This window comes from Heterodontus francisci, chromosome 4 (genome assembly GCF_036365525.1).
Source record: "Heterodontus francisci isolate sHetFra1 chromosome 4, sHetFra1.hap1, whole genome shotgun sequence".
Taxonomy (NCBI): domain Eukaryota; kingdom Metazoa; phylum Chordata; class Chondrichthyes; order Heterodontiformes; family Heterodontidae; genus Heterodontus; species Heterodontus francisci.
In genome coordinates this window covers 46,716,149-46,959,941 of record NC_090374.1, presented here as the reverse complement: position 1 = coordinate 46,959,941, position 243,793 = coordinate 46,716,149, and the positions used below count along the sequence as shown (strand labels likewise).

General features: G+C 44.2%; 2 protein-coding genes across 2 annotated transcripts; one reads left to right on the top strand and one right to left on the bottom strand.

The window, feature by feature from the left end:
* Window positions 1-252: 252 nt before the first annotated feature.
* On the bottom strand, window positions 253-173,774 carry dmgdh (dimethylglycine dehydrogenase). Its single transcript, XM_068029462.1, has 16 exons — window positions 173,489-173,774; window positions 172,491-172,668; window positions 166,793-166,891; window positions 163,100-163,264; window positions 156,690-156,894; window positions 86,669-86,917; window positions 75,870-76,068; window positions 69,282-69,451; window positions 64,911-65,064; window positions 49,319-49,484; window positions 44,329-44,459; window positions 43,027-43,244; window positions 28,741-28,898; window positions 18,862-18,921; window positions 18,071-18,205; window positions 253-2,480 (listed from the first exon to the last, which is right to left on the bottom strand). Exons 1-16 carry the CDS (start codon window positions 173,617-173,619, stop codon window positions 2,265-2,267), a joined length of 2,634 nt encoding a protein of 877 aa, XP_067885563.1. The 5' UTR covers window positions 173,620-173,774; the 3' UTR covers window positions 253-2,264.
* An 83-nt stretch (window positions 173,775-173,857) lies between these two features.
* bhmt (betaine-homocysteine methyltransferase) lies at window positions 173,858-199,721 on the top strand. The gene is made up of 8 exons (XM_068029463.1): window positions 173,858-173,980; window positions 175,001-175,133; window positions 177,836-177,954; window positions 183,284-183,475; window positions 188,254-188,401; window positions 196,047-196,229; window positions 198,037-198,265; window positions 199,473-199,721. Exons 1-8 carry the CDS (start codon window positions 173,939-173,941, stop codon window positions 199,663-199,665), a joined length of 1,239 nt encoding a protein of 412 aa, XP_067885564.1. The 5' UTR covers window positions 173,858-173,938; the 3' UTR covers window positions 199,666-199,721.
* Window positions 199,722-243,793: the final 44,072 nt, after the last annotated feature.

Genomic DNA, 243,793 nt, shown 5'->3' with positions numbered 1-243,793 from the left:
TGTCAAATGCCTTCTGGAAATCCAAGTACAGTACATCCACCTTTATCCCCTTTATCCACAGCACATGTTAGGTCTTCAAAGAACTCAAATTAATTGGTTAAACATGATTTCCCTTTCACAAAACCATGTTGACTCTGCCTGATTACCTTGAATTTTTCTAAGTGCTCTGCTATAACATCTTTAATAGTAGCTTCTAACAGAAGGCTGATCAGGATCCTATTTATTGAAAAGAAACAGAAAATCCTTCAAGGGTTTAAAATAAATCCATTTTATTTGTATGGCATCATTGCAATTGTATTACTTTTTTAAATTAAATTGTATACAATACCACAGATTAAGCAACTAAGCTTCTACTTGATACAAAGTAATTCACATTAGTTCTCACTGTCATTTCCTGTGCTATTCCTTCTATTTGAACAAAACATTCACTGTAGTAATAGCAGCTTTATTTTAAAAAATTACCATTATGGCCATCACCAATTGTCTAGTGGGTGAGGGTATAACCTGGTGTAATATTAAAGTCATATAGACCAGAATGTCTACAAGTTATTCCTGTCATTTTTCAAGTCATTTGGCTTTCAGGTCTCTGCTGCTAAGAAGGTAAGCAGGTAGCCTACTCCTAGGCCACTCTTGCTATTGCCCCCTTTGTCCAGCCATCAGGAGCTGTGAGGTATCTCCCAGGCCTCCGTGCTCAGCGCAGCTCAGACTAACCAAGTGCCAGCATATTGCCTAAAGGAGGGTACCAGGTGATTTACTTTCATTCAGTTACGCCAGGGATTCTGCCTTTCTGAACAAGCACAAATTGTTATTGTCGGGTATTTTGTGCATTACTTTGTTTTGATTCACGGTGGGATGGATTTAATGCAACACTAGCCATTATTTAGACAAAAATTTGTTCAGTTCATTATGGTCATTCGTGTTGAAACAAAGAAGGATGCACAGGGAGTGGGTTTTCAACTGGTATATCTATCACCCGCCTAATTCATGCCCCAACTTAAAATCAGGGCTTTAGTTTTGAAACACAACAGTAGGCCACTAAGTTCTAGAATATTATTCAATGTTCACTAACCATTTCCCTACTTGCTCAGAACAGCTACTGATCATGTCGGTGCTGTGAATGCTTGACCTTGGAGGACCTTGGAGTTTGAAACAAATTATTTTTGCTACTTTATTAAATCACTTCAGCAGCACTTTGAGGTAGTTGAACTCATGGTTACAGAAATGAAAGCTTCTGATGGAGGTATCTATTTTCAGAATTGAAATACATCCCAGCACCCAGCAGAATGAACTCAAATTCCAGATCTGGTGTTTATACTTTTCACTGGGTATGGGTGAGTGCTGCAGCATAATTGGGGTTTTCTTTTTCATCTTTCAATTAATGATTTCAGCTTTTTCTTTTAAAATAGAAAAATCACATCCTGGCTTGAAACCTTTCTGCTCTGTTGCAGTGAAGGCGAAAAGGATCCTAACCACCTAGCATTAGTTGAGCAATTCAGTTAAAGAATGGTAGTGGTGCAGGTGGGGCAGGTGATTGCTGACATTATAAGATAGTTGTTTTTATGACTTTATAAAATAATTGATTTTGTGTTGTATTATCCCCACTTGGGTGAAGGAATTTCACATTTCACAGCAAGCAATTCACACATTCAAACTAACAATTATTCATAGCACCAGTTAATTAATAATTGATTCTTAAAATGCAAGTTTTTGTAGTTAGCCATATTTCTTTTATTTTTTTCACTTTAGTTACAGTGATTGCAATTCTGCCTCTTTAAGACAATGATAAGACCAGGGCTGTAAGGTGTTTCGTTCATATTGAGGCAGAGACTTGGCTGTGCTGCTTAACATGGAAAAGATTGACACTCCTGCTGTGGCATAGCAGTGACTGTGTTTAATGTTACTACCATGAGGTCATTTAGCTGAGGTCGGCATATTCACACATGGCGGGGATCCTGAGTAATAGGAAGGTTGGTCCCGGCTGAAATATGGCTAAATACAAGTGGTTCCTACCTCACTGAAACATGACCCAGCACATTTATTGGTGGAAAGCAATATTTGAACAGATCTCCTTGTTAGCCAATTGCCACATATGTGAAAATGGCAGCTGCAGAAATGTCTAAAATTAGAAACACTTTTAATCTTGCAGCCCTATATTTATTTTTTTACACTTAAAACGCTGAGAGTTAGTTTGTTTCAATGGTACCTACAGTGTTGACATATACGTCAGTATATAGGTTTGTTTTCTTTTTAAACAATATTGTCCCTCAAACACTTGAGCTCTTACTTTTCTTCTTCATTCGAGTCCTAGTTGGCTCTGTCAGTATCAGTGGTTCTTGGACGATTACCGCATTGTATTTTTTATTCAGCAGTTCCACCTCTAGCTGTTGTCCTATTTTGCTGAGTTCCACTGGCACGTATGCGAAGGCCACACTCTGTTGTGTGTTGTAACTGTAGGCTCCAGATGTGGTGTTACCTACAACCTTAATACACAAGAATACTGTTTCATAGACTGAACTTTACATTTAAAGATATAGTTTCTTTTTTGGGGGTGAAATTTGTGCTCTATAAAGTGACTCAAATTAAAACCAGAAATGAAACATGCTCCTATTTCAGGTGCCCAGAGATAGCAGGTAAAAATATTCCCTCTGAGCTATGTGGCTGCACAGCAACTCAAAAGTTCCCACGCAGGCTGTGCACAAATCTGCTTCTTTAAGTTATCAAGTATGTGCAGCCATGCAAAAAAAAAAGGGCCCCCACACTTAAAACAAATTGCACGCACACTACAGAAACAAATTAGAGGGTATGTTGGCAGCAAGCATTTTTGAATGCAAAGTAAAGCTCCCTGTCTGATGCACCAACAATACACCTGAAAATGTGCTACTGCACCTCCGTGCATATTCTACATCCAACAGCTGCCAATCCTGTTATATCTCAAAGTAATTAGAGACATGTGAGGTTAATTTGAAGCCAATTTACTGGGTACAAAACCCACGGGATCAGGTGGAACGCCAGTTTTAAACCCCACCCAACATTAGTCTTAATTGACTTCAATGTCTGATTGTTTAAAAAGATCCCATGACACTATTTCAAAGAAGGGTCGGGAGTTCTTCCCAGTATCCTGGCCAATATTTATCTCTCAAACAACAGCACTAAAACAGATTATCTGGTCATAGGAACACAGGAGCAGGAGTAGGCCATTCAGCCCATCGAGCCTGCCCCGCCATTCAATATGATCACAGCTGATCATTCACTTCAATGCCTTTTTCCCACACCATCCTCATATCACATTGCTGTTTTTGGGACTGGTTGTGCACAAATTGGCTGTTGCATTTGCTATATTACAATAGTGAATACACTTCAAAGTACTTTAGTGGCTCTAATGACCTTGGGCATCTGAGCTCATGAAAGAAGGCCACTTCCTTAGTACTGCAATGAATGTCAGCCTAGTTTATGTGGTCAAGCCTCTGGAGTGGGATCTGAACACACAATCTTCTGACTTTAAGACAAGGGTGCTACCAACTGGGACACAGATAACACCTAGAGAATGGTTAGAATGTGGCTCTTGCTATCACATGGAACGGTTGAGGCAAATACATAGCTGCCCTTAAGGGGGAAAGGAAGAAATAGAAGGATATGCAGGTAGTGTTAGATCATAGGAAATAGAAGCAGGAGTCAAGCCTGCTCTGCCATTCAAACAGATCATGGCCGATCATCTACCTTTACGCCATTTTCCCCCACCATCCCCTGCTGTCATTAGTATTCAGAAATCTTATCGATTTCTGTCTTGAACACGCTCAATGATTGAGCTTCCACAGCCCTCTGGTGTAGAGAATGCCATAGATTCACCACACTCTGAGTAAAGAAATTCCTCCTCATCTCAGTCTTAAATGGCCTGCCCCTTATTCTGAGACTGTGTCCCCTTGTTTTAGACTCATTAGCTAGTGGAAACATCCTATTCACATCTACCTTAGCACACCCTGTAAGAATTTTGTCAGTTTCAATGAGATCACCTCTCATTCTTCGAAACTCTATAGAATGCAGGCCCAGTTTCTGCAATCTCTCCTCATAAGACAATTCTGCCATCCCAGGCATTAGTCTGGTGAACCTCTGTTGCACTCTCTCGATGGCAAGTATATCCTTCCTTAGATAAAGAGACAAAACTATGCACAATACTCCAGGTGCTTTATACAATTGAAGCAATACATCTTTGCTCCTGTACTCAAATCCCCTTGCAATGAAGGCCAACATACCTTTTGCCTTCTTATATCCTTGCTGCACCTGCATACTAGCTTTTAATGACTTATGAACAAGGACACCCAGGTCTCTTTGGACATCAACACTTTCCAACCTCTCACCATTTCATAAAAATTCTGTCTTACTGTTTTTTCCTACCAAAGTGGATCACATCATACTTATATTATATTTCATCTGTCATGTTCTTACCCATTTACTTAGCCTGTCCAAATCCCTTTGAAGCCTTCTTGCATCCTCCTCACAACTTACATTCCCTCCTAGTTTTGTGTCATCTGCAAATTTGGAAATATTACAATTGATCCCCACATCCAAATCATTTATATAGATTGTGAACAACTGTGGCCCAAGCACTGTTCCTTGTAGTACCCCACTAGTCACAGCCTGCCACCCTGAGAATGACCCATTTATTCCTACTCTCTGCTTTCTGTCTGTTAACCAATCCATGCCAGTATATTGCCCCAATCCCATGTGCTCTACTTTTGTTTACTAACTTCCTGTGTGGGACCTTATCAAAAGCCTTCTGAAAATCCAAATGCACCACATCCACTGGTTCTCCTTTATCTATGCTGCAAGTAACATCCTTAAAAAACTCCAACAGGTTTGTCAAACATGATTTCCCTTTCACAAATCCATGTTGACTCTGCCCAATCATATCATTATTTTCCAAGTGTCCAGTTATCTCATCCATTATAATAGATTCTAACATTTTCCCTACTACTGACATCAAGCTAACAGGTCTGTAGTTCTCCATTTTCTCTCTCGCTCCCTTCTGAAATAGTGGGGTTACATTTGCTACTTTCCAGTCTGCAGGAACCCTTCCAGAATCTATAGAATTTTGAAAGATAACCACCAATGCATCCACTGTCTCTACAGCCACCTCCTTCAATACTCTGGGATGCAGCTCATCTGGTCCAGGGGATTTAGCAACTTTCAATCCAATTAATTTTTTGAGTACTACCTCTTTATTGATACTAATTACCTTCATTTCCTCATTTTTACAAGTCCCTTGGTTCCCTAGTATTTCTTTACCAGTTTCTTGGTCCTCCTTTGTTGTATTCTAAATGTTCCCAATCCTCGGGCATACACTTCTTCTGGCGACCTTATAAGCCACTTCCTGTGACCTGATACAATCCTTAATTTCACCTTTCCTGTTGGTTTTTGTGTCTTAGAGGAATGTATACTTGTTGTAAACCATGTTAATACTTCTTTAAATATTAGCCATTGCCTGTCTACCATCAAATTTTTTCGTGTATTTTCCCAATCCACTATATTGCCAACTCATACCTTCATAGTTTTCTTTGTTCAGATTTAAGACTCTGGTTTCAGATGAAGTAAGGTGGTGTGGAGCACAAACATCAGCACAAACCAGTTCAGCCAAATGGCTTTTTTCTGTTCTGTAATTTCTATGTAATTCTCTGAGTAAGCAAATAAATCAAAATGAAGCAATCACCAAGCTCTGAAATGCCATGACAACCTACTAATCACAAAAGCACACAGATACAGATGATCTGAATGCCTTCACTCCTCCTCTAATAGTTCTCCTAGTCATGTTAGTTTCTAAGGCCAATTCCACAAGGTTTTACTGAGTGGGTTGGCCACTGTATTAGATTTTATTCCCACCCAGTTAAAATAGCATTGCTGCTCCAATGACATCATGAGACCTGATTTGAATATGCTCATCAAGCATCCACCTATTTCTGACCTCAGTCAGTGGCAATCGCTATTGGAGACTTTCCGGTGGATATGGTTTGGTAAGTCAATTTCCGCAATTTTAACCGGTGACCCTCCCAATCCCAATGGGACGATAGGGTTAAAATCAAGACCAGTATATTTTTAGTTCTCAGGGTGTATTTTCACTGATCTGGGGTAAACGACACATTCAACTTTGATCTCTGACATAGATCGCAGTACACTGACATAAAATGAGGTTTAGCTTTGCTGCTGACCGAAAGCATATTTTACTTTTTTTCCTGGATGGCCTCAGCAAAGGCCTCAGCTTCATCCCTATAAGCTCCCACCTCAATGAATTTCGGGCCCGGCACAATGCTGCTGTCTTCTTCTGTTGCCTTTGCCTCAGTGACCACTTCTTTGGCCAGGAGTCTTTCTTCCATCTCCAGTATTCTCCCTCCGCCTAGAATCCTCCCTCTGGCCTCTTAGTCTCTCTAGATCTTTTCATTGGAAACTGCTGGTGTGAAATCAGCCATCTCAGTTTCTCTGCTTCTCTCATTCAATCTAACCTACCTCCCTCTGCACTTGCAGCACTTTGTTCTCTCAGGTCCAACTCTAACATTGTCATTACATCTGCTGACAAGAGTGACGCTATTGTTCTTTGGCGAACTGACGTCTACCATGTGGAGGCTGACCACTGACTCTCTGACACCTCCTCTTACCTTCCCGCCATACCATGATCCCACCACCGAACAGCAAGCTAACTTTTCCCAGACCTTCACTGACCTCTTCTCCTTGCCATCCATGAACTTATTGTCGATGACTGCATCGACATCATGGCCTTAACAGAAACCTGGCTGAGGGGTGATGACATCTTGCCTCTAAATGTAGCCTCCCTGCCTGGCTACATCTTCCATCACTTGCCCCGCCAAGACCACCGCAGTGGCAGTGTTGCTCTTATCACCAGGTCACCCCTTGGCCTGACCCTCTACTCCTCTGGCACTTTCTCCTTTGAGCATCTCACCTTGTCCCACCAATCTCACCTCTCTTTCAAAATCCTCACTGTCTATTGCACTCCCAAGTACAATAAAAACATTTCTCTGCGATATCTTCACTGTTTTTCTCCTCCAGCCTCTGCACTGAACAACTTCTCATCCTGAGTGATTTCAACCTCCATCTCAACTCATCATCCTCTCTCTCTTCTGAGTTCACTGCCCTCTATCCTCCCTAAATCTCTGCCCCCATTTGGATTCCACAACCTGTATTCACGGCCATCCCCGTGACCTTGCCATCTCACGTGGTCTTGCTAGTCCCATCGTATCAATTACAGATAAGGCCATTTCTGATCACATCTTTCTATCACTCTCCACTCTCATCCCTCTTCCATGCCCCAACCCTACCTCCTTTTGTATTTGTCCCTGGAAAAAACTATCACTCAATTCATTTAGAACTTCACTTCTAAAAGACCAACCTCCTAGCCTTCCGCTCACCACATCATTTCTTCAGCCAATGATTTGCTCAACCGCACCCTGACCTTTAACTTTGATGCCCTATTCCTCAATAAAACCATTACTCTCTCTCACCCTGGCCATTCCTCTTGCTAACATCCCCATCTCCACTCCCTTAACTCCATGGGGTGTAGACTTGAAAGGATAGGGCGGACAAATGGTTTAGCTGTCCATTGCCAGATCTGGCTGGACCATGTAAACCACTATTGGATCCAGCTCTCATCTGCTAAAACTGCTCACTATTCCAGGATCATCTGGAATGCAAAGATCACCCTCAGCTTCTTTTGTCTACTGTAAACCATCTGCTTAACACCTCTCCCCTGTCCCTTTCACTCTCAACTCCAACAATGTATGCTCAATGGACTTCTTTGTCACTAAGACTGTGACCATCTGATCTGCTGTGTCCCTTTCACTAGCCCACCGAACCAGATTTCCTCTAATGCCCCCCTGCCATAGCTCTGAACTTGCATCTTTCTCAAATTTCTCTCCTATCTCCCCTCATGCCCTCTCTGAGCTCATCTTGTCTATGAGACCCATCTCCTGTTCCCTTGACCCTATTTCCACTAAACTGCTGATCACCCAATTTCCCCTCCTGGTCCCCATGTTAGCCAATATTGTTAATGGTTCTCTCTCTTCAGGTGTTGTCCTTCTCACCTTTAAAAAAGTCATCAGCCATCTCCTCAAAAAACACCCTTAACCCCACCATCTATTGTCCTGTCTTCAACCTCCCTTTCCTCTCCAAAGTCCTTGAATGTGCTGTCTCTCCCAAATCTGTTCCCATCTTTCCCAGAACTTCATATTTGAATCCCACCAATTAGGTTTCTGCCCCTGCCACAGTACCGAAATGGCTCTTATTAACATCACAAACGACATCCTATGTGACTGCAACAAAGGTAAACTTAACCTCCTTGTCCTTCTCGACCTGTCTGCAGCCTTTGACACAGTTGACCACACCATCCTCCCCTAACGCCCCTCCACTGTCATCTAGCTGGGTGGGACTGCTCTCACCTGGCTCCATTCTCATCTATCTAATCCTAGCCAGAGAATCACTTGCAATGGCCTCTCTTCCTGCTCCTAACCATTACCTCTGGTGTTCTCCAAGGATGTATCCTTGGCCCCCTCCTATTTCTCATCTACATGTTGCCCCTCGTTCATATCATCTGAAAGCACAGCATTAGTTTTCACATGTACGCTGATGACACCCAGCTCTACCTCACCATCATCTCTCTCGTCTCCTCCACTGTTGTTAAACTATCAGACTGCTTATCTGACATCCAGTACTAGATGAGCATAAGTGTCCTCCAATTAAATATTGGGAAGACTGAAGCCATTGTTTTCAGCCCTGCTCCATACTCTGTTCCCTAGCTACTAACTCCATCCCGCTCCCTGGCAACAGTCTGAGATTAAGCCAGTCTGTTCGCAACCTTGGTGTCACATTTCACTCCAAGATGAGCTTCCGACCACATATTCACATCATCACTAATACTGCCTATTTCCACCTCTGTAACATCGCCCAACTTTGCCACTGTCTCAGCTCATTTGCTGTTGAAACCTTCATTCATGCCTTTGTTACCTCTAGATTTGACTATTACAATGCTCTCCTGGCTGGTCTCCCACATTCTATCCTCCATAGACTTGAGGTTGTCCAAAATTGCTGCCCGTGTCTTAACTCGCACCAAGTCCCATTCAGTTATCATCCCTGTGCTCGCTGACCTACATTGGTTCCTGGTCAAGCAGTGTCTTGATTTTAAAATTCTCATTCTTGTTTTCAAATCCCTTCATGGCTTTGTCCCTCCCTATCTCTGTAATCTCCTCCAGCCCCAAAACCCTCCGAGATATCTGCACTCCTCTAATTCTGGCCTCTTGTGCATCCCCGATTTGAATCACTCCACCATTGGTGGCCACACTTTCAGTTGCCTGGACCCTAAGCTCTGAAATACCCTCCCTACATATCTCCACCTCACTACCTCGCTTTCCACCTTTAAGACACTCCTTAAAACCTTTTCTTTGACCAAGCTTTTGGTCATCTGACCTGATATCTTATGTGGCCTAGTGTCATATTTTGTTTTATAATGCTCCTGTGAAGTATCCTGGGACGTTTTAAAGGCACAATATAAATATGTTATTGTTGTTGTTGAGAACTTACCCCACAACCTCCAACCTTACTGTCCCCCAATCCCGCATAGCCCACTCCTACCTCCTTCCCACGTTCCGCAAACAGGACTGCTATGGTAGAGCCACTGTTTCAGCCTGTTCTTGCCCCACAGAACTTATTTCTTCCTATCTCGACTCTATTTTCTCCTGTTGTCCAGTCTCTTCTCATCCACAATCGTGACTCTTCCAATGTCCTCTGCTACTTTAACAGTTTTCGGTTTCCTGGCTCTAACTGTTTCCTTCTCATCATGGTCGTCCAGTTCCTTTATGCCTCCATTTCCCACCAAGATGGCCTGAATGCCCTTGCTTCTTCCTTGGGCAGAGGCTCAACTGGTCCCCATCCACCATCATCCTCCTCTATGTGGCTGAACTTGTTTTACATTGAACGACTTTTCCTTTGCCTCCACTCACTTCCTCCAAATGAAAGATGTTGTTATGGGAACCTAATGGGTTCTAGCTACACCTTCCCTTTTGTTGGATATGTGGAGAATTACTTGTTTCAGTCCCACTCAGGCCCCCTTCCTCACCTCTTTTCAGGTACTTTGATGACTGTATCAGTGCCACTTCCAGTTCTCGACCAACTTGAAAATTTCAACAACATTGCTTCTAATTTCAACCCCTTACTTGCTTTCACATGCTCCATCTTGGACCCTTCCCTTCCCTTCCTTGAATTCTCTAGCTGCATTTTGGATTTAGTCTGTTAACCAATATCTACTATAAACTTATTGACTCCCACAGCTACTTGATTACATTTCCTCCCACCCCGCTTCCTGTAAAGAATTTATTCCATTCTCCATCTTCATATATATTGTACCTGTTCTGACAGTGCCACCTTCCACACCAGTGTTTCTGATCTGTCTTCCTTTTTCCACAACTGAGGATTTTCCCCCCACCATGGTTGACATGGCCCTTGGCCATGTCTGTCCCATTTCCCGCAATTCTGCTCTCACCCCTTCCCCATCTGTCCCAGAACCATGATTTGGTTCCTCTTGTCATCACCTTCCACCTGTCAAGTCTCCACATTCAACAAATTATGCTTTGTCATTTCTGCCACCTCCAGTGCCATGCCACTGCCAAACACATCTACTCCTCCCTTCCCCTTTAAGCATCCCGAAGGGATCATTCCCTTCGCAACACCCTGGCCCACTCTTCAATCACTCCAAATGTCTGCTCCCATGGCACCTTCCCGTGCAAGTGCAGGAGGTGTAACACCTGCCCTTTCACCTCCTCCCTTATCACCATCCGGTGCCCTAAACACTCCTTCCAGTTGAAAGATTGATTTATTTGTATTTCTTTCAACTTAGTATACTGTATTTGCTGCTCACGACATGGTTTCCTCTACCCTGGGGAGACCAAACACAGACGGAGTGATCGTTTTGCTGAACACCTCTATTCAGTCTGCAAGCATGACCCCAAGCTTCTGGAAGTCTTGACATTTTGAGCAGGATTTCAATTCCGTGGTTAGGATCCTGACTATGCATTCATTTCCAACTCCACACCTTGTTGGCAACACACATATATTGCTATTTAAATTGAAAATCAACTTAATTGGCCCAGAGTCATTTTCGCCGTCCAATGAGCCCAGGCACGGGAAGGAGGCAGGACACAGGAAGCAGTGGGACCAATTTAAAAGGTGCGTAGCAGCCATTCTGTAGTTGCCATTCATCTGGATGATGGAAGGAGGAGCTGAGCCGAGGGAAGTCCCCCGTCACTGCTGTTTTTATAACACGCTACTTGAGGGGCTGCTGGAAGGGGTGACATCATGGAGACATATCCTTTTCCATGCTACAGCAGGAGAAAGCTGCAAGGCAGACCAAAAAGGCATGGCTAGAAGTGACTCATGAGATCAGCAGCAGAGGAGTGGTGAGGAGGAACTGGATCCAGTGCAGGAAATGTTTCATTGACCTGCTTCAGTCTGGAAAGGTGAGTCCAAAGACAGACCCAGATGGCATGCCTCCTGGTCAGCAGTCACCAGAGCGCAAAAGAGTGGGGCATCCTGAGGGCACAAAGTGTTCCTCTGACCATTGGTGAGATGTGTGCACAGCAGCACTGATGACCCATAAGCATAGTTCATAACCTGAGCGCAACTGGACAGTAGGCTATGGTAAAGGCCGCAACATCTTATGTGAATGAAAAGCTGCAAGTGGTGAGGGAGAGAGACATTGTCCTCACTGCTTCTTTCGTCACCTTGCAGGCCAAATGGGCGGCACAGTGGCGCAGTGGTTAGCACCGCAGCCTCACAGCTCCAGGGACCTGGGTTCGATTCCGGGTACTGCCTGTGTGGAGTTTGCAAGTTCTCCCTGTGTCTGCGTGGGTTTTCTCCGGGTGCTCCGGTTTCCTCCCACAAGCCAAAAGACTTGCAGGTTGATAGGTAAATTGGCCATTATAAATTGTCACTAGTATAGGTAGGTGGTAGGGAAATATAGGGACATGTGGGGATGTTTGGTAGGAATATGGGATTAGTGTAGGATTAGTATAAATGGGTGGTTGATGTTCGGAACAGACTCGGTGGGCCGAAGGGCCTGTTTCAGTGCTGTATCTCTAATCTAATCTAATCTAACAACACCAGGGAGAGCAAGAGGGCATGTCTGGACTGTGGGGTTCCCAAGCTCACATCTGATACATTTTGAGGAGCTGGCTCTTGATCTGGCCACAGTGGCAAGCCACCGGGACGTTGGAGACAGAGAAATGTGAGTCCAACGCAGACAGGGAGAAAAGATCTCAATTCTTCAGGTTCAAGGGAAGCATGGCAATGCTCCTCATGAAATGAGCTGTCAATGCGCAAGCTGCCATCTCATTATTTTAAACAGCAGAAGCATCTGTTGATTGTGCCGATTTCTCATGACCACCTTCCCTTATGTCTCCCAACCGGCCAGCTGCAGAGGGGGAGCAGTTGGCACACCGCCAGCCATTCTGGAGGAGTCAGAGGAGGAAGACACATTAGAGCCTGTACCGTCGCATTTTGTTTGCACACCCTCCACCAGTGCAGACACTTGCATCTTGGTGGGTCCTCACGTGGTATCAGAGGCAGTGGCACAGGGTGAAGCGCACATCACTTCAGAGCAGGAGGATACGAGGGAGGCAGAGTCAGCAATGGGGAGTGTCCCTTGGATGATGGAGGGCAGGCGCAGCCCTGCTCAGCAGGGTGGAGATGCAGAGCCTAGGTAGTTACGAAACAGATGGCTCTACCTGGAGAATCAGCGTGAGATGTGTGCCCATATGTCGGAGTTAGCTGAGGCACTGTGGAGTCATGGGATGAGAATGGAGAGGTCCATTCAACTCATGTGCTGCACAATGACTCAGTGCTTTCAGTGCTCCTCCATTAAGAAAGCGGCCAACCTCATGGAAAGCCATAAGCGGCGTCACTCAAAGTGGATGCAAGAAAAGCGCACTAATGTGCACAGAATGTTTGAGGAACTCTCTTGGATGGCCACCCCCGTCTCTCCATCAGCTATGGCACAGCCGCCTTGTCGCCCTGCCAGTTCCACAGCTCCTTCTCCATCGGGGTAAAGGACATGCAGATAAGGCACTCCGCTGCCGGTCTTGCCACGCTCCCTCCTACTGTAGGCCGTCGTCTCCTGCAGACACAATGAGAGACAAGGTTAGTCTGCCAGCATTCTAAAAGCCCCAGACCTCTGTGATGAAAGTCCATCGAGCCGTGATGAGGATTCACATATGCCTTCTGTATGTGGCCACTCTCAAGGGTCTATGCAAGGGAATGCATTGACAGACGGGCACCTCTAGCTGAGGTGCCGCCATGCCTCAGATCTCATTGGCGACTCCAGAACCCCACCGCCATGGCTGGGTGGTCCACCCCTCTCCACCAAACAATTTCTCTTACTCTGACACAAGCTGGGTGCAAACGGTTATAACTGAATGGCAGACTGGATGAGGTCACTGATCCTTTTCCGGCAATAGATCCAGGTCCTTGGGGTGACCCCACGGCTGCTGACCTCCTCCACTATTTCTGTCCAGGCTTGCTTGGTCAGGTGAGCCGGTCTCCTCCTTCCATCCCTGGGGAACAGGGCCTCCCACCTTTCCCTTGCAGCCTGGAGCAGAGGGAGGCATCACTGAACCATGGAGCCACCTGGGGTCTTCCTTCTGCCATTTTGCCTGCAGGCTTGCAAAATGATGCCTAGCTCTCCTGAATGCAGGGGCTCACGGGATGAAATGAGCAGGCAGACAGGGACTGTCAGTCCTTTAAGTATGGCACCTGGAGCTTCCGTGACGTCAAAAACGTCACATTCGCCGCCTTCACTGCTGCCTCCGTCCTCTCAGTGGACAGCCTCTACAACTCCTGATGCTTAACTGGCAGCCGTCACTCAATTGCGTTCAGCCTGCTGCTGATTGCCCCAACAGATTACTCATGCACTTCCGGGATGTTGGGACCTAAAAATAAATTTTAGCCCAAAGAGTCTGCAAAGAGATATAGATAGTGGGCAAAAATTTGGCAGATGAAGTATAATGTGGGAAAATGTGAGGTTGTCCACTTTGATGGGAAGAATAGAAAAGCAGAATATTTTTTACATGGAGAGAGACTGCAGAATGCTTCAGTACAGAGGGATCTGGATGTCCTTGTACATGAATCACAAAGTTAGCATGCAGGTACAGCATGTAATTACAAAGGCAAATTAAATGTTGGCATTTATTGCAAGGGGGATGGAGTATAAAAATAGGGAAGTCTTGCTACAACTGAGAGTTAGTGAGACCACACCTAGAGTACTGCGTGACAGTTTTGGTCTCCTTATTTAAGGAGGAATATACTTGCCTTGGAGGCAGTTCAGAGAAGGTTCACTAGGTTGATTCCTGAGATGAAGGGGTTGCCTTATGAGGATAGGTTGAGGAGGCTGGGCCTATACTCATTGGAGTTTAGAAGAATGAGAGGTGATCTTAATGAAATGTATAAGATTCTGAGGGGGCTTGACAGGGTGGATGCTAAGAGGATGTTTCTCCTTGTGGGGGAATCTAGAAATAGAGGGCACAGTTTCAAAAGGTCTCATTTAAGACAGAAGGGAGGAGGAATTTCTTCTCTCAGAGGGTCGTTAATCTTTGGAATTCTCTACTTGAGAAAGCACTGGAGACTGGGTCACTGAATATATTCAAGGCTGAGTTAAACAGATTTATGATCGACAAGGGAGTCAAGGGTTATGGGGGGCAGGCAGGAAAGTGGAGTTAAGGCCACAATCAGATCAGCGATGACCTTATTGAATGGCAGAGCAGGCTCGAGGGACCGAATGGCCTACCCTTGCTCCTATTTCTTATGTTCCTATGTAATGCATGTCACAGTCTGTAGCACAGAGTGGATGCCAGCTGCACCCCAGCTGGTTGTTCCCTCTAGCAATCAAGCATGCCACGAAAGGGCTGAAGAGGTGACAGATGGTAATGAGGGGGCCCCTCCTCACGAGGCTCCATCATCTGCCTCCACGGCCCCTCCGACGGGCAATGCAGCTATCGTTACACCATGTGACAGAGGCTGGCCCTGCCACGATGCCAGTGCAGCAGCCTTTGGAGATGCCCCCCGGCGCCTGCACAATGAGGCCGACCACCATGGACATCTCAGTCCCAGATAGGCGCTAGTGAGCAGTCTGGCACCACCTCATTCTCAGCCACAGGGGGAGCAACTTGTAGGAGTGGCTGTGAGCGGAGGCCACCGTGGCAGCAATGTCACTTTGTGGGTCACTTGGGTGTTTCTGTTGTAAATGATATCAAATTGTTTTGTGATAAAGCACTGGGCATGTTATTACACTAAGGTGCACTTGTGTGTTTCCATTTTATCATGGCAAAAGGTAGGATGGAAAATAAGGGTTAGCAATTGAGGAGTGCGTTGGGGAAGAGTGTTTCAGGTAGAGACTACAGCCTTGAAGTGTTGGTGCCAATGGAAGGTTGCTGACTTTTGTTGTCAATGGATGCTTGCTCTCGCTCAGATGAAGGAGAATCTCCTCTCCCAATGACCTGCAGAATGAGTCTTGCTCAGGTTGAAACGTATCTGGATCAGAGTGGCCCTTGCATCCCTGCCATCCTAATGAGCGCTTTGCTTCCTGAGCCTACCACAGTGACATCCCTGTAAAACATGGTGACCGTTCTCTAGTTCTTCTTCAGCCTCCTCCTTGTCCTCATCTTCCTCCTCCTCTTCCTCTTCTTTTTACTCCCCCGAGTAGCTGTGCTGTTCCAGCGCTTCTCGCTTTTCAAGGTCCACACCTCTCAGGAGGGCCATGTTATGCAGAACGCAGCAGACCACCACAATGTGCGAGACCCTTGAGGGAGTGTACTTGAGGGCACCACCGACAAGTCAAGGCATCTGAGCCTCATCTTCATGAGGCCGATGGCCTGTTCAATTATGATCCTTCTGCGCAGGTGGCATTGGTTGTAGTGGTCTCTCTCCCTCTGTGCCAGCGTTACACACTGGTGTCATCAGCTATCTCTTCAAGAGCTAAGCCTTATCCATTAACAGCCATCCATGCATTTCCGATGGCTCCATGAAGAGTTGGGGCACCTGCAATTGCTGCAGCATGAAGGCTACATGGCAGTTTCCAGGATAACATGCACACACTTGCATAAAGTGCTTGCTGTGGTCACAGACCAGCTGAATGTTTAGGGAGTGGGATCACTTCCTGTTGAGGAATCTCCCTAGATGGTCAGTCAGTGCCTTGATGGCCACAGAGGTGCAATCGATGATCCCCTGTACCTGAGAGAATCCAGCAAAGGAAGCAAATCCCACTGGCCTTTGCGCTTGAGTGTCACTATCCACCTTGAATTCAATGTAATCCCCTGACTTCTCAAATAAAGCATCCATCATATCCATGATGCAATGATGTGCTGCGGTCTGCATGATGCCACCAATACCCTCTGCTGACGGTATTGCCTTTGTTGCCTTCCTGCCCTTCCTGTTCCTCAGCCCTGCATCCATGTTGCCCAGGGCTTTGCCTCTGCTCCTGCAGATGCTGCTCCTCATTGCTAATCGATCCAATCTCGGAGTAGCTTAATCTCATTTCCTGTTGTGTCCCTCCTTCTTTTAAATTAAAGTGTGGAATCTACCTGAATCCTCCTCTCATGAACCTGTGAGGCCTGTATACAGAACGACCTGTCCACCCCTCAAAGCCACCCACACCCCCCCAACAAAGCAACCGTGTCAAGAGTGAAGAGATATTACAGCGAATTCACCTGACGCTGTACAACTGGTTGCCTGTGAATGAGGGCCTTCTCTGTGCCTTCCCTCTTCAATAATACCTGTTGCTGCTGTCCCACCATTCTGACTCGCTCCCCACTGCATTAGCGCCTTTTCCTCCGTGTCATGGCTGAGACCCTGTGTGGATCCTGTGCCTTATAAAGAAAATTCCAAGCTGGTCCTTAAAAGAGCTGACAACAAGCTTGTTAAGAGCCTTACCATTTCGGGTGGGTTGCCTCTTCCTGCTCTCTTTGGAGACAATTTGGGAAATCGGCACGCCAACCGAAGGATGGGTTTAAGCGACCACACACCTCTGTTTTCCATCCCACATTTAAATCAAAATCCCCCCCCCCTTTAATTCTCCATCCCACTCAGCTCTGACCTCTTTGTCCTCAGCCTTCGACATTGTCCTAATTAAGTTCAATGAACAACACCTTGTCTTTCTATTAGGCACTTTACAGCCTTCCAGACTCAACACTGAATTCAACAATTTCAGATCAGAACCTCTGCCCCCATTTTGTTTCCTTTTTCTTAGCTGATTTTGTTTTTTCTCTTTTTGTTTTCAGATGGCAACTGTTCATGATTCTGCCATTCCCATCTCCTCTAGACATATCCTTTGTTTCTTTACTTCTCCCATCACTACTCCCTTTGGCCCCCTTGCCCCTTTAACCCTTTCATCATTTAATCTCACCTGCCTTCCACCTTATCATAGACCTTCCTTTTTGTCCTTTTCTTCCCTCTCCCTGCTTCTGTACTAGCTTAAAACCTGGTACATCTCTAACCTTTGCCAGTTCTAACCTGAAACATTAACTCTGCTTCTCTCTCCGCAGATGCTGTCTGACCTGCTGAGTATTTCTAGCATTATGGTTTTATTTCCACTTTCCAGCATCTGCTGTATTTTGCTTACATTTATTTTTGCTGTTGCTTTAAACCTTTTGATAATTGGCTCCCTATGATGGACCATGCTATGCACCACCACTAGAACATGTTCACAACCACTAAACCTTGTCTCTTCAGGAGCCAGCACAGTGGAGGTTGCTCCACATACTTAGCAGTAAGACAATACAATCTCATGTACTACAATTGTTCAGCAAAGTATGTACTCAAGAAAGGTTTACAGAGGCAATCCTCTACTTAAAATGGGAATTAGGTGGTTATTTTACCTCCATAGTAATTAAAATGGCTTCCTGAGTCAGACAGGCAGGCCTTATGAGCACATTTGGTCAATGAATATAGTTTGGAGACATTTAATCTCAAGTGTAAGGAGTTCAAAGCCGTCAATGGTTCTTTGCTACTGGCACTTAATTCTCTTTTGACCTACCTTATCTTCGTACCAAATGCTTTCATTTCCTTCAGGATCCACGTTGTCAGTTTGCATGGTGAGGTACACTAGTTTACGCTGAACTCCCTCTTTCTTGATGTTTGTCAAAGCCTGTTTTCCTATGAACTCTGTTGACTGAGTTAAACCAATAAATTAAACACCTCTGCTATGTATGCATAGAATCCTGAATACCTTTCCCTCTGTCCAGATATAACTCACATGTGTAAAGGAAACCATTTCTGTGTTTAACTGCTACATGGCAAAGTGAACTGCTCCCAGCATGTTTAAAATATCCTGACTTTCACAGTTTCCTTTATCTTTAAATGAGAAATTCATATTAAACATGACTTTGCAACAAAATGTATTGTTTCATGTTGCAGCAGAAATGCTTATCTGCAAGGAGAAAAGATAAAGCTGAAATGTTGTTGCTAAAACTGCCTTCTGCTCATCAATTAGAGCATTTGGTTCAGATCTTGAAGAGATGTGTTTAGCCTTTGACAAAGCAGAAATAACAGGGTAGATAGTACGCTGGAAAAGCACACAGGAGATGATCAGTATGAAAGGGTCAGTGGTAACATGGTTTATGATACGGGCAACATGACACCATGAAATGGAAGAGTGTGAGTCAAGGTTGAGTGTTATTGATACTGCAAAATGACTCGTTTGGAATGGTGTGAAATAACAGTGAATGGAAAGGTAGTGGTTTGAGAAAGGGGAAAAAGGGGGAATGATTTTAATCAATACTTTTAGGCAATTGGAGGAAATATTTGCGATTTACTAATCACCCGCACCTTGTTTAACTTGATGAAGTAGTCCAATCCAGCTTCGAAGGCATTCGTGTCACAGTTCATCTGCAAGACAGAAAAATTATCCATAAATGTTTCTTTCTAACTAAACCATCAGTAAAGTCGTGGTTTACAGATTATGTAACAGTGCTGAAGGTGTTATTTATACATATTGACTGTGACCGGGGTTACTAAGTATCTTGGCTTAGAAAACAAGATCAGCTAATTCAGCACAAACCAGGAAATCATTTAGAAAAGTAGTTTAAAGTTCCTGGTAAGATGAGTTGATGAATGCCACACAGTGTGACAAGGTCACTGGTACAATTCCTGGATTGTGCTGAAGCTGCTGATCTCAGTAGGGGCTAGAGACAGGAGGGATAAACCCAGCAGGAGCTCCTAATCATCCTACAGTGATGCCTGCTGCAAAGAGCAGGCATGGGATCATTCGGTGATGATGCGATCAGGCTCGGTTGTAATGCCCCTAGGGTCAAATAGATTGCTGATCCTAAATTCACACATAAAGAATGTCTGTATAGGCAAAGTACTGGAAGTTTGCCAGTACCTACCTAATCATATCACAGCACAGGTCAACTCTTTTGGAAGAGGATCGGAAAAAATAGCCATAAAAAGAGTATCAAAGAGACTGATTTAACACTGCGATGAACAAAGATAGGTTTAGGCAGCACACACAATTTCTGACTGATCTACAGCATGAATAGTAGTTTTCATTGAAAAAAAAACTAAGCAAAAGCCATTTAATCCTGAGTGCCACTGATCTCCGGGGCTTCTTCTTTACTTGGGTTACAGCGATGATGTTGTCTCTGCCCCTGGCTCTTGGTCCCCTCCCTAGTGTTAAGTGTTGCCTTGTCCAGTAGAAAGAGAGAGTGAGACTTTGTGTGTGGCTGTTGAAATAGTAAGCGAAGGTGTGTAAGACAAGTGTTTAGAGGTGGGGAAGAAACAAGCTGGAATGAAAACAGAGGTGTTAAAATGTAAAGCCAAGTATATATAATGTGGAAGCAGTGGCGGGAAGTGGTAGTACGTGAAAAGAAAATGGACTAAGTATGTAAAAGGGAAAAGGAAGAGAAAGAGAGGTGTTGCAGTGTGCCCTCGTAGCTGTAGGTAGAGGGATGTGATGTGAGGACAGAGAATTGTTATGATAATGGGGAAAAGATGAAAGAAGTGTTGAGATACTGTTGAGGTAGGTGGAGTGGTGAAGAGTTGTATTCACCTTTGCTGCTCTTGTGGTGTTATTGAACTTCTTTCTACATTCAGCACAAGTTCTGTCAGTGATGGTGGTGGCACCAACTCTGCAGCATCCCCTATCCAGGTCTGCTTCAGAGTAGCTTTGGAGATCTTCCTCTGGCTACTGGGGAACAGTACCTCCCTCTTTTGACTTCCTTCACGAGGACCTTCAGGGACAGGAGGCATGGGAAATGCAGGAGGGCTGCCCTCTGACTTAACTCTGTTGCAAACAATGTGTTTCAGAGTTTGGTCAAGGAGAAACAAGCAGGGAATACAACCTCACTTTAAGAGGTGCATCCCCAAGTTAACCAGGCTTCAGGAGTCAGATAGAAATCAAATGTGTCATGTACGTGGCCTGCCTACTTTTCCTTGTAAAAGAAGGAGTTTAGTTAAATGGAAATAAAGCTTGGATGTTAACATTGCCATGCCTCCCGCTCACAATGTCATTGATGGCTTCCTGCCCAGTCTGCCACCCCACACGTGCCCATTTCACATCCCAAGTTAAAATTGGGCCTGTTTATCTCGTTTGAAAGGTGATACGCCTGACAAGTCTGAACTCCCTAGGTACTGCACTGAAGTATTAGCCTGGATTAGCTCAGGTCTTGGACTGGGGCTTGAAACTTACAAGCTTCTGATTTGGAGGTGGGAGTGCTACCATTGAGCCAAGCTGACACCAGTACATCTGATAAACCTCTCAGCAGCCAGTTAGAAGTCAGCACTTTAACTGTGGGCGCATATTGCTTGTTTGCTTAGTAAATTGTGGTATGATATGTAGCCTGAAGAAAACTGGCAGGGAAAGGAAGAAATATCAAAAGCCCCCATTTTAACTCAGGCAGGAGTGCAGCAGGTGGGTGCAGAGGTAGAAGAGTTGTCGACTGGAGGCCCAGGCAATTCTAGCTCCCACCCAAACTCGGTGAGAATGAGGCTAGCAGGAAGGAGGCTGCTGGGGAATTCACAGAGATGGATCTTGGCATGAAATATGTGGTGAGATGATTGCGATCGGGTAAAAGGAGCTTAGCCTAAGGCAGGGGAGGCCCAAGATTTACTTGTGAGGCCAGGAGCAGCATGTCTGCAAGCGAACAAAAATAAAAACTTAAGAAAATAAACTTACCTGAGCCTCTTCTGGCCTTGATCCTGTATCCTGCCACCATTCACTGGCAGGCCCAGCTCTGTTCAAATGTTGCGTGACGTAAAAATCGTGTCAGGTCCATTGAACCCTAATATATATTACCATTAATGAGGCTCAGGCCTGCTTGTGGCTGTGCCTTTCCTCTGATGAAATAAAGCGAGCGCGATGGTGAGGAACAGAGTGGAAAGCATCCAACTACCATTTTAACCAGCAGCCCACTCCATTCCTGCTGGGTGATCAGAGTTAAAACCAGGCTTTTAATCAGTTTATAAAACAAAAACAGTCCTTTGATAATACTTCCAGTGACATGGGATAAATATCAACATGTGAGTATTACTGAAAATGACCACTGTGGGGCAGAACAGCTTTAATTCTGCAGCAGGAGCCTTAGACGAAAATAAAAGCTGTCAATGCCATTAGATTGTGTTAACTCTGTTAAGCATAAATATATTCAAACTCGCCTTAAACAGGAAACAAATGAATAGCGAAATGTCTTCACCACTAATCACTCCATGCAGAATCATAGACTTCTACAGCTTTGGGGGGTGGCCATTTGGCCCATTGTGCCTGTTCCAGCTCTCTGTGCATTTCTAGCAATGTCCAATTTTACTGCAGATATCAGACATGCAGGAAGTGATTTTACTCCAGCCCGCCTAGGAACAATGAGGTGGGTGCCCGTTTCAAATAGCTGTGCAAAGACTTACTGCCTCATCCAGTTGATTCCAGTCCGCCACTATCTTATCTGGGTCCTTTATTAAGGCAGGAGCCTCATTTACATATGTTAACCAGGGTCCTTTGATGCAATAATTGGCTTTTTTCTTTGGTGACCTGATGAAAGCTCTTTAAAATTATGATTGTGTTGCACAAGTTAGATGTAGAGAGAACGGGGGCTAAGTTGGATAGCTCCCAAAAACAGTTCCGGGGAGTGTGACATGCGATTAACTTGCACAAGTTAATTGCAATGCACAGGCAGCTTGTCAGCTTCATGCTGCCTGCTCATTTGAATGTCCAGTCAGCGTTAACTAAGCATGCTGTTCATTGGTTGAATGCATCAGCAGGGGCCCAATATTGTGAGTGGCAAGCACCACTCAAGTCTACCCTGCATTGTTTAAAGATAGTTTGCACTTGTTAAAGGGGAGGTACATTGTGGCTAGAACAGCTGCTGGGAGTTGTGGTTGATCAGAATCCGATCTGGGAAAGAATGAGGAATGGCAAAACAGGGGAAAGAACGGGCTTCAAGGTTTTCAAACTGGAGTTCTTGGTGAAGGAGGTGGAAAGGATGAGAGATGTCCTGTCTAGGTGAAGGATGGGGGGTGTAGGAAGCCCACCAAAGACACAGTCAAAAGGCACTAGGAGCAGATAGCTGTGGAAGTCAATGTCAGGAGTCAAGCCCCGAGGACCTGGATGTAGTGATGTACGAGGTTCAATGACCTTACACGAGTGGTCAAGGTCAGTGAATGCATCTTCGAATTCCATATCTTACCAACTGCACCACTAGCGTCAGATACTGCTCAAATAACCACACCCCCATCACTCACCTACCAACAACCTCTATCAATCAGGGCTCCTACCAAACATTCATATGCTTCAGCTCACCTTCACACATTTAGCACTGCTGCAAGCTTCACATTCACATCTCACAGGCTGCACACCCTGCCAGCTATTCAAACAGGACAATCACTAGACCCAAACAAATAGCACGGCACACACTGACACACTTCCCTCTATCTTGTATGACAAAGTGGTGCACAACTGGAGGTAGCAGGAGCTAACTGGAGAGGAACAGGTGTGCCTACATGTCCTAAGCCTCATGGAGGAGACAATCCTGGCCATTGAGACAGCCATTGATGAAGCTGTGGCCAGCGGCAGGGCTGAAACCACTGAAGATGACGGTATCCATATACCTAATCCTCCTTCTCTCATTCCACTTTCCTCACAATCTTCTGATTTACAAGCTGCAGATGGTATAAGCATGTACCTCTGACTCCTCACACCACAACCTTATCCTTGTCTTTTTTTATTTCAGATACCCAAGTGGTATTTCTGAAGCAGCGATAGTGCGAGCGAGGTGTCAGCTGGGAAGGTGAGTTTCAGTTTAAAATAACTTACGTTTTGTTTCGACGGACACGGGGACTGCTGGGTAAGTAAACCTATATATTCGGGCAGTGGCTAAACCCGAAACACTACACGTGTAGTGTCTCCCACCCATCCTCCTCCTCTAACCAAAAAAAAAGGACTCTTGCGTGGAGGGTTTGGTAAGGTAAGGTTTTCCTTTTTTTTTAAGTCTCTGTTGTCAATTTAGTGCGGAGGGGATGGAAGCTAGGGCAGTTGCATGCTCCTCTTGCAGGATGTGGGAGGTGAGGTCACCACTTGTGTCCCTGCTGACTTCACCTGTGAGAAGTGCACCCAACTCCAGCTCCTCGCAGACCGCGTTAGGGAACTGGAGCTGGATGAACTTCGGATCATTCAGGATGCTGAGGGGGTGATAGCGAGCAGTTATAGGGAAGTAGTGACACCTAAGTTACAGGATAAAGGTAGCTGGGTGACCGTCAGGGGAGGGAAAGGGAATAGGCGCACAGTGTAGGGATCCCCTGTGGCTGTTCCCCTCAATAATACCTATACCGTTTTGGATACGGTTGGGGGGGGGGGACCTACCAGAGGAAAGCCACAGTGGCCAGGTCTCTGGCACTGAGCCTGGCTCTGTGGCTCAGAAGGGAAGGGGGGAGAATAGGAGAGTGATAGTGATAGGAGATTCAATGGTTAGAGGAACAGACAGGAGATTCTGTGGTCGCGAACGAGACTCCCGGATGGTATGTTGCCTCCTGGGTGCCAGGGTCAGGGATGTCTCGGATCGAGTCCACAGGATTCTTAAGGGGGAGGGGGAGCAGCCAGAGGTCGTGGTACATATCGGTACCAATGACATAGCTAGGAAAAGGGATGAGGACCTGAAAAGTGAATATAGGGAGTTAAGTTGGAAGCTGAAAGGCAGGACGAGCAGAGTAGTAATCTCAGGATTGTTACCGGTGCCACGTGCTAGTGAGGCTAGAAACAGGGAGCGAGTGCAGCTGAACACGTGGCTACAGAACTGGTGTAGGAGGGAGAGATTCAGATATGTGGATCATTGGGATACCTTCTGGGGAAGGTGGGACCTGTACAAGAAGGACGGGTTGCATCTGAACTGGAGGGGCACCAATATCCTGGGCGGGAGGTTTGCTAGAGCTCTTCGGGAGGGTTTAAACTAGTTTGGCAGGGGGATGGGAACCGGAGCCACGGATCAGTGGATGGGGTAGCTGTTGAACAGGCAGATACCGAGAGCAGAGAGTCTGTGAGGAAGGTTAGACAGTTGACAGGGCAAAGTTGCAGCCAGTATGATGGGTTGAAGTGTGTCTATTTTAACGCAAGAAGTGTCAGGAATAAGGGTGATGAACTTAGAGCATGGATCAGTACTTGGAGCTACTATGTTGTGGCCATTACGGAGACGTGGATATCACAGGGGCAGGAATGGATGTTGGATGTTCCGGGGTTTTGATGTTTCAAAAGGATTAGGGAGGGAGGTAAAAGAGGTGGGGGAGTGGCATTGTTAATCAGGGATAGTATCACAGCTGCAGAAAGGGAGGTCGTCGAGGAGGGTTTGTCTATTGAGTCATTATGGGTGGAAGTCAGACACAGGAAAGGAGCAGTCACTTTGTTGGGAGTTTTCTATAGACCCCCCAATAGCAACAGAGACATGGAGGAACAGATTGGGAGGCCGATTTTGGAAAGGTGCAGAAGTAACAGGGTTGTTGTCATGGGTGACTTCAACTTCCCTAATATTGATTGGAACCTCCTTAGTGCAAATAGTTTGGATGGAGCAGTTTTTGTCAGGTGTGTCCAGGAAGGTTCCCTGACTCAATATGTAGATAGGCCAACTAGAGGGGAGACTATGTTGGACTTGGTGCTTGGCAAGGAACCAGGCCAAGTGGCAGATCTCTCGGTGGGAGAGCATTTCGGTGATAGTGATCACAACTCCCTGACCTTTACTATAGTCATGGAGAGGGACAGGAGCAGACGGGATGGGAAAATATTTAATTGGGGGAGGGGCAATTACAATGCTATTAGGCAGGAACTGGGGAGCATAAATTGGGAACAGATGCTCTCAGGGAAATGCACGACAGAAATGTGGAGGTTGTTTAGGGAGCACTTGCTGCGACTGCTGGATAGGTTTGTCCCGATGAGGAAGGGATGGTAGGGTGAAGGAACCTTGGATGACAAGAGATGTGGAACAGCTAGTCAAGAGGAAGAAGGAAACTTATTTAAGGTTGAGGAAGCAAGGATCAGACAGGGCTCTAGAGGGTTACAAGGTTGCCAGGAAGGAACTGAAGAATGGACTTAGGAGAGCTAGAAGGGGACATGAAAAAGTCTTGGCGGGTAGGATTAAGGAAAATCCCAAGGCGTTCTACACTTATGTGAGGAACAAGAGGATGGCCAGAGTGAGGGTAGGGCCGATCAGGGATAGTGGAGGGAACTTGTGCCTGGAGTCGGAGGAGGTAGGGGAGGTCCTAAATGAATACTTTGCTTCAGTATTCACTAGTGAGAGGGACCTGGTCGTTTGTGAGGACAGCGTGGAACAGGCTGATATGCTCGAACAGGTTGAGGTTAAGAGGGAGGATGTGCTGGAAATTTTGAATGATATGAGGACAGATAAGTCCCCGGGGCCAGACGGGATATACCCAAGGATATTACGGGAAGCGAGGGAAGAGATTGCTGCGCCTTTGGCGATGATCTTTGCGTCTTCACTGTCCACTGGAGTAGTACCGGATGATTGGAGGGTGGCAAATGTTGTTCCCTTGTTCAAGAAAGGGAATAGGGATAACCCTGGGAATTATAGACCAGTCAGTCTTACGTCGGTAGTGGGCAAATTATTGGAGAGGATTCTGAGAGATAGGATTTATGATTATTTGGAAAAGCATGGTTTGATTAGAGACAGTCAGCATGGCTTTGTGAGGGGCAGGTCATGCCTCACAAGCCTTATTGAATTCTTTGAAGATGTGACAAAACACATTGATGAAGGAAGAGCAGTGGATGTGGTGTATATGGATTTTAGCAAGGCGTTTGATAAGGTTCCCCATGGTAGGCTCATTCAGAAAGTAAGGAGGCATGGGATTCAGGGAAAGTTGGCTGTCTGGATACAAAATTGGCTGGGCCATAGAAGTCAGAGGGTGGTAGTAGATGGAAAGTATTCAGCATGGAGCTCGGTGACCAGTGGTGTTCCACAAGGATCTGTTCTGGGACCTCTGCTCTTTGTGATTTTTATAAATGACTTGGATGAGGAAGTGGAAGGCTGGGTTAGCAAGTTTGCCGATGACACAAAGGTTGCTGGAGTTGTGGATAGTGTGGAAGGCTGTTGTAGGTTGCAACGGGACATTGACAGGATGCAGAGCTGGGCTGAGAAGTGGCAGATGGAGTTCAACCTGGAAAAGTGTGAAGTGATTCATTTTGGAAGGTCGAATTTGAATGCAGAATACAGGCTTAAAGACAGAATTCTTGGTAGTGTGGAGGAACAGAGGGATCTTGGGGTCCATGTCCATAGAAAGTTGCCACCCAAGTTGATAGAGTTGTTAAGAAGGTGTATGGTGTGTTGGCTTTCATTAACAGGGGGATTGAGTTCAAGAGCCACGAGGTTATGCTGATAGGAAGGATGTGGAAGCTTTAGAGAGGGTGCAGAGGAGATTTACCAGGATGCTGCCTGGACTGGAGGGCATGCCCTACGAAGAAAGATTGAGGGAGCTAGGGCTTTTCTCATTGGAGCGAAGAAGGATGAGAGGTGACTTGATAGAGGGGTACAAGATGATGAGAGGCATAGATAGAGTGGATAGCCAGAGACTTTTTCCCAGGGTGGAAAGGGCTATCACCAGGGGGCATAATTTTAAGGTGATTGAAGGAAGGTTTCGGGGAGATGTCAGAGGTAGGTTCTTTACACAGAGAGTGGTGGGTGCGTGGAATGCGCTGCCAGCGGTGGTAGTAGAAGCAGATACATTAGGGGCATTTAAGCGACTCTTGGATAGGTACATGGATGATAGTAGAATGAAGGGTAGGTAGTTAGTTTGATCTTAGAGTAGGTTAAAGGTTCGGCACAACATCGTGGGCCGAAGGGCCTGTACTGTGCTGTACTGTTCTATGTTCTATGTGGTGCAACTTGGCCAGGCAGTGGAGGAACACCAAGAAGAGACTGATGATGAAGGCACAGCACCATCACTTGATTTCACACATGCAGCTACCAGCTCAGATACTGGCACTTTGCGTCTCTTGGAGAATAAATTAGTAGCAGGATCTGCATGTGGTGAGACACTGGGCATGAGTGAGCTACAGCCAGGGCAGGGGGCAAGGATCGTGCAGATGCTTGGTGGAGGGTGAAGCTGCACATGTGTTCTACTGCGGAGGATTTTGATGGGGCAGCATAAAGAAGGACAATGATAAGTATGCACAACAAAATGCTCGGTGCATTGGGAAACTGGCTAGAAAGCCTGCAGTCAATGTCAAGTAGCATGGATGAGTCCTGCACCAGCTTGGTGAAAGGCTTTGTGCAGAGCTTGGAGCCATCCTTTCCAGCGTGGAAGTAGTTGCCAACTCCGTCTGCACACTGTGGACCCAATCATGATGCAGCTTCCATTGCTAATGAGCCCAATTTCTCAAACAATGTTTCCACTTGTGGGAGAATCCAAAACTAGGGGTCATAAATGCAAAATAGTTACCAATAAATCCAATAGGGAAATAAGGACAAATTTCTTCACTCAGAGACTGGTCAGAATGTGGAACTTGCTCTGACAGGAAGTGATTGAGGCAAATAGCTTTACTGCTTTCAAAAGGAGACTAGATGAGTTCATGGCAGAGAGAGAACAGAAAGATATGCTGAAAGTCTGAAATGAGGCAGATGGAATGGCAGGAGACTTGTGTAGAGTATAAATATCAGTACAGACTAGTGGGGTTGAATGGCCAGTTTCTGTGCTGTATATTCGATGTAATTCTAAGTAAATTTCAATTTAATGGCCTATGCCCTGCTCAGTAAAATCTGATGGGAAAAAAGAGGAGGCTCTCTAAGATAAGTCAACCACTTCCCTTAGTGGGGCCAGGAGGACCCTGACTGCTCCCCCTGACCCTACAAGGAAAGTGTAGGTTTCTGGATTAACCTCCTTTCCACTCACAAAGTGGCCCTGATCCTCTCCCTTGGCTCAGCTTGATGCAGAAAGGCAGCCTCCAGGTCCCGCGATTTTGATCTGCCCAAAGCCAGATCGTCCCCAGCGGGATGTGAATGAGGCGCAGGAGTTAAAATAGCCTGGGCCAAAAACTGATGCCGTCAGTTTGATGCTTGCCCTGTGCCCCACCCACCTGCAACCTGCTCCCAGTTAAAATCCACCGCCCTCAGTTTTTCATTTTAACTCAGCACAGATCTGAGACTGTCCCTGTTGTTATTACTTAGTGCATTTACCCACAGAAGACTACGAAAAGGACACATTTAATACTGCCCTGCTACTGACCTCTGCTCCCCAGCCTCTAAATGCTTTCTCAAGCCGTAAAGAATTCATGGCATACGCTCCAAAGTTGTCAATTCCAAATTCTTGCCCTGCTTCCATGATGGCGGTATAGAGGGCAGCAGTGTCTTGTCGTTTGTGGTACAACTCCCAGCCGAGCTCACCTAGAGTGAAAACTGAGAAGTCAGTCAAGCCTAAACCATGCCCAAAGATCAATATTAGTGGGTTTCACATTGTAAGGTTCTGAAGAAGGATCACTGGCCTGAAACATTAACTCTTTCTCTCTCCACAGATGCTGCCAGACCTGCTGAGTATTTCCAGCATTTCTTGTTTTTATTTCACATTGTAAGGATTGTACTGCAGACATTTCCTTTACTTTTCAACACTTTTACACTCGTATAAAATGGGATGTACAGCTGGGGAATATCGACATTACTGGCTGTCCAATACACTGGAATTCTATTAAGTGCAGTGCATTAGAATGGAAATAAATTTGCTCATAACCACACCTCAATGTATAGTGAAACGGCTAACATTATTTACTCTGGTCAGAAGTTACCTGCTGGAACTTCGGCCATTACTTATATAGGATTTACACCACTACTTATTACAGGTTTGGCAAGAGTGTGAAAAGTTCAGAATGTTGGAAAGAGTTTCCTCAGACATTCCAGCTAAATAGTGCTCGGGGGGCAAGTGCTGTCTGGATGTGAGCTGTAGTTGCGTTCCAATAAGTGGAGAAAGTGACTTGTTGCAGTTCTGACCTGCTACATTTTTGATACTTCCAGAACATTTTAGACCAAAGTAGGGTATGTGAACAGCACATTCAGTCAATGTAGATATTTGTGATTTTGTCCTGGGATGTACACGGTGCTGTACCTTTCAATTTATCCATAAACAATTGATAGATTTTTGTGCAACGGCTTTCCTGAAGAGCCCCACAGAAATCATCAGTCTCTGGAGAAGTCTTACAACTGAGAGCATTTATTTTGAAATAAAAATATAACAGTCTGAGAAAGGATCGGTTTGTTCTGTCAGAACATCGAAAAAACGGGAGCCTTAAAATTCTACAATTTCTTGGATATAAAAATCATGTGGTCCCAGCATAAAAAACTGTAATTTGGGTGTAAAGTCACATACATTTACATCTGTTTTAAATTACACAGTAAACTCCAGTTAAACTAGCTGCTGGCAGAATTTGTACCTGCGCTCCATTTGTGTACAAATAACAAGATAATTGCACCATTTAGACGAGAATTGCAGCTGACTTAAGTTGTGATTTGTAGAAAGGTAGGTTAAGTATGTGTGTGACAGGAAGTGATTGGGTTTATAGGTTTTGACTGTTCACAGTGTTGATATTGACTCGACCTATTAGAAAAACCTTTCCTCCATTGTGCTGCTATGAAAGAACGCTGCTAACTGCTTTTCAGCAGTTTCAGGCAGGAAAATCTATTTCTCCTCACTCTTCTGTCACTGAGCCATTACCAAGGGGTTAATTGTGGGTCTTCCCATACATGTCCATTTGATAAAGGCAGAATAGGAACAGGAGGAAATAGAAGTAATAGTGTAACAGATAATAAGGCGACTCTGAGGGAGAAAATTCTACAGGTCACACTGTCCCTTCAAATATCATCTCAAACACAAAAAACAAACAGGCATTCCTTGGACCATATCGAAAAAGTGGTTTTATTAAACAGCCATATATTTAGAACAAGCAATTCATTTTATCACCAGGCATACCCCAGTGCTTCTCTGTGCTGTTTTGAAACCTATCCTGGTGCTGTACTAAGGTGCTACCTAAGACCCAGGGACACCAGTGATGGTTGGCCTCACTATGGTATTATAAGCTTCTTGGGGCAGATGTGGCCCTCGTCTCAGAGCTTCTGAGTCTTCTGCAGGTACATGCATGGAAATCCTGGTCCTGTGTCTTGCCAACTATATGAATCCCAAGGGTGTTATCTCAAAGGTTACATAAGCCATCATCAGGAGACATCAGAATTCCTGACTAACTAGGGTTAAGGTTAGGGCATCATGAAGGCAGTTTCTAGCCACGCTACTTGTGGTAGGCCCTGGATATGACTGCCCACTAGAACGGGGACGTAAATCTCCTGGATACGTCCGTGAGAAGTCCAGGAGAATTCTGCCTTTAAATTTCTCGCTACAGCAGCAACAGCAACCAACAACTGGCACACTGACTCTGCCCTGCTTTTCGTGACATCCTGAGGGGGACGGTAGCATAGTGGTGATGTTACTGAACTAGTAATCCAGAGGCCCGGACTAATGCTCCAGAGACACAAATCCTACCATGGTAGCTGGGGGAATTTCGATTCAATTAATTAACATATCGAATAAAATGATCATTAATAATAATGATCATGAAAACACTGCATTGTCGTTAAAAACTTGTGGTTCACTAATGCCCTTCGGGGAGGGATATCTGCCATCCTTACCTGGTCTGGTCTACGTGTGATTCCACACTCACAGCAATGTGGTTGACTCTTAACTGCCCTCAGAAATAGCCTAGCAAGCCATTCAGTTGTATCAAACCGCTACAGAAAAGTTAAAGAAGAATAAAACCGCATGAACCACCCAGAATCGACCCAGGCAGCGGGAATAACAAAGTATACCCTGCTCAGTCGACACTGCAAAGTCCTGCTCACCAACATCAAGGGACTTATGCCAAAATTGGGAAAACTGTCCCACAGAATAGTCGAGCAACAGCCTGACATAGCCAGACATTGAATCATATCTTATAGTCAATGTCCTAGATTCTTCCATCACCATCTCTGGGCATGTCCTATCTCACCAGAGCTGGCAGCACAGTGGTATACAGTCAGGAGGGAGTGGCCTTCAGAGTCTTCAACAGTGATTCTGGACCCCACGAAGGCTCATGACATCAGGTCAAACATGGGCAAGGAAACCTCCTGCTGATTACCACCTACTGCCAGTGGGTGATCAAAACGGGACCAGTTGGTAGAGAAGCAGCTGAGAGTTTGGCTGGGTGATAGAGGGAAGTCAGGGGGTCAGGAGACTGGGGCTTGTGGGGAGGGGGAGTCACCATGGATAGAGAGTTCATGGTCAGTGAAACTGCAGATAGGGAGCTCAGGGGAGACTGGGGAATAGGGTCTGGAGAGACTGGGAGCTCAGCAGGGAGTGAGGGAGAATGGGGAATGAGGTTGGTATGAGGTACAGCATTTTCTGCAGAGATGTCGGGGAGCAGTAGCAACAAGGCGAGTGTAGAGGCACCGAGAGGGCAGCAGCCAGTAAATGGTGGGGTGAAACCTGGGGACCTTACTGTGGGAAAACAGTGAAATATGGTTTCCACTGATGGGTGAATGGGAATCAAGGAGGCAGACACCAAGGACTGTTACTGAAAGAACCAGAGGGAAGGGAGAATGAGGATTTTTGCATTCAGGCTCACTTCCAGAGGAGATCCCTCACACCAGACATACAAACAAAATTACTTCATTTGAAAACCTCATTATGGCGCTTGGCCTTTAAATCAGTTTCCTCAGTACGGAGAAAATAGAAAAAAAGCAGACATGTGGCCCTGAGCCACCATCCTCCCCCCTGCAAATACTCCCCCATCCTCACCCCCCAAACACTCCCACAACCTCACCCCCATACACTCCCCCATCCTCACCCCCCATACACTCCCACAACCTCACCCATCCTCACCCCCCATACACTCCCACAACCTCACCCCCCTAACACTCCCCCATCCTCACCCCCCATACACTCCCCCATCCTCACCCCCATACACTCCCCCATCCTCACCCCCATACACTCCCCCATCCTCACCCCCCCAAACACTCCCCCATCCTCACCCCCATACACTCCCCCATCCTCACCCCATACACTCCCCCATCCTCACCCCCATACACTCCCCCATCCTCACCCCATACACTCCCCCATCATCACCCCCATACACTCCCCCATCCTCACCCCCCACACACTCCCCCAACCTCACCCCCACACACTCCCACAACCTCACCCCCTTAACACTCCCCCATCATCACCCCCATACACTCCCCCATCCTCACCCCCATACACTCCCACAACCTCACCCCCTTAACACTCCCCCATCCTCACCCCCCATACACTCCCTCATCCTCACCCACATCCTCACCCCCATACACTCCCCCATCATCACCCCCATACACTCCCCCATCCTCACCCCCCATACACTCCCTCATCCTCACCCACATCCTCACCCCCATACACTCCCCCATCATCACCCCCATACACTCCCCCATCCTCACCCCCCATACACTCCCCCATCCTCACCCCCCATACACTCCCTCATCCTCACCCACATCCTCACCCCCATACACTCCCCCATCCTCACCCCCCATACACTCCCCCATCCTCACCCCCCATACACTCCCCCATCATCACCCCCATACACTCCCACAACCTCACCCCCCATCCTCACCCCCATACACTCCCCCATCATCACCCCCATCCTCACCCCCATACACTCTCCCATCATCACCCCCCATACACTCCCCCATCCTCACCCCCCATACACTCCCCCATCATCACCCCCCATACACTCCCACAACCTCACCCCCCATCCTCACCTCCCAAACACTCCCACAACCTCACCCCCCAAACACTCCCCCATCCTCACCCCCCCATACACTCCCTCATCCTCACCCCCATACACTCCCCCATCATCACCCCCCCATACACTCCCTCATCCTCACCCCCATACACTCCCCCATCATCACCCCCATACACTCCCCCATCCTCACCCCCAAGACAGACCCCCATCCTCACCCCCCACACACTCCCCCTTCCTCACCCCCATACACTCCCCCAACCTCACCCCCAGACACTCCCCCAACCTCACCCCCAAGACAGACCCCCATCCTCACCCCCCACACACTCCCCCTTCCTCACCCCCATACACTCCCCCAACCTCACCCCCAGACACTCCCCCAACCTCACCCCCAAGACAGACCCCCATCCTCACCCCCCACACACTCCCCCTTCCTCACCCCCATACACTCCCCCAACCTCACCCCCATACATTCCCCCAACCTCACCCCCCACACACTCTCCCAACTCACCCCCAGACACTCCCCCAACCTCACCCCCATCCTCACCCCCACACACTCCCCCTTCCTCACCCCCATACACTCCCCCAACCTCACCCCCCACACACTCTCCCAACTCACCCCCAGACACTCCCCCAACCTCACCCCCATCCTCACCCCCCACACACTCCCCCTTCCTCACCCCCATACACTCCCCCAACCTCACCCCCATACACTCCCCCAACCTCACCCCCAGACACTCCCCCAACCTCACCCCCAAGACACACCCCCATCCTCACCCCCATACACTCCCCCCACCTCACCCCCCACACACTCTCCCAACCTCACCCCACACACTCCCCCATCCTCCCCCCACACACTCTCCCAACCTCACCCCACACACTCCCCCATCCTCCCCCCACACACTCCCGCAACCTCACCCCCCACACACTCACCCATCCTCCCCGCCACACACTCCCCCATCCTGTCCCCCACACACTCCCCCATCCTCCCCCCCACACTCCCCCATCCTACCCCCGACACACTCCCCCATCCTCACCGCTCACACACTCCCCCATCCTCACCCCCCACACACTCCCCCATCCTCACCCCCCACACACTCCCCCATCCTCACCCCCCACACACTCCCCTATCCTCACCCCCCACACACTCCCCTATCCTCACCCCCCCAAACACTCCCCCATCGTCAACCGCCACACACTCCCCCATGCTCACCCGCCCAAACCTTTATCCCACCCCTCACACACTCCGCCATCCTCACCCCTGCAAACCCTTATCCTCACTTCACGCCGCCACATACTCCCCCATCCTCACCCCTCCCCCCCGCAAACACTCCTCCATCCTCATCTAGCCCCACCCTCAACACACTCCCTCATCCTCACCTCATGCACCCGTCACTCCTCCATCCTTACCTCATTCCCTCCACCCCATCCTCAGCTCAACCCCCACACACTCCCCCATCCTCACCTCACCTCCCACACACTCCCCCATCTTCACCTCACGCACATCCCACTCCCCCATCCTCACCTCATCCCCCACACACTCCCCCATCCTCACCTCATGCACCCCCACTCCCCCAAACTCACCTCACCCCCCCACACACTCCCCCATCCTCACCTCACCCCCCCACACACTGCCCCATCATCACTTCATGCACCTCCCACTCTCCCATCTTCACCTCAGTCCCACCTCCACACCCTCCCCCCCGACCTCCCTCATCCACTGTGAATGAAGCTCAGGCCATTGTAATCTGGTGTGTGTGTCACTGCACTAAAGAACTGGACTTTGTTTATTGGACAAGTAGTTGACCAAGGCCATGGATTGATCGAACAGTTGTATCTGATTGGAGGAATATGCTGCAGTTGGAAGGTTTAAGTGGCTGAGTTAGGCTAAATTACAACAGTATTTTGCAAACAGAAGAAAAGCTGAATTTCTGTGCATAGATTAGCTCCTGCGATAAGGAGCACCAGATGATGAGTCCTTGTATATGTGTGTGTGTGTGAGAGAGAGACAGTGGGACAGGGGTCAGGAATTGTATAGCTTTTCAGTAATGATAGTCAGGTTAGCCAGATGGATTGGGCTGAGGGGCGCTGAGGAGCATGAAGGTGAAGCTTACAAGCACAACAGCAAAGTGTTCCGGAATGGAAGGTGGCGGGAAATTGAGCTAATGTTTTACTTGTGCAAAATATCTAAGTGAAGTCCCGTGGCATCAGGTCAAACATGGGAAAGGAAACCTCTTGTTGATTACCACCTACCATCCTGTTAATTGTAAATCAATTGTGTTTAATTATATGCAGGTGGTGGGTATTATTTGGGGTTTCACTTGACCACATATAAAGGAACATTTTACGTCTGTGCCCAGGCATCCCTGGAGAGGGTGCAAGCAGTGTCTGCTGGTAAGCTTGAGGCCTTCCACAACTGGTGGGCACCAGAGGGACTGGAGTGCATAATCACCACCGGGAATGACATTTTAGTTTAATTTAATTAAGTTTCCTTTATAGTTCTAACCATACGGTACTGGTGTCCCTTCAATAGGGATATCTTGTCCCTCCCTTTAATTGGTTTTCAAAAGATGTGCAAAGAGACACTTACTGAAACTGTGGTGTGGTTGAGTTAGGAGGAGTATGCTTGTAATGTTTCACACTGTAAATAAATATTAGACCAAGTAAAGATTGTCTCCGATTCTATCCTTCACCTGACTTTCTTGAATATAACACATTCTCCCTTCTCCTTCTTCTTAGACAGTCTCACAGGATCAAGGATGACTTGCTTCCACTCCGGTTCATTGTGCTCTAAGATGTCTAATGAGTCCGACATGCAATCCAAAGACTCTACCACATATGGGCAGGTGGTGTTTGAAGGATCGAATAGACGAGTTGCTTGTGGGTGGGGGCTGTGTGCTCCTTCCACTGCCTGGACTTTGCGTCCACATGCTCCCATCAAAGTCTCTCAAGGTGCTCGGTGCCTTCCCGAGAGCTCCTTCTACAGTTTAGGGGGTCACGGGCCTTGGGATTGCCATGAATCTGTGGGAATGTCAGATCTCTTCGGGGACGCTTTAAGAACATCCCTAAAGTGTTTCCTCTGTCGTCCTGGGGGTCTCTTGCCGCGACAAATTTCACAGTAGAGCAGTTGTTTTGGAAGCCTGGTGACAGGCATGTGGCCCATCCAGCAATGCTGGTTTTGGGTGACTAGCAACCCGATGCAACAAATATTGGCTTGGGAGAGGATGCTGACATTAGACCATCTATCCTGCCAACGCAGTTGAAGGATTTTGTGGGGACAGCATTGGTGATATTTCTCCAAAGCCTCGAGGTGCCTGCTGTAGACTGTCCAAATCTCCAAAACAGATCAGGGCTTGGGATCACTACTGCCTGGTAAGCCATGACCTCAGTCCCGGGTTTGAGGTCCTGGTTCTCGAATACACTTCTCCTCAGTCAGGTGAAGGCTGAGCTGGAACACTGGAGACGGGAGGAGGAGGATCCAAAAACAACCGCATCCTTAATAACTGCAGAGCCCAGCAAATGAATGAAAAGACAAGACTATCTTCAGCCAGGAGTGTCGAATGGATGATCCACCTTAGCCTCCTCCTGAGGTTCCTAGTATTACAGATGCCAGTCTTCAGCCAATTCAAGTCACTCAAGAAATGGTGATATCAAGAAATGGCTGAAGGCACTAGATACAGAAAGAGCTAAGGATCCCGACAACACTCCGGCTATAGTACTGAGGATTTGTGCGCCAGAACTAGCCGTGCCCCTGGCCAAGCTGTTCCAGTACACTGACAACTACCCTACGATGTGAAAAGTCATCCAGAAATGTTCTATGCACAAAAAGCAGAACAAATCCAATTACCACCCCATTGGTTTATTCTCAATCATCAGCAAAGTGATGGAAGATTGGGGCGGCACAGTGGCGCAGTGATTAGCACTGCAGCCTCACAGCTCCAGGGACCCGGGTTCAATTCTGGGTACTGCCTGTGCGGAGTTTGCAAGTTCTCCCTGTGACCATGTGGGTTTTCGCCAGGCGCTCTGGTTTCCTCCCACAGCCAAAGACTTGCAGGTGATAGGTAAATTGGCCATTGTAAATTGCCCCTAGTGTAGGTAGGTGGTAGGGAATTGTAGGGTTAGTATAAATGGGTGGTTGTTGGTCGGCACAGACTTGGTGGGCCGAAGGGCCTGTTTCAGTGCTGTATCTCTAAAATTAAAAAAAATAAAATTTAAAAAATTAAAAATGCTATCATGCAGCACCTCCTCGCCAATAAACTGCTCAGTGATTCTCAGTTTGGGTTCCACCAGGGCCACTCAGCTCCAGACCTCATTATAGCCTTGGTCCAAACATGGACAAAAGAGATGAACTCAAGAAGTGGGGTGAGAGTGACTGCCATTGACATCAAGGCAGCATTTGACAGAATGTGGCATCAAGAAGCCCTGGCAAAACTGAAGTCAATGGGAATCGGGGGGAAACTCTCTACTGGTTGGCGTCATACTTAGCACAAAGAAAGATGGTTGTGGTTGTTGGAGGCCAATCATTTCAGCCCCAGGACATCACTTCAGGAGTTCCTCAGGGTAGTGTCCTAGGCCCAACAACACTCAAAAACATCGACACCCCCAACCGGGACAAAGCAGTTTGCTTGACTGGCATCCCATCCACCACTTTAAACATTCACTCCCTCCACCATCGGCGCGCAATGGCAGCAAGGGGCACTGCAGCTACCCGCTGAGGCTTCTTTGTCAGCACCTCCCAAACTCGTGACCTCCACCACCTCGGAGAACAAGGGCAGCAGGCACATGGGAATGTTACCACATGCAAGTTCCCCTCCAAGCCACACACCATCCTGACTTGGAAATGTATCATCGTTCCTTTACCGTCGCTGGGTCAAAATTCTGAAACTGCCTCCCTAACAGCACTGCGGGAGTACCTTCATCACATGGACTGCAGCAGTTCAAAAAGACAGCTTACCACCATCTTCTCAAGGAAAAAAAGGGATGAGCAATAAATGCTGGTCTTGCCAGTGATGCCCACATTCCAAGAACGGATAAAAAAGTATTTTCACTAAGGTCTTGAGACCAGTTGTATTAAACTGGTTATAAACTAGGTTAAAAATCTTTTCCACGGTCCTCCCCACCCACAAATAAATTACAAATTTCTTTCTACGGATGCCGGAGATACAGCTATTTATTTCGATGGAACGTTCTCCTTCACACAATGCCTGTTTACTTCAAACTTACACACAGTTACAAATTAACACCCTCCAAAGTGCGTACTCTCCCCTTTTTAACAAAGTATATACCCCATGCACTGGCAAGCTGCTGTTTGTCATGTTTGCAGTCAAGTGTTACTGAGGTTAGCTGAATCCGCACCACAATGTTACATGACAACTCCTTGCAATTCCTTTAATTTAAAGAAAAATTGTACTCTTTAATCAGGAAGGTGGTGTCGTCTCCCTTGAATTAAAATTATTTGAAAACAAAAGAATCTTAAAATAATGACGGTAAGTTTAAGTGCGAAGGAGTAGGAGTTTTTTTAAAAAGAATAACATGTTTTTGTGCCTTTACAGGAATGGTCGGTCCCAAACCCTGACAGAATCTAGGGCACGTGATGTTTTCTTAGGTATATTGTTGTACTATGAACTGTGAATTAGTCTTAGCAGATCCCCAGGCTTAGTCGGCATCCTTCCATCTACAAAAGATGATGGACATGCAGCAAACATTCCATTTAAGTAGGATGTCTTGTCTTGGTACACCTTTGTTGATGGCTATGAAGGCCAATCCTTGAGAGGCAGGTTCTGCCACAAGTGCTACATGTAAACTCCCAAGTGATGCTGTGAGTTGTTGTTTTTGATGTTGGTGTCTGTTGCCAAGCTGTTTTAGCCACTGATCATTGCGGTAGTGCACACCAGTCCACAGGATGTGTTGCCATTTCCCTCTTTTGCCAGCTAGTGATTCCCAGGTGCAACAGTGGACATTTCATGTCACACTTGCAGGCATCCTTGAAGCAGAGCTTTGGGTTTCCCACTGGTCGTCTGGCCCCGGCTACCTCACCATACAGAAGGTCTTTGCGTACGTGAGGGTCTTCCATCCCACGGATGTGTCCAATCCACCGAAGTCACCTCTGTTTGATTAGTTCCAACACACTTGGGAGCTCTGCCTTTGAGAGGACTGCTGCATTTGTGATTTTGTCCTGCCAGGATATACCCATAATGCACCGCAGACAGCGAAGATGGAAATTATTGAGTTGCTTTTCCTGGTAGTCACTCATGTTTCACAGTCATACAGCAAGGTGCTGAGAATACAGGCCTTAGAAACCATGAGCTTGGTCCTAAGCATTAGCTTGGTGTTATCCCATGCACGTTTTGTGAGTTGGTAAAAGGTGGTAGCTGCTTTCCCTATGCATGTATTGAGCTCTGCATCAAGGGACAGATTGTCTGTTACCATGGACCTAAGGTAGCAGAACTTGCTAACCACTTCCAGTGGGGTTTTATTTAGTGCGTTCAAGAGCGGAGATGCAACATCTTGTCCCATGACCATAGTTTTCTTGACACTTATAGTCGAGGAGACCAAGTTACAGGCATGGGAGAGACAGTCCGTGAGTCTTTGTAGCCGAGTTTCTGTGTGAGTGACTAGCGCAGCATAATCAGCGTGGAGGAGTTCTCTGATCAGGACGCGATGTGTTTTTGTCTTCACTTTCAGCCTTGATAGATTGTAAAGCTTGATCCCCAGCCAGGTTCCTGATATTTGCTCATTAAGTAAAGATGGCTGACTAGTTCTGGGACATCACTTTATGGAGTTTGGTTTACGTCAGCAATGCTTATGTTGAATGTTTGCACCTTAATCATTTGCTAACCTTTGATCACTGAATGATTAAGTAAATATTTAAGTTAGGTAAATAATTAAAACATTTAAACATTGCAAAATCACTGCGGAACAAACCCTATAGATAAGAAAAGTAAATCTGAACAAAGACACTTTCCTCCTCCTCTTATACAGGCTTTCTGCTCCTGTAAAGATGTTCTTCTGTGCTGCAAAAAACTAAGCGGCCATAAAAGCACTGAAACGTTACTAATAGTAAGTCATTGACTAGTAATATATGTTACTATATTAAATATAATAAAACAAGAATCAAGGCTCTGCAGCAAAATAAAAATCTTATAGTTTGTTGCCTGACTCCACAGGCTGAATTTTCTGGCAGGCTCGTCAGCACACCTGTCGGCACAACCTTCTGGAAGGCGGTCTGCTAACTGACTGCCTCCATGCTCTCTGTCCTAGTAAGGATGGCTGAAGGTCTCCTGATGCTGCAGGTACAATCAGAGGGCCCACAGAGATGTCAGGCCGACAGCCCCACTGAGAGATAAGTGATTTGCCGAGGCAGGGAGGCGAGTGCAAGGGGGCCTCATATGGAGTTGCCCTCGGTTTCCTGCATAGAAACAATAAAATAAAGAGGCCCAAAGCTGGTAGGGACATCGGGGTGGAAAGGAAACCTGCTCCGGGGGCCTATGCGCGGACAAGGCTGCGGCCTTTCATCCTTGCAGTCCCGTCATGGGGCATGGAGCCTCTGGCTCTGATGCCACTCGGCCTGCCACCAGGAGGCTGCCTCGGTCAAGTCGGCAGCCTCAGCACACGGCAGGGCGCCCCTTCCAACGTTAGTGAAATACCGGCTCCGGCACAAGATGGCCCCTATGTAGAACCTTAATTGGACTAATTAGCTGCCTGCTTCCGTAGAGCGAGCAGCTGACCCAGTTCCCAGCCCGTCCTTGGGAAAGTTCCCCGGAAGTGGGAATGCATTGGGGAACCACAGTGCCCCTCCCAACCCCCCCACCCCCGGCACCTACAACCCTGTCTCCACAGGGCCAGGAAAATCCAAATCCACATTTCTCAAACCTACTCTATGCTTTAATACTACATTTCTTTTAGTGTGAACTGATTACAAGACATTTTTCAGACAGGATTTATATTTATCAAAATAGCAGCTCAATTGCAGTGTTTTAGGCTGTAAATAATGTGATAATTGAGCTATTACATTTGTTTCCTCTGCTTGTCTGGAGACAGGCAGAGCCAGCTGAGTTGCAAGTGCACTGGAGCAAATTTGTCATTATCTATTTGGGGAAGTTGGCAGAAAATGCCCTCATTTACCAACAAGACTTCTAAAGTATAGATTAAACTGCAGGAACCTTTGATTATAAGTTGAAAATAGTTATTCAAACTTTTACAGATCCTAGGAAGGGCCACATTTGGAATATTGAGCACTATTTCTGGGTCCCTATCTTCAAGAGACATTGATAAGTTGGCGAAGGACTAGAGAACAGCAACAAGGATCATTCTGGGATTTTGGACTTGAGAAATCCACAGGGTGCAACTCACCATCACTCGAAAAAGAAAATAATGGTGGTGTGAAGATGGGGGGGAAAGATCATGATCTGGGCCATAATAGTGCTGAGAGAAATTAATAATGCAAATTTAAGGAGGCGGTTCAACTTGGACTATAGAACCAGAAGAAAAAACGTGCACAATTAACATTGCTTCAAAAGCTGTCGACATTAAAAAAAAGTGAAGAAATGTCTTTAGTTTGTTCACAAGCACACAGTAAAATCACAAAGAGTATAGTTGCACAGCTGTGCATGACAACATATTGACACTGCGCATGATTCTTCCGACTCCTTTTTATCAAACATTTGCTTCAAGATACTGCCCTTTTAAAGACTCACTGTTGTACAAATACCAGGAACGGAATTTAGAGTTGTGGCAGAGGCCCCGCCCACTGGCTGAAAATTCAGGGCGGGTACCCCTCTGCCGGGCCTGGAATTCACGCGGTAATTTTACATGGCCCAGGCCCTTAAATAGCCTTGGTCGAGACTTCGGCCCTCTGAGGCAGAAAGTCCCGCCTCCAAGAGCTACTGGTCAATCAGTGGGCCAGCAGCTCCTCGGTTCCAGCAGTGCCACTGGGAGCAGTAGCCACTGCACCCAGACCAGAGCTGCATCATGGGTTCTGATGAAAGGTCTTAGACCTGAAACGTTAACTCTACTTCTCTCTCCACAGATGCTGCCTGACCTGCTGAGTGATTCCAGCATATTCTGTTTTCATTGCAGTATCATGGACGGCAGCCTAAAACAGGTGAATGGGGTTTGGGCAACGCTGGGGACAATTGGCTGGGCCCCGACGAGGCAGGAGGGGTTCGATCAAGAGGGAGTGGTTCAGCAAGGGCAGCTTGTGCCGCTGGGGGGGCCCTCTATGGGGAACAGATTGCCCGATCAGGAGGGCACCCCCCCACCCAAGCCTGCAAGGAGGCTGCCAGATAATACTGGGCTGCCTCCTCAGCTGGCGAAATGCCCATTCACTATCGCTGCTGGTAAAATGGCAGTAAGGGCGGGTAGGCGACGAGAACTGCTCCCCCACCCCATCTCCAGCCTGCCCATGGGGTGGGGGTGGGGGGTGTAAAATTCAGGCCCAAGGCTAACTTTCACCTGCTGGGAGCACAGATCAGAAGTTTGGGACTGTGTTTCCAATAATTTCCTGTTTATTAACTTTACCAGAGAGAACATCATGGCCAGGGTATGTGTCCAAATTACCAATAAACATTCCAGGTAAGTGAAGCTCTGTGGCAGAAGCACAAATTTGTAAAATTAACCCCATTATGAGTTTCTGCCGGCTGCAAGCTCACTTAATTATATATATTCTTTGTGAAAACATTTAAGGCACTGCTGTGAGCCATGTCATTGGTTAATCAGTGTCTGTCACCAACCTGTGTAGGAGATCCTCATAGCAGTAAGGGGAATGCCAGCCAGAGTGACAGGCTTACACTGCAGGAATTTAAATGCTGTTCCACTCAGGTCTACCGTTGTGAGTTTTTGGAGCACCTTCCGTGCAAATGGACCCGCTACACCCAGCACCCCGATCTCGTCAGTAACATTACGAATGTCAACAACATAGCCACCATTTGCTGCCTCTTCCTCTATATATCTAGATAAATGAAAGTGATAAGTCAGGTGATTAGCAGTACTCTGCTTCTTTTCGCAAGGTAATAATAAACAAGTAAATGTGCAAAGGGTTTGTTTCAGGAATGGGCACTGCATTCCAATCTTTTGGGCTTTACCAACATGGTGGGTACTGCACTTCCAGCTCAAAATGAGTGTGTGTTTCCTGCCCACCATATTGGAGGCTTATCAGGTGAAACAGGAAAAACAGGTGCTGCGTGGAATTTCTAGTCATATGTGTTCAAGTCCTGGAGCAACATTTCAATCAATGATAAGTTTATCACTGAGCTAACCAATACTGAGGTTCAAGATGTTTGGCCAATATTTCACTAATGTCCTTTGGGGTAATTTTGGCGATAGAGTGAAACAGGTGAAATCGGATTAGCTGTTCATTGTACACCACTACTGATTTTCATTTCTATTGACTTCAATGAACATAAAAATGGGAAGAGATGCATAACAGATGGTCAATCCAATATTGTCTGTCTTACATTATCACCAAGTCAAAATTACCCCACTTTGGGGAAGGAAACCTTCTGTCCTTACCTCGTCTGCCCTATGTGACACGTGTCCCACGCCAATATGAGTAACTCTTAACAGCCATTTGAAGTGGCCATTCAGTTTGGCGAACTAGGGATAGGCCATAATGATGACCTTGCCAGTGATGCCCACATTCCAAGACTGAATAATCATTAAAAAAAAATGGGCAGGTGTCCTTGTGGTCAAGTGAAAAGGCAGCTGCCTCACCCCAATTAGAAAACATAGACTTCAACCCAACCTATTCCATGAGCTAGTGAGATCTCCAGTTACGCTTGTCTACTTCCTTTGTTGGAAGTTATTGGAACTGGAGTGGGAGTTGAAAATGGAAAATAATAAAGTTACAAATGTCTTAAAAGCTTTATTTTGTTTTAAAAATGCACAATCTAAACTCTACATTTATTAGAAATCTGTTGCAAAATTGCAAAATGAAGGGAAAAACCTTTTCACGTACACCATATTATCTCAATCAAGAAAAGGAAAATAAAAATAAATTCATAGCAGAAGTTAACATTTTTTAAATCCATGCTTACCTTAGGTCATGGAGCTCAGACCCTGATCCTGTCACCAGCAGAAACTCCTCTTCTGACATGTGGCTGATTGTCACCTCAGCATAAACTCGGCCTCTTGGGGTAATCATATGACTGATATTTATATAGCCCACCTGCAGGAAAGGAGGATGAATTAAGGTAAGATACTTGCAAAAGCCACATATGCCATCTGCACTTTCTTGGAAATTTATCTCTCGAAGTAAATTGAAACTATCAGTCTGTATATTTTCATATTTTCAGCTTTTCTTCAAATTTGAGGGAATGTTCATCAAACCCAAATTGGAGGACCACAGTATGTCAGGTGGAACCATGAGTTGATGCCAGATCAGAAGTTGGGCAGCACAGTGATATTTGTGGAATCAAAAACAGTGCTGGAGACTAAAACTGGGTATTTTCAGTTTTGCGCACAACATACAGATGAGAAACAAAAGAGGGCCTAGAATGGAACCTTGATGCACGGCCATATGGCCATGTGAGTACTGGAGGAGAAGCCATTATAGGAGATAGGCTTGCTGCAGTGGGATAAGCAGGAATGCACACATTTAAGGTATTGTCACAGAGGCAGTAGAGGAAGATGGCATGGCTGACTACATCGAATGTGGTGGAGAGGTTGAGGAGGATGAGAAAGGATAATACACCATGGTTGCAGACACAGAGAATACCATTAGAGCTTTGATCAAGTGTGTCATGAGATGGTGGCCATGAAGTTGTACAGTAACGACCATTTCCAAAATTTTGGAAAGGAAGCTGGAGATGGCATTTGGGAGTCAAGGATTGAAATTAATAAGCTGGATATAATTTATCCTTTAATGGAAATCCACTTGTTACCTCAATTAGGACAAATATAAATGATTTGGGGGTCAAATCTCTAACAAGCATACCATTTTGGATACTATTGGGGGGGATGGCCTAACAGGGGAAAACAACAGCAGCAGCCAGAGCAGTGGCACCACGGCTGGCACTGTTGTTCAGCAGGGAGGGACAAAGCGCAGAAGAGCAATAGTTATAGGGGACTCTATAGTCAGGGGCACAGATAGGCGCTTCTGTGGACGTGAAAGAGACTCCAGGATGGTATGTTGCCTCCCTGGTGCCAGGGTCAAGGATGTCTCTGAATGGACAGGGGGCATTCTGAAGGAAAAGGGTGAACAACCAGAGGTTGTGGTACCAACAACATAGGCAGGAAGAGTGACGAGGTCCTGCAGGGGGAGTTTAGGGAGTTAGGTAGAAAATTAAAAGACAGGACCTCTAGGGTTGTAATCTCGGGATTACTCCCTGTGCCACGTGCCAGTGAGGCTAGAAATAGGAAGATAGTGCAGCTAAATACGTGGCTGAACAGCGGGTGTAGGAGGGAGGGTTTCAGATATCTTCGGGGATAGGTGGGACCTGTACAAGAAGGACGAGTTGCATCTAAACTGGAGGGGCACAAATATCCTGGCTGCGAGGTTTGCGTCACTCGGGAGAGTTTAAACTAGTGTGGCAGGGGGGGTGGGAACCAGAGCAGTAGGACAGCAGGTGAAATAACTGAGGAGGAACTCGTAAATAAAGCCAGTAAGACTAAGAGGAAGAGCAGGCAGGGAGATGTTGCTGAGCACAGCAGGACTGGTGCATTTGTTTCAATGTGAGAAGTATAACAGGTAAGGCAGATGAACTTAGAGCTTGGATTAGTACTTGGAACTATGATGTTGTTGCTATTACAGAGACTTGGTTGAGGGAAGGACAGGATTGGCAGCTAAATGTTCCAGGATTTAGAAGCTTCAGGCGGGATAGAAGGGGATGTAAAAGGGGTGGGAGAGTTGCATTACTGGTTAAGGAGAATATCACATTTGTACTGCGGGAGGACACCTCGGAGGGGTCATGCAGCGAGGCAATATGGGTGGAGCTCAGGGATAGGAAGGGTGCAGTCATGATGTTGGGGGTTTACTACAGGCCTCCCAACAGCCAGCGGGAGGTAGAGGAGCAGATATGTAGACAGATATTGGAAAGATTGAAAGGTAACAGGGTTGTAGTGGTGGGTGATTTTAACTTCCCCTATATTGACTGGGACTCACTTAGTGCTAGGGGCTTCGATGGGGCAGAATTTGTAAGGAGCATCCAGGAGAGCTTCTTGAAACAATATGTAGATAGTCCAACTAGGGAAGGGGCCGTACTGGACCTGGTATTGGGGAATGAGCCCGGCCAAGTGGTTGAAGTCTCAGTAGGGGAGCATTTCAGGAACAGTGACCATAATTCCATAAGTTTTAAGGTACTTGTGGATAAGGATAAGAGTAGTCCTCGGGTGGAGGTGCTAAATTGGGGGAAGGCTAATTATAACAATATTCGGCAGGAGCTGAAGAATTTAAATTGGGGGCGGCTGTTTGAGGGTAAATCAACATCTGACATGTGGGAGTCTTTCAAACTTCAGTTGATTAGAATCCAGGACCGGCATGTTCCTGTGAGGAAGAAGGATAAGTTTGGCAAGTTTCGGGAACCTTGGATAACGAGGGATATTGTGAGCCCAGTCAAAAAGAAAAAGGAAGCATTCGTAAGGGCTGGAAGGCTGGGAACAGACGGAGCCCTTGAGGAATATAAAGAAAGGAGGAAGGAACTTAAGCAAGGAGTCAGGAGGGCTAAAAGGGGTCATGAAAAGTCATTGGCAAACAGGTTTAAGGAGAATCCCAAGGCTTTTTATACATATATAAAGAGCAAGAGGGTAACCAGGGAAAAGGTTGTCCCACTCAAGGACAGTGGATTGAAGCTATGTGTGGAGCCAGAAGAAATGGGCGAGGTATTAAATGAGTACTTTGCATCAGTATTCACCAAAGAGAAGGACTTGGTGGATGATGAGTCTAGGGAAGGGAGTGTAGATAGTCTGGGTCATGTCGTTATCAAAAAGGAGGAGGTGTTGGGCATCTTGCAAAGCATTAAGGTAGATAAGTCCCCAGGGCCTGATGGGATCTACCCCAGAATACTGAGGGAGGCAAGGGAAGAAATTGCTGGGGCCTTGACAGAAATCTTTGTATCCTCATTAGCTACAGGTGAGGTCCCAGAGGACTGGAGAATAGCCAATGTTGTTCCTTTGTTTAAGAAGGGTAGCAAGGATAATCCAGGAAATTATAGGCCGGTGAGCCTTACATCAGTGGTAGGGAAATTATTAGAGAGGATTCTTCGGGACAGGATTTACTCCCATTTGGAAACAAATGAACTTATTAGCGAGAGGCAGCATGGTTTTGTGAAGGGGAGGTCGTGTCTCACTAACTTGATTGAGTTTTTTGAGGAAGTGACGAAGATGATTGATGAAGGAAGGGCAGTGGATGTTGTCTATATGGACTTCAGTAAAGCCTTTGACAAGGTCCCTCATGGCAGACTGATACAAAAGGTGAAGTCACACGGGATCAGAGGTGAGCTGGCAAGATGGATACAGAACTGGCTGTCATAGAAGACAGAGGGTAGCAGTGGAAGGGTGCTTTTCTGAATGGAAGGCTGTGACTAGTGGTGTTTCGCAGGGATCAGTGCTGGGACCTTTGCTGTTTGTATTATATATAAATGATTTGGAGGAAAATGTAGCTGGTCTGATTAGTAAGTTTGCGGACGACACAAAGGTTGGTGGAGTTGCGGATAGTGATGAGGATTGTCAGAGGATATTTATTTACTTATTTATTTAGAGATACAGCACTGAAACAGGCCCTTCGGCCCACTGAGTCTGTGCCGAGCAAGAACCACCCTACAGTAATCCCATATTCCCTGCCACCTACCTACACTAGGGGCAATTTACAATGGCCAATTTACCTATCACCTGCAAGTCTTTGGCAGTGGGAGGAAACCGGAGCACCCGGCGAAAACCCACACGGTCATAGGGAGAACGTGCAAACTCCACACAGACAGTACCCAGAATCGAACCCGGGTCCCTGGAGCTGTGAGGCTGTGGTGCTAACCACTGTGCCACTGTACCGCCCATATAGATCGGTTGGAGACTAGGGTGGAGAAATGGCAGATGGAGTTTAATCCGGACAAATGTGAGGGAATGCATTTTGGAAGCTCTAATCCAGGTGGGAAGTGTACAGTAAATGGCAGAACCCTTCGGAGTATTGACAGGCAGAGAGATCTGGGCGTACAGGTCCACAGGTCACTGAAAGTGGCAACGCAGGTGGATAAGGTAGTCAAGAAGGCATACAGCATGCTTGCCTTCATCGGTCGGGGCATAGAGTATAAAAATTGGCAAGTCATGCTGCAGCTGTACAGAACCTTAGTTAGGCCACACTTGGAATATTGCGTACAATTCTGGTCGCCACAATACCAGGAGGACGTGGAGGCTTTGGAGAGGGTACAGAAGAGGTTTACCAAGATGTTGCCTGGTCTGGAGGGCATTAGCTATGAGGAGAGTTTGGATAAACTCGGATTGTTTTCACTGGAACGACGGAGGTGGAGGGGCGACATGATAGAGGTTTACAAAGTTATGAGTGGCATGGACAGAGTGGATAGTCAGAAGCTTTTTCCCAGGGTGGAAGAGTCAGTTACTAGGGGACATAGGTTTAAGGTGCGAGGGGCAAAGTTTAGAGAGGATGTGCGAGGCAAATTCTTTCCGCAGAGGGTGGTGAGTGCCTGGAACTTGCTGCCAGGGAAGGTGGTGGAAGCAGGTACGATAGCGATGTTTAAGAGGCATCTTTACAAATACATGAATAGAATGGGAATAGAGGGATACGGACCCCAGAAGTGCAGAAGGTTTTAGTTTAGACAGGCATCAAGATTGGCACAGGCTTGGAGGGCCGAATGGCCTGTTCCTGTGCTGTACTGTTCTTTGTTCTATCAGAGAACGCATTATGTGTTACTATGCAAATTCCAAGTTTTTCTTTACCATTAGTGTTCTCTAAAAGGGTGGTTTGTTGATATTACCTCAGGACATCTCACGTACATCTTTGAAAAGTGGGCACATGCTGTAAAAACAAACATCTGTATCTGTTTTTCATTTTTACATCTAATGCTCGCAACTGCTTACCTTCGGAACGACATTTGCAATCAAGCGGTCCAGTAGTTTTATGGAGTCCTTTCCTTTCACTGTGAATTTTCCAAAGGGCGTTAGATCAAATACTCCCACTTTTTCCATGACCTGTTTACATTCTCGGCCAACTGGTTCAAACCAGTTTGTGCGACGAAAACTAGGCCTGGCATGAATTAATACGTTTGTCAAATTAATGCCTTATTATTGCAGTGCAGAGAAATCACAATTTGCTTTTAATAATTATGTACTCTCTTTTGCAGTCATCCTGTAGAAAGGTGCCTGGCTGTAATTTGAAACACTTCAATTATACTGAAGAAGAACCAGAAGGGAGTTGCAGCAAATGTTTTTATGCAGCAAGTAGTTATGATCTGGAATGCATTGTCTGAAAGGGTGATGGAAGAAGATTCAATTGTAACTCTCAAATGGGAACTGGATAAATGCTTGAAAAGGAAACATTTGCAGGGCTATGGGGAAGTAATAAGGAAGCGGAACTATTTGGACTGGTCTTACAAAGAGCCAGCAAAGGCACGATGGGCCAAATGGCCTCGATCTGCGTTGTATGACTCAATACATAGGGGTGATTTTGGAAAATAAGGCCACAGGTTTTCCATTGATAGAATCTCCTTGGTCTTTGCTATATTGTGGTTTTCTGATGGGGAGGATGGGTGTGCTGGTAAGGTACTGAAGACAGTATGAGTATCAATGAGTATCAAAGATTAACACCATTTAGCAATAGGTACAACAGCAGCTAAGTCAAAATTAAAGACTGATCTCAACAATACAAGTCATTTCTTTAAGAGTGATGGTACATAAACGATGGCTGAGGAATTAGTACTACCAGGTTTCTATGGGTGCAGTTTGCACCTCATCTACACCCAGCACTATTGGAGGACATCTGGGTATAAAGTCCTCTGACTTTAATTTGCATGTAATTTACATTGCAGCACCCTCTTCAGGCACAGGCAACAGAAAGTTTGGACTCGGTGCTATTCAGGAGCAGATTGTTCAATGTACCAATTTCTCAGCCCAATGCGGGCTGAGGAAATTAGCCCTTATGTTTTTTCTCCATAAATAGATTTCCAAACAAAAGGACTTTCTGCTTGCATTCTTCGAAGGGAGGGACAGGAGCTCAGGCCTGGCTTCAGGTGAGCCCTACTTCTGCTGCTGCAGCAACTACTACTATTCTGAGCTCATTCTGACATCCAGACCAGTAGAGAACACAGGGTTTAGGAAATTCCTTCCCTTGGCCCTGCCACTCCAAGATCTCTGACTTCAGAGGCCACGTTTGAGGCAGTTGAAAGTTCCGTTGTTCCGTTCACCCCAAACTCCTGCACAATAGGATTTTCAGGCTCCCCCACCCCCACCAATGTTCCCTCCAAGCTGGGTGGGAGCCGTGGTGGTGCAGCAATCAGGAAGATGCCGCGCAGGGAACAAGCAGGCCGCGCACCAGCAACTTTCCCTTTAAGTTGTGAGTGTACACATCAATCTTGAAGGGATTGCAGGGCAGTGCAATGAGCAGGCTGCGCACAGCAATCTGAAATTACAGGAACCATTCCCCCCACCCCAGCAACACAGGTAAATATCAGAGCCAGTGTTTCTAGCTTCTCCCCACATTTCTAATTTTCCCTCATGATTCTCAAAATGCTTAACAAATATATTTGATTTAGACTTTATACCATGAGGAAAAGATTTGTAATTGTTTCTAATGTAAGCATAGTAAATTTAGCTTCTCATCAATTAAATATATTCCAGATAATTCAGTTGCTGTATCAAAAATTGAATTATCCAATAACTGTGATTAAACAATGTAAATAACATAGCAAAGAAGGAATTTAGTGTGAAAAAATTGAAATTATCCGACTCGGAATTGAGACTAAGCTGTACAATAATTTTCTTGGTTCCTTCAATAGCTCAAAGGTAAAGTTTACCATTTCTGAGCCATATAGAGCAGGACGATCCTAAGTTTGAACCCTGGTCTGTACCATGTTAGCTGAGCTCTGCCAGGGCAGTAATAGGGAATACTAAAATTCATGGCAAAGTTAGATTAACAACAGGAATGTCAGACAAGATTCCCACTTACGACTGCTGTCCAGCAACTCCAAATGGAGTTGTACCTGTGCGGACAGCTGGTGAGGAGAGAGCTCGGATGTACTGCAATGTCAAAAGCCTGTTGTCACCTCAGTGTCAAAGTTAATACATAAATAATGGTCACTTGAAAAAAGTAGATGACTGCCTTTCATAGAACTAGTAAGGGAGTTGATGACTTCAGGTGGGGAGAGGAGAAGATTGCAGAGAAAAGACATTCTTTCTTGGTGCAGCAGGTTTAAAGGACATTATACCTACACACACCTGAATCTTAAAATGAGAATTTCAAAGCCAACTTGATGTTCACTGATTAATCATTAAGCAGACAGCAAGGCTCAGAAATTCATTAACAGATGCTTTCAAGCTTCCCATGCCAACTTTGTTTCCTGATTTAACAGAAATGTGTAACTATTAATATAGTATAATCCCAACTATTTGACAAAATGTTGTCACAAAATTCAAAGTCGATTACGTGCTCATTTTATTTTTCCGAAACAAAAGATTTTTTCTCCAGAATTGCACTTGATAACAATCTAGAAATGGCACAGTAACAAATTCTAATCCTGACTGTTAGCTCACTATTGACTGCACAATGTTCAGCACCATTCGCAACTCCTCAGATACTGAAGCAGTCAGTGTCCACACGCAGCAAGATCTGGATAACATTTAGGCTTGGCTGATAAATGACAAGTTACATTCGTGACACACAAGTGCCAGGCAATGACCATCTCCAACAAGAGAGAATCCAACCATTTCCCTTTGACATTCAATGACATTACCATCACTGAATCCTCTACTATCAACATCCTGGGGGGGTTACCTTTGACCAGAAACTGAGCAGGTCAGAGGCTGGGAATTCTGTGGTGCATAACTCACTCCCTGACTCCCCAATGCCTGTCCACCATATACAAGTGTTATGAAAGTGACTCTGTCTCTACTCTACTCTAAAGGTAGGCATTTATAGTTAAGCTAAATAAATGTTTTTTAATCAAGAGGACAGTGAGGGCCAGATTGGCAACAGTCTTGCCGTTTGTCACATGGGTCAAGTTAAAGATGAGCAGAAACCTTGGCAACAAGGGCAGAAAATTGACAAGTGCTCCTTTGATTGGACAAGTCCAGTAGCACCAGAACAGCTGGGATGGGCAGAAAAAGTGACACGTTTTCTGGTTGTGGGTCAGTGTATGTTTTACCTTCTGGAGGAAAAGACCAGATTCTTGCTGAATGTTTTTAAAGTCAAGTGCTGCTGCAGTGCTAAAAAAAAGGGCAGAGGAAGGAGAGAATTCCAAAGAAGAACAGAAGACCACAACCCAGCTCGCTTTCTTACAATTTCCTAAAAGACTCTGTGAAGTTCCTGTATTTCAAGAAGGCCTGCTAAATTACTTTTCAATGCCACCTGAAGACAGCTACTTCTGGAAGATTCTAAAGATCCTGCTTGCGTGTGTTTGGAGGTTGGACTGTATGTCAATTTGGTGCAGCGTGTCTCATCTGCTATTATTTCAGGGGTGGAAAATGATCTGCTCGGATGTGTTTTTTTGTCTGTAATAGAGCTCTGATCTAAAAATCCTTTTTTTATTCTTTCGATTAATTGGTATGTGTGAGTGTGAAGGGACTAAGGTAAAGGGAACTTTTTAAAATTTAATCTTAGATTTTTAAAAATTTGATCTATGTGATATTGTTTTACTTCATTACTAGTTAAAACTTGTTTTATAATAAACTGTTAATTTTGTTGTTCAGTAAAGAAACCTGGTTAGTGTATTCTATTCTGGGGAAAACAGTGTACCTGACTGACTGTTTCAACAAATGGGAAAACTTTAAAAATATATTGTGACCAGTGGAGAAGTGGGACTGAATTAACAGTGCACTCCTCCCGCTTCAGTCATAACAGATGGCACAAGTCAGGAGTGTGATGGCATACTCTCCACTAGCTTGGATGGGTGCAGCGCCAACAACACTCAGGAAGCTCGACACAATCCAGGACAAAGCACCCCGCTTGACTGGCATCACATCCACCACTCCCTCCACCACCGACAGACAGTGGAAGCAGTGTATACCAAATGCAAGATGCACTGCAGCAACTCACCAAGGCTTCTTTCTCAGCACCTTCCAAACTTGTGACCTCTTCCACCTAGAAGGACAAGGGCAGCAGACACATGGGAACACCACCACCTACAAGTATCCCTCCAAGCCACACATCATACTGACTTGGAAATAGATCGCCGTTCCTTCTCTGTTGCTGGATCAAAATCCTCCCTAACAGCACTGTGGGTGTACTCACACCAGATGGACTGCAGTGGTTCAAGAAGGCAGCGCACCACCACCTTCTCAAGGGCAATTTGAGATGGGCAACAAATGCTGGCCTTGCCAGTGGAGTCCACATCCTCTGAAACGAATTTTAAAAAATAATTATAAAACAGCATTTCCTCTGGCTCACCAGATCCACAGGAGAATAAGCCTTTGCCTTTGTGCTGGCATTCCTGAATCTTAGTCAGAAGGGTTGGGTTTGGATCCCGTTCCAGACAGCTATGGTGGGAAGAGACCAGAGCACCATCTCTGAATGCTGAGGCTGTCTGGAATGGAATTGATGTTCAGCCGGAGTACTTACATCCAATGGGTGTTGGTGGTTCCCTTCCCCCCATCGTAAAGGGTGGGTGAGGCTCTTTAATCCTGATTACAGCCCGCCAGGAGAAGGTAATGCAAATATGAAAACTGCATGGAAGACACCTGGAAACCACCTTAACTACTCTTTTCTAGTAAGTATCTCAAGACTCTCATGTATGGGACTTGAGTTTATATCTGACCTAGGGCAGAACACGACGGTTCGACTGGATCCACCAGTATATATATCATCAAAATATTACATGTACTACATAGGCACGATGTTCACCATTTATCTTCTGTTCTTTCTCTTTCTGGAATGTTCTGTGACATGTAGCGGTCTTTTATCCTGTAAGCCCAGGTTTTCTTAATGCAAAAGTTGGCATATCTGGTTCCAATTTTACAAAATAAGCAGCTCAGTTGTGGATTCCAGCCACATAGAGCAAGAAAGCTCCAAGTTGATGTCTGGCTTGTAATGATTTAGCTGATATCGGCTGGAACAGTAATAGGGACAGTGTAATTGGCCTCAGTGCCCCAGCTTAGAGAGGGAATCAGGTGAGATCCTGCTCTTGATCTCTATTCAGTGCAACTAGATCGCCCTTAGGGGAGGAAAGTATAATATAAATGTAAACTGGAATTTTTCTTTTTTAGTTCCTCATCAAATTTCTACCTTCTCCCCCTCCTCTCTTGAAGTCATTAACTCATTGCTACGATTTGGTTACATTGTGCCTACTTTTACCTCTCCCAAGAGGCCAATATTCTTAGCCAAGCTTTCACTGAGTTTTGGTGGTCTATTCAGTTAGGAAAGGAGCATTACAGCTAAGCCTGTATAGCTTTACTTGATATCCACAATTGGAAGTGGGACCCGTGACTAATTTTTAATCCCTAATCCAGATCTGCTGAGCCCAATTTTAATCCTGCAGACTCCCACCCTGGCTGTGATCGGTTATCACAGCACAGACCATGAATCAAACCTGGAATCTTACTGGTCAGTTTGATATTTTTAACCAAAAAAGTCACTAATTACTAACAGTTGTAAATATACAGTAGTGTTACTATATTTAGCGTGGTCCTGAAGGATGTGTCTGAAAGCACTGAAATGTTGCATGTTTGTGGGAAGGAGGGGCAGCTCACTCAACAGCAGTGACTATCAGGAAATTGCAGGCATGCTGCCCATCATTTTCAATCCATTATGTGTTTATGCCTCTACTATGTCTCTTTGACCTTCATCACTGACTTGTAATTTTTTGGAATCGTTTGCCTATGGAAGATTTTTTAAATTCTTTCACGGGATGTGCGCCTCGCTGGCCAGGCCAGCATTTATGGCCCATCCCAAATTGCCCTTGAGCAAGTGGTAGTGAGCTGCCTTCTTGAACCACTGCAGTCCATGTGGGGTAGGTACATCCACAGTGCTGTTAGGGAGTTTCAGGATTTTGACCCAGCTACAATGAAGGAACGGTGATATAGTTGTATGTCAGGATGGTGTGTGGCTTGAGAGGGGAACTTGCAGGTGGTAGTGTTCCCATGCATCTGCTGCCCTTGGCCTTCTAGGTGGCAGAGGTCATGGGTTTGGAACGTGCTGTCGAAGGAGCCTTGGTGATTTGCTGCAGTGCATCTTGTAGATACCACACACTGCTGCCATTGTGTGGCGGTGGTGGAGGGAGCGAATGTTGAAGGTTGTGAATGCTGAGAAAGAAGCTCTGGTGAGTTGCTGTAGTGCATCTTGCATACGGTATACACTGCAGCCACTGTGCGGCGATGGTGGAGGGAGGTCGAAAGGTCAGGTACACAAGGTAAGTTTTATTGGGGGGGGGGCAGAGGGCAAGTAATAAATTTGATGGTAATTGGGGGAGCGATGGTAGAGAGTCGGGATAGCTTTATTTAATTTTTAACACTCCTGTAACTTTACAAATTTAAATTAAATGCAAGGGCTGGAAGCCCTTTAAAAATGGCACAGGCGTTTAAACAGTGGTGCCGGACGCCATTGCCGGGGTGGAATGCCCGCCCCTTCCATGTCATTGGTGGGGGGAGGGGGCGGTCCACCCTGGCCATGTAAATAAGCCGCCGCATTTGATATCGCAGTGGCTCCGCAGTGTAAAGCCCGTGTGTGTGGGCCGCCATCTTTGAAGCTCGCCGCCGAGATCAGCGGCAAGCTTGTAAAATGCAGCCCATTGTGAATAGTCGAGGCCTAAGCATTGATCCGTGTAGCACCTCACTGGTTATAGCCCGCCAACCCAAAAATGACCCATTTATTCTTACTTCCTGTGGTTTGTCCTATAAACAATCCTCAATGCATGCGAACATATTACCTCAATCCCATGAGCTCTATTCTTGTGTAATAACCTCTTGCGCGGTCCCTTATCAAATGTGTTTTGAAAATCCAAATATACTACATCCATTGGATACTATTTATCTACCCTGCTAGTTACATCCTCAAAAATGTCTAATAGATTTGACAGACACAATTTCCCTTTTTAAAACTATGTAGACTCTGTCTAATCATACAATAATTTTCTAAGTGCGCTGTTGTCACATCCTTAACAACAGATTCCAGCATTTCCCTACTACTAATGTCAGGTTAACGGACCTATAGTTCCCTGCCTTCTCTCTCCCTCCTTTCTTGAAAAGGGGGAAGACATTTGCAACCTTCTGATCCATGGAGGCCATTCTAGAATTTCAGGAATTCTGCAAGATCAAAACCAATGCATCCACCATGTCTACAGCCACCTCTGTTAAAACCCTAGGATGTAGGGCATGGGTCATAACGGCATAGACGGAGGCCATTCAACCCATCTAGTCCATACTGGTCTCTGTAGAGCAATCCAATCGGTCCCACTCTCGAGCTCTATGCCCATAGCCCTGCAAGTATATTTCCATCAAGTGTCCATCCAATTTCCTTTTGAAATCATTCATAGTCTCTGCTTCCATCACTCTGGTCAGCAGCAAGTTCCAGGTCATTACCACCTGCTGAGTAAAAATGTTCTTCCTCATATCCCCTCTGCATCTCTTCCCCAAAATCTTAAATCTGTGTCCTCTAGTCCTTGTTCTATTAACTAATGGGAACAGCTTTTCATTGTCCACCTTATCCAAACCTGTCATAACCTTGTATACCTCTCCCAAATCTCCCCTCGATCTTGTTTGCTCCAAGGTTAACAACCTCAGCTTCTCTAACCTAACCCTGTAGCTAAGTTCCCTCATCCCTGGAACCATTCTGGTAAAGCTCCCCTGCACCCTTTCAAGGACCCTCACCCCTCACATCCTTCCTAAAGTGTGGTGACCAGAGCTGGACACAATACTCTAGTTGTGACCTAACCAGAACTTTATAAAGATTCAGCATAACTTCCCTGCTTTTGTACTCAATACCTCTATTTATAAAGCCCAAGATCCCATATGCTTTGCTAACTACTCTTTCAATATGTCCTGCCACCTTCAAAGATCTATGCACATGAACCCCCAGGTCCCTCTGCCCATGTACACACTTTAGAACTGTGCTGTTAAGTCTATATTGCCTCTCCCTAACCCTTCTGCTAAAATGCATTACCTCACACTTCTCTATATTAAATTCCATTTGCCACTTGTCTGTCCATTCTGCTAGCTTACCTATGTCCTGTTGTAGTCGATTGGTATCTTCCTCACTGGCTGCCACACTGCCAAGTTTGATATCATCAGCAAATTTTGAAATTTTACTCTGTATGCCAATATCCAAGTCATGTATATAATTAGTGGTCCCAGCACTGACCCTTGGGGAACACCACTGTCTACTATCCTCCAATCTGAAAAACAACCATTTACCACGACTCGCTGTTTTCTGCAGTCGAGCCAATTTTTTTTATCCAAGTTGACACTGACCCTCCTATTCCATGAGACTCAATTTTGTTAAGTCTGTTATGTGATACTTTGTCAAATGTTTTCTTGAAATCTGTTACTTCATCAAAAAATTCAATTTGATTAGTCAAACATGATCTGCCTTCTACAAATCCATGCTGGCTCACCTTAATTAACTAAAATCTCTCCAAGTGCCTGTTGATTTTTTCCCTGATTATTATTTCTAAAACCTTATCCATCACTGATGTTAAACTGACCAGCCTGTAGTTACTAGGAATGTCCTTTCTTGAATAAGGGTGTCATAATTGCCACTCGCCAATCCTCTGGCACTTCCCCCATATCTAGGGAAGACTGGAAGATTATGGCAAGTCCTTCTGCTATCTCCACTCCCACTTCCTTTAGCAACCTGGGATGCAAGTTATCCGGACCAGGTGACTTGCCCACTCTAAGCATAGCCAGCCTCTCCCGTACATCCATCATATCAATTTTCATCCCATCCATTCCCTCCACCATTTCTGCTTCTACCGATATTTTATTAGTATCCTCTTCTTTAGCAACCACCGTTACAAAGCACTCATTAAGTATTTTTGTCCTGCTCCTCGAAGCATATATCACCTTCTTTGTCCTGAATAGGCCCCACCCCACCTCTTGCTACCTCCTTATTATTTACATGCTGGTAGAAGATTTTTGGGTTCAGTTTTATGTTAACTGCCATTCTATTCTCATATTCTGTTTTTGCCAGTATTGTTTTCCTCTGCGCTTCCCCTCTCAACTTATTGTATTTGGCCTGGTTCTCACTCGAAGAATTCACCTGACAAATATCATACACCCTCTTTTTTGTTTCATCATATCCTCTATCTCCCTCATTATCCAACAAGCCTTGGCTTTGGTTCCCTTACCTTTCACTGTTGTTGGAATGTACCTAGCCTGTACCTGAAACATCTCCTCCTTAATCGTCACCATTTGTTCCATTACAGTTTTTCCTGTCAATCTTTGGTTCCATTTTACCCTGGCTAGATCCCCTCTAATCCCATTGGAGTTAGCCCTCTTCCAATTTAGAAGTTCTACTTTAGATTATTCTTTGCTCTTCTCCATTACTAAGCTGAATCTTATGATACAATGATCTCTCTTACCCAAGTGGTCCCCCATAGACATTTGGTCCACTTGACCCACCTTATTCTTCAGCACCAGATCCAGCAATGCCTCCTTCCTAGTTGGACCAAGAACATACCGATCAAGGAAGTTCTCCTGAACATATTTCTGAAATTCCTCCCTCTCTTTACCCTTTATTTTAACATTACCCCAATCGATATTAGGGTAATGAAAGTCTTCCAATTATCACCACTCAATAGTTCTTGCACATCTCTGAGATTCCCCTGCAGATTTGCTTCTCTTTCTCTCTGTCACTAGTTGGAAGCCTATAGAATACCCTAGTAGCGTGATCATCCCCTTTTTGCTTCTCAACCCTAAACCAAATGGATTTTGTCCTTGTCCCCTCAAGGACATCCTGCCTTTCCAACACACAATGTCTTCCCTAATCAGTACTGCCACCCCACCTCCCTTTTTCCTTCCCTATCTTTTCTGAACATTTTGTATCCTTGAATATTAAGCGCCAAGTTCTCACCATTTTTAAAACCCATTTCCGTTATTGCCACGATACGATATTCCTACACAGCTACTTGTGTTTGTAGCTCAACAATCTTATTCACCACACTCTGTGTTTACATAGATGCACTGTAAATCTGTCTTTGTATTCCTCGTAGTCCTTCTTAGTCTACTCCTATCTAATATGGTACTACTTCCTTCTCTAGTACTAACCAACACTCTCACCCTTTTATTCACCTTATTCTTCTTTTCTGCTTCTATTTGTTGGTGTCCATCACCCTGCCAATTTAGTTCAAACCCTCCCCAATCACACTAGTGAACCACCCCGCAAGGACATTGGTCCCAGTCCTGTTAAGGTGCAACCTTTTGAATAGATGCCTCTTACCCCAGAACTGGTCCCAATGTCCCAAGAATCTGAAGCCCTCCCTCCTGCATCTTGCTTCAAGCCACGCATTGATCCTCCTTACCTTCCTATTTCTGCTCTTGCGAATGTGAGGCACTGGGAGTAATACAGAGATTACTACTGTCATGGTCCTAATTTTTAACCTCCTCCCTAGCTCCTGAAAATCTGACCATCAGACCTCAATACCTGCTCTCTTAATGTCATTGGTACCAACGTGTACCACAACATCTGGCTCACTCCCTGTCCCCTGCGGAATATTTTGCACTCTCTGTGTGATGTCCTTCACCACGGCACCAGGGAGGCAACACACCATCCAGGACTCATAATGACATGAACAGAAATGCCTGTCTGTCCCCCTAACTATGGAATCAGATCCAGGGAATTTAACCCTTATTCTTGTCCCCTGTTCAACAGGATCTCTCTCACTTTCTCTCTTCCCTCTTTCCTAAATACAGTAAAATTTACACTTTCACTGTTACCTAACATGATGGGGGGGACTTCAACTTTGGCGGGAAGGCAAAGTTGGTAGTACCAGATCGATCGGCGGCCAGTTAGGCTCCTACCCGATTTGAAGTCAATGAAAAGGAAAGTCGAACAAGGTGTATAATGGACGAACATTCTGCTCCTGCCCCACTGAAGCTGAATTTTACCCCTCGTATCTCTTCCTTCCTCATCTCAAGAACATGTCCCACTCTTTCCCTCCCCTCCCTTCAGTATGGCTGAAATAAAGTTGTGTCATTCTTTCAACCAAGTGACTCCTGACAACGCAGCCGGCCACTGACGTCATCTGGCTGCGCCAAGGTGTGTACTTGCGCAGACGGGCTCCTGCTCTCTGCGCGTGCGCTGCGTTCCGACTTGCCAGGACTTGTTAGCACATGCGCCGATGATGTCGTCGCGTGATGTGTGCATCTTCGGGCAATGCACCTGGTCAGCCTCTGCGCATGCGCCTTACACGTACAGCAATGCAACACAACATATTCACCCATGTGTCAAGCTCCGCTCCCCCCCTCGCTGCTCTCTCCGGCCGCTCTGCTCCCCCGCCCCCGTCCTTGGCCCGCTCCGCTCCCCCCCCACTTTCACCGGCCCGCTCTGCAACCCCCCACTCCCCCCAAGTCCCGGTGCGCTCCCCCGTCCCCGGCGCGGTCTGCTGCACCCCACCCCCACCCCTGGCCGCTGCCCACCCCCCCATCCCCGGCCTGCTCCGCTCCCCCCTGTCCCTGGCCCGTTCCACTCCCCGCTGTCCCCAGCCCGCTCTGCTCCGCTCCCCCCATGTCCCCGGCCCACTAACCCCCCTGTCCCCGGCCCGCTCGCTCGCTTCCCCCCTACCGCCATTGTGTGCTGCCATGGGTTTAGGTCAGGTTGTCTTCGTGTGATTATTTGCGCATGTGCCACTGCAGCGCCACCTAGTGGTAGCATTGTCCGCAAAGGCAGCCTTTTTTCAAAGGAGACAGACTTCTCTCCATCCATATATTGTTCACCATATCAGTGCACCTTTACACGTCAGATTCCTACATTTTAAATTTTACTTGGCTGAGCCCTACCATACTCTCTCACCTCACACCCCTTGCCCCCTCCCTAAGTATGGAAACTGTTATTGGCAAGTCTCCAAAAAATATATTTTTCTTCTTTACTTCTGTTTCTTTCTTTCTGTCTCCTCCTCTTCTCTCTCCTTCCTCCTCAGAGACCACATTGAGTACATCCCTGCCTGGGGATACTGCTGTCAACATACAAATGTGGAAATAATGAGAATTTATAACCCTAAAAGATCAGTGCAAAATACTGTCTTCAAACCGCAGTAAAAGTTCACATTCATGGAATGTAGATACAAAAACAAGGAACAAATAAGCAGGTAAAAATACCATATGAAGTGACATTGCCTTCCATGTTATCTGAACCTAAGTTACAAGAAGAGAGAAAGGTTTCACTTGTTTCTTCCAAGTGGATATTACGCAGGTGTGAGTCAATTGTACGCGTTGGCAGTCCATTTGTACTCAACCAATATTTACACATCTCTGCACCCCACGGGATAGAGATCAGGGTTGGGGAACCTGGCCAACAATTTCCCTTCCTCATCCATTGGAACTGAGGCCACTGCACTGCCCCTATTGTTGTTTGACTGAGATCAACTAGCTCAACATAAGTTGGGGATTGACTCTAGTTCCTCCCTGATCTAGATAGCTCATCCACTCACCGAATAAACTGAGCCAATGGAGAGCCTATTGGTTAGTGTTTAATTGCATGTATTGTGAAGAAACGTACCAGAAATGCAGGAGTCTGTAGATCGGGCTCCCAACTCCCTAAAAATGAAGAATTGATAGGGGCAGTTTTTGGCAATGCACTCAGGTGCTAAAGATCCATAAAAGTGGTCAAGCTGAGGACTTAAACTGAAGCACGGTTTTAGCCCATGTCTAGCGCAAGATCCCATCTTGCTAAAGGAGTTGAAGCATGGGCTAGGACTGGGTGCCTGGATGCTCATTATGGAGGTGATTGCCACTCAAAATACCTGCTAGCACTCAATAAAGAGGCTGCATGGCACTTTGGCAGCTAGTGCTTAACACCCTCCCCTAACAGTGACCAACTGTTTGGGAGTAAACAAGGTTTTGATGTGGACTTCAAGTGCCACTTAAAGTGATACTCACCATTTCATGTTCATTTGCTGCTGGAACTGTGAAGGGGACCTCTGGAACACATCGGCAGACTTTCTGGGACACTTTTTAAGACTTTACCAATAATGTCAACATTCATTCCAGAAATTTTCTGAAGACTTCACCTAAAAAGAGTAAGTGCTGTGCTACTCCATCTTATTACACATCTGATAGAAGTCACCAAGAGAAAAGGAGTACTTGGTCATTGGCCTCTTGTTAGTGAGCCCCCTTGGGCTGGAAGAGAAATAGAAGGAGGACATCAGATCAGACGCAGCAGCACCAGGAAGGCGAGGTGGCAATCTTCTCCCCCTGCAGGCACAGGACATCCCTCCTCCTCTGGACCTCCTCCACCAGGATCTGCAGTGCCACGTCCAAGAACATACGCCCCCTCTTCTTCAGTCTGAGCCATCCTGTAACGTGTTTCTTTATGCCAGTCAGTGTACTCCACACCTTCATTGGAAGTGGGTGCGGGGAGCCCACATACTCTGCTCCACGAAAATTGCATCAAATCAGCACTTGAGTGCTAAACCAGCAGGCATCTGGTTTAGCACAATCAGGGCAAGTTCACATTACGCAATCAGCAACTGGGACCAAATTGTGTGCTAAAACAGGCGTGTTTTATTAGCACAGTGCCCATTCGGTGCCTGCTTTTACCCGTTGGCCAAAGCTCCAGCTGATGGTCTAGCTACTCTCTTCCAGACCTTAGGTTTTTTAACACTCTTCCATTTCCATGACTCAGGTTTCAATGTAACCCTCTGAGGACTGAATGTTATTTTCAAGTTTCAAATGTACTCTTTTCGTCACATTCTAGGCAGGATGCGCACCTAAACCGTTTTACTGTTGGCACTGGGGAAGGTAAGTGAACAAAATGGTTTCAGGATTCTTTATCCCAGAATTCTGCCCATTTTGAATCAGTTGTAGATTCCACCAGAAGTGATGAAGGACAGTGGAGGCACTTGCCCAACTACAAGCAGGTGCATTCAAAAGATGAGGCAATAATGGAGTGACGTCATAGGTCATACCCACCATTATTAGTGTCCTGGCAACACTGCAGCAGCAGCAGCAGCAGCAGCAGCAACATTTCCTACCTTCCAGGCAGTATAAAGCTCCCAGGTGGACTGCCAGGAGCCTACTTAAAAAATTTAAATAAAGCTGACCCTGTCAAATTCTCCAAATTCATCGCTGAATCCCCCACTATCAACATCCTGGGGGTTACCATTGACCAGAAACTGAACGGGAGAAGCCATATAAATACCGTGGCTACAAGAGCAGGTCAGAGGCTAGAAATCCTGCAGCGAGTAACTCACCTCCTGACTCCCCAAAGCCTGTCCACCATCTACAAGGCACAAGTCAGGAGTGTGATGGAATACTCTCCACTTGCCTGGATGGGTGCAGCTCCAACAACTTTCAAGAAGCTCGGCACCATCCAGGTCAAAGCAACCCGCTTGATTGGCACCCCATCTACAAACATTCACTCCCTCCACCACTGATACACAGTGGCAGCAGTGTGTACTATACACGGGATGCAGCAACACACCAGTGCTACTCAGGCAGCACCTTCCAAACCTGCAACCTCTACCACCTAGAAGGACAAGGGCAGCAGATGCATGGGAACACCACCACCTATAAGTTCCTGTCCAAGCCACACACCATCCTGACTTGGAACTACATCGCCTTTCCTTCACTGTCGCTGGGTCAAAATCCTGGAACTGCCTTCCTAACAGCACTGTGGGTGTACCTACTCCACATGGACTGCAGCGGTTCAAGAAGGCAGCTCACCACCACCTTCTCAAGGGCAATTAGGGATGGGCAATAAATGCTGGCCTGGCCAGCGACGCCCACATCCCATGAAACGAATGAAAAAAAAGCACCAGGTCACTCAAGTGGCTGGCAGTTTTGCCCTATCACACGTTCAGCAGCACTGCTGTTAGGCAGGAAAATCCTACCCAATCTCCCCAGAAATTAATGTACATTTTTCTCCCTGTTTAGAAAATAGAATTCCAGAAATGGGTAACACCTTTCAGCTGACTGTATTCTCAAAATAAATGAATACATATTTTAAGTTCATTTATTGTTGACATTTTCCTTCAGTTTCCTGATCATTAGATTTTTTTTAGAACCATAGTAATGTTTCTACTCCACATCTAAAAATAATGCTATAAGTAGAATTGTATACATGGCACATAAACACAGGTTTCAATATATTCAAATGGTTTATGATATTGAAATTCTTCATATTTCATCAGCAATATATGGTACTGAGATGTTCAGACTGAGTTGAACATTTGCCAGTTTATCTCAGCTTCATTTATCTCAATGTGAATAGTACACAAGAGAAAAAAAACGCAGATACCAAAACAAACCACTGGTTCTCCAGCCACCTGTACGGTTTATACTTCCATTGACACATAGTCATAATATTCCATCTTACCTATATTCAATGTCGTCTCCAGGTTTGTAGAACCAATGTGGCTGTTCCCAGCCGGCATGGAACCCCATGGATGCTTTGGCTTTCAATGTTTCATAAATTCCACTTACTCTTTCTGTTGGCCTTCCTCCAAACCTCTCTTCTTTGGGATATCCAACTAAGCAAGGAAAAAGTAAATATGTCAGGTAATTTGCAAATACAACTCCTGTCAATCCCATTAATGCTAATTACCGCTTTAAGTTGTCAGAAAGCCATCGACCTGAATGAAACGTTAACACCACCATCCAGTCTTCAACGAATGCTGCCTGATCTGCTGAGTGTTTCCAGCATTTTCTGGTTTTATTTTCTATTTCCAGCATCTGCAGTATTTTCCTTCTTTAATCCCTTGTAAGTGACCTCCTAATTACACAACTCACTCTCCTCCATCTGTTGTTCAGTATCTCTCCAAACCTCTATCCTCCTTTATCTCTACTCTTCAATGTTTTACAATTTCAGGCTGTTTTTTTCAGTACCTATTGCGATAGACCAGATTGTAAATCATGCAAGCAGCAATCACTGAGTTACGCAGACCCACATAATTTTCAAAATCCAGTTGAAGACAAATAAGTAGGAAAGGAGGTGATAAAACAATTACCCACTACCCTCAAACCACTGTGTTTACTATGTACATCTGTAATAATCCTAATAATTATTAGTGATTACTAAATAGCTCTCGTGGTTAGTGTTGTTAAAAAGAAAGAATTGTGTTTGCATAATGTTTTCTCACATCTCTCAAAATATGTCACATATAATGAATTATAGGGCAGTGACTATTATTGTGTAAGCAATCATGACAGTCATTTTGCACACAGCAAGATTCTACAAACAGCAATGTTATTAATGACCAGTTAATCTATTTTTCTTGGTGTTGGTTTAGAAAGAAACTTTGGTCATGACACTAGATAATTCCCTGGACACTAAATAATAGCATGAGATTTTTAACAACTACCAGTACATCTAAAAGGTGGCACCTCTGAAACTGCAGTATTTGACCATTAGTCTAAATGATCTGGTGGCATCCTGGGGTGGGATTTTAACCTAACACTTTCTGCTTCTGAAGTAAGAGTCCTACAAACTGAGCTAAACTAAAATGTCCATCACTAGTCAACATCTGGACCAAGGAAGCTATTGGACATAGTTGATCAGATTATCTATTGCATTTGAGAAACTTCCAAACACACAATTTTTAACAGAGAATTTTGATAATCAGGTCCAAACTCCTACCAGAAAAATTGCGAAAAGTAGTAACTTAGATTTTTGATTTTAGCATAGCGATAATGTAGGCAATGTTGGAAGGCATATTATATTTGTAATGTAGAGGAAACAAGGCAGGAAATTTAAAGCAATATTGACAATAATATAAACAAAATATAGAAGGACTACAAAGGTATGATGGAAAGAGAGTGGAAGGTTAGAAGCTAGAGGTGAGAAAGTCAACAAATGTTTTCTTGTATCCTGTCCAAGATTTCAAAACAGTCACTAGAATAGGTGGCCCAGTTACGGGAACAACATTTTTGAACAGAATTGGGCTTCACTGAAAGTTAAGAGATGTTGAGGGGGACGTGTAGAATGAAACAGGAAACTAAGCTTATTGAGACAGTTTTAAGGCGCAGAGGAGATGTGGCATTCCATATGAGGTCACAGAATTTAGTATGACCATGGATGATAATTGATGATTAAAGATTAAATGTGGAACTATCAGTTGTAGTTGTTGGTTATTCACAATGAAATGGTGTCTTTAAAGAATTGAAAAACAAGATTTTCATTGCCCTTTCAAAGCACACAGAGGAAACTGAAAACTGTAATAAAAGAGCAATAGGCCTGTCAAACAAAATTGAACACTTCAAGCCTAATTAATTAGTCATGGTAAAAGCTACTGATTTCAGGTGTATACAAATAATCAGCTCATATCACTTTTAAATTATGCTACAGATCACTGAAGAACTCTTTCTGTTAAAATCCTTAGGATTCTTCCCTCCTTTCGCCAACCACATTGTTTTTTAAATTTGTTTTTGGGACATGAGCATCGCTGCCAAGGCCAGCATTTATTGCCCATCCCTAATTGCCCTTGAGAAGGTGGTGATGAGACGCCTTCTTGAACCGCTGCATCCATGTATTGTAGGTACACCACTGTGCTGTTAGGGAGGGAGTTCCATGTTTTTGACTCAGTGACAGTGAAGGCACAGCGATATAGTTACAAGTCAGGATGGTGTGTGGCTTGGAGGGGAACTTGCAGGTAGTGGTGTTCCCATGTGTCTACTGCTCTTGTCTTTCTAGATGGTAGAAACCGCGGGTTTGCAAGGTGCTGTCGAAGGAACCTTGGTGAGTTGCCGTAGTGCATCTTATAGATGGTACTGTTATGGACGGAATTGACAGGGAACTGAAAGCCCAGTTCTCTTCCCTTTACTGTCTGTAATCAGTGTGTTTTTGACAAAGAAGATGTGTGTTTCTTAACCTCTGAGTGCATGGCCAATTTGAATAATCAGCAGCACGCTTTTCGTGGGTCTAAATAAAGAGGATTATTTTTCATTGTTCACATGTTCACTCCAAAAGTCTAACGTTATGTCACTCACTCACTACTCACACACACACACTCGAGAAACAGAACTGTTAAAGAGGATAGTGCACTTTTACAAATTCCAAGCAAAGGACTAGTTCGTAAGTCGTGTGATTTTGGCTCGTCCTGGGGAAAAGGCATGCATTGTGGGCCTGGTGAAGAAGGTGTTTTCATTCCTGAAATGTAGTTAGGTGGATTCGATAGCCAGAGTCGTATGATCTGCTCTTGTAGCCACAGTATTTATATGTGTGGTCCAGTTAAGCTTCTGATCAATGGTCACCCCCAGGTTGTTGATGGTGGGGGATTCAGTGTTGGTAATGCCATTGAATGAAAAGGGGAGATGGTTAGAATCTCTCTTGTTCGAAGTGGTCATTGTCTGGCACTTACATGGCGTGAATGTTACTTGCTACTTATCAGCCCAAGCCCAGATATTGTCCAGGTCTTGCTGCATGTTGGCACAAACTGCTTCAGTACCTGAGGAGTTGTGAATGGTACTGAACACTATGCAACTGTCAGCGAACATCCTCACTTCTGACCTTATGATGGAGGGAATGTCATTGATGAAAACAGCTGAAGATGGTTGGGCCCAGGACACTGCCCTGAGGAACTCCTGCAGTGATGTCCTGGGACTGAGATGATAGGCCTCCAACAACCACAACCATCTTCCTTTGTGCTAGGTATGACTCCAACCAGTGGAGAGTTGTCCCCCTGATTCCCAATGACTTCAATTTTACCAGGGCTCTTTGATGCCATACTCGGTCAAATGCTACCTTGATGTCAAGGGCAGTTACTCTCACCTCACCTCTGGAATTCAGCTCTTCTATCCATGTTTGAACCAGAGCTGTAATGAGGTCTGGAGTTGAGTGGCCCTGGCAGAACCAAAACTGAGCATAGGTGTGCAGTTTGTTGCTGAGTAAGTGCCGCTTGATAGCACTGTCGGCAACGCCTTCCATCATTCTGCTGATGACTGAGGTCATCACAGGTGCCATTTCCGGTCGTAGTCATTGGATATGGATTAGAAATGGATTTTCCCCATCTGTTCCTAAACTCAGGCAGCAGGGGCCAATGTATTGCATTGTTGCCCACTCTCACAGGTTTAGATCAGCTAACTCAGCACATACCAGGGAACAAACCTGAGTCCTTTCTGTATGTCACAGTTTCACACTGGCAGCAATGGGAGAGTCCTAAAGAGGTCTAAAAAATAACTCTTTTTGCATTAAGGATTCAGTTCTTGGATCAAATTGTTCTAAAAACTCCAATCAAATAACTCGAGTACAAAGGAAGGTAAGAAAATCTGCTCCAGGATGGACATTTCCAATATAGCTTTTGTGATTGCAAAAGTGACATGAGGAAAAACTTTTTCATGCAGCGGGTGGTTGAGGTCTGGAATGCACTACCTGAGAACGTGGTGGAGGCAGGTTCAATTGAAGCAATTTAAAGGGAATTAGACAGTTATATGAAAAGGAAGAATGTTCTGGGTTATGGGGAGAAGGCGGGGGAATGGAACTGAGGGAATTGCTCTTTCGGAGAGCCAGTGCAGACACGATGGACCAAATGGCCTCCTTCTGCACTGTAACAATTTTGTGAAATTATGACATGTAACGATATGGCAGAAACAGTAATGCAATCATAGCATAGTCCTCTATATGCAAATACAGTAAAGTTTTATATTAAAATGACTGACATTGGCAAGATCACCTTGGATGGAATTTGAATCAGAAGTGGTCAAAGTTAAACTTATTAGTTAAATCATATCCAATTCCCTCCATCCTGCTTACCAGCATTGTTGAAACCATATGATTCTCTTGCTTTCTCTATTGTGAATTTGCTTGTCGTCCATTTCCCATAGCGATTGGGATCGAGTTCAATTAGGTCAAAATCAGGTTCCCCATCCATAATCCAGTCACTAAGATACTTTCCAATCCCACCAGCATGAATGATTCCATACCTGAAAATACAGATATCTTTTCTTTAAAATGAAAAGAATTACAAATTACGACCAATTGTTTAGCTGCGATTTTTTTAAATTAAAGCTCTAGCTTCTTTAAAACTTTTCCATTCCATACATCCTGTGCATGTAACATTCCACTGGTAGGATATCCTTGAGACTTGCTTTGAACATTTCACCAATTCTACCCTGTAATCAGCCACTATCAGTTATGCAAGACTATCTCAAGGTGACGTTCGGCCAATTATTTCTCCCTGTAGGGAAGTGCCTGGCCTCCAGTTGCTGCCTTGTCATACGAAAATCATGGATGGAAGTCTGTGCTCTACCCAACTGTCGTAGAGCTGGGTGGACACTCATAAGCTAACCTGCTGTCCATTTAACTCAGAAAATAGTAACAGGTGGAGGGAATGCAATGACGTGATCTCCAGCACTGACCCTACCAGAGTATGTAGGAGCAACATACCTAAATAGCAGGCGTGGAAGTCCACAATGGCAAGAAATTCAGTCACCAGTTCTGGGCACCACACGTTTAAGAAAGATGTCAAGGCTTTAGAGAGCGAATGCAATGTAGATTTACTAAAATAGTTCCAGAGCTGCAGGACTTCAGTTACATGGAGAGACGAGAGAAGCTGGGGTTGTTCCCCTTAAGTAAATAAGGCTAAGGAAAGATTTAATAGAGGTTTAACATTTAGGAGTTAATATTTAAGATTTATTATGAGGGTACAACAGCATAGTGGTTATGTTACTGGATTACTAATCCAGTTTCCTGGACTAATGATCTGGAGATATGAGTTCAAATCCCACCATGGTAGCTGGGGAATTTAAATTCAATTAATTAAATAACTTTGTAATAAAAAGCTAGGGTAGGATTTTCCTGCAGGCTTCAGGACTGCAATGTCAGGATGAAGGGTCTTAAAGGAAGTGGCTAGTGAGATAGTTGATGCAATTGTTTTAATTTTCCTAGATTCGGGGAAGGTTCTGCCAGACTGGAAAATAGTGAATGTAACTCCTTTATTCAAAAAGCGGGGCGGGGGGAGACAGAAAACAGGAAACTACAGGCCAGTTAGCTTAAGATTTGTCTTAGGAAAAATGTAAGAAGCTATTAGTAAAGACCTTATAGCAGGACATTTAGAAAAATTCAAGGTAATCAGGCAGAGTCAACATGGTTTTGTGAAAGGGGAATCATGTTTAACCGATTTATTGGAGTTCTTTGAGGGAGTTACATGTGCTGTGGATAAAGGGGAACCGGTGGATGTATTCTACTTAGATTTCCAGAAGGCATTTGATAAGGTGCCGCATCAAAGGTTATTGCAAAAAATAAAAGCTCATGGTGTAGGGGCTAACATATTGGCATGGTTAGAAGATTGGCTTGCTAACTGGAAACAGACAGTAGGCATCAATGCGTCATTTTTCTGGTTGGCAAGATGTAACAAGTGGTGTACCATGGGGATCTGTGCTGGGGCCTCAACTTTTTACAATTTATATAAATGACTTAGATGAAGGGACCGAAGGTATGGTTGCTAAATTTGCTTATGACACAAAGACAAGTAGGAAAGTAGGTTGTGAAGAGGACATAAGGAGGCTACAAAGGGATATAGATAGGTTAAGTGAGTGGGCAAAAATCTGGCAGATGGAGTATAATGTGGGAAAATGCGTTGTCCTTTTTGGCAGGAAAAATAACAAAGAAGCATATTATCTAAATGATGAGAGATTGTGGAGCTCTGAGATGCAGAGGGATCTGGGTGTCCTAGTGTATGAATCGCAAAAGGTTAGTATGCAGGTACAGCACGTAATTAGGAAAGCTAATAGAATGTTATTGTTTATCATGAGGGGAATCGAATAGAAAAGTAGGGAGGTTATGCTTCGGTTATACAGAGCATTGGTGAGACCATATCTGGAATACTCTGTACCGTATTGGTCTCCTTATTTAAGGAAGGATGTAAATACCTTGGAAGCAGTTCAGAGAAGGTTTACTAGACTGATACCTGGAATGGGTAGGCTATCTTATGAGGAAAGGTTGGACAGGCTAGGCTTGTATCCGCTGGAATTTAGAAGATTAAGAGGCAACTTGATTGCAACATATAAGATCCTGAGGGGTCTTAACAGGGTGGATGTGGAAAGGATGTTTCCCCTTGTGGGAGAATCTAGAACCAGGAGTCAGTATTTAAAAGTAAGGGGTCGCCCATTTAAGTCAGAGATGAGAAGACATTTTTTCTCTGAGGGTCGTGAGTCTTTGGAACTCTCTTCCTCAAAAGACAGTGGAAGCAGAGTCTTTGAATATGTTTAAGGCAGAGATAGAAAGATTATTGATTAGCAAGGGAGTGAAAGGTTATCGGGGTAATGTGGAGTAATCAGTTCAGCCATGCACTTATTGAATGGCGGATCAGGCTCAAGGGGCCGAGTGGTCTACTCCCGCTCCTAATTCATATGTTCGTATGTAAGTGGGAGTTCTGAGCAGGGCCCGCTCAATGATATTCCTAGAGGCGGCCTCTTAATTGGCTGCCTCCAGGCTCGCTGCCCAATGAAGGATGGTAGGCTGTCACAGGGAGGCTGCGTCCATGAAGCTGGCGGCCTGCTCAGGGAGCCATTCCGCCAGCAGCAAAATGACGGCGGGCCTGAAGAACGAACCTAGATGGGTCATTAATTATTTAAATTGGCTGCCTGCCTTTGTTTAAAGGGCAGCCACTCCGCATTTGGTCCTGCTGCTGGGGAACTTACTCGGTGGCAGGAATGCGTTGGGAAGCCATCTTGTCGAGGCTCCCCGCTATTTTCCCAGTCCCCCATCCCACCACCCCAGGGCTGGAAAAATCCTGCCCCTAGTATCAGTAATGGTGACCATGAAACTGTCAGATTGTCTTAAAAACCCATTTGGTCCATTAATGTCTTTTGGGGAAGGAAATTTGATCTTGCCTAAATGTAAGTTCAGACGCACAGCAATGTGGTTGACTCTAACTGCCCTCTGAAATGGCCTAGCAGTTAGGGCAATTAATGATGGGCAATAAATGCTGGCCTTGTCAGCGATTTCATCACCCAGAGAGTGGCATTCTCTACCACGGAAAGCAGTTGAGGCCAAATCATTAAATATATTTAAGAAAGAGTTAGATATAGTTCTTAGGGCTAAAGGGATCAAGGGATACGGGGAGAAAGCGGGAACAGGGAACTGAGTTTGGATGATCAGCCATGATCGTATTGAATCTTGGAGCAGGCTTGAAGGGCCGAATGGCCTACTCCTGCTCCTATTTCTTCTATGTTTCTATGATGCCCATGTCCCATGAATGAATAATTTTAAAAAAGGTATTCTAACTCATGAAAGGTTTTGTTAAGGGTAAATAAGGAGGAACTGTTTCAGGTGACAGGGGTGTTGGTAACCAGAGGACACAGATGTAAGATAATTGGCAAAAGAATCAGAGGCAAGATGAGGAGACCCAGAAAGTTGTTATGATCTGGAATGCACCACCTGAAAAAGTGGTTGCTGCAGATTCAATCATAACTTTCAAAAGAGAATTGGATAAAATTTGAAAGGGAATAATGTGCAGCAATATGAGGAAAATTCAGGGGAATAGGACTAATTGGTTAGTACTTTCAAAGAGCCAGGACAGGTACGATGAGCTGAGTTTGAGGCACTTTTGAGACCAATAAGTGTTTTTGTCCTTCCTCCCCTGAAAAAGTCAAACAGTGCCATTAATATCTTTATAACCCTCAATTTTCCTTCTCAAAAAACATATCAACTTTCTACAGTGAGTTGTGCTGCTCATCATGCTGCTCATAAGAAATTGCTGGTATCTGCTGGTCACCTAGTGAAGACTCAAATCCACTCTTCCCAGATGTCTAATGACCAACTTGCATCTATTCTCTTTGGGGTAAAAGGTAAGCTTGGTATCTCGGGGGTTCCAAGATACATCTAGCAATGAATCATTTAAGGGGATGTCATTAGATAATAAATCAGAATAAATTATACTGATATTATACAGATCAATAATGAGGTCAGTTCTGGAGTGTGGGATGTGGTTTGGGGCAACTATCTCAAAAAGGATATGGATCCATTAGAAAGAATTTGAGACAAGTGAATCCATTCCTGGGGGAACTAGGTTATAAAGAAAGGCTCTAGTGAACAAGTGAACTTCTGCAAGGAGAGACTTTGCTCATCTGGCCCTACATTTTGGCAAACCTATCTCAGAAAAGGATCCTTTTTGTGATGGTTGTCTAATTTAGGTTATTTTAGTCAAAAACCAGTTTCTGTGAGACAACTCAATTCCTAAGAAATTTTTAGTCTCTTCAAGGGGAGGCACTTAAAATTTCCTGATCTGTTGAGTGTTTCCATTATTCTTCTGTTCTTACTTAAGTGCAGTCCTTGTGTGGCCAGGCTTGTCTAGTTCTTCATTCAGATTGACCTATCTGCAAATATGTTAATGATTTAAGCTTTTTTATATTAATGCTTTAGGCAGGCAATGCTCTCTTAAATTTTTAATGTTGCTCCTTTAAGTGAAATCACTTGATGGATTCCCATGCATTTTGGTTGAGCCTGATGCCACAATTCAGACCTGACCATCTTCAGATTGGACCCTTTTATTTTATCAGTTTGGGAGGGTCATCCCTTACCTGAACTTTTCCACGTAAGGATATATCATGGGGTGGCATCCCATGATGTATCCCATAGGATTAAGCTTTATCTGGGGTGGAGGTTATTACACGGCACAGCAACATAAAACAATCCACTGAGATGTTTCACAGATTCCACCCCGATGGACTGTTTTGGGCAATGGTGAATCCACATTGCATCCTTATGTGCAGTTAAAGATTCTCACCCATTATTTGAGGATGTTCCTTTTAAAAAGTGGCTAGATTTTTCACTGACTCTCTGATATATCTGCTGCTGGATCTGGCTAAGTGCTATCCAAAAGTCCATGATGCAGAAGATGACCAGGCAGGCTTTCTTTGCAAGCTTGTCCAGTTTGAACTATAAATCATGCATTGGTGACTCTCGAACATTAACAAGCAGGGGACCAATAATCAGACAATGGGTATCCAATATATTAAAATGCATTGGACCCCTCATTCCTTGGCACCCCCATGCTATGAGAAGTGGAGACCCAAAGCCTACAATGCACTCGAGGCACCTAGCAAACCCCTATGTGGGCTGCCTGTGCAATGGGTATCAGGAGTGCAAACACAAGGCTCATGAGGCCTCCAGAAAAATGTTAAAGTAAGGGGTCCACTTCGTAATGTAACTGAAGCATCTGAACGGAGCGCGAGCTGTACAATGCCAATTAAGAATGGTGCTAAAAGGGACTAACAAATAAAAAAAACTCTAACATCCTTGCCTTCTTCACCCTGCCTCCCCACCTGCATTTAACTCACGCCTCCCCCATCCATGCCATAAATTTTCCTGGTGAAGAATGAGCAGCCAGCAACCCTTCGCTGCTTTTCACCATAATAAGTTCGCTAGCCTTCTCATGGCAGTTCAGGAATCAAACGTCCTCTTCTGCGCATATTTTCAGCCAGAAAAGAGTATTTAGGATTCATGTCATTTGATGTACACTTCACTTCAAATTGTCTAGACTTGTGAAGCCAGTCTGCTGACAAATCAAGATAAACAGGAATATGCTTGACAGTATGATCGATACCTTCCAGTTCAAGCCTCAAACTGCAAAGCTTCCTGAAGGCCTTATTCTACGAGTAGGGGTGAATCCAAGTCTTCCTTTGCATACTCTGGGGTATCATTCATGTTAAGATTTTTGTGCCATTCTCAACTGTCAAAGATGTCAATCTATGCTTCAGGGATTTCTCACTTTTAGACATAAAAGTGAGCGTAACTTTCATTTCAACCAACTGGGCTTCCAATTCTTCCACTTCAGTTACTCATTTCTCAGCTTGGGTAACTGCTTCTGTCACTTTGTCTCATGGAATCCTGACATTGACAACATAAGATTCCTCTGAGGGGCCAGAGTTTTGTTGAGTATCTCATGTATGAGGTTTACCCAAGGATTTATCACAGCAAGTTTATCTCTGTTGTTTCAAATGTCTCACGGTTGATTTACAGGCATGCTAAAACTGGCTGAGTCTTATTATGTATTCAGGTTTGGACAGGAGACTGACTGGGTGCATTCAGATGAAACCCCAGGAGTTAAAATCACCCGGCCCTCACATTCGTACATCATGGAGGCTTGCCAATTGATTAACCAATCAAAAGAATGATCAGTCAATAGATAGTGACAGATCTAGGAATTCAAATATATAAGGGCTCATTTTAACTGCCCCCACTCATCGCCCAGCAGGAACTGGTAGAATTCCTGCCCTGTCAAAGATGTGCCAGGATTTCATTAAAGCAGAAAACCCTTGTCATTTTATCTGCCATCATGGATGAATGACTGAAACAATTAATGATGCTGGTTGAAAAGGAACAGAAAACTGTACCTACCCAAAGCCAATAGCCACCCAGTAGTTCCGAACACCCTGGTGTGGTCCAGCCATAGGAAGAATGTCTGGTGTGTATGTGATAGGACCTGATATTATGTTAATTATGTCCGCTTTTTTCAAAACTGGGACCATTTCCATAGCATTTTCAACATTGTCCATGATTCTATCCAAGTCCGATTCAAAAAGTTCCTTGCCAAATCCTGGAACAGATCGTAATACATACACAGTACCTGAATTATATCGAATATGTGAATAGTACGAGAGAGGAGAATGAATGCTGCTCATAGTCAATGTGCTTATGTAAAAACAAAATGTCTTCATGCAGATTATTCATTCTCATATTGATGGATCCCAGCAGTAATTAATCCTGTAAATTGCCTACCAGTACATAGTTAAAGCGGAATGCTACTGAGAGCAGGGTTGTGTTCAGGCTGACAGTGGAACTCAGTTGGTTCGAGTTAAGGCTGCCAGCAAGAATCAGCTCATGTTGGAGTGTCAGTGGGAGCTTGGTTGGTTCTAGACTGATACCTGAAATGGGCGGGCTATATTATGAGGAAAGATTGTTCAGGCTAGGCTTGCATCCGCTGGAACTTAGAAGAGTAAGAGGCGACTTGATTGAAGCATATAAGATCCTGAGGGACCTTGACAGGGTGGATGTGGAAAGGATGTTTCCCCTTGTGGGAGAATCTAGAACCAGGGGTCACTGTTTCAAAATAAGGGGTCCCCCATTTAAGATAGAGATGAAGTGAAATTTTTTCTCTCAGAGTGTCGTGAGTCTTTGGAACTCTCTTCCTCAAAAAGCAGTGGAAGCAGAGTCTTTGAATATGTTTAAGGCAGAGGCAGATAGATTCTTGATAAGCAAGGGGGTGAAAGGTTATCAGAGGTAGGTGGTAATGTGGAGAAATCAGTTCAGCCATGAACCTACTGAATGGCACAGCAGGCTTGAGTGACCAGGTGGCCTACTCCTGCTCCTAATCCGTATGTTTGTATGTTCAAGGGTGATAGAGGATGCCAAGTCAAGTCAGAGCTGCCAGCAGGAATCTGGATGAGACTGTCAGTGAAATTCAGACCAATAAAGGAAACATGGCTAAATGGACCCAGTCAGTCTCCTGTCCTTCATCTCTATCCCAAATCTGCCACCGATTATTTTTAAATATGTACTAGCTGTGCTGAGCTTGACCTTCTTTCATATAAGTAAGCATTGTTTTGAAGACACACTTAACATTTCTATTTTCCCCATGGAAATTTCATCATGATTGGTAAATCCTTCACAATCCTTAGCAACCCCTTATTAAACATATACAGACTGAATTTACAGGGCACCCTTGTATGGGTGCTGGCTAAGTGGAGCATGCATTAAATATGCTGCAGACACCTAGGCCTAAGAATGACCCTATTGGTGGGCCAGCCCTGGTCACACCATTGGCGCAGGCACATGCGTCTCGCAGGACCTTACATTGGGAAGTGGGAGTGGAAACAGAATTACTAGCACAAACTTGTGAGTCCTGTAGCTGTGGGATTGGCGGTCAACTTCAGGGCCTTCTGACCATCAATTTGCAACGGCAGCCTCCTGGCCTGAAAAAACTCTTTGGAGGCAGCAAGAGAAAAAGTGCATGTATCTTCATGGTTTCCATTGCATTCCTACTTTTCCTACACTACCACTTGTGAGTTCTTTGAAGATCTATCCTTGGTTCAGCGCTATTTTTCATTGACACTGCCTCATGGCTACATTATCCAAAGACATCACGTCAGGTTCCAGGTGCCTGCTGAAGGCACCCTTCTCCAGCTCACCACCACCTCTCTTGACCCCTCCACTGCCTCTGTGTTGTCTCATATTCAGTCCTGGATGAGCCACAATTTCCTCTAACTCAGCACCCATCACAAATTCTGTTCACTTGCCAGTCATTCCATCACCGTTCCAAGCCTCTCAAGCTTAAACAGGTTGTTTGCAACCTCAGTGTCCTATTTGACCCTGAGCTAAGTTTCCAACTCCAAATCCTCTCCATGACAAAGACCACCTATTTTCACCAAACGTCACTGCTAGTGCCTTAGCTCATCTGCCACTGAAACCTTCGTCAATGCTTTTGTTGCATCCAGACCTCACCTATTCCAAGGTTTCCTGGCTGTCATCCCACTTTCCAAGCTCTATAAACTTGAGCTCATCCAAACTCTGCTGCCTATAACCTATCAAACACTAAGTTCTGCTCACACATCAATGGCAGCCAGTCTACCAACCCTTTAAAAACGCTGCATTCCTCAAACCCTGGCCTCTTATACATCCCCTACGATTTTCAAACTACCTTGATAGCTTTGTCTTCAGCAGATTAGGCACTAAGTTTGGAATCCCTCCTTAAACCGCTCTTCCCCTCCACCTTTCTGTCATCTTTAAATCTCCTTCAGAACTAACTCCTTGACTAAGCTTTTAGTCACCCATCTTAATACCTCCTTTTTTGGCTTGGTTATTATGATGACACTTCTGTGAAGCTAGTGGCACAGACATGATGGGCCAAATGGCCTCTTTCTGTGCAGTAACCATTCTATGATTCTATGGCCGGGATCTTGTGTAGGTGGCAGAGCTCCTGGCGACGGGCCGCAAAAATGGGGGTAGCACTGTCTTGGCCTGCTCGCATCCCTCCACTGCGATCCTCCATTGTTCTGGAGGCAAAGTTTCCGGCGCCCAGATCTCCATCCATTTAAAGGCAGAGATCCCACCTCCAAGAGTAGTGAGACAATCAGAGGGCTGGCCGCTCAGTAGTATCAGCAGCACCACTGGGAGCAGTGGCCTTGGACCCAGGCCCAGCGCTGCAAACCCGGACCTCAGGTAAGTGAGGGGTGGGGCCCCAGGGCCAATCTGGAAGGCCCCAATGAGGGGAGGTGGGGAGTGGGCAGAAAGTCCAGGGGGAGGGTGTTCCATGGTGGTGGGTATTTGCCGGTGGGGGTCCTCTGTGAGCCATAGATTGCTCACGGAGGATGGACCCACCCCCAAGCCCACAGGGCAGCTCATTTTACAAGGCGGCCTCACCGCATGGCAGAAGTACCTCCCATCGCTGGTTAGTTCCCAGCAGCAGCGGGAAGAGGCCCGTAAGTGGTCATTAATAGGCACTTAAGGGCCTCAATTGGCCTCTGGCTGGGAAGGCCATTGTTGGCCTATTCTGTCCCTGGCAAAATCACTTGGCGAAGGGCCCTCCGCTTCCCATCACAATTCTATGGGGCCCCCCTGCCTCCAACTTCGCCTCAGGGGAGTCCATAAAGTCCACCCCTGTGACTGGGGGCATTTTCCTATGTTAAAGACACTGTACAACTGAAATTAATTGTTGCTGCTGTTAATATAATTATATAACTAGGGCGGTAGAGAGGGCTAAATATTGGGGGCGAAGGATCAAGTGAGGGAAGATCTGATAAATTAAAGAGAGAGGACAAGGCAAAAGAGCAAGGTAGCAATAAGAAAATTGATAATCTGAGTGTGGCAGGAAGGGACAGTGTGTACAAACTTAAGAGTGCGCCAGCAGATAAGGCTAGAGGTTGTGAAAATAATAAGACAGAATTAAAGGCACTCTATCTGAATGCACACTGCATTTGCAACAAAGTAAATGAATTGACGGCACAAATGGAAGTAAATAGGTATGATCTAATTGCCACTACAGAGATGTGGCTGCAGGGTGACCAAGGCTGGAAGCTGCATGTCCAAGGGTATTCTACATTGAGGAAGGATAGGCAAAAAGGAAAAGGAGGTGGGGTAGTGCAGTTAATAAAGGGTGAGATCAGTACATTAGTGAGAGAGGACCTTACATCAGAAGATCAAGATGTAAAATCAGTTTGGGTGGAGCTAACAGACAGCAAGGGGCAGCAAACATTAGTAGGAATTGTGAATAGGTCACCAAACAGTAGTGGTAGGGCACAGTATAACCCAGGTAATTAGAGGTGCATGTAATAAGTATGATGCAGTAATCATGGGGGTCTTCAATTTACATGTAGACTGGGTAAACATAATTAGCACCAATGTTGTGGAGAATGAATTCCTGGAATGTTTACAAGATGGTTTTCTAAAACTGTATGTTGAGGAACCAACTACAGAACGGGTTATTTTAGATCTGGTATTGTGCAGTGAGAAAGAGCTAATTAATAATCTCATCATAAAGGAGCCTCTGGGGAAGAGTGACCATAATATGATAGAATTTTACATTAAGATTGAAAGTGATGTAGTTCTATCCAAAACTAGAGTCTTAAATCTAAACAAAGGAAACTACGAAGGTAAGAGGGACAAATTGACGGTGATAGATTGGGAAACTACAGGTACAATGGTAGACAGGCAATGGCTAACATTTAAGAATTAATATTTAGTTTACAGCAAATTTACATTCCATTGAGGCACAAAAATCCAGAAGGAAAGGTGATACAACCATGGCAAACAAGAGAATTTACATATTGTATTAGATTGAAGGAAGAGGATTATAAAGCTGCCAAAAAAAGTAGTAAGTCAGAGGATAAGGAGCATTTTGGAATTCAGCAAAGGAGGACCAAGAAACTGATAAAGAAAGAGTAAACTAGCGAGAAACATAAAAATGGACTGTAAAAGCTTCTATAAGTATGTAAAAAGGAAAAGATTAGCAAAAACAATGTGGGCCCACTACAGGCAGAGACTGGAGAATTTAAAATGGGGAATAAGGAAATGACAGAGAATAAACAAATACTTTTTGTGTCTGCCTTCATGGAGGAAAATACAAAAGAACCTTCCAGGAATACTAGAGAACCAAGGGACTAGCGAGAACAAGGAACTGAAAGAAATTAGTATTTTAAAAAAGTAGTACTGGAGAAATTAATGGGACCGAAAGTTGCTAAATCCCCTGGACCTGATGATCTACATCTCAGAATGTTGAAAGAGGTGGCTATAGAGATAGCGGATGCGTTGGTGGTCATCTTACAAAATTCAATAGATTTTGGAACAGTTCTTGCAGATTGGAAGGTAGCAAACGTAATCCCACTGTTGAAGAAAGGAGGGTGAGAGAAAACGGAGAACTACAGGCCTGTTAGCCTGATATCAGTAGTAGCGAAAATTATTATAAAGGATGTGATAACTGGACACTTAGAAAATAATGGTAGGATTGGGCAGAGTCAACATGGATTTATGAAAGATAAATCATGTTTCACAAACCTGTGACGGAAAATCCACATGCCAAATGGAAAAATATTAATTTTGTCAGATGAAACTTTGCCTGAGACCTTTTACTGGACATTATTACAAATAACTTTTAAAAAGCAAAACAGAGCAGCTAAAGATGGCCATGCACAATTTGCATATGAGAAACAAAGGCTGGCTGGGTGACAGTGGTAATTACCCAGTCTAGCCTGAACAATAGGGGTGAGCTCTGATTCAACTACCTAGAATGTTTTTGTCAATATTGGTCATCAAAAGCCTTCGACACCCATTGACTTTGAAAGAGCCAACCGCTCCCCCCCCCGCCCCACCCCACATCAAGTATGTATGCACAGCTTGAGAGAAGAACTTTGAATTTCAAAAAATCTTCCAGAAAGTTGTTTTCAAACAAAGAGGTGGTCACATGACATATCTGCCTATGTAACTCTGCATTTGTGAATTGTCCCTCAGACGAAAGAGAGTAACTGAACTCCAAGGAAGGAATATTTCTCTCTTCTGTCTCCCTCTTCAGCTAAGTTCCAGGGGAGCGTCAGCTGCAGCCAAACCTCAAATCTACAGACCCTCACAGGCAACAACCAACAGGACAGATAAATTCACTCTTCGGCCTTCCAGAACCAGAGAAGCAAGCCCAAATTGTGCACATGGCCCAGCGAGGACTTTAAGGCTTTAACTTCAACTAAGGACACTGAAACTCAGTATTTGAATTCCATTGATTATGGACATAACTTCAACCTCCCAATTCTTTTTTCCCCTCTGTATCTATTTGGGGGTGTGTGTGTGTATGTGTGCGTGTGCCTCTCGTATGAACATGAGCGTGGATGCGTCACGTATTTTAGTAATTTTAACTGGTTTAGAGTGATAATGTCAACAAATTTACATCTTTCTTGTTTAAACTCAAGAAAACCTGTCTGATTGGTTCATTTCCAATTATAATTAGAGGAGCAGGAGCAAGTGCTCACTGAGGTGGTAACTTAAATCACTGTGTTTAAAAGATAATCCCTGTTACAGTCAAAGCAGAGAAGGGCGAAAGGGGAGCCTGAGGCCCCTTCCTCACCTGGTCGTAACAAACCTGTTAAGAGTTTTTTGAGGATGTAACCAGCAGAATAGATTGAGAATTGGATAACAGAAAGAAAACAGAGAGTAGGAATAAACGTGTCATTCCCAGGTTGGCAGGCTGTGACAAGTGGGGTACAGCAAGGATCAGTGCTTGGGCCCTAGCTATTCACAATCTATATCAATGATTTGGATGTGGGGACCAAATGTAATGTTTCCAAGTTTTTTCTTGTTTTATTCATTCATGGGATGTGGACGTCGCTGGCTAGGACAGCATTTATTGTCCATTACTAATTGATCTTGAGAAGGTGATGGAGAGCCGCCTTCTTGAACGGCTGCAGTCCATGTGGGGTAGGTACAGCAAAAGTGCTGTTAGGAAGGGAGTTCCAGGATTTTGACCCAGCGACAGTGAATATAGTTCCAAGTCAGGATGGTGTGTGGCTTGAAAGGGAATTTGCAAGTGGTGGTGTTGCCATGCATTTGCTGCCCTTGTCCTTCTAGTTGGTAGAGGTCAAGGGTTTGGAAGGTGCTGTCTAAGGAGCCTTGGTGCGTTGCATCTTGTAGATGGTACACACTGCTGCCACTGTACATCGGTGGTGGAGGGAGTGAATGTTGTGGATGGGGTGCCAATCAAGCAGGCTGTTTTGTCCTGGATGGTGTCGAGCTTCTTGAGTGTTGTTGGAGCTGCACCCATCCAGGCAACTGGAGAGTATTCCTGACTTGTGCCTTGTACATTGTGGACAGGCTTTGGGGAGACAGGAGGTGAGTTACTCACCGCAGGATTCCTAGCCTCTGAACTGCTCTTGTAGCCACGTTATTTATATGGCTATTCCAGTTCAGTTTCTGGTCAATTGTAACCCCCAGAATGTTGATAGTGGGGGATTCATTGATCGTAATGCCATTGAATATCATGGGGAGATGGTTAGATTCTCTCTTGTTGGAGATAGTCATTGCCTGGCACTTGTATGGTGTGAATGTTACTTGAAATATATGTGGAAAAATGTGAAGTTATCCATTTTGGTAGAAAAAACTGAACTGCAGAGTACTTCTTAAATGGTGAGAGATTGGGAAGTGTTGATGTCCAAAGGGACCTGGGTGTCCTTGTTCATAAGTCACTGAAAGCTAACATGCAGGTGCAGCAAGCAATTAGGAAAGAAAATGGCATGTTGGCCTTTATTGCAAGAGGATTTGAGTACAGGAGTAAAGAAGTCTTGCTGCAAATGTATAGAGCCTTGGTGAGACCGTACCTGGAGTATTGTGTACAGTTTGGTTTCTTTACCTAAGGAAGGATATATTTGCCATAGAGGGAGTGCAATAAAGATTTACCAGACTAATCCCTAGGATGGCAGGATTATCACATGAGGAGAGATTGAGGAGGCTGAGCCTATATTCTCTAGAGCTTCGAAGAATAAGAGGTGATCTCATTGAAGCGTACAAAATTCTTACAGGACTCAACAGGGTGGATGCAGGAAGGACGTTTCCCCTTGCTGGGGAGTCTAGAACCAGGGGACACAGTCTCAGAATAAGAGGTAGGCCATTTAGGACTGAGATGAGGAAGAATTTGTTCCCACAGAGGGTGGTGAATCTTTGGAATTTTCTACCCCAGAGGGCTGTGGAGGCTCAGTCATTGAATATATTCAAGACAGAGATTGATAGGATAAATGCTGTAAGTCACACAGCATCCTGACTTGGAACTATATCGCTGTTCCTTCACTGTCGCTGGATCAAAATCCTGGAACTCCCTCCCTAACAGCACTATGGCTGTACCTGCACCAGGTGGACTGCAGCAATTCAAGAAGGCAGCTCACCACCACCTTCTCAAGGGCAATTAGGGATGGGCAAGAAATGCTGGCCTTCACAGCAACACCCACATCCCATGAAAGAACAATAAAAAGATTTCTAGATATTAAAGCTATCAAGGGACATGGGGATAGTGCAGGAAAATGGTAGTGAGGTAGACGATAAGCCAAGATCTAGTTGAATGGTGGAGAAGGCTCGAGGGGCCGAATACCCTATTCCTGCTCCTATTTCCTGTGTTCCTATATCTTCAAAGGGGTAGTGTGTAGATGAGGATGAGAAGGGTGCCAAGGATAGCTCCTTGGGTACAGGCAGGAAGAAAAGCCATTGCTGGAGATGCTTTGGTTTGACTGGATTGGTAAGTGGGGAATTAACTGAGCAAAGTCTTATTGAGCTGGACAACATTGGAGATGTATTGGCAGAGAATGGTGTGGTTGATCATATCAATGGCTGAATAGAGGCTGTGAAAGATGAGATGGGATAGTCCACCATGGGGGGCAAATGTAGCTCATTATCAATATGAGAACATATGTTCAACAGCAGAGGTAGGAATGGAGGTGGATGATGTTGTAGAGTGGGAAAAAAATGATCTTGGTAACAAAGTGTATGTGAGGAAAATGCTAATTTTGGGGTGAGCAGTACATAAATATTCCATGCTTCATGATTCACCCAAAGTAGCAGTCAGGCTGATGGAATCAAGGCTGGAGGAATGTAGGTATTGGCAACAGCCAACATGAATTGCTTTGTTTTTGCCAACATTAAATTCCAGGAGGTTTGGCCACAGCTTATAAACATAGCATTTGGACTGATAGAGGAGGCAGAAAATCTGAGCTTGGTGTCATATATGTGAAAGTTGACTCCATGGCTGCATTTTAACACCACCTACCCCATCCACCTATCCCCCATGCCCTAGCCCTGTCAACTGGTGGGAGAGGGCTGAAGGGGAGGGGATGGTTAAAATATTCATTCTCACCCCTTAAAATTTTTACAGAAATCAAGCCATTGACGAGGCTCACGCAAGGGGCCTACTTAACATTTCAAATTCACGACCTGGTGACATAATCGGTACTGTGACTTAAATTTAACTGGAGATGAGGGGGAGACCTGAGCTGCCTTGCAACTGAACCAAGACGAGAGTGGCCAACAACCGAAAGCAAATGCGAAGGATTTTCTCTTTTCGTGCTCCTTGTGGACACAGAGGGGCAGGAGTGATTCCCCCAGGCCTCACAGGAACCCTTTGGTCTCCCCCAGCCCCGATTGCTCCCATCCTCCTCCCTCTGGCCCTGTTCTGCAACCTCCACCCAGCTCCGATCTGCAATCTTTGACCACCCCATCCCCCTCACCTGTGGGGTTGGCCATTGGGGCTGGGGAGAGGCTGGCAATTGGGGCTGTAGGGGAGGGTGGGGCGAGGTGGCTGTTGATAGCTGGGGTGGCCTCCACAGTCAAGGGAAGTTTTCCTGTGTATGGCATTTGGATATCTCTTGTATTTTTTTGTTATGCTGTGAGGCATTTGTTAATATCTCTTGCATTTCTGTTCATAAGTAAAATGTAACCAGTTGTGGTGTGGACCAGTGTATGGGGCTTACTGGGTGGTGTGAAGGAGGACATCGGGATGAAGGGAGAAGAATTCTAACCAAAGACTTCATCGCTGGGGTTCATATTGGACTTTTTGAAAAATAAAAGACAGCGTAACTGAACAAGGACCGCCCCCCCCCCCCACCCACTCCACATACACACACACAGATACACATATATGTCAGGATATGCCACTGATGTGGTAGCCTGGGCTGTTAGAACATCAAACAGTCTGTCTACAACCACTCTCATGGACAATGGTCTTTTGAAATATGTGTGAATGGTTTTCTTTGTGTCTTATCAAGGTGCAGATATCACATCCATGATATCCATGGTATGCACCTAAGACCCTCCCTGCTGAGAGCAAGATATGGTCACATGCATGTGGTCTTGCCTAGCCATGGTGGGATTGATAAGGCACTGAAACCCAACTGAATGGCCCAATTCGAAACATTACCTATATGTCGAGGGACCAGGGTCAGAAAGGGGTATGAAGCCACAGCTCAAGAGGACATGGTTGCTGCAGCCGGGATGTGTGACTTGGTCAGTCACAGGAAGTCGTGCAGAAGAAGTCATTCAGCAGACCTGCCCACCCGGGAATAAGCTTTTGTATGTGGGTCTCCTAAGCAACTGGTGTTATGTATACACTATTGCTTGCTGAGTTCATAAAGGTGTTCCGCATAAAGTGATAATTGTATCCCAAGTCTGTTTCGTGCGATTGATACTCAGGGCCTTAGAGGGAAGTGAGACCCCCTTTTAAGAGTCTTAGACCTGCTCCTCCCAGCTCACAAGGAGCATTTACCTTGTTCAGTGGCAGTTCCCGTCTCCCTTTCACTGGGTTTCCCAACACCCTCTTCGCTGCAGGACATTCAGATGCCCCGTTATCCGGCACTGCATAAAAGGCAGTGGGCATATGCACAGCAAGCTGGAGTCACATTTCCCAAATTTCACTCTTTAACGCCACCCCTCGCTCCTCTCCTGCCTGACATGGTGAGGTTTAATATCAAGGCCACAGACGTGAGTAAGTAGATTTCCTTTCTAGGTTAACTGTATTGTATTGAAAAATTGTATACAGTTCTCTATAAACAGGCTTACAATTTTACTACAGCTAGTGCAGAGTAAATATTCCCTCATAATTACCCTATCATTTAAGTATACTTATGTATGTAATACAATATAAGACTGATATTATAAATCAAATTAGGATGCCCTCCTTGTACCTGGTGGGACACCATCTGTTAACCAAGATTCCTGTATCCTCATTTTCTTCTGATCTTCATAGGGGCCAAACAGTAGACCATCACGCTCCTGCCGCAGGTAGTATGACCCTTCCAAATCACGGAGAACAGGAAGCTCTTGTTTCAGTGACTTCACCTCTGGGACTGTTGCTGTAATGATGTACTGATGATGGACAGGAACAAGGGGGTGCTCCAAACCAATCATATTTCCAACCTCACGAGCCCAGAATCCTGCAGCAAACACAGCAGGTTAAATGAGCTTTATCTACATCTTCATTAGAACCAACTTGGCAAAAGGGCTGAGCTACCCAACAAGCCCACTTTGAGATGAGCTTAGATGCAATGGACACTTAGGTATTTTCAAATCAAAAACAAACATCAAAATCATGTTACTAACATTTGGTGTTTTGAATCACCGTAACATCAAAATGGAGACCTTTCTGGCAGCTTGATAGGCCACAGCCTGTACTATTCTCTATAATATAAACAGCATGGCAAAAGAGCAGCATTATCACATGCAAATAAGGGTGGAGTCCAACAGAAAGCCAAAAAAAAACATGAAGGTGATTTTCCCTCTCATCCCTGGGAGGTAAAGGTCAAAATTACCTGCATAGGTTCCACAGATAAGGTGGATAAGTATGTAATATTGAGATTAATGTGAGACAGACAAAAGACATCACAAGAAAAAAAATCAAATTTAATGCAGCTGTCTGTTAACCTATAGTATCTCTACAGTACCAGGAGGAAGGTTGAAGACATACGAACATCAGTAGACCATTCAGCCCCTCGAGCCTGTTCTGCCTTTCAATGAGATCATGGCTGATCTGATTCCTAATTCCATTTACCCAGCTTGGCTTCATATCCCTTAATACCCTTGTCTAGCAAACATCTATTCATCTCAGATTTAAAATTACCATTTGAAGTAGCATCTACTGATCTGTGGGAGATAGTTCCACACTTTTCTACCCCCCTTTGCATGAAGCACTGTATCCTAACTTCTCTCCTGAATGGCCTGGCTTTGATTTTAAGGTTATTTCTCCTTGTCCTAGTGTCCCCGAGGAGAAGAAAATACCTCTCTTCATCTATCCAATGTCATGCACACAAGAAGTGCAATGATACAAATTATGAATAAAATTTGAAGAGTTATAAAAACTGACTTTGTCTTTTAAAAATTGATCTTTCTTTTAAAAAGTGAACAATGCTCCAAAATGGCCACCAAAGAAAAAAGGGATTGGCCTCTTCAAAGCTAAGAGGTGTCAATTGCACCCATCCTAAAAAAGCCATAATTGCATGTCTTCCTCTGAAACAAAGAAGGTGTGAAGTAGCCACATCCAGGGCCATTGTGGAATCACCATGGGGGAAATACCAAAGAGTCTCCTACCAGGAGGCAAGAAGAACACAGCTTAACCTTAAAAAGCAGCCTAGAGAGAGACACCCCAGGAAAGAAAAAAAGCAGCATTCAGAAGCTTGGTTCCAGCCCTGCTGTAGAATTCTGTATCTACACCATACAGCAGTGATCCACTGACTTCAACTGAACTTTCAACTAAGAGTGAAATCTACATTCACCTCAGGCCTGCAACCAACAAGAACTTGAATTCCAAGAGAATTCAACAGGTTTACTGTGACCTCCCATGAAATCTACCCCCCACTTATAATCACTTACCCCTTTTTCTTCTCTATCTGTCTCTCCTTGTGTGTGTCTGTGTGTGTGCGCGCATGCGAGCGAATGAGTGAATGGATGTAGTTGTTACAATTTCGGGGTAAGGTGACTGATCAATAAATAATTGATTTTCTATTTTAAACCTAAAAGAAAACTAATTGCTGTCTGTTTATTTGACAAATAAAACACCAAGGGGTTAAACCCTAATAACAAAACATGCTTGCTGCAGTCAGGTGGGAGTTAAACAGTGGGAACCACCCACTCCTCACCACGTGGCCGTGACACCGATCAATTTCCTTTAAAATCTTAAATACGGCAATAAAATCACACAATAACCTTATATATTCCAGGGAATACAAGCCTACTGTATGTAACCTCTCCTCAAAATTTAACCCTTGGAGCCCTAGTAACATTTTAGTGAAACTGCAATACAGTCCTTCTAAAGCCAAAATATCCTCCCTCAGGTGTGGTGGCTGGAACTGTACACAGTACTTCAAATGTGGTCTAGCTAGGACTTTGCATAGCTGTAGCAAAATGTCCTCCACGTTTTATTCTAGCCCTCTAGCTTTAAAGGCTAACATCTCATTTGTCTTGTTGATTATTTTGTGTACCAAATCAGACTATTTTAGTGATTTGCGTACATGGATCCCTAAAGCTCTTTGGACCTCCTGTTCTTGCTTTTTCACTATTGAACAATAGAGAGGTGGAGCACGAGCGTACGTGTTAGGACCCGAAAGATGGTGAACTATGCCTGGGCAGGGCGAAGCCAGAGGAAACTCTGGTGGAGGTCCGTAGCGGTCCTGACGTGCAAATCGGTCGTCCGACCTGGGGATAGGGGCGAAAGACTAATCGAACCATCCAGTAGCTGGTTCCCTCCAAAGTTTCTCTCAGGATAGCTGGTGCTCGTCCACACGCAGTTTTATCTGGTAAAGCGAATGATTAGAGGTCTTGGGGCCGAAACGATCTCAACCTATTCTCAAACCATTTTTGGTTCAAAATGGATTACCTCACAGTTACCTGTGTTAAAATCCATCTGCCACAGAATGCATTCTGGAAGTCCTTACTAACTACTACTATAGACATTCCCCTCTCTAATACATTAGTAACTTCCTCAAAAATTCAATTAGGTTCATTAGATCTGAACTAACCTTTACAAATGCATGTTGGCTTTTCCAAATCAACTCAAATTTCTCGATGTGCTCAGTCACTCTCCTTAATTATAAATTGTAATAACTTCCCCACAACATCTACTAGACTAACGTTTAAACAATACTCAGATCTATCCTTTTTTGGTCCAAAATGGATTACCTCATACTTACCTGCAACAGGTCTATAACTTCCTGGTTTCCCTATCTCACCTTTCTGAAATAATGGAGTTACATTTGCAATTTTCCAATCTCTGGATACAATTACTAAATCAAGACAGCTTTGGAAGATTATTGCTAAAGCATCTGCAATTTCCTCACCTACTTCCTTTAAAACCCTAGGGTGGAAGCCATCAGGTCCTGGGGATTTGTCAGCCTTTAGTACCGTTATTTTTTCTAATTCTGTTTTCTTGCTTACATCAACTTAAGTGACTTTCAGTCAAAGAACAAAGAACAGTACAGCACAGGAACAAGCCATCCGGCCCTCCAAGCCTGCGCCGATGCCTTAATTCCAAGTACTTAATTCTTTATTCGTTTCCCTGGAATGTGAGGTATATTATCCTCTTACTCTATGGTGAAAACTTATACAAAGCAATTATTCAACAAGTCTGCCATTTCTTTACTTTCATTTGCAATATTACCTGCATCTGTTTTTGAAGAGCCAACATTCAACATTTCCTCTAATTTTCTTTTAGCGTGCGTGGGTGTTTTATTTAAATGCAATCTTTCTGCAAGGGTAATTTAAAGGGGCCAACTTGTGCAATGTCTGCGTGGGAATGTTTGGGTTATTGTGCAGCCACTTACAGGGAACACTGCCTGCATCACTCTTGGCTACATTTTTTCCCTAATTATAAAAACATTTTGGGTAACAAGTTTTTTTCAGTATTCCCTTTTTGAATCTGTTACTATCTTTTTTGTCTTCCTTTGATGTTCTTTGTATCGCTCCCAGTCCCCTACAATATTCTTTGCTCTTATGTATGCTCTTTCCTTTAGTTTTATGTTGTCTCTCACCTCATGTGTTGACCATGGCTGTTTTATTTGGTAAGTAGTGTTCTTGGCCTTAGTGGTAAATACTGGTCCTTTATTAAGCTAGATTCCTTTATGAACACTTCCCAACGTTCATCTGTAGTTTTATCCAATAACAGTTTTGACCACTTTGCATTTGACAGCCTCTGTCTCATCCTGTTAAAGTTAACCTTAGTAAATTCTAAAATTGTGGTAACTGTATTACATTTCCCCTTTTCAAACCTAACATTGATTTCAATCATATTATGATCATTACTAAATAAATGTTAATTTACTGTTAGTTATTAACTGAGTCTGATTCATTACTCATTACTAAACCTGATATGGCCTGCCCTCTTGTTTTCAACTATCTCGAATGCACTCAAAAAATTCATTACCTTTCCAACTTGAGCTACTCTACAATTCCCTGTCTATGTGAAAATTAAAGTCTTCCATTAAAACTGTTCTGCTTTTGCGACAAGCCACTCTAATCCCTAAATTCTACCACTCCATTGCTGCTGTCAGGAGGCCTGTAGACAAATTCCATTCCTGTTTTTAGTCCTCTCTTAATCCTCAGTACTAACCGTAGAATATCCGCTGATTGCTTTACTTATATTCTCTGTTACTAAAGTTGTAATAGTATTTTTAATAATAATGCTACCCTCCTTTTCTTTGGGTTTCCTTATCCTTTCTAAAGACCTTATAAACTGAATCTTGAAATCCCAATCATGACCAGCATGCAGCCATGTCTCAGTATTGGCCACCATGTCATACTCTCTAGAAACAAATGGATCAGATGCTACAAACCTGAGCTTACCTCAGCTAATCTAATTAAAATTTTTAATGAACTAACAGAGACGGTTGATGAAGGGAATACGGTGGATGTTGTCGAATGGATTTTAAGAAAGTGTTTGATAAAGTACCACATAAAAGTCAGGTTAACAAAATTGAGGCTCATGGAATAGGAGGGTCGGTGTCCAATTGGATAAAAAATTAGCTTAAGGACAGAAAACAGCAAGTCACAGTAAATGGTTGTTTTTGAGACTGGAGGATGGCAGACAGTGGTGTTCTCCAAGGGTCAGTGCTGGGACCACTGCTTTTTGTGCTATATATTAATGACTTGGATTTTGGAATACAGAAACTAATTTCAAAATTTGCTGATGATACCAAACTTGGAGAAGTGGCACAGAGCGACGATGATACGAACCACCTGCAACAGGACATAGATAGGCTAGAACAATGGGCAGACAAGTGGCAGATGGAGTTTAATACAGAAAAGTGGGAGGTGATGCATTTAGGCAGGAGGGATAGGGAGAGGTGATACAGGCTTAATGGCACAGTGTTAAACAGTCTGCAGGAGCAGAGGGACATGTGCATGTGCATCGATCTTTGAAGGTGGCTGAACATATTGACAGAATGGTTAGCAAAGCATATGGGATCTTGGGCTTCATAAATAGATATATTGAGTAAAAAAGCATGGAAGTTATGCTGAACCTTTATAAAGCTCTGGTTAGGCCACAACTAGAGTACTGCATCCAGTTCTGGTCAACACACTTTGGGAAGGATGTGAGGGTCCTTGAGAGGGTGCAGAGGAGATTTACCAGAATGATTCCAGGGATGGGGGATTTTACTTTGTCAGGAAAACCCTATATGCTGAATGAGAAATATTAATGTCATCGGTTGGAAACTTACATTAGACTTTTAATGGAAAAAAATCCTACAAGTTAACTTTTTAAAAAATTAGCAGCCAAGACGGCCACTGCAATTTACATTTGAAATACCAGGAGATTGAACTGGAGATAAAAGGTCTAACAAGAAGCCTAGCCAGGACAATGGCTTGCTCTAAGTGATTGACTTACCTAACATGGTTTCATTAGCATGACAGTCAAGGCCATCCTTACACATTGACTTTGAAAGAGCCAACTCCCTCCAAGTGTGAATTGGCATCCTGGGGCATGTGGAACCTTGAATTTCATTAGACGGTTCCAGGAAAACCTCCTTAGAAACTAAGGGTATTGAGAGAATCATGTTACCGTCTATTGATCTTGGAAGAAACTGGGAGTTGTTACACAGAAAAGAGACAAGCAGTAACTGAGTGTGCAGCAGCAGAAAGCTGCGTGCTTCCCTTTCTCTCTCTCTCTCCCCCTAGAAAACATCATGTTTGAAAACCGTCTGCGACTGCAGGACCCTCCAAGCCTACAGACTGCTACAACCAGCGACAAGTGGAAGTGAGCCAACTGCAATTCTGCCTTCAAGCAAACCCTGAGCAAAGCAAGCCAACTAAAGTGCACTTTGACCAGTCGAGGACTTCAGAGATACAGCTTCAGCCAAGGACTACTGCATCATCCACTTCACAGACTGTGTATTTAAGTTCCATTTATTCTGGACTTTAATCTAACCACCAAATCTATTTTCCCCTCTGTAATCTATTTGTGTGTGTGTATGTGTGTGAGTGATTCTCATGTGAATGTGTGCGTGAATGTGTAGTGTAATTTTTAGTATTTTTAAATCGGGTTAGAGTGTTTATATAAACTTACCTCTTTCTTGTTTTAAACTCAAGAAAACCTGTCCAATTGGTTCTTTCACAATCACAGTAAAGGAAAAAAGTAAAACACTCACGGAGGTAGTAAGCACAACCACTGGTTAAAAATGGAATAAACCCTGTTGCTGTCAATTAAGAGGAAGGGCAAGAAAGGGGAGCCTGAGACCCCCTCCTCACCTAGCCGTAATAAGTTACAAGGTTAGGCTGGAAAAACTGGGGTTGTTCTATTTGAAGCAAAGGTGATTGAGGGGAGATTTGTTAGAGGTGTACAAGATTATGACTGGCTTAGATAAGTTAGACAAGGAAAAACTGTTCCCAATAAGTGATGGTATAAGGAATAGGGAACACATATTGAAGGTTTTGGGCAAGAGGTACAGGGAGCATGTGAGGAAGAACTTTTTGTTAACGCAGCAAGTGGTAATGACCTGGATCTCGCTGCCCACAAGGGTGGTGGAAGCGGAGACAATCAATGATTTCAAAAGGAAATTGGATGGGCACTTGAAGGGAATAAACTTGCAGAGCTACGGTGATCGAGTGGGGTAGTGGGACTGATTGGATTGCTCCGCGGAGAGCTAGCATGGAGAAAATGAGCCGAATGGCCTCCTTCTATGTCGTAAATGACTCTATGACCTTCAGGAAACATTGCAATTAAAGATACAGTCAGTCTCTTTTGTTAATTGTCACAAATGTTTCAAGTGAATTCACTGAACACAAGGATAGCCTTGTACTGTTAACATCATCTTCCTCATCCACATATTTAAAGCAACAGTGCTGACAAGTGGTAAACTTGAAATGACAAGAGTGTCACAGCCTAGAGGCAGATGGCAGTTTACGACCCACTCTGCTCATCCCCAGTCTGAGCTGCGTTATGTAGGAAGCCGTCTGCAATTTTTCCCATCAAGGGGTGAAACAAAATACAAGAGGGTTCACAAGGTTCGGTTCCTCTAGTTGTCAGCTACAAGGGACCTTGACTTCAGAGCCTACATTTTTCAATATGGCTGCTGTCCAAATGATGAGAAACACATTCAGATTGCACCAGAATTGTGGTATGCTGTCTACACTCAGATTTCTATGATAGCCTAATTAATCATCTTCTCAAGGGCATTTAGGGATGGACAATAAATGTTGTCCTAGCCAGTGACACCCACATCCCATGAATAAATAAAAAAAATTAGCATAATGGCATCTGGTGAAACAGTTCATTGGAAAAATGTATTCAGCAATACCTGTGCTGGGGTGACTTTCAATTATCATGGTTGATGGTTGTCTATTATACCTTGGTGGATATGTCTTCCTTGTTCCAGCTTGAATAGAGCTAACAACTCTTCAGCCTCGTCCTCAATATGTGGCCTCCTCAGGACCTTCCTGCCCCTCTGCTTTCACCTACAGAAGCAGGCATAGGTAACTCCTCTTCTGAGAGTATAACTGTGTGAGATGCAGCAAGCTACTATCATTTAGGATACTATCTTGGGCTGTGTAATAGCACAACACCAGGGCTATCCAGACAATGGAATCTTCACCTCGGCATGTCTATGGCTTACACTATTTATATCCAATGCCTCATTATATTTTCTATCAGCTATTGTAAATAGACTTTTGACTGGTATATGAGCCACAAGTGGGTATCAAAAAGCCCACTACTCATCTGGATATTCTATAAAATAACAGTACTGTCAACAGCCACAGAATAAATGTGTTGTGACAACTTTCAGGAGGCCTGGCATTGACCTACATAATATGGTGCCTGCACAGCCTGCATGATAGCTGAACTGAATCCTTTCCTATTCATGAAGGCATTCCATAAAGGAGCCCATGTGGATTCCTTCCATGAGACTTGGTATTCTTATGGCAACAGCCACACTGAAAGAGTGAAGAGCTCTTTCCTGCTTCTGGCTGTATTCCTTTGTAAAAGTATTTAAATCCTTTGCCATGGCAAACAAGGCATCAGTGGCCTGATCTTTACAGCAGTTTTCTTCTTCTTCTTCTTTGGCCTCCTTGTCTCGAGAGACAATGGGTAAGCGCCTGGAGGTGGTCAGTGGTGTGTGCAGCAGCGCCTGGAGTGGCTATAAAGGCCAATTCTAGAGTGACAGACTCTTCCACAGGTGCTGCAGATAAAATTGGTTGTTGGGGCTGTTACACAGTTGGCTCTTTCCTTGCGCCTCTGTCTTTTTTCCTGCCAACTGCTAAGTCTCTTCGACTCGCCATGCTTTAGCCCCGCCTTTATGGTTGCCCGCCAGCTCTGGCGATCGCTGGCAACTGACTCCCACCACTTGTGATCAATGTCACAGGACTTCATGTCGCGTTTGCAGACGTCTTTAAAGCGGAGCCATGGACGGCCAGTGGGTCTGGTACCAGTGACGAGCTCGCTGTACAATGTGTCCTTGGGGATCCTGCCATCTTACATGCGGCTCACATGGCCAAGCCATCTCAGGCGCCGCTGGCTCAGTAGGGTGTATATGCTGGGGATGTTGGCCGCCTCGAGGACTTCTGTGTTGGAGATACGGTCCTGCCACCTGATGCCAAGGATTTTCCGGAGGCAGCGAAGATGGAATGAATTGAGACGTCGCTCTTGGCTCACATACGTTGTCCAGGCCTCGCTGGCGTAGAGCAAGGTACTGAGGATGTGGAAGTGAAGGTACTGAGGATGTGGAAGTGAGCAGAAAGGCATGAGGACACAGGCTTGATACACTTGGACTTTTGTGTTCCATGTCAGTGCGCCATTTTCCCACACTCTCTTGGCCAGTCTGGACATAGCAGAGGAAGCCTTTCCCATGCGCTTGTTTAATTCTGCATCGGGAGACAGGTTACTGGTGATAGTTGAGCCTAGGTAGGTGAACTCTTGAACCACTTCCAGAGTGTGGTCGCTGATATTGATAGATGGGGCATTTCTGACATCCTGTCCCATGATGTTCGTTTTCTTGAGGCTGATGGTTAGGCCAAATTCATTGCAGGCAGCCGCAAACCTGCCGATGAGTCTCTGCAGACACTCTTCAGTGTGAGATGTTAATGCAGCATCGTCAGCAAAGAGGAGTTCCCTGATGAGGACTTTCCGTACTTTGGACTTCGCTCTTAGATGGGCAAGGTTGAACAACCTGCCAGCTGATCTTGTGTGGAAGAAAATTCCTTCTTCTGAGAACTTGAATGCATGTGAGAGCAGCAGGGAGAAGAAGATCCCAAACAATGTAGGTGCGAGAACATAGCCCTGTTTCACGCCACTCAGGATTGGAAAGGGGTCTGATGAAGCGCCGCTATGCTGAATTGTGCCTTTCATATTGTCATGGAATGAGGTGATGATACTTAGTAGCTTTGGTGGGCATCCAATCTTTTCTAGTAGTCTGAAGAGACCACTTCTGCTGACGAGGTCAAAGGCTTTGGTGAGATCAATGAAAGCAACATAGAGGGGCATCTGTTGTTCAGCAGTATGCAGCCCCTAAACTGACTAATCGTGAAAGATGTCAATCAAGGCAGACTGAAAGGAGCTGGTTGCAAACTAGTTCAAGACTCTCATTTCACTGCCACGATAGAGTCAACCCAGTCGTGGATGTGTTTGGAGGACAGATTACAGGAGATGACATATTCTGAGACTGCTTTCCATGCAAAATATAAGGGGCGAAAACCAATCTATTTGGACATCCTAAGTAACTATAGTGTTGTCTATACACAAACCTCTTTCAGTTGAACCCACTGTTGATGTAGATGACCCAGTCTCTACAAATCATCCAAAATGTCTCCTTGCAGGCATGAGGAATTCCCAAATGAATGCCCATCCAACAGCCCAGGTTGTCACAAATCATAGTATAATTATTTGGAACAAGTTTTTCAAAAAAGTTGAATGTAAAATTTAATTTCAAAATGCAAAAGAAGCAATTAAATAAATGCAACAAATCAAAGCAAAAAGTATAGATGTGAACTTTTCCATAGTCTGGATTGGATTCAAACCAAGTGAAAGACCAGTATCTATCTCACTACACCACCCAGTCCTCCACCAGCTGTGTTGCAACATGTCATGCTTCTGTTGCTAGTTACAACAACAACTGGCATTTAAAGAAAGAAGGATTTTTTGATGGTAGAAAATCAGTAAGGACTTGATGGGACTTTTCATGAAAGAAAATATATATAAAAAAGATATGCATTTATATAGCACCATTTGTGACTTCAGGACATTCCAAAGTACTTTACAGCTAATGAAGTACTTTTGAAGTATAGTCTCTGTGGTAATGTAGCAAAATGCTGCTAATTTGCGCACAGCAAGCTCCCACAAACAGCAATGTGATAATCGCTAGATAATCTGTTTGTAGTGATGTTGGTTGAGGGTTAACTATTGGCTGGGATACCGGCAAGAACTACACTGCTTCTCCAAAATAGTGTCATGTGATCTTTTACATCCACCTGTGAGGGCAGACTGGGCCTTGGTTGAACATCTCATCTGCAGGGTGACATATCCGACAATACAGCTCCCTCAGCACTGCAGTGGAACATCAGTCTAGATTTTGTTCTCAGGTCTCTGGTATGGGGCTTGGACCCACGACCTTCTGACTCAGAGCCATGAGTGTTACCAATGAACTATGGCTGGCACTCATTATAAAAGACCTTTAACATAGTGAAATGTCTCAAGGCTGTGCCACTGATTGTGGAGCACAGGGACAGTGGGGAACATACAGCAATTATAATCAGTAGAGGAGTGGGTGGAAGATCACATTAATATTAAGAAAATCCAGCTACAGCAATGAATTTTGAGATGTAGGACATTGTTCCAGCAGCTGAGGGTACTCTCTTTCACTCAAGAAATGGAAGGGAAAATCAGCTAGGGCTCTTGCTCCTAATTCAGCAATCCTTGCTGGAAGTGTATGCCTATGAATAGAATTGGGCTGGGCTGCAATAGCCCCTGTGGTCAAATGATCTATCAATACTCACTGTCAAGAATCACACATGAATAATTGCCATGAGTGAGGTATGGGTGGGGTTGAGTAGTATTTTTTGGGACCACACCCTTACCCAGCATGGCTTTAGCACCTAAAGGAAAGGAGGAGTGTAAATTGGAGAGGAAAATAGTACCAATTGCTAGCACAAGTCAAAACAGTGCCTTTTTCAGGGGAGTGGAGATAGAGAGATGAAAAAGGAAGAAGAAACATAAGGGCCTAGCAGACCACAGACCCATATATGTACATTACATTTTATTTTACTAAACAGTGGCTTGCATGGATAGTTTAAAAAAGGAAGAGGCTTATTCAGCAGCTTCAACAAATACAGCATCAGTACACTACATAAACAACAGCTGGCATTCCCTCATAGTTAAATGGATGAAGAGCCAGTACATGTTCACAGAGCAGAAAAAAAAATAAGTAGCCAACAAAATGCGTTGTTCAAACTTTTTAGTGCCTATTTTGTTACAAATATAAGAAATATTATATTACTCATCACTGTAGCTTATCAAAGTAAACAATGATGCACTTTGACCCTGTGTTCTCTGATAATGCAACTCCACTACGCTCTTGAGCATATAATCTAGACTGACACTTCAGTGCGGTGCTGAGAAAATGCTGCATCTTCAGAGGTGTCTTTTTTCGGATAACATGTTAAACCAAGGTCTTTTCAGCTTGCTGAGTGGTCATAAAGGTACCCACGGCATTATGCAAAGAAAAGAATGGAGCTTTCCTGATATTCTGACCCATCATTCCTCCATCAACAACAGATTATCTGATCAATCATTCATTTGCTATTTGTGCTACCTTACTGTGCACAAATTGGCAGATGCAACTGTTTACAAAACAACAACAAATATATCTTTAGCATAGCAAAAAATCCCCAGGGATTTAATAGAGGTGTACAGTAAAAATGGTGGTTTTAAGGAGGGTCTTAAAGAAAGAAAGGGAGGTGGAAAGGCAGAGTGGTTTAGCAACAGAATTTCAACCTGCGGGTTTAGGCAGCTACATAACACCAGCCTGCCTTTCGAAAGTAATCCATTGGTTATAAAGTGCTTTGTGACATCCTCTGATCAGGTGAAAAGCCCAACATAAATGCAAGCTCTTATTTTATTCCAATAACTCTTTGAGCCATAACGACCTGTTTCTATCACAAGGCGGAATACCCATTTGAAAGAAAGACTTGCATTTATATAGCCACCAGCAAGTCCACTGGTTTCAAAGCACTTTAAAGCCAATGAAGATATTAAGATATCAAGAAATGACTGAAGGCACTGGATACTGCAAAGGCTATGGGCCCTGACAATATTCTGGCAATACGACTTGCCGCGCCCCTAGCCAAGCTGTTCCAGTACAGCTACAGCGTTGGCATCTACCCACCAATGTGGAAAATTGTCCAGGTATGTCCTGTTCACAAAAAGCAGGACAAGTCCAACCTGGCCAATTACCGCCCCATCAGCCTACTCTCAATCATCAGTAAAGTGATGGAAGGTGTCATCAACAGTGCCATCAAGCGGCTCTTGCTTAGCAATAACCTGCTCAGTGACGCTCAGTTTGGGTTCCGCCAGGGCCACTCAGTTCCTGACCTCATTACAGCCTTGGTTCAAACATTGACAAAAGAGCTGAACTCAAGAGGTGAGGTGAGAGTGACTGCCCTTGACATCAAGGCAGCATTTGACCGAGTATGGCATCAAGAAGCCCACAAGAACTGAGGTCAATGAGAATAAGGTGGAAAAATTTCCGCTGGTTGGAGTCAATCCTAGCACATAGGAAGATGGTTGTGGTTGTTGAAGGTCAATCATCTGAGCTCCAGGACATCACTACAGGAGTTCCTCAGGGTGTCCTAGGCCCAACTATCTTCAGCTGCTTCATCAATGACCTTTCTTCAATCATAAGGTCAGAAGTGGGGGTGTTAGCTGATGATTACACAATGTTCAGCACCATTCGCAACTCCTCAGATACTGATGCAGCCCATGTAGAAATGCAGCAAGACCTGGACAATATCCAGCCTTGGGCTGATAAGTGGCAATTAACATTCGTGCCACACAGGTGCCAGGCAATGACCATCTCCAACAAGAGAGAATCTAACCATCTCCCCTTGACATTCACTGGCATTACCATCGCTGAATCCCCCACAATCAACATTCTAGGAGCTACCACTGACCAGAAACTGAACTGGAGTAGCCATATAAATATATAATATATAAATAGCCATATAAATACCCTGGCTACAAGAGCAGGTCAGAGGCCAGGAATCCTGAGGGAAGCAACTCACCTCCTGACTCCCCAAAGCCTGTCCATCATCTACAAGGCACAAGTCAGAAATGTGATGGAATACTCTCCACTTGGCTGAATGGGTGCAGCTCCAACAACACTCAAGAAGCTCGACACAATCCAGGACAAAGTAGCCCACTTGATTGGCACTCCATCCACAAACATTCACTCCCTCCACCTCCGAAGCACAGTGGCAGCAGTGTGTACCATCTACAAGATGCACTGGAGCAACGCACCAAGACTCCTTAGACAGCACCTTCCTACCCGCGACCTCTACCAACTAGAAGGACAAGGGCAACAAATGCATGGCAACACCACCTCCTGCAAGTTCCCGTCCACTCACACACCATCCTGACTTGGAACTATATCGCCATTCCTTCACTGTCGCTGGGTCAAAATCCTGGAACTCCCTTCCTAATAGCACTGTTGGGTGTACCTACCTCACCTGGACTGCAGCAGTTCAAAAAGGCCACCTTCTAAAGGGCAATTAGGGATGGGCAATAAATGCTGGCCTAGCCATCGATGCCCACATCCCATGAATGAATTAAAAACAAGAACTTCTGATGTGTAGTCACTGTTGTAATGTAGGAAACGCGAAGCCAATTTGCAGCGGGCAAGCTCCTAAAATCAGCAACGTGATCATGACCAGATAATCAGTTTTTTTTTGTGATGTAAATTGAGGGATAAATATTGGCCAGTACACCAGGAATAGCTTCTCTACTCTTCTTCAAAATAATACCATGGGATCTTCTACATCCACCCAAGAAGGCAGACAGGGCCTCAGTTTAACTTCTCATCCAAAAGACTGCACCTCCAACAGTGCAGCACTCCCTCAGTACTGCACGGACACCAGCCTTGAGTTTTGTGCTCAAGTCCTAGAGTGGGACTTGAATCCAAAACCTTGTGGTCACAGACCTGAAAAATTAACTTTGTTTCTCTCTCCACAGATGCTGTTAGACCTGCTTTCTGTTTTTATTTCAGATTTCCAGCATCCGTAATATTTTGCTTTTATTATAGAATTAGTATTCTGTTTATTCCTGTGTACAATGTGATCTTCCTTGAGGATAACACTAATAATCTTTTCAAAAACATTATTTCACTATTGTCAAAGAACAGAGTTGTCGGTCATATGAAAGAGGACCATTTATGCACATTTATATACCTTAAACATTCACTCCCTCTGCCACTGACGCACAATGGCAGCAGTGTGTACGATTTACAGGATGCACTGCAACAATGCACCAAGGCTCCTTAGACAGCACCTTCCAAACTCAGGACCTCTACCACCTAGAAAAACAAGGGCAGCAGATGCACGGGAACACCACCACCTGTAGATTCTCCTCCAAGTCACACACCATACTGACTTGGAACTATATTGCTGTTCCTTCACTGTCGCTGGGTCAATATCCTGGAACTCCTTTCCTAACAGCACTGTGGGTGTGCCTATACCACATGGACTGCTGTGGTTCAAGAAGGCAACTCACCACCACCTTCTCAAGGGCAATTAAGGATGGGCAACAAATGCTGGCCTTGCCAGTGACGCCCACATCCCATGAATGAATAAAAAAATGGTGCTGGACACCGTGTTCAAACAATATCTGTAAAGTCACACTCGGTTTTATACATTGGTATGTAGCACTTCTTGATAAAATTATATATGGTGGCATGATATCCCACACTGATGTTGGAGAGCCTGGTTGTGGAAAGTTGCCTTTGTTTAATTGTTTTTTGCTCTATTCTGTTGCTTCAGTATGCCTGTCAGCTCATCTGTTATAAGACCAGTGAGGTATTCAGTATTGTCTGGGTCTCCAAGACCATCTCCCAATGGCCCACTGTGCCAAGTATTCCTTCAGTTCTACGGAAAGGTTGCACATTGCCTGTTCACACAGACATATATACTGGTCCTGAAGTTCTGCTGGAGGTTCTACTGTAAATCTGGCAGGAGTGGAACCCCAGAGAAAATGGTGTAAAGGCCACTTTTAGTCATTTGTGCCATTTTATTGGGGGTTCCACGGTTTTCTTGATATAGGTACGGTGAGAGGACTCTTGCAGAATTTCAGAGCCCAAGAGTTTTATCCATATATCCAAGATGGGAAAAGCCGGGATTGAGGGAAATATCTTGCTACAAACAGCATGAGCTGCATTGATCAGGGTGGGGTGGGGTGAGGGGTGGTGTCAAGGTCCTGAGGTGGGGTAAGTTTGGAGACTCGTGGTGCGGTGAATCGGAACCCTGGGGTCTTGGCAGTGGGGTGCGGAATTAGGGCCTGATGGTGGTGGGGAGATTGGCGCTTGTTGGTGGTGGGGGGATTGGGGCCTGGTGGTGTTGGTGGGAGGGATTGAGGCCTGGTTGGGCGGAGGGGAGGGTAGGTCAGAGGTTGTTGGTGGGGGGGGGGGGGGTTCCCCCAATCGCACAGGCTCATCAGGCAGGCAGCTGGATCCAGGAGGTAAGTGAGAAGGCGCGGACCTCCTGAATCCACCAAGTTCTCACCTTGAGAAAGTTGCCGGTTGCTGGGTGGAGACTCATCATCATATTTAAAGTTGCAAACTGCCTCCTTGGATTGGGTTGGTCACCCGCCTACCTTCTCGCCTCAGTTAAAGCCGGAAATGGGCGTGTTGGATACGGGTTTGGGTCAGGAAACAGAATTTGAAAGTTTAGCCTCCCCACACTGCCAGCCCATTAGGTGGGTTCGAGGAGGTTTGCCCTGATTTGCACTTCAGAGGACACTGCGCAGAAGAATGGAGTGCATCACGTCTGCAAGTTACCCTTGAGTTCTGCTGTTGATGCTGAACAGAATTTGTACCAAGGACTAATTTTTATGACGAAGACAAAGTATTCTGGGGGAAAAAAACAGCGATGATCAGGCAGCTTTCGAGCTACAGTTACCAGTGTGTGGAGTGCATTACATATTTAGTGGACCATCCTTGGACATATACACAGAACTCTACTCCCTAGATAATACTTTATTTGTGTTAGGAAAGCACAGGCACTATCTGCTTTATCATAGCATTGAAAAAAACTGCACAAAGTTTTATGAGTTTCTAGACAACCTATTTGGTTTTAAAATGCAGTTTGGGGCTACAGTTTTACTACACTAAATAGACAATAGAGTCTCCTGGTTTTAATGGACTTGAGAACGATACTTGGATTAGTATCTCTATTGAGCAAACACAGCTGTTCCTGCTCAAAATAAATGGTGCAATTAAGACGCTCTAAGCAACAACTTTGAAATTGCATTAATGCAAATGAATAATGGTTATGGCTTTGCGGCCAATACAAGTGACTTCCCATTTTAAACGTGAACATTTTAAGCAATGGGGACTGTATCAGATACATAGCAGAGCCACAAACTGTAGCCTTTCAACCTTTCCAGGTATATTGCACGCCCATGCCCAGGATTCACACAAATTTTCAGGTCTTTTTAACAGAGAGCTGAATTCATGTGAGTGAGGACACGGTGGGAGCACACCTGAGTGATGGCATCGGAGTGAAGCCCAGCCGATTGTGATGGCCTGGACTCATTGTCATATGACTGGCATGCTGACCAGCCAATTGCATTAGTAACAGGCCGCATAATTTGTAGCAGGACTCCCGAGGCAACAGATTTAAAAAGTAGGGAGAAGATGTCCAGCAATCTCCCTAAAAAAGCCTGCAGAGAGGTGGCAGATCAGGTGAGTTCCACGAGCATCACTCCAAGGACTTGGATTCAGTGCAGAAAGAGATTTAATGGGGGCGACTTTAACAGGCAGTGGGATCGATGCATGGAGTCCCCGAGGTAGTCAGCGCACCTGAACATGACAGGAGTAAGTGCCAGCCAATTTTACCTTCCAGGCTGCATTATAATGTGATTGACAGGCTGGCTGGCCAATTGATGCCTCTCCACCTTCGCCACACAATTTTCACCTAATCTCAATTCTGAAATTTTTCATTTCACTTATTTGTTCTGAATTCCATTACATCCAGATATTATTTGCTCAAATCTTTTACAAATACTGTGTTGTGATGGATGGCAAATATTTGTAGGTTAGAAACCTCGCGGTGGGTGCTTTTGAAATTTGTCAAGGTAAATGGAAAAATGCCATTATGGCAGTATCCACGAAAGGACACTTCAACGGACATCATCACTGTGTGATCCCAACATCAGCTTGGATCAAAATGTGCATATATTAAATCTATAAAGTATGTCAAAGTACGAGCAGGTTTCCCTCATCAACTCAGGATTTTTTTAAAATGAATTAATTAGCCTATGAACAGTTTAATGAGACTGTGATATATATTAGTTACCACCGGATACCACTATGTCTGGAAGTGCAATACAAAGAAGCCATACCGAACTCTAATCAATCTGTCTCTAAATGGATTATGCTTGTTTGCACAAACTAAGCTACAAGTTTGCTGTGCAACTGTTTTAAGGCACACATGTTAATTGAAAAGTGACCTACAGCTAGGGACTACTTGACTTGCCAGGAGTCTAGCTCAAGCCAAGCTTTTCAGCCAATGTTCATGTAGTTGAGTGGCTGATATTTCAGTATTTTTACTTGTTTTTAAAAAAAAGTTTCTTAACTTAGAACGTTATTTCCTTTCCCCTGCCAAGAATCTGTAAAAGTAAAGCGTTTAAAGCTCTGAAAATGTGACTTAGGTGTTTTGTTCCATAACTAATTTCCAACATGTTCTTGTTACTCTTGTTCCACCAAATGCCACTGCTTAAAACTTCAAGAGAAGTTACAGCTGTTGGTTCACTTTCTAATTAGGCTGAAGGGTAGGATTTTTAACCCCCAATGGGGTGAGCAATGAGGTACGAACATTCCATTTTGCTGGCACCATCCCACCCCGGGCCATTTTCCTGGAGGTGGGGGCAGGGGGAGGGGGTGTGGGGGCAGGGGGAGGCCTATTATCAGAGGCCGACTGGAATTTTTGAGTTGACCTCTGGGTCCTCCTGAGGGGTTGGAGACTAGGCCAGCTCCCTGGAGGCGACCTCCCAGCAGAAGACCAAGGGACCAGGATTCCAGGCAGGATTTGAGGCACTCCCCACCCGCCCGACTTCAGTGGCAGCTGCAAGCCACCCTCTCGGGAGCGGGCGGGTGGTGGGGGGGGGTTCCCCCTCCACAATAATGGCCCAGCTGCTGAGGGCATCGTTTGTTTAAAATTTCAAAAAGTCAGAGAGAAGGCACCTTATCTCTCTTTCTCTCTTACCTAAAAAGGCAGTCTGCTGCTTCTTTAGCAAGGTGAGGGGCGGGAGGTTTAAGGGGGATTTGAGGAAGAACCTTTTTACCCAGAGGGTGGTGACAGTCTGGAATGCACTGCCTGGGAGGGTGGTAGAGGCGGGTCGCCTCACATCCTTTAAAAAGTACCTGGATGAGCACTTGGCACGTCATAACATTCAAGGCTATGAGCCAAGTGCTGGCAAATGGGATTAGGTAGACAGGTCAGGTGTCTTTAATGCATCGGTGCAGACTCGATGGGCCGAAGGGCCTCCTCTGCGCTGTATTATTCTATGATTCTGTGATAGTGCTGAGGGCTTTCTATTGGCCCTCCAGCATCGAGAGACCACCTCCGTCCTTAATGGGACAGCAAGCCTGCTCTCTGGCCACTAATTGGTCAATTCAGGGAAAATCACTGCTGGGTGACTGTTTGCCACACAGTGTGGGGTTGTGACCCCCATTTGACCTCAACGTCGGGGTTCACACCCAAAGGGAAGAATCCTGCCCGATGACTCAGCTGCAGTCCAGGAAACAGCCCTTATCTATGTTCTACCCTTTCATTCTCACAGCCAAGGAACCTTTCCTTCACAGTTCATGCTAAACGGACAGTATGTTCCAGACAGCCTGCACTTGTGCTTGTTTACTTCTGGCACTGTATACGTCATTAAATACTAAGATATGCTTATTGAAGCATTCCTCACAGCTCTTGGCACTGTCTCCTTGTTCCAGTTACATCAGTAATATTCTTATTTTCAGCACTGCACACAAGGGGCTGAATTCAGTGAGCCTGCTGTGGGTCCTGGCAGAAAACCTGGAGGAGGGCGCCATTCCTGCTAGTCACACGGGCGGCCATTCCACCGTGATCATGTGCCAGGTGGCCATTATGCATAATGGAGGTGCGGGGCCAATCCAAACATGCGGCGGGGGCGGGATGTGAGACACCGAATAAGACACCAGATGACTCCGTGGCAACTGCTGGTGCCATATTTAAAGACCTGTCAGCCCTGCTTGCCTTGCTTCCTTGCACTCATTTGCTGCTAGCTCATCAAAACTGAGACCTGTGTTGCACTGACTTTGGACACCCCCAGCCCCCCCAAGGCAGACCCCACGGAATGGCAGAGGCAAGACACAGGGTGGTCCCACAATTTAGCAATGCTTCCCTCCAGATACTCATCCAGGCTGCAAAGGAAAGGCAGGAGGTTCTCTTCCCCAGCGATGGCAAGAAGAGGTCCTCCCGCCTGACCAAGCAAGCCTGGATGGAGATCGCTGAGGAGGTCAGCAGCGTGGGGTTTTCTCCAGACTTGGGTTTAATATCAAGTCAACAACCTCCTTTGTTCTGCCAAGCTGAGAGCTCCACTGACTCCTCAAAGCCTGTCCACCATCTACAAGGCACAAGTCAGGAGTGTAATGGAATACTCTCCACTTGCCTGGATGGGTGCAGCTCCAACAACACTCAAGAGGCTCGACACCATCCAGGACAAAGCAGTCCGCTTGATTGGCACTCCATCCACAAACACTCATTCCCTCCATCACCGACGCACAGTGGCAGCAGTGTGAGTGTGTACCATCTACAAGATGCACTGCAGCAACGCACCAAGGCTCCTTAGACAGCACCTTCCAAACCCGTGACCTCTACCACCTAGAAGGACAAGGACAGCAGATGCATGGGAACACCAACACCTGCAAGTTCCCCTCCAAGCCACACACCATCCTGACTTGGAACTATATCGCCGTTCCTTCACTGTCGCTGAGTCAAAATCCTGGAACTCCCTTCCTAACACCATATTGCTATACCTACCCCACTTGGACTGCAGTAGTTCAAGAAGGCAACTCACCATCACCTTCTCAAGGGCAATTAGGGAGGGGCAATAAATGCTGGCCTGGCCAGTAACGCCCTCAACCCTGGAAGGAATAATAAAAAAACCTCTGTGCTTTTTAGTGATTGCAAGTGGCTATGCAGGAGGAAGCAGGACATAGGAAGGGAGGCACTACAATGGCAAAGGCAGAGGGGCTTAGGCATCATCTCATCCTCATAGATGCATGGCTGCATCTCAGCCACAGGCCACTTGCTTTCACAGCTCACCCCCATTAACTCCCTGAGAGCAGACGGGAGCATGAACTATATAGGATACCTCAGTAGGGGACAAGGGCCTGACACTAGCAGAACAGTCAGGTTGAGCTCTCGGTGAAATATGTCTATATCCCTCTTTCCACTTGCAGGACAAGAGGGACCATAACAGGAGGATACAGCCCAGAATGGCAGAGGCATTCCAAATCTTCGGCCTCTCTCCACAGCAGAGAAATAGGTATTAGAATTGGCAGGGACTCAGAGCGACCACTCCATATCAGATGGAGAAACTGGAGTCTCCGCGCAGGAGAGTGAGAATTGCCTTCCATCAACATACAGTTCATTTCTGGAGATCCACATTACGTATGGTTGGCATGACGAGATCTGCACAGCCTAACCCACACATGTTTTTGTTCTCTCAGGCAGGTCAGCGTCACAGGAGACTCAATCAGAAGGCGGACAGCTGTCCATCTCTGAGGAGGAGGAGCACTCAGAGAATGCACTGTCCCCTGACTCTCCTGCACACTCCACCAGCACAGATACTTTCACCTCGGTGTGTTTCCGCTGGATTGTGGAATCAGGGTCACAAGCTGGTGAGAGCACTGCATACGCACCCAAGCAGCTAGCTGAGGCTGAGACAGTGGAGGACTGTGGGTGGCCAAGACTATGTTGAGCCCTAGGATGATGACGAGCCTCTGGTATTGACAGCACAGGACACGGTGGAGTTGCAAAAAGAGGTACGGCAACATCTGGTGGAGATGCCTGAGGCCATGCGCAACCATGAGCGGACAATGGAGGAATCCATCCATGCTGTGAGTGCTACCATGTCTCAGGCATGTGTGCTCATGGGTTCCTCCATCAAGAAGTTGGCGACCCTTTTGGAGACCCAGATCCCACAAATGAGCACAAACCTGCACACCATCGCCTTGGCCATGAGCTCAACACAGCAGTGGCAAGGCGAGAGAAGGACGAGTCTTCTCCAGCTTCTTGTCCTTCTCTGGTGAGCAGGGAGTTTCAAGTGAGCCTTGAAAGTGAGGAAGAGAGGCTGACCACCACAGCTGGGACTCCCCTCAAGGTGTGCTGAGAGTGGACATCAGCTCCTTAGCCCGTCTGCCAGTGAGCCCAGCTCCAACAGCTGCGATGCCTGAGGAGATTTCTGCACCTACGCAGGAAACCCTCAGGCAGCCGGGGCTCTCCAGGCTTCAGCAGCCAGAGGACATTACAGGTCAAGAGGCAGCCTGAACAGCAGCCTGACTCCAGCCCATCTGATAGCAATGGGTTCACACTTTGTAGAAGCACTCACGAACATAAAAAGAAAACCACCTAGAGACATGGGTATTTTAAATTTGACATATGCTAAATCATATCAAGTTGTTTTGTTCAAGCCATAAACTTTCATTGTGTAAAAGTAATTATTCTATCATGCATTAATTGTGAGCTACTGACTTCACCCTTCCCCTTTAGTGGAATGCCAATGTAGGTACAGCACTAGTCCATGTTTCAGCTGGGCACTAAGCACAGAACACAAATGGAAATCAGGGGACAGACTGCAAGCATTGAGGTGAGTCTTTATTGATTTCTCTGTGAATGGACATCAGGGGAGGAGGAAGCAGGTAATTATGAGCTAATTTCTTGTCTTCTTGTCGCTCAATCTGCCCAGCCTCCGATGCAAAGACCTCACATCCATTGCTGCTTGCTCATCTCCCTCCTCCGCGTTCTCCTCGTCAGTAGAGGAGTGTCACTCAGTCATTTCATCCTCATGCAAGGCCACCCCCTCTGCAGTGTTAGATTGTGCAGAGCACAGCAGACCACAATGATATACTGCAGGTCTCCACCAGATCAATCTAGGCAATGGAATCTCATCTTCAGCAGCCCAATGGCCTCCTCAATGGTCACTCGGGTGGAGCCGTGGCAAGTGGTGTACCTCTGCTCCGCTGCATTGCGTGGGTTCCTCACAGGCATCAGCAGCCATGTCTTCAATGGGTAGCCCTTGGCCCGAGAATGCATCCCTGAAGGTGAAAGGGGGATCTGAAAAGTTGTGACACCTGGGACTGTCAAAGTATGTAGGAGTTGTGGCTGCTTCCTGGGAAGTGGGCACACACCTGCAGGCAACGCTTTCGGTGGTCGCAGATCAATTTAACGTTGATTGAATGGAAGCCCTTCCTGTTGATGAAGGTGTCTCGCTGGCTGGTCCGTTGGAGCCTTGATGGCTGCATGCGTGCAATCTGGGGGAATCCAGCAACGGCCTCGAAGGCAATGGCCCGCTTGGCCTGACTGTAAGGGTCAGTCCGGTAGCGCACATAGTCGCTGGCCCTCTTTAAAAGGGCATTGGTCACCTCCTTGCTACCTGTGAGGCCCACACATGTCCCCCTGTGGATTATTGGAATGATCCAGACACGTAAAAATTAAGTGCCACTGTGATCTTCAAGGCCAATGGCATTGGGTGATCCCCAAATCCTATAGGTCGCAACTCATCCTGCAGGAGGGCGCATAAGTCAGTGGAGCCCTCCCTGAAGAGCCATAGTCTTCGCTGACAATGCTGCTCAGACATTTGGAGATAGCTGATTCGAGTCTGGTACCGTCTCTGGTACAGGTGGCCCTTTCTTGACATGGCCAGCTGCTGCTGATCTCGTTGTGGAGCTTCATGGGCAGGCACAGCTGCCTCCTGGCCCTCCCTCTGTCAGAGGTACCGCACCATGCCATAGAGGTCCAAAAAGACAGGTTGTACAAGACCCATGCCTGGGGACCACTGGGCCTACAGAGCACTAGCGATGCAGCGGCAACCTTGCCTTGGAAACTGAGCTTTTGCTACTTCTCCCGACAGACACCTTGATGGCCCTCACTACCCACCCTTTCTGATACCCATCCAGCAGTATGGGCAACCAAACATCTCACCCAACAGTTTGGTCTCCCGATACAGCCACCCAAACGCAAGCCACCCCCCTTGCAGTGCACCTGAAACCCCAACCCCCCCTTGCAACCCACCCAAGAACCTAATCCCCCTTGCAGAGCTCAAAGCACTGTAGGCTGACAACGGCCTCTGCACCCATCTCTTCCCCAATGTAGTGCTGGACATTGCTGCCTACCAGTCGAGGTGCTGAAGCCTTGCCTCAGTGCCACCAGCTTTTAATGGTCGGGAATCTGAAGCCATGTAAGGGCCGCCCACTGTCCACTTAATCCCATACCCCCCCCCATTGAATCGTGATGAATTAAATGTATTAAAAAGTATTAAAAGTAAGTGCACAGCAATTTAAGTTGCACTTGCGTTGTGTCAGGGCGGCAATGCCGCCTTGGTGCTTTCCCACCACTGACTAAATCCAGAACTGACGGCACGATGCCAGATTTCCAGGTGGACGTTTCCGACGCAATTCTCTGTCCCCTCACCAAATGGCCACACTAAATTCAGCCCAAGGATGAGAAACCAAGAGCCAAGCCATTCGTGTTCCCATAGAGATGACTTAATCCTGTTACGACCAAGGCGGGAGGAGTGCACTGTTTACTCTAGTTCAACTTCTCCACAGATCACAACATATATTTAAATTTTTTCCCACTTACCGATACTGTCAATCATAGACTCTATTTTTAGCCCGAATAAAACACAATGGAGCTCTATTACAGACAAAATACACTTGGGCTGAATACTTGCTCATTCTTGATGAAACAGCAGATGAGATATGAAATAAAAACAGAAGTGCTGGAAATACTCAGCAGGTCTGGCAGCATTTGTGGAGGGAGACGCAGAGTTAATGTTTCATTTCTGTGACCTTTCATCAGATGGTGAAAGGTCACAGACCTGAAACGTTAAGTTAACTTCACTCTCCACAGATACTGCCAGACCTGCTGAGTATTTCAACCACTTTCTGTTTTTATTTCAGATTTCCAGCATCAGCAGTATTTTGCTTTTATTTTAGCAGATGAGATATGTTGTGTTCCAAAATTGGTATACAGTCTGGCCTCCAAGTGCACGTAGATGCGTCACTGGAATCATTTAGAACAGTTCTTCTCAGGCGGCGTTGAGAATTAATTTAACAGGCTTTTCTTCAAGGACAGGAGACAAGATGAGTTGACACAGTGGACTTCTCAGGGTCTTTTAGAGAGTTGCTGGAAAGTTGAGCTGGGTTGTGTGCTTCTCTCCTTACTTGGGAATTCTCTTCTCTCCTTGGAAGTTCTCTTTTCTTCTTGGAAGTTCTCTCCCTTTTTAAACAATTCAAAAGGGAATCCGACAACAGGAGGTCAACCTTTTGGCCTCCATCAGTCTTGACCTGTTACTTCTTTGTAAACAACTTCTCCAGGTGTCCAAAGTTCTCTGTTGTTTATTGAGCTGGAAGTCAGGAGGTTTCCCGGAAAGGCTTGTTGTTGTTGCTGGAAGTCAAGTGGTTTCCAGAAAAGACTTGTTTTCCTCAGAAGACCTCTCAGTGCCCCTTTTAAAAACATTTCCAGGGACTGTTTTTCAAAGTCAACTGGCCTTTACATGACCCCCTTTGAAAACTCTAAAGTTTAACATTTCTTCAATCTTTCAAAAATGAGTCATCAAAAAATATATTTAACAAAACACAGAGGCACTTTCGTAACAATTCTGAATACATAAAGGCAGAGGAATGTCCTAATGGGGGACACTGAAGCTAGGTTTTAACTTTTCACATCCTACCATGCCCACACTGCTGAGGTTCTAAATCTGAATTTATGATTTCTGCAAGTTAGCATCAAGAACTGAACAAACCACAAAGAACAGCCACCATGCTGCAGCTGCCAAGAACAAAATAGTTTGTGGTTCTAAGGCTAGCTTCAGAACTCATTACACATAAGGTCAATAGTTCAACTAAAAGAGTTGTCTTGTGGCCCAAAGAGTAACAGGGAAAGCAGCAAGGAAACAATGGGCTGTTAATTACTGCTTGTGATTAAAAAGAACAAATACTTAACTCATTCATATTACTTCCTTCTGGCTTCTATTTTAGCAAAGGTGTTAACCAGTTTGGATTGAAATGGATTAATGCCTCTCGGTCCCACCACCAGCTGCCTCCCCAGCTTAGTGACATCACCTCGTGATACCTCCCGGTTATTGGCCTTCCCCACAATCTGCCATGGAGGCCTGCCGAGTGTGTTCACTCTGCTTAAAGAATTTTGGGAGAGGAACATATGAACAGGAGTGGGCCATTCAGCCCATCGAGCCTGCTCCGCCAATCAACACGACAATGAGGTTAATGAGTGGGTAGGGGTGACTACAAGAAATGGAACTGGTTGGTGCAGAAATAGCCAGTGGTCCGTGAAGCGGAGGAGTTAAGAGAGACAGATTGGGATGACAACATCACTGAAGACAGTGGACTCGGGGCAGCAGATTCGGGATTGGAGCCTGGAGAATGGGGAGGACAGAGAGTGATCTGGAACTGGAAATTGGAGGGGGACTCAAGAGAAGGGGTCTGGGGGTAGCAGGAGTCTGGTGTCACTGGCAACTTCTGTCAGTTTGCAATTCGGCAGGTCACTGGTTCACTATGTGTGAGGCAACAACATTTCATTGATTTCCCCATGGAGGCTGACAAGCAGACTGCGAGAGCAGAGGGATTTGCCAGCATGGCTGCATTCCCATAGGTGTAAGGTATCATAGCCCGCACACATATAGTCCTGTGGGATCTCCAATAGGAATCAACACTGTTTTTCAACAGGAAGGGTTTTAATTCATTCAATGTGCAATTTGTTTGTGACCACAGGCGGCAGTGAAGTGTTCCGTTTCCTGGCAGTAATCATGATGCTTTCATACTGTGGCAGTGCCCAATACCCCCTTTATTTCACTCAGACCATCAGGCGGCAGGCTGGCTGGTGGGGGAACTACAGGTATTCCCTCATCAACTGGCTCTTGACTGCTGTCAGGAACTCGGACAGAGTGTTGATATAATCAGAGCCATGGAACAAGCATTCTGACTAAGCAAACTACCACTGTCGTGAAACAAGGATTCCTGTCTGGACTGCTCGGGAGGAGCCCTCCAGTACAGCCAGAGCAAATGTCACGATTCAGAATCACTTGCTGCATGCTACACAATCTTGCAATAAAAAGGAGAGTTGCCTTGGATTTGCCTGAGAAAGAAGTTCAGAAAAAGCAGAACAAATCCAATCCGGCCACTTACCACTCCATCAGTCTACTCTCAATCATTGACAGAAGGTGTCGTTGACAGTGCTATCAAGTGACATTTAATCACCAATAACCTGCTCTTTGATGCTGTGTTTTGGTTCTGCCAGGACTGCTTGGCTCCAGAGCCCCTTACAGCCTTGGTTCAAACATCAACAAAAAAGCTGAATTCTAGAGATGAGGTGACAGCGACTTCCCTTGACATCAAGGCAACATTTGACCAAGTGTGGCATCAAGAAGCCCAAGTAAAATTGAAGTCAATGGGAATCAGGGAAAAAACTCTCCACTGGCTGGAGTCATACTCTTTATTGTGTGTGTGTGTTTTACTCCATTTTCCTTTGTTCTGCTCCTTATTAAATGTTGTTCATTTGTTATTCTTTTCTCAGTTCTAAAGAAAGATTAGCATTTATATAGCGTCTTTCACAAGCACTGGACTTCCCAAAGCCCTTTACAGCCAATGAAGTACTTTTGGAAGTGTAGTCACTATTTATTTATTTATTTTTATTTTATTTATTTATAGTTATTTATTTAGAGATACAGCACTGAATCAGGCCCTTCGGCCCACCAAGTCTGTGCCGACCAACAACCACCCATTTATACTAATCCTACATTAACCCCATATTCCCTACCACATCCCCACCATTCTCCTACCATGTACCTACACTAGGGGCAATTTACAATGGCCAATTTACCTATCAACCTGCAAGTTTTTTTTTTGGAGGTGGGAGGAAACCGGAGCACCCGGTGGAAACCCACGCAGACACAGGGAAAACTTGCAAACTCCGCACAGGCAGTACCCAGAACTGAACCCGGGTCGCTGGAGCTGTGAGGCTGCGGTGCTAACCACTGCGCCACTGTGCCGCCCATGTCAGTGAAAGAAGACTGCTCACCAAAAATAAAATTCTGTTGGCATGGTAATCAGGTATCTAAAATAATAATGCTGTGCTTTAACTCAGAGCTGTGAGGGATTTGTAATGTAGGAAAGACGGCAACCAATTTGCAACACAGCAAGCCCCCAACCAACAGCACGATCATGACCAGTAATCTGTTTTTGTGATATTGATTGAGGGATAAATATTGCCCAGGACAGCAGGGATAACTCCCCCACTCTTCTTTGAAATAAGCACCATGGGATCTTCTATATCCACCTGGAAGAGCAGACAAGGCCTTGGTTTAACATCTCATCCAAAAGACGACAGCTCCGACACTGCAGCACTCCCTCAGTACTGCACTGGAGTATCAGCATTGATTATTGCACTAAAGTCCTGGAATAGGACTTGAATCTCAGCCTTCTGACTCAGGGGCAAGAAGGTTACCAACTGAGCCACACCTCTGAAGGGCCACTCCGAAAACATTAACTCCTCCAAAATCTCCACAGATGCTGACGGATCTGCTGAGTATTTCCAGACTTTCTTTGTTTCAGAATTACAACATTTGAGTTTTGTTTTTTTATTCACATTTGCACCACAATGGAAATACAACTCAGCAGTCTTTTACTAGGTAAGGCTGACTAAGCAGAATGTCAGCTCCATCTAGTTTTATCTTGGTATTGATCCAGTGACAATGAATAACAAAATACAAATCCCTCACAGCTCTGAGTTAAAGCACAGCATTATTATTTTAGATACCTGACTACCATGCCAACAGAATTTTATTTTTGGTGAGCAGTCTTCTTTCACTCACATGGGAGACATCAGAGGTTGATTTTCATTTCGGGAACAGATTGGGCATATGGTGGAAGGGGCATCCATTCTACCTGCCCAATGGCACCGGTGGGGAGTCTGACCATTGCAACACCAAAACTAGAAGGAAAGCCCACACCACTGCACACCCAGCGTCAGTATTGTTACTGTGATGATGTCAGGCATATCGCTACAAAAATGAAAAATAGGGGCACAAATTGTCCCTGAGCCACTTTCACATACTCTCTTTGCGTCAGTCATGGCCAATATTTATTCCTCAAACAACACCTAAAACAGATTATCTGGTCATTTATCTCATTGCTGTTTGTGGGAGCCTGCTGTGTGCAAATTGGCTGCCGCATCTCCTGCATTACAACAGCGACTACACTTCATTGGCTCTGAAGTGTATTGGGATGCCCTGAGGTTGTGAAAGCTGCTGCATAAATACAAGTCTTTCTTTCAGAGGTAAGGAAGCAGCTTCATCTGCCCTGTTAGCTACAGTTGGTAACTGGTACAAGGGGACCAGGTAAGAAACCATGATAAAAGAATGTTTGCAATTGAAGTATAATTATTTTATACAATGCTCTAACATATTATACTGTTGATTGTGGCAAGGGGTGGCTTCGAAGTTGTGGTAAGTGCATCAACTTGGAAGCAAAATTACCTTTGGCGGTCAATCAGTCAATCATTATCACACAACTGGTCATCATAACCAGCCTGTTCTCCCCCTGCCACCTCCTGCAGATATCTCCCTGCTTAACTCTGGTATGCCTGCATACAGTCTCACCATCTCACTTTTGGCTTTCCATCACCTTCACATGGATGCCAATTCCAGTGCTCTTGTGTCTTTAAACCAATCACATACACTGATACCAGAAGTGGTTTAGCTGGATGTTCAACCAGACTTTCCACTCCCTTTTCATGGCATATCACTAGTGCAGTATAGAATCATAGGATTCATAGGAATTCACAGGAATCATAGGAGCATACACGAGGCAGAGAGTATCGTGGATAGCACGTATAGAGAGGTGGTCACACCGCAGGCTCAGACCCCACAGGCAGGAGAGGGACGGGTGACCACCAGGCAGAGCAAGAGGACTAGGCAGGCAGTGCAGGAATATCCTGTGGTTATTCCCCTGCAAAACAGGTATACTGCTTTGGATACTGTAGGAGGGAATGGCCTGTCAGGGGAAAGCAGCAACAGCCCAATTCGTTGCTCCACAGTTGGCTCTGCTGCACAGGGGAGGAATAAAAAGTGTGGGAATGCAATAGTTATAGGGGATTCAATTGTAAGGGGAATAGATAGGCGTTTCTGTGGCTGCAAAAGAGACTCCAGGATGGTATGTTGCCTCCCTGATGCTAGGGTCAAGGATGTCTCAGAGCGGTTACAGGACATTCTGAAGGGGGAGGGTGAACAGCCAGTGGACATGGTACACATTGGTACAAACAACATAGGTAAAAGGATGAGGTCCTAAAAGCAGAATATAGGAAGCTAGGAAGTAAGTTGAAAAGTAGGACCTCAAAGGTAGTGATCTCAGAATTACTACCAGTGCCACGTGCTAGTCAGAGTAGAAATAGCAGGATATATCAGATGAATACATGGCTAAAGAGATGGTGTGAGGGGGAGGGTTTTAGATTCCAGGGACATTGGGACCGGTTCTGGGGGAGATGGGACCAGTACAAACTGGACGGGTTACACCTGAGCAGGACCGGGATTGATGTCCGAGGGGGAGTATTTGCTAGAGTAGTTGGGGAGGGTTTAAACTAAAATGACAGGGGGGTGGGAACCTTTGCAAGGAGTCAGGGGGGGGGGAAATCAAAGACAAGAACAAAAGACAGTAAGGGGAATAAGAAAAGTGATAGGCAGAGAAATCAAGGGCCAGAATCAAACAGGGCCACAGTGAAAAATAGTGGGAAGGGGACAAGTAATGTTAAAAAGACAAGCCTTAAGGTTTTGTGCCTTAACGCACAGAGCATTCGCAATAAAGTGGATGAATTAATCACGCAAATAGATGTTAACGGGTATGATATAGTCGGGATTATGGAGACATGGCTGCAAGGTGACTAGGGATGGGAAATGAACATCCAGGGATATTCAATATTTAGGAAGGAGAGTCAAAAAGCAAAAGGCCGTGGAATTGCATTGCTGGTTAAAGAGGAGATTAATGCAATAGTGAGGAAGGATAGGAGCTCTGACGATGTGGAATCTGTATGAGTAGAACTGAGAAACACTAAGGGGCAAAAAAAGTTACTGGGGGTTGTATATAGACCCCCAAACTGTAGTGATGATGTTGGCATTAAACAGGAAATTAGAGATGCATGCAATAAAGGAACATCTGTAATTATGGGTGACTTTTATCTGCATATAGATAGGACAAATCAAATTAGTCACACTACCGTAGAGGAGGAATTCTTGGAGTGTATACGGGATGGTTTTCTGGACCAAGATGTTGAGGAACCAACTAGAGAACAGGCCATCCTAGACTGGGTATTGTGTAATGAGAGAGGAATAATTGACAATCTAGTGGTGCGAGACCCCTTGGGGACGAGCGACCATAATATGATTGAATTCTTCATCAAGATGGAGAGTGATGTAGTTGATTCTGAGGCTAGGGTCCTGAATCTTAGTAAAGGAAACTACGAAGGTATGAGGCGCGAGTTGGCCATGGCAGATTGGGAAACGTTTTTTAAAGGGATGACGGTGGATAGGCAATGGCAAACATTTAAAGAGCGCATGGTTGAACTGCAACAATTGTTTATCCCTGACTGGCGCAAAAGTAAAACGGAAAGGTAGCCAAACCATGGCTTACAAGGGAAATTAGAGATAGCATTAGATCCAAGGAAGAGGCATAGAAATTTGCCAGAAAAAACAACAGACCTGAGGATTGGGAGCAGATTAGAATTCAGCAAAGGAGGACCAAGGGATTGATTAAGAAGGGGAAAATAGAGTACGAGAGCAAGCTTGTGGGGAACATAAAAACTGACTGTAAAAGTTTCTATAGGTATGTGATGAGAAAAAGATTGGTGAAGACAAATGTTAGTCCCTTACAGTCAGAAACAGGGGAATTTATTATGGGAAACAAAGAAATGGCTGACCAACTAAATGCATACTTTGGTTCTGTCTTCACAAAGGAGGACACAAATATCATACCAGAAATGTTGGGGAACACAGGGCTTAGTGAGAGAGAGGAACTGAAGGAAATCAGTATTAGTAGAGAAATGGTGTTGGGGAAATTGATGGGATTGAAGGCTGATAATCCCCAGGGCCTGATGGTATGCATCCCAGAGTACTTAAGGAAATGGCCCTAGAAATAGTGGATGCATTGGTGGTCATCTTCCAAGATTCTATAGACTCTGGAACAGTTCCTACAGATTGGAGGGTAACTAATGTAACCCCACTATTTAAAAAGGGAGGTAGAGAGAAAGCAGGGAATTATAGACCAGTCTGCCTGATGTCGGTAGTGGGGGAAATTCTAGAGTCCATTATCAAAGATTTTATAGCAGAGCACTTGGAGAACAGTGGTAGAATCGGGCAGAGTCAGCATGGATTTACGAAAGGGAAATCATGCTTGACAAATCTAGTAGAATTCTTCGAGGATGTAACTAGTAGAGTTGATGAGGGGGAGCCAGTGGATGTGGTTTATTTGGACTTTCAGAAGGCTTTCGACAAAGTCCCACATAAGAGATTAGCATGTAAAATTAAAGTGCATGGGATTTGGGGTAGTGTATTGCGATGGATAGAAAATTGGTTGGCGGACAGGAAACAAAGAGTAGGGATAAATGGGTCTTTTTCCGAATGGCAGGCAGTGACTAGTGGGGTACCACAGGGACCGGTGCTAGGACCCCAGCTATTCACAATATACATTAATGATTTAGATGAGGGAACTAAATGTAATATCTCCAAATTTGCAGATGACTCAAAACTGGGTAGGAGGGTGAGTTGTGAGGAGAATGCAGAGAGGCTTCAGGGTGATTTGGACAAGTTGAGTGAGTGGGCTAATGCATGGCAGATGCATTATAATATGGATAAATGTGAGGTTATCCACAGTGGTAGCAACTACAGGAAGGCAGATTATTATCTGAACGGCTATAAACTGAAAGAGTGGAATATGCAGCGAGACCTGGGCGTTCTCTTACACCAGTTGCTGAAGGTAAGCATTCAGGTGCAACAGGCGGTAAAAAAAGCAAATGGTATGTTGGCCTTCATAGCGAGACGATTCGAATACAGAAGCAGGGATGTCTTGCTGCAATTATTCAGGGCCTTGGTGAGGCTACACCTGGAATATTGTGTGCGGTTTTGGTCTCCTTATCTGAGGAAGGATGTTTTTGCTATAGAGGGAGTGCAGCGAAGGTTCACCAGACTGATTCCTGGGATGGCGGGACTGACGTGTGAGGAGAGATTGAGTCGGTTCGGATTATATTTGCTGGAGTTCAGAAGAGTGAGGGGGTATCTCATAGAAACCTATAAAATTCTAACTGGACTTGACAGGGTAGATGCAGGAAGGATGTTCCCGATGCTGGGGGAGTCCAGAATCAGGGGTCATAGTCTAAGGATATGAGGTAAACCTTTCAGGACTGAGATGTGGAGAAATTTCTTCACCCAGAGAGTGGTGAGCCTGTGGAACTCGCTACCACAGAAAGCAGTTGAGTCCAAAACATTGTATGTTTTCACGAAGGAGTTATATATAGCTCTTGGGTCTAAAGGGATCAAAGGATATGGGGCGAAAGCGGAAACAGGCTACTGAGTTGGATGATCAGCCATGATCATAATGAATGGCGGAGCAGGCTCGAAGGGCCGAATGGCCTATTCCTGCTCCTATTTTCTCTGTATGATTTTACAACACAGCTGGAGGCCACGTGGCTCATCACACGACTGCCATCTTTGAAAGAGCTGTCCACATAGTCCAACTCCCCTGACCTTTCCCTATACTATTCTAAATTTTCCTTTTTCAAATATTCATTCACTTCCCTTTTAAAAGTTACAATGGATTCTGCTTCCACCAACTGTCCAGTGTATTCAAAACTGAGATAGATAGATTTTTGGACACTAAGAGAATAAAGAATATGGGAAGAGAGCAGGTGTTCTCTGTTCTCTGTTCTGTTCTGAAAGTGCAGCTAAGGTAGGAAATCAGCCATGATCTAATTGATGGGGTGCAACAGACTATAGGGGACATATGGTCTACTCCTATTTCTTATGTTCTTTGGTTAACTGTCTCTGTTAGACATTCTATATCTTAAAGAAGTCTATATAAAAAAATAATTCTACTGCCCTCTCCCTTTATTCCTTTGGTGACCATCTTAAATTTATGCCATCTAACCTTCTTTAGAATGAAAAAACACCAGTTTCTCTGTTCTCTCCTCATAACTAAAGTCTCTCTTTTCTGGTATCATCTTAGTGACTCTTCTACACTTTCAACATGTTCTTGACTTAGGAAAGGGCGTAGGCTACTACAGTGGTTGAAGGACCCCTATTCAAATGCATTAGTAATCAGAGACCCTGCTCTCCCATCTAAATTATAATACTGCATAATACTCATAATATAAAAGGACTGCATGTAAAGTGGTTCAATAATGATTTAAGAAAACAGGCATTTAGTTACAGATATCATTGAGATGGATGTGCCTACTTCTCACTGCAGAGTCAGTTTATCCTTGGCAGGAACCTGGAGAGAGCAGGAGCCCAGAGAGATCAAGAGCCTGGAGAGAGGTGCCCGGGGAGAGAAGGTGCCAGGGACAGCAGCTGCCAAGAGCAGGTGCCTGGAGACAGCAGTAGGGGAGCAGGAGGAACGCAGGAGCACAGTGGAAACACAGCACAGAGAGAGCAGGAGACTGCAGAAAGCAGGAGAATAGACAGCAGTGCCACAAAGAGGGTAGGAGCACGGAGAGAGCAGGAGCACAGAGCAGAGTACAGAGAGCAGTAGAGGAGCAGAGGGAGAGCAGAGGCATAGGGGGAGCAGACCAAGCCTCCAGCTGCCACTCACTCACTTATTCTTGACCTGTGCTGTCACCCAAGTCGCCCACCTGTTCTGCCACTCAGTTAGATGCTGGCTGATCTGCACCTCAACTCCACCATTGATCCATATCCCTTTAACTAATAAAAAAACTGTCAATCTCAGTCTTGAATATTTAAATTCACCCAGCATTTACAACCTTCTGGGGGAGACCTTCTTCCTTAAGTCAGGCACTTGAAACTGCACACTTTATTCTCAGTTGTAGCATTACCAATTTTCCTAGCAACTTTCTGCCCAAACACAACTACACCAGTATTTGTTTGGCTGGGTTACTGCATGGCCAGTCCTTGGCAGGGCCTTACAGATTAACAGATAGAGTAGACAAGGGTAATGCAGTACATATGACATGGCCTTTCAGATGGCCTTCAATAGGGTGCCAGATAAGACACCTGACGGAGGTCATGCTATGTGGAGTCAGGGATCAGGTAGCAGAAGAATGAATTGAAAGATTGCTACAAAACAGAAAACAGCAGGTCGGAGTTCAGGAAATTTCTTGAACTGAAAGAAAGTGGGAAATGTTGGACCACATGGATCCTTGCTGGGATCACCGTTTTTCAACACTTACAGAAATAAATTGGACTTGGAAATTTGAATTATGGCGTTGAAATTTGCAGATGTTATCAATGGGGGTAATAATGTGGAGCATTGCACCAAAATACAGGAAAATATAAAAAGGCGTGCAGAGTTTGCAGATAAATGGCAAGTGAAATTTAATATAGCAAAGTGTGTGGTGGTTCATTTTGGTAGGAGGAATAAGGAGACCAGTTATTCCTTGGAAGGTAAGAAACTAAATGGAGTAGTAAAGTGAGATCAGTGAATGTAAATCTCTAAAAGTAGCAATACATTAACAAGGCCATAAGGAGTGCAAGCAAAATTTCTGGACTTTCAATTGTAATTAGTGGCTAATTAGTGACGACATGTTACCAGACTTGAGAGGATGCACTACATGGAAAGATTGAGCAGACTGGGCTTTTCACTCTGGAAAAAGAGAAGTCTAAGAGGAGACTTAATGAAGCTTAAAAATTATGAATAGGATTGACAGGGTGGATGTGGAGAATATGGGCTGAAATGTAAAATAACCACTAACAGTTCAATAAAGAATTTAGGAGGAATTTCTTTACACAGAGCGGTGAGACTGTGGCATTCTCTGCCACTTGGAGAGTTTGAAGCCTCTTTTACAGGGAAGCTTGATGCATACATGCATGAGGAGGGAATTAAGGGATAAGGGGGCAGGGTGGGAAGAGGCCCGTATAGTCTAAACACTGGCATGGACCAATCAGGCCAAATGGCCTGTTTTTGCACTGTATATTCTATGTAATTATTCTCTATATATAACAGGTTTTTTTAAGGTTACAAGACAAAATTAGTCATGATGGAGGAGGATGTATTTTGTAAAGATTTGGAGTAAAGCAGTTCTGCAGTGCAGAGCTTGCGTTAGGCAGTTGTGCCCTGAACATGATCATTTGCAGATGGGGCACCAGAGAAGGATAAAGAACACTGTTTGGAAAGGAACACGAAGGTGGCCATCAATATGATCATGCCACTTTTTCCCACATAGCTAGGGGGCTGTGAGCAACGTAAATTAGGAAAGAATGTTTGAGCTTGTGATGGGAGGGCTGCTTGTTGTTCTTGGGTTTGTCATGCTTATGTAGAATTCAGCTGTTAAGAGTGACCTGGGAAAATTATTATTGGCACAGCAGTTACATCAGGATTGTGGAAACATAAAAATGATTTTGTACTTATCACAAAATTATAAATTAGTCTGAACAGTCAACAGCAAGTGTTCCTTTTTCCATGGAAACACTGATCCTGATCACTAGTAGCTTTGTGCTCTCAGTCAATGTATTTCTCTAGAGTTAAGTAAACAAGGTCTCTTGATACGATGTATTAAAAATTGAAGGTTGACATGGGAACAAAAATGCAATAAACAGCTGCTCTGCCACTGGTGACCCATCCCTCTGACATCCTGTTGGGATAATGTTTTTGTTGAGTCAGGAAGATCCATGTTATCCAACACTAATGACAACAGCAAGTTCAGTAAGTTTTGCTGAAAAACTCATGGCAAAGTGCAGGGGAGCGTGCCTCTCCAAGAACTTCCATTTGATTCCAATCATTAATAAGGCATGAAGCATATCATTGCAAAATGGTCCCCTTAAGCAACTTCAAGCACCCAAGCAAACGTGTGAAATCTCAACATGTCTCGACAAAATCCTTCAATAGTTTCAATGTTTTGCTGTTTGTAACAAAAGCAAACCATTTTCAAGAGAACATTTTAACAAAAGCATTTTCCACAGCCCTGTTGTAAATTATTATCTGCTCTGGTAAATTTCAATCCATCTGGGACAGAGATCAGCTCACACTGTTCATTGTATAATGGACACCACAAAGCAATTGCAAGGCAGCAATGTGACCAAGGGTCCATAGGCACCAAGAGTCTTTCAGTGCTTTTAGCAATTATCAAGGTCAGGTTCCTGAGATCTGACGTGTTGCAGTTGCAACTGGCTTCAGCCTGCTCCACTGCCACTACACACAGCAAAAAAAAACAAATGCGAAAGCAGTTCTCATCAACCCTGAGTTGAGGTTACAGCCTTGACATTACTGAATCTGTTGTTTATTATACTATCGACTGTCAACTTCATGTGTAGTTTATTGCTGCCGGTGGTCAATGTGCTCCATGCCATTGACGCATGATATCCGGCTGGTACAGAAACCCGTTCTGACAGGACGCTTATGTGGGTTCGCCATGCATGTGCTGGAAACATGCAGTGTGGGCAGATCTTGACATCAAACCGTCTCTAACGCTGACTTGGCGGATAATCTGCCATTTTGGACCACACAGGTCCAGTTAACGCCCTCTCTTAATTGCTCCCAATTGAATATGCATACTGTTGCTCGACGGATCCTCACTAGCGCTATTTAAAGGGCTAACCATCCAACTTCCAGATGAGGTGCTTTTAATTTTCTTTTGCTGGCACTGAGTTAGTGGAAGTACTGTGTTCAATGTTGCTGGAGGAGTTTTATAAAACTTTTGTATTTTCTAGGGAGTGATGCTGGATCTTGACAAGTAGGTCAGAGGAGTTGGGTGGCCTGTCAGGAGAAAGTATGTTTCAGTAATGGGGGCTACAGTTGCAGTACCTCTTAGGCTGCAGCATGATTTGGAAGTGAAGCACAGGCAGCAAAGAGAGGAAGCACTGCAAAGAGGGAGAAGAAGGAGAGCTTTCAACAGAAGACCCTACCAACCTAGGGTCTTTAGTGAGCACTTCTCTTACCTCTACCTCAGCAATGCAGCAATCAGAAACATCATGGCGCAAACCATCAGTGTCCTGAAACAGTGGTTCCATTGCCTGGACTGCTCCATTACTCACCAGAGCATGTCTTCAAGTCTGTGGTGATCTGCTACGACCTCCACAATCTTGCTCTCATGAGGGCACTGCCCTTCCCACCTGGTGTTTGGAGGGCACCACAACAGGAGGACGAAGAGGAGGAGGAGGAGGAAGAGAAGGGGGGAGGCATCCAGGACCCGTTCGCTCTGGATGGACTGTATGTGAGCAGAAATTCAGACTCTGGTACCCTGAGATCTCAGCTCCACATCACAGTTGCTCCACAATTTCCCACCTTTCAATCCATCTCATACGTACCATCACAGCGTCCTCTTGGCCCAAATCCTGAAATAAAAGTCACCAACAAAAAAAAATCCCTAATAACTTTATCCAACAACACTTCCAATAATGCATACAAAACTGAACTATTCACCCTTGAGCCTTTGCCTGGTCTAGTGCTCCTACGCAGTACTACCCCAGTGGCTGCAGCATGGCTGATGGAAGGCTGCTGAATTTCACCGGGGGGACTGCAGATGACCTTGCAGGATGACCTAGTGACCTTGAGCAGCTCAGAGCCTTGTGAGCCTGGCTTAGGCCTGCTCCACTTTGGCATAAGCAGCAGCAGTCTGGGTTAGCTGGCTCAGAGGCAACAGGAAGTGCACTGGTGGAGTGGCACTGGTGGGAGCACGAATACTGTAATCCTGAGACAGAGCAACAGGTTCATGCTCCACTATGCCACTGGCACTCCCCTGGGGTGTCACCTCAGCAATCCTAGTAATCTGTTAGAGGACAGATTGCTGGGCTGCTGTGACAGCCTGTATTGCACTGGGCTTGCACTGCAACAAGAATGACTCTCATGACCTCAGTCTCAGCATCTAACTGCAGCACGGGGACATTGGATGGCTTTTGCCTGTGCTGAAATGGAAGCTGAGGCATTGAGCACCAGACGCTGGATCACGGGTGGGTCTGCAAGTGCTACCATGGAGCGAACCATTCAAGCTCTGCATGAAGCTCTGTGCCAAATTGGAGCCAGACTCCCCCATGCTTTTTGACATTGACAAGAGGCTCTGTGGCAGGTGTAACAATGCACTAAGCATCTTGGTGTGCATGCGCATCAGCATTCTCCTTTAGGCCTATCCATCAAAGTCCTCTTCTGAGTACTTTGCAGCAGGACTCTTATGCGTTCTCACCCTCCAGTGAGCTGACACACGAACTATCCTTTTTCCCCTAGCCTGGCTGCAGCCCACTTATGCCCGGTGACTCACCATATGCTGATCCCAACTCTATACTACCCTCTAAGGTACGCACAGTTCCAGTATCTGAGCTGACGACTGCAAGTGTCAGACCAAGTGATGGTGCTTCTTTATTAGAGGTTTGGTGTAGCACTCACCCTGCCTTATGAAGCTGCACAGCTGACCAGGCATCTGAAAATAAAAATGCAGAAGGGGATGGTTGGGGTCAGGGAAGGAGGAATGGGTGGAAAACAAGAGCTCCATGATCGCACCACCTGCAGCTGGCACTTAATGCCAGACAGCAGGGTGAAGTGGAATTTGAGAAGGGGCATAAGGCAGGAACATACCATCATCCTAAATGTTCTCAGCAACACCAGGTGCAATGGCCTCAGTCACTGCTGGCTGGATGATGCGGAGCACCGTCTCATCCAGAGGGCTCAGGAGATGCAGGCATGTCTATTCCCTACCAGTTTTCCGCTGCTCCCTGCGGTTAAGTGCAACCTTCCTGCAAAAGAGAGGGAAGAATGTCAGTGAGTGTGTTGCAATGTGCTTGGGTGATTTGCCTCCCATTGCTGAATATCTGGAGGTATGTGGAAGCAGTGAGAGGTGGGTATGAAGCTGGCAGCATAGATACGTGTGTGAGGGTGAAGTGGATTATCTAAATGTTACGCATGAGTCCTGATTGCTGATGCGTAAGTGATGGGGCTGTACTGTACTGAGCAGTGTGAGAGGTTGGCAGTGGGGTGGGTAGGAGATGTAATTCGAAAATGTATTCACTGACCTTGACCACCCATGTGAGGTCATTGCATTTTTTCAGCACTGCAGCCATGGCCTTGGGGCCAGACTCCAAAAATTGACCTTCCTGACCACCTGCTCCCATTTCCTTCTCAGGTTGTGCCTTGAGGGCCTCCTGCAGAAAAATGGCATTGTTGTTTCCACTTCCGGTGCTGGATCAGAAAACCTGACAGCCCTCTCTCTGGCCTGTTTCTCCATTTATCATGCTTTTCCTTACAGCTAAGCCTTCCAGAGATAGTTGAATGAGTGCAGCTCTGCTTTAAAAGGAGCAGATTACCTTTAAAAAGTCAAGACTAGCTGCTCATTGTGCTAGCCATGTACCCCCTTGGGCCCCCTGCTGAGCATGCAACCAATCAGCAGCTCATTCTGTGCTGGGCTGCATATTAAAATCATTTGGATGGGCAGGCAGCCTGGAGTTTGCATGCTGCTTGCCTCGATAGAACCGGACGCAGGGTAGTTGCAAATCACGATTTCCCCCATGCCTAATATTGGGCCTAATCCAATTTCACCACCCCCCCCCCCCCCCCACAACTTAATTACTGCATGTTTATATGGAAATAATTTATAGCTCATTCATTGCTGGAAAATACCTGGCCAATATAAAAAACAATTTCTAGTCATGCAATTTTCATAGAATTGTTCAATTCTCTAAATTAGTAGGAATGTCAAGAAAGAATATTCTAACAGTTAAACTTTTGAATTCTAATTGGTATAATTGGAAAGGTGCCTTTTCTTCTGCAGTCTAAAGTCTTTTTGTTAAAGTTTAGTCTCTCTATTAGCTTTTGACTTCAACAACAAAAGGGGTGGAGAAAGTGGAGACAGTGGAGTGGAAATGAATGTTTAAGGTTAGCTGAAATTGATAAATGAGTAGCCAAAGTAATGTTGTTCAAAAATTATGGCTAAGAATCAATGGGCACGGTGACAGCAACATTAAAGAGGGATTGGAATAACAGTACAGTGTTTGGGAAATGTGTTTTTGCCTCCCTGTGTTTGCCAATACACTATACTGAGATGCAAACTGCTGGAACAAGTATGTACTGTAGTATTCAGCAACTGAAGAAGTCAAATTCCATTTCTATTACATAGAGCTTCAAAGTTTTTTCGGAATGTTCGGAGCATTACATTCTGGGCATTTATAATTAGGGCCACTAGTTTACATTCTACAATTCCATCAGATTTTCCTCAGCACAGAAAACCAATGTTCAGCAAAATGACACATGCATCTTTTGGGTCTTCTTGCTCTGCAAAACAATGAAGGTGTTCCTTTAGCCAAAACTAAAGTTCATTCCAAGTACACACTGAATGAAGTACTGTATGTAATTCACTGGATTCAAATGTTCCTCTTCTGTTAATATTTCTACAGCTTTATTTGCCTTCAGCAGGGAACTGTTTTTTCTGAGTTTTTCCTTTTATACATTGCAATCCACTGGAAAAATATGAAGAATGGAATGAATTTTTTAAATGAGTATTCTAAATTAAGAGTAGGTTTTGCTATCGTAGTATAGCAAAACTGTATACTGGGTCATCACTGGGCTGTGCTACATTGTAGTAAGATGTGGTTTTGTGTTTCTGTTCACTGCATTATGAATTCTTTATTCACAATGATGCTGTTAGGGGTACATGTTAAGTGATCAGGGACATTCCATAACAATCAAAGAGAACCATCACAAGATAAATACAGATGAGACCATTCAGCCCAATTCAATTCTGCAATCCAGGGGGGAAAATAATACTCATTGCCCTATCAAGTTAACTAACTGTACCTTGTCGTAACATAAGGCTGTGGCCTTCACAACAGAAACTGACAGACCATTGGTAAATGTCACTCACTCGTAGGACAATGAAATTCTTCCTGCAATCTGTTCTAAATATTACTTATCTTTGGCCTACCTTGAAATGGTCTACACCATTTAAGATACCTGTCAATCACTTCCTTTCAAAGATAAATGCTTTGATTTTAACCCTGCCCACCTGGTGGAAATAGTGAATGTAGGTGTTATAATTGCATTTGGGTACTCACCGCACAGTACTCAAATTGTTTACACCAGTTGCCATTTTAACTGGTGACTTTTTTCCCCATTTGGACCAAACGGTCGCCCAGAGGGGTGGGGATCTATTAAATGTAAAAGTTACACACTGGTGATGTCATCAGGACCTGCATGTAATTTTAGCCTTGAATCGATTAATCCCTGCCCGATTTTGGACTCACCTGCAAAAACTGATGGGATTGGTGTTTGGGAGCTCCTGAATGTGTATAGGAAGGGGCCCTCAGCTGTAGCTCCCTGGATCAAAGTCTTTTTGCTGTCCAGAAATTTTCCAGATTGCAGATCGTTTTTTTTCACAATTTTTTAACCTTAGCTAAAATTAAAGCTCATGGAATTGAACGCAAATTATTGATCAAGTTAAGAAATTGGTTAGAAGACAGAGAGTAGGGATAGTGGACATGTACTCGAATTAGAAAGAAGTGATGAACCACAAGGATCTGTGCTGGTGCCTCAGCTATACACTATAATTATTAATAACTTAGATAACACAATATAGAGCCATTTATCTAAGTTTGCTGATGACATAAAGATTGGTGACAAAGTAAGAAGTGTGGCGGGGAGCATAAAATTACCAGGAGACTTTGACATATTAAGTGAGTGGTCAAAACTGTGGCAGATGGATTTTATGGTAAGTGTGAGGTCATCCATTTTGGACCAAAAAGGGATATATCTGAGTATTTTTTAAATGATAACCGGCTAAGAACAGGTAAAGTCCAAAGAGATTTAGGGGTCCATTAATACAGATCACTAAAATGTAGTCATTAGGTATAAAGAATAGTCAGAAAGGCAAATGGAATGTTAGCCTATATATTGAGAGTAGAATATAAAGGGGAGGAGCTTTTGCTACAGATATGCAAAGCCCTGGTTAGACCATATCTGGCAGTACTGTGTGCAATTCTGGGCACTGCACTCTAAAAAGGATATATTGGCCTTTGAAGAAGTGCATTGCAGATTCACCACAATGTTACAAGGGCAGCAAAAGATAACTTATGAGGAGAGATTACGTAAACTAGGCTGGGATTCCCTGAAATATAAGGAATGACTTGATTGAGTTTCTTAGGATCTTGAAAGGAATTGATAAGGTGGGTAGAGAGAAACATTTTCTGCTGGTGGGGTGGGGGGGGGGGGGGGGTTGGTGGTGGGGTGGTCTAGGAAAATGGGACCTAACCTTAGAAACAGATCTGGGTTATTGAGGAGAGAAGTTAGGAAACATTTCTTTATACAGAGGATGGTACAAAAAGATGCTTGATCAATTAATAATTTAAAATTTGAGATTGATAGATTTTTGCTAGTCTGGGGTATTAAGGGATATGGAGCGAAAACAGGTGACTGGAGATAGGATACAGATCAGCCATGATCTCATTGATTGGTGAAACAGGCTTGAAGGATTGAATGGCCTACTCCTGATCCTATGTTCCCAACACCCACAGTAAACTTTAGCTACTTATTATGAGGGTTATTATTGCCTTCTATTCTGGACGGAGGAACGTGGAATAGGAGGAGCAGCAACCACCAGCAGCGACTGGGCCTTTCAGAAGACTGCAGTTCAAGGGGGTTGCTTGCAGTAGGCCATGCCAAGCACAAAGTGGGGAATTAAGAGTAACCTTTTTGAACCTATCTGAGGAGACTGTACTTTTATAGGCAGGCTGTTGCAGATCTCTGCAGCTTCCTGCAACAGGACCTGATGCCTGCTAGACCAGAAGAACATGCTTTGCCAGTATCTCTCAAAGTCACCACAGCCCTGAATTGTTTTTACCATTCAATTATTTCAAGTTGCCACGGAGGTCATCAGAGAATCATAGAAAGTTAGAGCACAGAAAGAGGCCATTTTGCTTGTCGTGCCTGTGCTGGCTCTTTGAAAGAGCAATCATGCTTAGTCCCACATCCCCACTTTTGTCCGTTACCTTGCACATTCCTCATCCTCAAATACTCTGAGTTACAGAGGGATCTTGGCATCCTGGTACATGAATCACAAAGGTTGTTATGCAGATACAGCAAGTGATTAGGAAAGCAAATGGAATGTTGTCATTTATTTCAAGAGGAATGGAATATAAAAGTAGGGATGTTTTGCTACAGTTGTATAGGGTATTGGTGAGACCACATCTGGAGTATTGTGTACAGTTTTGGTCTCCTTATTTAAGAAAGGATATAAGTGCGTTCGAGGCAGTCCAGAGAAGGCAGTTCACTGGACTGATATCTGGGATGGATGGGTTACCCTATGAAGAAAGGTTCAACAGATTGGGTCTGTATCCATTGGAGTTTAGAAGAATGAGAAGCGATCTTACTGAAACATATAAGATACTGAGGGGATTTGACAGGGTGGATGCTGAAAGGATGTTTCCCCTTGTGGGAGAGACGAGAACTAGCGGGCACAGTTTAAAAACGATTGCATGGCTATTACAGAAACATGGCTTAAAGAGGGACAGAAATGGCAGCTCAATGTTCCTGGTTACAGGGTTTCAGATGCGATAGAGAGGGGGGACAAAAAAGGAAGGGCTGTGGCAATTTTTGTCAAAGAAACAATTACAGCTGTGAGAAGGGATGATATGTTAGAAGGATCATCAAATGAAGCCATATGAATCGAGCAAAGGAATGAAAAAGGGGCAATCACACTGCTGGGGGTGTACTATAGACCCCCAAACAGTCAGAGGGAGATAGAAGAGCAAATATGTAGGCAAATCTCTGAGAAGTACAAAAACAGTAGGGCAGTAATAGTAGGGGATTTTAACTATCGCAATATTAACTGGGATAGTTTTAGTGTGAAAAGAAGTGAGGGAGCAAAATTCTTGAGGTGCTTTCAGGAGAACTTTTTTGGCCAGTATGTAGCAAGTCCAACAAGAGAAGGCAGTTTTGGACTGAGTTTTAGGAAATGAAGATGGGCAGGTGGAAGGAGTGGCAGCGGGAGAGCATTTTTGTGGTAGTGATCATAATTCAGTTAGTTTTAACATAATTATGGAAAAGGACAAGGATAGAGCAGGAATGAGAGTTCTCAATTGGGGCAAGGCCAATTTTACTAAGCTGAGGAGTGATTTAGTGAAAGTGGACTGGAAGCAGCTACTTGAAGGTAAATCAGTGTCAGAACAGTGGGGGGTATTCAAAGGGGACATTCAAGGAGTTCACAGTAAACATGTTCCCACAAAAAAAAAGGGTGGGATGGCCAAATTCAGAGCCCCCTGGATGTCAAGGAGCTTACAGGGTTAAATAAGGCAGAAAAGGAAAGCTTATGTCCGACACCGAGAACTCAATACTACAGAAAGCCGAGAGAAGCACAGAAAGTGGAGGGATGAAATCAAAAAGGAAATTAGAAAAGCCAAGCGAGGGCATGAAAGAATATTGGCAAGCACAATCAAGGTGAACCCAAAGTTGTTTTAACAATACATTAAGAGTAAGAGGATAACTAAGGAGAGAGTAGGGCCCATAAAAGACCAAAAAGGTAATCTATGTGTAGGAGCGGAAGACATTGGTATGGTTCTTAATGAATACTTTGTGTCTGCCTTCACAAAAGAGGGGTACAATGCAGATATTGTAGTTAAGGAGGAACAGTGTGATGTATTGGATGTGATAAACATAGGGAGAGAGGACGAATTAAGGGGATTAGCATCCTTGAAGTAGATAAATCACCAGGGCCAGATGAGATGTACCCCAGGCTGTTAAGAGAATCCAGGGAGGAAATAGCGTAAAGTCTGACCACCATTTTCCAATCATCACTGGAGACAAGTGTGGTGTCGGAGGATTGGAGGACTGCTAACATTGTACCTCTGTTTAAAAAGAGAGCGAGAGATAGACTGAATAATTACAGGCCAGTCAGTCTAACCTCAGTAGTGGGCAAATTATTGGAATCAATTTTGAGAGACAGGATAAACTGTCACTTAAAAATGCACAGATTAATCAAGGATAGTTAGCATGGATTTGTTAAGGGAAGATCTTGTTTGATCAACTTGAGTGAATGTTTTAAAGAAGTAACAAGCAGGATTAGTGAGGGTAGCAAGGCTTTTGACAAGGTCTCACATGGCAGACTGGTTAAAAAAATAAAATCCCATGGGATCCAGGGAAATGCAGCAAGGTGGATACAAAATTGGCTCAGTGGCAAGAAACAAAGGGTAATTGTTGACAGGTGTTTTTGCGACTGGAAGGCCGTTTCCAGTGTCGTTCTGCAGGGCTCAGTACTGGGTCCCCTGCTTTTTGTGGTATATATTATCGATTTGAACGTAAATGTAGAGAGCATAATCAAGAAGTTTGCAGATGACACGAAAATTGGCCGTGTGGTTGATAGCAAGGAGGGTCGCAGTAGACTGCAGGAAGATATCCATGGACTAGTCAGGTGGGCAGAAAAGTGACAAATGGAATTTAACTTGGCATAGTGTGAGGTGATACATTTGGGGAAGTCAAACAAGGCAAAGGAATACACAACTAATAGGAGAATAATGAGAGGTGTAGATGAAGTGAGGGACCTTGGAGTGAATGTCCACAGATCTCTGAAGGCAGCAGGACAGGTTGATAAGGTGGTTAAGAAGGCCTATGGAATCCTTTCCTGTATAGCTCATTAGTTAGGCCACAACTTGAGTACTGTGTGCAGTTCTGGTCACGTCATTACAGAAGGGATGTAATTGCACTGGAGAGGATACAGAGGAGATTTACGAGGATGTTGCCTGGATTGGAAAATGCAGCTATGACGAAAGATTCGAGAGACTGGGGTTGTTCTCCTTGGAACAGAGGAGGCTGAGAGGAGATTTGATTGAGATGTACAAAATTGTAAGGGGCATGGATAGAGTGGATGTGAAGGGCCTATTTACCTTAGCAAAGAGGTCAGTGACTAGGGGGCATAGATTTAAAGTGATTGGTAGAAAGATTAGAGGAGAGATGAGGAAAAGTTTTTTCATCCAGAGGGTAGTGGGGGTAGTGCCTGTAAGGGTAGTAGAGGCACAAACCCTCAATTCATTTAAAAAGTGTCTGTATATGTACCTCAAGTGCCGTAACCTGCAGGGCTACAGATCAAATGTTGGAAAGTGGGGTTAGGCTGGGTGGCTCGTTTTTCGGCTGGTGCTGACATGATGGGCCAAGTGGCCTCTTTCTGAGCTGTAAACTTTCAATGATTCTATGAAAAATAAAGGATTGCCCAATTAAGAAGGAGATGAGGAGAGGTTTGTGAGTCTTTGGAACTCCCATTCCCAGAGAGCAGTGGAGGCAGGGTCACTGAATATTTTTAAGGCAGAGGTAGATAAATTCTTGACGAACAAGGGAGTCAAAGGGTATCAGGGATAGGTGGGAAAGCGGAGTCGAGGCCACAATCAGATCAGCCATGATCTTATTGACTGGCAGAACAGGCTCAAAGGGGCCGAATGGCCTACTCCTGCTCCTAATTCGTATGTTCGTATGCAAATACCTGTCCAACTCCCTTTTAAAATGATTTATGGAATCAGCTTCCACAACCTTTTCAGGTAGAGCATTCCAGATGCTGGCAGCTCTCTGAGTGAAAACATTTCTCCTCATCTCCCCTCTAGATCTTCTCCCATGATTTTAAGTCTATCCAGAGTAAAAATAATCAACTGGTAGAGGGACAACTTCAATTGGGTGAGAATAGATCTGGCCCGGATAAATTGGAATCAAAGATTGGCCACCAAAACCGTAATCGAACAACAGTTCGGGTACAGTCAAAGTACATTCCCATGAGGGGGAAAAGTTGGACGTACAAATCCAGAGCCCCCTGGGTGACAACAGTGAAAAAGAGTAAAATAAAGCAGGAAAAGGGAGCATATGGCAGATGTCAGGTGGATAATACCGTTTAGAAGTTTAGAAGGGAAGTGAAAAAAGTAATGAGAAGCAAAGAGAGAGTATTGGAAGAGACTGGCAGCTAACATACAAGGAAATCCAAAAGTCTTTTATAGGCATATAAATAGTAAAAAGGTAATAAAAGGATGACAGGAGCCAATTAGGGACCAAAAAGGGGATTTATGCATGAAGATACTAAATGAGTAATGTGCACCTGTCTTTACCAAGGAAGAAGATGCTGCTCAGGCCATAGTGAAAGTGGAGGTAGTTGAGACATTGTAAAGGCTAAATATTGATAAAGAGGAGGTACTGGAAAGGCTGGCTGTACCTACAGTTGATAAATCATCAGGATTAGATGAGATGCATCCAAGGATACTGCGGGAAGTAAGGGCAGAAATTGCAGTGGCACTGGCCATAATCTTTCAATCCTCCTTAGATACAGGAGTAGTGACAGAGGACTGGAGTATTGCAATGTTACACCCCTGTTCAAAAAAGGCTGTATGGATAAGCACAGTAACTACAGCCAGTCAGTTTAACATCAGTGGTGGGAAAGCTTTTAGAGTTGATAATTTGGGGCAAAATTAACAGTCATTTGGACAAATGTGGATTAATTAAGGAAAGCCAGCACGGATTTGTTAAGGGCAAATTGTGTTCAAATAACTTGCTTGAGTTTTTGATGAGGTAAAAAAGAGGGTGTGTGAGGGTAATGTAATTGATGTGGTACATGGACTTCCAAAAGGCATTTGACAAAGTGCCACATAACAGGCTTTCAGCAAATTTAAAGCCCATGGAATAAATGGGACAGTGGCAGCATGGATACAAAGTTAGCTGAGTCACAGGAAAATGAAAGTTTGCTGAAAATAGAGGCATGTTGTCAAAGCTTTTCGTCTTGCACTCATCAGGACAATCTGCAAGAATAACAATGTAAGAGAAAATAAAAACTTTATACTGTATGAGAAGAGAGTGCTGATTGGCTGGCAAGTGAACTCTGCTTGGTAGAGGTGATGCCATGGAGAATGCACCAGTTTACGGTGACTGACAGTTAACTGCCAAGCTTTGTTTTAAATTTAAACCAGGCAGCTTGACTCTGATTGGTCAAGGCATTGCCCTGAGGAATGAACCAGCAAATGGCTGTCAGTTATTTTGTTTTGCTGAAACAGGCGCAATGTTTGTACATGTTCTTTCTTTCTGCAAAGAACAGCGCCCTGTGTATTAATATATGTAGTTTCCAGTACACGCAGATGAGCCACACTGCGAGCCCAACTGACAAACTTAAATTGGTTGTCAGCGTAATATTAGCACATTGAGGATTATTTAGCAAATATTGTCCAATTGCGGAATTACATCAAATGTTGAACACTGTGTTTTGAGTTTTCCAAGCATGGGCTGGTTTGGTACCGCCTGTACCTTGCCCATTGTGAACAGCGGAAGGGACATGTTATTTGATACGATCCACCAGTCTTTGGGACGTATGCCCTATATACCGACCATCACACTGGCATTGAAATGCATGTATCACAGTACTCATTTGTGTGATTGGCAGGACGTCTTTTTAGCTTGATGGCAGCATCCTGTTAGTGGCGAACACCACACGTGTCGCTACTGCATAGTAGCCATGTGAAACAGATGGCTTTACCTGTTACTCAAATTTTTGGGATACATTACTTGAGGTAGACTGGGCGCTTTTCAGGGCCAAAAATGACAGCCTTAGGCCTGTTCATAAGTTTGTGCGATATACTGCAAGAATTGATCTGATCAGGGTAGCCATTTCAAAGCATGTGAAGGATGTGAAGGCACTAAGAAAGGGTGCAGAAAAGATTCACAAGAATAGTTCCAGGGATGAGGAACTTCAATTACGTGCATAGATGGGAGAAGCTGGGGCCATTCTCCTTAGAGAAAAGAAGGTTGAGTGGAGATTTGATAGAGATGTTCTAAAGCATGAGGAGTCTGGATAGAGTAGATAGGGAAAAACTGTTCCCGTCAGCAGAAGGATTGGGAACCAAAGGACACTGTAGAAGGAAAAAATTGTGGCCGATGCAGCTAAATAAATACACATATAAGATGAAAGTATAGCCACATATTGTTAAAAAATGGAGTATTTACCCAAGGCATTGTGGGACAAGTTGGTTAGCTTGCAGCCTTGAGCATGGTACTGCTTAGCACAGGCAATTAGCCTGACCAAGGAGGGCCCCTCATATCAGTGTATAAGACAGCTGCTTTGTGTAACTGCAGACTGCAGGAAGCAATCAGGAATGCAAGCTTGATAAAGGTAGAAGGATTCATTGTGAAGACTCAAGGATAGTTGATAAGGGGGTCTGGGAAACATCACAAGATGATCAGGGGGCTTGCATGAGCTGATCACGTAGCCACATGATGCCTAATGAGTAATCTAATTGGTAATATGTGTAATGTATGTAATCAATAACCGTTATGATTGGATCATGTTCAGCCAGGATGGGCTGAGTAACTGTTTGAAAAATGTATAAGTATGCATGATTTTCCTTTGTTCGGTGGAGAGGCATCTGGACAGCCCAGTGACCTGCTCCCTGCTGGCGTAACTAAATAAACTGTTTGACATTGTAGCAGACCTGAGTGTCGAGTGATTCTTCTAGATTCATTCCCGCTAACAATTGGCATAGTCGGCAGGATCAGGTGTAAGTCAGCTCTTCTGTAACCCCGAAGGGGCCAAGGGGGAGTTGGCTGGAGCCTGATCCCGAACTTGAGAACAGGATTCGGCGGTCGTTAATGCCATCAGGAATACCGGGTGAGTATCTTTAAAGCTTATCCCGGGGCCGGGAGGTGTTTCGCGACCAACGAATGCCAAGTTTGTGAACAGGATCTGAACAATGGTCAAACGGTGGTAGGTAGTTCGTTAAGAGACGCAGGCACTGTCAGGGAGGGTTTGGAATATATGTATGCGTATATATATCATAAGCTTGTTGTATGAAATACGGACAGACTTGTGACCCGACAGTTAGCCAGGAGACGGTCTACTACAAGTTGCGCTAGGTTAAAAGCGGACCTCTGAGAGTAGATTCTAACGGTTCTAATCCTACCCAAGCCTGGCCAGTGAAAAGATAGAGCTCGAGTGGGGACCGGAGGGGTCCATTACCTGCCAACCGGCAGAGAAACACAAAAAGTTAATAGGAAAGATGATTGACTCAGTTTGGAATCCCCACGACCCTGCTGCAAAATAAAGGGAGTGGTGACAAAAAGAAGAAAAGCATTCACTAAGTTTATGGCAGAACGACATAAAAGACTATGTTTTAGAGTAAAAACAAGTTACTGTGTCTTTGATTCGAATGTGTGAATGTTGGAAGCGTCCACGAATGAATTGAATGCCTGGGATGTACAGCTTGTGTTCTGTAGAACTGACTGTCGTTAACGCTTTGTTGTCTGGCTTTAATGTTGAAAGCATGAGTCTATTAAGTTGTTTGGAATTGAATGAGTGTGAAAAGTGATTGTTGAGTGTGTTCATTTCGATTTAAGATTGTGCACCCAGGAATGGGATATAAAATTGAATTATATTTTAAGTTAAAATTTTATTTTGATTTTAAAAGTTGGTTTTGCAACTGTGAAAAGGCAATGAACAATTTTCTAAGAGATAAGCTTCAGCCTTGAAGGTCTGAAGATGTTTGGCAGAAATCCAATTTGAAGTTTACAACTCCTGCTTTAATTGGAGTTCCAGTTTAAAATCTGTTCTAGTTTTTTGGAGTTTAAATTAAAGACATGTTTTATTGACTGTTTTAAGTAGCAAATATCAGGAATTGGATATTGGTTTAAGAGATGGATAAACAAAGGAGATATAGGAAAAATTCTGTCTGTTTAAAAAGCTGGTGTTAAATCTTTTGTTATAAGAATGTTAAATAACTTTTTCTTTAGTTTTTTGTTTTATTACAGTCATTTGAAAAGGCGCCTGAAGAAAGAACAAGAAAAATGACATAATTTACCTAACTTTAAAAAAAAGCACGTGCTATTCTGTTCTGTGTGTAGTTAATAAGTATTATAAGTTAATAAGTCTGAATTAAATTAATACTGTTAAGGTTAATTGACCTGATAAGTTGAAAAAAAAAACTGGAAATGTCATTTGCAACCACAATGAACTTTCAAGTTTAGCATGTTGAGTTTTGGGGGAGTCTTAAATTCCGGACATAGGACTCACTCATATAACATCGGCAGTTTTGATTTTTAAATATTTATTGCGGTGAATTGGAATTTGGAATCATCTTTGTTATATAAAAAAAATCCTTGGATTAGAAAACTCTTACAAAAGATGCTAGAAGTTTGGAAACAATTGGAGTTTAATCTGTCTTTCCTGATGGAGACGGTTTCCTTTGAAGTTGATAATGTTACTAAAGATTTTGTTGTTTGAAAATCCTAAGGATACTAAATAAAACGTTTAAAATGGAGTTTAGTTCTTTTCGAAAAGGAAAAAAAGGTCACGTAAAGCGACACAGCTGAGAATGCTTTGCTCCGCCCCCTTGGAGACAAGCAAAGAAATTAACCTTTATCAATGAGACAAAGTGCTTGAGAAGGAGAAATAGTTGCAAGCACTTCTGTCTTTAATAAAAAAAATGCAATATCACCAAGTCTGGGCATAAGAAATTGGAATCAATAAACAAAATTAAATTGATATGCGTGGTTATTTAAAGCATTCAAAGGGAAATTTACTGTTATTTGAATTTGGAATAATCTGAGATGTCGAAAATCCAGGTTTAATTTGGCAAGTTATTTAAGGAATTATAATGTCATCTAAGGTAAAAAAAAACAATATATAGTAATGCCTGGAATCAATTGGAAATGTTTGATTTCTGTTTTAAGGAATTATGAATATTGATTGTAAAGGTTCTCCAGGGCTCAAAATGAAATAGGATTATAATTAATAGGAATTGGCAATTAGATCTGGCTGATGCAAGAGCCAATAAAGGAATTCTGGGGATAAACAAATGATGAAATTAGAATTCAAACAGCTAAATTAATATCGTGTGAAATTTCCAAGAAGTCTACAATTTTCCAGTGAAAGTCAGGAAAGTGTAGATAAGACTGGCAATTGATAGTTTTCTCTTGGAGATATGAATTTTTAAGAGGGCTACATTTGAAAGTCTGGCCATTTTCGATCTATTTGAACGGGTCTCAAACATGTTTACTGACTTGAGAAACAGCATGGCATGAAATGTTTAATGCAGCCAGTGCAGTGAGACAACTCACATAGAGAAAATGACTTTATAATAATCAGGATAAATTAAACATCTTAATAATGACAGGAAGGGCAGGTAGCAGGTAGTGAGGAAATAGGACCCGCAAGAGAAAGGGTTAAAAGATTTTTGAAGGAGTTGTGCAGACAACTGCACAAGATGAGGCAGGAGGTTCTATAGAAACATGAAAGAGGAACAGACAAAGGTGCCTGTTGTGGGAGACAAAGTAATGGTAAAGGGAAGGGCCAATGGAAACATTGGTCCCAACTGAAGGTATATAAAGACAACAGCAAATGATAGACTCCGAATTAAACGCCACCTGGTACGCAAAGAGATACCGGGAATGGAAGAATACACTTGAGAATGGACTACTCGGGGGGCTGGGAATAATGGTAGTGTTGATAGGCATTTGGATTATTATTAGATGGGCTACTAAGTGGGCAAGGATTGTGGGGAACGAAGCCCGAGCGTGACGGGACCACACAGATAATTTCGAAAGAGTAGAGATGATAAGAATATAAATTAACTCCTGGATTCCCCAGGACATGTTCGGTCCCCATAGGTAGACATGTATCCCTCATTGGGGGATACTCACAGCATGGACAAGTACTAACACCTGGTGACCACCAGGGAAGTGTGTTTAAATTACAGATATAATCACTAGTGGCGAATGGGAAATAACCGGACTGCAGTGGCTGTGGGGCCTGAGGCTAATATCCGGAGAGGAAGAACAAAGACCCGGTAATGGATGCACAACGGATTAATGAAAGGAGTATTAATATGGACTATATGAACTATGGGGCATTGCACAACACGTTGGATGGGAAGTGTATAACGGCGGGTAAACCTACTTGACTGCATGGCTTACGGTGAATCCGGGCAAAGATGCAGTATGTGTACGGTGTTCCACAGATGACCGTGCTAACTGCGTGACCAGACAGAAAGGGGAAGGGGTAACTGAGAGCTGTGTCTTTGGAATTGTTTGTGCCCCTCCCATTGGGCAACAGATGATAAGGAAAGTTGAAAGGAACATGGATGTGTGTGGGTACATCGAGCCCAGGGGAAGCGTTGTATGATAATGTAAAACATGAAATTGTGCCTATGTTGATCAATGTCTCAGGTATCCGGATGCCAGAGTATTGTTCAGAACAGGCTAAGAATATGTATAGTATGTTAGCCACTGTAATAGTGCGACAAGCTGCTGATGCCACAGGGGCCACAAAGATAAGGGGGCGTAACCCATTTCATAGATACAAGAGAAAAAAATATTAAATGATGAAGTAACAGGGATCAATACTGGGACTTCTTTAATCAATTCTTTACATACACAAGCGGTAAACGAGAATGTGGAACGACTCTGGAGGGTTATAAGGGAGCTCATAATTCAAGCTGAGGGGGCCCAATCAAACAGGTCTGGAGCAGAGAACAATGGAAATACAATTAGATGGAATAGCAGTGCTGGAGGCCCATGCCAAGACTATTAATCACTTTGGATGCCGTACCCGGCAAGGACAATTGTGCCACACTTATGGGCTGTGGGTGGTGGAACAAATGAGACACAACGTCGATCAGCTCCAAAGGGGGGAGGTACCAGATTGGATCGACAGGGCGATACCTCCCTCCGATATTATCTGACAGAGATTTTGCAAGGTCGGGGTACCAGGGAAATGGAAAGTTCTGCGTTTCCACCATCGAAACATCATACTGCTATGGACGTTGATGCTGTCCCATACCATACCCAGACTTCTGTTTTACCCCTCAACAACCAGTCACTATAGGACTAGCCTGGATAGTTTATATCCAACAGCAGGGGCTGGAAATCATTAATGCAACTGATCAGCTCCACGATCAACTCCAGCATTATAAAGAGTCAGAGCAAGCCCCAATCCCACACATAGATGAGAAATTGAGCGGATTACGGGACAAAGTAGGTCACTCAGTGAAGCTTTACCATCAGTTAAAAAGAAAGTTAAAGGTTCTCAAGGAAAATAATGAACAGGAACTTCAAAGTACAAGCTGGCGGGGAAGAGTTTGGTATTGGGGGATGAACGTCAATATTCACCCTTGGATCAGGATAATATCACACGTGTTGGTGGGAGTGCAATTGGTACTGGCTCCCACCGGGGTAATATTGGCTTGTAGATCATGCGGACAATATACTAAGCGAAAGAAAGCAAAGGCTTTGGTAAAGGAACAACACAGGAGGTTAACCTCAAAGGGACACGATAATTTGGGTCATATTGATTTGATTTAAGTGACCGGGATTCCTGAAATCACGTGACTGGCCAGCACGTAGAGGCAGGGAATACCGGACAGGGTTAAAATGGGGATAATAAAGTAGGTATGTCAGTTAACAGGACTAGGGGTAGTCCTTTACCGAAAGGGGGGATTGTAGAAGGAGAAAATTGTGGCCGATGCAGCTAAATAAATACACATATAAGATGAAAGTATAGCCACATATTGTTACAAAATGGAGTATTTACCCAAGGCATTGTGGGACAAGTTAGTTAGCTTGCAGCCTTGAGCATGGTACTGCTTAGCACAGGCAATTAGCCTGACCAAGGAGGGCCCCTCATATCAGTGTATAAGACAGCTGCTTTGTGTAACTGCAGACTGCACGAAGCAATCAGGAATGCAAGCTTGATAAAGGTAGAAGGATTCATTGTGAAGACTCAAGGATAGTTGATAAGGGGGTCTGGGAAACATCACAAGATGATCGGGGGCTTGCATGAGCTGATCACGTAGCCACATGATGCCTAATGAGTAATCTAATTGGTAATATGTGTAATGTATGTAATCAATAACCGTTATGATTGGATCATGTTCAGCCAGGATAGGCTGAGTAACTGTTTGAAAAATGTATAAGTATGCATGATTTTCCTTTGTTCGGTGGAGAGGCATCTGGACAGCCCAGTGACCTGCTCCCCGCTGGCGTAACTAAATAAACTGTTTGACATTGCAGCAGACCTGAGTGTCGAGTGATTCTTCTAGATTCATTCCCGCTAACAGACACCAAATTTAAGATGACTGGCGAAAGAAGCAATGGGAACATGAGGAAAAACTTTTTTACGTGGTTGGTATCTGGAATGCACTGCCTGAAAGTGTGGTGGAGACAGATTCAATAGTAGCTTTCAGAGCAGAATTGGATAATTATCTGAAGTGAAAAGATTTGCAGGGCTAAAGGCAGGGGAGTGGAACAAGGTGAGTTGCTCTTCCAGAGAGCTGGCACAGATATGACATGCTGAATGGCTTCTTTCTGTGCTGTAACAATTCTATGATTCTATGACCTCTGGTTATTGACCCATTTGCCAGAGGGAATACCTTTTTCTCTATCTACTCTATCTAAACCTCTCACCATTTTGAGAACCTCTATTAGGTCACTTCTTAAACTTCTCTATTCCAAGGAGAACAGTCCTAATTTTCCAAACTCTCCTCATAACTGAAGTCTGCCATCCCTAGTAACATATGAACATAGGAACAGGAGTAGGCCATTCTGCCCATCGAGTCTGCTCCGCCATTCAATACGATATGGCTGATCATTTCAATGCCTTTTTCCCACACTATCTTGGTAAACTTCCTCGTGCCCTATCTCAGGCCTTTTACCAATTTCCTAAAGCATGTGTCCAGAATTGTCCACAATCGTCCAGCATGACTCCTAACCAATGATTTATAAAGTTCAGCCGCATATTACAGTTTGCAGTACAAAGCCGTATTAAGCAGGCCCCCAATGTCCTGTTCGTCAGAGTGGAGCAATACATATCTTCAGCTATACCCGTCAGATAGTCACAAAAATCCAAGTGGGTCATTAATGTCCTATATGGAAGGAAATCTGCTGTCTGGCTTATATGTCACTCCAGTCACATACCAACATGGCTGACCCTTAACTGCCCTCTGAAGTGGTCTAGAAAACCACTCAGTTGTATCCAATCACTGCAAAATGCTCCTCTCCGTGGTATTAAGTGCAGTCTAGTCTTAATTACTTAGATTTCTCTGCATATCATTGCTTCAGACTGCATCTCCCCCAAGAGACTATTCTCAAGGTATGTCAACTGCTGCCTGCAGCTCACTTCCTTCAGGAGAACACCGGTGTGTACTGGTCAAAGACACCACTGCCATAAATCACTTTGGTACTGGGTCTCACCCAGCAGCATTTGGTAATCTTTGTCACAATAGTCAGGCAGAAGCTCCCCACTGTACACTAAAGATCACAAATGCTCCTTTCAGGCAGATCACACAGCTCATTTCTTTAATGGAAGCAGAAAAATAAAGAAACAGAGCTATGCAATTTACAGACAAGCAGGGTTTCCAGAGGTGCAAGGAACACATAGCACTCAAAGCCCCATAAAGCAATCTTCTCAATTTCATAAACAGGAAAGGCTTTTACTCCACAAATGTGCAGTTAGTATGAGATGTGCATTAAAGGCAGATGCAGGTGACACTATAATTAGCAATAAGGAAATGGCAGCCTTGTTAACCGAATTTTTAAAATCCAATTTCATATTGGAGGAAAAAGACAAAATACCAGTCGTTGATAAGAATCTAAAAATAAGTAAAACAGGAACTTAGTGATTTTTTAAAAGATGGTAATGGTGAAAATAATGGCATTTAATATAGACAAATCTCCAGATCTGATGTTTTCCACCCAGGGCATTAGTCATCGGTAAGGAAATTGGAGATGCGTTAATCATAATTTTCCAAAGCTTTATCGATCGTGAAATTGTGTGTTTGCATTGGAAAATTGCAAGTGTCACTCCATTGTTTAACAAGGGAGGGAGGAAGAAACAGGTAACTAGAGACCTGTCATTTCAACATAAGTTGTGGGGAAGTTACTGGAATCTATCATCAAGGACATAGTGACTGAACACTTTGACACATATCAGCTGATCAAAGAGAGTCAGCATGAATTTGTGGAAAATAGGTCATGTCTGACTAATCTAGTTGAATTTTTTGAGAAGTTCACTATCATGATGGATAGGTAAGTGTCTATAGGTGTTGTCTATATGAACGTCCAGAAGGCATTTAGTAAGGTTTCGCAAAGGCATTATTCGCAACAATGAGAGTATACAGATTGGAAGTAACATTATGACATGGATCAGTAATTGGTTGGGAAATAGGGGATATTAGGGATAAGAGGTTCGTTCTCTGATTGGTGGCATATGACAAGTGATGTTCCCCATGGATCTATAGTGGGGTATTCAGCTTTTACCCATATACATATATAAAGTCATAGAGTTATACAGCACAGAAACAGGCACTTCAGCCCATCATGTCCGTGCTGGCCATCAAGCACCTATCTATTCTAATCCCATTTTCCAGCACTTGGCCCGTAGCCTTGTATGCTATGGCGTTATATCATCTTGGATGAAAGAATAGAGAGTTGTCTATCCAAGTTTGTAAAGGATACTAAGTTAGAAGGCACAGTAAATTGTGTAGATGGGAGCAGGTAGTTACAAAGGGACATAGACAGACTAGTGAATGGTCAAAACTGTGATAAATAACAACACAATAACAACAACTTGCATTTATATGAGCACCTTTAATGTAGTAAAACATCCCCAGGGCACTTCACAGGAGTTCTATCAACAAAAACTTGGCATGAGCCATATACAGAGATATTAAGCTGGCGGGCAGCCATAAAGACAGGGCTAAAATGTGGCGAGTCGAAGAGACTTAGTAATTGGCAGGAAAAAAGACAGAGGCGCAAGGGGAGAGCCAATTGTGTAACAGCCCCGACAAACAAATTTCTCTGCAGCATCTGTGGAAGAGCCTGTCACTCTAGAATTGGCCTTTATAGCCACTCCAGGCGCTGCTTCACAAACCACTGACCACCTCCAGGCGCGTATCCATTGTCTCTCGAGATAAGGAGGCCCAAAAGAAGGACAGGTGAACAAAAAAGCTTGGTTGAACAGTTAGCTTTTAAGGAGCATCTTAATGGAGGAGAGAGAGGTAGAGAGGCTTGGTTCAATTTGGTTCAACCCACCTCTGGAAGGACATATTGGCTTTGGAGGGAGTACAGCTCAAATTCACCTGAATGATATCCAGGTTTAAAGGTTTAAATTATGAAGATAGGTTGCATAAACTTAGTTTCTGTTCCCTTGACTTTAGAAGGTTGAGAGGTGATCTATTTGAAGTTTTAAAATGATAAAAGGGATTCAATAGGTTAGATACAGAGAAAGTAATTCCTATGGTGGGCCATTGCAGAACAGGTGGGCATAATCTGAAAATTAGATCCAGGCCACTTAAAAGTGAAATAAGGAATTACTTTATCAAGAAAGGGTACTGGAAATCTGCAATTCACTCCTCGGAAGGTTGTGGATGCTGTGCCAATTGAAATTTTCAAGACTGAGATCAATAGGTTTTTGTTAGGTAAGGGTATCAAGTGATATGGAGCAAAGATGGGTAAGTTAAGTTGAGATACATGATCTAATAGAATGGTTGAAAAGGCTTGAGGGACTAAATGACCTACTTCTGTTCCTATAATAACTCTTGAGCCACTTGTTGGGCCATTTGGCAGGGTTCCTATGTACCTATGTGTATCTTAATCTGCATGATAGTGCCAGATACTCAAGAAGCTGTCAGGAGGCTTTGATCACATACCAAAACTTCGCACCAGCTCTAATATTTCAAACCATAATTTAAATAAGGCTTCTGCACAGGGAGGGATGCAACAGATATAATGAGATGCATGGCAATACAAGAACTGTAATAAAGCAGACTATAGACATTCCCAAGTTTTATTTTAGGTGCCTGAATAAATCTTGGTGGAACCATACCAGAAGGTCAAGCAAGAGTCTCAGGAGTTATTGCAGCCTGCTGCATACTACATTATCACAATGAAGGGAAACTTTCTGCTTTCAGAATCTGAAGAAGGTGCAAATGCCCCACAGTCTGAGGAGGGTGGACAGAAGGGTAAAGGCATGGGACATGTGAGCCATGACCCAGTAGCCACTGAAAGGAGAAAACAACTGATAGCTCATTGCTTCCAATGACTAAATATCAGTACACCAAATAACACAACTGCCTGCTCTTTCCTTCTGACTCTCACAAATCCTTCACTTCAAAGACTACTGCCTAATTCATCCATAAGACCTCAGTCTGAAATTCCCCTGTCATTATCTACATACAAAACATTGCCATCATATACTGAAATTAACTCTGAACTTTATGTGGTCAAATCATGCTTACTTTATAGAATAATATTCACCAAGAGGTCATACATTTTATCTATAACTACTTCTTACCAGTGTCTATCCTTTGTGCCAACCAACTTACATGCTTTAACTTCTAATTTAGTGCTTCGAGAAGGTTCTCCGTGAATGAGACGAGGTTGAGTAATAAAGCAGTTAGGAAAGTTGCCCTGTAGTATTAAAGGCTTGAAGTGACTTTTTCCTTAGTAAAGCAGCTGTCTCAGAATGATCAGCCCTTTTGCTAGCAGCATTAAGAGGTACTAGGCCAATATCTGAAACTTCCTTATATACAGTGACTGGAACAAGCTTAAGGAAGCAGGCTCTGCCATTCTCTGTGATCATCTGTAACCAGTTCTTGCACCCCAGACATAAAAATAACAACCAAGGTTTGGAGATAATGCTGGAAGGGCAACAAGGCTGATTTCTAGCGTCAGAAGATTGATTTAGGGGGAAACATTAGGAAAACTTGGACTCTTTAGCCTTCAACAGGATGAATGAGAAGGGATCTTACAAAAATGTGTAAGATACTAAGAGGAATAAAAAAAATAAGAAGTTAAACTGCAAGCACAAGGGGGAGCACAAATGTAAACTGGTAAAAGGCAAGTTCAAGACAGGTATCATTAAGCATTTCTTCACACAGAATGATTAATATATGAATGGTCCCTCTTTACAATAGTGGAGGCAATAGTTCAAGAAACAGAAATGAGTCTAGGCATCAATGGAAGGAACAACTAACTGTGTTAAATGGCCTCCCTCATCTGTACTTATCCCTGTGATAAGGCTTTTTCGGAATCAGAAAAGGCCATCATGCCCAAACAAGTCTGTCCTTTTCTGATAGACCAAACGAGGAAGCTGTCTGCTCATCATATTCTGCAACCCTTTCTCTCTCTGGAAACACACGCTATTATGTCTTGATCCCACTTATTCCAACTGTTTCAATGATCTTGTCAGATAACTTAGCACCGCAGCCTCACAGCTCCAGGGACCCGGGTTCGATTCTGGGTACTGCCTGTGCGGAGTTTGCAAGTTCTCCCTGTGTCTGCGTGGGTTTCCTCCGGGTGCTCCGGTTTCCTCCCACATGCCAAAGACTTGCAGGTTGATAGGTTAATTGGCCATTATAAATTGCCCCTAGTATAGGTAGGTGGTAGGGAAATATATAGGGACAGGTGGGGATGTGGTAGGAATATGGGATTAGTGTAGGATTAGTATAAATGGGTGGTTGATGGTCAGCACAGACTCGGTGGGCCGAAGGGCCTGTTTCAGTGCTGTATCTCTAAACTAAACTAAAACTAAACAAACCTTTGGGTTAAAAAGTTCTACATGATTTCAAGCCACCTTACTTTTAACTTGTATTCTCTAGTATGTGAAAATAATATTTTGGGATAAAGTATATGAGTAATTTGAGATATGATAAGTAGCATCTTGGGAGGAACAGGTGCGTTTGGGTCCCAAAGCTTCCCATTGCTGGGGGTTGTCCTCGTCTCATGTCTGGGTCTATTGTAGACTAATTCTTAGAGGTTCATTGCCATGATTAGTCAACTCACACAGTCCTCCAATCCTGGTCTAACCAAGGTTTTATAATAATTTAACATTACCTCCCTGCTTTTGTATTCTACTGCTCTAGAAATGAACCCCAGCATTTTGTTTGTACTCTTTAAGGCCTTATCAACTTGTGTTGCCACATTTAGCCAATAAATCTGGCTGGAATATGTCAAGCAGTTATCAAGCTTTGCTCTCCTGGATTATTCTGGCGTGCAAAGAAAACTCATGGCTTGTTGTATAAACTACCAACCACATCTGTAGACGCCTCTCCCTTGCTCGATCCAAACTCAAAGGCTTTTTTGTCACTAAAATTGAGGCCATGTGTTCAGCAGCCTCCCATTCCCGTCCCTTCATACCAAGTCAAATCTCCCCCAGCTTCCCAGGCTCCCCATGCCCTAGCCCTGAACCCATGTCTTTCTCTAGTTTCTTTCCTGTCTCTCTTTACCTTGTCCATGTGGCCCATCTCCTACTCACTTGATCACATTCATACTAAACTGATAACCACCCAACTTCTCTTCCTGACTCCATGGTAAAAGATTCCCTTTCCTCAGGTATTGTCCACTCCCTTTCAAAATCACGTCAGCATCCTCCTAAAAAAAAACCTTTAACTGCTCTATACTTGCAAACTATAATCTCCAACCCTTTCCTTTCCAAAGCTATTGCACATGTTGTCACCTCCCAAATTTGTGCCAATGTTTCTCGTAACTATATATAAACTTCTCCAATCAGGTTTCCACCCCATCACAACAATGAAATGGCCAAAGTCACAAACATCCTGTGACCATAGTGCATTATCTCTTCTCATCATCCTTGCAGCTTTTAACACGGTCGACCATACCATCCCCCTCCTACACCTTTCATCCTTTGCCACAAACTCTGTACCTTAGCCACTTTTCCCTGCTTTCCCCTCTTCAGCCACGGTCTCAGGTTGAATCAGGCTGTTCACAATCTCAGCATCCCATTTGACCTCGAGCTGAGCCTCCAACCACTTATAATTCCTATCAAAAAGACCTCATATTTCTACCTCCCTCTGCCTCAGCCCATCTGCTGCTGTAAACCTCCAGGTTCAACTATATCAATGCTCTTCATGAGGCAGCCCATCCTCCACCACATTTGTTCAGCTGCTGATCTGTTCGAACACAGCCTCAGCTCCACCTTTGATGCCCTAGTCCCCATTAAAAACATTTTTTTTTTCATTTGTTCATGGGATGGGGGCATCGCTGGCTAAGCCAGCATTTCTGCCCATCGCTAACTGGCCTGCTTGGCCATTTCAGAGGGCATTTAAGAGTCAACCACATTGCTGTGGGTCTGGAGTCACATGTAAGCCAGACCAGGTAAGGACAGCAGATTTCTTTCCCTAAAGGACATGAGCGAACCAGATGGGATTTTACAACAATCAATGATAGCTTCATGGCACCATTACTGAGACTAGCTTTCAATTCCTGATTTTTATTAATTAGTTGAATTTATTAATTAAATTTAAATTTCACCAGATGCCATGGTGGGATTTGAACCCATACCCCATTGCATTAGCCTGGAACTCTGGAATACTAGTTCACACGATCTGGCGGGACCTCATAAAGCACTATAGGTCCTGCTCTCGTCTGCCACAACTGCTCACTGTCCCAGGATTATCCTGGAATGCAAAGATAACCTTCTGCTTCTTTTGACTACTGCAAGCTGCCTTCTTAACACCCTCTCCCCTGTCTCCTCCACCCTCACCTCTAACAAATGCAAGGATCTCACAGACTTCTTTATTATTAAGATTGAGACAATTCACTCAACTGCCTCTGCCACTTCCCTCAGTTCATCTAAACTAACGGACCAAACTTTCTCTAAAGATCCCCCCGCTCTAGCCCTGAGCTCACATTTTGTCTTGTCCCTTTCCTATCTCCCATCATGCCCTCTCAGGGCTCATCTCATCAAGAGACTCATCTCCTGTTCCCTCGACCTTATTCCCACGAAACTGCTGACCCCCTAATTTCCCTTCCTGACTTCCCTGTTAGCTGACATTATTAACAGCTTTCTCTCCTCAGGTACTGGCACTCTCTCCTTCAAGTCTGCAGTCATCACCCCCTCCTCAAAAATAGCCATTGACTTTTCCATCCTTGCCATCCATTGCCCCACCTCCAATCTCCTTTTCCAAACCAAAGTCCTTGAAAATGCTGTCTTCTCCTAAATTCATGGCCATCTTTCCTCAAACTCCCTCCAATCCTCTTTCCCTCCAATCAGGTTTCTGCCTGCCACAACACTGAAACAGCACTTATCAAAGCCATAAATGCTATCCTAGATGACTGTGACAAAGGTAAACCTTCTCTCCTCATCCTTCTTGACCTGTCTGTAGTCTTTGACATGATTGGCCACACCATCCTCCTCCAATGGCTCTCGGGGTGGGATTGCCCTTGGCTGGTTCCTTTCTTATCTATCTAGTCATAACTAGAGAATCACCTGCAACAGCTTTTCTTCCCGCCCCGCCCTGTGATTTCTAGCGTCTACCAAAGATCTACCCTTGGTCATTTAAATGCTGCCCTCAGTGACATCATCAGAAAACATAGCATCAGTTTCCACATGTACACTGATGACACCCAGCTCTACCTCACCACCCCTCCCGATCCCTCTGTTGTCTGGACGAGCAGAAAGTTCCTCCAACTAAATATTGGGAAAATTGAAGCCATTGTCTTCGGACATCATCACAAACTAGGTTCCCTAGGGACTGGCTCCAACTCTCTCCCTGGCAACTTTCTGAGACTAAACCAGACTGTTCACAACCTGTCATATTTTAATCCGAGATGAGCTTCCGACCACATATCTGCACTAAGACTGCCCATCCCCACTTCTGAAACATCACCCAACTCTGCCCCTGCCTCAGCTCAACTGCTGCTTATTCATGCCTTTGTTACCTCCAGATTTGACTATTCCTGGCCGGATTTCCATATTCTACCCTCCATAAACTTGGGCTCATCCAAAACTCTGCAGTCCATGTCCTAACTCGCACCAAGTCCCCTTCACCCACCACCCTTGTGCTCGCTGACCTACATTGAACAACATCTCGATTTTAAAATTCTCATCCTTGTTTTCAAATCCCTCCATGGCCTCGACCCTCCCTATCTGCAATCTCCTCCAGCCCTATAACCCTCCAAGATAAGTGGGGAGGCAGTGGCGTAGTAGGGTAATGTGACTGGACTAGTAATCCAGAGCCCAGGCTAATGCTCTGAGGACATGGGTTTGAATCCCACCACGGCAGATGGCAAAAGAATTCAATTAATAAATATGGAAATAAAATCTAGTGACTAATGGCGACTCTGAAACCATTGTCAATTCTCGTAAAAACCCATCTGGTTCACTAATGCCCTTTAGGGAAGGAAATCTGCCATCCTTACCTGGTCTGGCCTACATGTGACTCCAGACCCATAGCAATGTGGTTGACTCTTAAAAATATCCTCTGAAATGGCTGAGCAAGCCACTCAGTTCAAGGGCAATTAGGGATGGGCAATAAATGCTGGCCTAGCCAGCGATGCCCACATCCCACAAATAAGTTTTTAAAAAATCCACAATCCTCCAATTCTGGCTTCTTCAGCTTCTCCAATTTTAATCACTCAACTATTGGTGAACGTGCCTTTAATTGACAAGCCCCTAAACTCTGGAATTCCCTACCTAAACCTCTCTTCTTCTCTTTCTCTCTTACCTTTTTTAAGTTTCTCCTTAAAACCTATCCTTTTGAATAGGCTTTTGGTCACCTGTTCTAATATCTCCTTATGCATTCGGTATCAAATTCTATTTGACTATGCTCCTGTGAAACACCTTAGGACATTTTATAATGTTAAAGATGCTATATAAGTTGAAGGGCTGGAATCTTTTGTTGGGCTGGAGGTCCCGCCCACCGCCCGAAAAGTCAAGGGCGAGCCCACCTCCGCTGGACCTGGGGAGCATTTTTCGCTCCTCAGGCCCTTAATTTGTCTTGGGCGGGACTTCCATCTCCTAGAGGCAGGAAGTCCCATCTAATGGACCTGCCGGTCAATCAGCGGGCTGGCAGCTCTCAGTCCCAGCTGTGCCACGGGTAGCGGTTGCCACTGCTGGGACTACACACAGCCATCACAAGCAAGGAGAAGGATGGCCACAGAAGACGGGTACGTTTTTGGGGCCTCACCGGGGACAATTGGTGTGGTGTTGTGGAGTGGGGGCGGTTGGGGCTTCGGGGGGGCACAGGGTGCCCAATCGGGAGCGCCTCCCCCCCAGCCCGCAAGAAGGTCATCAGGTTTTACCAGGCAGCCTTCCTGCGGCCTTTGCCACCACCGCCCCCACCCCGCCACAGATAAAATACCAGCGGCAACAGGAGGAGGCCCTTAAGTGGCAGTTAATTGGCCACATAAGGGCCTTGATTGGCCTGGGGCGGGCGGGCTGTTTCTTGCCATTGCCGCCCCACGTAAAATTGCAGCAGGGGTGGGAAGGCATCGGGAACGGCCTCCCCCTGCCTCCCACTAAATTTTATGCCCCTCCTCTGCCCTCCCCACCTCCAGCCTGTTCATTGGGGAGGGGATCGTAAAATTCCGGCCAAGTTGTTGTTGCTGTTGTTTTTTATACAGCTGACATCCTGGGATTATAAAAGGCACTAAATAAATGCAAGCTTGTTCTTTCTTTTTTTCTTATTATTCTGGTAACAAATATTTTATCATAATCATTTTTTAAAGATGCTATATAAGTACAAGGGCCAGAATCGAACTCAACTCTCCCATCCTCACCAGTTTGACATCATCAGTGATTCTAAACCACCACCTTGGCAGCTGCTTGGGCAAGGATAAGAGCACAGGACAATGAGACTTCCACTATCTTATGGAAAAGAAAACTTCAGAAAAAGAGTTTATGGAAACAAATAATGAATACCTAATTCAGAAAGTAGTAAACATTATGGACTACATCCAGCATTAAATAAAAATTGTTTTATGTTCATAATTTTTTTGTTTTTGAATTTCGGCTGCTATAAGCACAGGTATTTTACCGTACGTATGTGCATGTGTGGTATTGCCAACATTTTTTTATAAACAAGATGACAATGAAGTTGGCAGAGAGACTTTAAAAACCCGCTCTACGTTGCCACCTTCTGGCCAGTTCCTGATACTGCACTGTAACAGACAACTGTTTACATATGGGATTTCCATTCAAAATGTTTGCATGGGCAGCTTTAATGTTAGCTATTGACATAAAAGTGCAGCAGGGTTAGAGGGTGGTAATAAATGGATGAGGATGCACAGATGTAATTCAGTCCCCATTTCAAAATCATATATTCAGCCTTATTTTTATATATTTATGTGATCAGTCCCTCTGTTAATACTTATAATGGAAACTGTCTATGTAAACTTGTCATCCTGTAATTATACATTCCTCCCATTGGCAGCACTGGCGGGTTAGTGCAACTACAGCGTGACAAGTTTATATATATATACATAGCTTTCATTGTAAATGTTGAGATAGGATTTCATAATGGAAACAATTGATAGATATAGGCATGTAGCACTCTTGTTGAAAAATGGCACATGGAGATCCAAGTTCCTCTCCAATTCACACACCGTCTTATGGTAATACAGAACTTGAATATTGCTGAAAACAGAGACATTTAGTCGAAACTTTTCGTCTTGCACTCATCAGAACAAATCACAAGAATACCAATGTAAGGGAATCAACAAATTTATACTATATATCTCTGTTTTCAGCAATACACCATCTTAACTTGGGCATATATCACAGTTCCTGCATTGTCGCTGGGACAAAATCCTGGAACTCCCTACCTAACAGCATTTTGGGAGTACCTCCACATATGCACTGCAACGGTTCAAGAAGAAAATCCACCACCACCTTCTCAAGGGCAACTAGGGATGAGCAATAATTGTTGGCCTTGTCAGCGACACTCACATCCTGAGAGTGAACACTAAATACTAAAAAAAGTTGCTATAAATTTGATTCGTAAAAGTGGCCCTTGAGCAAGCTTGTAACTGTGACCTTCTGCCAAAAATCAGAAGTGCTTCCCCACCAAGGAAAACATTAAGTTGCCATTAGCAACACAAGGTGAATTGTCACTCTCTTCATATTTATCTGTAGTTCTGTATAATCAGTGAATCACAGAATCACAGATTTGCTACAGCACAGAAGGAGGCCATTCAGCCCATTATGTCTGCACTAGCTCTCTGAATAGCCCAGCAATTTTATTCTCTTCAGATCATTGCCCAATTCCTTGTTGAAAGCTCTGATTGTATCTGCCTCCACCACACTCTTAGGCAGTGCATTGCAGATCCTAATCACTCGCTAACTAAAAGGTTTTTCTTCATCTCGCCTTTTGTCCTTTTGCGAAACACCTTAAATTGGAGTCCTCTGGTTCCCAACCATTCTGCCAATGGGAACAGTTTCTTCCTATCTACTCTATCTAAACCCCTCATGATTTTAAACAACTCTATCAAATCTCCTCTCAGCCTTCTCTTCTCTTCTCCAAAGAGAATAGACCCAGCTTCTCCATTCTGTCCACCAAACTGAAATCCCTCATCCCTGGAACCATTCATGTAGATCTTTTCTGCATCCTCTCAAATGCCTTCACCTCTTTCGTAAAGTGTGGTGCCCAGAATTGGACACAATACTCCAGTTGAGGCCAAACCAGTGTTTTATATAGGTCCAGCACAGCTTCCTTGCTTTTGTACTCTGTGCCTCTATTTATAAAGCCCAGGATCCCATATGCCTTATTAACTGCTTTCTCTACCTAAGTTGCAACCTTCAATAATTTGTGCACATATACCCCCAGGTCCCTCTGCCCCTGCACCCCTATAGAATTGTATCCTTTATTTTATATTGCCTTTCCTCATTCTTCCTACCAGAATGTATCACTTCATACTTCTCTGCATTAAATGTTATCTGCCACATGTCTGCCCATTTCACCAGCTTGTCTATGTCCTCTTGAAATCTATCACTATCTTCCTCACAGTTCACGATACTTCCAAGTTTCATGTCATCTGCAAATTTTGAAATTGTGCCCTGTACATCCAAGTCTAGGTCATTAATACAGATCAAGAAAAGTAATGATCCTAACACTGACCCCTGGGGACCCCACTATATATTTACATGAATGGAAATTGCACCTGTGTCATTGTGCTGACATGAAAATTAAAGGCCAGGGAGTAAGATGCAAAAGGTTGCATTATAACTGTTACACAATAATCCAATTAAATAAAAGTACATCCCATTAACAAGGATACAGTTACTCATGGTCCACCACAAATTGATATCACTAAGCCAGTAATGTTGACTCTCTTTATCATTCTGCTCTGATTAATGGAAATAAGTAGCCACTGTTCATAACTCATTGTAAAGTCAAAAATTATTAAAAATTAATTCATCTCACATTTCAGATTATGATTAATTTAAAAGGCTTCATTAGATGTATCAACAGAGAATAGCTGACTGAAAATTTTCTTCCAAAATAACTAATTTCAAAACAAGAGAGTTGAAAATTCTTGGCCCTTCCAACACACCCTCACCACTACCTTCAGCAGCAAAGCCATTAACTAGGCCAGAACTGAATCCCAGCATTTCCATAGGGTTTCCTATGACTTTTGTTTGCAGCAGAATTTCCACTCACCTCAAACAAGAGCACAGAGACAGAATGAGCAGAGCAAGGAACTTCACACATTGGGAGGTCCCATTTCCCTGGCCTAGAAGCATGGTAGGCCAGATTAGGTTCTGATGAAAGATCACAGACCTGAAACATTAACACTGCTTCCCTCCACAGATGCTGCCAGACCTGCTGAGTATTTCCAGAAAAGGCATGCCGGATGACCATACAGCGATTGTGAGACTCAACTTGGAGCTGCAGACATGGGTCATGCACTGAACCCCTAAAGACAGAGGTAGGCATTTTTTCATATAGTTGCACTTACAAAAGAAACTGAGGGAGTACGTTCCTGTCCTTTCCAATGGAATAATGAACCATCAACTGCAATATGTGGCATCATGGGGAGGACAGGCACCCAAGATGTATCCTTAGTGCAGGTGCCTGTCAGGAGCATACAGTGGGATTAGAGATGGTGTTCCCCTTTGGGTACCTTCCAAGATCACTGGCCTACAGGTTTTCAGGACTGTGAGAACTTTGTTTGCTGTCAGATCAGTACACAAACACACACAAGTAGACTGTGCACATTCTCTCATTATGCTATTTTAAACAAATGCATGCCAAAATACTGTGAAATACTACAGTTTATATGATTATATTCCAAGTTCTAATTAATCTTTAATATGGAGACAGTATCATACCTGCACAGTTCACAATTCGGTTTGCACGAATAACCCCATGTGGTGTTTCTACGTCCCATGTCCCATCAGATCTTGGTGAAAGACCTGTTACTTCAGCAGGATAATAAAGCACAGCTCCGTAGTGCTTTGCTCCAGCTGCCAAAGCCATGGTGAGAGAATAAGGATCAATGTGGCCATCTCCAGGGTTATATAATCCAGCCAGGACCTAGAGAAAATATATCACACAATTATATCAATCTAAATTATTTCACATATAAACACCTCACTAGAATTATTATTTTTCTTTAAAAGTATAATTCACTGGGGCAATGCAAACCTTGTTCCTTTTCTCAGATCGTAACAAACATAGCCAGCGGAATTGCTGGTTCCCACACTGCCGACAGACATGCACTGGGATGAGTCTGTCATTCGCCGCTTGGAAAGGCAATTAACCCCATTCCAAATCCTGGGTACAGTTCTGTTTTAGAATTCAGGATGAGCACCTATGCCTGTAAAGGTGTAACAATGGTGCCAAGCCCATGTTCCTGGAAGAACATCGGAACCGCACTGTGCTGTTCCAGTGGGAAGAGTTAGAAAAGCCTTGTCAGGCTATAGGTTGAAAAACAATTTTTTCCCCCCCCTGGTAGGGAAACCAGGGCCTCCACTGAAAAGGTAATCAATCCTTTACTCATCACCTTCTTTGAGGCCTTTGAGGAGCCAGAACTGAACCCAATGCACCGAGCAAAGTCGATGCTGTCATGGTCAGAATTTCAGGAGTAGCCTGTGAACACCTCCCAGGCATGCCCCAAGATCTCTCTAAAATGTAAGAGGTACAAGTTGAAAAAGCACATTTATCCCCTCACTCTAGATTGGGATTTGTGGCAGACTGTAAAGGGAGCAGATCTGGGTTCTGTCCTAAAACCTTCACAGAAAAAACACTCAATTTTGGTTCCTTCATACACAGGAATCAATGGCCCACAGATTCTTGATGTCTTTCACAAGTCTAACCAACAACTACCAAATTTCTTATCTTTCTGTTTTATTATTTGTTAATGTTGATCTGAACCTGCCTCTCTTACTCCTCTGACTCCACCAGCGATCAGTTGCTTCCTGATTGGGCCTCACCCAGCAGCCTCGACAGTGCATAATGGGAGGTAATTTAAACAAAGTTGAAATATGCTGTGCCAACGTAGGTGATAGCAAGCACAAGGGTGATTGATGAATAGAACTTGGTGAGAGTTAGCATACAGGCAGCATAGTTTTGCATGAGCTCAAGTTTATGGAGGGTGGAAGATAGGAGGCCAGCCAGGAGGGCACTGAAATACTCATATCTGGAGGGAACAAAAGCATGGATGAATGTTTCAGCAGTGTGCTGAGGCAGGACAGAGATAGGTGTTACTATGGAGCTGGAAATAGGCAGTCTTTCTGATAGATATGTTATGATATCGGAAACTCAGTTCAGGCTTAGAGAAAACCTTAAATCTGCTGTAATGCATTTTCACATATATCTACATTTATTACAAAATCGTACACGTACTTCCTGCCTGCAGAATTTGATTTCTTGTTGTTGCATTTTGGTCAGACTTTTATGTCCATTTTTTCCTATTATAAATTCCTGTAATGTGTTTTGCCTATGTAAACTCTGTGATTATACAATCTGACAACTGTAGTCACGCAATGCTTCCTGAAATTCATTACCCATTCACCAACAGTCCCACACTTTGCCTTCCCTTTGTCACTGACCTTCACAGTGTCTGCTTGGCCACAATGCAAATATAAAAGCCACCAAAAAATATACATTCCAAACTAAATTTATAAATGAAATCATATTGCACTCAAAAGTCAACTAATCACCCTTGTGCATTCCTTTAGTTCCTCTCTTCTGTGTGTCTTTTCCTGTCCTAATGCTTTTACGCAGTGCTACCCAAGTGACTGCAGCACGACTGGTGGAAAGCTGCTGACATTGAGCGGTGAAGACTGCAGACGGCCTTGGACAATGATCTTGAGTGGCTCTGGGCACAGAAGGCATCATTTCAACATGGGCAACTGCAATCTGGGCAGGCTGGCTGACAGGCAACAGCAAGAACACTGATGGAGTGGCAGGGGTGAGAGGACGGATGTCATCTTCCTAAGAAAGGACAGCTGGTTCCTGCACCACAGAGACACTGCCACTCCCCTAGAGCAAAGCCTCAGCAATCTTAGTGGTCTGCTGGAAGACAGATCGCTAGACTGCTGTGACATCCTGCAAGCCCCTTTACACACTGTAATCCATAGTCATGATGGCAGCAGTATGAGTTTACATGGCAGCAAGCTGACCTTACATAACAGCAGTCTGAGCTTCCAGTGCAGCACCCAGATGTTCTGTGCTTGCTGTTTGTGCTGCAATGGAAGCTGCGACATTGGCTATCAGATGTTGCATCATGGATGGGTCCACAAGTGCACAAGCGGAGTTGGCCACCACTTACATGCTGGAAAGGATGAGCTCCAAGCCCTGCCAAGTTGGCAATTGACTCCTCCATGCTCCCTAACATTGGCCACAAGCTTTCCGGTTGGCTCCCTGTGCATACCCATCATCCTTCTTCTGCAGCCTGCCCATCAAAGTCTTCATCTGCATTCTCTGCAGCAGAACCCGTGTGCAATCTCACCCTCTAGTGAGCTGACACCTATGCTAACCTTGCCTCCCGTCCTGGCTGCTGCCCACTCATGCCCAGTGTCTCGCCACATGCAGATTCCACCTCTAATATATTCTATAAGATACACACAGTGTCAGTACATGAGCTGGTGGCTTGAGCATGAAATCAAGCGATGTTACTGTGTATTCATCACCATCACTCTCTTCTAGGGGCCAGTTTGCACCTCTTGGTTATCAGAATGGAGAAAAGCACAAGGCGATTTGGTGCTGGGAGGGGAGGGGAGGGAGGAAAAGTAAGAAGTGCATGTTTACACCATTTGCAGCTGGTAAATCAGAAGAGATGGTGGGATGAGGGGGAAGTAGGATGTAAGAAGGAGAATTAGGTATGAGGATACAGTCAAAAAATAATAATGATTAGTTAGCACGAATTTCAAAAGGGAAGATCTTGCTTGACCAACCTTTTTGAATTTTTTGAGAAGGTAACAGAGACAGTAAACAATGGTAATGCAGTAGATGTAATTTATCTGGATTTTCAAAAGGCCTTCGATAAGGTGCTCCATAATCAACTAATGAATAAGGTCAGAGAATGTAGATTCAGGGGACATGTGGCAGAATGGATTGCTAGCTGGCTTCAAGATAGAAAGCAGAGAGTGGGACTAAAAGGTAGTTATTCAGAATGGCAGAAGATGGGAAGCGGTGTTCCATAAGGATCATTGCTGGGACCAGTGCTATTCACAATTTATGTTTATGATTTGAACTTTGGAATCAAAAACACAATTTCTAAATTCGCAGATGACACCAAAGTAGGGGGGACTGTCAATATTGAGGAGGACTGCAACAAGTTACAAGAGGACATGAATAAACTTGCAGAATGGGCAAATGATTGGCAAATGAAGTTCAACACAGATAAATGTGAGGTACTACATTTTAGTAGGAGAAATAGAGAGATCACTTATTATTTGGAAGGTGCAAGTCTAGGTGGAGTAGAGGAACGAAAGGATCTCAGAGTACAAATAAGTTAATCACTAAAAGTTGCGCCACAGTTAAGGCCATAAAAAAATCAAACCAAGCACTCGGCTTTATTTCTAGAAGGATGGAATCGAAAAATAGGGAAGTTATGCCAAATCTGTATTGAACGTTGTTTAGACCGTACTTACAGTACTGCAGCAGTTCCAGTCACTATATTATAAAAAAGATATAGAGGCACTGGAGAGGGTGAAGATAAGATTTACAAGAATGATACCAGAAATGCGTGGGCAAACATATCAGGAAAGGATGAACAGCCTGGGCCTCTTTTCTCTTGAAAAAGAAGGCTGAGGGGTGACGTAGAGAGGTCTTTAAAATTATGAAAGGTTTTGATAGAGTGGCTACAGAGAGAATGTTTCCACTTGTGGGGAACAGCATAACTAGAGACCATCAATTTAACATAGTCACCAAGAAATCCAATACCCAAAGAGTGGTGAGAATGTGGAACTCGCTACCACAGTGAGTGGCTGAAGCGAGTAGTATAAATGCATTTAAGGAGAGGCTAGACATGCATATGAGGGAGAAGGGAATAGAGGGTTACAATGATAGATTTAGATGAGGAAAGATTAAAGAGCATAAATACATGTATAGACTGGTTCAGCTAAATGGCCTGTTTCTGTGTCATATATCCTATGTATGTAATGCAATGTATGTCACCTTTGATGGTTTCAGCCCAGTTGCTGGCCATAGCCTCATGGAGGTTAGGACATGCAGGTGTGCTTATCCCCCCTCCGGTTAGCACCTGCTGCCTCTGTTTGTGCACCATCTTGTCCTGCTAGAGAGAGGGAAGTGTGCCAGTGAGTGTCAGGCAATCTGTTGGCTGATGTGGCTGTCATGATTTAATAGCTGGCAGTGTTTGCAGCCTGTGAAATGTTGGGTGTGAGGCTTGCAGCACTGTTAAATGTGTGAGAGTAAGATGAAGTATATGAATGTTGGATAGGAGGCCTAATTTATTGAGATTGTTGGCAGGAGTGTGGTGATTTACACAGTAGCTGAAGCTAATGGTGCAGTTGGTGTGATACGGCAAATGAAAATGCATTCACTGACCTTGACCACTCAAATGAGGTCATTTAACTTCTTACAGCACTGTACCCAGGTCCTCGGGGCTTGACTCCTGGCATTGACCTCCATGGCTATATGCTCCCACTGCCTTTTGACTGTGTGTCTGGTTGGCCTTCATTGCCCATGCAGATACAGGACATCTCTCCTTTGTTCCATCTCCTCCACCAAGACCTCCAGTGCAGTGTCTGAAAACCTTGGCAACTGCTCTCTCTCCTGTTGTGCCATTCCTCACTCTTTCCAGAGTTAAATTATCTTTAACCTCACCTCCCAGAACCTGCTCCAGCCACAATGCACCTCCCTTTTAAGAGGTGCAGGCAAGCTTTAAGTAGGATAGCTTTAAGTGGTGCTAATCATTCAAATTATTGGCACACTGTTGATGCATCCAACCAAAGAACAGTGCGCTTAGTGCTAGCTGCAGAGATCATTCAAATAAGCAGACAGCACGCAGTTGGCATGCTATCCGCACTGCAGTCAACGGGCACAGGTTAATTACGCATCACGATCCCCCTTCCCATTTTCAGGAGCTATCCAATTTAGCCCCCGGGAACTGGTATTTACACCGAAAGTTGACATTAGCACTGTAAAATAGGTAATTTCGCAGGGACAAAGCTCATTAACGTCCTTCGAAATGAAAAGCAAATGTCACCACCTTTTTAAGCTCTGTATGTAAAGGATATCTTTGGAGTGTTTTGATATTGAAAGTGAACAGAACAAATTTCACAATTTGTGAGCTATGGTGTAAAGGGCTACTGGGGGGATGCAATTTAACTCAAATTAAGTTAAATTATAGAAATAAATATTTTTAAAAATCTTTTCTAATGCAATACAAAAGGCAATAATTTAATAAACACAGAACGATGGGCTGAATGGCCTCCTTCTGTGTTGTATTGTTCTATAATTCTATGACATCATTAATTGTGAAGAAAAATTAAGAAAGCTGTGGATACTTAAATGGACATAAACTGGCAAAACATTATTTAAAAAAAATAGGGCGGCACAGTGGTGCAGTGGTTAGCATCGCAGCCTCACAGCTCCAGGGACCTGGGTTCGATTCCGGGTACTGGAGTTTGCAAGTTCTCCCTGTGTCTGCGTGGGTTTTCTCCGGGTGCTCCGGTTTCCTCCCAAAAGACTTGCAGGTTGATAGGTAAATTGGCCATTATAAATTGTCACTAGTGTAGGTAGGTGGTAGGGAAATATAGGGACAGGTGGGGATGTTTGGTAGGAATATGGGAGTAGTGTAGGATTCGTATAAATGGGTGGTTGATGTTCGGCACAGACTCGGTGGGCCGAAGGGCCTGTTTCAGTGCTGTATCTCTAATCTAAAAAAAAGACTGGGACACAAGATTGGCTTCCCTAAAATTGGAATGTACTGTATATGACTTAAGAGCAAAATACAACTGACCATAAGAGGGGATTCTGCTCGTTTGGAAGATGCTCATTACGTCTCATGCAGCTGACATCTGTATTCAATATTAACCCACTTTTTTTTTAAAAGTTAGTTGACGAAAAAGAACACTGCTGAAAGGGTAAGTGAAAGATGCTCCGGAAAATATTGCAAAATATTGTTCCAAGTAAAGCTTTTGTAAATATTTGCAATAATATCCAAGCTGGGTACATAACTTAAATAGTTCAAGGCAAAAGGGTTATAGAAAATAAATGATACGTCAGCAAGGTGATCGACTAATATGAAGTCAACCAAGTCCCAGTTTACCTTGTCAATATTTATCAGAGGGAACAATTCCTGCACTTTCTCAGGACCAATCAAAAACTGTGGTGTCACGTTCCAACGTGTCCGGGTCACATGGTAATGAAATTCATCCACTCGGGTAGGGGTGGTAGCAATTCGAATACTGCCAGGCTGATGAAAGCCAACGGCCTGTGGAAATATTCCCAAAGTAACAATTAAGAATGTCTCAATGGTTAATTCTGCCATCTTTCAAATGTTTTGAGGAGACTATTAACAAAACTTTACTGTCCCAACTTGTTTTGCGCTTCTTTTTGTTTTATTAATTTCAAAAAATACTTGGCTGAAGATGCCCAATATCAGTCTGCGCTGTTTATTTTAGAAGTCCCCACAAAACTAGATGAGAAGTTAAAGACTGTAGATGTAACAGGTGATTTCTGCAGCAGTTCTACTAGTAGTCTATTTACACTCTCAGAGGAAACCACTCTGACATTCCAAGTGCAAACAAGCTCCACGAGTCCTGACATGAAGGAACGGGTTTGCAGGGTTAGTTTTATGTTTCAGGATAATTACCAATGCAGGGATGATACACTGTAAGCACATGTTTCTACATTGTGAAACTCTTCCACCGCTTCTCCAGTATGTGAGGGTTGCTGCGACCGTGAATCTGCCTTGTTATACTGGATTCAGAGAACTGGCAGCCGATGTACCCTCTAATTATTTTTTTGAAGTGCATGGGCGGTTTGTTTAAGTGCGCGGCTCATTTAAATGTTTTGTGCAGCCACACACACAGGGTAACTTAAAGGGGTCGACTTGTGCGTGGCCTGCACAGGAACTCCCGTGATGCTGCACAGCCACACGGCCGCACAGCTTATGAGAACACTGCTGGCAGCAACACTGAAGTAAATGCTCATCCGTAAGATCACACAAGTAAGAGTTGATCAAAAGTCATGCTTGAGACTTTTAAGGCTATAAATTTCATGGATCCTGCAAAGGGCAGAGGTGGGACAAGGTGGGACCTCCATCACCACTTTGTCCTGCTTCTGACCCTGTCTCAAATCTTTGTGTTAACCCCAGTGAAGAGGCAGACCTCAATCGGGCTCAAGTAAAATGACCACCATTTGTTTTACATTCCTCTCAGGGAAAAAAGAGGACACTTTAAGAGATTTATTCAGCTTTGATGGGCCTTCTATATCTAAGACCCTCCAACTGCACAACCCCCCAACACCTTTCACAAATACCTGAGTTGGGGGAACTGTTTCTTCAGTCCCCACTGTGTCCTTCTGCAACCCTATATTCTGCTCCCACCTGCAAGCAGGCTGCCGCTTCCCACGTGTGCAACTAACCAGGGGCATGCAAATGTGACCAAGGAGTAGAAATCACTCGGCCTCATACTCCCAAGATTGTGGCGTTCTGCCACCCGCCGCAGCCCCCATCCGCCCAATTCCCATCTGAGTTAAAATTGAAGCTTAAGTGTCTAAAAGTCATAGCTTTTGAGAGAGATAACAAATTTCTGATAAATTTGACTCTGGTTCCTAACACAATGGTGTCTCATACATTTTTATAAACAATAACTTACTACCAGCATATGTCAATCTGTTTTTTTGTACAAATTAACATCTGTTTTGGGACATTAAACACTGTAAAATGGGGGAAGTTGGGCTTATCACCTGAACACTGGAGAAAAAAGCTGACCAATAATTTCCCAGGCAGGCCATGCAGGAAAATTGGGAAAGGTGTTTAATGTGCAGCCAATCCAAGAAGCACAGAACCCTAATGTTAATAATTTATTCAGTATTTTCCATACTTCTGGCATGGGCTCTGGATGTCTATGGAGAAGCTTTATCCAATATGGTGGGCAGCACATTTTCAGTTCGAAATGCTTAGGGGCGGCATAGTGGCGCAGTGGTTAGCACCGCAGCCTCATAGCTCCAGGGATCCGGGTTCAATTCTGGGTACTGCCTGTGCGGAATTTGCAAGTTCTCCCTGTGACTGTGTGGGTTTTCGCCGGGTGCTCCGGTTTCCTCCCACAGCCAAAGACTTGCAGGTGATAGGTAAATTGGCCATTGTAAATTGCCCCTAGTGTAGGTAGGTGGTAGTGAATATGGGATTACTGTAGGGTTAGTATAAATGGGTGGTTATTGGTCGGCACAGAGTCGGTGGGCCGAAGGGCCTGTTTCAGTGCTGTACCTCTAAATAGAAATGAGCATGCGCTTCTTGACCACCATAATAAAGTCTTACCCATAACTGATGCAAGCCTTCACGGCTTGTTATTTCATTGATCAACCCTATGTTCCTTTCTATATGTTGGTGTTATGTTAACTATTTTCCAATTTGTGCGCATTGCTGTTTCTAATGGTAATGGCAAGACCATAATTGATTTTGCTGGTGACTTCTTTCAACATTCTAGTATGAAGTCCATCCAGACCTGGTGCCTTTACCTTCTTCAATCTATTAGTGATTGTCTTACTTTTCTATTTCCTTTTCTACACCCATAAAATGATCAATTGCATTACTGTTTCCTTTGTTACTTGCTTGCTGCAAATATTTTCAGATTTACCTGACATTTCTTCTAATTTTTCCTTCTATTCTAACCTCATTTGCTATTTTACCTCTCGATAAAAAAACACAGAACTTTACTGGAATTTCTCCCACCTAAAAATAAATTAAAACACATCTCTTCACAGAATACCTCTGATGCAAGTAAAATGGCTCTAAAATCACATTTTCCCCATAAACTTGACAATCTAGATCATTCCAAACACTGTAAATAAAGTTGACAAATTCTAACCAAATTGTTGAGTGATCAACAATATAGGGCTGGATTTTAAGAGCTTTCCGCAGCTCAGAAAATGGCGGCCTGCACCAAAGAGCCGCCGTAATCTCCCATGCAGCAGCTCATTTAAATGGCCGGGGCAGCCCACCCGCCCGGGCAGCCCACCCGCCCCCCAATCACGTGGAGGGGGCGGGCTATCCATTACCGGCAATGGCGTCAGCTGTCTATGTGCTAGTGCTGGCGCCATTTTTAAAGGGCAGCCAGTCCTGCCGGCATATTTACATTTTTAAAGAAGTAATCTCCCCCCCCCCCAAATTAAATAAATACATTTATAACACCCCTTTCCCACTCCCTCTCTCAATAACAATTACAGTAACTATTTGCCCTTTCCCCCCAAAATACTTACTTTTTACATTTGACATACCCCCTCAAACTGCACGAAGTTTAAAGGTCAAACCTTCCCACCAGCCCCTACACTCATTACGTTCATTTGGGCTGTTACCCGCTCCCGTCCTCCCACACTGAAAATCTTACCTCCTCCACCCTCTGCACCAGTGTAGTCCCGTGTTTCCCCAGACAGGGATTTGAAGGTGCAGGAGTGCCGGCCGCCACGCTAAAGATTGCGGTGGGCCCTCAAGGTTGCAGGTAAGTCTATTTAAATGTATTCATTTTATTGATTTGAATATTTTAATTGGGGTCCCGTTGCCCAGTGGCGGGGGTGTGGGGCCACCACGGAGCCTCACTGCCTCCGGGAGGATTGGGCGAGGCCTTCACGGCGTCGAGGTCTGTGGCAGGCCTCTCCCGGAACGATCTTCAGTCCACCCCCAACCCCTGCCACGGAACCCGACACCTGATGGAGAACAAAGTCCAGCCCGTAGTATGGATATAACACATTAACTGCAATGGATGGTGGAGTAAAGTTGCAGGTTAGTGCAGCCACTTACCTGTCCAGTCTCTTCTTCCAAAGCTTCATAAAGTTTGATGCTGTAGTGATGAACTTTCTTCAAATTGATTCCAGGGTGAAAATATGTTGTTAAACCAGCCTGAAGGAAGATAACATTTTTGGATATAAGACCTAAATAAGCATAAGCAGACATGAATAAAAAGTGATTGAAAATCTTGATCTGAAGGGGACAAGAACAAATATCTTATTCAAAGGGAACTATTGAAGAAATATTGATATTAAAAGTAATTTTGCACCTGTTCCAACTCTTTATTTTAGAATGCAAAAGATTTATTAGCAGAGGCTCCAATTTATTACTCTAAGCGAGGGATTCATTCTGTCTGCATGAATTTTTATTGACAGTGGTTTTCTCTAAGCGTGACTGTCCTCATCCTTGATGCATGATAACACCCATGACAGAGAATTCATTATTGTTATGTAGTTACCGCATGTCTAAATTAGCTGAAATATTGAGAAAGTCCATACCAAAAACATTGTTGGAATGTCCTGAATGTGTAGCGAGTGTTGTGAAATCTGTATTACGAATTGTGACATGATTGTTCCTGTAAGATAAGCCATAATTTTGACTTGCCAACATACGTATATACAACTATATACGGGGGCGGCACAGTGGCGCAGTGGTTAGCACCGCAGCCTCACAGCTCCAGCGACCCGGGTTCAATTCTGGGTACTGCCTGTGTGGAGTTTGCAAGTTCTCCCTGTGTCTGCATGGGTTTCCTCCGGCTGCTCCGGTTTCCTCCCACATGCCAAAGACTTGCAGGTTGATAGGTTAATTGGCCATTATAAATTGCCCCTAGTATAGGTAGGTGGTAGGGAAATATAGGAACAGTTGGGGATGTGGTAGGAATATAGGATTAGTGTAGGATTAGTAGAAATGGGTGGTTGATGTTCGGCACAGACTCGGTGGGCCGAAGGGCCTGTTTCAGTGCTGTATCTCTAAACTAAACTAAACTAAACTACGTGCATACGAATTAGGAGCCGGTGTAGGCCACTCGGCCCCTCGAGCCTGCTCCGCCATTCAATAAGATCATGGCTAAAATGATTGTAACCTCAACTCCACGTTCCCACCTACCCCCAATTACCTTTCACCCCCTTGCTTATCAAAAACTACTCAGAATGTTGCCTGCCTCAAAATAAAATGTGTACTGTAATCCTGTATCAGCTTGGCCCAGTGGTAACAGTCTCACCTCTAAGTCTTTCAGCTATAGCCTCAAGACCGACTTCAAAAGTTCAACACAATCTGGGTTGATCCTTCAGAGCAATACTAAGAGAGTGCTGTGATGTCAGAGGTGCCATCTTTTAGATATGTTAAACTGAGGCCATATATGCCAGTGCATATGGATGTAAAAGAATGTATACTATTTGAAGAAGAGAAGGGAAGTCCTGCTGGTGTCCATCCCTGAATCAATATCCCCAAAAACAGATTATCTGGATATTTATCTCATCTGTATTTGTGGGACCTTCCTGTGTGGAAATTGGCTGCTGCATTGGCCTACAAAACAGTTACCGACTTCAAAAGCAATTTGCTGGTTTGAAAACACTTTGGGATGTCCTGTGGATGTGAAAGGCACTATATAAATGCAAGAGCTTTTTTAATGCAGAAACAAAACAGAAAGCACTATATGTCAGTACCAGCAGATCACAATGATTCTGCAGTTCAAACTTCCTTAAGCTAGAAACTTTAAAACAGATGCAAGGTCATCAACACAAAAACTCTCTCAAATTCAAGTTTAAAACTAACATAAACACATCCCAAGGATTCAGTACAGAAGATTTAATCAGGCTAAATAATTCAAACAAACTTTCCAGTTAATGTTAGATCTAGCCATGTAACCAACTATTCAATAGGCAGGGAAAACACATCATGGAATCAAAGGACATAATTCAAAAGGAACAGGTCCTTATCCATTGATGATTTGTCACTACATGCAATTACATAGAATGTACAGCAAACAGGTCATTCACCCAACTGGTCCTTGTCAGTATTAGTACTCCATATGATCCTCCTCCCACCCATATTGATCTCACCCTATCAGCATGGCCTATTCCTTTCTCCCCCATGTGATTATCCAGCTTCCCCTTAGATGCATTTATGCTAATAGCCTCAACTACCCACTATGGGAGCAAGTTCCACATTCTAACTACTCTCTGGGTAAGAAGCTTCTCCTGAATTCCCTACTGAATTTATTCATGGTGATCTTATATTCTTGGCCTAAAAACAGAAAATGCTGGGAATACTCAACAGGTCTGTGGAGAAACAGAGTTAACACTTCAAGTCAATGACTTTCCATCAGAACTGGTTTTGCCAAAAGGTCATTGGCCTGAACCATTAACTCTTGTTCCTCTCTCCACAGTTGCAGCCAGACTTGCTCAGTATTTCCAGCATTATCTGTTTTTATTTCAGATTTCCAGTATCTGTTGTATTTTGCTTTTATATTTATGGTTCTTAGTTTTGGTCTCCCCACAAGTGGAAACATCTTCTCTACATCTACCCTATTAAACCCTTCTATAATCTTGAAGACCTCTATTGCGTCACCTCTCAGCCTTCTCCTTTATAGAGAAAAGAGCCCCAGCCTGTTCAATCTCTCCTGATACCATTTCTGGTATCACCCTTAGAAATCCTTTTGGTATATTCTCCAATGCTTCTATAACCTTTTTATAACATGAAGACCAGAAATGGGCACAGTACTCTAAGTGCAATCTAACCAAGGTTCTATACAAATTTCTCTGCTTTTCAATTCTATCTCCCTGGAAATGAACCCCGGTGGTTTGTTTGCTTTTTTAATGGTCTTATTAACTTATCTTTTCTACTTATAAATGTCACTAGATGTCATTAGCGCAATTAGTAAACATCATTTCATCATAATTTATAATTATGCTAAAGATACTTAAACATTATTAATAAACCAACTTTTCAAAAATGCATTGAATCCAGTATTAGATTCCTGCAAATTGGACATGGTTAGAATCCAGCTTTAGAATTTGGATCTAATATTGAACTATCCTAGGGAGTACGGTAGCATAGAGATTATGTTTACTAGACTCGGAATCCAGAGCCTTGGAATAATTATCTAGAGACATATGCTAAAATCCCAAAATGACAGCGAAGGAATTTAAATTCAATTAGTTAAATAAGTCTGGATAAGAAGCAAGTATCTGTAATGTTTACCATAAAACTCCTGGATTGTCATAAAAATCCATCTGATTCACTAATATCCTTTAAGCTAGAAAATCCTCACCTAGTCTGGCCTATATATTATTCCAGGCCCACAGTGGTAGATTCTTAACTGCCCTCTGAAATGGCCCAGCAAACCATTCAGTTATATTCAAGAAAGTGGCTCACCACCACTTTCTCAAGGACAATTGGGAATAAGTGATAAATGCTGGCCTTGCCAGTGATGCCAACATCCTATGAATGAATAAAAAAACGAGACCTAATATTCAATATTACTTTAGAATGATTAGCTCTTAGCATGTTGAAGTATTTTTGTTAATTTTCTCTCATTCCTTTCATCTATGTCTCTCCATCATGTGCTTACCAAAGAGATATCTTAATGACATGCTCTTCTGCCTCTTCTAATTCCATACAGTGGTATGGAGTGATTATTGGTATTCTAATCTTCCCTCCCGTCTTATGAAGAAGCCTGAGCTACATTCATTTATTTACCTGAGTTGTCCCTCATTGTCATCACTTCTGCAAAAGGACTGCCTGGAGTTATAATTATCGGGGAAGATTTTCTCTTCTTACAATTTTGTAGCAAACACACCATAAATGCAATCTTTATGATTTTGCTACAAATAACAAAACAAAAACTCTTCAACTTTTGTTGGAACCGAATTTAAACACCCTACATTGAGTGATATTTGTAGATTTTTAAGGAAGTCCATTTTGGTAAACGTTCTGTATTGTAGAACTTTCAATTTTCCAAGAAATAACCAAACGCTTTTTCACTACTGGCAGCAGCTTTTATTTACATTTATTTATTGAACTGGCCATCATACTGGAGTTTTAGGATACAACTGAATATAGATTCAATTGTATAGAGAATGGGAAAGAGTCAAATACCAGGTATTATTTCAGAACACACACATATATTACACTAAGAATGATTTTCCAGAAGCAATATAACTTATCTGATATGTTACATATGCTGCAGTAGAAAAATTACATTATTTGAAAAATATTTACAACAGTACAAGTTAATTTACATGAATGGATTAGTAACTGGGGCAAAGAAATGGGGCATCTAACATGCCATAGAGTCATGCAGTGTTTACATACTGCAAAACTACAAAGAAATAAAAATGTCACTTTACATTGTACACTTGACATCAAAATGAATCTTAAGAAGCTGTACATTTACAATACATCTACACTAAAAGCAGTACACCATGAACAAAATGCATTAAGTACAAGAATATATATATATATATATATATGTTATATATTTGTATTTAGAATATAGTGGAATATCACAGATTTTACATAATATATATATCAATCAGTAAAATATCCAGATATCATTGCTTGTCAAATCGCGTAATATTAATGCTTGTCAAATCGTGTGATTCCATCAGTGTTGTCTGCCGTTGCCCCCCTCCAAAAAAAATGGAAAACAGTTAACAGAAAGCAATAAGAAATCACTGTTACCAAGTGATATATAGAATACCATTCTCTAGAATGTGCTTCAAAGCATATCATGGGAATGAAATGGGAATAAAACACAAGTCAAGCTTTTCTATTGTGTTTACAACATAATTTCAACTCTTTGATATATCCCTCAGCTCTTTACAAAAAATATCCTCATATCTAGGATTCTTTCTTCCTAGGATAACTGTGATATAGGGGATGAATTTGTCATATATTAACCCCACTTTCTGTCAAAAATACTTTTTGCCCATGTACAAAGCTCTGTGCCAGAAGACAGGAAATTGACAGTTAACAGTAGCACAAATGGAAGATAAACACTAGTGAACCACTCAAACTCTGCCCACAGTGTTTGTTGTGTTATGTAAGCCCATTTAATTTTTAACACATTTCCAAACATTATGCAGGATTCGAGCTGTCCAGAATCCCTTTAGAGGGAAGAGGGAACATTGCACAATAAACTGGTTATAGTTATTATGGATGTTAAACTGATGCTCTGTGTGTCCGTGACGTAAAAGATTTCATGGCACTTGAGAAAAACAGTAAGTTCTCCCAGTGTCCTGGCTATCATTCACCTGTCAGCTGACATGACCAAATAAAACAGTTCAATCATCTTATAGTTGTTTGTAGGACCTTGCTGTAAGCAAATTGGCTGCATGCTTACTTGCACAACAGTGACTCCACTTCAACAGTAATTTATTGGCTGCAAAACCCTTTAGGATGTCATGAGGACATGGAATTAAGTATATGAATGCAAGTTCTTTCTTTCTGACAGCTGTCTGTTGCACTGCCATCATTCTGACAGCCCTACAGATAGGCTCAGTCATATTACCTTTAGTGGACACAAACCGCAATATATAACTTAAATCCTGTTATGATGCATCCCTAAATTGACATTGATTTGTAACTTATGCCAATTAAACTACTGTACTGATCACTTTGCCTTAAGTACATTAGTTTTCAGAAGAAAAAAAGGTCAAATGACAGAAAAGGTCACTTTTCACAGTAAATTAATAAGTTATTTCCTTACTGCATGCCATGTAGAGCCAGCTGTTAGTTCCGACTTTTCCAGCAAAATCACATCTTTCATCCCAGCTTTGGCGAGGTGATAAGCCAGGCTGACTCCAACACAGCCACCCCCAATAATCACTGTTTCCGCACTATCTTTCCAACTTTTCAAAGGGGATAGAGGCTGTTCATTTTCTTTGCTAATGTACAGAAGAACACAAAGAATTAATCTATTTATTTCAACTTGTGCCACTGGCTGCACATGTATCATATGAAGACATTTTAAGTATTAGAAAACTACATGTATGCATACACATAGAATATATTATATATGTTTTGCATATAGCTTGCACGCCCTTTAAGCTCACATCTGCTTTCTTTAATATGCTCCCAATCATACTTTGTTGAAACACTCCTGTTGCTATAAATATGTATCCTCCGACTCACTGTAAAAAAATGTCACAGCAGATCTGCGAGTATATATGAAATGCACTGAGCATCTTATGTAAGCAAGTCCGAGGAAGAACTGAAGACAACTGTCCTTATCTAATCAAGTTATAATCAACAAGACATCTACACAGTAGATGCACCTTGGATGTTCTCCCTCTCCTGTGAAGAAGCGCCTGCTTTACACTCAGTACTTTCCCACAGTGGGCTTCCAATGTCTTAACACGGACATTTTCTGAATACATTCTAATGTTAGAAAGTCATATCAGAGAAAACCGGATGGAGGGGAGGTGGTGGGGGCACAAAGATAAAGAAATATATAAAACTCAGTCTTCAAACGGGTAAACGTGCGTGAGCAGAAATGTTCGACAGTCCAACCAACATACACAAGTTGTTTACACCCATAATGCGGACAAGTGGCTTCAGTCCGACCAGAATTTTTATCGCACTCATAAATAAGCAAGTCTCTTTATTTGCACAGAATGAGATATGATCACGCCCCGCAAGATTATACATCCAAACGGCAGAAAATGCATTATTTTCAGACAAGGCTGGGTTTAGGAAAGCACTCACCCCTTCTTGGATGGTGTGATGGGTGGCGCGCTGCCTAGAGGACGGACAGGAATCCAACGCGAGCGCTCTGCCAAAATAGGCAATTTTCCACGAAGAATATGAGACGGAAAAAGCTTTAGCAACCGCGACATGGCCAGATCCTAAAATACTGTTAATTTACATATCTAGAAAATAAATAAATCTGATTCTCTCCCTTTGTGTCTTTAGAGCCTTAGCCTCCTTAACCCAAACTCTGACGCTCCCAAACACTTCGCAACTTTTGCAACTTTGCCCCTCTCCACCCAGGAGAGTCCCCCGGAGACCAATGAGAGAGCGGGAGGCGGGGACCCGGAGTTCGCCACCTCTTTCGCGCTCGCTATAAAAATGGATGAAGCCAGCAGTGTGAAAGTGCTGGAAGGAAACTGTCAACCGAGTCAATTAAAGAATAAAGGCGTGGGAAGTGCTGTCGAAATGCCGCCAGTGGGGAATGAAGAAAAGAACGCTGCAAAAAGAGTAACTCTTTTCCCTTCATTTCCAACCCTTTTTAAGATTTTTTTTTTGTTGTTGTTGCAAAATGTTTGTCACCAAGTAATGATGAACTTGTTATATTCTTTTTGCAGGAAGAAGCGCCGCTGGCTTAACGCAGGTTTCTCCATCGATGAGTGCCAGTCCTGTCATGTTTAGGGTTTTTTCCCTCCTCTTCCACTGCCCCACTTGGCCTTGCCCACGACGTCGTGGTTTCTTTGCCAGGTCCCCCTGTGGCCGCCATCCTAACCCGGGCGCGGCACGAGGTGTGGGCTGGGCTGGACAGAGGTTCGCTCCACCGCCACTGCTGCACCCCTTTGCCCTCACCGTCGTCCTTATCTTCGGCATAAACCAGTGCCCGGCAATCGGAGCACAATGGGTGCGACCCAAATGTGCCTCCTCCTTCACCCCCAACCCTCAGCACACAGGGAGAGGGAGTGCATGCTCTCTGCAAACGGGCACTCTGCAACAAAACAAATCTTCCTCCTGCTGTTTTAATTAAATTAAACTTTCAAACAGCCTGGCCATTTGGTTCAGTTATATATCAGTTTTCCCTGTGTTCTATACTCACTGTGATGGTTCTTAAAACAGAAAACCAGTCTGCTCCCAACACCATTGCCCAGTCCCAGTCCTCCAACAAGTCTACTAACTTTCCAAATTGAATGTGGGCTTCTGCCTATAATATCGACATCTATTTCCTTTTATACAGGGATAATCAAGGATTATATTTTTCAAAGTGTACATTATTCCACCTTAGAAAGTGGAAAGGTTGCCCATGCAATTGAGTAACACATCTCTTCTGGACAGTACTCGATGTGATCTGCCTGAGGACTTGTATTGAGATTTTCTGGCTGTTATGCATTTTTAAGTGACATAAGCTTATGTATAAAGTATTGTTTTTATTCTTTACTGTAGTGAGCCTCTATTGTAACACTAACATTTTCAATGATCTACATTACTGTTTACTGTCTTGAATTTTTATGGTTAAGATGTGAAATTCTATTGCAGGGACTTCTGGAGCGTTTGTCTGCTGGAGAGGTCATAATTGGAGATGGAGGATTTGTTTTTACTCTTGAGAAGAGAGGATATGTCAAAGCTGGTCCTTGGACTCCAGAAGCAACAGTAGAGCATCCAGAGGCTGGTAAGGCCATAATCAGCCAATAACTTAGTCAGATTGCTAAAATGCACTCTACTCTTGCATGAAATCTTTTCCCACATATCTTGATTCCTTACTGCTACATGGCAGTCCTAATAGCTTCAACATGAAATCTAATAAATTCAGAGTAAGTCATTGCACTCAGTAAAAATATTATCTTCATTTAAAATAGGACTATTTTAAATGAAGCTACTGACTTCCTCCTAACCCCACATATTTCATGATTTTTGACTCCACAATCAAATTTGCCTGGGTGGGTTATTGATTGGAGATACATTCTTTTTTAATTGGCTGCGTTTGCTGACAACGCAACCACTAGGTGGTGCAGTACTTGCACATGTGCAAATGCGACGTTCAGGCAGGTGCCAGGATTAAAGATTTATCACAGAAAATGCTTGTGGCTAGATCATTTTAACAAACTAACCTTATATTAAGTTGGGTAGAAGCCCAGTTATATGCTATTATGTAGTTCTGAGATACTAACTGTAATCCTCAGATCCATTTAATATTCCAGTAATCCTATTAAATACAAAAGGAATTTTATGATTGAATTGGCACCCCAATCGATGGAAAAGAAAATTGGGCAAAGTATAAAATGTGCTGCCAATTCGTAATTGTGATTCCTTTGTATAACTGACCAGGACTAATTTCACCCAAACACAGCAACTAGCTCCCTCCCCACTGCCCGCTTTCCCCGGCCCCCCCCCCACTCAGCCGCTCACCCCAGACCTCGTTGCTACCCCTCACTCCCCTGCCTGATTGTTCCCCGCTCTCCGGCCACTCGTTCCCACGTTTGATCAGTCTCCATGCGCCGCCCAAAGAAGCAAGGGGTAACGTGGCGACGTAGGAGTGAGTGGCTAAGTGGAGGGAAATGGCGCGGCCTAGAGCTAGCGGCTGGAGGGGGGCAGGGAAGTGGGGAGCGAACGCCCGGAGAGCGGAGTGGTGCGAAGCAAGGAACAGTCAGCCAGGGGAGTGGGGGGGAACAGTGAGATCTGGAGCAAGCGGCTGAGGGGAGGAAGATTTGAGGCCTGGAACGAGTTGCTGAGAGGGGAGAGCTCCGGCCTCAAAGTCTCACATTCAGCTGCTCTCTCCAGTAGAGAGGGGCACTGGATACCCAGTGATGGCTTAATCGCGCATGTGGGAAGATAGACCAGGCACGGGTACGCGACACAGTGACGCAGTGGTTAGTGCCGCAGCCTCACAGCTCCAGCGACCTGGGTTTGGTTCTCTGTACTGCCTGTGCGGAGTTTGCAAGTTCTGCATGGGTTTCCGCCGGGTGCTCTGGTTTCCTCCCACAGCCAAAGACTTGCAGGTTGATAGGTAAATTGGCCATTGTAAATTGCACCTAGTGTAGGTAGTAGGAGAATTGAGGGAAGGTGGAGATGTGGTAGGGAATATGGGATTAATGTAGGATTAGTATAAATGGGTGGTTGATGGTCGGCACAGACTCGGTGGGCCGAAGGGCCTGTTTCAGTGCTGTATCTCTCTGACATCATCCCGCGCATGCGCCACGTAGTCCCGGCAAGATGTAGCTGCGCATGTGCGCAGCTTGGTGGAATCTGACGTTAGCAGACCGCTGCAGTGTCAGGAGTCACTTTGTTTTTAATTTTGCGATTGGGATAACTACAGAATATTGGCTGCATTTGTCAATGGTACTCTGGGCAATTTCAGAAAGCTAGCCATCTGCATCTTCAAAGTAAATGACTTATCCAGTTGGATAAAGTTTGATGTGGACTTGTTAAATAAAAAACATTTCTTGACAAAACAAAATTAGCTTTGCCTCTATTGTGCCACTGAAGCAGGTGTTAGCCCTGACTCTCTCCACTCATGGAGGTGGTCTCCTACCTAGTGTAAAATTGCACATTTTACATTGTTGCACAGCTAAAACACTCATCACTTACAAACTGTGTAGTGTTACTAGTCTATTAAATAGTATATACGATCAGATTTACCTACACAAAATTGAAATTAATGGCTAATTTTAGAATTAGTAGCCTAGAACTCTATGATACTAAACATAAGAATTGCTGAAAATAGAGACATGTTGTCGAAGCTTTTCGTCTTGCACTCATCAGGACAACACGCAAGAATAACTAACTTGCCAACCAATCCGCACTCTCTTCTCATGCAGTAAAAGTTTTGTTTTTCCTTACATTGGTTATTCTAGCATATTGTCCTGATGAGTGCAAGACGAAAAGCTTCAACAACGTGTCTCTATTTTCAGCAATTCTCAAGTTCTGTACTGCCAAACGACTATACTAAACACAATTGCTTGAAGCAAAGAATGATAACATGGCCAAAATAATCAGCAGCATAAAGTTTTTAATCAGTTATTTCAAACTCTTTAGTCTGAAATTTGTAATTCCGTCAAATGAAATTCAGAAGATAAATTTTGAAGCATCGATGTAACACAGCACAAAACTGTAAATTGCAGAATAAGATTCTAGCGGGGTCTGCTAGTCCACTCAGTAAGATAACCAACTACCTAATTAATCCTGGTAAGGACTACTTTGCACCCTTCAGTACTAGATGTCACGTGTTTGTAGGGTACCTAAATACTAGCAATACCAGAATGGCATTTGTGCTGTTCATAAACTGAACTCTTAGACAATATCCAGTCAGTTAGCAGGTGTCCTCAATATAGTCTAAGATTAAGTATTTTAAAATTATGTTTTTGTTCCTTTCAGTGAGACAGGTGCACCGTGAGTTCCTCCGAGCAGGCTCTACAGTCATGCAAACTTTCACTTTTTATGCAAGTGATGATAAGCTGCAGAACAGGGGAAATTATGTGGAGCACAAAATTTCAGTAAGTCTTGACATTTTACTATGATTCCATATCTTACTTACAAGTTTCTGTCCATTTCGCAGACAGAGAGTTCTTAACTACTAAATAGCTTAACTGCAAATAGTTTCAGACAATCCTGGTAAAACACAACTTTTTACAGCAAAAACTTGCATTTATATGCCACCTTCAACATCGAAAAATGTCTCTGCTTCAGAGGCAAAATCAAAAAAAAAAGTATGAGTCAAGGAAAGGTCGGTAGGGGTGACCAAAATCTTGGTAAAGTGATGGAATTTAAGGAGGACCAATGGAAGAGAGCACCGCATGGAGGATAGGTGGCTGAAGATGGAGTAAGGGGGCAAGGATGCACAAAAGGCCAGAATCAGAGGGATGGAGATGTGGGATTGTCGGGCTGGAGGCGGTTAAGAGATTGGGAGGGGCAGGAGTCTTTATAGATGAAGAAGAGAATTTTAACTTTAAGATGTTTGGGCACCAGGAGCCATTATAGGTCATCAAGGAAGTGGGTGATGGGTACACAAGACTTGGTGCAGGATGGAAAACAAGCAGCAGAATTTTGATAAAAGCAAAATACTGCGGATGCTGGAAATCTGAAACAAAAACAAGAAATGCTGGAATCACTCAGCAGGTCTGGCAGCATCTGTGGAAAGAGAAGCAGAGTTAACGTTTCGGGTCAGTGACCCTTCTTCGGAACTGACAAATATTAGAAAAGTCACAGATTATAAGCAAGTGAGGTGGGGGTGGGGCAAGAGATAACAAAGGAGAAGGTGCCGATTGGACCAGGCCACATAGCTGACCAAAAGGTCACGGAGCAAAGGCAAACAATATGTTAATGGTGTGTTGAAAGACAAAGCATTAGTACAGATTCAGTGTAAATACACTGAATATTGAACAGCAGCAAGTGCAAACCTGAAGAAAAACCTGAAAAAAACAGTGGGTAAGCAAACTGAACAAACTAAGATGAAATGAAATAAATGCAAAAAAAGATTGTAAAAAAGAATGTAAGAAAAAAACAACTAAAAATGAAAGTAAAATGGGGGGCTGTCATGCTCTGAAATTATTGAACTCAATGTTCAGTCCGGCAGGCTGTAGTGTGCCTAATCGGTAGATGAGATGCTGTTCCTCGAGCTTGCGTTGATGTTCACTGGAACACTGCAGCAATCCCAGGACAGAGATGTGAGCATGAGAGCAGGGGGAGTGTTGAAATGGCAAGCAACAGGAAGCTCAGGGTCCTGCTTGCGGACTGAGCGGAGATGTTCCGCAAAGCGGTCACCCAGTCTGCGCTTGGTCTCCCCAATGTAGAGGAGACCACACTGAGCAGCGAATACAGTATACTACATTGAAAGAAGTACAAGTAAATCACTGCTTCACCTGAAAGGAGTGTTTGGGGCCTGGGATAGTGAGGAGAGAGGAGGTAAATGGGCAGGTATTACACCTCCTGCGATTGCAGGGGAAGGTGCCCTGGGACGGGGACGAGGTGGTGGGGGTAATGGAGGAGTGGACCAGGGTGTTGCGGAGGGAACGATCCCTTCGGAATGCTGACAGGGGAAGGGAGGGGAAGATGCGACTGGTATATTGAATTTTGAATTGCCTGAAGTTTACAGAAGTAGTCAGAAATCTACTTCTAGGCCATAACAAAAGGTTATTGGGTAGAAGGAGGTTGGCAAGTATTAACTTTATCTCCTTCATTGACATTAACAAGCAAACTAAAGCAATATTGACAATAGGGACTTGAAACATACACTTAGGCAAATGTACCTATCGGAACATAGTTAGCTACTATGTCTGAACCACAGCCTAGATGATTTTAAAGTTAGCTTGACCCTAGTAACCCTATATCAGCCAGGAAATCTGTATGTGGCAATATTGTGTCTTTTGTACAAGGCAAAGTGTGTGATTGTAAAATCTACATTATTGGCATGGAGCTTCGTCAACAGGGAACATGGAACTGCATTTCCTTGGCTATCCTCATTGCCGTATTTCTGCAGAACAGCATAAACAGTAAGACCCTGGATATGCTGAGTTCACCAATAGAAACAGCAAAAAATTACAGCATAGAAGGAGGCCATTCAGTCTGAGTCTGTCTGCCGAAAAATCTAGCCGCCCAATCTAATCCCATCTTCCAACACCTAGTCCATAGCCTTGCAGGTTACAGCACTTCAAGTGCATGTCCAGGTACCTTTTTAAATGAGTTGAGGTTTTCTGCCTCCACCACCATTCCTGGCAGTGAATTCCAGACACCCACCACCCTCTGGGTGAAAGTTTTTCCTTATGTCCCCTGTAATCCTTCTACCAATCACCTTAAATCTGTGCTTCGTGGTAACTGACCTCTCCGCCAGGGGAAACGTGTCCTTCCTGTCTACTCTATCTAGGCCTCTCAGAATTTTGTACACCTCAATTCCGTCACCCCTCAGCCTCCTCTGTTCTGAGGAAAACAACCCTAGCCGATCCGATCTTTCCTCATAGCTGCAACTTTCAAGCCCTGGTAACATTCTTGTAAATCTCCTCTGTACTCTCTCCAGAACTATTATGTCCTTCCTGTACTGTGACCAGAACTGTACACAAGACTCCAGCTGTGGCCTAACTAGCGTTTTATACAGTTCCAGCATTACATCCCTGCTTTTGTATTCTATACCTCGGCCAATAAACGAAAGCATTCCATATGCCTTCTTCACCGCTTTGTCTACCTGACCTGCCACCTTTAGGGACCTGTGGATATACACTCCAAGGTCTCTCACGTCTTCTACCTTTCTCAATATCCTCCCATTTATTGTGTATTCCCTCGCTTTGTTTGCCCTCCCCAAATGTAATACCTCTCACTTCTCTGGATTGAATTCCATTTGCCACTTTTCCACCCACTCAACCAAACCATTGATATCATTCTGGAGTTGTCAGCTATCCTCTTCACTATCAACTACATGGCCAATTTTTGGGTCATCAGCAAATTTCCCAATCATGCCTCCCACATTTAAGTCCAAATCATTAATATATACCACAAACAACAAGGGTCCAACACTGAGTCCTGTGGAACGCCACTGGAAATCACTTTCCATTCACAAAATCATCTGTCGACTACCCTTTGTTTCCTGTCACTGAGCCAATTTTGGATCCAACCTGCCACATTCCCCTGTATCCCATGGCTTTCATTTTACTGACCAGTCTGCTATGTGGAACCTTTTCAAATGCCTTACTAAGATCCATGTAGACCACATCCACTGCACTACCCTCATTAATCTTCCTTGTTACTGCCTCAAAAGTAAAACATGACCTACAAATCTTTGCTGACTATCCCTGATTAATCCATGCCTTTCTAATTGAATTGATTCTAATAATTTACCCATCACCTGAGGTCAGACTGACCGGCCTATAATTATTTGGCCTATCCCTCGCACCCTTTTTAAACATCCGCAGACCTCCAATCCTCTGACACCTCACCCGTATCCAGTGAGGATTTGAAGATGATCCTCAGTGCATCCACTATTTCCTCCCTGGCTTCCTTTAACAACCTGGGATTCAATCTATCCGGCACTGGCAATTTATCCACTTTCAAGGATGTCCAACCCCCTCGTACTTCCACTCTCATAATGCTAATCGTGTCTAATATTTCACACTCTTCCTCTTACTATAATGTCTGCATCATCTGTCTACTTTTTGAAGGCAGAGACAAAAATCTTATTAAGAACCCTGCCCGCATCAGCATCCAAGCATAAGTTCCCTTGTACATCTCTGATAGGTCCTACCCTTTCCTTAGTTATCCTCTTGTTCTTAATGTACTGCTGAAACATCTTTGGGTTTCCCTTGATTTTTACCTGCCAATAATTTTTCATTTTGTCATGAAAACCTCCACCTGCCAAGAATGAGGCATATTAATTTTGTTATATGAACAATGATTTTAAACTGCTGGAGTGAAGAAAGGACTTTAAAAAAAAAAAAAATCATCAGACACTTGGCTAGAAAAACATTTGCATACTAACAGAAGGTGCTTGGAGCGACATAGGATATTCCCTGGTCCACTTAACCCAAAATGGACTGTGATCACCAGACATTGAAGGTGGGGAAGCTCACATTCCAGGATGAATGCTAAGATAGCAGAATCCACAAACAGAAGTGGTCAAACCAGCTGGTCACATGACTGACCTGCTTGGCAACCTGTGTTTTTTTTTTAAATTGTGCCACAGAGAAAGGCAGTTTAAACTGAAACTGAAGCTGAAGCAAGGAAGCCTCTCTCGCTCTCGCGCTGTCTCTCTCTCTCTATACGTCAACCTTGAGAGAAAAGACTCCCGACCTCAACAAGTTGAAGCATGCACTGGGCCCCAATGAATTGCAAGTCTGACCGGCAACCAAGACTTCACAGCAAACTGAAAGGACAATAAAATTGAAACCCATCTATTGCTTCAAACTTTTCCCCTTTTATTCTTCTCTACTTTTTTCTATTTCTATCTGTTTATCGCGTATGCATGCTACTGTGGTTGCGTCGAGTATTGGTAGTCGTTAACCGGGTTAGAGTTTAAGATTAATAAACTTCCACCTTTCTTGTTTAAAATCTACGAAAACCTGTCTGAATTGATTTCTTTGCCTTACCATTGGAAGGCAGTGAACAAGGATTCACTAAAAAGGAGCTAAAACATGGTGTTTTTAAAAATTAAACCCTGTTACAGTTAAACCAGGCAAAGGCTGAGAGGGAACCCCTAGACCCATCTCTCCTGCTCGTAACAATATCCTCTCTTTGCTTTTCCGATTTCCTTTTTTACTTCACCGCACTTTCTAGGCTTTCTAAAGTATTAAGTTTTTTGTGATCGTCATAAGCTTTCTTTTTCTGCTTTAACTTGCCCTGTAAGCTTCTAGATAACCAGAGGGCTCTACATTTGGCCATACTACCCTTTATTTTTTTTGGGGACGTGCCTACACATGCCCACAGTGGCCAGAGCATTTGGGCTGCATGGGTCTGGCAGGTACTTGTTGCAGCCCTATGCAGATTATTATTACTTCTCATTGATCCTGTACACTCTGGTAGTCTTGATGCTGGAGGGGATCAGCAGGTATTGAAGCAGCGATGCTGCCAAGATCATGGTCTGCAGATTTTCTGGCTTCATATTTTCCATCCATCAATTTCAATGAAGAGGATCTGTTGACTTCTGTGCCTAAATTCCTGACTTTCATTCAGTCTGTGAAACTTCATAAATTCTACCCTTGACTGACTTGAAACAATGTTGGCATCTTAACTTTTATATGTTGAGGAGACCATTAAAGTTGCTTTCAGTTAATTAGTTGTGACATTTGTTATTTCATTGTAGCTGGCCTCTAAAAGAGCTTAACATGTTTTTTCCTCTTTCAGGGTCAGAAAGTGAATGAAGCTGCTTGTGATATTGCTAGGGAGGTAGCTAATGAAGGAGATGCCCTAGTTGCTGGAGGAGTCAGCCAAACCCCTTCTTACCTCAGCTGCAAAAGTGAGACTGATGTGAAGGCAATCTTCAGGAAACAATTGGATGTCTTTATCAGGAAGAATGTAGACTTCATGCTTGCTGAGGTATATGATATTTGCAATTAACTGGATTCCTGAATGTTTATAGGCATATTTAAGACAGTAAAATACTGTTAAATTTTTCTGCATTTCTAAAAATCTGGATTGCAACCAGACAATACAGCACAGAAAAACTATACAGGACGCATTGGATGACTTGCTTATGGCATATTTAATAGTTTTCACAGTAATTGTTTTGCAAGAAATTGCCGAACATATCGTAATAATTTGATTTGCATTAGTTCATGTGAGTCATGCCAGGTGAATAACTGCAGGTTACTCTGCTTTGTACTTATTTTTTCCTCACTACTTTGATATTCCCTAAGCAAACCAAGTTGTAGTGCATTTCAATAATACCTAACAATCTTGTTTCCTTTTCTGGTAAGTGCGCATCAATTTCTTCAGTTATTCTTGACTCCAGCCAAATTCCAGATTTTTTTTTTAGTTAATCCTCAGAGGTAGTTCTGGTTTTAAAACCCAGTGGATAATGTTTTCCTCTTTTGAATTGAAAATGTGAAGTGCCATTTCTGCTGTTTATTTGCAGTCCACTAACAATTGTGGAATTATGTGGTTTTGAAGTGTGATTCTTGAATGCAGTTTCATTTAGTTTAATAAATAAAAACAGCCAGTCACCATACACCTTAACACTACTTAGACCAGCAGTTAACAAGCTACTTAACCAGTATATAAATATTAAAGTTTCAGCTGTGAAGTGCACAGTATTTGTGCAAAATGGCTTAACGAAGATTGAGAAAAGCACAATTTAGTGCCCAAGCCCTGCAGGTACTGGTAACCTCTGGAATGAAGCATACCATTCAGATTTTTGGTGGGGGAACGATAATCCCAAATATGCTAAGGAGTAAACAAGTATGGCAATTTCCCACTGACGAAGAATTCCATATCAACTACTCAAGGACCTAGCAGGAGGTCCAGAAGAATTTGTACAACTTAAAGAAGAGTACAAAGGTAAGGTGCAAATAATGGTGTAAAGTAGCACAGCATAGGCCGTAGATGGACATAAAGGAAAGTAATTGTTAAAAAATATGCTCCCAAATTGCTGTACTGATGCGGAGCAATGTCGCATCGATGCATTAAGTGGAGCAGTAGGGTTTTTTTTTGCCGAATTGTATGTCGTATGATGGCAAAGAAAATATATATTTTTTAAAATTCATTGCCCAAATTACCATCTCATGGTCTCCTGTTTAAAGGCAAACCCCTACATTATAGGAGGGCATAGCATGGACCAATATGATCAGAAACCATTCACTGCACACAAGCAAGGTAATAGCTGATTTATGCGGGAAGGTGAGTCTGAAGAGTTTTGCAGATTGGAAGGGTATGTACTAGATTAATATGCTCATGATTTACATGTTGCATCTGTGGACATTGAGGGGCTTATAATGCCTTTTTTGTTTGGCCTTAAGAGGACAGATCCTGTAATGGGAATGAAGGTGATCTGCAGCAATGAAGATTTCATTGCTCATGGCACTACCAGTTTGTCATGTATTGCACTATATATATGAGTAATCCTCATTATGGAGGACACTGTCTCATTTGGATATAGGCATGACCAGCATCTCTAGTCCTGCTGTGCAATTAGGATTGCCCTGATTGTGCATGACCATACAGTGGTTCATGTAATGACCACACCATACACAAATGGGCAGTTGTGCTTGTGTACTGAATGTCCCACCTTCTGCCTTCAGTGCAAGGAGAACCCACTTGTTCAATAGGCACAATTGAAGAGCATTACTTAACCTGAGTGCCAGCTATCCCATTTGAACAAGGCACAGTATACAGTGGGAGAAGTGACATTAAGGAGGAAGTGCAGGATGAGATATTCAGCAATGGTGTCCGTCAATGTGCCAGCTGATACAAAAAAGACACCTAGCATGCTGAATGTTAAAGGCATCTTTAAACAAGATGCTGAATAATCACTTGCTTGTATACATGGCACTAGAAGATGGGATGATGCTCAACCAGTAATTATCTGCAACGCCATTTCTCAGTGAGCATCTGACAAGATCAGTGGTGTTTGAAGTGGAAGCAATTGTGTAAGCAATAGGCATAGTAGCAGCACATGGGCACATTACTGTTGGTGAGGTGTTGGGGGTTCAAAGTCTGAAATGTGATCATGGCTGGCTTCAGTTCACTTGGAGTACTGTTACAGGCAGCCATGAAGGAGAACTCAGAGGACCTGGAGTACCAATTGGGCCCAGGGCGCAATGCAGACAGGTTATTTTCCTAATGGGGAAACTGAGGCAGAACGGGATCTTCCCCTGTTTACTCTGACATAAATTCCTATGGGTGGAGGATGAATCCTCATGTCTAGGGAAGTTCTTGGACTATTCCAGGAATTCTGTCCATTACACCCTCACTAGGCCTTAATAGAACTTTTAAGGATCTGACAGCTAATGAGGCAGTCGAGGTCCCAAAATTTGTCCTGGAGGGAATTTGTTACCTTATTTAAAAAGTTACAACTCCCACAGGACCTTTTTAATAACACTTTTCTGACCTTTTTCACTTGGGTCCAGGGAGGTCAGAGTTCCCTACTGAGCAACCAGTTACACCATAGGAGCAAGTTAGTTCTTGCTGTTGTCCCTCAGATACAGGTCATCCACCCAAACCATGCAAATGGCTCCATCCTACAATTTAGGACCAGGCTTTGGTGTCCCAACATTTGTGGACTTAAGGTCCATTCTGCCTCATTTCTGGCAATGGAGTGGCCCACTTTGAAATTCTGGCTCCAGTGTTTATATGCTAACAAAGATCAGTTTGCATCATGAGATGCCTTCCAGGAATGGAAATTCATGGGGTAGTAAAGGAACAACCAGTTGGCACAGAATTAACACTGATTTGTCATCATACGAAAGACTGTAGGTGCTACCACCATAAGGAATGAACTATCAATGATTATACTGCAAAGGAGCCACTTGGCACTGATGCATGTAGTGGGCCCTCTATATTCACTGCAGCTCAGTGATTGACAATGTGCTCATCTACTGGTGGTAATTACTGCCTCATTCAGGGAAGCACTTAGAGGTTGGGTTCATTCACAAAGGACAAACATGGTAATACATATTTAAACCCTATACTACTAGCACTGCACGATTTAATAAAATTAATTCAATTTTACTACCTTGCAATTTGCTGTGTTTTCATTGGCAGGAAAAAGAAATGTTAGATCTCAATGTGTCAAAAATGTGAATGACTCCTGTAGGTGATTGGAGGGTCCCTGTGGCATAAGTGGTGAGAGAATTATGGCCTTTATTGCACAAATGGTGGTTGTTGGCCGGTTTGACTATCTTTGACACACCTTCCCAGTCAATTTGAGCTGCTTGTATCATTCCCAAAAGGCTGTATTGCAGTGGAGTTGCTGCATAATGTAGGACCTCTCATTCCATCAGCCCCATAGCTGCCTTCTCACCTTCTACCTTCTGCTTATGCTGAACAGTTACCAAAGCAGCAACTCATGTTCTTGCCATAAAATTCATCTATTGGGCACAACTTCTATTGCTGCAATGATGCTTTGAAATCTCCTTTTGTTAAAATCTCTAATTGTTCAATGTTAAGTTAATTAATCATTACACAATTTGACTGCATATCCATGGAATGCTGAATTTTTTTATTGCAATTTGAACTCACTCGCTTTTGCTTATTCTTAGTGCAAAAATTCCAAGTAAGTCCACAATCTATGCTCAGTGAACAAAAACGTATCTTTATGTACTAAAATGGTCTTGGAGAACAGGCTGCAGGTCAGATGATCTCTTTCCATTAAGATAGGTACAGGAAATTGGCTTACAGTACTATCATACGCTTGCAATCTCTCTGAGGCACAAATAACAATGACTGTATCTCAGACTGCAAATACAAAGCAAGTTTATTCAACAGAATAAAATGGAAGCAAAACAGTCACAGTAGATTGCACCAGATTCTCAGAAGTAAGTTTTCATTTGGGCCAGGCTTTATGTGGGACAGGATGCTCTGCTGGCCCAACTTAATCATCTGACAAAGTAATAATACACTAAAAATAAGTACTTTCCCTCTGCATCACAGTCTTTCCTTTCCTTGTATAAACTGAAGATTAAAAAGAAAGTCTAAAGTAGTTTTCAAAGGTATGAGGATTAGTTGATAATGGATGTTGTCTGCAATACTTGTGAATTAACATAAACAGATTATACAAATCCTTGTTAAATTGCTTTCACATAACAAGCTACAGAGATGACAGCATATCCTAAGGAAATTCTGGGAATCCATTTTAGAAAAGCAATCGTAATTTAGATAACAATTCAAAAATATATGGAAATTCTTGAGATCCTCCTGATCTATCACAAAGGACTTGATGAGCGAATGTCAGCCCTTTGCTCCAATGATTTCTTTCAACCAAGCTTTTGGCCTCCTCCCAAATCGCCCACTGTGTCTTCTGCTGTCTGAAGCGCCTTGGGTCATTCTTCTGCCTGAAAGGCACAACATAAATAGTCGCATTTTTTTCTCCTACACAATTTTCACCTACATTTCAGTATTTGAAGGGGAGACATCTTTAAAGCTGTATTAAGCACAGATGAATAATTAATGCTTTCTATTAATGTTACATACTTTTTACTTGTATCTAATTTTTGCTAAAATTAGCAAAGAGGAAAATACGGGCCCATGGTTTTTGTTGGAAAAACTTTGAGGAAAATTAATAGCTTGTCATTTTTTTATCTTGCAGGAAGTGGATTCAAGGTGAGCAGGCTCATGATATTGGTCTTTGTATTTAAATGCTGGTGCTCTCTCTCTTGCAGTACTTTGAACATGTGGAGGAAGCAGAATGGGCAGTTCACGTTTTGAAGGAATCTGGCAAACCAGTTGGTGCTACTATGTGCATTGGCCTAGAGGGTGATCTGGCTGGAGTATCGGCTGGAGACTGTGCAGTTCGACTTGTAAAGGCTGGTAAGACAATTTCTAAAACTTTGTTTTGTCTTCCTGAGGAAAAAAAAATCAAAATATTTTCCTTGCTTTTTTTTTGGTCTGGGGAATTGTGTATTGAAGTGAAGAATTTCACTGCTCTTTATCCTTTCTAGTTTTGGGATCCAGCATCAACAGTAAACACTGCAGGGTGTGAATTAGATGCACAATACAGCTTCCTCCACAGTGCTATTAACCCAACCTCTAAATATTGCTCCATTCCAGGAAAAAGCTTCTTAAAACTGTGTTGAATTCGATACATGCTGCATTTTTAAACCATTGAACAGCCTTTTTTTTCCTGCAAATTCTTGATTGTAGACAAATTTGAGTACTTGGACAAAAAGTTACGCTCTATTTATTTTGCCAATCTAAAAACTTAGGCTTTATGGATCTATGTCCGGGGCAACTTTTTAGTCTTCAGAAATCAGTTTCAGTCACATTCATTTAAGTCTTCAGATTAATAGTAAAATAGGCTCAGCCTTTTAGAATCATACTGCACAGAAGGAGGCCATTCGGCCCATCGTGCCTGTGCCTGCTCTTTGAAAGAGGTATCCAATTAGTCCCACTCCCCCTGCTCTTTCCCTGTAGCCTTGCAAATTTTTCCTTTTCAAGAATATATCCAATTGGGCCAGAGGTGGCTCATTAAATAGATTGTCAAGTTACCGAATTTACAAAAGTTCATAGTGCATGACTTTTGAAGTGAGATATGGATATTCCTGAGATTATCTTGCACATGATCAAGAAGAATCCCATTTTAGGATCTGTCCTTCACAGATGTTTTGCTAAATACATCACTGAACTGAATAATGCTAAGACTGTCAAAACATTTTTCATAATGATTTGGTTTTTATTTCTCATTGTGATGCCTTAAGTTCCAACCATCCTGCTTGGAGAGAAAATGTGTAACATGCTTTGTGGGGCATGGTACTTGATACAAGGGGCATGAAGGATATTTGGGTTAGAACACCGTTTGTTCTCGCAACCTAAAATGGCTAGTCAAATCTCTTGTGTTTAGTTTGTCATGCTTCCCCTGTAACGTTAAAGCCCCTTCTATTAATTGATTGCTATCCCTGAGCAATATCCTGAAGGCTTTTCTAACTGAACAGCAACTATGTGAACTAAAGTGTGTATTTGGAAAGCATAACCCCAACATTGCTCAGCCATTCCAAGGGACTCCTGTTGTAACAATGGCTGGAGTCTGGCAGAATGGCAGGAAACTTCACCATGACCCAACTACACTGGGCCTCCCTGAACTCGATGCCCTTCTATTCCTTCACCCAACCACTTAACCTGATTGGGGACCATTCTTTCAGGTTGGCGGTGGCCTCACGCATCCCAAAACCTTACTGCAGCTGTTTGGCCAGCTAGTGCTTCTCGTTGGATTTAACAGGAGACTGAGCTGGCCTTTGCAGATGAGTCCCTAGAATTAAAATCTCCAGGGTCTCCTGCTGCGAAGGGCTGGGTAATTTGATGCCTGCCTAAAAATGGGACCTTATGTTTTTTTGTCCTTCTCCCCACATGCTTCTACTTTTTGAATTCCCAGCTAAGATTATAAACCAATTCTGGTAAATCTAATGGATGAATCATTGGGTTTGACTGTATTAGACAATCAGGACACTGGTAGAAACTGATTGATTTCTCTTAATTAACCGATTGTTCTGCCTGACAGAAATCACAATTGGCTGTTATGCTTATGCAGTGCCTTGTCCCCAGCACACCTGATATTTCAATGAACTGTAAGGTTCAGCTGCTGCTGATGTAAGTTGCTGAGTTCCACAGTTCACTGCAACACTGGAGGGATTGCTCAGTTGGAGAGCCATGCTGTCAACCATGAGCTTTAGTTCTGTTTCACAGTTGACTATTTGCATACTTCTCTAACTCATTCCAAGTCCGGACCATTTGTGAAGACTCGAAGCAATTTGGAGGGCGAAGGGCAGGAATTCTGCTAAATGGTATGTCGGTCTAAAGGAATTGATGAAGAATATTCAGTCCAAATAGATTATGCATAGAGTGGACATTCTGCTCGCCTGTTTTTTGGCTTAAGTGGTTTCTGCTATACTGTGTCAAGTGCAACACATTTGGCAAAGAATTATCTTGGAATGTCAGATTAAGGAACTGCCATTTTTTTTCAGCCCAATATATTGTATCAAAAGAAAAATGTCAGTGAAGAGAACTAGTAGCCTGTAAACACCCCATCTATTTCCTGCTAAATGATGAGAGCAGGAGTAGGCCATTCGACCTTTCAACCCCGCTCAAAGAGATCCTGGCTGATCTTCTACCTCAACTCCACCTTCACACCCTATCCCCATATCCCTCAATTCCTGTAGTATTCAAACATCTATCAATTTCTGTCTTGAATATACTCAATAATTGCAGATCCACAGTCCTCTGGGGTAGACAGTTCCAAAGCTTCACAACCCTTTTGAGTGAAGAAACTTCTCCTTATCTCAGTCCTAAATGGCTGACTGCTTATTTTCAGTCTGTGACCCCTAGTTCCAGACTCCCTAGCCAGGGGAAACGACTTCCCAGCATCTAACCTATCAAGCCCTTTAAAAATTGTATGCACTTCAATGAGATCATTTCTCATTCTTCTAAACTCTAGGGAATATAGGCCTAGTCTACTCAGTCTTTCCTCATAGAACAATCCTCTCATCCTCATCAGTCTATTGAACCTTTGTTGCACTCCCTCTAAGGCAAGTATATCCTTCCTTCAGTAAGGAGACCAAAACTGTACACCGCACTCTAGGTGTGGTCTCAGTGAGGCCCTGTATAATTGCAGTAAGACTGCTTTACTGTTATTCTTCAATCCCTTTGTAATAAAGGGCCAACATACCATTTGCTGTCCTAACTGCTTGCTGTACCTGTATATTAACTTCTTGTAATTCGTACACAAAGACACTCATGCCCCTCTGAAAACCAACATTTTCTAATCTTTTTTTTAAAAAAAAAAATCTGTTTTTTATTCATTCCAAAGCAGATAACTTCGCATTTCCCCATATTGTATTTCACCTGCCACATTTTTGCCTCTCACTTAATAGATCTACATCATTTTGTAGCCCTTTGCACCCTCCTCACAGCTTACTTTTCCATCTAGCTTTGAATCGTCAGCAAACTTGGATACATTACTCTCCGTCGCTTCATCTAAATCATGAATATAGATTGTAGATAGCTGAAGCCCAAGCACTAATACTTTTGATTCTCCACTACTTACAGCCTGCCAACCCAAAAATTCCGACTGTTTTCTGTCCATTAGCCAGTCATGCTAACATATTACCCTTAATGAGCCATAATTTAGTGTAATAACCTCTTGTGTGGCACTTTATCAAATATGTTTTGAAAATCCAAACCTGCTACATCCATTGATTTCCCCTTTATATACCCTGCCAGAAACAGCCTCAAAACTAACAAATTTGTCAAACACCATTTCCTTTCCCTAAAATCTGTGACTCTGCCCTATGATGTTGTGAATTACGGACCACCCGGCATCGACCTAGGCACCGGAAACGACAATGGCAAACCCAGCCCTGTCGACCCTGCAAAGTCCTCCTTACTAACATCTGCAGGCTTGTGCCAAAGTTGGGAGAACTGTCCCACAGACGAGCCAAGCAACAGCCTGACAGTCATACTCACGAAATCATACCTTACATTGTCCCAGATACTGCCATCACTATCCCCAGGTATGTCCTGTCCCACTGGCAGGACAGACCCACCAGAGGTGGTGGCACAGTGGTATACAGTAGGGAGGGAGTTGCCTTGGGAGTCCTCAACATCGACTCCGGACCCCATCAAGTCTCAGCGCATCAGGTCAAACATGGGAAAGGAAACCTCCTGCTAATTACCTCCTACTGCCCTCCTTCAGCTGATGAGTCAGTACTCCATGTTGAGCAAGCCTTGGAGGAAGCACTGAGGGTGGCAAGGGTGCAGAATATACTCAGGGTGGGGGACGTCAATGTCCATCACCAAGAGTGGCTCGGTAGCACCACTACTGGCTGAGTCCTAAAGGCCCTAGCTGCTAGACTGGGTCTGTGGCAGGTGGTGAGGAAACCAACAAGAGGGAAAAACATTCTTGACCTCATCCTCACCAATCTGCCTGCCACAGATGCATCTGTCCATGACTGTATTGGTAGGAGTGACCACTGCACAGTCCTTGTGGAGACGAAGTCCCGCCTTCACATTGAGGATACCATCTATCGTGTTGTGTGGCACTATCACCGTGTTAAATGGGATAGATTTCAAACAGATCTAGCAATGCAAAACTGGGCATCCATGAGGCGCTGTGGGCCATCACAGCAGCAGAATTGTACTCAACCACAATCTGTGACCTCATGGCCCGGCATGTCCCCCACTCTACCATCAGCATCAAGCCAGGAGACCAACCCTGGTTCAATGAAGAATGCTGGAGGGCATACCAGGAGCAGCACCAGACATATCTCAAAATGAGGTGTCAACTTGGTGAAGCTACAACACAGGACTATCTGCGTGTCAAACTGCATAAACAGCATGTGATAGACAGAGCTAAGCGATCCCATAACCAACGGATCAGATCTAAGATCTGTAGTCCTGCCACATCCAGCTGTGAATGGTGGTGGACAATTAAACAACTAACTGGAGGAGGTGGCTCCACAAATATCCCCATTCTCAATGATGGGGGAGCCCAGCACATCAGTGCAAAAAATAAGGCTGAAGCATTTGCAACAATCTTCTGTCAGAAGTGCCGAGTTGATGATCCATCTCGGCCTCCTCCTGAAGTCCCCAGTATCCTAGATGCCAGACTTCTGCCAATTTGATTCACTCTGTGATATCAAGAAACGACTGAAGGCACTGGATACTGCAAAGGCTAAGGGCCCTGACAGCATCCCAGCAATAGTACTGAAGACCTGTGCTCCAGAACTTGCTGCACCCCTAGCCAAGCTGTTCCAGTACAGCTACAACACTGGCATCTACCCGGCAATGTGGAAAATTGCCCAGGTATATCCTGTGCACAAAAAGCAGGACAGGTCCAACCTGGCCAATTACCGCCCCATCATTCTACTCTCAAATCATCAGTAAAGTGATGGAAGGTGCCATCAAGCAGCACTTGCTTAGCAATAACCTGCTCAGTTTGGGTTCCGTCCGGGCCACTCAGCTCCTGACCTCTTTACAGCCTTGGTTCAAACATGGACAAAAGAGCTGAACTCAAGAGGTGAGGTGAGAGTGACTGCCCTTGACATCAAGGCAGCATTTGACAGAGTATGGCCTCAAGGAGCCCTAGCAAAACTGAAGTCAATAGGAATCGGGGAAAACTCTCCGCTGGTTGGAATCATACCTAGAGCAAAGGAAGATGGTTGTGGTTGTTGGAGGTCAATTGTCTGAGCTTCAGGACATCACGGCAGGAGTTCCTCAGGGTAGTGTCCTAGGCCCAAACATCTTCAGCTGTTTCATCAATGACCTTCCTTCAATCATAAGGTCAGAAGTGGGGATGTTCGCTGATTGCACAATATTCAGCACCATTCGCAACTCCTCAGATACTGAAGCGGTCCGTGTAGAAATTCAGCAAGACCTGGACAATATCCAGGCTTGGACTGATAAGTGGCAAGTAACATTCGCGCCACACAAGTGCCAGGCAATGACCATCTCCAACAAGAGAGAATCTAACCATCTCTCCTTGTCATTCAATGGCATTACCATCGCTGAATCCCCCACTATCAACATCCTAGGGGCTACTGTTGACCAGAAACTGGAGTAGCCATATAAATACCATGGCTACAAGAGCAGGTCAGAGGCTAGGAATCCTGCGGACTCCCCAAAGCCGGTCCACCATCTTCAAGGCACAAGTCAGGAGTGTGATGGAATACTCTCCACTTGCCTGGATGGGTGCAGCTCCAACAACACAAGAAGCCCGACATCATCCAGGACAAAGCAGCCTGCTAGATTGGCACCCCATCCACCACCTTTAACATTCACTCCCTCCACCGACGCACAGTGGTAGCAGTGTGTACCATCTACAAGATGCACTGCAGCAACGCACCAAGGCTCCTTAGACAGCACCTTCCAAACCCGCAACCTCTACCAACTAGAAGAACAAGGGCAGCAAATGCATGGGAACATCACCACCTGCAAGTTCCCCTCCAAGTCACCCACCATCCTGACTTGGAACTGTATTGCCGTTCCTTCACTGTCGCTGGGTCAAAATCCTGGAACTCCCTTCCTAACAGCACTGTGAGTGTACATACCTCACATGGACCGCAGCAGTTCAAGAAGGCAGGTCACCATCACTTTCTCAAGGGCAATTAGGGATGGGCAATAAATGGTGGCCTAGCCAGCGACGCCCACATCCCTTGAATGAATTTTTAAAAAACTATTTGTTTACTGGTACTGATATCTTTAAGCTCCTCATTCTCACTAGACCCTTTGGTTCTGGCCTTTTTTTGTCTTCTACCATGAAGGCACATACAATATATTTGTTTAATGTCTGCCATTTCCTTATTCCCTATTTATAACTTCTCTTGCCTCCGTCTGTAAGGGATTCGCATTTACCTTTGCTGATCCGTCCCTGTTTACATACTTATAGAAACTTTACAGTCTGTTTTTATGTCTCTTGCTGGTTTATTCACATTCTGTTTTCTCTCTCTCAATTTCTTGGTCATCCTTTTGCTGAACTTTAAAACCCTCCCAATCCTCAGGCTTACTATTTTTGGCAACATTATAAGGGAAAATGGCGCACTGACACGGAACACAAAAGTCCGAGTGTATCAAGCCTGTGTCCTCAGTAACTTGCTCTATGGCAGCGAGGCCTGGACAACGTATGTCAGCCAAGAGCGACGTCTCAATTCATTCCATCTTCGCTGCCTCCGGAGAATACTTGGCATCAGGTGGCAGGACCGTATCTCCAACACAGAAGTCCTCGAGGCGGCTGACATCCCCAGCTTATACACTACTGAGTCAGCGGCGCTTGAGATGACTTGGCCATGTGAGCCACATGGAAGATGGCAGGATCCCCAAGGACGCATTGTACAGCAAGCTCGTCACCGGTATGCAGGCTGTCCTGCAAACGCGACATGAAATCCTGTGACATTGATCACAAGTCGTGGGAGTCAGTTGCCAGCGTTCGCCAGAGCTGGCGGGCAGCCATAAAGGCGGGGCTAAAGTGTGGCGAGTTGAAGAGACTTAGCAGTTGGCAGGAAAAAAGACAGGCGCAAGGGGAGAGCCAACTGTGTAACTGCTCCGACACAAATTTTTCTGTAGCACCTGTGGAAGAGCCTGTCACTCTAGAATTGGCCTTTATAGCCACTCCAGGCGCTGCTCCACACACCACTGACCACCTCCAGGCGCGTATCCATTGTCTCGAGATAAGGAGGCCAAAGAGAATATAAGGCTGTTCCTTTAATACTGTGTTGAACTTCCTTTCTTAGCCACAATTGGACCACTTTCCCCATGGGGTTTTTATTCCTTAAGTGAATGTATATTTGTTGCAAGTTATGAATTATTTAACAGTTTGGCATTTCTTATCTACTGTCCCAATCTCCCTTAACCAACCTGCCCCTCATACCTACATAGTTTGCTTTGTTCAGATTTAAGACCCAGTTTTTGGACTTAACTAAGTCATTCTCAAACTCACTATAAAAATGATTTTTCAATCCTTGTTTTATAGGTGCTGACCTTGTTGGAGTGAACTGCCATTTTGACCCAACCACTAGCCTCAAAACTATGAAGCTTATGAAGGAAGGTTTAGAAGCGGCAAACCTAAAAGCGCACTTAATGGTGCAGCCTGTTGCTTTCCACTCACCTGATTGCAACAAGCAGGGATTCATTGACCTACCAGAATTTCCATTTGGTAAAAATTTAAATTTCTGGGTTTTAATGCCTTCTGATAAAATTCAATCGTCTTTAGGCTGAGTTTTTTTGTTTGGATTATTGGAATTTTCGAATCTCTTTTTTTTTCTATTTGTATGTAGTTGCTGGTGGGCCTTGAGTCAAACCTAGGCCCTTCCTGCTTGTTACTCTGCATCTCTGACTTCAGTTGCACATGTACAGTTAAAATTGGACATAAAGCTGGAGAAAAATGAAGCAGGAAAATGTAAAAGATCTGTGCTAGCAAATGTAGAAATTCTGTGTCATTTGGAAAGCACCAACAAAATCATATTCTCACCCTGCTGCTCTTTACAAGGTGATGTTCAATAACTAACAGGAACTTTTTTGGGTGCATAAACTTTGGGCACATTAGTTTTAGTTAAGTCTCAACCTTTTTTTTTAACAGTGCTGCAGCCTGCATCTTGGGTAGTGCAGTGAGGATTTACAATTTAAACCAAAAGTGTATCCTTTGATTTGCTTTTTGACTGGGATCCTCCAAGTAGTGGTATAGATCGAGCTGATCTGTTTGAGTGTCTTCTCCCTGGTCCTAATATTCTGAATCTACAATTGATCTTCTAGTTCTAATCTTAGTGGTACTGGAGCTGTCCAAGGGGAAAGTCTCCCTAGCTGATGCCATAGGGCTCGCTGGTTTGTGAGAACAGAGCCAAGCCCAAACATATGCAGTGCCAGCCCATTTAGTCTGGAGAACATTCTAAGGATCTTTCATTGCTCACCTCCAATGACATGGATCATTTGGTAGTCAGCACCAGATTACAGAAAATTTCAGATCAGTGCAACAGATGGGAACTGGAATTCGAATCGGTTATTTTTGGAGAGGAAGGAGCTAGAAGTGTTTGCAGATAGGAGTGGTGGAGTGAATGAGCCAGTGTAAGATTGTATACTGCTTACATGTGACCATTTTTGGTCCTTTTACATGAACGTTAATTTAAATTATTGCCGTTGACCAAGTATTCGATTTGGCGGCGCGGGGGGGGGGTGTGGAGGGGTGTGGCAGCAAGTGTGAAGAAATTGATTGGCGGACTTTGCAAATTTTGTCATACAGCCTGTTAACTAAACAAAAGTGTACAAATCAAGCACCTAAAATTCTCTGGAACATTATTGGTCATTTAAGCTAGGATTGCACCCTCCTGTGCTGACCCCATGGAGTTTGCAGGATTAATGAAAGGACATTAAATTTGCATGGATCAGGTGGTTGCAAATAACACGACGGGTTCAACTCGGGTGCTCACCGCTGCAATTGTGGTGTGATGAGGGGATATGAAGTGAGGAAGAGAGCTATCTTGACCTGGATCCCACCAATGGGGAGCACACTTTCACCCACCTAAAGGACTGTACATCTCAACCTGGTGTATTGGCCTCCAGAAATAAACCAGCAGACGGAGCCTCTGACTCTGCCACACAGCAACTGATGCCTCGGAAAGGATGGGTGGAGGTTCCACCCCTTACAAAGCAAATCAGAAATTGAATGGAGCTGGCGGAACTGGTCATGGTGGGAGATTGATGAAACCACCCCATCCCCCCTGCTTTTTGTCCCTTGCTAAGGAATTCCAGCCACTTGGTAGATTGCAGAATGGTGCAAAATTAAACTGCGGTTGTGAATCTAAGGCAGATTTATGTGACTTGTATATTCAGGACAGAAACAGCCAGAGAAGATTTAAAAATTTGAATGATAATAAACATCGCATTTGTTTTTATTTTGAAAGCAACATAAAATGTTCTTATTGTAGTTGGAGCATGTGATTTACCACCCGAATCTGTTCTTTTGAAAGCTCTGGAGCCACGAATTCTCACCAGATGGGACATGCATAAATATGCAAGAAATGCATATAACCTGGGAATCCGATACATTGGTGGCTGTTGTGGATTTGAGCCATATCACATTAGGGCTGTAGCAGAAGAGCTAGCAGCTGAGAGGGGCTTCCTTCCAGCTGCTTCAGAGAAGCATGATGCCTGGGGAGGTGGTCTTGCCATGCACACAAAGCCTTGGGTGCGAGCAAGGTATGAATAGTTAGAACTTTCCTGCGTACCTGTCAAACATCTAACAATCTCTTGGGAGTAATTTTGACTTTGGACAATTGTATAAAACAGGTGATGTCAGCAGCCTTTTACACATCTCTCCCGATTTATTTTTTCTTCATTATTTCATTCTGCTTTACACTATCACCCAAAGTCAAAAGTACCCCCACTGAGTATGATGTTGTTGAAGAACTCGGAGCTAGTCTTTTCAACTTCTCCCACTCTGGTACAAATTCTAAGCCAAAATCAGATGACTTTGTGATAAAGTTTACTACAACAACAGGACTGAAAATAAATATCCAATTCACAACTATAATTCAGTCAACATATTTCAACACTTCAACTTTTTAAACAAATGTTCGTACACTTTTATAGTAATATATGGCACAAGTCTTAATTACGCCTGCTCTAAACTGAGCTACTTCTGTATGGAATTTAAAACCCAGAAGCTCATTAGGCCAATTCTGTCTGTCTAGTATCCGGTCTTCAACTGGCATTACCTACTCATTTTTTTTTTGTATCATTTTTATATACTTTTTGATAAACTTAATGTAATTCCCTTTTAAATAGCTTCTGGGTCCTGAAATTCCTTGGTTAGCACCTGCTGTAGTTTGCGTAAAGGTGAGGACCAAATGAGCACTTCGTGTCACTCATGCACATCTCTGCTGCCCACCTATCTTTAAACTCCAGCACAGTGGAGGGGGGGAATATTCCCCAGATTCTATTCTGGCTGCCTGTGTCCTACTGATGGGCCTTTGCACCTACTTGGCTTAACAGCTGCCACTGCAGTGCCAGGTTGCAACTAAAGATCAGGGTTGGGAACCCCATCTTAGTTAACGCAGGTTCCACCTTTTGCAATGCAGTGAGGAAACTCCTGGAAACAGCAGAGCTGCAATTATCTTGGGGGTGGGAAAGGGAAATTGGTTGGTCTCCCTCCAGAGTTAGTGGCAAATCACGGAACACATGGAAAATTTAAGTGCCTTTGTTTCAATAGCTACTTCTGAAAGCATTCTATCAAGCCTGTATGGAGGGGGCAGAAAACAAAATCCCCGTTTGTTGAATGATCTGGAACCAATACTTCTTTGCTAACAATTCACCGACCACTGAGACAGTCATCAACAACAAGATTCACAGAAATTGTGCCCAGTTCCTCACAAAATAAAGCAATTTTCTTTGCCCTGTTTTCCAGAGCTCAACGGGCGTATTGGGAGAATCTGGTGCCTGCATCTGGCCGACCATATTCAGCCTCCCTCTCAAAGCCAGACAGCTGGGGCATGACCAAAGGACACCAATTCTTAATGCAACAAGAAGAAATGACATCGGAAAACCAATTGAAAGAGATGATTGAGAAGCAGAAGAATGTTGCTGGAATGGTGTCATAATGTACCAAGCAAAAATTACTATACTGAGTGAATAAAGTTTGAATCCGGTGAACAAATGGTTTTGTATTTCCTTTCAAAGAGCTTATATAAATTGTTAAAATATGGGAGTAAATTTCATTGCGGCTTTTCCCACTTCACCACTGGAATTTAAGAGAAACCCCCACCTACACACACAAACCAGGATTTATGCCTAAGTTATGGAAGAGCAGTCGCTCCACCTGCCCCCTATCTGGTCTTGGATTACCATATAATAAATTACTGGAAAATTTAATGGTTTTCCTGTCTATTGATTGCTGGGACTTCACCATTTTAACATAGCCCTTGGTTATGCTCAGCTTTCCTACAATCGAGACCATCCAATCAGCTGCCTCTGCCATGCCCCTCCTTTCCACTCGCCCACGAGGCTAAAGATCCTCCCCTGTCCTTGCCCTGCACTCACACCTTTCTCTAGTTTCCTATCTCCTTTCATCCCTTCTCTCTGTTCGTCTTGTCTGTGAGACCCACCTGTACCCCGATCCTAGCCCCACTAAACCACTGACGACCCAACCTCCCCTCCTGCCTCATGTTAGCCGATTTTGTTCACGGCTGTCTCTTCAAGTCTTGTCCCTCCCTTAAATCTGCTGTCATCACCTTCTTCAGCAAACCAACTCATGACCCCACCATCTTTGCAAACTGCCCATCTCCAATCACCCTGTCCACCCCAATGTACTTGAACTTGTCATCTCTGAAATCCATGTCCATCTTTCCTGAAACTCTGTTAGAATCCCTCCAATCAGGTTTCTGCCTCGCCACAGTGCCAAAATGGCTCTTATCAAAGTCACAAATGACATCTATGTGACTGTGACAAAGATAAACTATCCCTCCTCATTTTTCTTGACCTGTCTGCAGCCTTTGACACAGTTGACCACACCATCCTCCTCCAATGTTTCCATTGTCGCCCAGCTGTTGGGACCGAGCTCACCTGGTTCCATTCTTATCTATCTAATGTTACGGACAGGTGAGAGATGCTAAGAATGGCTCCCTCTTTTTCACCTCTTGATTGATTGAAGACTTTTTTTTAAAGTGGTGTAACTCCTGGGTGCTTTAATTGTCAGGACCAGGCAAATGGCAGATTTTCTCGTAAGTTTTTAAAAGAAAGATAAATGTTTCTTGTTCACCACTGGAATATATGCAACTGCACCTACTCACATTCGTACAGATACACACACTCAAAAGATTGCGATTATAAAAGTAGCATGTGTTTAGGACTTATGGTTTAAGAGTTCTCTGTTACACTTGCTTTTCCCCGGGGTGAAGACTTGAAATGATGCAGGCTTGTAATCCTTTTTTTTGTCCACTAAAAAGCTCTGGAGGTTTAGGAGGGCAGATTTGTTGTTTTATGTTCGCAGTAGCAGATTTCTCTTGTTATTCTCCAGTAACGGTTCAATGATGAAACCCTGGTACAATTCCTCAGTAGAGAGTTCAGGGCCAACTCGAGTCTGCCTGCTTGAAGCTGGTGGTTATAGGCAGGGTCTTTTCTCTTTGCTGGTGTGGATGTTTCTGCCTGTCTGCTCAGAAAATACCTTATTAAAACTCTTATCATAAAGCTAGTTCCTGTCATGTGACCAGAGTATTTCTTTCCATTGTCCTTATGAAAGGTTTTTGATGGTTAGGCCATTGTCAGACAATGAATTCCGGGTATCACTCATCCACATAGCATCCTAATAAAATGGAACTTTTCACACCCATTTTCTGGATTTCAAATTTGGAGACGAAGAGTCTGCAGCAGTATTGTGAACCCAGTTTTTTTTTAATTAGTTGGAGAAATGCAGCCATTACCACAGGAAGGGTTATTTGCATTTTAATGACTTCTCAAAGATATGTCCAGAAAGGTCATTTGAATTTTAATGACTTCACCAAGCCTTGTCCAGACATGAAAATTAGCTCGGGGTTCTTGCAGATCCATATGTTGTTATGACCAAGGTGGGAGTAATGCACTGTTAATTCAGTCCCACTACTCCACAGGTCACAGCGTATTAGTAAAGTTTCCCACCTACTGGAAATTAGCCAAATTAAACACATTATTTATCCCCTAGAATAAAGCACACCAAACTAGCCTTTTCTAAACAACAACAAAAAATTATTTATTAATAACCCAAGTTTTAAATGATAATGAAATAAAACTACATTTATTAACAGATTTTATAACTCCTTATTCCTCCTAACCCTCATGCACACACATACATTCAAGAATCAGTTAACCGGGGCAAAAGGGTGATTTAAGTTGTAACTGTTCCTTAGAAACAATAAAATAATTGTCAGTCTGGTAGGATATTTCCATATTGTTGAGGTGTCACAGAGTCAAATAGACGAATTCCACTCAATGTCTCTCCAGGTGAGATTGATGAACAGTTTGTGATGGGTAGGCGTTCAAGGAAATTCGTCTGTAGCAGGCATCACACAGATCTTTCAGCTTAAGATGTAGCAACAGGTCTACTTAAATTTTAAAGTAGCAGTCTAACAGTCGAAACTTTCTTGAGATGTCAGGATCTTCCAAAAAAATACGAAAAAGCAACAGAAATCACTTTTGAGGCAGGGATTCTTGAGAATGGAGGCAACAGAAACCTGCCACACCCAAAACACAAGGCTTCCTTTCTCCAAAGCAGTGTTTCTCCACAGAGTGTAGCAACTCCTCTTTCTCTGGGCCTGTTCTCTCTCTTCAGGCAGGTCAAAACCTCACCTTAAATGTAGCACTTCTTTCCATCAATCGCAAAGCTTATTTCGCAGTTGATCAGCAAATCACAGCTCCAGCCATTGCTAGCTATTCTGTTTCCCTTTGCAGAACGACTAAAAAACTGCAACAGAGAAGTCACAAGACTGTCGTAAAATCTTCCTGTTGCTTGAATACAAATTGCCTTGCAGTCTGTGCTCCACCCAGTTCCGCATTCAACATTCTCAGAAAGTCCTTTTTTCTCTCAGTCCTAAAGGCACATGGACCTCTTAGCTTAAAAAAACTTATGACAATGTGTATTGGCAGGAAACAAAAGGTCACCTGACCGCTCCTTTTTGTTTTACAGGAAAGTGTCCATTTCAGGTTTATACTTCAGAAGTGCATATTTAAAGTTCATAAGTTCATATCGCTTAAGTATGACATTAATCATAGCCAGAGTATCACATCCAATGGCTTCTTTTTCTGCTCCTGGACAGTTACCTCTGGTGTTCCCTGTTACATGTTGTCTTCACCTCTGCATTAGCTATTACCATGCACAATGCACTGACTGCTCAAGATGGGATCAGTAACGCAGTAATGTGGATTCTTTATTTAAGAAAGACTCTTAATGTACAGACAGGTTTTAACTGTACAGATACTTACTTACGTCTGCCCCCAACCCACAAGTCACATGGTGTGTTACATCACAGCTCATACACTGCGGGCCTGATATAACCACACCTCTTAAAGGTTTACATAAGGGCGGTTTAATCAAATGGCCTGATTTAGAAACAGGATAACAGTTTTTGGAATCCGAAGCAGTTATGTGTGGACTCAACTGTATGGAGGTGGAATGTGTAATATTACAACTGAGGCAGGAAGAGTGCACTGTTTATTCTAGTCCCACTGCTCCACAGGTCAAAACATATATTTAAATTTTCCCACTTACCAATACGGCCATTCATATACTCTATTTTTTTCCCAGAATAAAACACACCAACCAGATTGCTTTAATGAGCAACAAAATATTCAGTTTATTATAAAACAAGTCTTAACTGGTAATGAAGTAAAGCATAAACACACAGATTGAAATTTTAATATTCCCTTTTCACCTCAGCCCCTCACACACACATACACAGACATATGCCAGATAACCAGAAGAAAATAAAAGGGATTTTTGTGCAGAGCTCTGTTACAGACAAAAAAAACTCCACTTTGGCTGAATACTTGCTCATTCTTGAAGAAAACAGCAGATGAGAAATGTTGTGTTCCAAAACTGGCATACAGTCCAGCCTCCAAGTAGATGTAGATGGGTCGCTGGGATCTTTTAGAACAGTCCTTTTCAGGCAGCGTTGAGAATCAATTTAGCAGATTTTTCTTCAAAGACTGGAGATGAGGTGAGTTGACACAGTGGACTTCTCAGAGTCTTTTAGAGAGGTGCTTAGGAATTCTTTTCTTCTTCTGCAGGCTTGACTCTTTAAGCATTCAATAAGAATTTAGTCTCTTCCTCTGTGATACTTCTTCAACAGCAGGGACTAACTTTATCTCATTTCAGAAGGTAAACACTGACACTACAAGCAAAAGCTTGCTTCTCTCTCAACTGCGCGCTGCTGCCCTCAGGCTTGTTCTGTCAAGGGGTGCACGACTGATTTCGCTGCCCATATCTTCCCTTACTGGGGTTTTTATTGTTTTTAGCTTGAGTCATGTGACAACCAGTAAACATTGTTGCCAAACTAGTTCTTTCGGTGTCCTCTTGTTGACCCTCTTGAAAAAACCTGGTTCAATATTTCTTCAGTTCGACTATGAATTCTTCAAAAAATATTTTAAACAAAAAACAGAAGCACTTTCATAAATGTAGACTCTGCCCAGGGCATCAACTTCGATCATGCTGGGAAGATAGAATCTTCCATGGATCTGGGATCATGGACTATTCCGATCTGACCTCTATTCCTACACAATGCAGCACCAGTAGAACTAATAGCCTCGTTCGAATGTGGTTCCAGTCGAACCCTGGAGACTTGTGCAGTACTCCATGTGCCACTTACAGGATTCTGCATTGTGACCTGCTATCCTACCGCTAATTTTGAAAGCTCACTCCCAGCATGCCTATCATGCACCTCTTTCATCTTTCCCCGTAACTCCAAAAGAGTGTCCCTAACTTCAGGGTAGATTATTTTCAAAGACAGGTGCTTTGTTTTGGGTGCCTCTGCACAGGGCACACACTGAGCTGGAGATGTTGTAGACTGAGCAGTAACAGACTGTTCTTCTTCCTCAGTCTCTTCATTCGGTATCTTGAAGCCACAGGATAGGCAAAAGTTGAAAACAGCTTCTATCTTCTAGTCACAGTAAGGGCAAGATTTGAACATCATTCTGAGCCCGCAGTCTTCCTTGCACTCATTTGCTTCAGTGCCTTTCCAAATCAGTGTCTGAGGCCTGTAGGGAGGGGATGCTTGGCACTTCCCAATGCCATGTATCGTTACCAGTCTCAAAATCCTTGCAACCCTGTCGTCCAGCAATAGGAGGTGCAGCTGTTTGGATGATGTAAAGAAAAGTTGGGATTTCCAATCCAGATCATTGTATTTGTATTTAATCTTGATGGATCCTAAACACAGGATCAGGGACCCATTGCAGGTATGCAGTTAGTTGGGCATTCGTTGATGTCACCATGGCTCACTATTTACCCGGATACATGCCTTTTAAGATGTGTAGAGCTAAAATAGTCACACTGGCACCCATGTCTACCTTCACCCAGAGCACATGCGAGCCCTCCTTTTTTGGACATAGAACATGTACAGATGCAAATACCTCCAGTGGAGTAATTGAATCATTCAATGACATTGACAGTGTGAAATGACTGTTCCTCTCGCACACTTGAGCTTGGACTCTTAGCATCATCATCACTAATATTGGCATCATCTGTGGCGTCGAGGATGTATCGGTTGTGATGTGATGTATGACTGTGAAGCTTGTCAGGGAGTGAAGATGTCTTATGGTCTGTCAACTGTGGTCAGGACTCTTGGTAGCAGCCCCTGTCTTGGCTTTCCTACATTGACTTTTCCAATGACCCCTGACACTACATGCTTTGCAGATATCGTTGAATGCTTTGCAACCATTATGCGTAACAGCCTGCACCTTTTACATGGTTTCCTGTATTTGGAATCCTTACTCAATGCAGCAATGATATTCGCAGCGCGTAGGGCTTGTAAATTCTGTTGGCCTGCAATGATGGACTCACATTTTCGAACATCTTCGAGCAAGGCGTCCACTGTATACCCCTTGGCTGTCTTAAAGATCCCTCTGGCATGCCTCTATTGTTGTGGATGCAATCACTAGCTCGATGATGTGGTCTGCCAGCTCAATCTCAGTGAAGTCATATTCGTGGCCGTTAGCTCAATGTCGACTGACAAACTAGTCAATGGACTCAGTCAGCTACTGTCGAAAGGACATGAATTCGAGTCGATGGACCCAAAAATTGAGTCTGATATGAAGTTGATCCACTACTGTGGACCAGATTTTCACGGGATCCTTCTGCTCTTCTTCGGTAAGACCAGAAATGTTAAGGCAGTGCATATTTTCACTGCCTGCTTCTGTGGATCTGTGACTGCTAAGTCATCAAAACATACCTCTACTCTTTGCTTGAAGAGCTGAAATTCTGATAGTAGGTCAGATGCTTTTAAGTTGATGGTAGGAATTGTGCTGTCATTCTTGTAATGACTCACTGCTGTTTCTCTTAAAAGGAATCTCCTGCTGTACAGGCAAACAGAAATAACTGCCTGCAGTTCCACTTGTGAACAGGCTTGGAGGGTGCGGCGCTGTTTCCTGCTGTACAGATACTTAATTAAGACTTCCCCCAACCTAGAATTCACAAAGTGTGTTATATCACAGCTTTTACACTGCTGGCCTGATAACATAGCCACACCTCTTAAAGATGTACACACACAATATCCCCCAAGGATCTATTCTTGGCCCCTTCCTATTTCTCATCTACATGCTGCGCCTCGGCAACATTATCTAAAAGCACTGCATTTGTTTTCACCCAACACTGCCTCACCACCACCTCTCTCGACTCCTCCACTGTTGCTAAATTATCAGACTGCTTATCTGACATCCAGTGCTGGATGAGCTGAAATTCCCTCCAATTAAATATTGGAAAAACTGAAGCCATTTTTTTCGGTCAGCACTCCAAACTCTGTTCCCTAGTTACCGATTCTATCCCTCTCCCTGGCAACTGGCTGAGATTCAACCAGTTTGTTCGCAACCTTGGTATCATATCTGACCCTGAGAAGAGCTTCCGACGTCCTGATTTGGAACTGTATTGCCGTTCCTTCACTGTTGTTCGGTCAAAAACAGAGAACTTCCTTCTAACAGCACTGTGGGTGTACCTACACCACATGGACTGCAGCAGTTCAAGAAGGCAGCTCACCGCCACCTTCTCAAGGGCAGTTAGAGATAGGCAACAAACGCTGGCCTTGTCAGTGACGCTCACATCCCATGAATGGATTAAAAAAATTCATGCCGTCACTAAGACAGCCTATTTCCACCTCCGTAATATTGCCGAATTTGCCCTGTCTCCGCTCATCTGCTGCTAAAGCCCTCATTCATGCCTTTGTTGCCTGTAAACCTGACTATTCCAAAGCAGTCCTGGCTGGTCTCCCACATTCTACCCTCCATAAACTTGAGGTCATCCAAAACTCATTCATTCATCACCACTGTGCTCATTGCCCTACATTGGCTCCTGGTCAAGCAACATCTTAATATTAAAATTCCCTTCCTTGTTTTCAAATCCCTCCATGGCCTCGCCCCTCCCTATCGCTGTAATCTCCTCCAGAATCACAGAATCACAGAATAATACAGTGCAGAAGAGGCCCTTCAGCCCATCGAGTCTGCACCGATGCATTAAAACACCTGACCTATCTACCTAATCCCATTTGCCAGCCTTGAATGTTATGACTTGCCAAGTGCTCATCCAGGTGCTTTTTAAAGGCTATGAGGCAACCTGCCACTACCACCCTCCCAGGCAGGGCATTCCAGACCGTCACCACCCTCTGGGTAAAAAAGTTCTTCCTCAAATCCCCCTTAAACCTCCCGCCCCTCACCTTAAACTTGTAACCCCTCATAACTGACCCTTCAACTAAGGGGAACAGCTGCTCCCTATCCACCCTGTCCATGCCCCTCATAATCTTGTACACCTCGATCAGGTCACCCCTCTGCTCCAGTGAAAACAACCCAAGCCTATCCAACCTCTCTTCATAGCTTAAATGTTCCATCCCAGGCAACATCCTGGTGAATCGCCTCTGCAGCCCCTCCAATGCAATCATATCCTTCCTATAATGTGGCGACCAGAATTGCACACAGTACTCCAGCTGTGGCCTTACCAAAGTTTTGTACAACTCCAACATTACCTCCCTGCTTTTGTAATCTATGCCTCAATTGATAAAGGCAAGTGTCTCATTTCCCGGCGGAGCAGCAGGAGAAGTTACTTTTGGCGCGGGAGGAACCGGAAGCTGGACGGCAGCAAGGACTCCTGGGTAGGTATTTTCTTTAAAGGTGCGGAGCTCCGTGGACTCGGCCTCATTTCCCGGCGGAGCAGCAGGAGAAGGTAGCGACTCTTCGGTGGGTAAGTGAAGGCAACAGGAGCTGTGTTTTAAAAGTTGTACTTACTGTTTTCCTTGTGTTCAAGTTACTTTTGGCGCGGGAGGAACCGGAAGCTGGACGGCAGCAAGGACTCCTGGGTAGGTATTTTCTTTAAAGGTGCGGAGCTCCGTGGACTCGGCCTCATTTCCCGGCGGAGCAGCAGGAGAAGGTAGCGACTCTTCGGTGGGTAAGTGAAGGCAACAGGAGCTGTGTTTTAAAAGTTGTACTTACTGTTTTCCTTGTGTTCAAGTTACTTTTGGCGCGGGAGGAACCGGAAGCTGGACGGCAGCAAGGACTCCTGGGTAGGTATTTTCTTTAAAGGTGCGGAGCAGAGTTAACCCGAGACACTACACATGTAGTGTCTCCCACCCATCCTCCTCCTCTAACCTAATAATAAGACCCTTTTTACCCTCCTCCTCTAGCCAAAAAGGACTGAACAGGTAAGCTATTTCACTGTTTTTGTTAATATCTATATTTGTACTTAATTAAGGGGTAATTGAGTAAAAGAAATGGCAGCCAGGGGAGTGCAGTGCTCCTCCTGCAGTATGTTCGAGGTGAGGGGAACCTCCGGTGACCCTGCCGACTTCACCTGCTGGAAGTGCATCCGTCTCCAGCTCCTATCAGACCGTGCTAGGGAACTGGAGCTGGAGCTGGATGAACTGAGGATCATTCGGGAAGCTGAGGGGGTGATAGATAGAAGCTACAGGGATGTCGTTACTCCACAAAACAAAGGCAGCTGGGTAACAGTTAGAGGTGGGAAGAGGTCAGTGCAGGGATCTCCTGTGGTCGTTCCCCTCAGCAACAAGTATACAGTTTTAGATACTGTTGGGGGGGACGGCCTATCGGGGGCAGGCTGCAGTGAACGGGCCTCTGGCGCGGGGTCCTGCACTGTGGCTCAGAAGGGAAGGAGGGAGAATGGGAGAGCACTAGTCATCGGGGACTCGATGGTGAGGAGTACCGACAGGCGGTTCTGTGGGCGCAAGCGAGACGCACGGATGGTTTGTTGCCTACCTGGTGCCAGGGTCCGTGATGTTTGTGATCGCGTCTTCAGGATCCTTAAAGGGGAGGGGGAGCAGCCAGAGGTCGTGGTGCACATTGGCACCAACGACGTAGGAAGGAAGGGTGGCACAGATGTTAGAAGTGAGTTTAGGGAGTTAGGCTGGAAGCTGAAAGCTCGGACGGACAGAGTTGTTATCTCTGGTTTGTTGCCGGCGCCACGTGATAGTGAGGCTAGGAATAGGGAGAGAGCACAGCTGAACACGTGGCTGCAGGAATGGTGTAGGAGAGAGGGCTTCCAGTTCTTGGATAATTGGACTGCATTCTGGGGAAGATGGGACCTGTTCAAACAGGACGGGCTGCATCTGAACCAGAGGGGCACCAATATCCTGGGAGGGAGGTTTGCTAGTACTGTTCGGGAGGGTTTAAACTAGTTTGGGAGGGGGATGGGAACCGGACTTGTAGTCCAGGGACCAGTGGGTCCACTCAGAAAGACAAAGAGTGTAGTGAGGTATTGGGGAAGGTAGCACTGTCGCAGAGGACAGATGGGCACGGAGAAGGGTTAAAGTGCGTATACTTCAACGCAAGAAGCATCAGGAATAAGGTGAGTGAATTGAAGGCGTGGATGGGCACTTGGGACTACGATGTTGTGGCCATCACTGAAACGTGGATAGGTGAGGGGGAGGAATGGTTCTTGGAGGTACCTGGTTATAGATGTTTTCATAAGATTAGGAATGGTGGTAAAAGAGGTGGGGGGGTGGCATTGTTAGTTAGAAATAGTGTAACAACTGCTGAAAGAATTTTCGAGGAGGATCTGCCGACTGAGGCACTGTGGGTTGAGGTCAGGAACAGGAAAGGAGCAGTCACCTTGATGGGAGTTTTCTATCGGCCCCCCAATAGCAGCAGGGAGGTGGAAGAGCAGATTGGGAAACAGATTTTGGAAAGGAGCAGAAGTCACAGGGTAGTAATTATGGGGGATTTCAACTTCCCAAATATTGATTGGCAACTCTTTAGATCGAATAGTTTGGATGGGGTAGTGTTTGTGCAGTATGTCCAGGAAGCTTTTCTGACTCAGTATGTAGACTGCCCGACCAGAGGGGAGGCAATATTGGATTTGGTACTAGGTAATGAACCAGGGCAAGTGATAGAGCTGTTGGTGGGCGAGCACTTTGGAGATAGTGATCACAATTCTGTAGCATTCACTGTGGTAATGGAGAGGGATAGGTATGTGCAACAGGGCAAGGTTTACAATTGGGGGAAGGGTAGATATGATGCTGTCAGGCAGGAACTGAGGAGCATAAGTTGGGAGCATATGCTGGCAGGGAAGGGCACGGTCGAAATGTGGAACTTTTTCAAGGAGCAGATAGTAGGGGCCATTGATAAGCATGTCCCTGTCAGACAGGGAAGGGATGGTCATGTGAGGGAACCGTGGTTGACAAGAGAGGTTGAGAGTCTTGTTAGGAAGAAGAAGGATGCGTATATAAGGTTGAGGAAAAAGGGCACAGGCATAGCTCTGGAGGGATACAAGATGGCCAGGAAGGATCTGAAGAAAGGGATTAGGAGAGCTAAGAGAGGGCATGAAAAATGCTTGGCGGGTAGGATAAAAGAAAACCCCAAGGCCTTTTACGCGTATGTCAGAAATATGAGGATGACTAGGGGGACCGTAGGTCCGGTCAAGGACAATAGCGGGAGACTGTGTGTTGAGCCGGAAGAGATAAGTGAGGTTTTGAATGAGTACTTCTCTTCGGTATTTACGAATGAGAAGGGGTGTATTACTGAAGAGGACGGTGTGAAACAGACTGGTAAGCTCGAGGAAGTGCTCGTTAAGAGGGAAGATGTGTTGGGGTTTTTGAATAACTTGAAGATAGACAAGTCTCCCGGGCCTGACGGGGTATATCCAAGGATGTTATGGGAAGCAAGGGATGAAATTGCAGAGCCGCTGGCAATGATCTTTTCATCTTCTCTGTTGACGGGGGTGGTACCAGGTGATTGGAGGGTGGCAAATGTTGTGCCCCTGTTCAAGAAAGGGAATAGGAACAACCCTGGGAATTACAGGCCAGTTAGTCTTACTTCGGTGGTAGGCAAGTTGATGGAAAAGGTGCTGAGGGATAGGATTTCTGAGCATCTGGAAAGACACTGCTTGATTCGGGACAGTCAGCACGGTTTTGTGAGGGGTAGGTCTTGCCTCACAAGCCTGATTGAATTCTTTGAGCAGGTGACCAAGCAAGTGGATGAGGGTAAACCAGTGGATGTGGTGTACATGGATTTTAGTAAGGCATTTGATAAGGTCCCCCATGGTAGACTTATGGAGAAAGTCAGGAGGCATGGGATAGTGGGGAATGTGGCCAGTTGGATTAAGAATTGGCTAACTGATAGAAGGCAGAGAGTGGTCTTAGATGGTAAATACTCAGCCTGGAGCCCAGTTACCAGTGGCGTGCCACAGGGATCAGTTCTGGGTCCTCTCCTGTTTGTGATTTTTATTAACGACTTGGATGAGGAAGTCGAAGGGTGGGTCAGTAAATTTGCAGATGATACAAAGGTTGGTGGAGTTGTGGATACCGAGGAGGGCTATTGTCGTCTGCAAAGGGACTTGGATAGGTTGCAGTGCTGGGCTGAAAAGTGGCAGATGGAGTTTAACCCTGAAAAGTGTGAGGTCGTCCATTTTGGAAGGACAAACACGAATGCAAAATACTGGGTTAACGGTAGGGTTCTTGGGCATGTGGAGGAGCAGAGAGACCTTGGGGTCTATGTGCATAGATCATTGAAAGTTGCAACTCAAGTGGATAGGGCTGTGAAGAAGGCATATGGGGTGTTAGCGTTCATTAGCAGAGGGATTGAATTTAAGAGCCGTGAGGTGATGATGCAGCTGTACAGGACCTTGGTAAGGCCTCATTTGGAGTACTGTGTGCAGTTCTGGTCGCCTCATTTTAGGAAGGATGTGGAAGCCTTGGAGAGGGTGCAGAGGAGATTTACCAGGATGTTGCCTGGAATGGAGAATAAGTCTTACGAGGAAAGGCTGAACATTCTAGGCCTCTTCTCATTAGAACGGAGAAGGATGAGGGGTGACATGATAGAGGTTTATAAGATGATCAGGGGAATAGATAGGGTAGACAGTCAGAAACTTTTTCCCCGGGTGGAGCAAAGCGTTACAAGGGGTCATAAATTTAAGGTGAAGGGTGGGAGATATAAGGGGGATGTCAGGGGAAGGTTCTTTACCCAGAGAGTGGTCGGGGCATGGAATGCCTTGCCTGGGGAAGTTGTTGAGTCAGAAACTTTAGGGACTTTCAAACGGCTTTTAGATAGGTATATGGATAAAGGAGAATGATGGGGTATAGATTAAATTGTCCTTGACAGAGGACAAAGGATCGGCACAACATCGTGGGCCGAAGGGCCTGTTCTGTGCTGTATTTTTCTATGTTCTATGTTCTATGTTCATATGCCTTTTTCACCACCCTATTAACCTGCCCTTCTGCCTTCAGAGATCTATGGACAAACACACCAAGGTCCCTTTGTTCCTCGGAACTTCCCAGTGTCAGGCCATTCATTGAATACTTCCGTGTCACATTACTCCTTCCAAAGTGTATCACCTCACACTTTTCAGCGTTAAATTCCATCTGCTACTTTTCTGCCCATTTGACCATCCCGTCTATATCTTCCTGTAACCTAAGACACTCCACCTCACTGTTAACCACTCGGCCAATCTTTATGTCATCCGCGAATTTACTGATCCTACCCCCCACATAGTCATCTATGTCGTTTATATAAATGACAAACAATAGGGGACCCAGCACAGATCCCTGTGGTACGCCACTGGACACTGGCTTCCAGTCACTAAAACAGCCGTCTGTCATCACTCTCTGTCTCCTACAGCTAAGCCAATTTTGAATCCACCTTATCAAGTTACCTTGTATCCCATGTGCATTTGCTTTCTTGATAAGTCTCCCATGTGGGACCTTGTCAAAGGCTTTGCTGAAATCCATGTAAACTACATCAACTGCACTACCCTCATCTACACACCTGGTCACATGCTCAAAAAATTCAATCAAATTTGTTAGGCATGACCTCCCTCTGACAAAGCCATGCTGACTATTCCTAATCAAATTTTGCCTCTCCAATTGGAGATAGATTCTCTCCTTCAGAATTTTCTCCAATAGTTTCCCTACCACTGACGTGAGACTCACTGGTCTGTAGTTCCCTGGCTTATCTCTACAACCTTTCTTAAATAGTGGGACCACATTAGCTGTTCTCCAGTCCTCTGACACCTCCCCTGTGGCGAGAGAGGAATTAAAAATTAGGGTCAGAGCCCCTGCAATCTCCACCCTCGCCTCCCACAGCATCCTGGGACACAAACCATCCAGACCTGGAGATTTCTCCACTTTTAAGCCTTCCAAAACCTCGTCACTCCCTATGACAATTTGCTCAAGAACCTCACCGTCTCTCTCCCTAAGTTCCATATCTACATCCTCTTTCTCTTGGGTGAAGACAGATGTGAAGTATTCGTTCAACACCCTACCAATGTCCTCTGGCTCCACCCACAAATTTCCCCCATTAGGACCTAATGGGTCCTACTCTTTCCCTGGTTATCCTCTTCCCATTGATATACTTACAGAATATCTTGGGATTTTCCCTACTTTTACCAGCCAGAGCTTTCTCATATCCCCTCTTTGCTCTCCTAATTGCTTTCTTAAGCTCCATCCTACACTTTCTGTACTCCACTAATGCTTCCATTGATTTGCTCTCCTTGTATTTGCTAAAAGCCTTTCTTTTCCTTCTCATCGTACCCTGAATGTTTCTGGTCATTCATGGTTCTCTGGGCTTGTTGCTCCTACCTATTACCCTAGAGGGAACATGTTGGGCCTGTACCCTCCCCATTTCCTTTTTGAATGCCCCCCCACTGCTCTTCTGTAGATTTTCTTGTAATTCTTTCATGGGATGTGGGCATTGCAGGCCAGGCCAGCATTTATTGCCCATCCCTAATTGCCCTTGAACTAAGTGGCTTGCTAGGCCATTTCAAAGGCATGTAAGAGTCAACCACATTGCTGTGGGTCTCGAGTCACATGTAGGCCAGACCAGGTAAGGACAGCAGATTTCCTTCCCTAAAGGACATTAGTGAACCAGATGGGTTTTTACAACAATCAACAATGGTTTCATGGCCATCATTAGACTAGCTTTAAATTCCAGATTTATTAATTGAATTCAAGTTCCACCTTCTGCTGTGGTGAGATTCGAACACATGACCCCAGAGAAATATCCTGGGTCTCTGGGTTATTAGTCCAGTGATAATACCACTCGGCCACCGCCTCCCCTTCCCAACAAGTAACTCTTTCCAGTCTACCTTGGCCAGATCCTGCCTTATTTTACTAAAATTCGCTCTCCCCCAATCCAAGACCTTTTTTTGCAACTTGTCTATTTCTTTCTCCATAACAAGCTTAAATTGTACCATGTTGTGGTCGCTATCACCAAAATGATCCCCCACCAACACATCAACCACCTGTTCGGCTTCATTCCCCACAATTAGGCCCAGCACTGCACCCTCCCTGGTTGGATCCTCTACATATTGAGCTAAAAAGTTCTCCTGTATACATTTTAAGAACTCCACTCCATCTAAGCCTTAACACGATGACTATCCCAATTAATGTTAGAAAAGTTGAAATCACCTAACATAATTAGACTATTATAGGGTAATTACCCTAATATAATCACCCTCCAACACTACAAACCTCCAAGATAAATGAGCTTATCTAATTCTGGCCTCTTGAGCATCCCTGATTTTAATTGCTCCAACACTGGCGGCTGCATCAGTTGCCTAGGCCCTAAGCTCTGGAATTCCCTCCCTACACCTCTCCACCTCTCTACCTCTCTTTCCTTCTTTAACACATTCCTCAAAACCTACCTCTTTGACCAAGCTTTTGGTCATCTGACTCAATACCTCCTTATGTGGTTCAGCGTCATATTTTGTTTTCTAATGTTAAAGATGCTATATAAATTGAAGTTTTTGTTGTTATCAGTGCTGCTAGGTCTGGCCATAGGGTAGGCTAGTGTCTAGTGCCCCAGATCATTTAAATGGTCCAGAACAGGAAGACCTGCCTATTCCAGGGACTGGCTGTAGCAGGTACATTACTCTGGTGTCTAGTACCAGGGCAAGGGAAGGAGTTTCCAATTTCTAGATCTAGATGAAGATGTTACACACTTGTGTGAGTTTACTAGAGGAAACAATGGGAAGATTCAAGGTTGTTTATTTTATAGTTTAAAAGAGCATACTCATGTATTACAGCAACCTAAACATTACTGCTACATGGAAAACCTTATACTTTTACTTATTGATAGTTACTAAAGGAAAGATAAGGAATGTTTTAAATGAGAATTATCCTCAAAAATATTTGCTGAGGGTGGGAGAGACTGACTAATGGAAACTAGGGGTAATTTACACAATGGAAATTAAAATTAGGTCAGATATAAAATGGGCTTCTAATTCACTATGACTCTTTTTACACCATCTCACAGTCAGAATCACACCCCTCTCTGGGAACCATGATAACAGATGGAAGTGACTGCAAGCAAAGTGGATGGAACATAGAGCAAAATGAGTAGGAAATGGGGTGGGGGGGGGGTGGGGCGGGGGGGAGGTGGTGGGGGGAGCATATACCAAAACCTTATAGAAAAATAAGTGAGTTAAGTATAGCTCTCAAGTAGGATTGATATCCAGTTGAAACTGGAATAGTAGGATCATCTCTATATGCAACTGGGGAATGTGCATAAATAACTACATTCGATTCATTGATTGCAGGGCAAAATGTCAGCCTGGAAATTCTTGTTTCTACATAAAGGATCAATGAACATCAGTAAACAGATGGGTTTTTATGATGATCTGGTTATTACATGGCCTCCATAACTGATACTAGCTTTTTATTCCAGATTTACTTATTAACTGAACATAAATTTCCCAGCTGCTGTGGTGGGTTTTGAACTCACATATCAGAATCATGACTCTAGGCTTTTAAATTAGTAGTCCAATAAAATAAACACTATGCTACCATACATGTGGTCAATTATCTCAGCCCCAGGATATCACTGCAGGACTTCATCATGGTAGTGTCCAAGGCCCAACTATCTTCAACTGCTTTATCAACGACCTTCCCTCCATCATAACGTGAGATTGGGGATAGTCACTGATGTTTGCACATATTCAGTTACATTCGCAACTCCTCAGATACTGAAGCAGCCCATGCCCTGATGCAGCAAAACTTGTGCTGATAAATGGTGGGTAACATTTGCACGACCTCCAACAAGAAAGAGTCTAACCACCTCCCTTTGATATTCAATGGCATTACCGTTACCCAAATCCCCCACCATCAATATCCTGGGGACACCATAACTGGACCAGCCACTTAAATATGTGACTACAAGAACAAATCAGAGCCTGTGTATCCTCCAGCAAGTGACTCACTTCCTGACTCCCCAAAGCCTGTCCACTATCTCACAAGGCACAGGTCAGGAGCATGAAAGAGTACTCTACATTTACATGCATGAATGCAGCTCCAATAACACTCAAGTAGCTCAACACCATCTAGGACAAAGCAGCCCACTTGATTGGCACCACATCCACCACCTTAAATAATCACTTCCTCCACCACCGGCACACCGTAGCTACAGTGTGTGCCATCTACAAGATGCACTATAGCAACTCACCAAGGCTTTTTTAATAACACCTCCCAAACCCACAACCTTTGTGCCCTAGAAGAACAAGGACAGCAGACATGGGAGACAGTGGCACAGTGGTATGATTGCTGAACTAGTAATCCAGAAGCTCAGGTGAATGTTATGGGGACACAGGTTCAAATCTCACCTCAGCAGCTGGTGGAATTTAAATTCAATTAATTAATTCAAATGAAAGTTAGTCTCAGTAATGGTGCCATGAAACTGTCATTGATTGTTGTAAAAGCCCATCTGGTTCACGAATGTCCTTTAGGGAAGGAAATCTGCTGTCCTTACCTGGTCTGGCCTACATGTGACCCACAGCAATGTGGTTGAGTCTTTACTGCACTCTGAAAAGGCCTAATAAGCCACTCAGTTATTGAGGGCAATTAGAGATGGGCAACAAATTGTGGCCTTGCCAGTGATGGCCACATCCCATGAAAGAATAAAAAAAAAGACGCATGGGAACACCTTCACCTGCAAGTTCCCCTCCATGTCACACACCATCCTGACTTGGAACTGTATTGCTGTTCCTTCATTGTTGCTGAGTCAAAATCCTGGAACTCCTTACCGAACAGCACTGTGGGAGTACCACACAGACTGCAGCGGTTCAAGTAGGTGACTTATCAGCACCTTCTCAAGGGCAATTAGGGATATAGCCTCTGAGTCACACAGTTCAGGGTTCAAGTCCCACTCCAGGGCATAAAAATCAAAACTGACACTCTAGTGCAGTATTGCGGGAGTGCTGCACTGTTGGAGGTGCTGTCTTTTGGATGAGACCTTAAACCAAGACCCCATCTGCTTGCACAGGTGGATGTAAAAGATCCCATAGCACTATTTTGAAGAAGTGCAGGGACGTTATCCTTGGTGTCCTGGCCAATATTTATCCCTCAATCAACATCACAAAAACAAATTATCTGGTTGTTATTACATTGCTGTTTGTGGAAGTTTGCTGTGCCCGTATTGGCTGCCGCATTTCTTGCATTTCAACAGTGACCACACTTCAAGAAGTACTTCATTGGCTGTAAAGCACTTTGAGATGTCTGGTGGTTGTGAAAGGCACTAGAGAAACGCAAATCTTTTTTTTTCTTTCAATAAATGATGGCCTTGCTAATGGTGTCCACATCCCGAGAATGAATTTAAAAAACCCACTAAGGACACCAGACAAATCCTTATCCCTTCATCTTAATTCTTTGTGAAGGAACTGTCAGGGATTTACCACTAAGTCTATGCTTAGGAGTTAATAAGAACATAAGAAATAGGACCAGATGTAGACCAATCAGCCTGTCGAGTCTACTCCACCATTCAATATGGCCATGGCTGAACTTTTGCTTCACTTTCCTGCCTGCTCCCCATATCCCTTCATTCTCTGAGAGACAAAAAATCTGTTTATCTCAGCCTTAAATATACTCAACAATGAAGCAATCACAATCCTCTTGAGTAGTGAATTCCAAAGATTCACAATCCATTGAGTGAAGATGTTTCTAGTTATCTCAGTCCTAAGTGATCGACCCCTTATCCTGAGACTGTGCACCCGTGTTCTAGATTCCCCTGGATGGGGAATCTAACCTGCATTATTTTTAAACATGGGCCGAGGCCCCTTCCAGGTCCCGACCCTAATGGTGCCTGATGTCCGCCCACCTGCATGATCTTCCCAGAAATAGACAAGTAACATGCCTTGTTCGTTGTCTAATTAAGGACGGTAGGTGAGCTGTGCAGGCAGGAAGGCCAATTGGAGCACCTGAGGCTGTGGACAATTGGCAGTCCCACCGGGAGAGATGGTCATTGTTGATGTAGGTCAGAGTCTGTGAGGGCACCTCAAGATGGAGGATCATTCTGAAGACCTTTGAATTTTTGAAAATAAAGTGTGGCCGCAGCTGCTGGGCCATCGCTGGGGAGGGGAACCCCTCAACTGGATGGTCTGCAGCCGCAGCTATGGCCCTCAGAACCCCACAGCTCCAGGAAGGGACCCCCTGGTCTGTCAACGGGAGGCCACTTCCAGGTACCTGCCAGGTTTGACCTCCGTGGGGGGACCGTCTGCCATCAAGAAGATCCCGGCGGCATCACCAATTTGCCTGTAAGTGGACACACATGTCATTCTAATTAGCTATGCGCCACTACTGGGCGAGTCGCCAGTGCCAGTCTGACCTCACCTCTGGCAAGTTCACTTGGAGGTAGAAATGCATCTGGTAGATGACCTGGCACACAACTTTCAGATATCTCCACCTTCCCGCCTCCATAGCCACCTCCACGAGGCTGATAAGATTCTGCCCACTGCAGGAGGGAGACAGCCCGCTATGGCAGAGACATAGCGGATCTTCAGCCTCTCACCACAGGCGAGGAAGAGGCATTAGAGTTGGTAGGGACACAGGGTGGCTGTGCCATATCAGATGGAGAGACTGGAGTCTCCACACAAGAGCGTGAGGTTTGACTTCCATCAACATACAGATCATTTCTGGAGATCCACATCATGTATGGTTGGCATGACGAGATCTGCACAGCCTAACCCACACATGTTTTTGTTCTCTCATGCAGGTTGGCATTCGCAGGAGACTCAACCAGAAGGGGGGCAGCCGTCCACCTCTGCGAAGAAGGAGCAGTCAGAGGATGCACCATCCCATGACTCTCCTGCACACCCCACTAGCGCAGATACTTTCACTTCAGTGGGCTTTCACTTGGCTGTAGAATCAGGGTCACAAGCTGGTGAGAGCACTGCACTGATGCCCGAGTAGCTGGCTGAGGCAGAGACAGCCAAGGCCCCTGACAGTCAGAGTACTGTGGGTGGCCAGGCCCATGCTGAGACCCAGGCTGATGACAAGCCTCTGGTGACAGCACAGGACATGCTGGAGTTGCAGAGAGAGTTAGGGCAACATCTGGCAGAGATGCCCAAGACAAGCGCAGCCGTGAGCAGACAATGGAGGAGTCCATCCATGCTATGAGTGCTGCCATATATCGGGCATGTGAGCACAGGGCTTCCTCCATCGAGAGGTTGGCGACCCTCATGGTGAATCAGATCCCACAAATGCATGCAGATCTGCACACTATTGCCTTAGTGGATGCCAATGTAAGCACAGGCCTCATTTGAATATGATTTCCCTTGGCAATGAGCTTGGCACAGAAGTGGTAGGGCAAGAGAAGGACAAGGCACCTGAAATCTTTTCCAGCTTCTCATCCTTCTCTGGTGAGCAGGGAGGTTCAAGTGAGCCTTGAAAGTGAGGAGGAGAGGCTGACCGCCACAGCTGTGGATACCGGCTCCTCAGCCCCTCTTCCAGTGAGCCCAGCTCCAGCAGCTGCAACACCTGAGGAGAGTCCTGCACCTGCACAAGAAACCCTGAGGCAGCTGGAGCCCTCCAGGCATCAGGCAGCCAGAGGGCAGCTGCTGAAGTCATCACAGACCAAGGGGCAGCCTGAACAGCAGCCTGCCTCCAGATCAGCTGCTAGCGATGGGTTCACACCTCACAGAAGCACTCGCAAACATTTCAAGAAAAGCTCTTAAACACACTTCGGGGTTCACGGATATTTGATATCTGCCATGTCATACTTCGTGTAATGTTCTTTTGTTCAAGCAATTAATGTTCCTTCTGTAAAAGTGATTATTCTATCATGCCTTAATTGTGAGCTGCTGACTTCACACTTCTTCTAAATGGAATGCCAATGTAGACACAGGCCTCATTTGAATATGATTTCCCATGAGCACTAGTGTGTAGTTCAGTTGGGCGCTAGACATGGAACACAAATGGAAAGGAGGTAACAGACTACATACGTTGAGGTGTCTTTATTGGTTTTTATGTGAGTGGCCATCAGGGTGGCGGAAGCAGGTCATTATGAGATTGTCTCTTGCCTCCTTGGCCTGTTGCTCAATCTGCCTAGCCTCCTGTGCAAGTGTTTCAACATCCATTGCTGCTTGCTCATGTCCCTCCTCTACATCCTCCTCATTGATGGAGGAGTGTCACTTAGGCATCTCTTCATCATGCAAGGCACAGTAGACCACCACGATACGCGAAACCCTCGCTGGGACACACTGCAGGGCTCCACTGGATCGATTGAACCATTGGAATCTCATCTTCAGTAGCCCAATGGCCTGCTCAATGGTCGCTCAGATGGAGTTGTGGCAAGTGTTGTACCTCTCCTTTGCTGCAATGCGAGAGTTCCTCACAGGCATCAGTAGCCAAGTCTTCAATGGATAGCCCTTGTCCCCGAGAATCCATCCCTGAAGACAGGTGGGGGGCCTGAAAAGCTGTGGCACCTGGGACTGTCGAAGTTCCTCCTTAGTGGAATGCCAATGTAAGCACAGGCCTCATTTGAATATGATTTCCCATGAGCACTAGTGTGTGGTTCAGTTGGGCGCTCGACACGGAAAACAAATAGAAAGGAGGCACCTGCAGGAAACGCTTTTGTTGGTTGCAGACCAGTTGAACGTTGATGGAATGAAAGTCCTTCCTGTTGATGAAGGCGGCTGGCTGGTCCATTGGAACCTTGATGGCCACATGCGTGCAATCTATCACACCTTGCACCTGGGAAAATCCAGCAATGGCTCCAAATCCGATGGCCCTTGTAGTATAAGGGTCTGAAAAGGTTAATGGTTGAGACAGTAAGAGTAACTCCTCCCACTGTCATGATGATGTCGTAATAGTCACATGAGTAGTAGGCTTGGAAGGAGCTAGAAGCACTATTAGAAGTGCTAGCTAGAGATCCTCATGGAGAGTGTAAATATAATGTAAATATAAATAAAGAGCTGTGTTTAGCCAGCCAGAGACTCCGAGACCTTTGTGAAGAACTCTATAACTACGCTACCAACAACATACAATATCGTGACTTAGATATACGATATGGCGGCGGGTCTGTGCAACTTGGTAAATGGTGAACACATCCAGAAGATTGGAGAAGCCTAACCTTGAAAGAGAAGTGCCAAGCGACTGCAGATCTCGGGAGAGGATGCGAAGAGCTCCAGAACTGCTCTGTAGACAATGAAAGGCAAGGAGAGTCGGTGAGTTCGCTGCGCAGGCATTCAGGCTGCACTACAGAAGCGTGGTGGTCAGTGTGAATGAACCAAGACCAGCAATCGGTCTGCGAGTCATAGTACCGAGCAACGGGAGAACGGGAGAAAATCTTGTAGAAAGGTATGTTATTAAAAACCGCACACTGGGCAGGTGGAAAGGGAAGATAGCTGGGGGAAAGGAAATTATGACGCGATTAGGCAAGATTTAGGATGTGAAGGAAACTGCAGGGGATGGGCACAAACGAAATGTGGAGCTTATTCAAGGAGCAGCTAATGCGTGTCCTTGATAAGTATGTACCTGTCAGGCAGGGAGGAAGTTGTCGAGCGAGGGAGCCGTGGTTTACTCAAGAAGTTGAAGCGCTTGTCAAGAGGAAGAGGGCGGCTTATGTTAGGATGAGACGTGAAGGCTCAGGTAGGGCGCTTGAGAGTTACAAGCTAGCCAGGAAGGATCTAAAGGGAGGGCTAAGAAGAGCAAGGAGAGGACACGAGAAGTCATTGGCGGATAGGATCAAAGAAAACCCTAAGGCTTTCTATAGGTATATCAAGAATAAACGAATGATAAGAGTTAGAACAGGGCCAATCAAGGATAGTAGTGGGAGGTTGTGTGCGGAATCAGAGGAGATAGGGGAAGCGTTAAATGAATATTTTTCGTCAGTATTTACAGTAGAAAAAGAAAATGTTGCCGAGGAGATTACTGAGATACAGCCTACTAGGCTAGATGGGATTGAGATTCACAAGGAGGAGGTGTTAGCAATTTTGGAAAGAGTGAAAATAGATAAGTCCCCTGGGCCAGATGGGATTTATCCTAGGATTCTCTGGGAAGCCAGGGAGGAGATTGCAGAGCCGTTGTTGTTGATCTTTATGTCGTCATTGTCGACAGGAGTAGTGCCGGAGGACTGGAGGATAGCAAATGTTGTCCCCTTGTTCAAGAAGGGGAGTAGAGACAGCCCTGGTAATTATAGACCTGTGAGCCTTACTTCGGTTGTGGGTAAAATGTTGGAAAAGGTTATAAGAGACAGGATTTATAATCATCTTGAAAAGAATAAGTTCATTTGCGATAGTCAGCACGGTTTTGTGAAAGGTAGGTCGTGCCTCACAAACCTTATTGAGTTTTTCGAGAAGGTGACCAAACAGGTGGATGAGGGTAAAGCCGTGGATGTGGTGTATATGGATTTCAGTAAGGCGTTTGATAAGGTTCCCCACGGTAGGCTATTGCAGAAAATACGGAAGTATGGGGTTGAAGGTGATTTAGAGCTTTGGATCAGAAATTGGCTAGCTGAAAGAAGACAGAGGGTGGTGGTTGATGGCAAATGTTCATCCTGGAGTTTAGTTACTAGTGGTGTACCGCAAGGTTCTGTTTTGGGGCCACTGCTGTTTGTCATTTTTATAAACGACCTGGATGAGGGTGTAGAAGGGTGGGTTAGTAAATTTGCGGAGAAGGGTGGGTTAGTAAATTTGCGGATGACACGAAGGTCGGTGGAGTTGTGGATAGTGTCGAAGGGTGTTGTAGGGTACAGAGGGACATAGATAGGCTGCAGAGCTGGGCTGAGAGATGGCAAATGGAGTTTAATGCGGAGAAGTGTGAGGTGATTCACTTTGGAAGGAGTAACAGCAATGCAGAGTACTGGGCTAATGGGAAGATTCTTGGTAGTGTAGATGAGCAGAGAGATCTTGGTATCCAGGTACATAAATCCCTGAAAGTTGCTACCCAGGTTAATAGGGCTGTTAAGAAGGCATATGGTGTGTTAGCCTTTATTAGTAGGGGGATCGAGTTTCGGAGCCACGAGGTCATGATGCAGCTGTACAAAACTCTGGTGAGGCCGCACCTTGAGTATTGCGTGCAGTTCTGGTCACCGCATTATAGGAAGGATGTGGAAGCTTTGGAAAGGGTGCAGAGGAGATTTACTAGGATGTTGCCTGGTATGGAGGGAAGGTCTTACGAGGAAAGGCTGAGGGACTTGGGGTTGTTTTCGTTAGAGAGAAGGAGGAGGAGAGGTGACTTAATAGAGACATACAAGATAATCAGAGGGTTAGATAGGGTGGATAGTGAGAGTCCTTTTCCTCGGATGAGGATGGCAAACACGAGGGGACATAGCTTTAAGTTGAGGGGTGAAAGATATAGGACAGATGTCAGAGGTAGTTTCTTTACGCAGAGAGTAGTAGGGGCGTGGAACGCCCTGCCTGCAACAGTAGTAGACTCGCCAACTTTAAGGGCATTTAAGTGGTCATTGGATAGACATATGGATGTAAATGGAATAGTGTAGGTCAGATGATCGGCGCAACATCGAGGGCCGAAGGGCCTGTACTGCGCTGTAATATTCTAAAAAAAAAAGATGTGAAAACAAAAAACGGTTGATCCCTGGTGTTACGACTAGGTGAGAAGTGTGTCTAGGGGTCTCTTGCTGTCTTCACCTGGTCTTATTGTAACAGGGTTTAATTTTAAACACACTGTGTTTTGAACTCCCCCTTTGTGAATCCTTGTTCACAGTTTCCAATTATCAAGCAAAGAACTGAGCACAAATAGGCTTTCTTTGGTTTAAAGCAGAAAGATGAAATTTATTAAAACCATAAACTTAAACTCTAATATGGTTCATGCCTACGGATATACGACGCGCTCACGATAGCATGCACACGGGATATAAACATGCAAAATAGGGCCAAAAAAGAGCAGAAGAAAAGATAAGTTGAACAGTTTGAGCAATATCTTGTTACTGTTTCTCAAGCTCACTGTAGTCCTTGATTGAAGATATGGTCTTGCGATTCATTGGGGCCCAGCAATCTTCTTAAAACTTTGTTCACATGGCAAACCTTTTAGTTTCACATGTCTTCAATCGTTTCAGTTCCTTGAGAGATGAGCAGGCAGATGGACAGTCAGATAGTCAGGCAGGAGAGGAGAAGTTCTTGCTTAAGTTCCAGGAACACACGGCGTTCTGAGTTCAAATTCCTTAGATGGGAGTTCAAATTCAAAAAAGACTCCCAGGTTGCCCCGCAGGTTAGTCATGTGACTAGTTTCTCATATGGAACAGTTTTTTCAACATCCTTTGTTGGAGGTTCAAATCCAAAAGCTCCAGCCAGCTAGACATGTGACTAGAACTGGTTTGACCACTTCTGTGTGTTGGAGCAACAGTTGCTGGATCCCCATTGTTTCAACATTGTCTGTTACCATGGAAATATCTTTCCAGTCAGGGCTTGCAATTTTAAGTTTTAATGTTCATGTAGCGAAATAATGTGTGCCTCCGCCTTGGCAGGTGGGGGTTTGCCTGACACTGGTGAGGGCGAGTCCGGAGTCGACGGCCATTATTTGAGCGTACCGAGATGGGAAGGTGTGGGAAAAACCCAAAACAGAGTGGGAAACCTCAGAAAGCACGGGAACACCCAGAAAAGAGCGGGAAACCTCCAATTACTGCATGAACACCTCCATTAAGGAAAAAAAAAATTTTTAATTAGAAGGGAATACCCAAAAGAGTTAAGCACAGGATGGATTCAAAATATAAAATGCCTGAAAGCTTCCAAAAGTCAGAAGGGCCCAAGCAGATTCTAAACTGGACAATCTGGAGAAAAAGATTTTTAAGAATCAGAATAGCTTCACAATTACACACTAAATCTGAAGCAAAGCAAGTAAATACTTTACTGTACTCCCTAGGTGAAATAGCTGATGATGTGATTGTGAGACAAGGCATCGATGAAGCTTCGGATAAATTTGAGGATGTGTTGCAAGCTTTTGATAATTGTTTTCAGCTAAGAAGCAATAAGATCTTAGAAAGGGCAAAGTTCAATATAAGGATTCAGAAGCTAAGAAAACCAGTGGAAACTTTCATTAATGTTTTGTGTAGATTGGCTGAAGGATGTGAGTACGGAGCACTATAGTCCAAATTGATTAGAGACCGTATAGTAATTGGAATAGCTGACGAATCTTTATCAGATCTCTTACAGTCAAAAGTGGACCTCACACTGGAGAAAGCGATTCAGATTGTGCGACAGGCAGAAGTCAGAGCCATCCTGAGGGCTGTAGAGAAGCCTTGGAACAGAAATAGTCTGATAATGGTACAGTTCCTCAAGTCCAACAAGGGAAAGGACACGAGAGAAGAAGGTACACAGAGATGAGAGGATGCAAGGCACCAAGAAAACCTGTCAGCACCGTGGAGCCAGGAAGGCTCATAGACGTGATCAGTGTCCTGCTAGTAAAACAGAATGCTTTAATTGCAAGAAGTCAGATCATTATGGGAAAATGTGCCAGAGCAAGACCGCTTTTCATGAAAGTGCCAAACAAATAGCTTTCGCACATAGAATTGTGAATGAATTGCACCAATTCCCAGTGGAAGAAAAAAATAGGAGATTTCCTAGGGGAAATTAACCCCACTCAGGCATTCTGCATGGCAGATATTTATGTCAATGGACATATTACAAATTTTAAATTGGGCACAGGCACAGGTGTCACAGTTCAGTCACACCAAGAGCCATGGTTGATGAGACATTCCTTACAACCAGCAGGTACTCAGTTACAACTAAAGATCAAAGGAAAACTGCAAGCCACATTCCAATATAAAGGAAGGCAGATTAAGGAAACCCTGTAGGTTTTGAAAAATCAAGAATATTCATTGTGAAGCAGGAGAGCGTGCTTAGACCTCCATCTACTTAAAACAGTGGAAGAAATTAAATGGCCAGAGTCCAACAGTTGCTTTCAAGACTTTTCAAAACTGTTCTTGGGTCGAGGAAGACTGAAGACCGAGTAAAGTATAACGTTAAAAGACGATGCCATGTATCTTTACACCAAAGAAGATAGCACACCCACTGATGAATCAAGTTCAGCATCAGCTGGAAGAGATGAACAGGATGGAAGTTACTTCTCCAATCACAAAGCCGACAGAGTGGTGTTCGGCTATGGTTCCAGTCCCAAAACCAGATGGTACTCTTCATTTCTGTATGGACATAACATGCTTAACAAAGCTGTGGTGAGGGAAATTCATCCCATGTCTTCATTGGATGAAAGTCTGGCAAAGCTACCAGAAAGCATAATGTTCACAAAACTTGATGTGAACAGTGGCTTTTGGCAAATTCCATTAGACAAGAAGTCAAGATTGCTTACAACATTCATTACACCATTCGGAAGATTTTGCTTTAATCGCTTAACATTCAGTATAACATCATCACCAGAAATCTTCCAAAGGACCATGTTCAGTATCCTTCAAGGTTTAAAAGGGGTGATTTGTCACATGGATGACATCCTGGTCCATGGAGAATCAATCGAAGAACATGACCAGAGAGACTACATCGTCTTCTAGAAGAAAAAGGAGGAAAAGAGGTGGGTAGCATTGTTAGTAAAGGAGGAAATCAATGCAATAGTGAGGAAGGATATTGGCTCAGAAAATCATGATGTGGAATCTGTTTTGGTGGAGCTAAGAAACACCAAGGGGCATAATACGTTGGTGGGGTTGTCTATAGGCCCCCAAACAATAGTGGAGATGTAAGAGATGGCATTAAACAGGAAATTAGACATGTATGCAATAAGGATACAACTGTAATCATGGGTAACTTTAATCTACATATAGATTGGTCAAACCAAATTGGCAAAAATACTGTGAAGGAGGATTTCTTGGAGTGTGTACGTGATGGTTTTTTAGATCAATACATTGAGGAACCGACTAGATAACAAGTTATCCTAGACTGGGTATTGTGCAGTGAGAAAGGCTTAATTAACAATCTTGTTGTGTGGGGTCCCTTGGGGAGGAGCAACCATAACATGATAGAATTCTCCATTAAGATGGAGAGTGCAGTAGTTGAATCCAAAACTAGGGTCCTGAATCTAAATAAAGGAACCTACGAAGGTATGAGGCCCGAGTTGGATGTGGTAGATTGGGGAACTTTACTAAAAGGGTTGACGGTGGATAGGCCATGGATAATATTTAAAGAATATGTGCACGAATTACAACAATTATTCATTCCTGTCTGGCGCAAAAATAAAACTGGAAAGGTGGCTCAACTGTGGCTTACAAAAGAAATTAGGGATAGTATTAGATCCAAAGAGGGTGCATATAAAATTTGCAGAAAAAGTCTGAGGATTAGGAGCAGTTCAGCAAGGGCGACAAAGAGGTTGATTTGGAAGGGGAAAATAGAGTATGAGAGTAAACTTGCGGGGAACATAAAAACTGACTGTAAAAGCTTCTATAAATACGTGAAGAGAAAAAGATTAGTGAAGACAAATGTAGGTCCCTTACAGTCAGAAACAGGAGAAATTATAATGGGGAACAAAGAAATGGCAGAACAATTAAACACATACTTTGGTTCTATCTTCACAAAGGAGGACACAAATAACCTCCCAGAAATGTTAGGGAACCAAGTGTCTAATGAGAGGGAGGAACTGGAGGAAATCAGTATTAGTAAAAAAATAGTGCTAGGGAAATTAATGAGGTTAAAGGCTGTCAAATCTCCAGGGCCTGATAATCTACATCCCAGAGTACTAAAGGAAGTGGCCCTGGAAATAGTAGGTGCATTGGTGGTCATCTTCCAAAATTCTATAGACTCTGGCGCAGTTCCTACAGATTGGAGGGTGGCAAATGAAACCCCAAATGTAACCCTTTTTAAAAAAAGGAGGGAGAGAAAAACAGGGAATTACAGACCAGTTAGCCTTACATCAGTAGTGGGGAAAATGCTAGAGTCTATTATAAAGGATGTGATAGCAGAACACCTGGAAAGCATAGAGGGGATTGAACAAAGTCAGCATAGATTTACAAAAGGGAAATTATGCTTAGCAAATCTACTGGAGTTTTTTGAGGATGTAACTAGTAGAATAGATAAGGGAGAACCAGTGGATGTGGTGTATTTGGATTTTCAGAAGGCTTTTGATAAGGTGCCATATAAGGGGTTAGTGTGCAGAATTAAAGCACATGGGATTGGGGGTAATATACAGAGGTGGATTGAGAATTGGTTGACAGACAGGAAACAGAGAGAAGGAATATATGGGTCTTTTTCTGGGTGGCAGGCAGTGACCAGTGGGGTACTGCAGGGATCAGTGCTTGGGCCCCAGCTATTCACAATATATATTAATGACTTGGGTGAGGGAACTAAATGTAACATTTCCAAGTTTGCAGATGACACAAAGCTTGGGGAGACTGTGAGCTGTGAGGAGGATGCAAAGAGGCTCCAATGTGATTTGGACAAGTTGGGTGAATGGACAAATGCATGGCAGATGCAGTATAACAGGGATAAATGTGAGGATATCCACTTTGGGTGTAAAAACAGAAAGGCAGATTATTATCTGAATGGTGATAGATTGGGAAAGGGGGAGTTGCAACGAGACCTGGGTGTCCTTGTACACCAGTCGCTGAAAGCAAGCATTCAGGCGCAGCAAGCAGTTAGGAAGGCAAATGGTATGTTGGCCTTCATTGCAAGAAGATTTGAGTACAGGAGCAAGGATGTCTTACTGCAGTTATACAGGACCTTGGTGAGACCACATCTGGAGTATTGTGTGCAGTTTTGGTCTCCTTATCTGAGGAAGGATGTTCTTGACATGGAGGGAGTGCAAAGTGGATTTACTAGACTGATTCCTGGGATGGCAGGATTGACTTATGAGGAGAGATTGGGTCGACTAGGCCTATATTCACTAGAGTTTAGAAGACTGAGAGAGGATCTCATAGAAACCTATAAAATCCTAACAGGACTAGACAGGTTAGATGCAGGGAGGATGTTCCTGATGGCTGGGGAGTCCAGAACCAGGGGTCACAGTCTCAGGATATGGGGTATGCCATTTAGAACAGAGATGAGGAGAAGTTTCTTCACTCAGAGGGTGGTGAACATGTGAAATTCACTACCGCAGAAGGCAGTGGAGGCCAAGTCATTAAATATATTCAAGAAGGAGATAGATATATTTCTTAATGCCAAAGGGATCAAGGGATATGGGGAGAAAGCGGGAACAGGGTACTGAATTAGACGATCAGCCATGATCTTTTTTGAATGGCGGAGCAGGCCCGATGGTCCTACTCCTGCTCATATTTTATATGTTTCTATGTTTCTAAGGGTTGACACTTCATGATAAATGCGAATTCTCGAAATTGTCTTATCGATTCTTAGACCATATTGTGAGCAGTAAGGGCATAATGGCAGACCCGTGAAAGACGAGAGCCATTAACGAGTTTCGTATCCCAACTACAATCCAACAAAGATTCCTAGGAATGGTGAATCAATTGGCAAAATTATTACCCAATTTGGCACAGGTAACAGAATCATTAAGACAACTTTTGAAGTAAGATCAAGCCTGGTGTTGGAACACACATCAAGAGCAGCTATTTCAAAGAATTAAGGAGATGCTAGTTTCACCAGAGATTACAACCATTCATTTCCGACTATAATTGCAGCAGACGCCTCACCTACAGGGTTTGGAACAGTCCTCTTTCAAGAACAGCCAAATGGATGTCGAAGGTTGATCTATTATACATCTAGAGCTTTGTCCGAGACAGAGACAAGGTATGTGATCATTGAAAAAGAAGCACTCGCAATTACGTGGGTTTGTGAGAAGTTTTCAAATTACGTTATTGGCCTGAAAGTGGTAATTGAGACAGACCACAAACCCTTTGGCCAGAATTTTATGTCCCCCGCAGAAACGGGCTGGAAGCAGGGGTTGAGGGGAGGGGGGTGGTGGGCGCAAAATTGTGTAGGAGGCTGGGGATCCCAATCCCGACCCACTGCAATTTTACGAGTGGCAGCGGCAGTGACAAATGGTCTGTCTGCCCCAGTGTTAGGGTCTGAAGTTCTGTTAATGGATGATAAATACCTGGTAGTTGAAGATAATAGGGTGAACAGGTGTTGGGTGTTGATTAGTTAATTGTATTCAAATGTGTATATATAAAGAAGAGCTAACCAGCACTGGTTGGGTGCTGTTCGGAGTGGAGAAGTAAGCTCTGTGGCAAGCAATAAACTGTCTCTACCAAAGCATCCTGGTCTCAGTGTCTTCTTCACAAACAGGCTTGGAAGTTCTCTAACACCCAGGCCAATTAAAACCCTTAAGTGGCCAATTAATTGCCTCTTACGGGTCTCCTTCCACTGCCGCTGGCATATTACCAGCAGCAGGCTGGTGGCTCAGGACCCCAGTATAATCTGCTGGCCTCCTTGCGGGCTGGGGTGGGGCCCTCCTGATCAGGCACCCTGTGCCCCACAGAGAGCCCCCCCATGGCAGAAGCCACTCCCATTGCAGCACATGGCCCCCCCCCCCACTTAACCAACATGCCCCCCCGCCTCGCCAGGGCCTGGCCAATTGTCCCCGGCAAGGCCCCACACACTTACCTTAATTCCAGGGCTTCCTCCAATGCTACTCCTCTCGCTGGGTGCAGTCCCAGCAATGGTCACCACTCCCGGTGGCATTGCTGGGACTGAGAGCTACCAGCCCACTGATTGGCTGGCAACTCTTGGAGGCAGGACTTACTGCCTCAGAAGGGTGGAAGTCCCGCCCGAGGCCAATTAAGGGCCTGTGTCACACAAAATCACTTCCAGGCCCAGCAGAGGCGGGCTTACCCCCGACTTTTTGGCCAATGGGCAGGGCTTCCAGCCCAACATAAAATTTGGGCTTTGGTTTCCTTACTGGAGGAGAAGGAAATTGCAAGGATGCCTCCGCGAATTCAGAGATTCCGATTGAGGTTGATGAGATATACCTACAAGATGGTACGTGTACAAGGGAAAATGCAAATTTCCACAGATGCATTGTTGACAGCAGCTGTTGACCATCTGACACAACAAGATGTTATCTTTATCAAAGAGGTAGAATCATATTCACAGTACACAGTGCCACAATGGCCGGCAAGTACAGAGAAACTTCAAGAAATTCATTACGCTCAAAAGCAAGATGAGGATTGTATACAGATAGGTCAATATCAAGGCCTGCTGCCCGACCCGAACCTGACAGGACCCAACGACATGTGTCGGGTTCGTGTCAGGTCAGGCCCCTCTTCCGGGTCCAGCTTTCGGGTTCAGGTTGGGTCGGGCCGGGTCCAGTTGGGCTGGACACACACAGTACGTGCTCTGCCAGTAAGTATTAAGAATAAAAAACTTACCTGAGCTGGTAGTCCAGGACGAAACTCGCAGTAAGCGAGTGACGTCACTATGACATCATCACACATGTGCTGCAACTTCATGGATCTTCCCAGTCGGAAGGTAAGTAAAGGGATGGTCGGGTCGGATTCAGGTCGGGTCGAGTTGGGGTCGGGCTCAGGTTGGATTGGGCATGGGGCGAAATTGGAGGGACTCGGGCTGGGCCAGGTTCTTTTTCCCGACCTGAGCAGGCCTTTATGCCAATATTGTGCAAAAGGTTTGAATGTCTTAGTGGGAAAGTAATGAAAATTTTCTTCGAATTCAGGAAACACTTCACAGTTGTCGATGATTTGTTGGTGTATAATGACAGACTAGTCATTCCAATTTCACTCCGATCAGGTATCTTGGCAAGAATTCATCAAGGTCACATGGGAATGACAAAACGTTGAGCTCACACTCAATCATTTGTTTGGTGGCCAGGAACATTTAAAGACATCGAGAGTATGATCTTCAATTGTCAGAGATGTGTGGTATACAGACCAGAACAGAGAAAACCTCTGATAACTACACAATTTCCAACCAGACCATGGGAACGTCTAGGAATGGATTTATTTACATACAATGGAAAATCTTACATGATAATGATCGATTATTTTCACAATGGATAGAAGTGAAAAGATTGTACTCAATGACAACAGAATCTGTCATTAGAGCTTCACAGGAGATCTTTGCAACGCATGGTATTCCTGACAAGGTTGTGTCAGACAACAGATCACAGTTTGCAAATGAATACTTCACAAAATTTGCGAGTAAGTGGGGATTCGAACATCTCACAACTTCCCCTCGTTACCCTCAAGCAACCGTGAAGCAGAGAGAGGAGAATGAACTATTAAATTGTTGTTGAAGAAGAACGATGATCTTCCAACTGCACTATTGAATTATTGATCAACTCCATGGTTATGTGGACATTCACCTTCAGAGCTGTTGATGGACAGAAAGCTGAAAACTCAACTTCCCATTCTTCTCAGGATTGAAATACGAGACTGCGAAAAAGTCAAAGACAAAGAGAAGTCTTACAGGAACTGTTACGACCAGGTGAGCAATGTGTCTAGGGGTCTTTGGCTGTCTTTACCTGGTCTTATTGTAACAGGGTTTAATTTTAAACAAACTGTGTTTTGAGCTCCCCTTTTTGTGAATCCTTGTTCACAGTTTCCAGTTGTAAGGCAAAGAACTGAGCACACACAGGCTTTCTTCGGTTTAAAGCAGAAAGAGGAAATTTATTAAAACCTTAACCTTAAACTTTAATACGGTTCATGTCTACCGATATACGGCATGCTCACGCTCGCATGCACATGCAATATAAACATTCAGATAGGAATAGAAAAGAGCTGAAGAAAAGATAGGTAGAACAGTTTGAGGCGATATCTTGTTACAGTTCCTCGCGCTCGCTGTCGTCCTTGATTGAAGATATGGTCTTGCGATTTGTTGGTGCCCAGTAATCTTCTTAAAACTTTGTTCACGTGGCAAACCCTTCTCTCTTTGAGTTTCACATGTTTTCACAAGATTCAGTTCCGTGGGAAGAGATGAAGGCAGTTAGACAGGAGAGGCTATAATTCTTGTTTCAGTTCCATGAGAGGTGTTTACTCCATGAGCACATGGCTTTGCCTGAGTTCAAATCCTTTATTGCGAATTCAAAAACTCTGCAACAGCCAGTCAGTCATGTGACTAAAACTGGTCAGACCACTTCCGTGTATAGGAGGAACAGGGATTGGCTCCCTTTGTTTCCACATTGTCTGCTACTATGCAAATGTCCTTCCAGTCAGAGATTGCAATTTTTAAAGCTTTAATGTTCATGTGGTGAAATAATGTGTGCCTCAGTCTTGGCAGGTGAAGGGTTTGTCTGACACCTCCACACCCAGGGCAATGAAATGTGATTTGAAGAAAAGGGCGCATTTCATTACAGAGTTTGAGAGAAATATAAGATACAGAAAGAAAACCATGCATTACTCTCATTCATTTCCATTCGTTCACCAGTCTTGAAGCTCATTAAGATGATCTGTTCTGGGGGGACAAGAGCTGCTTCAATTTCTCCTTTTTTTCCCTCCAGGAGAATTAGTGGGGGGGCGGGGGGTTGCAGGTGGTGGTGTCCATCCTGAATTCCCTGATACATGCAAAGACTTTTGGCTTCAGGGGATGGGTGGTTCCCTTTTCCTCCAACTGTGAGGGAGGGTTCTTTGTTACTCTCCCCTTTGTACTCTGGGACACTCCTACCTGCAGGTATTTGTGCAGACTTAACTGCATTCTCCGGTGACTCTTTGACTAGGTGGGGCATCACCCTCACAGTTTCTCTGCCCCCTAGAGGTCTCCCTTTGTCTCTGCAGGTTCCTGTAAATGTTGTTAGCAACTCTGGTGGGGTGCTCCTAGAGTCTGCATTTACATAGAAGGATGTGGGGTCTAACATTTCACATTTTTCGGGTTGGTTGACCGGGCGGTAGGGATTTTCATCTGGGATTCTTCCCGGACTTCCTTTAACCTACCCTCTGGGTCATTTTTTCCCCTTCTCTTTGTAAACTTTTGCCAGCCATGTGCCTGCCTGTCCCCTTTTGTTCTCGGCAGGGATCCCTTACAGTTCACCAGCCCTCTGCTGGAGAGTCCTCCTAAGACCAGTACAGGACTTAGGGGTACAGGTTTCACTATAGGTAGGGGTTTTCCCTCAACCTGGCACATGTGGTAACTCCTGCAGTACTCCACCACATCTTTGTGGAGTTCTGGCCAGTCAAACCGTTAACTTATGCAGGTTTTGGTCTTTCGTATACCGGCATGTACAGCTGCTGTAGTCTCGTGGACCCTTCTTAATATCTCTCCCCGGTACCTCTGTAGTATCTGGTGGCCTCTGTGTCCCTGAGAATCACTATGGATTTGCTGGCTCCACTCGAGGGATATGGGGTTACTTTCCCTTCCGATACTAAACCCTGATAACCTTCAGGAATCCTATTAACTTTTCCTGCACTGGCCGTAGTAAGCTTCCTTGGTTGCACCCTTACTGCAGTTACAGCCACGGCCCCTTCCGTGTTTTCCATCAGGCCTGCGTCTTCACAGAGCGGGTGTGCCCTGATTAACACTACCGGTTTCCCCTTTAATTTCCAGCAGTCAACTTTTAATTGCCCTGCCTTGTTACAGTGGAAGCACACATGTCTCCGGGTCTCACTCTTGCTCACGGCACTTTCCTTTTTGGCCCCCTGTGTTTCCTGCTTTCCTTTCTCTCCCAGGACTGCCTGGGCTGAGATCACCTTCCCACCCTTTGTCCTTTTCGAATTTGTGGGGGTGATCAGGAAAGGTTCTCCCCTGGGAAACCAACTTATGGATTAAAGAAAATTCATTGGCCAGAACGGCTGCTTGACGGGCTCCCTGAACTCACTGTTCCTTGACGTGAGTTTTTATTGAGAATGGGAGAGAGTTTTTAAATTCCTGTAACAGGATTACTTCTCTGGCAATCTCATAGCTGAGCTGTATTTTTAAAGCCCTCAGCCCTGGTCAAAAGCCAGCGGCTTACTTCTTTCAAACTTCAGATAGGTTTGATTGGCTTGCTTTTTGAGATTTCTAAATTTCTGGCGGTATGCTTTGGGTACTAATTCATATGCCGCGAGGATAGCATTTTTGGTCAGTTCATAGTTTGATGAACTCTCATCTGGCAGCAAGGAATAAACCTCATGGGCTTTTCCAGTTCGTTTGCTTTGCAGTAAAAGAGACCAGGTCTTAGCTGACCATTTTAGCAGCCTTGCCAGTTTCTCGAAAGATACAAAAAACGCTTCCACATCCTCCTCATTGAATTTTGGAATCAATTGGGCGAGTTTTAGCAATTTTGTACCCAAGCCTGAACTCTGATCCTCCATATTGGCCATGCTTTCACTAGGGTGACTCTGTCGCTCCCTAGCTAACTCGAGCTGCCATAACTCTCTTTCTTCACATTCTTTCTGGAATTTCCTTTCTCTCTCTCTCTTTCTCTCCTCTCTCTCTTGTTCCTTCTCCTGTCTTTGTTTTTCTTCACATTCCATTTGGAAGGCTCTCTCTTTTACTTCCCGTTCCTTCTGGAAGGCTCTCTCTTTCTCCCTCTCCTCTCTCTCTCTCTCTCTTTTTCTCTTTCCTCTAATTCAAGTTTCCTCTGTTCCAATTGTATCTTTGCTAACACTACCAAATGGTTGGCCACTAGCCTTAGGAGTTCAGACTTCCTAGCCTTGCCACGTACAGTGATCCCACACTGCTCAGCCATTTTTCTCAACTCCTTCATAGACAGTGCTTTTATCTTATCCCTAGTTACTTCACCCTGGCTTGGAGAGCTACTCACTTCAGTTGCAGACATCTTAGTATTCAATCACACACAACCATAAGAAAACCTGTATGGATTTGCTCATTTTTGATTGGGAACAATTTGGCTCCCGCTTCCAATTTCACTCATTTGTCTGTGGGTAACAATCCGGATGTTAGCACCCAATTTCTGTTATGACCAGGTGAGCAATGTGTCTAGGGGTCTTTGGCTGTCTTTACCTGTCTTATTGTAACAGGGTTTAATTTTAAACAAACTGTGTTTTGAGCTCCCCTTTCTGTGAATCCTTGTTCACAGTTTCCAATTATAAGTTAACTGATTAACTGCCCAATTAACTGAGCACAAACAGGCTTTCTTTGGTTTAAAGCAGAAAGAGAAAATTTATTAAAACCTTAAACTTAAACTCTAATATGGTTCATGCCTCCGGATGTATGACGCACATGCACACACGATATAAACATGCAGATAGGAATAGAAAAGAGCAGAAAAAAAATAATTAAAACAGTTTGAGGCAATATCTTGTTACTGTTCTCGCGCTCGCTGTCGTCTTTGATTGAAGATATGGTCTTGCGATTCGTTGGGGCCCAGTAATCTTCTTAAAACTTTGTTCACGTGAGTTTCACAAGATTCAGTTCCGTGGGAAGGGATGAAAGCAGGCAGACAGGAGAGGCTGTAATTCTTGCTTCAGTTCTAGGAGAGGTGTTTACTCCATGAGCACACGGCTTTGTCTGTTCTAATCCTTTATTGCGAGTTCAAAAACTCTGCAACAGCCAGTCAGTCATGTGACTAAAACTGGTCTGACCACTTCTGTGTATAGGAGGAACAGGGATTGGCTCCCTTTGTTTCCACATTGTCTGCTACTATGCAAATGTCCTTCCAGTCAGAGATTGTGATTTTTAAAGTTTTCATGTTCATGTGGTGAAATAATGTGTGCCTCAGTCTTGGCAGGTGGGGTTTGCCTGACAGGAACCAACAATCTCACAATTATAATAAGCAATTTTGTACCAGAAACATGTCTCGATTAAAAGATGGTGAGAAGGTATGGATATGAGATCTAGAACGTGAAGGTAGAGTTGTCCAGAGAGTTGAAGTACATCCAAGATTATACGTAATACACACTTTCGAGGGTTCTATAAGCAGAAATAGGAGAAACCTTATCCCTATACCTCAAAAAAGGCAACCAATCATATATCTGGAGGAACCAGATGATGATAGAGAAATCTAGAGACAACAGAATACTACAAACATTGTTAAAGGCCATCCAAGTCATCAAGCAAGATTTACAAGAAAGATTGCTGATCTTCTGAGTCCGAAAAGAGCACAATCAGAAAGATTCATAAAGGCTTCTGACTGATTGAATCTGTGATGTCAGAGACTTCCAGGGAGATGGGGTGTTATGTAAAGTCAAAATGAATGTGTATATATTATGTATAAAGACAAAGACTTGGGAGGAGATGTAGTATAAGGGTCTGAAAGGATTGATGGTTGAGACAGTGAGAGTAACCCGTCCCACTGTAGTGATGACGTGGTAATAATCACATGGGCAGTAGGCTTTGAAGGCGCTAGAAGCAACATTAGAAGTGTTAACTAGTGATCTTCATGGAGAGTATAAATAAAATGTAAATGTCAATAAAGAGTTGATATTTAGCCAGCCAGAGACTCCGAGACCTTTGTGAAGAACTCTATAACTATGTTACCAACAACATACAATAACATGCCCTTGATATACAACAGCCCTCTCAGCCTGACTGTCAGGGTCAGTCCAGTAGTGCACATTGTCGCCGGCCCACCTGAACAGGGCATTGGTCACCTCCTTGATGCAGCGGTGGGCTGCTGCCTGGGAGCCCACACACATATACCCAGTGGATCCTTGGAATGATCCAGATGCGTAAAAGTTTAGTGCCACTGTGATCTTCAAGGCCACGGGCATAGGGTGACACCCAAATCCCATAGGTTGCAACTCATCCTGCAGCAGGGTACGTAAGTGAGTGGTGGCTTCCCGAGAGAGGCATAGTCTTCACTGGCACTGCCACTCAGACATTTGGAGGTGGCTGATTTGAGTCTGGTACACTCTTTGGCATAGGTGGCCCCTTTTTGGCATGGCCGGCTGCTGCTCTTATCATGGAGCTTCACGGGCAGGCCCCTCCTCCATTGGAGGCGCTGCATCATGCCATGGGGATCCAAAAAGACAGGGTGTATGAGACCCATGCCAGGTGACCAGTGGGCCTCCAGAGCACGTTCAATGCAGAGATGACCCTACCTTGACAGCTGTTCCTTTGCTACTTCTCCCAGCAGAATCCTTGATGGCACTCAGTGCCCACTCTTGCTGATGGCCAACCCTCTCATCCTCTCATCCAGCAGACTGGGCAACCAAACATCTCACCCTAAAGTTTGGTCACTCGATATAGCCACCCAAACCCAAGCCCCCCTCCCCCATGCCACCACATAGCCCTTGAGATCACCACCCTCTTGCAGAATGCACAGCACTGTAGTCTGAAAATGGCCTCCGAACCCCCCTGTTCCCCTATGCAGTGCTGTTCATGGCTGCCTACCCATCACAGCACTGAAGCCACGCCTTGGTGCCACCAGCTTTTAACGGTCATGAACCCGGATGCTGCCCACCATCCACTTAATCTCAAGCCCCCTATTAAATTGCAATGAATTATTTGCAAATGCAAATGTGGTGGGGTGGCAATTCCACCTTGGTGCTTTCCCGCTGCTGACTAAATCTGAAACCAATGTCACAACACCGTATTTCTGCCAGACATTTCTGACGTGATTCTCTATCCATTATGCCACTATTCCCGTATCAAACAGCCATACAAAATTCTGCCCTTGGTGTTAGCCTACTTTGTTCTCATGTTTCTGCATGCTGTTTGCCAGTTTGTCTTCTTTCCTTTTCAGACCTGCTTTAGCCCCATTGTTTCAGCAGTTCTCATGTTGTCTGTGTCTCTTAAATGTATTTCTTTATTTTTATTCGTTCACAGGATGTGGGCATCACTAGCTTGCCAGCATTTATTTTCCATCCCTAATTGCCCTTGAGAAGGTGGTGGTGAGCTGCCTTCTTGAACGGCTGCAGTCCATGTGGGGTAGGTACACCCACAGTGCTGTTAGGAAGGGAGTTCCAGGATTTTGACCCAGCGACAGTGAAGGAACGACAATACAGTTCCAAGTCAGGATGGTGTGTGGCTTGGAGGGAAACTTGCAGGTGGTGGTGTTCCCATGCATCTGCTTCCCTTGTCCTTCTAAGTGGTCGAGGTCGTGGATTTGGAAGGTGCTGTCTAAGGAGCCTTGGTGCGTTGCTGCAGTGCATCTTGTAGATGGTACTCACTGCATCGGTGGTGGAGGGAAGTGATGCCAATCATACGGGCTGCTTTGTCCTGATAGTGTCGAGCTTCTTAAGTGTTATTGGAGCTGTACCCATCCAGGCAAGTGGAGAGTATTCCATCACACTCCTGACGTGACTTTGTAGATGGTGGACAGGCTGTGGGAAGTCAGGAGGTGAGTTACTTGCTGCAGGATTCCTAGCCTCTGACCTGCTCTTGTAGCCATGGTATTTATATGGCTACTCCAGTTCAGTTTCTGGTCAATGGTAACCCCCAGGCTATTGATAGTGGAGGATTCAGCAATCGTAATGCCATTGAATATCAAGGGGAGATAGTTAGTTTCTCTCTTGTTTGAGATGGTCATTGCCTGGCACATGCGTGGTTCAAATGTTACTTGCCACTTATCAGCCCAAGCCAGGATATTGTCCAAGTCTTGCTGCATTCCTATACGGACTGCTTCATTTTCTGAGGACCTGCAAATGGTGCTGTTCATTTTGCAATCATCAGCGAACATCCCCACTTCCGACCTTATGATTGAAGGAAGGAAGCAGCTGAAGATTTTTTTTTATTCGTTCATGGGATGTGGGCATCGCTGGCTAGGCCAGCATTTATTGCCCATCCCTAATTGCCCTTGAGAAGGTTGGGCCTAGGATACTGCCCTGAGGAACTCCTGCAGTGATGTCCTGGAGCTGAGGTGATTGACTCCTGACAACCACAACCATCTTCATTTGTGCTAGGTATGACTCCAACTGGAACTTTTGTATCTTATGCTTCATCCTATTGTTGCATATCAATCTCATGTCAGCAATTTAACATAAGAACCTAAGAAATAGGAGCAGGACTAGGCCATTCAGCCCCTCAAGCCTGCCCCGCCATTCAATAAGATCATGGCTGATCTATTCCAGGCCTCAACTTCTCTTTCGGGCCTGCTCCGCATAACGCGTGACTCCCCGAGATTTCAAAAATCTATCTACCTCCTCCTTAAATACATTTAGTGATCTAGCCTCCACAACTCTCAGAGGCAGAGAATTCCAGAAATTCACAACCCTCTGAGAGAGGAAATTCCTTCGCATCTCAGTTTTAAATGTGTGACCTTTATTCTGTAACTATGTCCCCTAGTTTGAGATTTCCCCACCAGTAGAAACATATTCTCAACATTTACCCTGTCGAGCCCCCTTAGAATCTTATATGTTTCAATAAGATCACCTCTCATTCTCTAAACTCCGATGAATAAAGGCCGAACCTGTTCAGTCGTTCTTGATGAGACAGCCCCTTCATCCCAGGAATCAGCCCAGTGAACCTTTTCTAAACTGCCTCCAATGCTAGTATATCCTTCCTTAAATACGGGGACCAAAACTGTACGCAGCACTCCAGGTGTGGCCTCACCAACACCCTGTACAGTTGTAACAAGACTTCCCTATTTTTAAACTCTAACCCCCTAGCAATAAAGGCCAAAATTCCATTTGCCTTCCTAATTACTTGCTGCACCTGCATGCTAACCTTTTGTGTTTCATGTACAAGAACACCCGATCCCTCTGTACTAAAGTATTTTGTTGTCTTTCTCCATCTAAATAATAATCTGTCTTTTTATTCTTCCTACCAAAGTGGATGACCTCACACTTTCCCACATTGAACACCATCTGCCAAGTTTTTGCCCACTCACTTAACCTATCTATATCCCTTTGCAGATTCTTTGTGTCCTCATCACAACATGCCTTCCCACCTATTTTTGTATCGTCAGCAATTTTGGATACACTACACTCTGTCCCTTTCTCCAAGTCATTAATATAGATAGTAAATAGTTGATGCCCTAGGACCGAACCTTGTGGCACCCCGCTAGTTACGACTTTCCAACCTCAAAAAGACCCATTAATACCAACTCTCTGCCTTCTGTGTGTTAGCCAATCCTCAATCCATGCCAACACATTACCCCCAATACTCTGAGCTCTTATTTTGTGCAATAACATTTTATGTGGCACCTTATCGAATGCCTTCTGAAAATCTAAATACACTACATCTACTGGTTCCCCTTTATCCACTCTGCTGGTTGTATCCTCAAAGAACGCAAAAAAATTTATCAAGCATGATTTCCCTTTCATAAAACCATGTTGACTCTGTTTGATTGCATTATGTTTTTACTAATTTTTGAAGCATTTACAGGCCATTGTATGTCGTCTGTCATATGTGTTTCTGTTCCTCCTTTATCACTTTATTCTTTTCCTTTTCCAAAGCTGTGCATTTGTATTTTTTCCAGCCCTGTGAAGGTTTACATCTGAAATGTTAATTGATCTATTCTCTCCATAAATACTAACATGCTAAGTGTTTCAGCTTTTCTATTTTTCATTCAGATTTCAGGTTTTTTAGTGTATTATTTACCTCTCCATCAAGTTTTTCTCCAGGTACTTATCCAACTTTCACCTAATTTTCTGAGTCCCGAGTAAATTCCTTGACAGTTCAGTTCATATCTTCACCACCTTATGAATCAAGCAGTTAAACTGTCTTTTCACTCTTCCAATTTTGAGATTATGTCCTTTGTTATAGAATCTGTGACAATGTTAAATATGTTGATGTATATCTTGTCTATGCCCTTTAGGATCTTGGTTACCTTTTAGCCTTCTCTTCACCAGTGTAAACGTTTCCAAGCTCTGCAGCCTCTGTTCATAACATTGGCTCCTAATCCTAGCTATCAACTTGGCAGTCTTTTGCTGCACCCTCTCAATTCCTGAATGTCTTTCTTATACTGTAATACAATGACCAGGATTGGACACAATCTTTCACAATGCCAGACCAACACACATTACAGACTCAGAATCACAACCTGACATTTATGTTCTATTCCCCTGGATTTGCAGTCCAAGATCATACTTGATCTCTTTACTGCTGCTGCACACTTTAAAAGAAATGTTTTTTCTCAGAATGTGGGTGATTCTGATGAGACTGTATTTTTTGCTCATCTTGAGTTGCACCTGAGAAGGTGCAAGCTTTTTGAATTACTGTGGTCCTTGTGGCACTCCAATAATGATATCAGGAAGGAATTCCAAGACAATTAACCCAGCATCATTGAGGGAGTGCCAATACATGTCTATGTCAGGATAGCATGTGGCTACATGGTGAACTTGAAGTTGATAGTGTTCCTACAGTATTGCTGCTCTTCTTCTTGGTGCTAGGGATCACAAGAAGGTACTGTCAAAGTAACCTTGGGGAATAGTTAAAGCACATCCTGTAGATAATATATATTGCAGCCACATTGCACCAGAGAAGGAAAAATTGAGTCCAGCAGCAAGATGGCAGTGAAGCAAACTTTCCTTCTATACTTCATCAGCCAGTTTCCTGTGTTATGACCAAGGCAGAAGGAATGCACTGTTAATTCAGTCCTACTTCTCCATGGGTCACAGCATATCAATAAATTTTTCCCATTTACTGAAGACAGCCTCTCTAGATGCTCTATTCGCCCCCAGAATAAAGCACACCAACCAGATTTCTTTAATCAACAATAAAATTAACTATTTATTATCAAACCAAGTCTTAACCAATAATGAAGTAAATCTATACATGAATTGGTATATTAAAGCTCCTCATTTCCATAGCCCTCATGCACACACACATACATCCAAAAACTGGTTAACAGAGGAAAAGAAAGGATTTTGGTTTACAGTTGTTTCATAGAAATGAAAGGAATAATAAAATAATTGAGTCTGTCATGATCTGGGAGGACTTTTTTCAGGTTGTCCCAAAATCAAATAGTCAGATGGCTCTCAAAGTCTTTCCAGGCAAGGTTGATTAACAGTTTGTGATGGGTATGCATTCAAGGAAACTCAGCTGCAGCAGACTTCACATAGGTCTTCCATCAGGGGTGTAGCAACAGGTCTTCCTCGGTCTTACAGCAGCAGTATACCAGTAAACGGTTTCTTCAAATTTCAGGATTTCTTAAAACACAGAAGGCAACAGGAACTACACTTGATGCAGGGATTCTTCAGAGACAGGAGGCAATAGGAATCTGCCACATTTGAAATACAGGGTTACTACTCAAGAGATGCAGGATTCCTTTACAGAGAGGTAATACTTTTTCTGGGTCTTCTGCTGATCTCCAGGCAGGTCAAAATCAAATTTCAGCATGCCTGCTTTTTGTCCAAACTCACTGGCTTTTAACTTTCCAAACTGAAACCACAACCTTTCTGAAACAGGTCACATGTCCAGTCATAAAGTCTCTTGTCACTCAAAAAGTAACTCTGAGGTCAAACCCCTTTGCTGGATTCCTTTAAATTGTCTGTTTTCCTGTCCTTTTACAAGTTCAGCTTCTGTTGAACCTCCTTTCAAAACATCCATAAAGTTCAACTTTTTGCAGGTCCACCGAAAATCCTTAGTTTTTAAACACACAGAATCTTAATTTTTAATAAAAATAAAATCCTTGTAACACTGGCAGTTTGCAGGCACTCCCAATTTGAGTG

Bases quoted from the DNA above. Each gene is read 5' to 3' on its own strand.
- bhmt (XM_068029463.1), top strand. From the start codon at position 173,939: ATGCCGCCAGTGGGGAATGAAGAAAAGAACGCTGCAAAAAGA. The intron at 173,981-175,000 runs GTAACTCTTTTC...ATTCTATTGCAG, and splicing joins AAAAGAACGCTGCAAAAAGA to GGACTTCTGGAGCGTTTGTC. The intron at 198,266-199,472 runs GTATGAATAGTT...CCTGTTTTCCAG, and splicing joins AAGCCTTGGGTGCGAGCAAG to AGCTCAACGGGCGTATTGGG.
- dmgdh (XM_068029462.1), bottom strand. From the start codon at position 173,619: ATGTCGCGGTTGCTAAAGCTTTTTCCGTCTCATATTCTTCGTGGAAAA. The intron at 86,918-156,689 runs GTATGATACTGT...TGTTTGCTGCAG, and splicing joins CCGAATTGTGAACTGTGCAG to GATTCTGGGCTCGTGAGGTT. The intron at 18,206-18,861 runs GTGCGGGTGATT...GGTTTAACTCAG, and splicing joins ACTTCATCAAGTTAAACAAG to TCAACAGAGTTCATAGGAAA.